At 38.9% G+C, this 228,489-nt stretch overlaps 1 protein-coding gene, 1 non-coding gene and 2 pseudogenes across 4 annotated transcripts; 2 read left to right on the top strand and 2 right to left on the bottom strand.

The window, feature by feature from the left end:
- Positions 1-55,197: 55,197 nt before the first annotated feature.
- On the top strand, positions 55,198-226,678 carry CDKL5 (cyclin dependent kinase like 5). Of its 3 annotated transcripts, XM_065915344.1 has the most exons (20): positions 55,198-55,263; positions 67,985-68,174; positions 111,041-111,270; positions 114,236-114,270; positions 164,107-164,152; positions 174,415-174,551; positions 178,539-178,659; positions 180,573-180,632; positions 183,098-183,188; positions 186,739-186,928; positions 193,047-193,127; positions 195,846-195,997; positions 201,620-202,586; positions 208,136-208,237; positions 208,509-208,614; positions 211,286-211,409; positions 218,331-218,430; positions 222,442-222,564; positions 223,740-223,859; positions 226,286-226,678. In XM_065915344.1, exons 3-20 carry the CDS (start codon positions 111,207-111,209, stop codon positions 226,670-226,672), a joined length of 3,006 nt encoding a protein of 1,001 aa, XP_065771416.1. In that variant the 5' UTR covers positions 55,198-55,263; positions 67,985-68,174; positions 111,041-111,206; the 3' UTR covers positions 226,673-226,678. The 3 variants fall into 3 exon arrangements, with proteins under 3 accessions (XP_065771416.1, XP_065771415.1, XP_065771417.1); XM_065915343.1 differs by lacking the exon at positions 67,985-68,174; XM_065915345.1 differs by lacking the exons at positions 67,985-68,174; positions 222,442-222,564.
- LOC136153466 (large ribosomal subunit protein uL30 pseudogene) lies at positions 67,674-68,424 on the bottom strand (annotated as a pseudogene).
- On the bottom strand, positions 69,801-69,907 carry LOC136155017 (U6 spliceosomal RNA). Its single transcript, XR_010660688.1, has one exon. It is a non-coding gene; the product is annotated as a U6 spliceosomal RNA (small nuclear RNA).
- Positions 125,604-135,697, top strand: LOC136153795 (gap junction alpha-1 protein-like; annotated as a pseudogene).
- Positions 226,679-228,489: the final 1,811 nt, after the last annotated feature.

The raw sequence follows: 228,489 nt of genomic DNA on the forward strand, positions 1-228,489 counted from the left end.
TTAGATTAATACTATAAACATGTAGCCAGGAGAGTAGTTTTTTCTTTTCGTTTTAAAAATTTTAAATGCATTTTAATTTTTAGTATACTTTCAGACCTACATAAAAGTTGTAACGATAGTGCAGAAACTCTCCATATACCACGTACCAGTTTTCCCCATTGTTTGATTTTTTAAAATATTCTTTTATCTATTTGGTTGTGCCGGGTCTTAGTTGTGGCTTGTGTGATCTTTAGTCACAGCATTCGAACTCTTAGTTGCAGCATGTGGGATCTAGTTCCCTGACCAGGGATGGAACCCAGGCCCCCTGCATTGGGAGTGTGGAGTCTTAGTCACTGGACCACCAGGAAAGTTTCCAGTAGGGGGAGACAGGGGACCAAAAGATCAGATAAGCACTCTGGGGACAGACTAGGCTAGAGACAAAGACCTAGGTAAGGAAGTGGCCCTGGCAATAGAAAATAAGTTCCTACAGTATTTGTGGAGGAGGTGGGAGCAAGGAGACAAAATGCCAGGAGTGGAGGAAATAATGAGTCCACATTCAATTTGACTGAGACACCAAGGAAGAAGTATCAAGTAGCCTGAGAAAATTCTTAGTGAACCGCTTTGATCACAGATGAAGTTAAAATGTTGGCAGTTATAAGCTGGCACCTAGAAGGTGAAGCCATGGGAAGAGCTGGGATCATCCAAGGATAACATTTTGTTGAAGAAGAAAAGAGGAACAAAGGAGAAAACCCTGGGAACACCAACTATGAGGAACAACATATGCCAAGTTCCAAATCAACAGATGAATAATTTTGGAACATTCATTCATTGCTTGCACCAGTTCAAGAAATGGCTAATAGTCAAGAACATATTTTGGTACTGCTTTCTCTCTTTATGTAATTCAGAAAACTTTTCCTGTGGACTTTATAAAGGGACATAGTTCATCCAAAAATCTATGAAACATGCCAGTGTAATTTTTGTATGTCAAGTACCCATTGCTTCTCAGCCTTTTGGCTAAGATCAAGTGTATGTTGAGTACCAGTTTAAAAAAAAATCAGGATTTGTAATTAGGGTTATTTTTCAGATTAAAACAAATACTATTGTTCAGAGCATGAATTAAAATACAAAGTTAGACATTAAAGAGTAGACTCTGCTTTTTAAACTAGCTTAATAAATTTTAAATTGTGCAATATTTAAAATATTCAAGAGTGACGAATTAGAAGTGGTAAGAATGATCATTTTTGTCTTAGTATCAGTATTCATTGGAAGGACTGACCTTTCCTCACCCTTATGGCAGAAAGTGAAGAACTAAAGAGCCTCTTGAAAGTGAAAGAGGAGAGTGGAAAAAGTTGGCTTAAAGCTCAACATTCAGAAAACTAAAATCATGGCATCTGGTCCCATCAATTCATGGCAAATAGTTGAGGAAACAGTGGAAATAGTGACTGACTTTATTTTGCGGGGCTCCAAAATCACTGTAGATGGTGAGTGCAGCCATGAAATTAAAAGACGCTTACTCCTTGCAAGGAAAGTTATGACCAACCTAGACAGCATATTAAAAAGCAGAGACATTACTTTGCCAACAAAGGTCCGTCTAGTCAAGGCTATGGTTTTTCCAGTGGTCATGTACGGATGTGAGAGTTGGACTATACAGAAAGCTGAGCACCAAAGAATTGATGCTTTTGAACTGTGATGTTGGAGATGTTGTACCATCAGCCAGTCAGAAAGTTGTGCACAAGCTGATCACAGACCTTCCGACCCACCTCCCTACCTGGCTTTTAAAAGTGCTTTGCCAAAACCCTTCAGGAAGCTCTGAGCTTTTTAGGGCATGAACCACTTGTCTCCTTGTGTGGCCCTGCAGTAAACCTTTCTCTGTTCCAAACTCCGTTTTAGTTTGTTTGGCCTCACCATGTGTGGGGCACAGGAACTTGTATTAACATAATCGGTTTCAAAATTCTATAGCTATGGCAGACTCCAGGCTGGAAGGATTTCTGACAAAAGCTATTTGTATAACTAGTTTCTGTTCCATTTTTCACATTTTAAAAATTCTTATAATAGTTTATTATTTTTTTAAGATTTTTTAAAATGTGGATCATTTTTTTTTAAGTCTTTATTGAATTTGTTACAATATTGCTTCTGCTTCATGTTTTGGCTTTTTGGTCATGAGGCATATGGGATCTCAGCTCCCTGACCAGGGATCGAACACACACCACCTGCATTGGAAGGTGAAGTCTTAACTGCTGGACCACCAGGGAAGTCCCCTAATAGTTTAAATGATAAGGATATTGATGAATAGTGAAAACTTTTACTAGTCACATCTTGATCAGATTAATTTTAATTTTTTTCAAGTTAAAAGATGTTATATTTTATTTTTATAGTTTTAAAAAAAATGTATTGGGCAAGTCATAGCAACCAAGCCACCTCTCCTTTTCTAGCTACAGTTAGCTTCACACAAAGCTTTCAATCATACCCAATACTTTCTTAATGGGCTGGAAGCAGTAAATAATAACATTTTTCTAAAAGCAACCCAGGGACTTCCCTGGCAGTCCAGGAGTTAGGACTCTGCACTCCCAATGCAAGGGGCATGGATTTGATCCCTGATGGGGGAACTATGATCCCACAAGTCAATCAGTGTGGCCAAAAAAATAAACTTTTAAAAATTAAAGCAACCTAAAAGTTGCTGAGAAGTTAGACATTCTCCTCTGTGCGCTTTTGCTGCTTAAATTCAAACAACCAAAAGAGTGTGCCCATCTGTCAGAACAAAAGCAGAGCTAACATTTGATGACGTTCAATTCAATACAAAAAGGCTGAGACAATTCAGTTTCCTAGTGTAAAGGAGGTACTTAATGGGTAGCTAGAGATCAGTCAAAATTAATATAGAAAGACTCCTAAATCCAGACCTAAGATCAAAAAGAAATGAATACTATTAGTAATTCACCAGAATCTAGACAGCATGGAGAGTGTTGGCTGACAGAAATTGTCCCAGGTTATACCAGCGGGATGTAATTTAACACAAACTGATGCTAAGATTATAATCTTTTATCAATCTAAAATATGAAAGAAAATTTCCAGTTAACCTGGAAACTGTAATGTGTAAAATGAGATTTTGTAATGACAAATGCAAGCTGAGAATGGATCATGTGGATTCTTTAACAAAAGAAGAGGGATAAATCTCACTAGAACTTACTCATGCCCAATTAGAGACAATACTTCACCAGATATCAAAATATTCTCTATAACCAGATACTGATGAAGACACCAAATTGATAAAACAGAATAAGGAGTTTGGAAATAGACTCATATATGTGAAAAGGTAACGCATGATAAAGGTGGAATTAAAGGACAGCCTGGTCAGGAGTGTTGGAATGATTAGCTATCTATTGGGGAAAAAAAGATTCATACTTTACACAATAAACAAAAAGGAGAGGGAGGAGCCAAGATGGCAGAGGAGTAGGATGGGGAGACCACTTTCTCTCCTACAAATTCATCAAGAGAATAACTGAACGCAGAGCAAACTTCACAAAACAACTTCTGATCGCTAGCTGAGGTCAGCAGGCGCCCAGAAAAGCAACCCATTGTCTTCGAAAGGAGGTAGGACAAAATACAAAAGATAAAAAGAGAGACAAAAGAGCTAAGGATGGAGATCCGTCCCGGGAAGGGAGTCTTAATAGAGGAAGTTTCCAGACACTAGGAAACCCTTGCACTGGCAGGTCTGGGGGAAGTGTTTGAATCTCGGAGGGCAACCTGACTGGGAGGGGAACAATAAATAAAACCCACAGATTACGAGCCTAAAAGCAATCCCAGCAGAAAAGTACCCCAGACGCCCGCATCCGCCACCAGCAAGTGGGGGCGAAATGGAGAGGAGCGGGCGGCATTGCTTAGGGTAAGGTCTGGGCCTGAGTGCCCTGAGGATAATCAGAGGGAGCATTTGTGAGTTACCAACTTAAACTGTGGGATAGCAAAAGAGAGAGAGAAAATTAACCGGCCCGAACACATTGCTGGCCGTTTGAAGAACAAAGGGACCTAGAAAGTCCAGAGAAGAGCTCGCAGGCTGCGGACAGGCCCAGCCTTGCTGGTGGCAGGAGGCAGGGGGGAGGGGAAAGGGGCAGGCTCGGCCCCAAGGACCGCATCCCCTACCGCTCTGCAAGCAGGCCTCCAGTTTCTAATCAAAGACCTCCTGAGATTCTGGATGGTCGACATCCGCCGGGAGGGTCGCGGCGAGACACAGGGCGCAGGCACCCGACCGGCACGGGTGGGGACTGGGGCTGGGGACGCGGAGGGGAGAAGGCGCGCCGCACCTGGGGAGAGTGCACCTGTCAAGCCCCTGGCTGCCTGAACTGCTCTGACGGGGAAGGCACAAAGAGCAGGCGCAGCTTTTCATTCCACGCTTTTGTGAAAGACCTGAGGGCTGGAACCGCGCGCATAGCAGGGCCCGCTCCATATAGAGCAGCCGGGAGCCTGAGCAGCGCAGACGGAGAAAGCAGTGCCAGCCCCTCCCCGCAGTGGGACGGAACTAGCAACCTGAATAAGAGACCACCTCCGCCCGCCTGTGTCAGGGCGGAAATTGGGCACTGAAGAGACCAGCAAACAGAAGCCAAATAAACAAAGGGAACCCCTTCAGAAGGGACCGGAGCAACAGATTAAAATCCCTGTAGAAAACACCAACTACACACAAAAGGGCCTGTAGATATCGAGAAGTGTACGCTGGAACGAGGAGCTATCTGAAACTGAGCCAAAACCACACTGACCGCAACAGCTCCAGAGAAATTCCTAGATATATTTTTACTTTTTTTTTTAAGTAAGAAAAAAAAAACTTTTATTTTTTATTTTTTCTCTTTTATTTTCTTTTAAAATTCTCTATTACTCCCCCATTACTCCTTAACTTTCATTTTCATAGATTTTTATGATTTTTTTAATGAGGGAAAATTTTTCTTTCTATTTTTTCCTTCTTTTTTTTTTTTCCTTTTTCTCTTCTATTTTCTATTTTTCTTTTTCTCTTATTTCTTTTAAAGTCCTCTATTACTCCTCTACTACTCCTTAATTTTCATTTTCAATACACTATAGCCTTACAAAAAAAAAAGAGAGAAGCCCTGTTTTTAAACCAAACCTCATATATATTTCTAAAATATTTTTTGTGTGCTTTGGTTTTTGTTTTTAATATAGTATTTTTAAGAGTCTAACCTCTACTCTAGATTTTTAATTTTTGTTTTTCAGTATATGATATAAATTGTGAACATTTAAGAATCCAATATTCAGTTTCCATTTTTATTCAGGAGTGTGTTGATTATTCTCTCCCAATCTGGACTCTCTGTTTTCTACCTCAGAACACCTCTATTTCCTCCTTTCCCCTTCTCTTCCCAATCCAATTCTGTGAATCTTTGTGGGTGTCTGGGCTATGGAGAACACTCTGGGAACAGACAACTGTGTAGATCAGTCTCTCACTTCTTGAGTCCCCCTTTTTCTCCTCCTGCTCATCTATATTTCCCTCCTCCCTCTCCTCTTCTTCATGTAACTCTGTGAACCTCTCTGGGTGTCCCTAATGGGAGAGAATCTTTTCGCCATTAACCTAGAAGTTTTATTATCAGTGCTGTATAGTTGGAGAAGTTCTGAGACTACTGGAAGAATAAAACTGAAATCCAGAGGCAGGAGACTTAAGCCCCAAACCTGAGAACACCAGAAAACTCCTGACTACATGGAACTTTAAGTAATAAGAGACTGTCCAAAAGCCTCCATACCTACACTGAAACCAACCACCACCCAAGAGCCAACAAGTTTTAGAGCAAGACATACCACGCAAATTCTCCAGCAACGCAGGAACATAGCCCTGAACGTCAACATACAGGCTGCCCAAGGTCACACCTAACACATAGACCCATCTCAAAACTCATTACTGGGCACTTCATTGCTCTCCAGAGAGAAGAAATCAAGTCCCACACACCAGAACATCGACGCAAGCTTCCCTAACCAGGAAACCTTGACAAGCCAATCATCTAACCCCACCCACTGGGTAAAACCTCCACAATAAAAAGGAACCACAAACCTCCGGAATACAGAAAGCCCACTCCAGACACAGCAATCTAAACAAGATGAAAAGGCAGAGAAATACCCAACAGGTAAAGGAACATGAAAAATGCCCACCAAGTCAAACAAAAGAGGAGGAGATAGGGAATCTACCTCCTAGAATAATGGTAATAAATTTAGAATAATGGTAATAATAATAAAAGAAAAGAATTTAGAATAATGGTAATAAAAATGATCCAAAATCTTGAAAACAAAATGGAGTTACAGATAAATAGCCTGGAGACAAAGATTGAAAAGATGCAAGAAATGTTTAATAAAGACCTAGAAGAAATAAAAAAGAGTCAATTAAAAACGAATAATGCAATGAATGAGATCAAAAACACTCTGGAGGGAACCAAGAGTAGAATAACGGAGACAAAAGATAGGATAAGTGAGGTAGAAGATAAAATGGTGGAAATAAATGAAGCAGAGAGGAAAAAAGAATCAAAAGAAATGAGGACAACCTCAGGGACCTCTGGGATAATGTGAAATGCCCCAATATTCGAATCATAGGAGTCCCAGAAGAAGAAGACAAAAAGAAAGGCCATGAGAAAATACTCGAGGAGATAATAGCTGAAAACTTCCCTAAAATGGGGAAGGAAATAGCCACCCAAGTCCAAGAAACCCAGAGAGTCCCAAACAGGATAAACCCAAGGCGAAAAACCCCAAGACACATATTAATCAAATTAACAAAGATCAAACACAAAGAACAAATATTAAAAGCAGCAAGGGAGAAACAACAAATAACACACAAAGGGAGTCCCATAAGGATAACAGCTGATCAATCAATAGAAACCCTCCAGGCCAGAAGGGAATGGCAGGACATACTGAAAGTAATGAAAGAGAATAACCTACAACCTAGATTACTGTACCCAGCAAGGATCTCATTCAGATATGAAGGAGAATTCAAAAGCTTTACAGACAAGCAAAAGCTGAGAGAATTCAGCACCACCAAACCAGCTCTTCAACAAATGCTAAAGGATCTTCTCTAGACAGGAAATGCAGAAAGGTTGTATAAACGGGAACCCAAAACAACAAAGTAAATGGCAACGGGACCACACCTATCAATAATTACCTTAAATGTAAATGGGTTGAATGCCCCAACCAAAAGACAAAGATTGGCTGAATGGATACAAAAACAAGACCCCTATATATGCTGTCTACAAGAGACCCACCTCAAAACAAGAGGCACATACGGACTAAAAGTGAAGGGTTGGAAAAAATATTTCATGCAAACGGAGACCAAAAGAAAGCAGGAGTCGCAATACTCATATCAGATAAAATAGACTTTCAAAAAAAAAATAGTCTTTCAAATAAAGGATGTGAAAAGAGACAAAGAAGGACACTACATAATGATGAAAGGATCAATCCAAGAAGATGTAACAATTATAAATATATATGCACCCAAAATAGGAGTACCACAATATGTACGGCAAACGCTAACGAGTATGAGAGAGGAAATTAATAGTAACATAATAATAGTGGGAGACTTTAATACCCCACTCACACCTATGGACAGATCAACTAAACAGAAAATTAACAAGGAAACACAAACCTTAGATGACACAATGGACCAGCTAGACCTAATTGATATCTATAGGACATTTCACCCCAAAACAATCAATTTCACCTTTTTCTCAAGTGCACACGGAATCTTCTCCAGAATAGATCACATCCTGGGCCATAAATCTGGTCCTGGAAAATTCAAAAAAATTGAAATCATTCCAATCATCTTTTCTGACCACAGTGCAAAAAGATTAGATCTCAATTACAGGAAAAAAATTGTTAAAAATTCAAACATATGGAGGCTAAATAACACGCTTCTGAATAACCAACAAATCATAGAAGAAATCAAAAAAGAAATCAAAATATGTATAGAAATGAATGAAAATGGAAACACAACAACCCAAAACCTATGGGACACTATAAAAGCAGTGCTAAGGGGAAGGTTCATAGCATTACAGGCTTACATCAAGAAACAAGAAAAAAGCCAAATAAATAACCTAATTCTACACCTAAAGCAATTAGAGAAGGAAGAAATGAAGAACCCCAGGGTCAGCAGAAGAAAAGAAATCTTAAAAATTAGGGCAGAAATAAATGCAAAAGAAACTAAAGAGACCATAGCAAAAATCAACAAAGCTAAAAGCTGGTTTTTTGAAAAAATAAACAAATTGACAAACCATTAGCAAGACTCATTAAGAAACAAAGAGAGAAGAACCAAATTAACAAAATTAGAAATGAAAATGGAGAGATCACAACAGACAACACTGAAATACAAAGGATCAAAAGAGACTACTACCAGCAGCTCTATGCCAATAAAATGGACAACTTGGATGAAATGGACAAATTCTTAGAAAAGTATAACTTTGCAAAACTGAGCCAGGAAGAAATAGAAGATCTTAACAGAACCATCACAAGCAAGGAAATCGAAACTGTAATAAAAAATCTTCCAGCAAACAAAAGCCCAGGACCAGATGGCCTCACAGCTGAATTCTACCAAAAATTTAGAGAAGAGCTAACACCTATCTTACTCAAACTCTTCCAGAAAATTGCAGAAGGTAAACTTCCAAACTCATTCTATGAGGCCACCATCACCCTAATTCCAAAACCAGACAAAGATGCCACAAAAAAAGAAAACTACAGGCCAATATCACTGATGAACATAGATGCAAAAATCCTTAACAAAATTCTAGCAAACAGAATCCAACAACATATTAAAAAAAATCATACACCATGACCAAGTGGGCTTTATCCCAGGAATGCAAGGATTCTTTAATATCCGCAAATCAAACAATGTAATATACCACATTAACAAATTGAAAGATAAAAACCATATGATTATCTCAATAGATGCAGAGAAAGCCTTTGACAAAATTCAACACTCATTTATGATTAAAACTCTCCAGAAAGCAGGAATAGAGGGAACATACCTCAACATAATAAAAGCTATATATGGCAAACCCACAGCAAGCATTACCCTCAATGGTGAAAAATTGAAAGCATTTCCCCTGAAATCAGGAACAAGACAAGGGTGCCCACTCTCACCACTACTATTCAACATAGTCTTGGAAGTTTTGACCACAGCAATCAGAGCAGAAAAAGAAGTAAAAGGAATCCAGATAGGAAAAGAAGAAGTAAAACTCTCGCTGTTTGCAGATGACATGATCCTCTACATAGAAAACCCTAAAAACTCCTCCAGAAAATTACTAGAGCTAATCAATGAATATAGTAAAGTTGCAGGATATAAAATTAACACACAGAAATCCCTTGCATTTCTATACACTAACAATGAGAAAACAGAAAGAGAAATTAAGGAAACAATACCATTCACCATTGCAACAAAAAGAATAAAATACTTAGGAGTATATCTACCTAAAGAAACAAAAGACCTGTACATAGAAAACTATAAAACACTGATGAAAGAAATCAAAGGGGACACAAACAGATGGAGAAGCATACCGTGTTCATGGACTGGAAGAATCAATATTGTCAAAATGGCTATTCTACCCAAAGAAATCTATAGATTCAGTGCAATCCCTATCAAGCTACCAACGGTATTTTTCACAGAACTAGAACAAATAGTTTCACAATTTGTATGGAAATACAAAAAACCTCGAATAGCCAAAGTAATCTTGAGAAAGAAGAATGGAACTGGAGGAATCAACCTGCCTGACTTCAGGTTATTCTACAAAGCCACAGTCATCAAGACAGTATGGTACTGGCACAAAGACAGAAATATAGATCAATGGAACAGAATAGAAAGCCCAGAGATAAATCCACGAACCTATGGACACCTTATCTTTGACAAAGGAGGCAAGGATATACAATGGAAAAAAGACAACCTCTTTAACAAGTGGTGCTGGGAAAACTGGTCAACCACTTGTAAAAGAATGACACTAGAACACTTTCTAACACCATACACAAAAATAAACTCAAAATGGATTAAAGATCTAAATGTAAGATCAGAAACAATAAAACTCCTAGAGGAGAACATAGGCAAAACACTCTCTGACATAAATCACAGCAAGATCCTCTATGACCCACCTCCCAGAATACTGGAAATAAAAGCAAAAATAAACAAATGGGACCTAATGAAACTTAAAAGCTTTTGCACAACAAAGGAAACGATAAGCAAGGTGAAAAGACAGCCCTCGGATTGGGAGAAAATAATAGCAAACGAAGAAACAGACAAAGGATTAATCTCAAAAATATACAAGCAACTCCTGAAGCTCAATTCCAGAAAAATAAATGACCCAATCAAAAAATGGGCCAAAGAATTAAACAGACATTTCTCCAAAGAAGACATACAGATGGCTAACAAACACATGAAAAGATGCTCAACATCACTCATTATCAGAGAAATGCAAATCAAAACCACAATGAGGTACCATTACACGCCAGTCAGGATGGCTGCTATCCAAAAGTCTACAAGCAATAAATGCTGGAGAGGGTGTGGAGAAAAGGGAACCCTCTTACACTGTTGGTGGGAATGCAAACTAGTACAGCCACTATGGAGAACAGTGTGGAGATTCCTTAAAAAACTGGAAATAGAACTGCCATATGACCCAGCAATACCACTTCTGGGCATACACACAGAGGAAGCCAGAGCTGAAGGAGACACATGCACCCCAGTGTTCATCACAGCACTGTTTATAATAGCCAGGACATGGAAGCAACCTAGATGCCCATCAGCAGACGAATGGATAAGGAAGCTGTGGTACATATACACCATGGAATATTACTCAGCCATTAAAAAGAATTCATTTGAATCAGTTCTAATGAGATGGATGAACCTGGAGCCCATTATACAGAGTGAAGTAAGCCAGAAAGATAAAGAACATTACAGCATACTAACACATATATATGGAATTTAGAAAGATGGTAACGACAACCCTATATGCAAAAAAGAGACACAGAAGTACAGAACAGACTTTTGGACTCTGTGGGAGAAGGCGAGGGTGGGAGGTTTCGAGAGAACAGCATCAAAACATGTATATTACCTATAGTGAAACAGATCACCAGCCCAGGTGGGATGCATGAGACAAGCGCTCGGGCCTGGTGCACTGCGAAGACCCAGAGGGATAGGGTAGAGAGGGAGGTGGGAGGGGGGATCGGGATGGGGAACACATGTATATCCATGGCTGATTCATGTCAATGTATGACAAAAACCACTACAATACTGTAAAGGAATTAGCCTCCAACTAATAAAAATAAATGAAAAAATAATAATAATAAAAGGAGGTTTCTCTTAAAATGCTCTGTTGCCATGACACCTGGTTTCACATGAAGCTAACTATTCTCAAAACCTTGAGTTAACCAATACATTTTTCTTATGGAAATGTTTGTCTTAAGCTATGTTAATGTGCTATGCATTTACTCCAGACTCTGTAAGTTCCGCCAAATGGCTCAAACTACTTGACAGACCAGTATGTTATACTCAGATATTGTTCCCCTAATCTATGTAAACGAAACTATTTGTTTGGTAATCTGCCCTTCTACAAGATTCAAGTCAATCGTTTTATAGCCCAGGATGAATTATCTGGTGCCAAGATTATCACAAAATGCAACTTATGGATGAGGGGCCTGGTGCCATTCTGAGTTTTAAGACATTCCTTTCTTTTCATTAACAGACTGCCAGTGACTATATAACATCCAGTTGAAGACTAGCAGGGGGGTACTCTTTCTGCCCCCTTCTGATGCCTATGTCAGAAGCTTTCTCTATCTCCTTTATACTTTAATAAAACTTTATTACACAAAAGCTCTGAGCGACCCAGCCTCGTCTCTGGCCCCGGATTGAATTCGTCTCCTCCAGAGGCCAAGAATCCCAGCGTCTTATCGTTCAGCAACAACCTTTCATGACCCCTTCCTCCCTCTCCAGAGTCATCTCACACCACAAGCCTTGCCTTCTAGAAACTAAGAATTCAGCTAGAGAATTGAGGGAGATATTTGGCCTCACAAAATTGATTTAATTTTGCATTACTCCCTATAGGAGTTTGTTATATTCTCTGTGGCCCTAAGCCACTCATTTCAGCAGGTACTGTTGAGTGTATGGTGGTGCCTGTTAATAGTGTCCAGTGGTTAGGCCACTCCAATGTGGCCAAATAAGAGGTGTATCAAAGTTGTAATTCTATTTATACAATTTGAAAAACTAAAAGTATTTTTTTTAAAAAACTGAACAAAGGGACATTTTGAAAACCCCTCTTTGAAAAGTGTTTTGGGTCCATTCCATTGCTATCTGCCACAGCCCTAATCTAGGCCATCATTGTCTTGCTCCTAGTCTAAGGCAGCAGCCTCCCCGTTGGTTTCTCAACCTTCAGTTTCTTCCCCTGTGATTCATTTTCTGTATGACAGAATGAATTTCTACAGTGCAAATGTAATCTTGTCCCTGCTCTGCTTAAGCAGCTGCCTCGTGCTCCCTGGAGAAATCCTGAGCTTCGTAACAGGCTTGGAAAGCCCTTCAAACCTTCACTCTCTCTCTCTCCAATCTCATCTTTCCCCATTTTCCCCTCCTCTTTCCCATCCTTCAACTCACAGGCTCCAGACACATCAAACATCTTCCAGTTCCTCAAAGATGCTCTCTTTCCTCACCTGGGAGCCTTTGAATGTGCTTTTCACTCTGCCTGGATGGTTTTTCCCACCACTTCACCTCATCCTTCTTTGGAGGCACTCCTCACTCATTCTTCAGTTGTCAGTTTAAATGTTGCTTTTTCTACTTGTCCTTGTTGTGTTTTCAGTGAAGTGAAAGTCGCTCAGTCATGTCTGACTCTTTGAGACCCCATGGACTATACAGTCCATGGAATTCTCCAGGCCAGAATACTGGAGTGGGTAGCCTTTCCCTTCACCAGGGGATCTTCCCAACCCAGGGATCGAACCCAGGTCTCCCGCATTACAGGTGGATTCTTTTGTGTGTGTGTGTGTGTGTATGTTTCTTTTTTTTTTTTTTTTTTTAAGTTGGAGGCTAATTACTTCACAACATTTCAGTGGGTTTGTCATACATTGATATGAATCAGCCATAGAGTTACACGTATTCCCCATCCCGATCCCCCTTCCCACCTCCCTCTCCACCCGATTCCTCTGGGTCTTCCCAGTGCACCAGGCCCGAGCACTTGTCTCATGCATCCCACCTGGAGGTGGGCATGTGGATTCTTTACCAGCTGAGCCATAAGGGAAACCCGAGTGTTTAGAATATCCTCTATTTAGCCTTTACTATGCTGGATTGTTTTTTCTCACTTAATTATTATAAGCTTCTCTAAGGCACAGTCCGTCTTGCTTCAACTATATCCTTAGCATCTGGTGCAAAGCCTGGGGAGTAATAACAACTTGTTAAGTGTCTCTCAAATGAATAAATGAATGAAGTCTCTATGAAAACAGCCTGCTAGGTAGCTTACCTAATTTCATAGCTTACCTGATTCCACCTTCTTCTCTAATTCTTGTTAGACATATCTTAGTAAGACACCACAGTTATCATGCTAAAGTATTTAATTGCTCCTCATTTCTTAACCAGATGGCTCAGATGGTAAAGGGTCTGCCTGAAATGCGGAAGACCGGGGTTCAATCCCTGGATCAGGAAGATCCCCTGGAGAAGTAAATGGCAAACCACTCTAGTACTCTTGCCTGGAAAATTCCATGGAGGGAGGAGCCTGGTAGGCTAGTCCATAGGGTCACAAAGAGTCAGACACGACTTCACTTTCACTTTCATTTCTTACAGATTAAGAACAAAAGTTTACAAGTGCCTCTGTATTGTTTCCCTATGCTGTCTATCCAAATTTGTATTATGAGGAAGATTTTTTTTTCCAGAAACGACATTTGTTTGTATTTTCAAGAACAGAATTAAAACTCCCAGAGCTCCCCATCGGCTTTCATTTGCAGAGAGTGCAGGGACCAAGGTGAATATAGAATCCTGGGTCCTCCAGCTGTGCAAGAGCAATCTAGAGTAGCTAAAGTGGAGAGAGAGTAGGTCCTAGTGGACACTTTTTCCTGGGATTGAGGGTGCAGTGAAAAAGAAGGTGAAAAACAGGGGTTGCTACTATAATGATTGGATACACAACTAAAACCTAGTTTCCGTGGCTATGGTGGCCTCTTGCCACTCACCAGGCTGACTAGACCCCAGATTGTCTTCAGGATTGTGTGTGGAATGTAGTTTTTAGCTTTTTAGTCCATGTGGTACAGTATCCACATGAGAAGGAGGTTGAAATGCATGCCAAGTGCCAGTCGACCATACCAACCAAACAGATGGGGGAGAATTAAATGGCAAAATAGTAGCTTACAGTGACCACTGTGGCAAGACAGTGTCAATGACTTTGAACCTTCTTTGTACTTATGAAAGAAAGTGTTCAAGTCTATGACAGTAGCCCAGTTGTCACAGAATAATGTATATTGTCATCATTGAAGCACTTGATCCCCAGTTGCTAAAATGACATGATTAGACCAGATTTCTATTACTTAAGAAATAGTTAAACTAACAGTATATTCATTTAGAGAACAGCAGGAATATTTTGATCTAAAGCAAAACACATTTTCATGCTTTCAGGAATATATAGCATCTGTAATTGGACTAATGATGCATTGCCCAGGAAACCAGTTTTAGCAAGCAGATAAACATTTTTGTCATCAGCATACTGATTTAGTGCTTATATTTAGCATATCAAGTGTTTTCATGTTATATGTAAATGTTGCCTCTAAAAGGATTGAATACAGCCTCTCCACTCAATGGTCTTGTCTGCACTCTTAATTTATTTAACAGATTTTCATTTAGAAAATACAACACTATGCTTCAGCTCAACCACAAAGTCAATGTTACTAGTATAGTTATTAAGGAAGTTTAATTGTAATTACTAGTTGTGGTAGCAGCTACAATGATCATTTGAGAAAATATTATGATACCACTGTACTCGACAACCTGCCTCCTTGTGCCTCTGAATTTTCTAGTGAGTAGTGTTACATGAATAAATCTATGTCCCACCTCTTAGGCAGGCAATGTGGCATTAAGGAAGGATCTGGCTGGCTTCAGGGGCCTCCCTATTCCAAACTACCCATCAAATCTCTGACCCTGAAATGTAATTTTATTTTCTCTAAATGTAATTTTATTTTCAGTTTAGAACAAACTGAACATGAACCCAAAGCAGAGTCAGCTGCAGAAGATAAATAGCATGCATTTGACCACAGATGAAAAGTCATACTAAAACTTCTTCAGCACATATGAAATAAAGCTATCAAGATCCAGATGATTCAAACATTGAAAATCATGATGTATAATTTAATGTTTAGAAAGATCTCACATTCAGATCCCCTCACGACTGTGAGTCTTGGCCCAGCCACCTACCATGTATGGTGTCTACATATTGGGCATGTGGGCTATAGTCCTCTCTCTTTCACCTGCTGCTGTCCTGATAGGTTTGTGCCTCTCAAAACCACCTCCTTTGTCATTGTGTCACATGGTCATGACAGTTTTAAAGGGGCTCAATTACTGTGAAATCAGGATTTTGAAGCCCTGGAAGTTTTGACATCTGATCCATCATTATGTCGTTAGTAGGAAGCCACTAAAGAAGAGGTAGAATCTGCTTCTATTTTTGGTATCCACACACAAGAGTTAAATCAGTGAGCAGCAGGAGCTCTTGTCTCTATGGCTGTACCATCCGAGTTTTTGTCTGGGTAACACCCAGGCATCTGTGCCCTGCAGTTCTAACATACTTTGCCCTAGTACCCAGAATAGGGTAGTTTTGAAGATGACTTGGTAAGAACCAAGGTATTAGAGCTACAAATCCTCCATCAACAGGGGCAACATGGAAAGAGTCCCCCAGACATTATGCCTTTTAAAACACAAATTCTAACTTTTTACACTGTGGAATTCCCTGTAGGTACAAAACATACACATGATGCATGTACAAAGCAATGACTGGCAGGTTCATCTTAGGAATATCAAGGCATAAAGCATAGCAGAAGAACCACAAAGGATAAAACTTAATTAAATGTATTGTGTAATTAATATTACATTGAAATGGAATTCGCAAAAGTGATTGGCCATCAGAGATTACATCCAGTGATAATTCAAGCTTCTGTAGCTGATTTTAATTACACTCCTGAAATAGAAGTCTGTAAAAAGAATTTCAGTAGATGGCTTAGATAAGTCTTTGCTCCACTGACAAATTTTGCTAGCAATATTCTCAGTCTACCAAAATTTGAAGGTGATAAGCTGATAAAGAAGCATTCTAAAAAGAACTGTCAGAAAAGAGTTCCAAAACTAGTGTGTTTGTATGATTTAAAGCTTTTTTTTCAGGAGAGTAGTTTATGCCATTGACAGTAAAAAAGTGTTTAAGTACCATTTTAAGATCTCTTTTTCTCTCTTTAGAACTTTCAGGTCAAATTTTCTGCCAAGTTCTTTTTATCTTTTTAGCTTGCAAGTTAAAAGTGAATGTCTACATTTCTGTAATATAGGCTATTTCTATATATTTCATAGGAGATGTCAGGAACAATGAAGTCTAATGACTAAATCACTCCCATTTCTGCATCTTCTTTTACATTGCCTGCCTTGGACTGGACAGGTACAGGTGACTTTTTAGATAATAATTCTATATTAGTTTCCTATAACTGTTGCAACAAATTACCACAAACTAGGTGGCTTAAAACAACAGGCAACCATTCTCTTACAGCTCTGGAGGTCAGAAGTTTGAAACCAGTTTCATTGGACCAAAAATAAGGTGTCAACAACTCCATGCTCCCTCTAGAGGCTCTTGGGGAGACTGTTTCTTACCTCTCTCTCCTTGTGACTTCCAGCAATCCTTGGTTCATGGCATCACGGCTCCATCCTCTACTTCCGTGGTCACATTGTCTTCTCCTCTCCTGTGTATGTACTTTCCCTCTGCCTTTCTCTCTTAAGGACCCTTGAGATGGTTGGTCTGTGTTTCAGGCCAATCCAGCTACTCTAACAGCAGCATATATCTGGGATTCATTACATGGGAAGTATTGGGCTAAGCACATATGTTTATTTAATTCTCACCACCACCCCAAGATGTGGATATAACTGTTACCTCATTTTACAGATGAAGAACCTGAGTCTTAGAGAGGTAACAGTCGTATAGCTAGCAGCCAAGATCCATCTCTTGGTAACTGGGAAAATTAAGACCAGAAATAACTTTGTACATTTGATAATGAATCCTCTAGTAGTAATAGAAGGAACTGGAGCCAAGGCCATCATTGGGCTTCATGCCAACATGGGCAGGTTTGAAGTCCTGGCAGGAGACTGAAGGCCTATTTGTCTGAAAACTGGTATTCAGTCACTCAGTCATGTCCAACTCTTTGCAACCCCATGAACTGCAGCACACCAGGCTTCCCTGTCCATTACCAACTCCTGGAACCTGCTCAAACTCATGTCCATCGAGTCAGTGATGCCATCCAACCATCTCATCCTCTGTCACCCCCTTCTCCTGCCTTCAATCTTTCCAGGGTCTTTTCCAAAAAGTCAGTTTTAACATCAGGTGGCCAGAGTATTGGAGCTTCAGCTTCAGCATTAGTCCTTCCAAGGAATACTCAGGGCTGATTTCCTTTAAAATTGACTGGTTTGATCTCGTTGCAGTCCAAGGGACTCTCAAGAGTCTTCTCCAACATCACAGTTCAAAAGCATCAATTCTCCGGCGCTCAGGTTTCTTTATGGTCCAACTCTCACATCCATGACTGCTGGAAAAGCCATAGCTTTGACTAAACAGACCTTTGTCAGCAAAGTAATGTCTCTGCTTTTTAATACACTGTCTAGGTTTGTCATAGCTTTTCTTCCAAGGAGCAAACATCTTTTCATTTCATCACTGCAGTCACCATCTGCAATGATTTTGGAGCCCAGAAAAATAAAATCTGTCACTGTTTCCATTGTTTCCCCATCTATTTACCATGAAGCAATGGGACCAGATGCCATGATCTTTGTTTTTTGAATGTTGAGTTTTAAGCCAGCTTTTTCACTCTCCTCTTTCACTTTCATCAAGAGGTTCTTTAGTTCCTCTTCACTTTCTGCGATAAGGGTGGTGTCATCTGCATATCTGAGATTATTGATATTTCTCCCGGTAATCTTGATCCCAGCTGGTGCTTCATCCAGCCTGGCATTTCACATGATGTACTCTGCATATAAGTTAAATAAGCAGGGTGACAATATACAGCCTTGACGTACTCCTTTCCCAATTTGGAACCTATTTGACAGCTGTTATTTTGGCCTGTCCAGTATCCTTTCAAGAATCAGCAGGATCTCCATTTTTCTGGTATTGACATCCCAGCTTTCCTTTGGGAAGCTTCCACTTGTCCCATTTGGTTTGGCTCTGGTTCAAATGGGGCTTTCAATTATTTTACCTGGCTTCCCTGACCACAAATGTTGGCACATGTGCTAGTTATCTATTGCTTGCATAACTAATTCCTTCAGAACTTAGTGGCTCGCAAGAGCAAACATGTATTATCTCACATTTTCTATGGATCAAGAATTTGGAAGCAGCTTAGCTAGGTGGCTCTGGCTCAGGGTGTCTCTGGAGTTAGCAGTCGAGATGTTGGCCAGGACTGCAATCATGTGAGGGCTAGACCAAGGCTAGAGGATCTGCTTCCAAGCTCACTCATGTGGCTGTTAGCAGGAAGCCTCAGCTCCTTGCTGTATGTAGGCCAGAGACCTTTGTTCCTCACAACGTGGGCCTCTCAGGACACACAGCTGGCTTCTCCCAGAGGGAATGATCCAAGAGAAAGACCCAGAGGAAGTTGCAGGGCCTTTTATAACCTGGTATCAGAAGTCACATACTGGCACATCTGCCTTTTTCTATTGGTCGCACAGACCAACCTGATACAATGTGGCAGGACGTTACACAAGAGAGGTAATACCAAGACGTTGGGATCGTTGGGAGCCATCATGGAGGCAGGCTACTGCAGCGCTTGACTTCGCCACCACATACCCTTAGCCACTGATTGGGTTGAGGGATGGACATATGACTCGAATGAGGCCTGTTAGAATGCATCTCTGAGAATCATATATATGGGTGCTGGGAATGAGAGCCACGCTCATTTTCTTTGACTCTCAAGCTGCAGTGCTATAAGTCTGAAGACTTTGGTGGTCATGTTTTCAACCACATGGAGGAAGCAATTATAAACTGGAAAAGAATGAAGCCAAGCAGAGTAAAAAGTAGAATTAATGGTTAGAAACAGAGAAAGCCCTATTAACATCCTGGGGGCCCCTGGATCCATCCATGCCTGAAGTTTATGCCCAAATTTCTCAGTAACACAAGCCCATTTCTGTTTTAGCTTAAGTCAGTTTACTTGGATTGCTAAATCTTAAATCTGAAAAGGCATGAACCCAGGCACAGCTTGAGGAGACTCGCAGTCACAAACCCATCCTACAGGAACAGAGGATCAAACTTTGCGAAGTGACAGAGCCTGGACTGTGTGAGGTGTAATTCCCCAAAAGAAGTTGATTACTCAAATTTACCTCATGGTCTTGATCCCTTAGCACCAGACCTAAGCCCTATGGTTAAAGGAGGAGGATTTTTTTCAGTGGGAAAATGATTTTATTATAAACTCTGTAAGAGTTTGGCACAAAAGCAATCCTGAATGTGTGCTCTTGTGACAAACGGTCACTCCTAGTGGAAGGAGAGGCATTTTTACTGTTTCCCTTCAAAAGAAAATGGAGGTTTTACAGACTAGAGGATCCTGATTCCACAACTGATGCTTTGGTGAGAGGGACTTTCTCATTGGTGCTCTGAGTGGTCTGTAAATGTTCCTGCTAGAGTTGATTGCCTCCCAGACCTGGGAAAGAGAAAGATGGTCTCTCTCCGGTAATCTTTAACCAAGTATCACCAAGAAGCCCCTCTGAGCTTTCTCTCTCCTAGTGGAAAGCTTGGCCCTCTATCAGCAAAATCCTCAAGCTCCACCAGGATTTTGTATGTCTCCAGCCCTATCTCTGGGGAGTCTCGTTACCTATAAATCCCTGCAAAGGTCTAGGCACAGAATTCTGCCCCTAGTAGATGCTCCAAAAACACTCATGGGGTGAAAGCCTTGAAGGGAAACAGAATATATTACCCCCAAATGCTCCTCTGGCATATGGATTATTTTGAGCTTGTTATTTTTAAGAAACAGCAGAGAAAGCAAAAGCTTTGGAAACCCAGTAGAAGTTACTTTCTCATAAGATGCATTTATGTTTATAAAGGAAATCTCCATTTGTAACGGTGTCTCCCTCTCTGTAGGGCTTCCCTGGTGGCTCAGTGGTAAAGAATCTGCCTGCCAATACAGGAGACATGGGTTCGATCCCTGGGTGGGGAAGATCCCCTGGAGAAGGGAATAGCAACCCACTGCAGTATTCTTGCCTGCAGATTCCCTTGGACAGAAGAGCCTTGTGGGCTACAGTACATGGGGTCACAAAGAGTCAGACACGACTGAAGTGACTAACATACATACTCCCACATTATACCAGGAACAGGAGGACTCTGACACTCTAGAAACTCTTACCAGTGGAGAATGCTTGGACTTAAATCTTCACAACATCCTTATCTTTGTTTACTGTGCTTTACCTGATAACTTACCCCCATCAACATCTTCTTCTGTTTTTTACTGCTAGAGATGGTATTTAACATAATGCCATGGAACATTTACAAGAGCAACTCATTTTAGGGGTCTCTCCCATAAACTCAGTATGATATGTATTATTAAACTGCTGTTTGCTTTGCTTTTGTTAATCAGTCTTATTATAGGGAGGTCTCAGCCAAAAACCTACATAAGTAGAGGGAAAATGATTTTTCCTTCCCCAGCAGCCTAACTGAATAAAAATCACATTTCTGGCACCATCCAATGAAGACATAATAAAAATCAAAACTTTAGGTCATTACAGTGCCCAAAGAAATTCTTAAACACTTAATTAAATGTTCCTAAAGAGATCAAATTGCCAACACCCGCTGGAACATTGGAAAAGCAAGAGAGTTCCAGAAAAACATCTATTTCTGCTTTATAAATGACTATGCCAAAGCCTTTGACTGGTGTGGATCACAATAAACTGTGGAAAATTCTGAAAGAGATGGGAATACCAGACCACCTGACCTGCCTCTGTATGCAGGCCAGGAAGCGACAGTTAGAACTGGACATGGAACAGACTGGATCCAAATAGGAAAAAGGAGTACGTCAAGGCTGTATACTGTCACCCTGCTTGTTTAATTTATATGCAGAATACATCACGAGAAATGCTGGGCTGGAAGAAGCACAAGTTGGAATCAAGATTGCCGGGAGAAATATCAATAACCTCAGATATGCAGATGACACCACCTTTATGGCAGAAAGTGAAGAGGAACTAAAAAGCCTCTTGATGAAAGTGAAAGAGGAGAGTGAAAAAGTTGGCTTAAAGCTCAACATTCAGAAAACTAAGCTCATGGCATCTGGTCCCATCACTTCATGGGAAATAGATGGATAAACAGTGGAAACAGTGTCAGACTTTATTTTGGGGGGCTCCAAAATCACTGCAGATGGTGATTGCAGCCATGAAATTGAAAGACGCTTACTCCTTGGAAGGAAAGCTATGACCAACCTAGATAGCATATTTAAAAGCAGAGACATTACATTGCCAACAAAGGTCCGTCTAGTCAAGGCTATGGTTGTTCCAGTGGTCATGTACGGATGTGAGAGTTGGACTGTGAAGAAAGCTGAGCGCCTAAAAATAGATGCTTTTGAACTGTGGTGTTGGAGAAGACTCTTGAGAGTCCCTTGGGCTGCAAGGAGACCCAGCCAGTCCATCCTAAAGATCAGTCCTGGGTGTTCATTAGAAGGACTGATGCTGAAGCTGGAACTCCAATAGTTTGGCCACCTCATGTGAAGAATTGATTCACTGGAAAAGTCCCTGATGCTGGGAGGGATTGGGGGCAGGAGGAGAAGGGGACGACAGAGGATGAGATGGCTGGATGGCGTCACCGACTCGATGGACATGAGTTTGAGTAAGTTCCGGGAGTTGGTGATGGACAGGGAGGCCTGGCGTGCCGCGATTCATGGGGTCGCAAAGAGTTGGACATGACTGAGCAAATGAATTGAACTGAACTGAACTCCAGTAGTAATAACTGTGGACTAGGAAAAAAACAAAAAACAAAAAACGTGGCTCATACAGTAAACAATTCACATGCAATGCAGGAGACACGGGTTTGATGTCTGGGTTGGGCAGATCCCAGAAAAGGGGAAGGCTAACCACTCCAGTATTCTGGCCTGGAAAAATCCCACGGACTGCATAGTATATGAGGTCGCAAAAAGTCGGACAGACCTAAGCGACTTTTATTATCAATTCACCAAACCTGCAACCTCAGCTGATAAACACACAAAGCTTCAAAACTGTAAAAAGAATCGGTCGAAGTCAGTTATTTTCAAGTTCTACTCTTCTGCACAGAAATATTGGTCTTGCTTAATCTCACAAGACCTCCAAAAATTGTTACGGTGGTGGAAAGTTTCTTATTTCTACATGAGCTAGTCTACACGGCAATGCCGGAGACTAAGCTCAAATAGAAGCAAGAAAGGTGGCACAGATACCGACTGAGCCTGGGCACGTACTGATAGGGGGAAGCTGACTCCTAAAACCACTGAGGATGAGAAAAAAAAACAGCAACGGTAAGTCCCGGTTGGAGCTTGTAGCAGATCTTTTCACATTAGTGGACGAAGGCTCATTCCTCGAAATACTGTTTAAAGCAAATTTAGGATAAGTTCAAATAATAAATTGAACATATTGTGCACAGTGCATTCTGGTTATTCAAATGAGCGCTGAGTCCCCGCCCCCGAGATTCTCGCCTTTCCCGCCCCAGCTCTCGCGAAGCCTGCTTCCAGTCCCTTGTTCCCCGGCCCCTGACTCCATGTCTTCTCCATGTCTTCTCCTCGATGCTCTGCGTCTGATTTCTTTCGAATAAAGGATTTTCTTGACGGCTTAAGAAAACGATATAGGAGTGCTGCAATTGACACAGTGAAGCTTCACTATAATGTCAAATGAAACAGAGTGCCCTGAGTGCACAGTCGTGCCAAACTATTTGCGACCCCTTGGACTGTAGCCCTCCAGGCTCCTGTGTCCATGGAATTCTCCAGGCAAGAACAATGCAGTGGGTAGCCTTTCCCTTCTCCAGCAGATTCTTCCCCAGGAGTGCACCTCGGTCTCCCATAATGTAAGCAGACTCTTAACTGTCTAAGCCACCAGGGTGACTCTAATCAGTACTTTAAAAAAAAAAAAAAAAGCTGTCTAAGAATATAGGAGGTGCTGGTTCCATCCCTGGGTCATAAAAATTGTCCAGTTCTTTTGCTCAGTCACCTCCGAACAGCTCTCCCGGGGCTTGTTCAAACGCATGTCCACCGAGAAGGTGGGTGCTCTATAATGAGTCAATGTTGTCTCTTTCTCCTCCTGTCTTCAGTCTTTCCTGGAATCAAAAAACAAAAACAATATCAGGGAAACACCATTCAGGATTATGAAAATCTTACTGACTAAACATCAAGAACACGATTTCCCATGATAAATACACATAAATCTCTTAACTGCTGGAGGCGTAAAAAAAACTGCCCAAAGCCTTCCATTTTTCAAATTCTATTCTTCCACACAACAATATTGACCTCGTTCAATCGAACAAGGACCCCCAAAATTATTGGAAGCTTGTCTTATCCTTACTTGGGTAGAAGCAAGGACAAGAGTAAAAACACCCCACAGAGCCTGTGAACCTACAGGGGATGCCCTGATGAGGGAACGCTCACGCCTAACACAGTGAGGCTGAGGAACGTCAAGGGTAAGTCCGGGTCAGGAGTTTGCAGCAGATGTTCTCGCAGAAGGGCATGAAGGCTCATTCTTCAAAATACTACGTTAAAAAAAAAAAAAAAGATAAATTGAAATAATAAATAAAAACTACATTGCACCCAGTGCATTCTGGTTATGAAAATGATCGCTGAGTCTCCCGCTCCCGAGATTCACGCCTTTCCTGCCCCAGCTGCGGTGAAGCCAGCTTCCAGTCCCTTGTTCCCAAGCCCCTATCTCCATGTTTTCTCCTCCTGGACACTCTGGGTCTGATTTATTTTGAATAAGGCTTTTCTTGACGGCTTAAGATAATGATATATGGGCGCTGTATTTGACACAGAGAAGGATCACTATAACGTCGAATGAAATAGATGGCCGAACCCACTCAGTCGTGCTCAGACTATTGGCAACACCTTGGACTGTAGCCGTCCAGGCTCCTCTGTCCATGGAATTCTCCAGGCAAGAATACTGCAGTGGGTAGCCATTCCCTTCTCCAGGAGATGCTTCCCAGAGGCGAATCTGGGTCTCCCGCTTTGTAAACGGATTCTTTATTGTCTAGGCTATCAAGGGGGCTCTAATCACTGTTTTAAAAAAAAACAAAAACAAAAACAGGTGACTGCCGAAATAGGAGGGCCTTTCTCCATCCCAGGGTCGTGAAAATTGTCCAGTTCATTTGCTCAGTTCTGTCCGACCGGCTTTCCTATCTGTCACTAACTGCCGGGGCATGCTCAAACTCATGTCCACCGAGTAGGTGATGCTATCTAATCGTTTTACCCAATGTTGTCCCTTACTCCTCCTGTCTTCAATCTTTCCTGGCACCAGAGAAATCTCCTGGAAAACCCATCACGATTATGAGAACCTTACTGACCAAAGACCTATCAATCTTACTGACCAATCAACCTGACCTGCTCCCTGAGAAATCTGTATGCAGGTCAAGAAGAAATGGTTAGAACCAAACATGGAACAGCAGGCTGGTTCCAAAGCGGAAAAGGAGAACCTCAGCGCTGCACATTGTCACTCTGCTTATTTAACTTATATGCAGAGTACATCATGCAAAATGCCATGCTGGATGAAGCACAGGCTGCAATCAAGATTACCGGGAGAAACATCAGTCACCTCAGATATGCAGATGACACCACCCTTATGGCACAAAGTGAAGAACTAAAGAGCCTCTTGATGACAGTGAAAGAGGAGAGTCAAAAAGTTGGCTTAAAACTCAACATTTGGCTACCTACCTTGGACACCTGATGCGAAGAACTGACTCAGTGGAGAAGACCCTGGTGCTGGGAAAGATTGAAAGCTTGAGGAGAAGGGGACAGCAGAGAATGAGATGGTTGGATGGCATCACCACCTTGATGTACCTGACTCTGAGCAAGTTCCAGGAGTTGGTGATGAACAGGGACCCCCAAGTGCTACAGTCCATGGGGTCGCAAAGGGTCAGACACGACTCAGCGACTAGACTGAACTGAACTGACCATGGCACAGCTCATCGTTTCGTTGAGTTAGACAAGGCTGTGGTCCATGTGATCAGTTTGACAAGTTTTCTGTGACATTGGTTTTCATTCTGTCTGCCCTCTGACAGATAAGGATAAGAGGCTTATGGAAGCTGCCTGCTGGGAGAGACTGACTGTGGGGAGACTGGGTCTTGTTCTGATGGGTGGGACCATGCTGAGCAAATGCTTAATCCAATTATCTGTTGATGGGCAGGGCTGTCTTCCCTCCCTGTTGTTTGACCCAAGACCAAACTAAGGTGGAGGTAGTGAAGATAATGGCCACCTCCTTCCAAAGGTCCCAGGCAGGCACTGCTACACTCAGTGCCCCGACCCTGCAGCAGTACACTGCCGACCCACGCCTCTGCCAGGGACTCCTGGACACTCACGGGCAAGGCTAGGTCAGTCCCTTGTGGGGGGGGGGGGGTCCCTGCTCCTTTCTCCTGGGTCCTGGGGCACACCAGGCTTTGTTTGTGCCCTCCAAGAGCCTGTTTCCCCAGTCCTGTGTAAGTTCTATAATCAAATCCCACTGGCCTCCACAGTCAGATTCCTTGGGGGTTTTCAGTTCCCTTGCCAGATCCCCAGGTTGGTAAATCTGTTGTGGGTCCTAGAACTTTCATAACACTGTGAGAATTCCTTTGGTATGAGTGTTCTGCAGTTCGTGGGTCGTCTGCTTGGGGGCTCTATGGTGGGGTTAATGGCCACCTCCTCCAAGAGGGCTTATGCCACAGGCTGCATGACCAGGCCTCCTGCACCCAGAGCCCCTGCCCCTGCGTCAGGCCCCGCTGACCCCCAGTCCCTCCACAGGAGATGCTCAAACACAGTTCTGGCTCAGTCTCTGTGGGGTCTCTGAGCCCTGGCGTGCACAACGTTTTGTTTGAGCCCTCCAAGGGTCACGGGCAGGTATGGGCTTTGATTCCAAATGAAATTTTGCCCCTCCTACTATCTGGCTGGGGCTTCTCCTTTGCCCTTGGACTTGGGTTATCTTTTTTTGGTGGGATCTAACATTCTCCTTGGTTGTTCAGCACCGAGTTGTAATTTTGGACTTCTCCCAGGAGAAAATAAGGGCACCTCCTTCCACTCCGCCACCTTGTATGATTCCCATAACACTGAATGGGATTTTTCCAAGAGATTTTTTTGGTGCCAGAAAGGATTGAAAGCAGTGGGTTAAAGGGGCGACATTGAAAAAAGCAATTAGATGGCATCACCAACTGAATGGACATGAGTTTGACCAAGCACTGGTGTTGGTGACAGACAGGAAGGCCAATCGGATAGGACTCAGCAAATGAACTGCACAATTTTCATGCCCCAGGCATGGAACCGGGTCCTCCTATATTGGCATACAGCTTTTTTTTTTTTTTTTTTTTTTTTTTTTTTTTTTTTTTTTTACTGATTACAGCCACCCTGATGGCTGAGACAGTAAAGTCTGCTGACAATGAGGGAGACCCAGGTTCGATCCTGGGGAAGCTTCTCCTGTAGAAGGGAATGGCTACCCACTGCAGTATTCTTGCCTGGAGAATTCCAGGGACTGAGGAGCCTGGAGGTCTCCTCTAATAGTCTGGGTATGTTCGGCACTCTGTCTCATTCGACATTATAGTGAAACTTCTCTGTGTCAAATGCAGTGCCCATATATTACCTTAAGCCATCAAGAAAATCCTTATTCAAAGAAATCAGACACACCGTGTTGATGAGGAGAAAGCGTGGAGTCAGGGGCCTGGGAACAAGGGACTGGAATCTGGCTTCCCAGGAGCTGGCTCGGGGAAAGGCTTGAATCTTGGGGGCAGAGACACAACCTTCATTTGCATAACCAGAACACACTTTGCTCAATACAGTTTCAATTTACTATTTCAATTTATTGTAAATTTCTTTTATACGTAGTATTTCGAAGAATGAGCCTTCATCCACTTACGTCAAACGATCTGTTGCAAACTTGAGCCGGACTTGTGCTTGTCGTTTCTGGCCCTCACTGTGTCAGGAGTGAGGTTTCCCCCATATGTATATGCACAGGCTTGGTCTACTATGGTTAGGGTCACTCTTGCCTGGCTCAAACCGATTTTATATGTAAGACTCGGTTAGGTAGGGTCAGAGCAGGAAAATTAGCGTGTTCAACCTAATTTTTGGAGGTCTTTTGAGAGAAACAAAACCAACATTGTTGTATGCAAAAACAGACCTTGTCGAGTAAAAGTTTTGAGGCAGGGTGTTTTCTGGGGTTCCCATACTTAACAGCTTTCTGTGTGTTTATCTCGTGAAAGCATGAGGTTAGGCTTTGGTCTGCTCGGTTGACTCTCAGTCGTGTCCCACTATTTTGTAACCCCGTAGACTGCATGCAGCACTTCAGCTTTCCCTGTCTGTCACCCATTCTCAGAGTATCTCATACTCATGCCTTTCGAATCAACGGTGCTATCTAAGCATCTCTTTTTCCGTCGTCTCCTTTATCCTGCCACGGTGGTCCTTCCCAGCATCACGGTTTATTCCAGGAAGTAAGTTCTTCGCATCAGGTGGCCAAAGTAGGTAGCCAAATGTTGAGTTTTAAGCAATTTTTTTCACTCTTCTCTTTCACTTTCATCAAGAGGCTCTTCAGTTCTTTGCTTTCTGCCATAAGGGTGGTGTCATCTGCATATCTGAGGTTATTGATGTTTCTCCCGATAATCTTAATTGCAGCCTGTGTTTCATCCAGCATGGCATTCTGCATGATATACTCTGCATATAAGTTAAATAAGCAGGGTGACAATATGCAGCCTTGACATTCTCCTTTCCTGATTTGGAACCAGCCTGGTTTTCAATGCCCGGTTCTAACTGTTGCTTCTTGACCTGCATACAGATTTCTCAGGGTCAGGTTAGGTTGATTGGTCAGTAAGACTGATTGGTCTTTGGTCAGTAAGGGTCTCATAATCGTGAATGGGTTTTCCAGGAGATTTTTCTAGTGCCGGGAAAGATCAAAGACAGGAGGAGAAAAGGATGACATAGGGTAAAAGGATTAGATAGCATTACCGACTCGGTGGACATGAGTTTGAGCATGCCCCGGAAGTTAGCGACAGTTAGGAAAGCCAGTTGGACAGAACTGAAGAAATGAAGTGGACAATTTTCACGACCTTGGGATGGAACCGGGCCCTCCTATTTTGGCAGTCACCTTTTTTTTTTTTTTTTTTTAATATTGATTAGAGTCACAGTAAAGAGTCCGCTTACAAAGCAGGAGACCCAGATTCGATCCTGGGGAAGCTCCTCCTGAAGATGAGAATGACTACCCACTGCAATATTATTGCCTGGAACTTTCCATGGACAGAGGTACCTAGAGGGCTACATTCTATGGGGTCGCAAATAGTCTGAGCACGACTGAGAGACTGAACTGAACTGAACTGAAAGAACTTTAAGGCTTTTAAAAAGTTTTCGTATAAAACTTCAGAAATGTATTAGTGTTATAAAACAAAACACAACAATGAAACAAATAATCTTGGTTTCCTTCGAGAGAATAAATCATAAAATACTGTCCACAGAAACCGAACTTTCAGGTGTTTACACTCTCAGACAATAGATGGCACTGTGAGATAACAATCAATGACTTTTCTGCCTAGCTAGGAGGAAGCTGGGGAAACACAGAATCAAACAGCAACCTGATGCGGGATCTGAACTAAATCTACATCGTTAAAGAGGGTCATTTTGAAAAGGCCCCTGCCCAGGTGCAAGTTCTACTCTGTTCTAAACTATTCGAACGTGGTCCTGAGACCAGGGGCCCTGGTGTCATCTGAGAGCTTGTTAGAAATGTGCGATCTCAGACTCAGACCCCTTGAGAGAGAATACACTTCTTGGGCAATGTCTTCTTAACTGACCAAAAGCTTCGGAAAATTTTTCAGTTATGTAACAGTGCAGATGTTCATCCATGTTACAACACAAAGCAAAGCAAAGCAAACCAAAATGATGTTTGTCCCCTTTAAGGAAAAAAAAATCCTGTTCTTGTAAAATAAGTGTTAAAGGAACTGGCGGTGCTTCCCACTTTTAGGCAACAGATGGCACTGTGGGACAACACTAAAAGTCACTCTTTTTCCTGTAGCCAGGAGGAGTCCTGGAAACTGGCAGGATGGAAGACAGGAGGAGTATTCTGCTAGATGTGGACCTATTTAAAAATCTACATCTCCAAAGTTAGAAGATTAGGAACTCTTCTGGATGAGGAAAAATAAAATAAGCTTGTGGAGGAGGTGGTGAAGAAGAAGACAAGGGCTTTCCTCTCAAAGGAGAGAAAAAATTTGCTTTTATATGTGTCAGAAAGCTCTGAAATTGTCTCTTTAAAATCCATTGTTAGAACTCCAGCCATTTAAGTCAGTGCTTAAAACACAAATGCCCTTAGGAGGCAATACATTTCACCATCCTAATGCCTTTCTGGGCATTAATTTGTCACCTTGCTTTGTAATAAAGGTCACTCCCCAGCAGCAAAAGAACTCCCCCACACCTCTAGTAAGAATTCCTTCAGTTCCTTTCAAGTTCCCCATCTCTTTTTCATAGGGACTGGTTGATTCAATTGCTATAATGGAAAAAAATTGCTATAATGGCACAATGAATATACCTCAAAAATAGATAGATTTCTACCTCATTAGATAGAGAAAGTTACATAGAACAGTTAAGATACAATATGCTGCTGCTGCTACTGCTAAGTCATTTCAGTCGTGTCTGACTCTGTGCGACCCCATGGACAGCAGCCCTCCAGGCTCCCCTGTCCACGGGATTCTCCAGGCAAGAATACTGGAGTGGGCTGCCATTTCCTTCTCCAAGATACACTATGATATTTGTGCAAAATTTTAAAGTATACAATTACAGAAATATACATATATCATTAAAAGTACAACATTCATGGAAATAAGGAGAGTGGTGACCTCTGGAGAGAAAGGAGGAGGGGGCAGGCTTTTTTTCTTTAGCCAGGGCCATGGCAGTGAAAGCCCAGAATCCTAACCACTAGGCAACCAGGGGATTCCCAAAGAGGCAGGCTTTAATTGTTCCAAATTTTGTTAAATATTAGCATCTGTTAAATCTGGGTGTTGGTTGCCATGCGGTTGTCTGTTATACTGGTGTCTTTACTATCCATACATTTGAAATATTAAAAATTTTAGCAATGTTATCTACTATGTAAAGGCATAAAATATAACTCTTTATGTTTAATGTTAGTGTTTGTTTGGTGCTGACCATACAAAGACGAAGAGAAAACTGACAATTTGACATGCCAGTGCAAGACATCTAGTGATAGCAATAGAAGATTAATCCTCAAATGACTGCTTTAGAGATGATTGGAAGAGGGAAGGAGTGCTGAGAAGAGTCTGGGAGAAATTCATGGATAGTGGGAATGGAATGGTATCTTGATGCCACCTGGGATCTGTATAGTGGGTGGGGAGAGGGTTAGCACTCCAAACAAGGAAAACAGAATGTCTCAAATCACAGCGGTCACAGAGTGGGGCATCCTGGATGGCCGGCAAAGGGTTGGGTAAGTCAGAAGTTCTGGCCAGGGTGGCAACCTGGTTGGAGCAGGACTCTATTAAGTCTAAAGCTTCTCCCCAGCTGGATCATTCTGCTCATGCCTCTACCTGCCAGGGAAGGAGCAGCCTACGAAAGGCCTCCACGGTCCCTTGAGGAGCCTGGATCTTTCTTCGCAGAGCATGAGCAGTCCTAGTTTTCTTAGCCATGCAGAGACAGGATCCAAGCTGTCACTTAGGCAGGTCAGCTTGGCATCTCCACACAGGGTGGACTGGAGGGGAGAGATAGCCAGAGGCAGGAGACCCTGTTCAGAGGTCAAAGTCATTGTTGAATGATACAAGGAGGCCATGAACTAGATTATGATCGTGGCTCCAGGAGTGAAAATAGGGAAGAAATGAAAAGAAACTGGGAAATCATTGACAGAACCCACAGCTGTACATCCAGAAGACTAAAGAGAAATTGAAAAGGGCTCCAAGTGTTGGGAAAATAGTGATGCCCTTAAGGACAGTACATGGCACTGGGAGGGACAGGACGATTTGGGAAAGATTAGAGGAAGTTCATTTGTATTAATTTTGAGAATAAAATGATATCTAAGTGGCCATTCCATTAAGCAGGAGATTTGGGGCTGGGGGCTTGGGAGGCAAGCTGTTGATTCAGATTTGGGAGCAGTCTTAGAAGCCATGGGATTGTATATACTTCATGCGGTGAATGATTAAGAGAAAAAGACGGTACACTAACAGCCTTTTCTTGGAGAGTAAGGACTAGGAAGATACAAGGAACCAGGGAAAGGTAAAGAGGTGAACTGTATCAAAGGGAGAAGCAGATGGTGGAGAGAGGGTGGCCTCTAAGGTCATGCTGATCAGTGCAAGAGGACAACCAGGTTTCCATGGGCTTTGCCAATTGCTTGACCACCTAGTGTCCTTTGAACAGGACAGAATCAAGTCCAGAAGAGCTTCTGATGGTCCTAACTTTCTCTCAGCTCTGGCCAGTTGCAGATGCACAGGAGAACCTAGATTCTTGGACAATCTTTAGTTCTCTCAGGAAGCTGTCATTTTCCCAGTCCTCTTACTTCTTGTCTACCTTGAAATGGCACTAATAATTAAGCATGTCTTCCTCTGAAATCCCATGGCACATTTCTTGCCTCTCCATTGGCCATCAAATAAATCCATTCAAAGAAGATTCTGTAGTCACACACCTAAGTTTGAATCTGGGCTCCATCAGTTACTACCTGTGACCTGGAGCCCATTCTTGAACCTGCCACGTTTGATTCGTTTTGTATCCTGGGGTCCGAACACAGTGACTAATGCAGTTGTTTTTGAGTTAGGTCAAATTTTGCAAAACTCCTGGCTCTCATGTCACTTCTGCTTTGTCTTCATATTTCCATTCTGTCCACACCATGATACTTGCAGCAGTAAAGCAGGGAATATTGACCACATGTTCAAGAAGTAAGTAAGTAGAATACAGAGAAAAATGGGATGGTAGCTGGAGGAAGCAGTGACAGACTTTTCCAAAATAATGAAGACCTGCGTGTCACTTAAGAAAGGAGGAAAGAACCAATGTAGGTTAAAGAGCTGGAAAGGGAAGGAATCTTATAGGCCTGGTAAGTGGGAAGAGGGCTGCTGCTGCTGCTGCTGCTAAGTCACTTCAGTCGTGTCTGACTCTGTGCGACCCCATAGACAGCAGCCCACCAGACTTTCCCGTCCCTGGAATCCTCCAGGCAAGAACACTGGAGTGGACTGCCATTTCCTTCTCCAATGCATGAAAATGAAAAGTGAAAGTGAAGTCACTCAGTCGTGTCTGACTCTTAGCGACCCCATGGACCGCAGCCTACCAGGCTCCTCCGTCCATGGGATTTTCCAGGCAAGAGTACTGGAGTGGGGTGCCATTGCCTTCTCTGGGGAAGAGGGCAGGGGAGATTCAAATCACAAGTGCCAAGAGAAAAGAGTTTGCCTCTCTTTTATTAAAATTTAAAAAAAAACTTCTTTGGAAGCAGTAAAAAATCATCTTAAATAGCAATTAACAGTCATTAACTGAGAACAACCATCATGTCCAATATATTAATTACCTAAACGGATCCTGGACTGAATCCTTGAAGTCTTTGTGCACAAACTGATAAAGGTATATGTGCTTATGTTATACATGCATGCCCCAAACAGACTTACCTAATACATCAACTTGAGTGTTTCTATCTAGAAATTCTATTCAAGAGGAACTTCAGAGAAGCTAAAGAGCTACTGAACTCACCACTTCACTTAGATGAGTAAACTGAGACATGAAGTATTTAAGTAACTTGTCCAAAGTCAGCTGGGAAGTGGCTGAGCTGAAATTTAAACTATGGTGTTAACCACTCTTGTTATTTTGTTGCTAAGTCGTGTATGACTCTGTGACCCCATGGACTGTAGCCCTCCAGGATCCTCTGCCCATGGAATTCTCCAGGCAAAAATACTGGAGTCGTTTGCCATTTCCTTCTCCAGGGGATCTTCCCGACCCAGGAACCACTCTATTGCCGTTATAAAAATGAATACCTTAGACCCACCTTGACCATGGTCCTGGATCCTTCTCACTTGTTCCTGCCCTGCTCTTCATCCAAGTTTGGTCTTCCTCTGACATGTAACTCTCAGTCTTACAAGATCCTGTCCCTGACCTGTATAACAAGTGTCTGTACTTGGTCTTTCTACTGGAGTCTCTGGGGACTCTGATTAGATTTGTCCCCTGGCTCTATGTCACCCACATTGCTCCAAACAGGAACCTGGTCCAGTTCTCAGGTTCTAAACCTACTGGCTCTCCTTTGCACCCAGCCTCCCAAGGTCCCACCTTTTACTTTCCACCTCAGTTCACCTGAATGCCCAAGTTGGGATGGGGAAAATTGCACAGCAGCTTCAAGTTTAGACCCTTGCCCCAGCGTGACCCCTCTCCAAGGGATTTGGAGATCTGGGGACTTGGTATCTGGGCAGACACAGTTTTCAGCTGAGACTAAGAGATGGAGGTAGAGAGAGATTAAACAATTCAAGTTAGAGTGGTAGGGAATAGGCCCACAGAGAAGTAGCGTCTCATCAGGGATGAGGTTAAGTGAAGTCAAGTCAGAGATGAAAACAGAAGTGGTGATGACAGGTGGCAGATGTGAAAAGCTGAGTCAGAGAGACACATTCCTAAGAAAAGTTGTAGGTGACCAAGGGAGGCCTCAGCCCATGCTTGGTGATCACTCTGTGGTCGGTTCTGCTGAGCGTGAGTCTTCTAGACTCTCAGACAAAGACTGCAAGTTTTGGCAGGTATGGCCTCTTTGAAAACCTGATGGAAAATATGAACTGTTTCCTCAGAAAGGCAGAGGGGTGCACAAGATCAACCCACATTCTGCAGGTAATTTTTCAGGAGCCATAGACACCCCGCCCCCACCACCGGAAATTAATCCACAGACCTCAGATTAAGAATCCCTGCTCTAGAACTCTTTTTTTTAATGACAGGAAGTCATTGAGGAGTCTTATTTATTCATGTATGTATTTAAGTTTATTTATTTTTATTGAAGTATAGCTGATTTACATACTGGAGGGTTTTAAACATGCAACTGGAAAAGTCTGGTATACGTAAATATTTTTAATTTAAATTTTAATTTTTTTATTCAAAATAGAATTGGGTATATGGCTTTCAGGTGTACAAAGTAATGATTCGATATTTATACATGTTACAAAATGACGACCAAAATAAGTCTATGGAACTTTTAACCTGGCCCTCTTTCGTTATTGAAATTTAAGTACTTTACTTCCATAGATTGGAGAATTACAGCTTGCAGGATCTTCGTTTCCCAACCAGGGATCAAAACGACAGTGCAGAGTTGTAACCACTGGACTGCTGGGGAATGCCCAAGAACTTTGGAGTTAGGAGTGTTATCAGCAAGCTAGTGCTTCCCAGTTCCCTCACATCATTACTGAGGAGGCTATACTGAGGTACAGAGAGGTATGCTCACAAACCTTCTTTGAAAATGGCATGGCCTTTCTACCATACTGTTTTCTGCCATTTCCCCTTGTCTTTAACTCCCATGGAGGAGGAGGAAGGAGGAGCAGATGGCTTTAAAGTGCTCTGGGAAACTTCAGAGATATTTTTGTATAATGTGAGTGTTATGGATTGAATTGTGTTCTCCCCTCAAAATTCACATGTTGAAGCCCTAACCTCACTCCACCTCACTCCCGCCCTGGTACCTGAGAATGTGACCTTATGTGGGAATAGGGTCATGTGATATAATTGGTTAAGATGAAGTCATGCTGGAGTGGGCTTCTAGCCCAATGTGGAAAATCTTGGAAATAGACACACACACAGGGAGAACGCTAGCGGAACGTGGAGACAGAGAATGGACTGGAGCGGCTGCAAGCCAAGGAACACCAAGGATTGCCTGCAGAAGCCAGGGAGTGAAGAGGCTCCTCCCTCACACTCTCAGAAGGAACCATGCCTGCTGCCGACATCTTGACTTCGGGCCTCTAGTCTCCAGGACTGTGAATCAGTGAATTTCTGTTGTTTAAGTCCCTTGGTGTGCAGTGCTTTGTTAGCGTGGCCCTAGCATGTGAATATGGAGGGGGCAGTATGTACTTCTTTTGTCTGGGCACAGTGCTCTCAATACATGCCCTGACTACTGGGTCTTATAGGCAATGGCATGAACATCTTTGGGGAAGATGAGGTGGGAAGGAAGGGACAGGAAGTACGCTGTGGTCGTCATACAGACCAGCTGCCTGTGGTCAAAGAAGGCAGGTTTGCTTGGTTAGGAAAAAGCAGATTTCAGAGCTGGGAGATGATGAGAAATTACACCAGAGAGTGGAACAATGTGTTCAAATATCTCAGAGTAAAGGAAATGAGGTTTAGATGAATTTGGTCAAGGGCTACAGTCCATGGAGTCACAAAAGATTTGGACACGACTTAGCAACTAAACAGCAACAACATCAGGGAAACAGGGGTCTTGTGGTGGGGGACTTGAATGCCACAAATAATCTCTTCAACCCTCACCATCATGAAAGCCAATTTAAATAAATGTTGTTTAGTTGTAGTTGTGTCCAACTCTTTTGCAACCCCATGGCATGTACCGTATTCTGCCAAGCTTCCTGTCCATGGGATTTCCCAGGCAAGAATGCTGGAGTGGGTTACCGCTTCTTTCTCCAGAGGATCTTCCAGACCTAGGGATCAAACCTGCGTCTCCTGTATTGGCAGGCAGGTTTTTAACTGCTGAGCCACTGAGGAAGCCCAATTTAAACAAATATGCGGTCTAATAAATACAGTGCATTGATGTAAACACGCAATTTTTACAGAATCTTGCCTAGACCAATTTGTTGCCCTAAGCCCTTTATATTACTTTGCTAGGGCTGCTGTAACAAAGTAACACAGACTGGGTGACTCAAATAACAGAAATTTATTTTCTCAAAGTTTTGGAAAGTCCAAGATCAAGATGTCAGTGGGTATGGTTTCTCATGAGCCCTCTCTCCTTGGCTTGCAGACGACTGTCTTCTCCCTGGGTCCTCTCACTCACAGCCATTCCTCTGTGCATGCACATTCCTGGCATCTCTTCCTTTTATTCGAAGGACACAATCCTATTGGATCCAAACCCACCCTAAGGGCTTCATTTAACCTTATTTACCTCTTTAAAGGCCCTATCTCCAAATACAGTTACACTAGGAATCAGGGCTCCAATATATGAATTTTGGTTTAACTCAATTCCTTCCATGGTACCTCCTCATGTGAAAAAGTCTGAGGCTGTCCTTGTAATGAAAAGAACTGGAGAATGGCAAGGCACATGACTGATTTAATATTACTGTGGAAAAGTGGGCAAGAAGAGAAGATTGAAGTGGGGGTCGAAGGATTTAGTCAAAAAGGGAGAATATCACATAGGTTAAGTGTTATAGAGAGATTTTTAAAAGGTATTGAGTGGAGAATGAGATTGAGAAATTCAAGGCACTTATATGATAGGAGAGCTACTATGAGTGAGGAGGAGAAAACTGGATTATAACTACTGTGGGATTTGAAAATTGGGCCTGCTTTGGTACTCTCTCAGGTATTTCAGTGAAGTTTAGTTACTTTTCGAGGCTAAGCTGTGCTGTTTCAAATAGCGTTCAGTATGGAGACTGGATCATGTGAAGCACTGACTTTTGTGTGAGTTACACAAGAAGCAAAGGGCACGAATCTGGAAGTCAGGGTTTTGTCCATGATTTGGACATTTTTATGACTTAATTATCTGAGTAACAGATACCACTACAACTGGATGCTTTCAACAGGACAAAATGCAAAGCAAAAAAAAAAGTGAGTAGATGAAACATTAAATATAGACAAAGAATTTCCCAGATGGTGTCAATTTGGCACCATTGCTCTCTCAAATTGTTTAACTATGACTAAGTCTTTTCCCCACTTTGACATTTTGAAGGAAATCTTTTGGAACCATATTTAATTTGAAGTAGAGGCAAAGAAGCCTTTTAGGGGCTGAGTAAATATAGGCTTGGTTGCAGTTATTTCAGTGGTAGTCACATTATGGTAATAAAACCTGATTCTCTTTGAGTTCTAGCTAATCAAAGGAAGGTACAATTATGAGGAAACCAAGACTTAAAGAGGGGAAGTTACTTGTTCAGAGTCACCCTGCTGGTGAGCAGCAGAGCTCAGAGCAAGCTAAGGGCATGTGTGTATAATCTGAGTGCACTATTGCAGGAGTGGGCCTGCATACTGACTCTCTATGTTATGCGTTCTGTCTATAGAAATTTGCTACAGCTTAATGAATGAAGAAACTTAATGCATATTATCTGAGGCTTATATTTTTAGACAATTGTAAGGGTTAGACCCTTTAATTAATACTAGAGAGATATGTGTGTGCATGTGTGTGTGTGTCTGTGTGTATAAGGAGGAAGAGAGGGAGAAGGAAAGGAGGAGGAGGAGGAAGCAGAAGAGGTGGAGGAGGAGAGAGGTTTCAACTCACAAAGAGGTTTTGCTCCAAAAGTTTATTTTTAAGTTGATGGCATTTTCTCTCAGAAACAGGGTTATAGAGGTTGATTAAGGGCCCAGATCAGGCTAGAAAAACACATTTAACCAGTGCTCCAGGAGTATAGTAGTATCTTAGAGCCCAAACACTGTTTTATGACAGCAGTGTTTCTGTAAAAAGTGTGTTGAAGATTCTGACTTGGAATGCCAGCGATCCAACGCCCTATGGGCCCTCCTCTTCTCCCCCACCTATCTGTTAAGGTAGCAGAAGTAGACACTTCACTAGCACCAGGTACAGATGGAAGCTTCTAGTCATGGGACTAGTCATATACAATATAGTAAGTGGTCAAGGATGGGCTGAGACGTGGGCTGTAAGCAGGCCTGGGAGACAGTAGGAAATTGTGACAGAGCACTTTATGGGGAATGGGAGGCTCCCCAGACTTTCTCCTAGGTCTTTAGCTGGACCCAGTGATGGTCAACCTGCTTCCTTTCCTCCTACTACCAACTGATGCTTCCAATAACTTCCTTTCTTTCCTGGTCTGTTCTGGAACAGCACATGGCTTCCATGTTTCTGCTTTATAATCCCATCCCTGAAGCAAGCACTTCACAGTGTAAAAATTTAGTCTACTTTAGAAGAACTGTCAGACTTTGACTGTCCTTGCATTTTATCTTAAGAGCTATAAAGATCCCTTTGGTGACAAGTTGGATAAAGCCTGAGGTCACTTGTAGGCAGATGGTTGAGAAATGGGAACATCGCTGTGACCAATACATCTTCCATAAGGTGGAAGGTTTGAGTGGCACAGAAGGGCCACTAGCCCCAAAATATCACACTAGATCATGTTTTTTTTAAAGGGAAGGTGCAGGTTTGAAAGGTTTTTCCATTTGAAGATTCCTCTGAGAACAGTGATACTTCAGACTTTCTCTTAGCAGAGTTGCCTAGTGATAATGGGGCTTTGGGATTAACGAAAAAGCTTGTACTGATATATTTTAAATTATAAAGTGCCCTTCCATTCCTCATTTCCTGTTCCACTTTCTCTATTGGATAAGAGATGAATTTTTAGTGAAAAAATAAAAATGAGACTTGCCACAGGTTGGGTTTCCTTGGAAGCAGACTCTGAGATGGACACAGAGCATATTAGGTTTATTAGCAAGTGTCTTTGGTGTCAACTCCTGTGAAAGGGAGGGGCAGGAAACAGAACTGGGCAGAGAGAAAAGTCTCTGTGTCATACAGGCCCAAACACAGTCTCAGAAAGTTCTGGAGCTTTGTTTTGGGTTGGGCCAAGATGGCCAGGCCTGTATAACCTTACACCCATCAGTGCTTGGATGCTGCCCACCTGGGCCAGGTGACTTTTTGCAGCTGAGGCACCTCTTTGTGCCAATGGCACTCCCAGCTGTTGGGGTAGCAAACCCGTCACTGAAGGCAGCTCCACATGGTGCACCAATGTGTCATATTATGATACTCAGACTAAAAATGGATGATAACTAGGAATTTATAGTGCAAAATAAAAATAAAAAAGCATATCTGCTTAAAGTGCTGTTCTCATCTGCACAGATTCATTCAGCAGGAGGAGCAACAGAGTGCGGTCTACAGGCCAACAGGTTCCTGTACCTGTGGCTGAGTACAGAAGCTGGGCTGAGACCAAGGCCTTTCCACTCGACCACGGCCATTCTTGCCATCTACCATGGCAACCTCCAGCAGACACACCACGGCAATCAGGAAAAAGAAAAGCCTGCTTCTCTTCATTTATTTTTAAGAAAAGAAGTGAGTTTATTTATTTATCCTGGATTTAAAAGCAATTTATATTTACTGTAAAAAAAAATATGCATAGTGCAAAGGAGTAGAAGAACAGTGGGAAAATCACCCATGATCCCATCGATCAGAGTATTTGTTAACGTTTTAGCATATATTTCCCCTAATTTTCTCTGATATATATGTGTGTATATATGTGCTGCTAGAACCAGACATCCTGGAATGCGAAGTCAAGTGGGCCATAGGAAGCATCACTATGAACAAAGCTAGTGGAGGTGATGGAATTCCAGTTGAGCTACTTCAAATCCTAAAAGATGATGCTGTGAAAATGTTGCACTTAATATGCCAGCAAATCTGGAAAGCTCAGCAGTGGCCACAGAACTGGAAAAGGTAAATTTTCATTCCAATGCCAAAGAATGTTCAAACTATTGCACAATTGTACTCATCTCACATGCTAGCAAAGTAATGCTCAAAATCCTCTAAGTCAGGCTTCAACAGTACGTGAACCGTGAACTTCCAGATATTCAAGCTGTATTTAGAAAAGGCAGAGGAATTGGAGATCAAATTGCTGACATCCGCTGGATCATCAAAAAAGCAAGAGAGTTCCAGAAAAACATCTACTTCTGCATTATTGACTATGCCAAAGCCTTTGACTGTGTGGATCACAACAAACTGTGGGAAATTTTTAAAGAGATGGGAATACCAGACCACCTGACCTGCCTCTTGAGAAATCTGTATGCAGGTCAGGAAGCAACAGTTAGAACTGGACACGAAACAACAGACTGGTTCCAAATCGGGAAAGGAGTACGTCAAGGCTGTATATTGTCATTCTGCTTATTTAACCTATATGCAGAGTACATCATGCGAAATGCTGGGCTGGATGAAGCACAGCTGGAATCAAGATGGTAGGGAGAAATATCACACTCAGATATGCAGATGATACCACTCAAATGGCAGAAAGCAAAGAGGAACTAAAGAGCCTCTTGATGAAGGTGAAAGAGGAGAGTGAAAAAGTTGGCTTAAAACTCAATATTCAGAAAATGAAGATCATAGCATCCGATCCCATCACTTCATAGCAAATAGATGGGGTAACAATGGAAACAGTGACAGACTTCATTTTCTTGGGTTCCAAAATCACTGCAGATGGTGACTGTAGCCATGAAATTGAAAGACGCTTACTCCTTGGAAGAAAAGTTATGACCAACCTAGATAGCATATTAAAAAGCAGAGACATTACATTGCCAACAAAGGTCAGTCTAGTCAAAGCTATGGTTTTTCCAGTAGTCACGTATGGATGTGAGAGTTGGACTATAAAGAAAGCTGAGCGCCGAAGAATTGATGCTTTTGAACTGTGGTGTTGGAGAAGACTCTTGAGAGTCCCTTGGACTGTAAGGAGATCCAACCAGTCCATCCTTAAGTGAATCAGTACTAAATATTCATTGGAAGGACTGATGCTGAAGCTGAAGCTCCAATACTTTGGCCACTTGATGGGAAGAGCCAACTCATTTGAAAAGACCCTGATGCTGGGAAAGATTGAAGGCGGGAGAAGAAGGGGAAGACAGAGGATGAGATGGTTGGATGGCATCATTGATTCGATGGACATGAGTTTGAGTAAGCTCTGGTAGTTGGTGAGGGACAGGGAAGCCTGGTGTGCTTCAGTCCATGGGGTCACAAAGAGTCGGACATGACTGAGTGACTAAACTGAACTGGTATATGCTGCTACTAAGTCACTTTAGTCATGTCCAACTCTTTGCGACCCTATGGACTGTAGCCTGCCAGGCTCCTCTGTCCATGGGATTCTCCAGGCAAGAATACTGGAGTGGGTTTCCATGGTCTCCTCAGGGGGTCTTCCCAACCCAGGGATCGAACCCGAGTCTCTTTATGTCTCCTGCATTGCAGGCAGATTCTTTACCACTAGTACCACCTGGGAAGCTCATGTGTGTGTATATGTATATATACACATTTACCGTCCCCTCCCCCCAGTAGTTGAACTCATGCTGGACTTAAAGGAAGCATCAGTGTGTTGTGATTAAGAACATGAACTCTGAAGGCAGAAAAATCTGGTTTGAATTCTGTCCCTGCCACTTATTAATGGTAAAACTTCCATTCATTCAAAAAATAACTATTACATAGTGCTGGAAATATGAGGGTAAAAAAGAGAAGAGATACAGCCTTTCCTTCATAAACTCACATGGTAACCTTTCTTAGTCTCCACTCTCACCTAGAAAGTGGAGATAATAATACCTACACCATAAGGCTTCTGTGAGAATGATCTTGTTAAACGAGATAATGTATGTAAAATGCTGCACATAGTAATTGCTCAAAATTTAGCAGTTATTATCATGTATGTTTTGCTCTTTTCCACTGAACATTACGTCATGGTTTCCCCATGTTGTGTCACCATGGGATTCCAGAGGATCTCACTGATTCTCATGAGATCAATGAAAATACAGATGCTTAGGAGCACAGTGTTTAGAACTCCAGCAACCCGGCAGCACAGCCCTTCTGGGTTCAGGGGAACACTGTCTGCCCTTCTGCTTTCCAGTCCAGAGTGGTAAGGCTTCCTGAACCAATAATCTTTAGATAGCCTCATCTCCCTTTCACTTCTTCCACCCTTCCATCTCTTTCTTTAGTGATGCCTTCCAGTCAGTTCTTTTTGTTTGTTCTGTTTTCCTGTTTGGACATAAAAGAGACAAACATTGTTTCATTTTGGCTTCCAACTTTAAAAGTAATTCTAAGGGGAGTTCCCTAGTGGTCCAGTAGTTAGGAGTTAACACTTTCACTGCAGTGACCCGGGTTCAATCCTTGATAGGGGAGCTAAAATCCTGCAAGCCAAGCAGTGTGCCCCCCGCTCAAAAGTAACTCTAAGAAGTAGCTGAACATCCATTCAGTTCAGTTCAGTCTTTCAGTCGTGTCTGACTCTTTGTGACCTCATGGACCGCAGCACGCCAGGCCTCCCTGTCCATCACCAACTCCCGGAGTTTACCCAAACTCATGTCCATTGAGTCGGTGATGCCATCCAACCATCTCATCCTCTGTCATCCCCTTCTCCTCCTGCTCTCAATCTTTCCCAGCATCAGAGTTTTTTCAAATGAGTCAGCTCTTCACATCAGGTGGCCAAAGATAGTTGTAAAAAGAATTTGACTTGAAAAATGGGGCAGCTGGGGAAAAGCTGCAATAGTGAACAGGCATGTAGGTTAATAAAGAAAGGATTTAGCACTTGAAAAGTTGTTCTAAGAATTTGATCATTAATTTACCATCTCCACTGAGAAAAGAAGAAGAGGAAATTTCCTCCAAGTCAGGGAATCAGAATCTTTTTTTTAGGAAAAGCTTCCTTATCATAAAGCAGAGGTCAACTTTATGTAACCTTTTGTGTCTGGTTTTTTACATAATGTCTTCAAGTTTCATACGCCACTGTAGTATAAATCAGTATTTCTTCTTCTTCTTCTTTTTTTTTTTTTTGCCAAATATTACTCCAGTCTATGGAGGTATCACCTTTTGTTTATCCATTCATCTTTTTTTTTTTAAATTTTGGCCACACCCCCATGGCATTTGGGATCTTAGTTCCTCAACCAGGGCTCAAACCTGCACCCCCTGCATTGGGGGTCAGTATCTTAACCACCGGACTGCCAGGGAAGTCTCTATCCATTCATCATTTGATGGACATTTGGGTTGTTCCCACTTTTTGACTATTGTACACAATGCTGGTAGTCTCACTAGATCTTGGAATTTTATAATGAGAGGCTTTTCTTCTATGTTACTGGTTGGTTGATTGATTACTTCAGTGTGAAAATGTAAACTGCCAGGAAAGATTACACAGAACACAGCCATTAGCAGCCATTTATAGGCTGGTTTCAATGAATTTATCAGGTTTTTTTTCAGAGCTACTTTTGAAAGGGAGAGGGTAGCAGAGCACTGGGTATACTGAATTTGAGATGGTGTGGAGGGTGGGAAAAGGAGCAGAAGGGGAGAGTGGCATCCATAAAACGAACACTAGTCCTTGAACTTGCCTTGTTTAAATGCATTCATTTTAAAGCTTCCCAAGGAGGCAGAGATATTGCAACCATTCAATTGGTACGTTTAGTCAGATACTCTTTTCTTTTAAAAAGAATTTTTTTGGCTGCACTGTTTACAGGATCTTAGTTCTGAAAGGTTGTTGCTGAACGATAGGACGCCAGGATTCTTGGCCTCCGGAGAAGACGAATTCAATCCGGGGCCAGAGACGAGGCTGGATCTCTCAGAACTTTTGTGTAATAAAGTTTTATTAAAGTATAAAGGAGATAGAGAAAGCTTCTGACATAGGCATCAGAAGGGGGCAGAAAGAGTACCCCCCTGCTAGTCTTCAGCTGGATGTTATATTGTCACTGGCAGTCTGTTAATGAAAAGAAAGGAATGTCTTAAAACTCAGAATGGCACCAGGCCCCTCATCCATAAATTGCATTTTGGGATAATCTTGGCACCAGATAATTCATCCCAGGCCATAAAACATTTGACTTGAATCTTGTAGAAGGGCAGATTACCAAACAAATAGTTTCGTTTACATAGATTAGGGGAACAATACCTGAGTATAACATACTGGTTTGTCGAGTAGTTTCTGAGCCATTTGGCAGAACTTACAGAGACTGGGGTAAATGCATAGCACATTAACATAGCTTAAGACAAACATTTCCATAAGGAAAATGTATTGGTTAACTCAAGGTTTTGAGAATAGTTAGCTTCAGGTGAAACCAGGTGTCATAGCAACAGAGAATTTTAAGAGAAACCTCCGTTTAAATTTGTATAGAGAAGGAAAAAAAAATCTCTAGTTTGTTTCCTCCTACCACTTAAGAGAGATTAAAAATGTCTGGCACTTGCAGCCTATTTCCTCTGTTTGGAGATCCCTGGCCTTCCTGCCTGTTACCCTCTCAGTTCCCCAACCAGGGATTGAACTTGAGCACTTTGCAGTGAAAGCAGACAGAGTCCTAACCGTGGGACCACCAAGGAATTCTCTAGTTAGATGCTCTTTCCTTGGAAGCCAGTGAATAGACAACAAAAAACACATTGAAATTGCCTATCCACAGTCTCGAAGTTGTATCTTTTATAATAGCGAAATTGATTAGTGAGAAAATAAATTTAGGTTTTTATTTGGTTAGTCTATGCAGTGTTTCCAGGAATTGATTGCCTTATTTACGCATGAGTAAAGTAACAAAATTTTTTTCTTTCTTTTCTTACTTTTACTTTTTGATTATGCCCATGTTCATTAGCAGTTTGGAGGAGAATAAGAAGGAAAATATAGCTTATGATGATTGGGTGCTCCATTTGTGTATCCTCACTGTGATATATATATATATATATATATATAGTGTTTTCTATATTATAGGCTATCATTAATCTTTGTTGAATAGATGAACTCAAGTCAACCTGATCATTTTCTAGCAATGTTGATGAAAAGAAAAGTTTAATATGTGAGAAACCAACAAAATTGGTTTAAGTGGAAGAGTTAGATTATTGGTGGATGTCAGTTGGTTGCAAAATCTCTGTCTCTTGCTAGTAAAGTAATATAGTTGTTCCCTTGTTTTTGAAAGCAGTGTGTGTATATGCACATACTGTTTGTCTTGGGCACTGTGTCAGTCATCTTTCACTGCATAACAACCTACCCCTAAATTCAGTGAATTCCAATTACTTACTTTGATCATGAATCTCAAATTGAGCAGGACTTAGTACAGACTGGTAGTCTCTTCCCTGATAGCTCAGTTGGTAAAGAATCCACTTGCAATGCTGGAGACCCTGGTTCTATTCCTGGGTCGGGAAGATCTGCTGGAGGAGGGATAGGCTACCCAATCCAGTATTTTTGGGCTTCCCTTGTGGCTCAGCTGGTATAAAGAATCTGCCTGCAGTGTGGGAGACCTGGGTTTGATCCCTGGGTTGTAATGTTCCTCTGGAGAAGGGAAATGCTACCCACTCCAGTATTCTGGCCTGGAGAATCCCATGGACTGTATAGTCCATGGGGTCGCAGAGTCAGACACGACTGAGTGACTTTCACTTCACTGTCACATAAGCTGGGGTGACTCTCCTGGGGTTGGAGGATACAATCCAAAAGTGACTCACTCACACACATGGTTAAGTTGGGACTGGCTATTGGTTCTTGTCCAGAGTGACCTCTCTATAGGGTGATTTGGGTTCCCTCACAGGAGAGTGGCTAGAGAAAAACAATGAGCATCCTGAAGAACTGACCAGAAGCTATACTGCTTTTTTAATATATATTGCCTTTTAGAATGTAGCATTGGAAATCACATACTGGCCCTTTCACCTTAGTTACAAGTCAGCCTAAATTCAAGGGGAGGGGACATAGACCCCCACCTCTCAATGGGAAGAGTGTGAAAAACACATTGTAAGGAGGACATATAGGATGGGAGATATTGTTGTGGCCATTTTGGAAAATACAGTTTGCCATAGGGATTATTTATGACCCTTCCCTACACCCCAATTTTGCAGGTGTAAAGATTTTTTACTATTTGTCTTTATGATCATTTATTCCATCTGTCCCCTTTAAACTTGGTAGCAATAATATCTCAGGAGTTAACATTATTTAAAATAATTTATGTGTGGAAAATTGTTTTTTCAGTACAGAAGGCACCCACTGAGCATTTTTCTAGGATAGATGTGTGTTTGGCTAGGTTCATTCTTCTATATAATTCTTATCTCTGTCTGGTTTGGAGAAGAGACTTAACACACTGATAAGCATAGCCTTAAATATAAGAAGTAAAATACAGGAACAAATATATATATATTGCCTGGGGCAGCCTGAGTAAATTTTTGGAAAATTCCATGGCGTAGGTGGTGGGTGGATTCTGTGGAAAATCTTACAGACATGTGAAATAATAAGTGGTCTCTCTTTTGGGATTATCATGGCAATGCAAGTTAATGATACATGTTGTGAGTGTTTGTGTGTCTGTGTGTCTCTGTGTGTGTGTGTGCCTGGTCCTAGTTAAGTTGGAATACTGAGGCCAGTAGTGATTTGGTCATGACTTTGTGTGAAATCCTGAACTTAAAATCAAAAAGCAACATATATATTTCCATCAGAGTAGGATTTTCCCTAACATTTTAATCAGGTTTCAAAATATTAAAAGTGTAAGAATTGCACATTTTTACATACATGGTGTGTAAATGTCCACGTACCACCACCCAGATTCTATAATTAACATTTTACCCTATTTGCTTATATCCACATATACTACATATTTACCCATTCATCCATCCCTCTATCTATCCATCAATTCATCTTGTTTTCTTAATGCATTTCAAAGTAACTTACAGTTATCAGTAAACAAAGTAGCATATTTTGAGTTTTGTTTAAAAGTGTGGACAGTTTTCTTATTTCAATCTATCTTATAAAAATTATATTTGATGAAATCAGGTAGACTTGATCTTTTATGATCATATTAAAAATGAAATCTATGAGAATTTAGTGAAGAAATTACTGGAGAAACAAACCGTACAAAGACTGTGCTCTGTGATGCATATTATTTAATGTGATTCAGATCATATCTTAGGCTTCACTTGAGAATCTAATAAAAACTTATACACATGGAATTGAATCATTGTGTCTCTTGGTAGCAAAAAGGTTGACTAATAAATAAAATAAGCATTGTACCTTTTCATTTCCTTAAATATATTGGAAGCCATATTGAATTTTTATCCATAAAGCTAGTTAAGAATTTCTTTTGGGGAAGTGAAGCCAAGACTCAAGGCAATTGTACAGGTAGATCAGGTTCACTCCATAACTCTTATACCTTTTTATTCCAACCTGCCTCCTCCAAATGGTATAGCCTCAATTTACCTACCTGTTTGTGTTCATCTTTTTCTCTTTCTTCTTCTAAAAAATGGATATTCCTCAGATAATTGTCTGACTCCTTAATTTTCAACTATTGTATATTAACAAAGCACAAAATGATGCTGAAACTCATTGATCAGTTTATTCACTGATTGGTTCATTTAGCAAACGCTTAGTGAGCACCAGGTCCTGTGCTAGGCATTGGGAAAACAAAAATGAATAAAACATATTCTTTATTTTCAGTGCAAAGCCATTAATATGTAACATTGGTTAGTATAGATGGCAAAAACTGAGGCCTACTAGATTTTTTTCCACTTCTCCGTTGACAGTAACTATATAATGGTACTAATCTTTGCTTCATTTTATGTTGTATAGATACCAAACAGGAGTGTACACACAAGACTAATCTTTGCTTCATTTTATGTTGTATAGATACCAAACAGGAGTGTACACACAAGACCAATGTTATGCTAATCTAATCACTCATTATTATATCAGAATGTTTCTAAAAGAGCAAGAATTGTTTTATGGATTTGAGAAGAAGCAAGATCAATGTGTTTTCCGCTGTGTATGTTTTTATATAACTAGCCCAGAATTCCAAGGCACCTTATAAAAAGGTCTATAAAATTGCATTCAGTGAGGTCTGATATTAAACCTAGAAAGTGAATGGCACAGCCATTTGATTACTTTTACTATCTAGCCTCTATGAACTTATTTGTTTCCTTTACAAATTAAAAGAGGTGCGTTTTTAATTTTTCCACTTTTAATTAAAATCTTGAGATAGGATAATATTTAGTATAAGCTAAATCTCAGTCTATCTGCATATATTCAAGGGAAGGCCATCATTTGGGACCATTTTAAACTTTCAAAACCCTTTGAGAGAAGGATATCAGTAAGGGGCTTATCAAGTCACCTTACACTTGAGCTAAATAAGTAAGCAACAGACAAAAAGGGAATAGATAATAGTGCTGCCTCTCTTATATACCTTTATGTACATCATTATCATTCGATTCCTATAAGAAGCTAGTCACTTTACTTTGAAGTTACTTTACTTTTACTGGAAGGCAGAAAAAAAATCTTCCTTGCAGAGCTGTTGTGGGAGTAAATGAGACAGTGTAAAAGAAGTTCCTGGCACACAGCACTGTTACATAAATGGTTTCTATTGCTGAGAGGGTATAGCTTAGTGGTTAAGGATTAGGCTTTTAGAGTTAATCACCTGGATCTGTATCCTGGTCCCACAGTCAACCACCTGGGTAAACTTGGGCGCATTGCTACAACCTTGTCTGCAAAATGGAGACAGGAACCACCAGTACCAATTACGCACTGCTGTATAACAAATCACTCCAAAACTTGGTGGCTTACAACAAATAAACATTTGTTATCACGTGGTTTCTGTGAGTCAGGAATTCAGGAATGGCTTAGCTGGATGGTTCTGGCGCAGGACCTCTCATGTGGTAGCTGTCATAGGATGTTAGCCAGGACTGTACTCCCCTGAAGGCTTGACTGGGGCTAGAGATCTGCTTCTTAGATGGCGCGCTTACATGGCTGTTGGCAATTCTTTGCTGGCTTCTGATGGGAGGCTTCAGTTCCTCAGTTCATGATCTCTCCATAAGGAAGTCTTGAGACTCACAGCATGTAGCTGATTTCTTCCATAGTGGGTGATCTTAGAGGGAGAGAGAGGAAGGAGGAAGCTGCAACACCTTTTGGGACCTGGTCTCAGGTCATGACCATCTATGGCCACCATTTCTGCCATATTTTATTTGCTAGAAGTGACTCACTAAATGTAGCCCACACTCAAGGAGAGGGGAGTTTATTAATAGTTCTACATTTTGACTGGCAGGCTACAGTCCATGGGGTTGCAAAGAGTCGAACACGACTGAGACACTAACACACACTATCTTTTGAAGGGAGAAGTAAGGGCAAATTTTTGTAGAGATATCTTAAAACCACTGCATGACTTCAGAGGGATATTGGAAGGATTAAATGAGATAATCCATGCAAAATGTTGAGCACAACGCCTGGCACACACCAAGCACTCAAACAACATTGATTAACATTATCTCAAAAGAAAGGTCAGTAGACTGCTATTTAGCTAGGGTATAAATATGATGTCATCTGGATAAAGACATTAACACATGAGAAAGTAATCTATTGATATTTTAAAATTATGTAGAATTGTGAATGTTCAGTAGAAACAAGTATCTGAGACAACAGGTATTTCTAACATACTCCTCTGGCTTTACGTCTCTTTCATAATTTATTGAGCACTATGTTGGGGGGAAAGGGAACTGGATGTGGAGGACTGCCCTAAAATCACCAGATCAGGGGTTTCAGGACTATGAAATTATTTAGGCCAGATGAAGGATGCTAGGATTACTCTCCACTTTGTGCCCCAATTCTCACTGTTATTTTTCTGCTGCTAGCTATAAAATTAGCTGTCTCGCTTCTTTCAAAGCCAAAGACAGCACATCTCCATTATCTTATTAGATATTCCTCTTGAAATAAAAAGCTCTTCTATACCAGTAACAGCATCTATTAGCACAGCCACACTCTAGCTCCTTGGATACCACTGATCTCAGATGATCTGAGCATTCTAGACTAAGGTAGACCAGAGAATCCACAGCCTTTCTAGTGAATTGAAAAAGGGGCAGGGAAAGGGGGTGGGTTGGAGGAGGCTTCTAGATGTAATTGTTATCTGAGAGGATTTTAAAAATAGCCAGGTTTCAGGCTTCTTCCTAGAAGGTTTATATTTCTCCAAGAAAACACCCCATCAATTGTGGAGTCCATAATATTCACTGCTATTTATGGTGCCAGCCTGTGGTTGAAGAACATTTTCTGAGATGACTGCCATTCTATAAGATACAGTTCTGTAAAATGGGTATAATAATAAAAAAATAAAATAGGTATAATAATATTCTTAGCTGAGGGACATACTCTGGTCACCCCAGCAAGGTCTTCCTAGCACTCACCTCCACCTGCCTGAGGCCATTTATTGTGATTGCTTGGGATTCTTTGCCTGAGGTTCTTTCCCAGGCTGTGGGAGCATACTTGGCCTGCATCTTGGGAGAACTGAAAATTCTGGAGAGTTATTGCCTGGAAGAACTTCCAGAATGGTGATAAACACCCCAGCTTCTCATCTTCTGGGAGAGGAGAAGCTTCTCCATCATCTCCTGGAACTCCCTGGCCAATCCTGAGCTCCAGTCGCCTACAGAAGTCACTGGCTTGATAACACACCTATTATTGGCTTCCTTCTCTTCCCTGTCTCACTTGCCCATCCTCTTGGGATCAACTCTCAAAACCATGAACACTTAAATCCTTGTGTCAGGGTCTGCTTTGGGGAAAAACCAAACTAAGATATCACCCATAGGGTTGATGTGAGAGTATAAAGAAATGCCCTATGTACAATGCCCGTCATAATATAATAACAGTGGCTAGCATTTCTTGATCAGTTTCTTAGAGTCAATACTGCTTTAAACACTTTACTTGTATTAATTCATCTAACCCTGTGTTAATCTTCATAAAAATCCGTTAGTATTACTCTACTACAGATGAGATTGAGACACAGAGAAGGTAACTTGGCCAAGATCACACACTATTCAATCCATTGAAACCATTATTCAAGCAGTAAACATGGCAATATTCTTTCAGGATGCTCAAATGGTTCTTTGAGTTATTGGAGCTCTAACTTACTGAGTTGACTTTTGGAAATTTTGGTTTGTTTTCTGTGTATTATTGACAAATGGATAACAATATTTTGAGAGATTTTTTTTTCCTGTTGCCTCTGCTTAGGAGGGCTTCTGTAGGGAAAGTGACAGATAGATCCGTGAGGGGGAATCTATACATGTCATTCAGATGCCCTCTACACAGAGGTCAACTAGAGCCAAGAGTGGGGGTAAATGAGGAGAGCAGGGGACAATGTTCATGGGTTGTTAAGAGAAGAACTGATGGCTCCTTCTCCCCTCTACTTCTTACAAACCCCAGTTTTGGGTGTGGGGAGTAAGGACTGGTATGGGAACTGATCAGACCCTCAAAGGAACTGGAGTAGACATGAACAAGGGTGAACCACACCCCCTGGTCACTTCAGGTCCCTCGAGTCACAATCCTAGCAGGTGACAATGGTGATGGCAAAAGGGGAAGAGGGATGGGATTTAATTCAAACACAACATTCAAGTAGACTAAATTGATTTTTGATAGCTACAAAAACACAGGAGTCAGGAAAACTGTCCAAAATGTGAAGGGGCAGAAAGGGCAAATTTGCTGTAAAAACATGGCTCAAAGTAGTCACTGAAGAAAAAGAAATTGCTTCCAGTTTATACCCCACAGAATTGAGCCTGCCCAACAATATAAAGTCCTTGCTATGGGCCAGGTATTCTATGGAGCATTTCACAAATAGTCATTCACATAGACCTGTGAGGTGAGCACTATTATCATTTGTCATCATCCCTATTTTACAGGGGAGGAAACTGAGGCACAGAGAAGTTGAGCAATTTGCCCAAGAATATAACTAGAGCTGGCATTTGATCACAGGCAATCTGGCTCTCAAGTCTATGGTTTTAGCCATTAAAGCTACACTGCCTTGCCAACCATCCACTTTCATATGGCATTCTATTCTGGTGTGGTTTTTCCCTCTTAGGTCTTTTGAGGCTGACATTTCTCTTCTGTCTACCCTGTTTGTGGCTAAACTTAGTGCCTGGAAGATAGGAATAGAGGTTTTAATAGTTTAAACTGAGGTACTGGACTTGCATTTCTAAAATGACATTTTCCCAAATGGTATGAACTTTAAACAAAAACATGTAAGAGCTGACAGCCTGATTTAAGCTCTGAACAGGGCCAGTGAATAACTAATGCTGACCTCTTCTGATAAACAAATTTATACATTGATTTGATTCTTAACTTTTTCTCCTAGATCTTAATTGTTTTATGAGGTCTAGGCCCAGATAGGCATTTCATAAATGCTTTTTGACAATGATTAGAAAGCTTATTTAGTCTTCAAGACTTGTTCCACATATATCCAGGGTAGAAATGTCTTATATCTCTATGAATACTTGTTCATTTATTATTGAGAGCCAGAATAAGTAGCACACATGGATGCTTCTGAGGCATCTAATAGAAACTCAAATCCAAACTGCAAGAAAAGGCAGAACTTGTTTCATCAGACAAGTTAGTGGCATCATCAAGAAGCCAAGTTTTTTTTTCCTTTCTTTTTTTCCAACTCTGCCTTATTTATATAGGCTTTGATCTAAGTCTGATTTTCCTCCTAGTAACAAAATGGCTGCCAGTAGCACCTGGGATATATGCTTCCTTATTCATCCAGCAGGATAGACAGGGAAAACCTCTGTCTCAAACCATAGGCTAAGTCCTTTCCTTTAGTCTAGTTGGGCCGCATGCTGATTGGCTAAGAGAAATAAGCCCCCACTGCCCTGGAAACATGGATAGCTGAACACAGTTGTAGTTCTATTAGTAGAAAGAAGGAGCAAATAAATGCTGAGGAGGTTCTGAAGCTGTTTCTTCATCTGGAAAAAAGTGACCTATCAGAGAATCTTACAGAGAATCATAAGGCTCAGAGATTATGTAGGGTTGCCAGATTTAACAAAGAAAAATAGAGAATGCCCAGTTAAGTTTGAATTTCAGATAAACAACAAATAATTTTTAGGATGAGTATGCACACCTTTTTCTACAAACACTACAAATTTACACATTGATTTGGTTTTTAAGCTTTTCTCCCAGATACTGATTGTGTTATGAGGTCTGGCACCAGAGGGGCTTTACAAAAAAATTTTTTTTCTTTTGACAGTGATTAGAAAGCTTATTTAGCCCTCTACCCTTGTACCACATGTATCTAGGATAAAAATACACACTTCTACTAAAAAATTATTCATTGTTTATCTGAAATTCAAATTTAACAAGCCTCCTGTATTTTATCTGGCAACTCTAAATGTATGCAAAGTTCTTGGCACATAGCAGGCATTCATTCAGTGTTAAGTATTAGTGTTCTTTCTAAATAAGAAAAGAGCTCAGTTAAATGGCAGCATGGTGCTTTTTAACTCTTATGAACATAGAAAATATATGCTGTTTATCAAAATTGCAATTCCCTGAACTGGATGTGACGCAAAGAACCCCTTTACCACCACTCAAAATAAGATCAAAGCAAAGGTCCCTAAGTGGAAGGTCATATTTGCATACATGGGATGGCACATTATAAAGCATCAAATATGACCACTTAAAACTAAATTGAACCTGTAGCACCAGATACTTAGTTATTGGCTTTTCCTTATTTTATTCTGAATCTATACAAATAAACCAGTCTTCACTTGATTCAAAGGTAATGCTGCTACAATTCCTGGGACAAAGGCACTAATGTACAAGGTTGACAATGGACTGATTGCCATAGGAATTCTAGCTCCACATGGGTGAAGCTTGAGGTCACAGCAACTGTTACTTTGCATCTGGAGGTGGCATTAAACTCTGTAAAGCTCTCTGCTGTTGCCTCTGACTCCATTTTCCCTCACTGCTCATTCACTGTTCCTACCTATAAAATTTTCTAATATGCTTCCTGAGAAGCTGAAGGTAAAGCAGGCACCTTCATTTCCTCATCAAATATTCACCATATTATGAAAATGAAAACCCTACTGACGGGGCACTGAATGGTCAAATCCAGCATATTGTTACATATTGTTACCAGATTCACAACAGGAATAGATCAAGTGGATTTTATCCAAGATATCTAACTCCCATTACAGTACAGTACTATTTCTAATTTGGTGGCTGCTATGATCTCATACACTGCTTATTTTCTGTGCTTCTCCTATAAACCAGAAAAAAAAAAAAATCTCTTTTTCCCGTTTGTTTTTTAAGTGGGAATTATTATGCAGCTTTACATAGATTAATCTGCAATGTCTTTAAAAGTATTATTTGTCTTAGATTTCAAGAAGTGGCACTGGAAATGTATCTCCTTCCATGTCATCACCTCTTCATTCTTGTTGGAAGCCTGATCCATAGTAGGTATTAAGATCTTTACATTTCTACTGGTTGGGCGATGACTTCATTGCTTTGATGCCGGCTGGGGAATCTTGTGTGGCTGAGCACTGGACCGAAGCAGAACTGTGGGTTAGCTGCTGCTGCCGCAACAGCCGTTAGCATGTATCCAGCTGCTGTGGAAGGAATCCTCAGGCTACTAGTTCTTTGCACCTAAATCACCCAAGGGATCGCAGGCTGATGGACGAGCGTATGTGTGAATGTGTGTGTGTGAGCACGGGCAGCTGCAACAGTTGGGCACCAGCAGCAATGGATTTCGATATGATTTTTACCAACAACGGAGATAAGCCATCCTCCATCCTTTATTTCCAAGCAGTGCCTTGGTTTCCGCCCCAAATGTGCTCTACCCTCTCTTCTCCGATCCCTCCCTCCCCCCGCACGTGTCCCTACGGAGGGAGGCCAGGATAGCTGCGCTGCAGGCAGGATTCCCCTTGTTTTTCCGCAGTGACAGGCGGATTCCCGGGCCTCCTCGGCCCCCCACCCCCGCAGCCGCCCCTTTCTCAGTCACGATCTCCCCCCCCCCCCCCCCCGCTCCGGTCGACAGCTTGCGGCTCGGCCCCGCCCCTCCCAGCCGCTCAGCCCAGGTTGCTAGGGCCTGGCGGGGCAACCAAACGTGGCGCGCGAGGAGGCGCGGCGCGCGCATACGCGCGCAGACGAGCTTATACAGGGAACCAGCAGTCTATTGCTTTGGGGACCAGAGCACGAGCCGCGCAGGCGGGGCGCACGAGCCCGAGCCCGAGGACGAGCGCTCGCTCCTTATTGGTTCCAATCAGAAGTGGGCGGGACGGAGGAGGGATCTGTCAGAATCTGAGGCGCTTCTCCATTGGTCCGAATTGGACGGTTGGGGCGGGGCAGTTAGCAAATTAGGCTGCGCGTCGCCTGAGCGAGAGGGCGGGGTCGAGGGTTTCGATTAGTTGTCGCTGCCGCTGGGGAAGGTAAAGCGGTGACGGCGGCCTCAGGAGCTGTGGGGTCCCCGACTGGAGGTGGGGGACTCGGCGGGGTGAGTAGTCTCGTTGCCACCCGCTCGCCAAGCCTCCTTGTCCTCACATCGGCCTCGTGCTCACCCAGCTTCTGAGAGAGGAGACCCACCCGGTCCCCCCGGGCAGACGTGAGAAGGGGCGGTGGCGCGGGTCCTCTCCGAACCGGGCGACGCGGCGAGGGCACCCCAGTCTAGAGTGGTTCCTCCTCAGCGCCCCATTGCGCCGCTGGAAGGACTTCCCCGACGAGGGACTAGGGCTGTATTTTGGGGTGTAGGGAGACGGGAGGGTATGAGGAGGGGCGGCGGGTCGAGGCCGCCCCGCGGGGCTCCTCTCAGCGGCCGGTCTGCGGCATCCCCGCCCCGTTGCCCCCGCGGCACGCGCTCCCCCGGGCTTGCGGCGAGGGAAGCCCCTTCCCGCCGGCGCTGAGGAGGAGCCTGAATGCCGGAGCCCCCCTCTCGAGTTCCGTGTGAGTTCGGGACCCGCCGGGGACTGCGAGCTTGGCCCCGGCCCTGCTGACCTTGGCTGCCTGCGAGGGTGGGCGAGCGACCCTCCGCCTGCCCCGCGGCTCCTCTACCTTCCCCCGAACAAGTTTCAGGCGTCGTTACGAAGTTCAAGACTAGCATAGTGGGGAGAAGCAGAAACTGGCCCTTTCCCAGACCTTCGTACCCTTTGGACCCTCATAGAAATTTAAATCCTGGGGTTTGGAACCATTTCCGAGCACGAACAGGTTCTGCTCGCATTGACATGTTCTGTGCCCACGTTGGGGGAAAAAATAACCTGAACGTCTTCATCGTAAAGGCAGATCTTCCTTGAGGGTTTTGTTTTTCGCTTCACTTGAGTATTAAAGCACAGATGCCTGAAAAAGAAAAACCTGACCTTAGTATCTCCACAGTGAGATTAGACGGATGCTGTGATATTTAAATAGTTGCAGATCAGTGTTCTGTTGATTGAAATTTAAGCTGATTTTAGAAAGTATCGCAGACACGGAATAATTTCTTTCCATGCATCTGAATTAGGTTTGTTTGGATGTAATGGTTTATGTAGTTAATGTAAAGGATTACACAGATTAATTTGTCCAGGAGCATTTGACCGAAACAGCAGACATAAATATCAATATGTATAGAATAGAATTATCCTTTTAGGTAACATCTGCTGGAATATTTACAGGTTGTTCCTCTTGCTGTAGGGTTACTAAAAAAAAAAAAGCATCTTTATCGAGGCTATTCGAAATTACAGGTGAATGACATTTAGATGTAAATTTGTTTTTAATTTCTTTACGTGTCATAAAATGTGAAGAACCTATGTTTACTTGTCCCTGTATATTTAGTGTTGAAGGGGGGGTAGTATAATCATGTATTTAACAATACAGTTAGGGTCCATTAAGAATAATTTTTTTAAAAAGATGTGCCTCTTTTTGAGAACATGATAGTTGAGTACCTTAGCAATCTTTTACATTTCTGTAATAAAAGTACTATTTTAGGTTTGAGCATTTTTGGCCGTTGACTCTGGATCGGGAGTAAGGAAGCCTGCAGCAGTATTACCAGTTTGACACCGCCAGTGGGTGTTTCTGTTGACAAATGCAGAGAAGAGAACATTTGGGAAGGAAATCTTTTTTTTTCCAGGCGGGTGAGGGGTGGGTGAGGGGGGGAAGGAGCCAGAGGAGAGAAGCTGTAGAACTAAAGCTTCCAGCACAGTGTATGCTGAGCATTTCACAAGTACAAGGAAACCTAATTAGGAGAAAAAAATTCGGTTTGGAAATAATAGAGCTCCAAAAGAGGAATGCTGAATAAAGTTAATAATCACGAGTGTTAAATAATCTACCATTTCAGAGGGGTTGGAGAGTCTTCCCTTTGAGTTGTCTGGCCTTCTAACCTAATCAATGCAAGGATTTATTTGATGTGTATGTATGTATATATAGAAAGCACTTCAGTATTCTGATTTTGCTTATTTGGGAAGTTTTCTGAGCCTAGTTTTTTTAAAAAAAAATTTGGTATATTAAAAAAATAATTAGACATAAGCCTTCTTTCTCCAAAGAGGATTCGTTTTTTCTCCTGCTCAGACTTATAGTTTATTCCTGATTGAGGGGCTTCTGGTAGGGGTTTTTTACCCCTTTATCTCAGGTTTTTTTATTTTTTTACTTATGCAAGTTCCCTGGGCTAAAGGTGCCATTATTTTCATTGTAATTTTCTAGGAGTCATTTAAATCAGAGTGTGGCATCCACAGTATTCCCTGGGGTTTTAAAAGAAAAGGCTCCCATTGAGGGAAATTGCAGGGCCATCTCGCATAGATGAGTAATAGAAGGTTGACTGATTGCGAATCAGATATATTCTGTTCCAGATAGGCTGCATTTAATGAGAACCAGATTTTACTTGGTATTTCTACTTTGAAGGTGCGGTATTGTTACATTGTAAACCGAAATACAGAGGTGGAGAAATCCCTTCAAGTATGCCTCCCCCTGCCCCAACCCAGCCTTGCTTCATCACTGTGTGTGTCTAAGAATCTGCGACAGACTCTTTCAACAATAGTTGCATTGTTGGAAATGACAGTGGCTTCTGTTGCAGAAATTTAACCTTTCATTATGATTTATGTTTCAATTTACTTTGTGATAGAAAATTCCAGTATATCTGAGAATATGGCTATAAGAATTTGTAAGGAGGTGAGCAGAGAAAAGAAGCCTTCTTCAGTGTGTCTGTTAAAAATTCACCTTTTCCCCCCCCTTTTTAGCTTGATAACTTTGGTGATTATCTCCTTTATTTCTAATGGATATTAGCAAGTATGTTAACAAAGTATCAGTATTTTATTTTTGGCTGTTAGTGTGGCAGTATGACTTTATCGTATAATAGATTGATGTCAAATAATAGCAGAAGGCATCTAAGAACAAACGAATCCACATGCTTAGATTCCAAATGTGAGGGGAATCCTTTAGGTAACCGTTAATTTTAGTAGAAGTATAGCAGAATTTGAAGTATTAAGTCACTTTTAAATAGAAAAGACTGTTTACTCAGAACTTGAAATTTAGAATTTTAGATTCTAAAGTTTTAATTTTTTGCAACATCGAATTTCTTGATGGAGACAGAACCTCAAATTCTTTAACATCTGATGATGGAAGCAGTTGGGTCACATGATTCAACTTGAGAAAATAATGTAATTAAAAGATTATATTTTTTTGTTTGGGAGGATTTTCCAATTTACTTTCAGTCTTAAACTCAACATTAGAACTATTTTTTTGGTGATGCATCACTTTAGTGTTTGGATTTAAATTCTTGATTGTTTCTAGAATGTTTCCTTTCTATAGAGCAGTGCTTGGAAGAGTGGATTAGTCAAAGATGTGGCCTCATTTCTCATTCACCTTTGTACAATTACTTCTTAATACTGCCGGGTGAATTTGGGTACAATTCTATCAGTGGGAAATGAAAGCTGTGAGTGAGGACCTTCCACCTGAAGAGTCTGATAACATTTAGAGAATTCCAATTTGGGAATTAACAGAAAATTATTTTTATGCATTAGGTTAAAGGACTTAGCCCATTTCAGGTCTTTGGAATTGATTGTCAGCATTTTGAATTAAGCTCTTAGAAACATTTGTGTTTGAGATAGTTCTAATTAGGGTCAAATTTGGGGTGTGGTTTCTCTGTTGGGCAGTCTTCTTTATAATAATTAAATTCTAATATTCTGTTTATTGAGCCTTACTGAATACTAGGTACTATGGCAAATAATTTTTTTGCATGGGTATATTAATATGTGTGTATGTGTGTTCTCATAACATTCCTATGAAGTAGATGTTTTTCTTATATCCTGTGGTACACTTGACCAAATGGGTGAGGGAGAGAAAATATTTTACCCAGATTACCCAGCTAGTCAGCAGCTGAGGCAAAGCTTCCATTGAAACCGGTCTGACTTGAAGGTGCGCTCTTCAAACCTATGCTTTCTTCTTCTCTTTAGGAATCCGATTTCCCAAACATGTTTTGAGCTCCTACTGCTCCTGGGGTGGTTACTCAAGGTATAAATATGCTTCCTGGAGTTCATAGGTTACATTGGCAAGGCTTTCTGACCTTTAGTCACATGGGAGGCTGGACTCAGCTCCATCGGCACTGATGGATTAGGACAACTGCAAGTTCAGACTTTTCTCAGAGGGTCGTTAATTCTGTTTCTCATAAATGAAGGTTGTACATAATTCATGTTCCATTTTAACTTTTGACTGACTTTGATTAAATTTGCTACCGTAATAAAGGCTATGAAGTTATTCTGTGAATTCAGTTTTGTGGTTTAGATACACTTTTTTTTGCCACTTTATTTTTTAATTGAATAATTGCTTAACAGAATTTTGTTGTCTCCTGTCAGACATCAACAAGAATCAGCCATAGATACACTTTTGAAGTAAAATGGCAGCCATTACAATCTGCAGATAGGTGTCTCTTCTGTAATTGTAATGATTTCAGTGAAATAAAATTTGGAGGTGAAGTCTACAGAGATATGTTATTGATGTTGCTTAACAATATGTAGGAGTTGGAGTCTGAAAAAAATTTTTCTACCTGAAAATAGAATTTTCTGTTAGTTAAAGCCTCATGATTGTGTGTGTGTGTGTAAGCAAGACCCATCCTTAAGAGAGCTACAGTTGCTTAGCTCAAAAGAACCCTCACAGGTCCGTGTTAAGGAGGAAAGGGACTTACTTAACATCTTATTCTGTAATTGTTGAGAATCACTTTTGCTGGTTATTAAAGTTAGAAAGGAACTATGAATATTGTAGAAACTCAGGGCTGGAAATCACCTCAGCCAAAGCAGGAAGGACAGTTGTTCTACCAAGATGGAACCTACACAGAAATGTTGTGAATTTCTTTAGCAAGTATGGGTTTTGAATATGCATTTTTAATAGTTTTAGCAATGTATATTTTATATACCATAAAATTCATGTTTTAAGAGTTTAAGAGTATTGTTCAATGATTTTTTTTTTTTTTAGATTTATGGAGTTGTGTAACCATCACTGCAATCCAATTTTGGAACATTTCCATTACCCCAGAAAGATCTCACCCACCAACGTGCATTTTTTTAACCTTATTTACTTGCTTCCACCTAGATCCTTTTATCATCAGGCACTGATAAACTAAATCATGTAGATTTTTAAAGATATGTCTTTAAAATATATCTTCTTACATGTATTACAATTTCTTAGTACTTTTTGTATATTCAAAAGTTTTGCCTAAACATAATCCATAGAAGAATGTAAAAGGTAGTACTGCAAGTGCCATCCATTATCTTGTCTTTGTGGTTTTGATTTGATTCTGTTTTGATCTTTTTTAAACCAGTAAATAAAATATAGTGCTCTTAGTGATATGTTGGAAATCAGGAATAAGAAATCAAGGTAAAAATAATATAATTTTCGTTGGGCAAGAAAAAATTCCTTTAGGATTTAAGACCAGGGACAAAATAATTGTTTTTCTTGATTTTAAGCCAATAACCTTGTTCATTTTATTGTTTGAGCTCTAATCCCCCTTGAGAGATCCATGCCTACAGTGCATGCTGGAGAGCAGGCTTCATTAAATTCAGGTATGCAAACGCATTGTCTACTTTTTGCATTACTTTAGACTGGATTGTTGAGGAATTTAGAAATAGCTTAACCTGCAAGGTACAGTAGCTGCTTTTCCCTGCCTGCATCATTTTTTGTTGTTGTTGTTTTTTAAAGTTACCCTCAAGGGTAGCCAGAAGAATTAAAGCTCCCTTGGGAACGAGTTGTACTGGATGGGTGGAATTCTACCCCTTTGGTTCCCCGGTGCTCTCTTTGCTCCCTGTTTTGCACGTGTAGATGGACACTGCTGATAGGATAGCTTGGGGATGTTATTTTTTAGGTACACATGATAGGGGAATGCAGTGGTTTGGTTGTAGGTAAAGTGTTTTGGAAACAAACTTTCATTGCTTTTAGATGAACATTTCTGTATGGAAAGTGACCCTTACAAGTGCCAGGCAGGTAAATCAGTACTTCTTTGTGTGGTGGGTTGTGTCTGGATTTTTAATAACAAACAGAAAGGACACAGCACTGCTCTGATAATAATAGTTTACTGTAAATTCAATCATAATTGGCTTGAAATAATTTTACTTAAAAAAAACACCTGTTTAATTGCTATGATTGTGGGATTCTGTTGTTACTTTGCATTCTTTCCTAAGAAAAAGGCTTAATATCAAATATTAACAAATAAAGTGCTTTCTGACCTATTTGATTTAGAGGAGAGTAGTGATTTTGAAAGTAACAACTTTGGTTTCTGGAAGTTAGTTAACACAACATGGATGAATGCATTATTGTTTTTTTGTTTAAGACTGCTTTAAATTATTTTAGATAAGTTGCAGTTTCAGATCTCAGTTTTAGATTTTGTACTATGCCTAAAGATTAGGTACTTGGCAGCTTGTAAAATCATATTATAATAATCAGATTAAGTACACACAAACACACACTCATGGGAGGAAGATAAAGCAAGTTAAAAAAGGTGATAAGTACCAGTTGAAGAAAACTTACTGACTTGGATTTGCCCCATTATGCTGATGTTGGCCAAGAGTAGTAGAAACGATAGTTTTCTGATGAATAGAATCTTTGGGAGATTGTGAAAGCTGGTTCAGGTATGACATATCCTCGGATTTATCCACATGTCCTACCCTGGTTTTGTCAGTCACTAGTGGAATGTTTTAGGGCTTGTTTGGGTGGCTCGGTGGTAAAGGATCTACCTGTAGTGCAAGAGATGCGGGTTTGATCCCTGGGTTGGGAAGATTCCCTGGAGAAGGAAATGGCAACCCACTCTAGTATTCTTACCTGGGAAATCCCATGGACAGAGGTGCCTGCAGGGCTACAGTCTATGGGGTTGCAAAAGAATTGGACATAATTGAGCATGCACACACAGTGGGATGTTTGGAAAAGATTGAAGGCAGAAAGAGAAGGGGGACACAGAGGATGAGATGGTTGGATGGTATCACCGACTCAATGGACATGAGTTTGAGCAAACTCCAGGAGACAGTGAGAGACAGGGAAGCCTGGCATGCTGCAGTTCATGGGGTCACAAAGGGTCGGACATGACTTAGCAACTGAACGACAACAGCAATTTTTGCTGGTAATATTGCCATTAAAATTTGAGATTAGCATTGCAAAGGAAAAGAAAAAAATTTTATTTTAATTGTTAATAATGTCAAATAGTTGAGGTAGAACAAAAGCTAATTTTGTGCAAATTGGTGTTTTGTAATTTATTATTTCTTTCTAAGGTGACCTGTCCTATATCCTGAGAATCTGCCCTTCATTTAGATACTTCATTTAATGAGTATCTACTGTATACCAAACTGTGATAGAGTGATGCATCAAAGGGAAGTAGGTCCTCAAAGACTCTATGAACTTGAAATGGAGGCAGAGGAGAAGTACCAGGCACTTGCAGGTTAGGGGGATCTGCCTTGTGGGGAGCAGGTAGGAAGGCCATGGTGAAGAGGTAACATTAAGTGGGACCTGAAGGATGAGAAGGGCATGGTTTAGTTTAGGAACTAAGTTTTCCTGGCAGAAAGTGCAAATGCCCTCAGGCAAGGTGAGAGCTAGAGGCTTTTGAAAAACTGAACCTTTTAAAGAACTGAAAGAAATCCAGAATGGCTGGAAAGTAGAGAAGCAGGTGATGACGCAGAAGTAGACAGGGGCCCGGTTTTGAAAAGGCTTAGTAGGCCATCTGCTGGGTGTTTGAACTTGTCCTAAACCTCCTGGGAAGCTATTGAAGGTTTTAAGTAGGGATGTGACACGAAATGAAATGCCACAAAAAACAAGAGTTTTAGCTCAATGGAACCTTGATGATTTACCAAAAAGGTCATAATTGCTACAAGGTAAAATATTCTTTCCTCATCTCTTTAAAAAATTTTGCAGCTGCTTTCTTCCATCGTCATCTGTGATCTCTTTTCATTGTTTTTATAAAAATTACCTTCAGTTTTCTAAAGGCTCCCCCTTTTCTTTTATCCTTCACCAGTCTGTTAACCTTATATAGGAATGTCATTTCTATTTATAACTGAGTTAAAATTTTTTTCTAACAGTTTTAGCTCTCTTCCATATTTAAACTTAAGACTCTGCTGTTTTTTTCCCCCAGACATCTTTAATCTACTCAAGATTTTAATGAAACATTTTGCTAAATATCAACATTAAATTTGCTTTGTTCTTTTCTTTCCTCAAATACAATGTTTTATGTCTAGTTTCATATTTTTCAGCACTTATGCTATTTCATATTCAAGGAAATCTGATTCGAGCACTTCCAGTGTTTTTAGAGAATTTTATTAATAATATTTAGAAGCACTAATCTTTAGCAGGAGTATCATTTTCAAATCTGATTCACATTCTGCGGCTTTGCCATCTTTGATATTTAACTGATCTTTGTTGAGCTTCTTATTTTCAAGTGAGCTTATATGTATAAAAGTGCTCCACAGATTTTATTTTATATATCCTGATTTGTTTCTTTCTCCTTCTACAATATGTATCCCTACATGCTCGGCTTATTTTTGGAAATCTTCAACTATGCTAAATTTTCCTTGCCTTGATGACTGAACAGGCATTCATCCAGGGCTTCCTTGGTGTAAAGAGGTTAGTTTGTGACAGTATACAATGCCATTGTGCACTTCCCCTTCATGGATGCACAGAATAACCACAGCATCACCTCCTCCTCCAGATATTTCCTTTGAAATCTACATTGTGATGCAGTCTGTAACGTAGCTCACTTTGGCCTTTCTGAATCATTTTATACCTGCTCTGTATTCTTTCCTTGTTGATTTTTTTTCCCCCCTCATGCTGGTAACCTGAATGAAGAGTTTACAGTGGCTTTGTGTCATAACTATTTTCACTTCCTATCCAGCTCAGGACATTTCTTTTGAAAGAGTTGCGTCATTTTAGAGTTTGATGTTTTCGTGCTGCTGGTTTCTTTGCCATCCACAGTGACTGCCCTTGGTTTGGAGTTGTGCTTTCCAGCTTGTCCCTCTCTGCACGGCTGGTAAAAGAAGGCCATACATGTCTTTCTTTGGCTGCCTTTACGATACGGTGATGGTTTGGGTATCTTGGTATCACTGTGTAGGCAACTGAAAGGGTATCAGCGTCATGGTAAGTGCTGGAAATACAAAGCCAGGCTGTGGTGTTGTGCCCTTTTATGGAGTTTTTATGGAGTTTTAAGAACAGAGCTCCTCCTTTTATGGAGTTTTAAGAACAGAGTGATATGCCCATTTAGATGGGGAAACACAGGGTGCTGTTAGTCTAGGCCAGAAGAGGTGTGTTTAATGCAGACTAAGGGAACTGAGAAAGGTAATGACTCCTGTGTATTTGTGAAGAGTCTTAGAGGAGGCCCAGAATGCCATGTGGAGGGAAGGGATATCCTAGTAGACCATGTATTCAAAGACACGGATCTGAGAAAAGCAGATAAAGCTGGGTGAATAGCAAGAAATGACGTTGATTTATATATTGCATGCCTTGCTTTGAAGCTTTGACCCCAGCTACATCCCAGGATCTTAGTTTTCTTTCTTTGTGGCCTTTTTTCTGTTCATTTCCCCTTTCGCCTGAGAGTATACATAGGAAATACTAAAGCTGGCGTTTAAATAGGGCTGGGCCTTTGGTAAAATGGATAAGCAGATGGTATCGGTTTTCTACATGTAGGCTCCCTGGAGGCATGAAGTGTTGCCTGTTGTCACCTCAGCATCTAGTGCATTGCCTGGCACAGAGGAAGTGCTCAGTAAATATTTCTCTTATGAAATTTGTTTCTTTTTCTACCCCCCATCTCTTCCCGTCAGTGCTTGCTTCCTTGTTCAGTGGTTTCTCTGTCAGGTACCTGTCTAGTGGACTTTCCTCTCTGCTCACCCTGTAGATGTGCTTGTCCTGTAGTCTAGTCACTCGTCTCAAATGTAACTGTTATAATTGGATCTGTGTTGGTGTATAACTAAGTGCTAATGGCTCCCTCTGTGGGACTCCTCAAACTTCTGTCATCATTTACAGTACGGTAGATGAAGGGGAAGCAAGAGTTGACAACTGTAAGAATGACATTTCTTTAAATTTTTTCATGATTTGTTGTATGAATTCATAGAAGTGTTGAGTTCTGTTCCATAATAAACCTGTGTGTGCATTGTATGTTTGTATATATCTGCATTGTACCTTACTTAACGTTAAGCAAAACCAACATTCAGTGAAGATGTTTGCTTATTTTATTATGTAGCTTCACCCCACTCCCCCATTACTTCTTAGGTTCCTCAGATTGGGACACTGGTTTTCAATGTGGTACCACTTTAAAATAAAATATTTGTCTTATAGAAAGTCTCTAGGATGCAATGACTTCACCGAAGGATCTGCCATACAATAAGTGTTGGTTAGTTAGGTGGAAAGTTTTAAAAAAAATTATTAATTTATTTTCTTTTTAACATGTCATAGCTCAGATGGTAAAGAATCTGCCTGCAATGTAGGAGACTCAGGTTTGATCTCTGGGTTCGCAAGATCCCTTGGAGAAGGGAATGGCTACTCACTCCAGTATTCTTGCCTGGAGATTTCCATGGATGGAGGAGTCTGGCAGTCTACAATCCATGGGGTCGCAATGAGTCAGACATGACTGAGTGACTAACATACACACAGTGGACTTTTAAATATCCTCTCTACATTTTGATAATTTTTCATATTATAGGTCCCACATTCCCAAGAAAACTCATCTCCAGTCTCTTTTACAGCTGTGGTACAAGCTTGTAACCTAGGCTTGACCAGTCGTTAACACAGAGTGAGACTTGTATGTAGAGTTGAGCATTGTGAGATAGCCATCATGTGTATAGTTGAATTGCTGACCTGGTGATCGTGTTGACAAAGGTGCTCGGTGGTGGCAGAGCTAATGGAATTCAGTCTCAGTGGTATTGGTACTCGGTGGTGACAATAATTTTTTTGCTTGTTTTTATCTTACTATTCTCTGATCATCTAGAATTTGTGTTGTTTTTGTTCTTGTGTTGTTTTGTTGTTCAGTCACTAAGTCATATCTGACTCTTTGTGACCCCATGGACTGTAGCACACCAGGCTTCCCTGTCCTTCACTGTCTCCCAGAGTCGACTCAGACTCATCTCCATTGAGTCAGTGATGCCATCCAACCATCTCATCCTCTGTTGCCCGATTCGCCTCTTGCCTTCAATCTTTCCCAGCATCAGGTCTTTTCCAATGAGTCAGCTCTTTTCATCAGGTGGCCAGAGTATTGGAGCTTCAGCATCAGTCCTTCCAGTGAATATTCAGAATTGATTTCCTTTAGGAGTGACTAGTTGGATCTCCTTGCTGTCCAAAGGACTCTCAAGAGTCTTCTCCAGAACCACAGTTCAAAAGCATCAATTCTTTGGCGCTCAACATTCTTCACAGTCCAACTCTCACATCCATACATGACCACTGGAAAAACCATAGCTTTGACTAGACAAACCTTTGTTGGCAAAGTAATGTCTCTGCTTTTTAATATGCTGTCTAGGTTTGTCAAGGCTTTCCTTCCAAGGAGCAAGTGTCTTTTAATTTCATGGCTGCATTGACTGTCTGCAGTGATTTTGGAGCCCAAGAAAATAAAATCTGTCACTGTTTCCACTTTTTCCCCATCTGTTTGCCATGAAGTGTAGGGACTGGATGCCATGATCTTAGTTTTTTGAATACTGAGTTGTAAGCCAGCTTTTTCACTCTCTTCTTTCCCCTTCATCAAGAGGCTTTTTAGTTCCTCCTCACTTTCTGCCATTAAAATGGTATCATCTGTATATCTGAGGTTTTTGATACTTCTCCTGGCAAGAGAATTGTGTTAGGGATTTGTGTTCCATGTCTTATATTAACTTTGGAATATTTTCAGCCATTGTTTCTGCAAATTTTTGTCACATTCTTCTTTTTCTGATTCCAGTTATATTAGAACCTATGTTGCACACCTCTTGAAAGTCCTGTTTGTTCTGTTCTTCACTCTCTTTTCTCTCAGTGTTTTTGGGTGGGGTAGTTTCTACTGACATATCTTCAACTTCACTGATTTTTTCCCTGGCTCAGTTAAGTTTCCTAATGAGCCCATTGAAGGCATTTTTAATTTCTCTCAACTGTACTTTTAATTTTTAGCACTTTCATTTTATTCTTTCTTATAGTTTCTATTTATCTGCTGAGTTACCAGTCCAATTTTGCATGTTCTCCTTTTGGGTTAGAGCTCTAAACATGTTACTCATAGTGTTTTAACTTGGATTCTAGGTGTTTACAACATCAGATTCTGTGTATCGTTCTGAGTTCTGACATACTCTTTGTCTTTTCTGAGTGTTGTTTTTCCTCTGCTTTTTCTTATGCCTTGTGTTTTTTTTTTTAATTGTAAACCTGACTTATTTTGTAGAACAGTGGAGACTGAGCTACAAAATTTTCTTTTCAGTTTCAGAAAGCAATTACTGTTTAATAACTGACCAGATTACAAAAATACTTATGGTAGATACCTTAGTTCATTCTTCTAATAATAGCCTATTGATCTGGCCTTCCCTGTTGCCAGCATCTCTACGTTCTACAAAATGGCTGATCTTTTTCTTCATTCCACCTCATGGAGAAGATGATTTGAAGGGCCACGGAAAGTTGTTTGCTTCTTTGAAATGATTTTCAACAGTATAGATCTCGTGGATCAGATCCTCCATGCAGATGATGCCATATTTACCAAGAGATTGAGCAGTCAGTGCATTATCTGTCAGGGCAATTTAATTTTTGTTGATTTTGTCATAACCATGCTTGTTGATCAATTCATTTACTTACTTCAGGTTTGGGTACCCCTCCTACGCAACATATGGTTCCACAGTCCTCAGCATGTTAATTGAAGCCATGTTGAGCTTCACACAGGCGCCACTGAAGATCTGATGGTGGCAAAGAAGCTGCCACACCTTCTGGACCTTTGGGCTCACACCATTGATACCTCTGATCCTGGTGACAAATGCCAGTTGGATTCCACGGGTATGTAGAAGCTGATGACTTTTCTTATCATCCTAGCCATTGGAATCTCAGTTCTGTACATCTGCCTGTATTCCTTGTGATGGTGCTCAGCTTTTTCATAAATAAGCTTCCTCCTTGCCTTTCAAAGCATCTTCTGGGCATACTTCTTTCTCAGATACTTGTACTTAAGCTCTGCGAAATTTTTTCGCTTTTTCTTAAGAGTTTTGGCACAGCAGGAACCTTTTTTTCCCTTCTCTTCTGCACCCTCCATATTTCTAGCTCGAAAAGAGCTAAAGTGCAGAATTTTTGTGTCTGTAAACAGGCTCATCTTTCCTCGTGTGAGGCCTTTGGCTCAGGGATTTGAGTTTGTCTAGTTTGGAGTTGAACTTGTTTTAAGTTTGGTTGTTATTGTGCTTCAGGCTTCATATTCTTAGTTTGTGATTAGGGTGGGGGTTGGTTTATTTTATCGTGTCAGGTCTTACTTCAGGACTGTGACTTGGGTTTCCTTACATGCTCTTGATCTTCCCTGGTCCCTCTGCTGGTAGTATTCTGCTGTTTACTTGTTATTGGAAGTAGGTTAACTTAGAGGTGGGGAGTGGTGGTGGGATGTGGTCTTTTGTTCTGATTAAACCTCAGACTTGGGCTTGCAGCACTGTCCCAAGGACGTGCCCTTCCCCTAGCTATTATGTGGGCTCAGTGTATAGTCCTGCCCTTCTCCCAGGGTGTCTACCCCTTCCCTCAGTTGCAGCAAGTTTTAACCAGTGCTTTGACAGAAGCACTGACAGTAAATCCCCTGCATACATTCTGAGAGCATGTTCGTAAGTCCAATTTGTTCATAAGTCCAACAGAGTTAGCCTAGGTACCCAGCTAACACAATCGGCTTCATAGTACCATACTGTAATAGGTTTATAATACTTTTCACACAAATAATACATAAAAAACAAGCAAGCACAAAAAGTAAAGAAAATATTTAAAATCTTTCAGGATAGTACCTTGAAGAGCACAGTAGTACAGTGCAACAGCTGGGATACAGAGTCTGGCATCGAGTGAACACAGGAGGAGTTCCTGACCGGAGGAGGGAGAGGAGGTGGGAGATGGTAGAGCTGAGGGATCGTCAGCAATAGGAGACGGAGGGCGAGCTGCAGCTTTCACTCATGCCCGATGGTGATGGAACACACGTTCGCATCTTTGAAAGCAGGAAACTTGAAGATTCGTCTGTAGGGAACTTACTTTCACAAGTGAAGGTTTTTCTTCCCTAGTGGAGGTGCGAGGGAAGGATCTGGGTGGACATGTTGTTCCTGAGGTGCTGCTGCATTTCCCTTCCCCCAAGGCTGCATCACAAGGGGCACTCCTCAATGGGCACATCGCAAAGGGCTCTTTCCGGAATGCTGGGGGGGAGGGGTTGGTGGGGGAAGATCTTGCAGAAGACTGGGGTCTCCCCATTTTCTGTGACCTCCACTGGTTTCACACTGTTCCTTCAGCATGCCTCATCAGGCTTTTTATCAATCTGCTGTTGATTCTAGCTGAATTCCTCTTATCAGTGACCACTCGGAGTCTACCCCAAGTGAGCCCAAGGTTGTCTCCTCTCTCCTTGTAGGGCCTGTCTCTCTCTCCGAAGATTTTTTTTTTGTTTTGTTTTGTTTTAGTAAAAATATGGAACGCTTCACGAATTTGCGTGTCATCCTTGTGCAGGGGCCATGCTAATCTTCTCTGTATCGTTCCAATTTTAGTATATGTGCTGCCGAAGTGAGCACTCTCCGAAGAGTTTTGAGCTAGTTGGTTGTTTTGTGATGGGTTTCAAGAAAGTCATGACTTTGAAATTAGTGCAGCTCTTTTTTATTGTGAGAGCAGGCAGCTATGTTCTTCCAGCTTTCCTATTCCAAGGTGGAAGACAGAAGTTTGGTTTCCCTTAAAATTTTTACATGTACATTTAACTAAGTCAAAGCTTCATTATTATTCGTGTCTTCTCAAATAAGACAGAGATTCTAGTATGGCTTACCTTTTAACCCTCATCGCCTCTCTTCCGTCTTAGTTATTTATGCTTTGGTTTTGCCTTGTTGAAGCCACCTTGAGTCTGTAAAATAGTGAATATTTACTCAATATGTTTCCCAAATTTCTTTGCTCACCATTCTTGATTCACCCCATTTCTTCCTTTGGGTTTAGGTTTCTTCTTATAAAGAATGTTCTTAAAGTAGTTCTTTTGCTAAAGTCCTGTTAGTAGAAAACTTGGCGTTCTTGGTGTTTCTGCAAGTGTCTTTACTTCACTTTTTCTCTTGAATGATTGTTGAGATGGGTACAGAATTTATGTTGACAGTTATTCCCTTAGCACATTAATAATGTTATTTTCTTGTCTTTTGATAAGTCTTATTTATTAATGAGAAGCCTTTAGTCAGTTCAGGTGTAATTTCTTTGTAGCTAAGTATCTTTTCTCTTGGGCTGCCTTTAAGATTTTTTTTCCTTATATTTGATTTTTTTTGCAGTTTCTTGGTGGCATCTCTAGATGTGGATTTGTTTTCATTTATCCTGTTTTTTATTTGGTATACACCTGAAAACTCATGACACCTTAAATTGTGGAAAAAAATTATAGATATTATTTTTAAAAATAATGCTTCTTCTCCATTTTCCACTTCTGAAACCCTTATTGAGATATATGTTGGAATTTTTCATTGTGTTCCTTAAAGTTTCTTTTATACTTTCTGTTTTTACTTCTGGGTGATTTCTTGACATCTACCTTACAATTCACTAATTTCTGTTTAGCTGTGTCCAGTCTATTGGTTAATACATTTATTGAGAATTTTCACTGAAAACATTTGACTATATTTTTAAATGTAAAAGTTTCTGTGTTTTCTTTCAAATCTGCTTCTTAATTTTCATCAGGACTTTTTCTTGTCTTCTTTGAACATTTAAAAATATAGTTATGTTTGTCTCCTTTGGATTATTTTCTGAGCTGTAGTTCTTGAGGAATGAAATCTCCCATTTGTCTCCCCTCCAAGTTTTGCTTATTTCTTTGTGTGGTTCACAACATTTGACAATTTGGGCATTGTGGGATGCTCCTTTGGATAGTTTTTGTTTGTCTTGATGGGACCCTTTGGGTTCACTGCTCCTGGAGAGTTTTTGATCTCTTCTCATATGATGGGTTTCTGACATCTGGAGAAGGATGTGAATTTGGACTTCATATCTGTGGTAGAGGAAAGACTTAGGTTTTCCATTTTGCTTTGCTCACTCTTACACCCAGCTCTCGGTTGCTCTGTGTAGCTTTTATTTATCCAAGGCAACCCTTCATTTGATATTTCATAGCTTTATGTTGGTGCTTCATTTCCAACTTTTTTCTCATGCACAGACTTGAGATATCTCCAGTTTCCTGGTATCATATTCGTTGAGTTTGCAGTCCTTGGTTTAGAGGGTAGAAGTGAGCAGGTCTTTGTCCTGTTGTCCTTTGAAGAATCTCATTTAACAAGCCCTTGTCTTTGCAGGCACTCCTTGCTATTCAACTGTTCTAGCTATAGATCAGAAAGTAGTTCATCCTTTTAAGAACCAGGAATTAGTTGCAACCACCACAGGCATCCTCTAACTTGAACAGATAATTTATGGAAAGTTCATTTAGATGTCAGTTATGTTGAACACAGTTCCTGTTATCTGATAGGAACTATGTTAATTTAAAAAAAATGGGTTAGTTTCCCAGATACCTTCAGGAGTCTAGTCTTTCCATGATGCATTGAAATTTGTATAGTCTTGTGAGCTCTTTGGTATTGTAATCAGTAGTTAGGTGATTTCTGTGGGGAAATGCATTTTAACATTCTCAGGGAGAGAGCAGAGTATTAGTTTTCTCTGGGGTGACCTGCCAGGACTGGTCCCTGTTAATTTTTACAAACCTTAACCACTGTTCTCAAGCCTACCACTAAATCATCACCATGCATACTCAGCACACAGCCTTATCTCCACTCAGTTGAGAATATTGAGGGCCTTCTGGCTGATTTTCTCCAGTTTCTGGCACCATCTGCAAATTTATCAGCCCCTCTCTCTCCAGAGCTGCCCCTTGCCCTGTCTCTGAGGATGAGGTGCTCCTGCTGTTTGAGGTCAGCTCCTTGGCTGGCACCTTCAGCTTCAGTGCTGCTGCTTTGGCAGTCTTTTTTCATGAGTTATTCTTCCTCCCCATCCTGTATCCCAGTGGCTCACAACTAGACTTGGTCCAGATTTCGCCCCCAGGGGACAGTGTCTGGAGCATTTTTGATTGTCACAACTGGAGCGGTAGCCTGTGTGCTACTGGCATCTGGTGAGTAGAGGCCAGGGGTGATGCTAAACACTTCACAGTGCACAGCGCCCGACAGCAAAGGGTGACTGGTCCAAAATGTCAGTGGTGCTGAGGTTCAGTAACCTTGCTATATCCTTAGAGTCTTCCTTTTGATTTATTTATTTTTTTTTGCCCATTATCTTATTCCTAAGGTTCTCATCCTAGAAAACCTTCTCTGAACCCCTCGTCCACTCTTTGCTTAGTTAACTAACCTCTTTTCCCCTTCCCAGCTAAACGTCTGGGTGGCCTATATATCGTTTATCCATCCCTCATCCACTTCTCACACTTCAGCTTTTGATCTCTTAACTTCCACTCTCATATTATTAAACAGTTTTTACTGTGATCGTCTATGGCCTCTTGTTTGTTGCATCTAATGGATTCATTCAGTCCTCATTTTACTTGACAGTTCTGCTGCACCTGACACTATTAGTCACTAGCTCCTTGAAGCAGCGTGTTTCCTTTACATCCTTGTTCTCCATGTCCTTCTTTTACATTTCTTTCCATCCTCTGTGACTTTGTCTTGATCTACTTTCTCCTTACACACTGCTGTTACCTGGGTTTAACTTCTTGGTCAAGTGTTGTCCTAGGTCACTCTCTCAATTATACCCAGAGTTTCAGTTCTATTTACATGCAGATATAATTCTAAATTCTTTCCTGATTTTTCACTACAAGCTTTCAGACTCAATAACCTGCTGGAAATCTACACTTGACTCTTCTTTAGGCACTAATATGAAGTACAGCATACTTTCCTGAAACTTGCTCTTCCTCAATTAAGAAAAAAAAAAATCTCTGTTAATGGTTCCTCCATCCACGGAGGCTTCTAAGGTGGATAGTTGGGTCTAATCCAACTCAGATATATTATTAATATCTACAGTTGCTAGTATGACCTTAAAATTTTGACCATAAAACTGATCTGCTTGAAAAGCCTGCAGCGGGGCTCTGTTGCTGATGGAAGGAGAGAGTTTGGAGAAAGTCTGATTTCCTTTATCTGGCTCATCAGGCTTTCCTTGGTATGGTTTCTATCTGCCTACCTCTCCAGCCAGCATCCTTTCCTTGTTTGCCTCAAACACGGTGCCCTCCAGCATGTAGACTTCTCCATAAAATTCTGTTTCAAACGTGACGTCTTTGCTTATGCCATCTCCTTTGCGTGGAAGACAGCATCTACAGTAGTGTGTGGGTTGCTAGCTCTCTGGCTGCTGGGGCTCCCTATTCCTCATGGAAGCTACAGTTAATTGATACCTTCCCCTACTTTTCTGGCCTCAATGTTAGTGAGGAATATTCCTTGTCTGAACTATGATTTTGGAGAACCAGGACTATGTAAGTGCTGGCATCAGTCCTGCTGAAAGAGGGTGGGGAGTGGGCATAGGTAGACATGTTTCACAGCTCTTCAGTTACGTGGTTTCCTATTTGCTTCCCAGGTGGTTCAGCAGTAAGGAATCTGCCTGCCATTTATTTTCTTAGTCCCAGTCTTGGCCTGCTTCATAACTCCTTGGAATTCGTCACTGATCTGTCTCCTGGGAGCACCTCCTGTATTCTCAGGGTTGCTCTCAGTTTATTTTTTATATTTCTTTTGCCTATTTCAGGGGGTTTTAGTGTGGGAGGGAAGGCAAACGTGTGTCTGATCAGCCATTTTAAAGCAGAACTACAGTGCCCTATACCTCATGTGGTTTCTCTTTTTTCTCTATTGTAGACATACTGGCAAACAATGTCTTAAATTTTTTTTTAATTTAAATTTTATTTTTTGGCCATGTCCTGAGGCTTGCGAGACCTTAGTTCCCTGATCAGGGATCTAACCCACGCCCTTGGCAGTGAAAGCCCGGAGTCCTAACCACTGGACTCCAGGGAATTTCTGAATGTCTTTTAAAGTGAATCTTTGTGTACATTTTTTATCCTTTTCTTAGAACACTAGTCTTATGTCCCTCCTTGAGGATCACTGGGCTTGATGTATAGGTGACACTGATGGGAGTGTGCCATGCTTGTGAAGGGTGTAGAGGGAACACTGCTGATTCACCTAAAGGAAAGGTTGCCAGTTTTATTTTGTCCATTCTGGTCCCTAGTATTGGTTTTTGTTGGATTTTAAAAAGTTACTTGTAAGATTAAATATTTACAAAATTTGTTATTTTGATATTTGTATTTTTCTATATATATTTTCTTTCCTGTTGTTTTTTTTTGTGTGTGTTCATAAAGCTTCTTTTTTTGAAGTCTCTTAGAGGGTTCACTTGATTCTTTCCCTTTAACATGAAATGAGCAAATGCTGCCAAATATAAGGTCCATTGCTCATTTTTTTTTTAGTTTGAATTTATTATGATATGATTCTTGGAAAATGAAATCTACTCCTGGTTTTGTGGTTATTAATACCTAACAAAGTAGCTGTGAAAATTAAATGAAATAACATAGATGAGATGCCCAACACAGTACTTGGTATGTAATAGGCAGCAGTAGATATTAGTTCTTTTCGTGCATTCTTTTTCCTTTGCCAGATTATTAAAATAACTTCACTACAACATACCTGAGAGAGAGGGAAAGAAAAAAAGAATCATGTGTATTTACTGAACCCTTGTTAAAGGAAGGGCAGTATGCCAAATACCTTGAGGGATACAGAGATGTTTAAGGCACCTTCCTGTCCAGGGATAAACATTAGCCTACTATATATATCTTTACCTTTTTAGGCTTTTTTTTTTTAAATCATGCTGTTCTGAAAACCTTTCAACCTTTAAGCTGTATGATTTTGTTTGAGCACAGAACACTTTAAAGGTTGGTGTGCCACATTTAATCCATTACATTTCTATGAGAGTAGTTATTAGCTCCATTTTATGGATGGGGGCCCTGAAGGGTGGTCTGCCCTGCTTCTGGCTGGGGTAAAAATAGGATATGTTGGGCTGTAGAAGAATGCTAACAATTGTGTTTCCAGTCGCAGTAGGTGCTGAATAAATATTTGTTGAATGAATGAATCATCTTATATTAAATGATATGTTAAGCCGAGTCCTAACTCGCATCTCTGCTTCTTACTGTTTTACTTTTCCCCTGTTATATTTTATGCTGTTAAAGCTTTAAAATTCAATGGTTGGTACACAAGACATTGGAAGTTGGAAGGCAAACTGTTTTAGTCATAATCAAGAAAGGCTTTGAGAGGAGATTTTGTGCTGATGCTGATTGCATTTGCCAATTTAATTTTTTTGCCCTGGTGCTGATTCTTTGCAAGACCACCTTTCTAGTTCATACAACAGTTGCAAAGGGCTTCCCAAGTTTGGGACTAGGGTAAATGGCCCAATTTGTTGCACTCTAAGGGAGACTCTGCTGTTAATAGTCAGGTTTTTCATATAATCTCTAGTCAAGAAGGAAAAACTAGCAATTATAGTTAGGCTCTGGAGATTTGAGTTCATATATTGCTTTTAATATATGAACTAGCAAATATACAAACTTTAATGGATTAAGTGATTAACATCTCAGAGTTTGCTCAGTATTTAGCTTTCTTTAGCTGGTTGGCTTGGATAGTGAAATAAGGGTTCTTAGTGAAAATGGTAACACCCAGGAAAGGATCAGTGGTGAGACATATATGGTCTTATTGCAGAGAGTAGTGTTAACATATAGGCTTTGCATCTCCTTCACTCTGCACATGGAATACTCCATTTGGTTTTTGTAAAAAAAAAATTAATTTGTAAAATTTATTTTTAACTGAAGGATAATTGCTTTACAGTGTCGTGTTGGTTTCTGCCATACAACAATGTGAATCAGCCATAAGTATACATATAAGTGAAAAAAAAGAAAGTGTTAGTCGCTCAATTGTGTCCAACTCTTTGCGACCCCATGGACTGTAGCCCGCCAGGCTTCTCTGTCCATGGAATTCTCTAGGCAAGAATACTGAAGTGGGTAGCCATTCCCTTCTACAGGGGAATCTTCCCAACCCAGGGATTGAACCGGGTCTCCTGCATTGCAAGCAATTCTTTACCATCTGAGTCATCCCCTCCCTATTGACCTTCTTTCCCACACCCCTCCAATCCCGTCCCTCTAAGTCCATTTATTGTTTTGTTTTTGTTTTTTTTTTCTGGCTTTTAACATTAGTTTTATCAGAGAGGAATAGAGAGGGGTTGAGAGTTTATTAATATTTTCTTCACATTAACTGAGCATCATTTTCTAGTTAAAATAAGGAGATACAACTTCTACAATTAAAATAATTAATGAAGAAAATCCACAGAGTGTCTGACTATTTTGCAACTCCTTGGACTGTAGCCTACCAGGCTCCTCTGTCCATGGGATTTCCCAGGAAAGATAACTGGAGTGGGTTGTCATTTCCTTCTCCACCATTTAGCCTTAAGCTTACTAAATTCATTTCTTTTTACAAACTTTGTGAATAGATAGACCTTTTCAGCACATTTTGGGTTTTCCCACTCCATTTTTCTACTTAGAATGCATTCAGTGAGGCTTGCAGACAACTATTGTCTTGTAAAATAATGTCACAGGTAAAAATATGCCTTTGGGAGTTGGAAAAAAACCTTGGTTTGGTTCTGGCCTTAATACTTCCTAGCTGTGTGATCAAGGACAAAGTACTAATGACTCTGGAACTGATTTCTTAGCTTTTAAATGTATTAGGATTAAATGTAATAATGTATATAAAAATACTTATCATCGTTCCAGTGTATGGAAGTTCTCCCAAAGCACAGTTTTAAGCCCCGTGGCTTATCTCTTAAGGACACAGCATACTGGCTGAGTGTGGGGATTCTGGGGCTTGACTGCCTGGATTTGACCCAGTTCTGCCATTTACTGCTTATGAGACTAACCTCTCTTAGTCTACTTATTGGTAATATGAAGTTTCTGGTAGTAAAGGACCCAGAAGCATTCTTGGGAGGATGAAACAAATTAATGTAAATAAAGCTGCTAGATCAGGGCTTAGCACAAAAGTGCTACTTGTTTTAACTGTTGTTATTATTTTATCACATGTGAAAACCCAGTGTGCCACGAGGTTTTTTTTGAAATATTTTGTTCTGATAGCATTTTTTGCTTCTCTCTATGATTTCAAGCTCCATGAGAGCAGGGCCTGGTCTGTTTTGTTCACTACTGAATTGCTACCATCTGGTATAGTGACTGGCATAAAGTATTCAGGAAACATTTGTGGAATGAATAAATGGATGATGAATGTTCCATTTTCCTTGAATTGTGTTTGCCAATATTCTAATTCAAGTAGTTTTTTTCATTGTTAAGCCTCTGTTAAGAAAAAGTATAACAAAACTTATTACACCAAACAAGTTCCCTGTGTTTGCAGGTTGAAATCCAAGTTTCTTCAGTCAGTTCAGTTCAGTCGCTCAGTCGTGTCCGACTCTTTGCGACCCCATGAATCGCAGCATGCCAGGCCTCCCTGTCCGTCACCAACTCCCGGAGCTTACTCAAACTCATGCCCATAGAGTCAGTGATGCCATCCAGCCATCTCATCCTCTTTTGCCCCCTTCTCCTCCTGCCCCCAATCCCTCCCAGCATCAGGGACTTTTCCAATGAATCACCTCGTTGCATGAGGTGGCCAAACTATTGGCGTTTCAGCTTCAGCATCAGTCCTTCCAATGAACACCCAGGAATGATCTCCTTCAGGATGGACTGGTTGGATCTCCTTGCAGTCTAAGGGACTCTCAAGAGTCTTCTCCAGCACCACAGTTCAAAAGCATCAATTCTTCTCCACTCAGCTTTCCTCACAGTCCAATTCTCACATCCATACATGACCTCTGGAAAAACCATAGCCTTGACCAGACGGACCTTTGTTGGCAAAGTAATGTCTCTGCTTTTTAATATGCTATCTAGGTTGGTCATAACTTTCCTTCCAAGGAGTAAGCGTCTTTTAATTTCATGGCTGCAGTCACCATCCGCAGTGATTTTGGAGCCCCCAAAAATGAAGTCTGACACTGTTTCCACTATCTCCCCATCTATTTCCCATGAGGTGATGGGACCAGATGCCCTGATCTTAGTTTTCTGAATGTTGAGTTTTAAGCCAACTTTTTCACTCTCTTCTTTCACTTTCATCAAGAGGCTTTTTAGTTCCTCTTCACTCTCTGCCGTAAGGGTGGTGTCATCTGCATATCTGAGGTTATTGATATTTCTCCCGGCAATCTTGATTCCAGCTTGTGCTTCTTCCAGCCCAGCATTTCTCATGATGTACTCTGCATATAAGTTAAATAAGCAGAGTGACAATATACAGCCTTGACATACTCCTTTTCCTATTTGGAACCACAGTTGGTGCCTAAAAAATTGAATGAAAGAGAAGTTCTGGCCATTTAAACAGATGATACAACCCAATCTGCCTGAAGTGTGGTTTTCATTGGTGTGCCATAAGAAAATAAGCCATTATTATCTATAAAGTACAGAAAATATTTTAGTATTGTTATACTCAGTTGAGTGCATTATATTCTATACGTCTGAGATACTATGTTATGTCTACAAAGGTACTGAGTTTGATAATACATGGTTCTTGCTGGAGAGGGTGTGGGGAAATGGGAGCCCTCCTACACTACTGGTGGGAACCTAAGTTGGTACAGCCACCATGGAGAATATGGAGGTTTGTTAAAAAACTAAAAATAGAATTATCATGATTCTGCATTCCCACTTCTGGGCATATATCTGGACAAAGCTATAATTAAAAAAGATACAGGCATCCCTCTGTTCATAGCAGTACTATTTACAATAGCCAAGACATGGAAACAATCTAAGGGTCCATCAACAGACTAGTGGATAAAGAAGATATGGTGTATATATACAATGGAATATGACTCAGCCATAAAAGTGAATGAAATAATGCCATTTGCAGCAACGTGGATGAACCTAAAGATTATGATACTAAGTAACTCAGTGACAGATGCTATATGATATCACTTATATGTGGAATCTAAAATATGACACAAATGAACCTATTTATGAAACAGACTCATAGACATAAGAACAGACTTGTGGTTGTTAAGAGGGAGATGGGTGGGGGAGGGATGGAGTGGGAGTTTGGGATTAGCAAATGCAAACTATTATATATATATTATAACTGCATCACTTTGTTGTACACCAGAAACTAAGAACATTGTAAATCAACTGTACTCCAATTAAAAAATAATAATAATACGTGATTCTTGCCTGTGCACATGTGTCCTAATGGCATAGTGGGAATTTATGGAGAGGCAAAATTAACTGGAGTCTGGAGGAATTCGAGTGGTTTGAGAGTAGATAGAACCTGAACTGGGCTGTGAATGCTAACAACAATTAAAGCTTTTGGGCATGTATTTACTACTTTATGGGCTTCCCTTGCAGCTCAGCTGGTAAAAAATCCACCTGCAACGCGGGAGACCTGGGTTCGATCCCTGGATTGGGAAGATCCCCTGGAGAAGGAAAAGGCCACCCACTCTAGTATTCTGGCCTGGAGAATTCCATGGACTGCATAGTCCATGGGTTTGCAAAGAGTCAGACACAACTGAGCGACTTTCACTATTACACCTTACTACTTTATGGCATTTGATAGGATCGCCTTCCATCTTTCTTCCCTTCTTTTCTATCACATACTCCCAGTCTTTCCTCTCCCATTTCTAGTCTTTTGCCTCTGCAGTATGTTTGTTGTCTTTAACATCCTGCCTTTGGCCACCTTCCTCTTTCTGTCCTTGATGCTTTATTGTTTTAACCCTAGCCCCCAGCTTCTGGAAATATGCTTTTCTCTCTTCTACACATCCATAACACATCGTCAGTGTCCCTTTTACAGCATTCCCCCCACCTCTTCACTCTAGTCGCATACATACCTGCCCTCCTGGGCTGTAGCTTTGGAGAGCAATATGCATCTTTGCAGTTCTTAGAGTATCTAGTATATAGTTTTGTGAGTAGTAAGTGCCATGTACCTTTCTTTTAAACTTCTCTCCCCAAATTCAGCCCCTCTTTCAGACTTTCCATTTTCTGTTCATGGTACTAGAGTTCTTTCTTTAATTCCACATTCTGATTAGCAGTTTTTGCTGCTTGTGTCCTCAAACTGTTACTCATAGCCACATCAGTCTTTTCACTCTCATGCCAATTAAAAAACCAAGTATTGAGGGTGTTTTACATTCTAAGCACTATATAAGTTCTAGAAATACAAATATTACAGATCCAGCCCCTTGTTCTTAGAATACCAGTGGGGGAGAGACACACACAACCTGGTTCCTTCTCGAGATTGTTTGTTGAGCACTTCTCTGTGCTGGGTGGTGTAGTGGCACTGAAGTTGGAGAGCCAGTAATCTATACTTGCTTGGTCGGAGAAAAATCAGTTGCCCTTTGGTTGAAGAGTAGGGTTTAAGAAAAGCAATGATGAGAATACAAAGGCAAAATTAGAAGAGACCTTGAATACTAACATGGGAGCATGTAGGGGCTGGGGAACCATTTCAGTGAAGGAAGGGACATTCTGGGGGCTTACTTTAGGAAGAGTAAGCTGACAGATTTTTTTAGGGTGAATTCAAACTAGAAGATAATTGGATGTGGTGAGGTAAATTAGAGGAGTAGCCTGGGGAATTGAAAGGAAACTGCTGCCTAGGAGCAATGTGGCTGGGTTGGATAAGCCTTGACAGCCACCTGGGTCAGTGTCTAGACAGAGGCAGCTGCCTCAGAATAAGCTCAGGCTTTGAACCTGGTTTTGGGAGAGCATGATGGTGCCCGCTGACACCATGTGGGCAGAAGGTGGAGGTGCCACATGGTATGAAAAGTGGGATATGGAGGAAGATCATTCTTTCTAAAGAAAAGAAAAGATTCTTGCCCAGAATGATACAGGCTCATTGTAAGAAACTCAGCCACTGGAGGGAAGGTGAGGATGAAAGCAGCATCATTTGAATCTGTTTCCAGTGAAAAGCAGTGCATTTTTCTATTTAAATATTTGAGTATCCATTTGTATATTTAAACTCAGTGTCTTATACATAGAATTACACAGTTCTAAAAACAGAATTCCTTAGGCAAATTGATCTTGAACACCTGTCAAGTTTTCACACATGAAAGAGTGTACCCAGGTCGGCGTGTGCTTAGAAGTTGATGGATTTTATATTTGAGAAACAGAAGGTTGGTAAAGAGTGAAATTTCATTTCATATGGTCATAAAAAGTCCTGTCCATATCAGTTATTATGGAGGAAATTTGGGGCAAAACAGTCTTAGATATCTGGTATGCCAATGTTAGTCTGGGAAGAAGATACCCAACCATATTTAGATGAAAAGGGTGGAACATTGTGTCTTTTATTGGAATGACAGGGTTATTCTGGTGTCTTATAAGAACCAATTAATATTGGACATAAAATGATATCATACATAGGCCAATAGCAAGTTCTAAAATTCTTTTAAATAGCTGGCTACCAGTGAATTTCTTAAATGACAAGCAGAAATGTGGAATATAGTTTGCTCATTTCTTAATTTTATGAAAAAGACTTTTTTCATGGACAGAATACACCATGTTCTATAGTATTTTTTTTTATTTAAAATACCATATTATGGCCATTTTTCTATATCACTAAATATAGTTAAATAATTTGGATAGTGCTATGATTTTCCATTTATATAATGTGATATCATTTATTTTATCAATCCTACATTGACTAATGTTAGGTTGTGTTTTGTTGTTGGTTATTATGAATAGCACTTCAATATACAACCTTTGTAGTATCCATTCGTCTTTGTCCATTTGTCTGATGGTCTCCCTAGCATAAATCTCGAGAAGTATGATGGATTTTTTAATCAAATGGTACTCCTGTATTTAAAATGTTGATACCTACTACCAGCTGACTTTCCAGAAATCTTTATATTCCTACCTACTGTGAATTCGAGTTCACATTTTTCCATACCTAAGAAAGAGTAATTACTTAAATCATTATCAGCATGATAGCTTAAAAGTGATTTTTTTCTCTTTTTTTCTTAATTGATTATTAATGAGATCGAACAGGTTTTCATAGATTTATTAGACAGTTGTATTTCTTTTGTGAAAGGCCAGCTTATATCTGTTCTTTTTTGTTTTCTCTTTGAGTATTTATGTTGTACTGATTTATAAGATGCTACTACAGTCCTGGAACCAATTCCACTTATGATCATCAACTAAGATTCTACATCTTACTTCTGTGTGTGTACATGTTTCCTATACCACCAAGCATTTCTCCATCACTAGCTGGATGTTTTACAAGTCAACTCAATTTTGACACTTGGTAAAGAATTTGCCTGCAATGCAGGAGGTGTGGTTCGATTCCTGGGTAAGGAAAATCTGCTGGAGAAGGGATAGGCTACCCACTCCAGTATTCTTGGGCTTTCTTCATGGCTCAGGTGGTAAAGAATCCGCCTGCAGTGCAGGAGACCTGGGTTCAATCCCTGGGTTGGGAAGATCCCCTGGAGAAGGTAATGGCTACCCACTCCAGTATTCAGGCCTAGAGAATTCCATGGACTATAAGTCCATGGGGTTGCAAAGAGTCAGACATGACTGAGCAACTTTCACTTCACTTCACTTCACCTGGAGATAGCTTCCCAGGTGGTGCAGTGCTACAGAATCCAGATGCCAGGGAAGGAGACACAAGAGACAGGAGTTCAATCCCTGGGTTGTGAAAATCCCCTGGAGAAGAAAATGACAACCCACTCCAGTATTCTTGCCTGGAATATCCCATGGGCAGAGCAGCCTGGTGAGCTACAGCCCATGGGGTTGCAAAGAGTTGGGCACGACTGAGCACACACATGCACACACACCTGGAGATAACATCAGATCCTACAGGTTAAGGGCTGAGGCCTACAGGACTGCCCCTGCTTTTAGGTGGCAGCCACAAGTCCAGGAAGTCACCTGGGCTTCTGATTAACTGGCTATAGATTGGAGTTTCTAATGATCTGCTCGTGTTTGATTAATTTCTTAGAGCAGCTCACAGAACTCAAAAGAAGTATTTTACTTCCTAGATTATAGCGGTTTATGATAAAAGAGTATATTCAGGAACCTGCCAAATGGAAGCGATGTATAGGGCAAGGTATGGGGGAAGGTGGGGGACGTGATCTTCCATGCCTTCTCTGAGACTGCCACTCTCCCCAAATCTCCACCAGCAATTCCATTCCAGGATATATATTCAAAGAAAATGAAAATACTAATTCAAAAAGACACATGTACCTCAGTGTTCATAAGAGCATTATTTACAGTAGCTGAGATGGAAGCAACCTAAGTACCCACAGACAGATGAATTGATTAAGTTGTGATACGCACACACACACACACACACACACACACACACACACACCCCAGAGGAATACTACTCATATTCCATAAAAAGAATGAAATTTTGCCACGTGCAACCGTTGATTTTTTAAACTATTTTATAGTGAAGCATGATAAACAGTTAAGGTATGCAAGGTATCTGGGAATTGTCACAAAGCCAACACTTACGTAACTTTACCCAGGTGAACACGTAATAACTACACAACTTCCCCTCAAGTTAGTAGTATATCAAGAGCTGGGAGAAATGGGTGTTTTATGCCCTGAGTTCAGACAGTGCATTTTCTATAAAAAATTTAAAATCAGTATAATTACTGACTAAAAGTTGGTTTGTTTTTGTTATCACCATGCATTACTCATTAAAAAAATGTGTATGTGTGTGTTATATGTACTTTACTCTGTGTCTCATTTATCTTTCTTTTCCTTATTAGTTGGTGCTTGTTGTATGCACAAAGAGATATATTCCTACATTATCTTTTAGGAGCTTTATTGTTTTGACTTTTACATTGAGATCTGTAATCCATCGGAAGTTAATGTTTGTGTATGGTATGAGTTATAGGTCAAGTTTAATTTTTCCTTTTCCAAATGTCTTAGCACCACTTATTGCAAAGATCACATTTTCCTCACTGATCTGCAGTGACAGGTTTATTGTACAAAAAGCATTCATTACATGTGTAATCTACTTCTGTGCTTTCTGTTCTTTCCTTTCAAATCTGTTTGTCTAATACACTGTCCTAATGACTGTGCTTCATAATAAGTCCTGTTATCTGGAGAGAGAATCTTTTTGTTATTCTTCCAGGTGTCTTGTTTTCTTTGGCCATTTGTGTTTCTTAATACATTTTTGAACCAGCCTTTAAATTTCCATTAAAATACTTGTTAGGATTGCTTGGGTTTTTGTTGGATCTCTAGATCAATTTGGGTAGAATTGACATCTTTACAATGTTAAATCTGAAGAACATAGAGCATCCGTTCACTTATTAGGTGTCCTTTAATTTTTAAAAATACTGTTTTCTATAGCTTTCTATGTAGAGGATGTCTACTTTTCTTTCTGTTTATTTCTAGGAATTTGATATTTTGATGGTATTGTAAATGATATTAAAAATTCATTTTCTAACTTTATTGCTGGTATATTGAAATACAGTTGATTTTTAAATATTATCTTCTGTATTCCTCAGCTTTGGTAAACTCATTTTTTTTTCTGATAGTTCATAGCTTATTTTGGAATTCTTATATATACAGTCTGTGAATAATAGTTTTTTCCCCTTCATTCCCAAGTGTCATGTTTTTGTCCAGCTTTCTACTTGTGTGCAATGGAAGGGTTTGCCTCAATTACCCAAGCAGCATTATTGGGAGCAGAAATTTTTCTTAAATAAAAAATTAAAACTGTATTCTATTGTCATTTTTTAATTACCTTTGAATTTAAACCCAAATCCATGGGTACTTCAATAGCCATGAAGTCCAGAGAAAGGTGATAGGATCTTTTCAGACAAGACATCATAAATGTTCCTAAAGGTTGTGTAAACAAATCTTATAAAAATGTTTCTTTTAAATGTTTAAAATTTAGTTTTAGTGGTGAGAACTCTTAATGTGTATCCCAAGGGCTTATATATTAATACTTATCAGTAGCTTAACGAATTTCTCAAAGTAGTGAAGTCACTAGTGAAGCCACAGTTTCCCTCTGATGTACTGTCTCCTTAAGCATCATTCTTAGAAGTCTCCCACCCAAGGTAGCCCAGGGAGCTCTCTGCTTTGCAGAGGGCATTGGCTTGTCTGGGTATTGCCATGTGGTGCCAGTGGAGATGAATTGCAGGAAGAGCTCTCGGAACTGAGTGGGGGGAGAAGTGGCATTTGAGTGTCAGTATGGGGCAGTGTCAGATAGTGTTTCACAGAGGAAGACTTGGTGGGTTGCAGCTGAGGGATCAGAGTCTCATTGCAGCTTGTCCTCTGGCAATGTCAAGTATGCTTCTGTGAGCTGAAGGAGTCTGTGGGCTGCTGTCAGGGGGGTAGTCAGCAGATGCCAAGCAGTCTCAGGAAAGTGATTGCAGCTTAAAACAGACAACCTCTGCAGGGCCATCTCCTCGGGGGAGTTCTGTGCCATCCTGGTTGTGGAATTTCATTGGTAACAAAATGGAGCTGTAGAGATGAATCTTTACCAGCTGAGCCACGAGGGAAGCCCAGAGATGGACCAGCAAGAGGCAATTATAACAAGCAAGAGCTGTTTTAACTATTTGGGATCTGTATCGACTATCTTGTAAAATAATCTGTTTCTCAGAATAATTTTAAACACTCTTTAAGAATTTTCTTTTCAAATAAATTATGAGGCATCTCCTTTTGTAAAACAAGGGTTCGTTTGTTAGCATGAATATCTCCTGATCTTTCCTTCTCCACTCCATGCATATTTTATCTACTTATAAAGCTGGGTTTTCATATATAATAATTTTTTTCAGTCACAAGGAGCACTTTAGCAATCAGTAGCTAAGTCTGGTATTTAATTATGGTTCTTTCGGCAGTATATCTTCTCAATTGTGAGCTGTTTTTTGCCCTTGAATGTGGTAGGCTAACTATGGGATGGGCTTCCCAGGTGACTTAGTGGTAAAGAAGCCTCCTGCTAATGCAGGAGATACGAGTTCAATCCCTGGATTAGCACGATCCCCTGGAAAAGGAAATGGCAACCCACTCCAGTATTCTTGCCTGGGAAATCGCATGGACAGAGGAGCCTGGCAGACTGCAGTCCATAGGGTCACAAAGAGTCAGATATTACTGAGCGACTTTCTAAAAATACCTTATCTACTGATTTTTCTCTTTTTATTAAAGTTTTAAGATCCCAATAAATGAATTACAGGTCAGAGAATATTCAAAATTTGCGAAGGAAAACAGGTACAAAATTTAAGTATGAATAACTATTGAGTCTTTGGTGGGTTTGGGATTAAAAATAACTGAGTTAAAAAAAAAAAACAAACAACTGAGTATGCCATGAGACTTTCTGAAATGCCCATACTCCACTCTAGGAATGGTGAATAAAAGCAGGTAACCCTTAGCAAGAGATATTAATTTGAGAAGATTTAGGTTCTTTGAAATACAGAGGTTCAAAAGTTTGTCAGCTTGGTTGATATATTCAACCAGCAAAATTAAGTGGTTTGCTGTTCTCAGGCTCTGACTACATCTTCTGTGCTCCAGGTCTGTCTTCTGTCTTCTGCAGTGCCCGTGTAGTATACTTTCTAGTTGATTTTTTTCTTTAAAGGATGATCTGACAGGGTAGGGGAGTAAGGACATGATAAAAGATAGAAAGTGCTGAAAAGAATTTTCATTTATCTCCTTCCTGCTGTCCATAAAGGCATGGGAAATCATTTGTCTCTTTCCCATTTGATTTTCCTTTTTTTCTGCTCTAGAGTTGGGAGAATCTCTTCTAATTTCTTTTAAAAACATTCATCAATAATGACTGTAGTATTCTGAAAAGTTAGATGTACCTCTCAGACATAGTTGTAGAATATCTTTTAAAATGAATTTTTTATTGGAGTGTAGTTGATTTACAGTGGTGTGTTAGTTTCTGCTGTACAGCAAAGTGAATCAGTCACGCATAGACATGTATCCACTCTTAGATGATTTTCCCTTGTAGATCATTGCAGAGTTCTGAGCAGAGTCTGCTGTGTGGTCCGGTCAGTCCTTGTTAGTTATCCGTTTTATGTACAGTAGTGTGTGCATGTCAATCCCAGTCCCCCAGTTGATTCCTCTCCCTTGAAAGTGACTCAGTTGTGTCCAACTCATTGGGACCCATGGACTGTAGCCCACCAGGCTCCTCTGTCCATGGGATTCTCCAGGCAAGAATACCGGAGTGGGTTGCCATTTCCTTCTCCAGGGGATCTTCCTGACCCAGGGATTGAACCCAGGTCTCCTGCATTGGCAGGCAGATTTTTTGCCATCTGAACCACTAGGAAAGTTCTAAATAATAATCTTCATTGCCACCATCATGTTTTCTTAACATGTAATTAATTTCTTAACATTAGTAATTAATTGGTAACACTTGAGTTTAGACTCTGTAACTTAACTCTTCTCTCTGTATTTTTATGTTTTGAAAATGAAACTTCATTTTATTTTCCATAGTTCAGGAAAAATACTTCCATGTGTAATCCTTTGACTTGACTTTGTGTGTGTGTCTTGTTTCTGTGGTTTCTTTCATGAAATCTTTTAGGGTTAAATGTAATTGAAGTGCATTTGCTTTTTTCCACCTCAAATAAATGCTTTACAAATATACCTCAACAATTCTGCTTATAGATGGCTCTTTGATTTGTTAGTTCTTGGTTTTTGTCTTGGTACAGCAGAAGATGACTTACTTTATACAGTAAGTTGAAGGTATCTTTACTTATATGACTGTAAATTATCAGTAATGTTGATAGTGTAATGCAATTTAGAAGTGGTTCTAGATTTAGCATAGTTCTAACTTGTTTAGACTGAGTAGAAAATTTCCAAGTGATATTGTTTAACTTAATAAAATAACGGTGCTTTGCAGGTAATTTAATTGTCATCGGAACTGGCAAGACTAAAATATTGCTTGCTTTAAAAATACTTTATTTACTTCAATAAAAATATTGCTCTTAAAATGCTAGTGACATTTCATAAATCTATTATTCTGTTTGGTTCCTGACATAAATTACTTGTCTCATTTGGGGAGTATCTTTAAGCACAAACTCATTAATTGAGATGATAAATCCCACTTTCTTGAGATGTTAGCCTTCTTATTTCTGTCATCTGTTGTGTTAAATGAATCTTATTTAATTATTAATAATAGTTATTTTCTTATTAATGGCTGCTATGCATCAGAGGCTCTACTGATAATAACCTTGAATCCTCACCTGTAAGGAGGTAGTGTTAGTCCCTCTTAGTGAATGAGAAAAGAGACTTAAAGAGGTTAAATAATTTGCTCATGGTCACATAATTAATGAAGGTTGACACCTGGATGTGTTAGTATTTTCAGAAAGATGGACAGAGGGTTCCAGGTAGAGGAAGGGTTTGTGCCAATGAGCAGTGCACTTGGCCTGATTGTTCATTATCTTAATTGGTCTTGGATTATTGAAATAATATTTTATCTTCTGAGAAGGACATATTAAAGTGTAGAAGCTGAAAGAAAATTCACTTTTGATTTTAAAAGTTATTAGGATATGCTAGCTTACGTTAACATAGTTATTTCATATGTTTGCATAATTAAAAATAGGTAATAGATGCTATTTACATTCAGAATGTGCAAGGGTTTCTTTTTTTTGTTTGTTTTTTATTTTTATTTTTTTCATTTTTTTAATTAGTTGGAAGCTATATGCAAAACAGAAAAAGGGTTTCTTTAAAATACTGAATCTTGTGTCTAGATTAAGTAAAGTGGGAGTTATTTCAAGGAAAATGGTAATGCCAGGTGGAAGAGCAGGCCCTGTGGTCACCAGGAAGCTGTCTAGTTTTCCCACCTACTCTGTTGTGAATGGGGAGAGGGCCCTTCAGTTAAGCTAAAGCAGAGCTCCTCCTCAGAAGCTGATTTGGACACCTGTGGTATAAGCTTTGTTTTCTCATTCATATAATGAATGGGTAGGGTTTATTATACCTTCAAGATTCTGTGATTCCCTGAATAAGAAGATGGTAGTTTGTATTTCAGAGGGCTTTACATATCATTTGTATGGAATTTTTTAAAAGAGTAAGTTAGTACTGTGGCACTGTAAAGTACAATATATTGTGGGTAGTCCACATACAAATAGTAATTGACAGTAATATTGTTTACAAGCTCATCCTCTGTCAGTTACTGTAAGCCCCATAAATATGTATAGTCAATTCCTAATTATTTAAGAATTGTTAAGATGGTTTTTCCTAAACCCATTTCTTTCCCCTTTATCTTTCTTTTAGAAATGTGAATCATGGGACTTCTCTGGTGGTCCAGTTGTTAAGACTCCATGCTTCCAATGGAAGGGATGCAGGTTCCATCCCTTGTCAAGGAACTAAGATCCCACATGCCACATGGGCCAGCCAAAAAGTAAAAATGTGGATCATTATTCTCTCTCATTTGAGAGGCAGAAAAGAGTTGAAATGCAGATACAAGATATAATTGTGATGTGATATCTAGTTTCTAGGAGATGATGATTTATCTAAAGGAAATAGATATGTATACAAACAATAAATCTTTAAATAAGGATATAATGAATGTTATGTAAGTGTTGTATGTAAGAATTTATAAACTAGCCTTTAAAATTTTTATTATGGGTATGTATTAGTTAATCTTAACCAAAAAAAAAGACAGAATTTATAGAGAATAATTTCTAGCTAGGCTGAACAGAGAGAAAGTAATAATTTACTTGATTTTTAAGAAAATGATGGCTAATATTTCAGTTGGCAAAGACTGGGGCCAGGGGTGGGGAAGTGATTGGAACAAAGGTATAAAAGTGGGAAAGTGAAAAGGCATATTCTAGCTGTTGATTAGTAGGTGGAGTTGATTTGGAGCCAAGAATTCTTAAAGTGGAGTAGTAGATGATTGTCAAAAATTATAGTTAAATTCACAGGAAAACAATTGCCAAAGGTAATAGTTAATTTCAGATTAAGTAACATAACTGTCCAGAGCCTCAATTTTCCCCGCTGTAAATTAAGGTCAGATGAGATGATCCCTCACCTGTTTAATAGGTGTTCAGTAGATATTTGTTGAACGAATAAGTGAGTGAGCAAATGAGTGAGTGAGTGAAAGAGATGTCTTTAGCTATTTTCCTTGACATCAGTGCCTTAGAAATTTGGAATTTTGATAGGCAGTGGGAAATTAACAGTTTTTGATAGTAAAATGATATAATAACTTTAGTCTAAAAAGAATAAGTCATGGTTTTTTCCTATAAATAATGGTTATATGTTTTAAAATTTGTTTTTCTTATTTGCAAAGCATTAATGGAGACACACACAGACTTGAATAATAAATGTATGGATACCAGGGGGGATGAGGGGGGTAGGATGACCTGGGAGATTGGCATTGACATATATATACTACTACATATAAACAGATAACTAATGAGAGCGTGCTGTGTATAGCACAGGGAACTCTGCTGGGTGCTCTATGGTGACCTAAATGGGAAAGAAATCCAAAACAGAGAGGATATGTGTATATCTATAGCTGATTCACTTTGCTGTACAGCAGAAAGTTAACATTTTAAAGCAACTATACCCCAATTTAAAAAGAAAGAAATGAAGAAAAAAAATAGTTTCTTTCTATAGGAATCAGTGGATCCCTGTCTGGACTATGAATTGTGAGGGTGCTTTTAACACTTAAAATATTGAGTCTTAAATGTGTTAAGTATTTTTGTATAAAAATATTTAAAAAGTGAATGTGAGAGTTTATAAATTTTTACAGCAATTTAACATTTTTACTGTATTTTGCAACATAATTCACATGAGATTAAAAAAAAAAGCAAAGTAGACTTTTATTCTAAATAGTTTGAGAACCTCTGATCTAAATGGTTCTGAAGTTTTTGGCTTTGGGTAGATGAAATGCCATGATTACATGAACTGATCTTTTTCCAAGTTACCTTTTTTTAAGGATTCTAAAAGAGTGTGATTTTAATGTATTCATCTGAAAAGTGACTTCATAATGGAGGCTAAGAATAACGATTGTTGTTGCTGTTCAGTTGCTCAGTCATGTCTCTTTGTGACCCCATGGACTGCAGCATGCCAGGCTTCCCTGTCTTTCTCCGTCTCCTGGAGCTTGCTCAAACTCATGTCCATTGAGCTGGTGATGCCATTCAACCATCTTGTCTTCTGTCATCCCCTCCTCCTCCTGTCTTCAATCTTTCCCAGCATCAGGGTCTTTTCTAATAAGTCGGTTCTTCGCATCAGGTGGCCAAAGTATTGGAGATTCAGCATCAGTCTGTCCAATGAATATTCAGGACTGATTTCCTTTAGGATGGACTAGTTGGATCTTCTTGCAGTCCAAGGAACTCTCAAGAATCTTCTCCAACACCACAGTTCAAAAACATCTGTTCTTCGGCGCTCAGTCTTCTTTATTCAATTCTCACATCCATGCATGACTACTGGAAAAACCGTAGCTTTGAATGTATGGACCTTTGTTGGCAAAGAAATGTCTTTGCTTTTTAGTACACTGTCTAGGTTTGTCATAGATTTTCTTCCAAGGAACAAGCATCTTCTAACCTCATGGCTGTAGTCACCATCTACAGTGGTTTTGGAGCCCAAGAAAATAAAGTCTCTCACTGTTTCCATTGTTTCCCCATCTATTTGCCATGAAGTAATGGGATTGGATGCCATGATCTTAGTTTTTTGAATGTTGAGTTTTAAGCCAACTTTTTCACTTTCCTCTTTCACTTTCATCAAGAGGCTCTTTAGTTCTTTGCTTTCTGCCATAAGGGTGATGTCATCTGCATATCTGAGGTTATTGATATTTCTCCTGATAATCTTGATTCCATCTTGTGCTTCATCCAGCCCAGCATTTCACATGATGTACTCTGCAAATAAGTTAAATAAGCAGGGTGACAATATACAGTCTTGATGTACTCCTTTCCCAATTTGGAACCAGTCTGTTGTTCCATGTCTGGTTCTAACTGCTGCTTCTTGACCTGCATACAGATTTCTCAGGAGGCAAGTTAGGTGCTCTGGTATTCCCATCTCTTGAAGAATTTTCCAGTTTGTTGTGATCCACACAGTCAAAGGCTTTAGTGCAGTCAGTGAAGCAGAAGTAGATGTTTTTCTGGAACTCTCTTGCTTTTTCTGTGATCCAGCGGATGTTGGCAGTTTGATCTCTGGTTCCTCTGCCTTTCTAAATCCATCTTGTACATTTGGAAGTTCTTGGTTCATGTTCTGGTGAAGTTTAGCTAAAAGGATTTTGAGCATTACCTTGCTAGTATGTGAAATGAGTGTAATTGTGTGGTAGTTTGAATGTTCTTTGGCATTGCCCTTCTTTGGGATTGGAATGAAAACTGACCTTGTCCAGTCCTGTGGCCACTGTTGAGTTTTCCAAATTTGCTGGCATATTGAGCACAGCACTTTAACAGCATTATCTTTTAGGATTTGAAATAGCTCAGCTGGGATTCCATCACCTCCACTAGCTGTGTTCGTAGTGATGCCTCTTAAGGTCCAGTCGAATATAACCCATAGGGCAGGTTTTCTTGATGAAACTACCTTAAGTTGGAAATAAAGTTAAATCTTGAGATTCTCATATTCTCAATTTGTATGACATATATTCCTTACTATTAACCTGAAGTTCAAGTTTGTATTCATTCAGCTCTCCATGATACTACTGTATTTTGCAATATAAAATTTCCCATTAATAAATGACAATTAGATAAGACCCAATAATTTTCAGTCATGTAGTATTGTTTTCCACATGCTCCTCTATATTCCCAGTTTCAGTCACCTAGACTTCTCCATTTCTCATTAATCAACTGTTTTTAAATTGGCACTGTGTCTTTTCAGTACACCTCCTAAATAACTCAAATTTATCCACCTTTCTCTCTTCACTGCTGCTTCAGTTGAGACTTTCATTCTTTTGTGCCTGGCCTCCATCAATCAGTAGCTTTCGGATTAGTGTCTCTGCCCTAACCCTCTGCCTGCCTCCATAGTGATTTTTCTGAAACATAACACTGATAAATACACATCTAAAAAGCTTCTCGATTTACTATTGTCTATGGCAGTAGCCTTGAAATGTCCTGTGCAGCAGTTGAATCTTTTCTTAAAATATAGGGACACATACCTGTGGCATGGCGTTCAAGGCCTTTAATGATTTAGTTCCTGCCTCATCCTTGTCATCCCTGGACCTGTGCCCTAGATTTCAGAGAAGCTGAATGTCTTGAGTTCTACAATCACTCCTTGTTTTTTGGAGTTTTTTGGCTTATTTTAGCAAGAACTTTTCCTGGAATACCTCTACCGTTATATCTGTCTCATATTCTGTTCTTTTCTCAAGAATGTCACCTGAATCTCCTGAGTGGTAAGAGTGTGTGCTAATGAATGAGTTCTCGCAGAGGTCCCTAGATGACATCAGGATGGGGCCAGGTCATCAGAAGGACTAGCCATGATTAGGTTAGAACTTTCAGCCCCCTCATCCTACCCCCACTTCTGGGGAGAAGAGGGGGCCAGAGATTGAGTTCAATTACCAGTGGCCAGTGATTGAATCAATTGTGCCTACATGATAAAACCACCATGAAAACCCCTTAAACAATAGGTTTTGGGGAGCTTCTGGGTTGGTGAACACACTGAAGTGCTGGGAAGGTGCTGTACCCTAGGAGGGCATGGAACCTTTGCCCCTCTTCCCTCCACCCCTGCAACCCCCCTTGCATCCCTTCAGTTTGGCTGTTCCTGAGTTATATCCTCTATAACAAACGAGTAATGGTTTAAATAAAGCATTTCTTGAGTTCTGAGTCATTCTAGGGAATTATCAAACCTGAGGAAGGGTTTGTGGGAACCTCCAAATTTTTTTAGCTAAGTAGGACAGAAGTGCAGATGCCCTGGGGACTAGGTACTTGTGACTGGCATCTACAGTGACAGAAATTTGTGCGACTGAACCGTTAAACCTGTGGAGTCTGATGTTAATTAACTCTGGGTAGTTGGTGTTTGATTGTAGCATACCCAAGTATTAGAGATTTGGTGTTGGAAAGGTGCCACATATTTGGTGTCAGGGTGACTTAACCTCAGTTTACAAATGGAAGCAAACCAAAGCTTCAAGAGACTGCTCAGCTTATTATTAAATTAGTACGTGGGAGTGCTGTAATTCAAGAGTCCTCTTAACCATATCTTGTTTTGTTTTAATAATAATGTCCTTGAGGGAATGAACCTTCCTTTTCTTCTAACATATTAATTTTTTTATTATTTATTAGTCATGTGTTCAAGTCTCTTGAACTTAATTGAATGCTTTCATCAATTAATGGCCTTGATAAAATTGCTTGTAATTTTGACTGTTATTTGTTTGGCCAAAGTGATGTTACTTATCCTTGTAAAGTTATCAGGACAAACAGCTGGGGGAGTGCAAGCTCTTAAGCTTGATTTTTTTTTTTTTTAGTTCCTTCTGTATTTTAAATAGGACACAAATATCTCTGTAAATAAAAATAACTTCCTCCCAACCCATTTGGAAAATATCCCAGACTTCCTCTTCATGCCTTGCAAAGTTGCTGCTGTCTAGTCTTTGTTACTATTTGTTATTTCCCTTTAAAATAAGTGACCCTCCTAGGAATAGCTTAATCACCAGATGTTTAGCCAGCAGTATTCCACTTATTCTGGTTTTGTAGTTCTGAAATAGACTTGAAAGGTAATCACTGCGTTCCTTCTCTAGTTCTAAAATGATTTTACTCAATTGCTCTTGAAACTTACCTTGGTAAGTGATTTGGAGCCAAAATGAAAAGAGAGAGGATAGGATATATATATTATATATGTGTGTGTGTGTGTATATATATATATATATATATATATATATATATATATTTTATACTGGTCTTTTATGAATTGATAATTATTCACTGAGAATTTTCACACTCATTTTCAGTTTGAGAGGTTCTGAGTGTTTAGAAATGAGATTGTGGGAGTTCCAACAGAGGATCCAATAACTGAGGAAATGAAAGTTGTCAAGGTCAACCATAAAGTTGGTACTTTGGCTTGGTGAGAGACACCCAGGATTTAGAGTCTTTCTGATGTAATTCTCAGCCTACCATGAATCTGGAGAATTGATAACATCAGTCTGTGACAGCAGTAATATTGTTTAGCCTGGAAGCAACCTTTGTGAATTTTCCAGATTATTGACAGTGTTTGAAAGTATTTGATATCTTCAGGACCAATATACTCTGCCATGTACTTTTATCTTTTTCAATTAGTAGATATTTCAAATTTCCAAAAATAGAAATAAACCTCCTTTTTCAAATATATATAGAAAGAATGTACAAAACAGATATAAGTTGTATTTAATTAGAATAGAATTTTAAGCATAATTTTGATTTATTGGAAAATAAATTGAGAAAATTCAAATTTGTGAAATGCTATATTAGAGTATTTATTTCCATCTCTAGCTTAAAATAGCTGAATGGATGTACCATAATTCATTTAACCAGGCCGCTCTTGATATTTAGGTAGTTTCCATTCTTACTGCTGTTATACACAATGCTGCAGTGAATAAAATATGTTTATCATGTATATGTGTATCTGTTTTCTGAGGATAAATTCCTAGAAATATAATTTCTTTGTCATTAGAATGTATTTGTTTTTAGTTTTGAAAGATGTCAAATTGGTTTCCAAAAAAATTTTATCAGTATATATACATTCCCACCAGCAATATATGAGCAAGCTTAATTCCCTCATGCTCTTATCAACATGGTATGTTAGTTTTGGTCTTTGCTAATCTGAAAAATTATATCTCAGTATAGTTTGAATCTTCAGTTTTTATTATATCTAAAGTCAAGTAACTTTTTATATGTTTAAGAGGCATTTGTGTTTCCTCTTCTGGAACTATTTGTTCATATCACTTTGCCCATTTAAAAAATTGGGTTTCTGCCCCTCTTATTGAGCAATAGGTTCCTTTTATGTGTTATGGTTTTACCTTTTTGTGATGTAAGTTGCAGATTCTTTCCCACATTTTTAAATTTCTCTTTTCCCTTTGATTTTTGCCTTTTTCATTTTATGGGTATGTAAACTCAAACTTAACATGCCTAAAATGGAATCTTGAATTTCTTCCCTTCCCTTAACCTGCTCCTCTTCTAGTTTTCCTCACATCAAGAAGCAACAACCTTCATCTACTCAGAGCCCAAGTGCCAAACCCAGAAGTTATCTTTGATTTCTTTTCCCCTCACTTCCCCTCTCTAATCCATTCCCAGCTGTATTGGCTTCCTATCCAAATAAATCCTGAATCTATTGATCTCTCTTCGTGGGTACCTATTTATAGTCCATCCTGCCCTTATCCTTTCACCTGGGTGGTTGCAATGGCTCCCTAGTTGTTATACCCCCAAATTGATAGCTCCCTTTCGAGGCACAGAGCCCTTCTCTACTCTGTAGGTTGTGTGATCTTTTCAAAATGAAAATCATCTGATTGTCATTCCACCCCCAAACTCACCTCCCATTCTTGTTCAAAACCCTCCAGTGACTCTGTCTCATGATGAAGATAAAACTACTTAAACAACTTGCTCTTTCTCCAGCCTCACCTTGTACTGGTTGGGTTATTAACCACCCAACCCTTGCTATCTTCAAGTCTTTTCTGTCTGCCATGTTCCCTCCTCATTTGGGACTTTTGCATAAATCATCCCTCCTCTGTAAGTTTATATCTGATTGTCCTGGAGATCTCAGCTCACTGAAACTTTTCTCTGGAAAAGCCAACCCTCCCTAATTAGGTAGAAAACCTTGTACAAGCCCTTGTAGAGCTTATATCTCTTTTTCATAGCACTTATATTTGCAATTTACACTTACTGTATGATTCTTTGATAAACTCCCTGAGATAAGGGGTTTTGTTTATTTTCTTTACCAATATGTTCTCAGTGTCTGTCATTGTGCCTGGCATATAGTTAACTCTCAAGACATATTGAATGATTGTTTACTTTTAAGTTCTTAGCTTTGGAGTTTGAAGAATATATTGATCTACCCTTTCTGAAAAAATATGACTATATTTGCTCTAGGTCAGTCTTTGTTCTCTTTTTTTCCCTGTGGCTTTCCCAAGACCACTGAGGTTCACAGTCTGATCTCCAAAGTCTTAAAGCATTTCAGATATGAAATGTACCTAGGCCAATGGTGTTGAATTCATTTGAAGTCCATAGGTATTCTTCAATGGTTTTGGCTTTCAGTTCCTTCTCTTTTTTTTCCATCCGGGAAAAGGAGTGTGTTTTGTTTGGTTGGTGAGGGGTTTTTGGTTTGTTTGTTTTTAATTTTTGGGGGGGTTGTTTTCTAGTCGCTCAGTCGTGTCTGACTCTGCGACCACATGGACTGCAGCACACCAGGCTCCCCTGTCCTTCACTATCTCTCACAGTTTGCTCGAATTTATGTCCATTGAGTCGGTGATGCTATCTAACCGAATTGTCCTCTGCCTCCCCCTTCTCCTTTTGCCTTCAGTCTTTGCCAACATCAGGATCTTTTCCAATGAGTCTGCTCTTCCAGTCAAGTGGCCAAAGGATTGGAACTTCAGCTTCAGCATCAGTCCTTCCAATGAATATTCAGAGTTGATTTCCTTTAGGATTGACTGGTTTGATCTTACAGTCCAAGTGACTCTCAAGAGGCTTCTTCAGCACTGCAATTCCAAAGCATCAGTTCTTCAGTGTTCAGTCATTTTTATGGTCCAACTTTCACATCCATACATGACTACAGTAAAACCATAGCTTTGGCTTATATGGTGCTTTGTCAACCAAGTGTTGTCTCTGCTTTTTAATAGTTTGTCATAGCTTTCCTTCCGAGGAGCAAGTGTCTTAATTTCATGGCTGCAGTCACCATCCACAGTGCTTTTGGAGCCCAAGAAAATAAAATCTATCACTGTTAACCACTTTTTCCCCTTCTCTTTGCCTTGAAGTGATGGGACCAGATGCCATGATCTTAGCTTTTTGAATGTTGAGTTTTAAGCCATTTTTTTCACGCTACTCTTTTACTCTCATCAAGAGAATCTTTAGTCCTCTTTGCTTTCTGCCATTAGAGTGGTATCATCTGCATATCTGAAGTTGTTGATGTTTCTCCTGGCAGTCTTGATTCCAGCGTGATTCATCCAGCCTGGCATTTTGCATGATTGTAGCAGCAGAGGACAATAACAGACCACATTTTCTGATCCACATCAACACAGTAAAATCTAGGTGGTTCTTAACTTCTGTAAGTTTGCTCTAAATTCAGTTATTTAAAATTTAGCAATCAGAACAAGTTACCCCGTAAAAACCATGATAAAATTGATACATTTTCATGCAATGGCTTTCAAATCCTTTTAAGCCAATAGTGTTTCTTAAATAGTACAATGTTAGTGTGAACTCTGGATTTCTCTGATCCCAGTTTATTTCTTTTTTTTTTTAATCTGAACCTTGAGGTCCTCAGATTCTCAGGAAGGGTTGGGAGTTTAACAGGTTTGGCAGTACTAGGAGAAATATCAGGTAACTGGGTAAAAGATACATTGACTTGGTACTGGATTCCCTAACTTGTGGAAAGACCGTAAGGGTAAAGGGGAGGCAAGATACATGTTTCACAATTAGAAATTTTTATTCTATTAAACTGTGTGTATATTGCTCATGATAGTCAAATATCAGTTTGATTTAATTATGAGAACTGAATTACAGAGAATGGATTGGTAGATCAGATTACTCTTCACTATTGGAGGAATAACACAAAATGAATGTCCTATTAATTGTGTCAGATGGTCCTATTTAGGAAGAAAACTAAGTAGGAGTGCATTATCTCTTCACTTATAGTCAACATGGAGAATTCTCTGTAAGAGAGTAGGATGTTTTTTCATAAGGGTGTGCTTTCCACGGAAATGATTTCTTTCCATACATGGATCACGAGTTTCAAATTTCAAACCATTTGAACTCTCTTATTATAGCAGAAGTTTTGTTGTGTACTACATCCATTCCTGTCCAACTTCAGTGACAAAATGATTCTCTCATTTGTATGTATAAAAACAATGCCAGAAATGAAAACAAAACTCATGATTCATGTGATTTTGTACTTTTCTTTCAGAAGAAGAAAAGAGCCATTGAGATGAAGATTATAATTTCAGCAACAAAGGAAACATTTAAGGCTCAGGCAGCCCTTAAATTCAATGCTAGTAATATATGAAATAAATTATAAGCCTTACATTTCTCTCAGTTCTTGTAGGTACGTACTTGCCAATGCAGAGACAAGATTGCTTAATTTTAGGTGTATTTCTTAGTTCAAGATGGGGGTTTAGTCACTTAGTTGTGTCCGACTTTGCGAACACACTCAGTCGTGTCTGACTCTTTGCTTCCCCATGGACTGTATCCTGCCAGGCTTCTCTGTCCATGGGATTTCCCAGGCAAGAATACTGGAGTAGATTGCCATTTCCTTCTCCAGGGGATCTTCCCAACACAGGAATTGAACCTGGGTCTCTTGCATTGCAGGCAGTTTCTTTACCAACTGAGCTAAAGACAAATCCACTTTAAAAATCATTCTGGGGAGGGAGGTGGGAGGGGGGTTCAGGATGGGGAACACATGTAAATCCATGGCTGATTCATGTCAATGTATGGCAAAAACCACTACAATGTTGTAAAGTAACTAGCCTCCAACTAATAAAAATAAATGAAAAAAAAAAAGTGCTAATAAAAATAAAAATCCTTCTGTTATTTACAAAGTTAATAGTAATCAAAAGCTCAAACAATTTTTGAGAGATTCTTACAATCTTTTTATTGGAAGGGACCTTAGAGGACATCTACTTTAGTACATGACTCTTGTACATGACTCTTCTAGCACGGCCAGGCTAAACTGCTTCCAGTGGCCTCTTCCTGCCCCCTGCCGGTCCCCTGCTAGTCTTCTGTGCTTTGGATTACAGATCTCTGTTCCTTGAATTTATTAAGCTCTCTAAGACTCTGTAACTTCCCTGGTGGTTCAGACGGTAAAGCGTCTGCCTACAATGCTGGAGACCTGGGTTCGATCCCTGCGTCAGGAAGATCCTCCAGATAAGAAAATGGCAATCCACTCCAGTATTCTTGCTTGGGAAATCTCATGGACAGAGGAGCCTGGCAGGCTACGTCCATGGGGAAGCAAAGAGTCAGATACGACTGAGTGACTTCATTTCAAGACTCTGTACTGCCTTGAACGCTCTTCTCACATCCCTGTTCCTATGACTTGCTTCTTGACATTAAGCAGATTTCAATGAAATTTCACCTCCCCATACAGGCCTTTCCCAGACTACCTTATCTACCTGCCCACCCCCCTGCCCCTTTCAATCTCCAAAACTCTCTACCATATAACTGTTTTCTTTCCTTCATAATAATTGTCACTATCTGGAATGATTATGTTTGTTTGTTTATTGTCTGTCTTCCTCATTGTCTCCATGGGAGCAGGGGCTGTGTTTGTCTCCTGAAGCATCTCTGGTGGACTGTCCCAGTGTAGATGTCTGACAGATATTTATAGAATGAATGAGTAACCATCAATGGTTCATCATTGTGCAAATCACTACTGCACTGATATGTCTGCTTTTTACCACTTTTCTACCACTGATCTTAGTTATTCCCCCTGAAATAACCCAAATCACCTGCTTGATTCCCTCTTTTTCAAAGAGTTTTCACACACTGGGATGCCAGTCATCTCTCATTGAGGCGTATCTTGTCCAGTTTCCTCACCAGCTCCTCGTCTGGCATGATTTTGGAGTGTGGGCATCATCCAGATTATCTGTCACTGGGAGTTTTTGGTTTTGCTGTTGATACCCAACACTAGACACATGGGGTTATATGGAGTCTGGAGAGAGATAGTTCAGTTAAACTTTTTTTTGATTGATGTAATATTGAAATGCTCTATCTTTGATAAAAATTATCTTTTGTTACTTGACTCATGCATCCCACCTGGGCTGGTGGTCTGTTTCACCATAGATAATATACATGCTGTTCTTTCAAAACATCCCACCCTCATGTTCTCCCCCAGAGTTCAAAAGTCTGTTCTGTACTTCTGTGTCTCTTTTTCTGTTTTGCATATAGGGTTATCGTTACCATCTTTCTAAATCCCATATATATGTGTTAGTATGCTGTAATGTTCTTTATCTTTCTGGCTTGCTTCACTCTGTATAATGGGCTCCAGTTTCATCCATCTCATTAGAACTGATTCAAATTGGCTGATTCATGTCAATGTATGACAAAACCCACTGAAATGTTGTGAAGTGATTGGCCTCCAACTAATAAAATAATATTTAAAAAAAATTATCTTTTGCCTACATATAAGTGCCGTGAAACTATTTATGTATGATATCATTATCAGAATTACTTTTGACTTGTTAAAAACCTTGTTTTATTGTGAAATACAACACAGAAGTAGGTAAAACAAATTTACACTCTAATGTATATTTAGTTATCACACAAGTCAAGAAATAGAATATTACCAGTGTCCCAGAAAGCCCTATTATGTTATCAGTCTCAACTCCTCCCTGGAGCTAATTAATATCCTCATTTTTAAAAGAAACACTTCCTTGATTACTTATTTTTTTAATAGATTTACCACTTATATATCCTTATCTAGCCAATATAGTTTGTAATTCAGCTTTACCTGTTATAAAACTATGTATAAATGAAACCAAGATTGCTCTGAGAAATATCAACAACCTCAGACATGGAGATGATACCACTCTGATGGCAGAAAGCAAAAAGAACTAAAGAGCCTCTTGATACAGGTGAAAGAGGAGAGTGAAAAAGCTGGCTTAAAACTCAACATTCAAAAATCTAAGATCATGGCATCCAGTCCCATTACTTCATGGTAAATAGAAGGGGAAAAGTAGAAGAAATGACAGATTTTATTTACTTGGGCTCCAAAATCACTGGGGATAGTGACTGTTGCCATGCAATGAGAAGACACTTGCTCCTTGGAAGGAAAGCTATGACAAACCTAGACAGTGTATTAAAAAGCAGACAGATCACTTTGACGACAGAGGTCCGTATAGTTAAAGCTATGGTTTTTTCAGTAGTCATGTACAGATGTTAAGAGCTGGCCTATAAGAAAGGCTGAGCGCCGAAGAGTTGATGCTTTTGAACTGTAGTGCTAGAGAAAACTCTTGAGAGGCCCTTGGACTGCAAGGAGTCAAACCAGTCCATCCTAAAGGAAATCAACCATCAATATTCACTGGAAGGACTGATGCTAAAGCTGAAGCTCCAATCCTTTGGCCACCTGAAGTGACGAGCCGACTTACTGGAAAAGACCCTGATGCTGGGAAAGATTGAGAGCAAAAGGAGAAGGGGATGTCAGAGGATGAGATGGTTAGATAGCATAACCAACTCAGTGGACATGAATTTGAGGAAACTCTAAGAGATAGTGAAGGACAGGGGAGCCTGATGTGCTGCAGTCCATGGGATTGCAAAGAGTTGGACAGACTGAATGACTTAACGACAGCAACAACACTACACGCTTAGTTGCTTAAAACAGCACCCATATATTACCTCACAGTTCTGTAGATCAGAAGTCTGGGATGGTATGGCTGGGTTCTCTGCTTAAGGTAATACTTATATAAAGCTAGAGTTTAGTGTGTTGATTGGGGCTGAGTTCTCATTTGTCCTTGATTAGTTACAAAGTTGATTTCTGAGATCCAGCTCTTTTTGATCTCTCTATTTCTGTGTGTTTTCTATTTCATGAACTTCTGCTCTTATTTCTTTCTTTATATTTTCTTTGAATTTATTTTACTGTTCTTTTTAAAAAAAAAACCTCTTGAGATTGATGCTTAGTTTATTTTTTTGTATTTTGTGATATAGGCATATATAAGGCTTTTGATTATCTCCCTAAGCATTAATTTCTCATGAATTTGTATTTTTGTTATTTTTAAATGTTTATTATGATTTCTTCTTTGACTGACATAAATTATTTTAAGAATGTTGTTTATTAATTTCTAAACATATGAACAAAAAGTGAAAGTGTTAGTCACTCTGTTGTGTCTGACTCTTTGCAACTTTACCCACTGTAGCCCACCAGGCTCCTCTATCCATGGTCTTCTCCAGGCAAGAATACTGGAGTGGGTAGCCATTACCTTCTCCAGGGAATTTTCCGGACTCAAGGATTGAATCTAGGTCTCCTGCATTGCAGATAGATTCTTTACCGTCTGAGCAAGCATATGAATATTTCTTAATTATTTCTTTTGTGACTAATTTGTTGCATACTTGAATTGTGGGGAGAGAACATCCTCGGACTAAATCTTTGTAATTTGCTTTGAATTGCATTTCAGCCTAGTACATTATCAGTTTTTATAAATGTTCTGTGTGTGCTTGGGGGAAGAAAGATATTCTTCAGTTCTTTTCATTTGTTTAAGTTTTTAAAATGAAAGTATTATGTGTACTTTTTATACTGTTTGTGTTGAGTTCCCTTGCTGGTATTCTGTTTTCCAGTTCCAGAATTCTAATTTCTTTTCCCAGTTTGTTCTCCTAACTTGTGGACCTCCCAGTTCTGTCAGAATGTTCAACCCTTGGTTTTTATTCATGCAACTCTATGGTTGTCTCACAAACTAGGTCTGATAATCCTGATATTATAAATTTCTCTGGGGCATTTTCTGTTTTGGTCATTTCTGTTCTTGTTAATGTTATGTGTATCTTGTTGTCTTTGATTATGTATTGCATGAGCTAAACAAGAAATTATCTGTAGCAACATTATGATGGCTGGGTTCTTGTTACCCTCCTGCCAACTCTCCCCCACACCCTGCACTTAACCACCTGCTGCTACCCCTTTCAACCAGATAACTGTTGGCACTAACCATCTGAATGTGGGGCCACCTCATCCAAGGTACACTTAGAGGTTTATTTAGGTCACTCAGGTGACATAAAGCTATCATTCAGGTCTGTTCTGGGACTTATATTTCTTTCTGATTTCCTTTATCCTAAGAGTGTTGCTCTTGGGGTTTCAGCTTCAAGTGAGTGATCCTTGTTGTACTTTCTTCTTTTGAAACAGTTTTACCTTTGACTTTCTTGCCTCTGGATTTATGAGTTTCAAGAGCAAGCCTGTTTTTCTCCCTATTTTTCTGAATCTTCCTTCAAGTGTCTGTGAGCTAAAATTGTTTTGGGTGATTTGGATTACCTCTCTGAGTTCTATTCCTTTGCCTTGATATCAGCCAGGTAATTCTTCATAACCTTCAGTCTTTGGGGATTTTTAGACTGTTCTTTAGAAATATTCCCTCCAGCATTTGTATTTGTTCTCAAAGGGACATTTCATCCAAGTTATTTAGTTACTTGAAGCTGAAGTGTCTGAGTTTTTAAAGCCTTGAAAAATTAATTAGTATTATTCGTATAAAATTGTAGTTAAATCCAATTTGGCTTTAAGTTTTTCTCTCAATTTGAATTCAGTTCAGTTCACTCGCTCAGTCGTGTCCCACTCTTTGTGACCCCATGGACTGAAGCACGCCAGGCTTCCCTGTCCACCACCAACTCCCGGAGCTTACTCAAACTCATGTCCATCGAGTCGGTGATGCCACTTAACCATCTCATCCTCTGTCGTCCCGTTCTTCTCCCACCTTCAATCTTTTCCAGCATCAGAGTCTTTTCCATTGAGTCAGTTCTTCGCATCAGGTGACCAAAGTATTGGAGTTTCAGCTTCAGCATCAGTCCTTCTAATGAATATTCAGGACTGATCTCCTTTAGGATGGACTGGTTTTATCTCCTTGTAGTCCAAGGGACTCTCAAGAGTCTTCTCCAGCACCACAGTTCAAAAGCATCAATTCTTTAGCACTCAACTTTATTTATAGTCCAACTGTCACATCTATACATGAGCACTGGTAAAACCATAGCTTTGACTAGATGGACCTTTGTTGGCAAAGTAATGTCTGCTTTTTAATACGCTGTCTAGGTTGGTCATAGCTTTTCTTCCAAGGAGCAAGCGTTTTTTAATTTCATGGCTGCAGTCACCATCTGCAGTGATTTTGGAGTCCAAGAAAATAAAGTTTCTCACTGTTTCCATTGTTTCCCCATCTATTTGTCATGAAGTGATGGGACCGGATGCCATGATCTTAGATTTCTGAATGTTGAGTTTTAAGCCAGCTTTTTCACTCTCCTCTTTCATTTTCATCAAGAGGCTCATTAGTTCTTCTTTGCTTTCTGCCATAAGGGTAGTATCATCTGCATATCTGAGGTTATTGATATTTCTCCCAGCAATCTTGATTCCAGTTTGTGCTTCATCCAGCCTAGCATTTTGCATGATGTACTCTGTATAGAAGTTAAATAAGCAAGGTGACAATATATAGTCTTGATGTACCCTTTTTCCCAATTTGGAACCAGTCTGTCATTCCATGTCCAGTTCTAACTGTTTCTTCTTGACCTACATACAGATTTCTTAGGAGGCAGGTCAGGTGGTCTGGTATTCCCATCTCTCAAAGAATTTTCCACAGTTTGTTGTGATCCACACAGTCAAAGGCTTTGGTATAGTCAATAAAACAGAAGTAGATCTATTTCTGGAACTCTCTTGCTTTTTCTATGATCCAGTGGATATTGGCAATTTGATCTGCCTTTTCTAAATCCCGCTTGAACATGTGGATCAATTTGAATACTGGTAGTTAAAAGACTGTTCTTGACACCTGTGTTTATATTTACTCACACACTTAAATTCTGATTCCCAGGGTTTACATTACTTGATTTCCATAGAGAACAGGTGGGACCAAATGTTCTTTATATATACTTACATATAGAACTTTTGTGGGTGCTGAGTCTTCTTAATAGGAATTACTTAATTTTTATCCCTAGTTTCCTTCAAAATGAGCTGTACCATTCTTGACAGAGAGTGGAATATTTAATGTTTCCTGGGTGTTCTCCCAAATCAGCCATAGAAAATAAAAAAATGATTCATTCTCAGAAACACTTTGCACATCTTTTACCTGGAAAGTGACTGACTTAGATCTTCATATGTTGGCTCCTTCCTGTTAGTGATATTCCACTTCAAATGTCACCTTTGTAGAGGGGGCTTTTTGAGTAATCACTCCTTGTTTCTCCCTTCATAACATGTATCATTATCTGATAATAATCTTGCATTTTTTTCTCCCTTAGTAAAATGTGAAGCACCATGAGGGCAAGGATTTTGCCTATCTTGTTCACAACTGTCTCATGTCTTATTTACTCTTTCTCTGAATCATGTTAGGCAGTCAGTAATTTTTTTGTTTAATAAATGAATGAATAGAACAAATGTTTATTTCTTGAAAATATTTGAAATTGTGACTTCATTTTCTCTAAATGTCACATTCATCCTTTAAAAATGTGTGATTCCATTGAATTAAAGTTTTCTAAAATAAGTGTTGTGTCTGCTTTCTCTTGCCTTTTTTCAAAAACGATTTTGGTAAATATTGAATGAAAAGTCAGACAATTAAAAGTCTGACTTAACCCTAAAGTTAGAGTGTTAGAGTGACAAATATTTAGCATTAGGCACCACTGAGACTTTCTTGTATATTGCGCTGGAAGGAGATCAGTGTGACTGGAGTGGAAGAATCAAGGGAAAGAAGAGTCAGATATGACATAGAGGAGAGGAGATTAAGACCTGATGGCTTATGTGGACTTTGACTTTCAGTCTTAATGATATGGGAGGCCACTAGAGGATTTTGAGCAGAGAAGTGACATAGAGGTGAGTGTGGACTATAGGGATACTAAAGTATGGCCTACTTCCGAGCTCTCATGTCAGTTCCACTGGCTATTTTGTCTCTCTCTGCCAAGACCACCCTTTCTTTTTTTTTTTTTTTTTTTTCATTTATTTTTATTAGTTGGAGGTTAATTACTTCACAACATTGCAGTGGGTTTTGTCATACATTGACATGAATCAGCCATGGAGTTACATGTATTCCCCATCCCGATCCCCCCTCCCACCTCCCTCTCCACCCGATTCCTCTGGGTCCTCCCAGTGCACCAGGCCCGAGCACTCGTCTCATGCATCCAGCCTGGGCTGGTGATCTGTTTCACTATAGATAATATACATGCTGTTCTTTCGAAACATCCCACCCTCACCTTCTCCCACAGAGTCCAAAAGTCTGTTCTGTACATCTCTGTCTCTTTTTCTGTTTTGCATATAGGGTTATCGTTACCATCTTTCTAAATTCCATATATATGTGTTAGTATGCTGTAATGTTCTTTATCTTTCTGGCTTACTTCACTCTGTATAATGGGCTCCAGTTTCATCCATCTCATTAGAACTGATTCAAATGAATTCTTTTTAACGGCTGAGTAATATTCCATGGTGTATATGTACCACAGCTTCCTTATCCATTCGTCTGCTGATGGGCATCTAGGTTGCTTCCATGTCCTGGCTATTATAAACAGTGCTGTGATGAACATTGGGGTGCACGTGTCTCTTTCAGATCTGGTTTCCTCAGTGTGTATGCCCAGAAGTGGTATTGCTGGGTCATATGGCAGTTCTATTTCCAGTTTTTTAAGGAATCTCCACACTGTTCTCCATAGTGGCTGTACTAGTTTGCATTCCCACCAACAGTGTAAGAGGGTTCCCTTTTCTCCACACCCTCTCCAGCATTTATTGCTTGTAGACTTTTGGATAGCAGCCATCCTGACTGGCGTGTAATGGTACCTCATTGTGGTTTTGATTTGCATTTCTCTGATAATGAGTGATGTTGAGCATCTTTTCATGTGTTTGTTAGCCATCTGTATGTCTTCTTTGGAGAAATGTCTGTTTAGTTCTTTGGTCCATTTTTTGATTGGGTCGTTTATTTTTCTGAAATTGAGCTTCAGGAGTTACTTGTATATTTTTGAGATTAATTCTTTGTCTGTTTCTTCATTTGCTATTATTTTCTCCCAATCTGAGGGCTGTCTTTTCACCTTGCTTATGGTTTCCTTTGTTGTGCAAAAGCTTTTAAGTTTCATTAGGTCCCATTTGTTTATTTTTGCTTTTATTTCCAATATTCTGTGAGGTGGAAGACCACCCTTTCTTAATTTTTATAGCTCAGTTCTAATTCTCAGTACATTTAGTAGAGAGTATCTTGCCAGATCCTCCCCTCAAGCCTGTGCCTTCTTATTTTTCTTATTTGGCGGAGTGTTGGCTGTACTTGGAATTTTGCTCTTCTATGTATATTTTAGAATCAGCTTATTGTAATTCCTCAGAAAACTCTCTTGGGATTCTGATTGAAATTGCATTGACTGTATAGATTAATATAGAGATAACTGATATCCTTTAGCCTTAAAATTGGAAAAACTTCATTGATCTAGGTCATCTTTAATGACTTTGAATAAACTTTACATGCATATACACACACAAGTACACACATATATGTATATTTGAATAGAGGTCTTAAGTATCTTTTTATGTTAAGTCCTAAGTGTCTTTTTTGTTGTAAAGATGATTTTTTAAAATAACATTTTATGTTTCTTATTGATGCTTACAAATACAGTTGATATTTGTATACTAAGTTTGTATTTAGCTTCCTTGTTAACACTTATAATTCTAATAATTTTTAGATTCCTTTGCATTTTCTTTATAAACAATAATATCTGTAAATTCTGGGTTTCTCTTTCCAGTTCTATATAGCTTATTCTTTTTTTTTTTTTTTAACTTGCTGAGCTGTCTGGAACCCACCAGGATAATGTTTAATAGTAATGTTAATAAGTATTAATAGCAGAATTTCTTGTCATGTTCTTAACTTTTAAAGGGGCTATATCTAAATATTCCACATTGAAGAATGATTATTGTAGATTTTTTCAGATATTTTTATCAAGATATGAACATTTAAAAGGCATTTAATTAGGAACATATTACTCTTTAGATTTACATTCCTACCATTAGTATATAAAATGGCCACTTTTTGTGTCAGTTCTTTATATCACATAAGGTACTCAAATTTTTTTAAGTTTCAGATTTCATAAGCAGCAAAGAAAATTTCTTTACTGGTTTAGATTTATTTATTCCTTTTAAACCAATACTTTATGTTGATACAACTGTTCTTCTTAAAGATAGTATAGGATTTTTTTTAAGCAAAAAACTTATTTCAAAATAATTTCAGATTTAAAGTTGTAAAGATCATATAAAGAATTTCCTGTTCCATGGAGTCTTGACCCAGATCCCCCAAATGTAAACATTTTATAATATTTACTTTATCATTCTTTCTGTTTCTCTTCCTCTATATCTACATACATTTTTTTTCCTGAATTGATTTAAGTTGCAAATTGTCTCTAAAAACTTTGATATTCTCCTTTTATTTTTTTCTTTTAAGCTTTTTATTAGACTGTTCTAGAGATTTAGGCTGTGCCTTATTTATTTTATCAAAATTTAATTGACATGTAACATTGGTTCCAAGTGTACAAGATAATGATTTCATGTTTGTATACATTACAAAAGGATCACATAAATCTGCTTACCATCCATCACCACACATAGTTACATATTTTTTCTTGTGAAGAGCACTTAAAATTTGCTTTTAGCCACTTTCAAATATACAGTAGAGTATTATTAACTATAGTCACCATGCTGTACATTGCATCCCTAGGACTTGCTCATTTTATAACCAGAAATTTGTACCTTTGGATCACCACTCATCTTGTCATTTCTTAAAACGAGAGGATTATTTTATGTAACCACCTTACTATTGTCAAAAAAAATAATTGATACAATATTATCTAATCTGTGGGCTTCCCTTGTGGCTCAACTGGTAAAGAGTTCGCTTGCAATGTGGGAGACCTGGCTTCGATCCCTGGGTTGGGAAGATCCCTTGGAGAAGGGAAAGGCTACCCACTCCAGTATTCTGGCCTGGAGAATTCCATGGATTACAGTCCATGGGGTTGCAAAGAGTCGGACACGACTGAGCGACTTTCACTTTGCTATCTAATCTGTACACTTTTAAATTTTATAATTTACCCTTTATAGCAAAAAGCTTTTTTATTGTCTAGCATCCAATCCAGGATCATGCATTATATTTAGTTATCATGACTCTTAATCTTCTTTTCTGAAACAGTTACTTAGTCGTTTCTTATGTTTCATGACATAGACATTTTTAAAGAATACAGGCCAGTTATTGAGTAGAATATTCCTCAGTTTGGGCTTGTCTGTTATGGTTAGACTCATGTTTTACCCTTTTGGAAGAATGTATGTGTATATGTAATTTACATACACATTTATATCTCTTTATCTCTCTATATTAAGAACTGACCTTACATGATTAACTCTTAATTCCAAGCTTTCCCAATTTTCATGTTTGTAACTTCCTTTTATGAGAATGAGACGAAACCCGCATTATCCACAATATGTTTACTTATTTGCTTAATTCTAGAATATACATAAAGAAGTTTCATATCTCTGTAAAAAATCACTGAGTGTAATATTTGTTTATATTTCTTTAGCTTAAGGAAAGTATGTAGTTAAAATACTGTTTTCAAAAACAGTGTGTGTGTGTGCTCAGTCACTCAGTAATGTCTGACTCTGCGACCCCATGGGCTGTAGTCTGCCAGGATCCTCTGTCCATGGAATTCTCCTGGCAAGAATACTGGAGTGAGTTGCCATTTCCTCCTCCAGGAGATCTTCCTGACCCAGGAATCGAACGCACGTCTCCTGTTTTGGCAGTGTATTATTTACCACTAAACCACCTGGGAATCCCTTTCAAAAGTTGCCTGGGGTTAATTCTTTTCCCTGCCCAGGCTTGTTCAGTGTAGTTATAGTATTCATTTCAAATATAGTTAAGTACATTTTTTCGATTGTGTTTCATTACTTCCCTCCTATTATTATTAGTAGTAGTAGTGGTAGCGTATGAAACAATGTGGTTTTAAAAGAACTGTACAAAAAGATTGGATAGGTTATTGGAGTACTGAGAAATAAAATTTATGACTTTTAATTGTGTTTGTTCTTTCAGGAAATCATTTAATACTTCACATTAGGACAAATATGTGAAAATTCCTGCCAACCTGTGAGAACTTCTTCCTTCGGACATTTTTTGTTCTACTTACTGTACAGCTTTCTTAGAAGTTCTTTTTTGATGCCATGTTCTGTGGCTTGCATCTTAAGAGGAGTTTGTCTTCATGAAGATTCCTAACATTGGTAATGTGATGAATAAATTTGAGATCCTTGGGGTTGTAGGTGAAGGTAAGTTTAACATTCTTTGAGCTTTTGAGCAATGTACAGTTATATCTACCACCAAAAAAGTTATTAATTCAAATTCTATTATGTCAGCTAGGCTTATTTTGACTAACTTAAAATTTATATAAGTTAAATTTTACTTAATGCATGAGAAATAAATGAATAAATAGCTTCTGTTTGTCTATGACAATGATAAACCACATTTTATAAATTCTGAGCCTCACGATTTGGTCATATTTTAACATCTCTGAAATCAGGATGTGTGTTACAATCAGTAGCATGTCGTGGTTTAATTGGCAGAACTTTTTCTTTCCTAGTAGTACATAAAATAATACTTATAATCAATGACCTAATCAATTTGATGAAATATGATAATTTGGTTTTTCATAAGTCTTCCTAATTTTTCTTTTTTTTTGGTAATGTTAGCTTTTAAAGATAACTTCATGGAGATTTTGATATATGATTCTTTTAACAGTATAAGTTATTATAATTATGATTTCTTTATATCTTTAAAGCAATGTTACAAAAGCTTGGTATTTCAGAATTTTCAAGTGTATTTTATTTATTTTTTTTATTTTTTTTAAATTTTATTTTATTAGTTGGAGGCCAATTACTTCACAACATTTCAGTGGGTTTTGTCATACATTGACACGAATCAGCCATAGAGTTACACGTATTCCCCATCCCGATCCCCCCTCCCACCTCCCTCTCCACCCAATCAAGTGTATTTTAAATTTCAAAAGAAATTTTACACCTTACCTATGTCAACAGCATAGTTGTTCTGGAATTTAATAGCAAGTTGTTAAATCCTTTTCAAATAAGTAGAAACAATTAAAATATTATGTAATCAATGTGTATTTGCTTCAAGGTCTGAAGTTTGAAGATAAAAAAAGGATCCTTCTTTCTTCATTTAACTCCTTTTCCTCTTTTTCAATGATATTCATTATGTAGATAAAATTCATTCTTAATGTCTTATTTACTATTAATTTTATAATACCTGATTTATTACTTTTTTCCATAAGTGTTATATAGATTTATGCTGTAAAAATACTCACTGGAGAACATCAGCTCCTTGGATGTAACAAAGTTGGAATGTTTCAAATTCTGGGCCTAAGTTTTTCTGTATCTTGACCTTTTTCTTAGTATGCCTGTAGGTGATCATCTTCTCAGGGATCAGCTTAGATTAACTACAACTACCAGTTGTTGTTGTTGTTTTCGATTGCTTAGTCATGTCTGACTCTTTGCAACCCTCTGGACTGCAGCACACCAGGCTTCCCTGTCCTTCACCATCTCCCAGAGTTTGCTCAGACTCATGTCCATTGAGTTGATGATGCCATCCAGCCATTTCATCCTCTGTCATCCCCTTCTCCTCCTGCCCTAAATCTTTCCCGTCATCAGGGTCTACAACTACCAGACTGGCATATAAATCAAAATATGTTAGTTTCAGGTTGTAATCAGAACCATCATTGCTATTTTTTTCTTTGTAAACTACCTCAGATGCTTCTTGGCTATGAAATACATATACATTAAGGAAATTAAAAGCTGTCAAGCAAACGCTACATCCATGCAGCCTAAGCAGTGCATTTTCACCCCATAGAAAAACTAACACGGGCCATTAAATGAGGATTGGATGACTGCTTGATGATTGTGGAGTTCAATTGGATGGCTATAAGGGCTGGTTTCATCCTAACTGTGATAATAAGATTCTTCCATCTCAACCAATTGAAGGATACTTACTCTGGTTCCCCAATCTCTGTTGCAGACACATTTTCCAATTTCATCTCCCTGAAATCTTCTTTTCAGACACGAACACAGGCTTTTCCTGTCTGTAAATGTCAATCATTTCTGCCAACTTCAGTTATCGTATATTACATTTTGATTCTCCTAATTAGATTTTTTCACATTATAACTTTTGCCTCAATTTCCTTACTGTCAACTCTGTGTTCTGGGTTTAAGGACATAGTTGATTGGCTAATTAATAGGATAAGTAACCCAAAAGGTAGTGATGTATCTCATTTGAAATGTATCAAATAAAGTGGGAGTGCTTAGCTACAAATGGTCAGAGATCCTTGGACTACTTATGCTGGTGCCATTGAACTTAGTATTTATGGCAAAAATGTAGCAACTCCTACTAGTTATTAATTGGAATGCTGAGGTGCTGCTGCTGCTGCTGCTAAGTCACTTCAGTCATGTCCGACTTTGTGCAACCCCATAGACGGCAGCCCACCAGGCTCCCCCATCCCTGGGATTCTCCAGGCAAGAACACTGGAGTGGGTTGCTGTTTTCTTTGTCCAATGTGTGAAAGTGAAAAGTGAAAATGAAGTTACTCAGTCATCTCTGAGTTTGTGCGACCCCATGGACTGCAACCTACCAGGCCCCTCCGTCCATGGGATTTTCCAGGCAAGAGTACTGGAGTGGGGTGCCATTGCCTTCTCTGATGCTGAGGTGAGGCCTGTACTATTTTGTGAGTCAGAGAAGACATTCTAGTGTCCTAGAAGAGAATTTAATTGTCTCCTAGGAGAGAGAACGTATTTGATAGGCTCCATGCTTGAGCCTACCCTTGTGAAACCATTAGCTCTTAAATTTTGAGTTCCCTAGAATCTTTTGAAGTAATTTTAATTTACTCTTAAAGTTCTTAGGTGCAAATCACATCTCTAGAAATTTTTAAATGTCTGAAGTAAAATTTTCCTTAAAAAGAGAAACATTAAAAAAAGAGAGAGAGAAACATTAAAAAGTACATGCTTGTTGGCGAAATGAGTTGCTTATACTTTTGGTTTATAAAAAATATATGAGAAATATTCATGCTTTCTTTGTATATGGCTCATTGCATTATCACTGCAGAATATTATCATTTTAGGAATCACTGTTATTCCATGTTTTGATAGCCACTGTAAATATAATAGAACTTTGATTTTTCCAAGAGCTGTACTTTGTATACATGTCCCTAATAGTGCACTTCTTTTTATTATAGGAGCCTATGGAGTTGTACTTAAATGCAGACATAAGGCAAGTACATGGTTTTTAAAAAGAAATATCTGTTTAACATTTTTGAAACTAATGTAGTATTCTGTGCATGTGGGCATATAATTAAAACTGTCTGTCTGTGATGATGGTGATGCTTAATGGAGAATTAATATGGGAACCTAAAAAAAGAGACTACTTTGGGTAAGCTTTATCATGATTAGTCATTAGTTTTTTATACTCATGTGCTATTTTTTTCAACTGACCTATATGTGGATGGGAAGCTGCCTAATGGGAAGAGAGAAAAGGTGGTAGAGAAGAAATCAAAGTAGTGGCAGATTTAATTTATGTCCAAGAACTTAAGAGCAAGGAGTTTCATGCAGTCAGTGTTTTTCTTGTAGAACCAGTAACTTAAATTGCTTATTGGGTCAGAATCCAGATTTTGAAGGGTAGTGGATAGGTGTTTGGTTATGAAATAGGGCTTGAAGTATTAGTGTATGATTATGACTCTTAGCTGTTGTTGATCACCCTTGAATAGCCTTGAAATGAATCTTATTATATAGATAATTTGACTATGGTTAATAATCACCAGTTATTCAGGGAGGTTATTTCAAGTTTCCACAGGTGTTGCTGTATTGAGCATGTTTTACTCAGAGACTACCTTTAACCTGGCAAGTGTTGAAGCTATAACAATTTCAAACATTAGGTTAAATATTTTTCTAATATGGTATAGCTAGTCTGAATGTTAATATCTGGCCTCATACTATTTTGTGCATATTTTGTTAAGACCAAGGTTTAAATTTTTTTGATATTTTATAGTGATATAATTTATATTTGAGATGAGCTTTGCAATTTAGTCTGAGCCATTTAAACTCTCAAATCTGTCACAACACACATAAAGATGATGTAATTTTTATGTTTGCTTTTTCTTTCCTACTGTACAAAATATTACTTAACATTTTGAATTTAAGGCTTCATGACAACTGATGTATTTTGGGTTTTACATCACATATCTCTTTAATTCAAAGAATTTTCTATTTTTGAAATTGGGTATTTGAATTATTTTATGTTGATAATAGTTACCTGAAAACCTCTGCCAGTAAATCTTAAAAAAATTATTTGAATACTGTTGGCTCTTGATTCAGGATGACTAAGAATTTAAAATAATAAATATAGTCAAAATAATAGCCCCTTAAATTTCTAATTAAGAAATATCACTGCAGTTTGAAATTAAACAAATAGCTGTCTAGTGAAGTGCTATGCTTTTAGGGAGGTGCCTTGAGTTAAATTTAGGAAGCTTTAAAAATATTCTTGGATAGCTACTACTCAGGGGACATAGGTTATTAGTGTCCAAATTAAATTTGAGTCTTTCGTGAACATAATACCCCTTTTAGTATACTGTGACTCTGTTGATACAACATAGCCAAGGGAAGCTTCAGTTCTTAGTCTTACTCATTGAATTTTAAAACCCAGGGATTTCTGATACATATTGGCACATCTTCCAACAGTATTTTCTCTCAGTTGTTGCACTTCTTCCTGTGACCTTTCTCCCTATACTTTCATCTAGTTTGCTCATTTGTTAAGATATGCTTGTTAACTGTACCTGGTTCTCATATGCACACTATTAGTGCTGGCAAGATGGGCTCAGAGTGAGACTGGATGGGAACTAGTGTCACTGCTGTTGGGAAACCACCTCTAAATGTGAACTCTGATTCCTTTGTCCATGTGCAGGGCATTTTGAGTTCTAAGGATGAATAAACCATAGTTTTCTTGCCTTTGTATGTCTTATGGTCTATCTGAAGAGTTAGAAGGATGCATATTTTTTTCAAAAACACACATGTGAGATTGCTGCAAATGAGATTGCATCTTAAAAAAAAATACCTCTTTTTACTGCCTCTCACTAAATGAGGGACTCACAGACCAGCTTTCTGAGTATTGTTGTTTTTTCCTTTCATGCACTAAAAAAGATACCACTGGGTGGAAAATTTGAAGCATAAATTAGTGTCTATCTCAGAGTAATATAGAATTTTTTCTAGAATTTGCAGTTGTTTCATCATTAAACTTGTTATAGTATACCCTTTTTTCAGCTAGAATCGGGCCTTCAGATCTTTCCCTGGCTATCCAAAAATAGAAGATTTGATGCTTCCGATAAGATTTACCCTTTCGAAAAAAAAAAAAAAAAAAGAATTACCCTTTCGGATCAAACAAATGGATATCTATAAAATATCACAGTATAGTTTTTAAAAAAAGGATATAAACCTCTCTTTGGTGCCTATTATGTGTAAAGTTATCATGCCCATATATCTTTCATACTTTCAAAATTTTTAACAAAATGCTTATAAAAATTTATAAACCAGGTTGGTTGTGATTACTTACACAGGTATGTGTGATTGCTTGTGCATAAATTGGATCTCTTTTTGAGAAGCTTGGCTATGGTTGTATGTATAGTTAAATAATTTCTAGTGTATGGTGTATTTCAACAAGTATGAAAGAAAGTCACTGTTTTAATCTGTGTTCTGTTGCAAGAAATTTAGAGGTCATGTTTATAAACAGATGTATCATAAACCTAATATGATATTGAGCTTTTCCAGGCCAAAGATCAGTTCTTAATTTACTGAAATAAATGCTACCCAATTAAAAAAGAAAAATGTAATTGTACTCTCTTTTTGAGAGCTTCTGTTATCTTTATATGAACACTCTTAGCAGTGACTGTTAAGCTGTTTGTGGGGATTTATAATTTTACTTGCATTTGGAAAAAGTTCTGACTTGGACCTTTACCCTACAAATGTGTGTTGCTTATTTTCTTTTTATTTGTGTGTCTGCTTTGAAGTGCCCAAGAAAGGGGAGGTATGTTTTAGAGCACACTTTTCTTCACAGAAGCCCCAAGATGTCATCTTCATAACAAAATGGGGAGAATGGAATGGAGTTGAAATAGGGAGATGTGATTAGAACTTGAGGCAAGAGAGAGGATAGAGAGAACTGGAGATTGATGATAATCAAGTCTAGGACACGGAGTGCTGATTCATGTAGTTCATTTCCTATGGCTATAGTTGACTTATGAGAAGTTTTTGTTTGTTTTGGAGTAGTAGGTGTATATGCTGTTGAATAACTAGTTATAAAAACTGTGAATAATCCAGTATTGGGGTACAGCCTGTAAGTATTAAATGATAAACTTGACTTAAATTAGAGAAAGTGAAAGTGAAGTTGCTCAGTCGTGTCCGACTCTTTGTGACCCCATGGACTGTAGCCCGCCAGGCTCCTCCATCCATGGAATTTTCTAGGCAAGGGTACTGGAGTGGGTTGCCATTTCCTTCTCCAGGGGATCTTCCCGACCCAGGGATCGAACCCGGGTCTCCCACATTGCAGGCAGATACTTTGCCATCTGAGCCACCTGGGAACCAAAAAGGAAAGACACTGAAGAGAGCTTTTGCAGAGTAGTGGGTCCCTGTGGAGGGATTAAAGATGATCCCAAGGATTGGTGGTAAACTGGAAAAGCATTGGTATCATTTTACCTGACTGGAAAACTTAGAAAGGGTGTATAAGTTTGAAGGGAAAGATGAGTTTGACTTTCATTATTATGAATAATGAATAAAATGTCAGCAGAGTACCAAACCTGATATTAGTAAATACCACATATTGAGCATCTACCATATGTGGTAGGTAGGCAATCTATTTGATGTTTTACATTTAATCCCCACAACCCCCACTCTCCATCCCTACTTTATAAATGAGAAAACTGAGTCAGAGAGAGGCTGTGTAATAGAGCCAAGATTATGCAGCTAATAAGTGGCAAAACCAGGCTTTGATCTGAGTCCAGAAATAGCTTCCTTGTGCCTGAGATGAAACCGAAATGATATGAATCTTCCAAGAGGGAGAGCAGAGCAGAGTGAAAGACGTGTTTAAATAATCTTACTGAAAGGAGAAGGAGCAGACCTCTTGCAAGCAAGGAAAAAAAGATTTTTTTAAGTGGCATTCACTAATAGTTAAAAATCTCATAAAAAGATCCATGATGATAAGGATTGAGGGGTGAGAAAATCCATTTCATTAAACAATGCCATTTATTAATGACTTCTCTAAGTCAAATGATACATTAATACCAAATAGCAAGAGGTTAAGGAGAGAGTAGATAGAGATCTGGATTGCATCATTCTTCTCTTGTGAGAGTTCAGAAATTGAGATTGAGAGTAGTAGGAAGAATAGATTTGATTAAATATTTTCTAGTTAGGAATATCCATATTTCCCCTACTGATAGGCATTCTTTGGATATTTGTTATTGTTTAATAGTCATAAATTTAGCTTTTGTTATAAGCCTTGATTTTTAGCAAGCAATATGTATTTGAATCAGTGATTCCATTTTTCCTTTTCACATTAATTTTGTTTTTCTACCAAAAAACTGAGTGATGATTTGGTTACTTTTTAAAAAAATCAAACTGTTTTAAGAAGATGCTTGAGGAAAAGTCCATGAACTATTATCAGTTTAACAAATTATTTATAGTTGCCATCTAAAACCATAGTTATTCTCTACTGGAACAAAATAAACTTTTTTCAGGTTTTTTCCCCACATTAAATAAAGCAAATGTTTTTCTTTAATTTTTAGTCAACCATGAGAAACAGAATATATGGGATTAATTATGTTAATTACTTTGTCATTTTATTCCTCCTCACTTAAATAAAAGTAACATGTGGGTTCTTGCTTTTGTGTGCAAAATTTCTAGCATTTGAAGAAGATTATAGAGAGACTTGGGGTTTTTCATAAAGATGATAAGCAGCTGGAAATATTTCAATATGAATTGGTTATTTTATCATAATTTTAAAAAATAATTACACTCTGAAATGACGTGAATTTACTGCAGGTTATGAAGATTAATGAGATGTCAGCATTAAACTGGACTTCAGGTCAGGAACAAAGATAGTAGGAATCAGTAATGGGGGAAAACATCTGCCTCTTCTTACAGAGGCACTCATGTAGAACAGATACTTCTGTGTGGTTTCCTTTCTTGACCAGGTTTTTGTTGCTGATCCAGTTAATTGTAGAGCAGTCTCTGGAAGAGGACAAAAGTGTCATCAAGATTGTACTTCTTTGTACTATAATATTTTGCATTTTCAATTCTGCTAGTCAAAGGAAAAATTGCCCATGTTTCTGTTGTCTTATTTTTAGTAAAACAAATAATGACTCGTGTGAATTTCCAGATGAGTCTGACTGTAGGGTAACAAAAGAATCTGGGGCTTTTGTAGGTTTCCTGGTTGCATTTATCCTTTTCATCCTAATCTGGATTTTGTTTTTTGTTCGCTCTTAGTAAATGAGATAAGAGAATGGTCATATTGGAACTAGCCCCACTACTAGCTCTGCATGCATTGTCTGCACAGAAGGCTTTACCTCATTTATCCTTCATGTAGTGACTCAGTTCCTAAATGCTCATCCCTCCTCCCATCCACAGCCCCCCAATCTAGAGGATGAGTTGGCTGGAGCACAAGGTGGACTTTAAAGTTCCCTTTTCTGCCAGTCATAAAAACGTAATTATTCCCTTCTATAAGAGAACATTCTTTCTATACCTTCTCAAGATGAGTAATTTTATTAGTCTTTGATAAATGTCTATGCTTAAGGGATTTAACTGGTTCTTTAATGTGACTTTAAAGCTTCAGGGACCAAAAAATGAGTGTCAGTCATTTTTCTACACAAGCCCAAAATATATAGACATTGGCAGTATAAGAAAAGTAGCTGATCAACAAATGCCTATATAGTGGATACTTTTAAATAGTTCATCATAACTCTTAATGAGTTGTTGAAATCAGTAACTCAAAAGTAGTGCATGAGGATCTATTTTTATATAAAAATAATCCACCCATGAATATTATAAGCTATAGTTAATATTCTACAGTGCTTTTGAACTTTACTATTTCTTAATTTAAAGGTTTAAAAAAAAAAAGTTTGTTCCCTATGTTAAAATATTTTAATTAAAAAGAAAAAAACCTTTCTACTTTTTCTACTTAAAGCACTGTGTTCGAGGCATGGTATTGTAAAATAAAATTCAACCAAATATCCTTTTAGGAAAAATCTATTGAGTGTCTGTGGGCCAGATCTGGCCTGCCACTTATTTTATGGAACCTAGCCACGCTCATTCACTTACATTTTTGCTATGGATGCTTTTGCACTAAAATGACAGAATAGTTTCAGCAGAGACCATATGACATACAAAGTCTAAAATAGTGTATTTATTTTGTGACCCTTCCTGAACAGAAGTTTGCTGACTCTCATGCTGAGCAAGCCCTAACTAGGAGAATACAGTGGAAGCAGAACAGTGGCCTCAGTGGACCAACAATCTCAGTTTCTGTTTGTCTCTTGGCCCTTGGCGCTCTTGGAGTCTGAGGAATAGAATTAATAAAGTGTGGAACTTCCACTGAAAATTATTTTTCCCTTGAGCTGAGCTTGAGTAAATCTTTTGGCTGGTTAAGTAGGAAGTTTTATATTGGTTCCCTCTTTCACGATCAAGTATCAGAATGGAGAATTGGACTTTCTAGGAACTGGGCATGCAGAGACACATGCACTGTTCACTCTGACTGTGTTTCATCACTGGCCTTAATAGCTCTCTTTTCATTCAGAGGTGAATACAAAGAAGAAAACAGTCTTCACTGAGACTATGAAAGGTAACTTGAGTTCATGAGAAGGACATTCTCACAAATATGAAGAGGAAAATTCTTTAGAGGCAAAGAAACTTGAGATAACTTCCCAATATTGTATAATTCAAGTGACCATAAATGAGAAGAAGCAATAGCAATAATCTCTGTTTCAAGTATCTCTTAACTTCCAGGCATTGTGCTGGACTTGGTGTTTTATTTTCATTACTCTTTAGATCCTCACAACAGCTATAAAAGTTAGAAAGAATTACCTTCCTTTTTTTTTTTAATTTTTTTTTTAAATATTATTTTATTAGTTGGAGGCCAATCACTTCACAACATTTCAGTGGGTTTTGTCATACATTGACATGAATCAGCCATATAGTTACACGTATTCCCCATCCCGATCCCCCCTCCCACCTCCCTCTCCACCCGATTCCTCTGGGTCTTCCCAGTGCACCAGGCCCGAGCACTTGACTCATGCATCCCACCTGGGCTGGTGGTCTGTTTCACCATAGATAATATACATGAACAGACTTTTGAATTACCTTCCTTTTAAATGGAGGAAACTGATGCTCAAATAGGTTAATTTCCTAAAAACCATACAAGTTAGTAGGTGCTTGAGCCAGGAAATAAACCACATAGGCCCTTATATTTTTTAATTGACATACAGTTGATTTACAGTGTTGTGACCTTTTTTAAAAAAAAAGGAAGTAAAATTCACATAATATAAAACCAACCATTTTAAAGTGTACAGCTCAGTAGCATTCAGTACATTCACAATATCGTACAATCACTACCTCTATCAAGTTTCAAAACACTTTATCACCCCCTAGAAAAACCCTATACCCATTAAGTACTCATTGTTTGTTTCTCCCTTTCTCTGTCTCTGGCAAACACAAATCTGCTTTCTGTCTCTATAGATTAACCTATTCTGGATATTTCATATAAAGGGAATCACATACAATTTGTGGCCATTTGAGTTTGACTTCTTTCACTTGGTGCAATGTTTTTGAGATTCATCCATGTAGCCTGTATCATTACTTCATTCCTTTTTTTTTATGACTGAATAATATTCCGTTGTGTGGCCATACCACATTTTGTTTATCCATTTATCTGTAGATGGACATTTAGGTTGTTTTCACCTTTTGATTATTGTGAATAGTGTTGCTGTGAACTTTTATGATCGAGTTTTGTTTGAGTCCCAGTTTTCAGTTCTTTTGGGTTATATACCAAGAAGTGAAAATCCTGGGTAATATGAGAATTCTGTGTTTAACATTTTTGAGGAATCACGTAACTTTTCTAAAGTGGCTGTACCGCTTTACATTTCTGCCAGCACTGTACAAAGGTTCCAGTTTCTCCACATCTTTGCCAATACTTGTTTCCTTATTTTATTATTTTTTTACTGCAGCCATCCTAGTCTATAGCTGTATCATATTATGGTTTTGATTTGCATGACACTAATGATTAGTGGAAAATTCTGAAAGAGGTGAGAATACCAGACCACCTGACCTACCTCTTGAGAAACCTATATGCAAGTCAGGAAGCAACAGTTAGAACTGGACATGGAACAACAGACTGGTTCCAAATAGGAAAAGGAGTACATCAAGGCTGTATATTGTCACCCTGCTTATTTAACTTATATGCAGAGTACATCATGAGACACGCTGGGCTGGACAAAGCACCAGCTGGAATCAAGATTGCCAGGAGAAATATCAATAACCTCAGATATGCAGATGACTCCACCTTATGGCAGAAAGTGAAGAGGAACTAAAAAGCCTCTTGATGAAAGTGAAAGAAGAGAGTGAAAAAGTTGGCTTAAAGCTCAACATTCAGAAAACTAAGATCATGGCATCTAGTCCCATCACTTCATGGGAAATAGCTGGGGAAACAGTGGAAGCAGTGTCAGACTTTATTTTTGGGGGCTCCAAAACCACTGCAGATGGTAATTGCAGCCATGAAATTAAAAGACACTCCTTGGAAGGAAAGTTATGATCAACCTAGATAGCATATTAAAAAGCAGAGACGTTACTTTGCCAACAAAGGTCTGTCTAGTCAGGGCTATGGTTTTTCCAGTGGTCATATATGGATGTGAGAGTTGGACTGTGAAGAAAGCTGAGCGCTGAAGAATTGATGCTTTTGAACTGTGGTGTTGCAGAAGACTCTGGATAGTCCCTTGAACTGCAAGGAGATCCAACCAGTCCATCCTAAAGGAGATCAGTCCTGGGTATTCATTGGAAGGACTGATACTGAAACTGAAACTCCAATACTTTGGCCACCTCATGCAAAGAGTTGACTCTTTGGAAAAGACCCTGATGCTGGGAGGGATTGGGGGCAGGAGGAGAAGGGGACGACAGAGGATGAGACGGTTGTATGGCATCACTGACTGAGTTTGAGTAAGCTCCGGGAGTTGGTGATGGACAGGGAAGCCTGGCGTGCAGCGATTTGTGGGGTCGCAAAGAGTCGGACACGACTGAGCGACTGAACTGAACTGAACTGAATGATTAGTGATGTTGGACATCTTTTCATGTGCTCTTGGCTATTTGTAAGTCTTTGGAGAAAAGTCAAGTCCTTGGCCCATTTTTGATTAGGTTATTTCAACCATTTGTTGAAAGGACTTCTGTCTCCATTGGATTGTCTCTGCTTATTTATCAAACATCAGCTGTGTTTGTGTTGAGTCTGCTTTTGGGATCTGTGTTTTGTTTCATTGATCTATATGTCTATTCTTCACCAATATTATACTCTCTTGATTTACTGCAGCTTTACAGTAAGTCTTAAAGTCAGTTAGTGTCAGTCTTTCAATTTTGTTGTTCTTTTTCAATATTGTATTGGCTATGCCAGGTCTTTTGCCTTTCTGTATTATCTTTTAAATCAGTTTGTTGGTATTCACAAAATAGCTTGCTTGGATTGGGATCACATTAAATCTGTAGATTGAGTTGAGAATTGATATCTTAACAATATTGTGTCTTCTAATCAATGAGTACAGAATATCTCTGCATTTGATTTTTCTCTTTTTAATTTTTCAACAGTTTTTTACATACATATCTTATAATTGTTTTGTTAGATTTATTGCTAAGTATTTTTTTCTTTTGATGATGATATAGATGGTATTGTTTTTAATTTTTTAAAAAACATTATTTTTGGCTGTGCTAGGTTTTTGCTGCACTCAAGCTTTCTCTAGTTGTGATGAGCAGGGGCTACTCTTTGTTATGGTGCACAGGCTTCTCGTTGCGGTGGCTTCTCTTGTTGGGAGCATAGGCTTTAGGCTCGAGAGCTCATTAATTGTGGCTTGCGGACCCTAGAGTGTGTACTCTCTTGCTGTGGTGCATGGGCTTTAGTTGCCCACAGCATGTGGAATCTTCCTGGGCCAGGGATCAAACTTGTGTCCCCTGCATTAGCAGGCAGATTCTTATCCACTGTACCACCAGGGAAGTCCTGTTTTTAATTTTTAAATTCCAGTTCATTGCTGGTATATAGGAAAGCAGTTGACTTTGTATATTAGCTTTGTATCATATGACCTTGCTAGAATTGCTTATTAGTTTCAGTGTTTTTTTTTTTTTAGAGGCGGGGTAGATTCTTTGGGATTTTCTTCATAATCAGTCATCTCATCTGCAAACAAAATAGTTTTATTTCTTCTTTCCCAATCTGTATACCTTTTATTTCCTTTACTTATTTTGTATTAGTTATGAATTCCAGTACAGTATTTAATACAAATGGTGAGAAGAGACATTCTTGTCTTTTTCTGAGCTTAGTGGGAAGGCATGCCGTTTCTCACCATTAAATATGATGTTTTTAGCTAGTAGGTTTTTTTTAGATGTTCTTTATCAAGTTGAGGAAGTTCTAAGATTGCTAAGAGTATCATGAATGGGTATTGGGTTTTGTCAAATGCTTTTCTACATCACTTGATATAATCATGTGGTTTTACTTTCATCTGTTGATTATGAATTAATTTTAGGATGTTGAACCAGCCTTGCACATCTGAGATAAATCCCACTTGGTTGAGATGTGTATTTCTTTTTGTAACATTGCTGAATTTGATTTGATAATATTGGCTGCAGATGTCTATGTCTAGTCCATGTGGGTGAAAGTGAAAGTTGCTCAGTCCTGTCCAACTCTTTGTAACCCCATGGACTATACAGTCCATGGAATTCTCCCGGCCAGAATACTGGACTGGGTAGCTGTTCCCTTCTCTAGGGGGTCTTCCCAACCCAGGGATTGAGCCCAGGTCTCCCACATTGCAGGCAGATTCTTTACCAGCTAAGCCACAAGGGAAGCCTCTAGTTCATATAATTTGCCTTTTAATGTCTTTATCTGGTTTCAGGATTGGTAATACCCTAATGTGGCCTCATAGAGTTCTCTTTGAAGTATTTTTCTACTTTTGTTTTCTGGAAGAGATTGTAGAGAATTTCTTCCTTTCATAGATATAGGCCTATTCACATCATCTATTATTTTTCCTTGTATAAATTTTGATAGTTTGTTTCTTTCAATGAATTGGTTCACTTATCTAAGTTATCAAATATGTAGGCATAGATTTGTTTATAATATTCCTTTATTGTCCTTTTAATGTCCATGTGATTTGTAATGATGACTCTTCTTTCATTTGCTATTAATAATTTGTGTCTTCTCTCTTTTTTTTCTTTGTTATCTTGTCAAAGGTTTATCAATTTTATCAGTTGTTGGTCCTTTAATGGACCGGAACCTGGTGGTCCGGAGTTGACGATAAGAAAGTAAGAGAGAGGCTGATAGAGCTTGTTGGTCCTTTAATGGACCGGAACCTGGTGGTCCGGAGAGTAAGAGAGAGAGAGAGAGGCTGATATCCCCTGGTTTACGCGGAAAGCCAGTAGAGTCCTGTTCTTAGTGCTCGCGCTGCTGCACGTAGGCACCAGGCGCCCTCTCAAGTGGGTCTTAGAAGCCTGGGCAAGAAAGTGAGCTCAGCGGACCTCTGCGCTCCAAGGAATTGGCCAGAAATAGAGAGAGAGAGAGAAAAGAAAGAAAAAAAGAAAGACACGGAGACCAAAGCTCTGATGGAGCAAAGGTGTTTTAATCAACATGGCGTGGGCATATATACTGTCTTACAAGGTGGTTATTCTCAGCAAAGACAAGATTAAAATTCCAGACTTAAAAACATAAGACGATCCCTATCAAAGAGAGAGTTGCAAACAATCACCTTTTACCGTATGGCTCATAAAAAGGAAGAGGGTACTGATCACTGTAATGAGAAATGCCTGGATTCCTCAGCCCCGGGAAAGGCGTGCCTCTCCTCTTAATTCCTGAATATTCAGGAATCAATAAGGGCCAGAGGGTTCCTGACAGATCCAAAACAGCACACAGGAAGCCTCTTGTTAAATGCTTCCTGACAATCAGTGTTTTTAAAGAACCATCTATTGTCTCCACTGGTTTTTCACTGTTGAGTTCCTGTTTTCAATTTTGATTACTGCTATAATTTTTACTGTTCTAGTCTCTTATCCATTTACTTTAGTCTTAAGTTGTCCTTCTTTGCCTTATTTCCTAAGGTAGAAGCTTAGGTTATCAATTTTAAGCCTGTTTTCTTTTAGACTATATCTATACAATACTATAAACTTTTCTCTAAGGCCTGCTTTTGCTGCATTATATATATTTTGATTTTCATTTAGTTAAAAATATTTTTAAAATCCTCTTTAGATTTCTTCTTTGACCTATGTATATTTAGAAATGTATTGTTTAATAGTTAAATATTTTGAGATTTTCCAGCTATCTTTTTGCTACTGATTTCTAGTTTAATTCCATTGTGGTGTGAGAGTATACTTTGTATGATTTTTATTCTTTGAATTTTTGTGAAGTTGTGTTTTGGTGTAGAATTTGCTCTATATTGGTGAATATTCCATGTGACTTGAGAATAATATGTATTCTGCTGTTGTTGGATGAAGTGTTACATAAATAGCAGGTAGATCTAGTTGATTAATGGTGCTTTTCAATTCACCTATCTTTATTCTTTTTTTTTTTTTGGCCTACTGAATCTGTCAGTTACCTAATGGGGGTGTTGAAGTATCCAACTATAATAGTGGATTTATTTCTCTTTGCAGTTCTGTCTTTTGCCTCATATATTTTGATGCTTGTTTGGTGCATACATATTAAGGATTGTTGTGCCTCCTTGGAGAGTATATCATTTTCTAATGCCCCTCTTTATCCTGTTAATTTTTCTTGTTCTAAAGTCTTTGCCTAAAACTGATATAGCTACTTCAGCTTTCTTTTGATTAATATTACAATAACAGGGTATATCTTTCTTCATCCTTTTGCTTTTAACCTAGATGTATCTTTATATTTAATGTGAGTTTTAAAAATCTACTCTGACAGTCGCTTTTAATTGGTGTATTTAGGCCATTCACATTTAAAGTGAGTATTATATATATATACTTGGATTAATATGAACCATGTTTATTACTTTTCTATTTGTTATACTTCTTTTTCTAAAATCAATAATTGGTCCCCTTTTTCTGCCTTCCCTGATTTCAGTTGACCATTTTGTATGATTCTGTTTTCTCTCCTCTCAGCATATCCAGTATATTTCTTTTTAAAAGGGTTTTTAGTTGTTGCTCTAGAGTTTACAGTGTATATTTACAACTTATCTAAGTCTACTGTCAGATAACTCTTATCTGCTTTTCAGATAGTAGAGGTACCTTTCATTTTACATATCCATTTGCTATAATCAGCAAATACGCTATTACTGTTATTACTTAGAGGAGTAGGAAATGGCTACACACTCCAGTATTCTTGCCTGGAGAATCCCATGGACAAAGGAGCCTGATGGACTACTGTCCATGGGGTTGAAAAGAGTTGGACACGACTGAGCTCACACACACATTGTTACTTAGAACAATTATCTATTAAGAATAAGAAAAATAGATTTTTTTTAACTTCATTTATGCCTTCAATGATTTCTTTCCTTTTTCCTTTGTGTGGATCTGACTTTCTGATCTATGTCGTTTTCTTTCTCTGAAGAACTTTTTAAAACAGTTTTTACTAGGCAGGTCCACTAGTGACAAATTCCCTCAGTTTTTGTTTATCTGAGAAAGTATTTCTCCTTCACTTTTGAAGGATAATTTCACTGAATGCTTTCTAGATTCATTTTTTTTTCTTTCACCACTAAATATTTCACTTCCTGGCTTCTGAGAAGTCAAATGTACTTCTTACCCTTGTTTTCTATAAGTAAGGTGTTTTTTCCCCCCCTGACTTCTTTCATAATTTTCTCTTTGCGTTTGATTTTCTGTAGTTTGAATACAGTATGTTTAGGTGTGGAGTTTTCGGGTATTTATCTTACTTGTTGTGCTCCGAGCTTCTTGGATATATCATTTGGTGTCTTTGATTTGGAAGACATTGATTTTGGAAGATTCTCAGCAGTTATTCCTTCAAATAGTTCTTCTCTTTTGTCTCATTCTTCTTCTGGTATTTCAGTGACACCTTTTGTAATTGTCCCATGGTTCTTGGATATTCTTTTCTCCTTTTTAAAATTCATTTTTCTGTTTGCATTTTAGTTTGGGAAATTTCTCTGACATATCTTTAAACTCACTGATTGCTTCCTTGGCCGTGTCCAGTCTACTGATGAGTCCATTAAAAGTATTATTCATTTTTGTTCTGGTGTTTTTGATTGTTAGCATTTCCTTTTAATTTTTCCTTAAAGTTGTATATTCTTTCATTAGTCATCTGTTCTTGCATGTGGTCTCCCTTTTCCATTCGAGTGCTTATGATAGTAATGATAGTTGTTATCTGAAATTATTCCTGGTAATCCTCAAATCTGTGACCAGTCTAAGTCTTGTTTTGATGCTGGCTTAATCTCCTCAGTGTTTTCCCTTGCCTTTTAGCATACTTTTTACTGCTTTTTAAAAGCCAGGTAGGACATATTTGATAATAGAAACAGAGGCCTGTAGTGTAAGGTTTCATGTTAATTTGGGTAGGAGTTAGGCTGTATTTAATGTTAAATGTGTATATGCCAGAGGCTTTAGTTTCCTCTAGTTTCTTTATTTTTTAAAATTTTCTCCCCCATTATCTTTGGGTTTCCCTAAGAAGTCTTTTTTAAATAGTATCTGTTTCTTGCAACTCTTTCTGTTGTAATCTGCTGTTACTGTATTGGCACTTTGGTGACATGGTGGTAGAATGTGGGGAAGGGGAAGTGTTTTATGATCTTAGAACCAGATGTTAGTCTTTTGGTGGGCCTGAGCCCTGGACTGCAATCTTCAGAAGTATTTCTTAGACTTCCCCCCACCCCTTCTTCCTTTTAGGTGAAACAAAGCTAGAGGTATGCAGATGACACCACCCTTATGGCAGAAAGTAAAGTAGAACTAAAGAGTCTCTTGATGAAAGTGAAAGAGGAGAGTGAAAAAGTTGGCTTAAAGCTCAACATTCAGAAAACTAAGATCATGGCATCTGGTCCAATCACTTCATGGCAAATAGATGGGAAACAGTGGCCGAATTTATTTTGGGGGGCTCAAAATCACTGCAGATGGTGACTGCAACCATGAAATTAAAAGATGCTTACTCCTTGAAAGGAAAGTTATGACCAACCTAGACAGCATATTAAAAAGCAGAGACATTACTTTTCCAACAAAGGTCCATCTAGTCAAGGCTATGGTTTTTCCAGTAGTCGTGTATGGATGTGAGAGTTGGACTATAAAGAAAGCTGAGCACCAAAGAATTGATGCTTTTGAACTGTGGTGTTGAAGACTCTTGAGAGTCCCTTGGACTGCAAGGAGATCCAACCAGTCCATCCTAAGGGAGATCAGTCCTAGGTGTTCATTGCAAGGACTGATGTTGAAGCTGAAACTCCAATACTTTGGCCACCAGATGAGAACAGCTGACTCATTGGAAAAGACCCTGATGCTGGGAAAGATTGAGGGCAGGAGGAGAAGGGGACGACAGAGGATGAGATGGTTGGATGGCATCACCAACTCAATGGACATGGGTTTGGGTGAACTCCGGGAGTTGATGGTGGACAGGGAGGCCTGGTGTGCTGCAGTCCATGGGGTTGCAAAGAGAGGGACATGACTGAGTGACTGAATTGAATTGAGGCTAGAGGAGTCTGTATTTGGCTAATTCCCCCTCTCCCAGGACAATATAAAAGGCTTGGGTAAATTTTCCCTTGTAATGTTGGCCTTTGTTAAGGAGAACCTTCTAGGCTTATTTCAAAACTGTTACCTTTCCCATGGGTGCATTTCAAAATGGTTACTTCTCTCTTCCTCTTACCCAAAAGGGGAGGAGATTGTTGTTGGATCTTTACACTCAGAACTTGGTAAGGTTCCTGGAGGTAAAGCCATTAGAATATAGAGGCTTTCCTAATACTGGACCTCCAAGAGTTCTTATGCATAATCCTTTATCAAAATTACAATTTAAATTTTCTTACTAGTGTTTTACTTCAACACCTTCTGTTTCAGGTAAGCTGATCTTGGATGTGATTCTCTGCATTTGGCTGTCTCTCCCGATTTCAGTAGTTTAGTTTGCCCTGTGTCCTCAATTCTCTGATAGGTCTAATATAAGTTGTTGATTGGCAGTTTATTTGGGTTTTTTCTTGTTGTAAGGATAGGAATGACAATACACAAGCACTTTATGTATTGGAGCTAAAACCTAAAGTTTTTTTTTTTTTTTTCCTTGACCAGATGGACCTTTGTTGGCAAAGCAATGTCTCTGCTTTTTATTTATTTATTTATTTTTTAAATTTATTTATTTATTTATTTTTTCAGTGGGTTTTGTCATACATTGATATGAATCAGCCATAGAGTTACACGAATTCCCCATCCCGGTCTCCCATCCCACCTCCCTCTCCACCCGATTCCTCTGGATCTTCCCAGCCCAACAGGCCCGAGCACTTGACTCATGCCTCCCACCTGGGCTGGTGGTCTGTTTCACCACAGATAATTTACATGCTGTTCTTTCGAAACATCCCACCCTCACCTTCTCCCACAGAGTTCAAAAGTCTGTTTTGTACTTCTGCGTCTCTTCTTCTGCCCTGCATAAAGGGCCATCGTTACCATCTTTCTAAATTCTGTATACATGTGTTAGTATACTGTAATGGTCTTTATCTTTCTGGCTCACCTCACTCTGTATAATGGGCTCCAGTTTCATCCATCATCGCAGCACTGTTTATAATAGCCAGGACATGGAAGCAACCTAGATGCCCATCAGCAGATGAATGGATAAGGAAGCTGTGGTACATATACACCATGGAATATTACTCAGCCGTTAAAACCTAAAGTTTTATATTTGTATTTTCAAATTGGAAACACATTGTCCAGTTGTAAAATTATGTTCAACAAGAGGCTTTTAACTTCTGTATGAGCCATTTGCTTAGCTAGATGACTCATTCTCAGTTATTTTCATCCCTTTGAATCTCCGATCTGTGTATTTTAAAAGTGCTTAGTAAGAACTTTTTCAGAGCCAAAGATTTGTAAAAGTTAAGAACTTCATGTTGTTCTAGAAAATTCCCAATAACTTCATCCTAAATTAACTAGAACTTTTTATTTTTTGCACCCACTCCCACCCCAGCACTGTTTTTTGTTTTATCAGATACCTTCTATAAACCATGCTAAAGTAGTTTCATGGATTATTTTCTTTAACCTTCATTTTTTGTTTCTTCACCCCACTTGTTTTTGAAGAAGTAACTCAGTTTTTGAAAGCATTTTGAAATCTTTGGGACTAAGCATTGGTTAAATTTGAAAAACTAATGAGAATAAATGACCAACTTTTATGTTGTGAATGGTCTATTTTCAATTAACCTTGAAGAATGTATTAATTATGAACTATACATCTTGGTGATTTTAGCTTAATAGGATTACTTCCAGAGTCTGCCTGATAGAGGACAGTTTGGCTAAAGTGTATTATTTAAGCAACTGAGAAAGCACTGGGTGTGCTTTTAAATCTTATAATTTGATTACTTGCTAAAAAATTACATTTTGGGAGGTTTCAGTTCTTATCCTTGGAGAACAGTTGTAACCAACTTTGAGTGGTTGACATTGTAAAATGCATTAACCTTGCACCCCTTCTTAGGTTTCATTTTAAGTTTTATTTTTCTCATTGAATCTACTGTGAGAAATAGCTGTTAAACCAAGAAACAAGTAAGCTGCATGGTATTTAAGATTGCTCATTAATTGGCAGATTCATATTATGTTTACTTTAAGAAATATTTTCCTCTTTTTTAATTTTCCTAATTGTTTGAAATGAACATTTACCTTGGGAATAATTTTTTAACTATTTAATTTTTTAAAGAAGGAGAATTAAAATATAAATATTATGAATATTATGTTAATATATTAAATCAGTTCAGTCGTTCAGTTGTGTCCGACTTTTTGTGACCCTATGGATTGCAGCATGCCAGGCCCCCCTGTCCATCACCAACTCCCAGAGCTTGCTCAAACTCATGTCCATTGAGTCGGTGATGCCATCCAACCATCTCATCCTCTGTTGTCCCCTTCTCCTGCCTTCAGTCTTTCTCAGCATCAAGGTCTTTTCAGATGAGTCAGTTCTTTGCATCAGGTGACCAAAGTATTGGAGTTTCAGCTTCAACATCAGTCCTTCCACTGAATATTCAGGACTGATTTGCTTAAGGATTGACTGGTTGGATCTCCTTGCAGTCCAAGGGACTCTCAAGAGTCTTCTCCAACACCATAGTTCAAAAGCATCAATTCTTCAGTGCTCAGCTTTCTTTATAGTCCAACTCTCACATCCATACATGACTACTGGAAAAAACATAGCCTTGACTAGATGGACCTTTGTTGGCAAAGTAATGTCTGCTTTTTAATATGCTGTCTAGATTGGTCATACCTTTCCTTCCAAGGAGTAAGCATCTTTTAATTTCATGGCTGCAATCACCATCTGCAGTGATTTTGGAGCCCAAAAATAAAGTTTGTTTTAAAAATGATGAGGCAGTGCTATATTGAAATAATTTGGTTAAAAATAATTACTTTTGCTATGTGATAATCAGTTAGCTTTGGTCCTCCATTTTAAGGTAAGATCTGTTTGTTTGGCATGTTCTGAACTAGAGGCAGAAACTTCTCCCTAGGCTTTTTCCTCAGAGACATTACTTATAAAGAAAGAGGACTGTCAGGAGGAAGTGGAGAAAGAATAGAAGGTCTTCAGTAGTGGCTCGGCAGGTGTAGTGCCCCATGCAGGTTCCACCTACTCACAGCACTTTGGTGGGTGGTATCAGAATTGCTGCTCCTGAAATTTTTTTAAAAGCTCTTGATATATTAAAATACTATCTTAGAAGAAACCAGGAAGAATGAACACTGTGTGTCAGTATTGTAGTCTTTACAAAAAAGCTTCCATGTGGTAACAATTGAAAGGAAGATAATGGTCCACCTTCAGCAGATGAGTGTTTGAATTGAGGCCCCTGATGGCAGAGACCTGACTTCAGTTCCCTCTTTTGGTTCTGATCTTGCTGGTCTACTCTGCTGACTGGAATGCAGCTATCCTTGTAAATGCCCCTTTATGTACCACAGCATTCAGGACCACAGCACCGTACAGATTGCCTTCCTGTCTCCAGAGACTCTCAGGATCAGACCCATGATTCCTGACATCTTTTACTTTTTGTTACCACCAAAATTCACTGGTCATCCATTACCCAGAACCCTTGTCTCTGCACTGATCTGTATATCCCTCAATTGCATCCTGTTTTCTCCCTCAACTCTCCCACCATCCCCTAGAGCTCCCCCAACTTCTGTTACTACTTTCTCTGATGGCCTCAATCTTGCCCCGGCCTCACAGTGTAATTTGACTTTCTGCCTCTAGGATTCTCTGCTGATGCCTGAGGTAGCCTCCTTTGTCATATTCTGCTACCTCTGTCTACTACTTGGTAACCATACTGCCTGCCTTTGAGCTCCTTGAGTACAGTGAGTCCTTCCCTCTTCAAATTTTTGCCCATGCTGCTTTTTCACACACAGCAGTTTTTCCACTCTTTGCTTGACTGACTCTGTACATTCTGATCTGGATTTCATTGTGCTAATCTCTGTCAGTCCCTATTTCTTTCCTCTTGACACTTACTTAAATTTGTACTTGTATATTCATTTACTGAACCTTTTTCATTGATTCTAAGTGTACGTTTCCGCCCCCCCCCCCCCATTCTGAAATTGGGACACATCTTACCTTGGATGCCCTGATTGATTTCTGAATGGTAAATAAAATAATGATTTATCTTACAGTCAATTAATTGTAAATAAAATAATGGTTTATCTTACAGTCAATTAATTGTGATAATCAATAAAATAATGTGCTTTTGCTGATCTGTTCCTCCTAGTTGATTGTGAACTCTGAAGGACTCATAGTAGGAACCAGTGCCCATTACCATACGTGACACCTACTAGGCACTCCATAAATAATGCTGGGATGAATATCATTATCTGGAGATGATGGCCCAATACATCTGAAAATGAGTCAGCCAATATATGCATGTAAATTTTTAATTCAGCTTTTGTGCTTGAATTTTAATCTTTGAAGATTGCCTTATTCTGGAATTGGAGATATTTAGATGTGTCTGTTTTGTTCCCCTGTTTATGTAACTTGTCACATTATTGATATATGTACATTCTTATTTAGGAATATTTACTCACCATGTATGGAAAATGAATCCACATCAGCTTTTATCAAGTATCAGCAGTTGCCTTTCATTAGGGGAAAGGATGAGGAAGGTACCAAAGAGTAGCAGACTTGTAAGCTTTAGACAGTTCTGAGTGCTTTTTCATTTTACTTCATCCTTTAAGGAGTGCAGTCACTCGCCATACCTACTTCATTTTTAAGGGAAAGAACATCAAACAGGCAGCGTGAGTTACTAGAGTGCTTTAGGCCAACTCCTTGACAGGGTTCACAGGTAGAGGGAAGGTATGGCTCTCAGTCCTTTGCGTTTTCAGAATCCTGCTACTGGGAACAGCAGTTGAGTCAACCTGACATGATGAGTAGTTTGCCATTAGTTGTAACGTTGGGCAACTTGGTTGTGAAAATGTCTGCTATGATAAGTCCTTCTCAGTCTCTCACATGTACTTCTGAGTCCTGCAGATCATATTTGCATCTCTCCCCATGCTCTTGTACCTAGTCCGTGTGTCCTGTGTGATGCAAAAGAAGGACAAGTTGAATAATAAAAAGGAGGAACTCAAAGTTGCCCAAACCAATGGTGCCATTGTAGAGTTGCCCTTAGAGGAAATTGAAATCAGGAATTTCAGGTATGACCTTGAAGATCACGGCAAGGTGAAAATGGTGGGAGTGGAGGCTTGCTGTGAACCTATACCATCTGCATCTTCAAGTCTGTCTTTTGAGATGACTTTCGTGCTGATCCAGTGGTACATCTAGGGATTCAGCCTTAATGCGGTTTACACTTGCAAACGAGACCTCTGCCACGTCAGGTGGATTGCTTCTTCTCTTGCCCCACAGAGAAAAACATCTTCATCTACTTTATGTTGCTGGTTTCCTTGATATCTCTTGCCTTGGATATCATCGATCTCTTCTCTGTCTTACTCAGGAGCATTAAAGACCACGTGAAGGATCCAGAGAGTGAGCCTTTCATCTGGTCTGCCGAGCCCCTCCAGTGGCTCCTCAACCACTCTTCCTCTTTCCACCATGTTTCCTCACAGGCATAAACTGGTTCCCAGAGACAGAAACAGTTCTTTCTGCTACAGTTACAGCAAACAAGGAAGTGAGCAAAACCTTGCTAATTACAGCGCATAGCAAGTTTGAATGGAACAGGCAGGAAGCACTGTCTCTAACATATATAAACTTCTGATTACCCTGATAACAAGCATAACTCCAAAAAGTATCTAGCTACTGGACACTGGCCATTGTAGACAAGCAGCCATTCTGCAGAGGTAGCAGACATGCCAGCAGTATAAATTACCTAGAGATCTAGACAGGTGGTTGAAAGCATTACAGTTCTGCTCACTTGTTAAAGAAAAGGAAGGTGCAATAGACAATGTACTTTTGTTTCAGTGGAGGTGGTACTCAATGACCTCATTGACAAAGCTTAAGCAGATACAAAGGTATTAGACTGGTTCTTCAGAGATGTTGGGGATAGGAGGATGGAAAGAGGGGAATTAACAGAGGTACATGTTGGTATTTAAAGTCATTGACTCAAAGAACTTGCATTTTTATAAGTAAAAGTTGTACTAGGTGATGCATAAGTAAGGCCTTTTTCTCCCCATTTCCCCTAGAATGGTTCAGTGTACCTGAAACTGATAGATATTTGCCACATATTGGTATAAACAGATGCCATATAAACTCATGAACATAGATTTTAAAATAATGCACACAGGGTTCAAACAAGCTTTTCTCGTGGATTTTTTTGGTAAGGGTCAAAATTATATTTACATTACATAATTTCTACCGTAAAAGTAAAGCACTGTTTTTCCTTAACTACCCCCAACCTGCAGCGTATCCTATTATAGATACTAGTTCTGTTCATTATAATATTTTCTCTTTTGTAGAAAGATGTCACAAATGATTTCCTTTTTCTGAAATGTAATCCTTGATGCTTGAATGATAGAATTTTAGTACTGTAAACAACACTCATTAATGTGAGAAACTTGAAATGCTTATAGCTGGACTATTAAGTGTTCTTACATGAATTTTACAATAACCGATATTCTTGCCTTCATCCAACTTAATAATCAGTATTTTGGAACTTATATTCTTTTGAGTTTGGCAGTCTGTCTTGTGGGGTGACCAGCATTTTTTATATTTGTACTAAGATTTTATTTGGCATCCAAGAGAGGTTGAAAGATGTTTGAGTATTTTCAGTGTAACTAATTTGTTTGAAATATATACCACAGAAATGCTGCAGTCCATGAATCTCGAAGAGTTGGACACGACTGAGCAACTGAACCGAACTGATAGATGATTGGTGAAAATACTGAATTTAGTGCATTATTCTTGCATGACAGCTCCATAAGAAGTTTCATACAATGAAAAACCCTAATTTTGTTTAACACTTCACACTGAACTATTGTCATGTTCAGCTTTACTGCATGCAATGTAGACCTAGCCCATCATATGTTCTACAGTGTTCTTTGTTCAATAAAGTGTTAAGAAAACAATCTACATGACTGCTTTCTTTGAGAGCTTCTAGCTGCACTGATCTTTTTGAATTCTTCCTTGGTACATCTTCATCTAAGCAAAATATGCTAGAACAGATTTTTTGAAATGGAATTGTGGAGACTGTGTTAGAGAAGGTTTTAGTATTTGTTTTTTTAATTATACATACATACTACTTTCAGATGTGCAAAAATTGTAGCTTGTTTTTCTTTTAACTGATCTACTTTTCATCAGAAGCTTCCTCCTACCTGACAGGGCACCAGGGGAAGGCAGAGATGGGGACAACATTAAACTTGCCAATCCTTCTGACTGCGTCTTGTTCTGATGGTCTCATTTGGAAAACCCATTCGCTTGGTTCAGTCAAGAGTCTTTCAGATTTCCTTCTCCTAGACTTCTTGAGGAAGAATCCCTATCATGTTCTAATGGGGTGTGTGCTTCTGTGGGAGACTGTAAAACTTATGAAACCTTGGAATCAGATTGGACATTGCCACCCTCACTTCCTCTTTCGCACTCATTTTCATATATTGCTGACTTGATTTTCTTTCTTTTTTTTTTTTTTTTAATTTTATTTTATTAGTTGGAGGCCAATTACTTCACAACATTTCAGTGGGTTTTGTCATACATTGACACGAATCAGCCATAGAGTTACACGTATTCCCCATCCCGATCCCCCCTCCCACCTCCCTCTCCACCCGACTCCTCTGGGTCCTCCCAGTGCACCAGGCCCGAGCACTCGTCTCATGCATCTCACCTGGGCTAGTGATCTGTTTCACCATAGATAATATACATGCTGTTCTTTTGAAACATCCCACCCTCACCTTCTCCCACAGAGTCCAAAAGTCTGTTCTGTACTTCTGTGTCTCTTTTTCTGTTTTGCATATAGGGTTATCATTACCATCTTTCTAAATTCCGTATATATGTGTTAGTATGCTGTAATGTTCTTTATCTTTCTGGCTTACTTCACTCTGTATAATGGGCTCCAGTTTCATCCATCTCATTAGAACTGATTCAAATGAATTCTTTTTAACGGCTGAGTAATAGTCCATGGTGTATATGTACCACAGCTTCCTTATCCATTCATCTGCTGATGGGCATCTAGGCTGCTTCCATGTCCTGGCTATTATAAACAGTGCTGCGATGAACATTGGGATGCACGTGTCTCTTTCAGATCTGGTTTCCTCGGTGTGTATGCCCAGAAGTGGTATTGCTGGGTCATATGGCAGTTCTATTTCCAGTTTTTTAAGAAATCTCCACACTGTTTTCCATAGTGGCTGTACTAGTTTGCATTCCCACCAACAGTATAAGAGGGTTCCCTTTTCTCCACACCCTCTCCAGCATTTATTGCTTGTAGACTTTTGGATAGCAGCCATCCTGACTGGCGTGTAATGGTACCTCATTGTGGTTTTGATTTGCATTTCTCTAATAATGAGTGATGTTGAGCATCTTTTCATGTGTTTGTTAGCCATCTGTATGTCTTCTTTGGAGAAATGTCTGTTTAGTTCTTTGGCCCATTTTTTGATTGGGTCGTTTATTTTTCTGGAATTGAGCTTCAGGAGTTGCTTGTATATTTTTGAGATTAATCCTTTGTCTGTTTCTTCATTTGCTATTATTTTCTCCCAATCTGAGGGCTGTCTTTTCACCTTACTTATAGTTTCCTTTGTAGTGCAGAAGCTTTTAAGTTTCATTAGGTCCCATTTGTTTAGTTTTGCTTTTATTTCCAGTATTCTGGGAGGTGGGTCAAAGAGGACCCCGCTGAGATTTATGTCGGAGAGTGTTTTGCCTATGTTCTCCTCTAGGAGTTTTATAGTTTCTGGTCTTACATTTAGATCTTTAATCCATTTTGAGTTTATTTTTGTGTATGGTGTTAGGAAGTGTTCTAGTTTCATTCTTTTACAAGTGGTTGACCAGTTTTCCCAGCACCACTTGTTAAAGAGGTTGTCTTTTTTCCATTGTATATCCTTGCCTCCTTTGTCAAAGATAAGGTGTCCATAGGTTCGTGGATTTATCTCTGGGCTTTCTATTCTGTTCCATTGATCTATATTTCTGTCTTTGTGCCAGTACCATACTGTCTTGATGACTGTGGCTTTGTAGTAGAGTCTGAAGTCAGGCAGGTTGATTCCTCCAGTTCCATTCTTCTTTCTCAAGATTACTTTGGTTATTCGAGGTTTTTTGTATTTCCATACAAATTGTGAAATTATTTGTTCTAGTTCTGTGAAAAATACCGTTGGTAGCTTGATAGGGATTGCACTGAATCTATAGATTGCTTTGGGTAGAATAGCCATTTTGACAATATTGATTCTTCCAATCCATGAACACGGTATGTTTCTCCATCTGTTTGTGTCCTCTTTGATTTCTTTCATCAGTGTTTTATAGTTTTCTATGTACAGGTCTTTTGTTTCTTTAGGTAGATATACTCCTAAGTATTTTACTCTTTTTGCTGCAATGGTGAATGGTATTGTTTCCTTAATTTCTCTTTCTGTTTTTTCATTGTTAGTGTATAGAAATGCAAGGGATTTCTGTGTGTTAATTTTATATCCTGCAACTTTACTATATTCATTGATTAGCTCTAGTAATTTTCTGGAAGAGTCTTTAGGGTTTTCTATATAGAGGATCATGTCATCTGCAAACAGCGAGAGTTTCACTTCTTCTTTTCCTGTCTGGATTCCTTTTACTTCTTTTTCTGCTCTGATTGCTGTGGCCAAAACTTCCAAGACTGTGTTGAATAGTAGTGGTGAGAGTGGGCACCCTTGTCTTGTTCCTGATTTCAGGGGAAATGCTTTCAATTTTTCACCATTGATGGTGATGCTTGCTGTGGGTTTGTCATATATAGCTTTTATTATGTTGAGGTATGTTCCCTCTATTCCTGCTTTCTGGAGAGTTTTAATCATAAATGAGTGTTGAATTTTGTCAAAGGCTTTCTCTGCTTCTATTGAGATAATCATATGGTTTTTATCTTTCAATTTGTTAATGTGGTGTATTACGTTGATTGATTTGCGGATATTAAAGAATCCTTGCATTCCTGGGATAAAGCCCACTTGGTCATGGTGTATGATTTTTTTAATATGTTGTTGGATTCTGTTTGCTAGAATTTTGTTAAGGATTTTTGCATCTATGTTCATCAGTGATATTGGCCTGTAGTTTTCTTTTTTTTGTGGCATCTTTGTCTGGTTTTGGAATTAGGGTGATGGTGGCCTCATAGAATGAGTTTGGAAGTTTACCTTCTGCAATTTTCTGAAAGAGTTTGAGTAATATAGGTGTTAGCTCTTCTCTGAATTTTTGGTAGAATTCAGCTGTGAAGCCATCTGGTCCTGGGCTTTTGTCTCCTGGAAGATTTTTGATTACAGTTTCTATTTCCTTGCTTGTGATGGGTCTGTTAAGATCTTCTATTTCTTCCTGGTTCAGTTTTGGAAAGTTATACTTTTCTAAGAATTTGTCCATTTCATCCAAGTTGTCCATTTTATTGGCATAGAGCTGCTGGTAGTAGTCTCTTATGATCCTTTGTATTTCAGTGTTGTCTGTTGTGATCTCACCCTTTTCATTTCTTATTTTGTTAATTTGGTTCTTCTCTCTTTGTTTCTTAATGAGTCTTGCTAATGGTTTGTCAATTTTGTTTATTTTTTCAAAAAACCAGCTTTTAGCTTTGTTGATTTTTGCTATGGTCTCTTTAGTTTCTTTTGCATTTATTTCTGCCCTAATTTTTAAGATTTCTTTTCTTCTGCTAACCCTGGTGTTCTTCATTTCTTCCTTCTCTAATTGCTTTAGGTGTAGAGTTAGGTTATTTATTTGGCTTTTTTCTTGTTTCTTGATGTAAGCCTGTAATGCTATGAACCTTCCCCTTAGCACTGCTTTTACAGTGTCCCATAGGTTTTGGGTTGTTGTGTTTTCATTTTCATTCATTTCTATACATATTTTGATTTCTTTTTTGATTTCTTCTATGATTTGTTGGTTATTCAGAAGCGTGTTATTTAGCCTCCATATGTTTGAATTTTTAACAATTTTTTTCCTGTAATTGAGATCTAATCTTACTGCACTGTGGTCAGAAAAGATGACTGGAATGATTTCAATTTTTCTGAATTTTCCAAGACCAGATTTATGGCCCAGGATGTGATCTATTCTGGAGAAGGTTCCGTGTGCACTTGAGAAAAAGGTGAAATTGATTGTTTTGGGGTGAAATGTCCTATAGATATCAATTAGGTCTAGCTGGTCCATTGTATCATTTAAGGTTTGTGTTTCCTTGTTGATTTTCTGTTTAGTTGATCTATCCATAGTTGTGAGTGGGGTATTAAAGTCTCCCACTATTATTGTGTTACTATTAATTTCCTCTTTCAGGTGTACTCTTTTTTCCAGTGTTTCTCTTCCCATCAGCAATGTATGCCTGATCTCATTCTCCATATGCTCACCAACCTTTGGTATTATTGCTATTTTTTATTTAGCCATTCTAATAGGTATATAGGTGATCTCGTAGTTTAAATTTGCATTTCTGTAATGGCTAGTCATGTTGAACATCTTTTCACGTGCTTGTTTGATATCTCTGTATTCTCTTCAGTGAAATATCTGTGTCATTCCTCCAGTTTCTAGTTGAATGTTTTATTACTGTTGAATTTAAGGAGTTTTGAAATATATATATATTCTTGATTAAAATCCATGTTGGATATGTTTGAAAATATTTTTTCCCAGCTTATAGCTTGTCTTTTCATTGCTTAATCAGGTCTTTCACAGAGCAGAATGTTTTAATTTTGATGCAGTAATTTAATAATTTTTCCTTTTATAGATTGTAGTTTTGATGGTAAGTCTAAAAACTTTTTGTCTAGTCATTAATCCTAAAAATTTTCTCCTTTGCATCTAACATTTTATAAATTTGCATTTTACACTTAAGTCCATGATCTGTTTTGAGTTAATTTTTATACAGGTTGCTTGAGATGTAGGTTGAGGCTTTTTGTTTTTTGGCCTATGGATGACCAGTTGCTATAGCACTACTTGTTGAACAGTCTCTCCTTCTTTCACTGAATTTCTTTTGCAGACAAAAATCAGTTGAGCATATTTGTGTGGCTCTATTTCTGGGTTCTCTGAGCTGTCCCATTGATCGAGTGTTTATCCTTCTGCCAGTGTCATGCTGTCTTGACTACTGTTATGTGGCTCTGTAGCAAGCCTCACCATCAGATATAGTGATTCCTCCCACCTTATTCTCTTTTTTTCAAAATTTCTTTAGCTATTCCAGGTCATGTGCCTTTCAGTTTCTGTTTTAGAATAAGCTTTCCTATAGCTATAGAACACTTGCTGGCATTTTGATAGGAATTACTTTAAATTTATATATCCATTTGGGAAAGATTGGCATCTTGTTGATTCTTATAATACATGAGTACAGTGTGTTTCTCTGTTTAGGTTCTCTTCAATTTTTTTCATTATCATTTTATAATTTTCAGGATACCGATGCTATAGATATTTTGTTAGGTTTATATTTCATTTCCTTGGAGCAATTGTAAATCTTATGTTGCTTCTAATTTCTGTCTCCACATTTTTGTAGTTTGTTTATAGAAATGTGATTAATTTTTGTGTGCTTATCTTGTATTCTACAGTCTCACAAAACTCATAGTTCTAGGAGTTTGTTGGTGGATTCCTTGGAATTTTATATGTAGACCATCATGTCATCTGTAAATAGTGTCTATTTCATTCCTTTGTTTACACTCTGTTTGCTTTTTATTTCTTTTTTGTGGCTTATTACTCTGATTAGAACTTATAATACTGTGTTAAATTGCAGTGATTAGAGCAGACACTCTTGTCTTTTTTGCGATCTTAGGGGAAAAGCATTGTCTTTCACCATTAAATATGTTAGCTGCAGAGTTTTATGGATGATGTTTATCAAGTTAAGGAAATTACCTTCTATTAGCTTATCAGAGTTTCTTTTATTTTTTAAGTCATGAATGGATGCTGGATTTTGTCAGATTCTTCTATTATGTGATTTTTGTTCTTTACCCTGTTGATAATATTTTCAAATGTCAAATCAGTCTTGAATATCTGGAATAAATCCAACTTGGTCATGGTGCGTAGTTCTTTTCATATATTGCTGGATTTGATTTGCTAATATTTTTAGTTCATGAGCTGTATCAGTCGGTAGTTTTCGTTTTTTGTGTTATCAGGGTTTGGTATCCACATGGCAGTAACTTCATAAAATGAGTTGGGAAGCGTTTCTTCCTCTTCTGATTTCTGGAAGAGGTTATATAAAATTGATGCTGATTTGTCTTCAAATGTTTGGTAGAATTCTTCAGTGAACCCATCAGAGCCTGAAGATTTATTGGAAACTTTAAAGTTATAAATTCACTGTATTTAATAATTATCTGACTGTTGTTTATTTCATCTTGGTTAAGTTTTGGTATTTTGTGATTTTCAAGGAATTGGCCCATTTTTTCTTCTAAGTTGTCAAATTTATGAGTGTGAAGTTTGTGGTGCTTCTTACTATCCTTTTTTTTTTTTATTTTTATTTTTTTTATTTTTCAGTGGGTTTTGTCATACATTGATGTGAATCAGCCATAGAGTTACACGAATTCCCCATCCCGGTCTCCCATCCCTTACTATCCTTTTAATGGCTACAGAATTATAGGCATCTCCCCTATTTCATTCCTGATATTGATAATTTTTGTCTTCTCTCTTTTTAAAAATCTTTATCAGTCTTGGTAGATGTTAATCAACTTTACCAATTTTGGGGGGAAACAGATCTTACCTCATTGATTTTTTTCCTCTCAATTGTTTTCTTATTTGAAATGTCATTGATTTCTGATTTTATCTTTATCATTTCCTTCCATCTTGCTTTGGGTTTGTTTTCTTTTTCTAGTGTTGAGGTAAGCATTTAGGTTATTGATTTGATACCTTTCTTCTTTAATATATGCAGTTAGTGCTATACATTTCTTTCTTAGCATTGCTTTAGCTGCAGCCCACATATTTTGATATAATATATTTTTATTAAGGGCCTTCTCTGGTGGCTCAGACCTTAAAGAATCTGCTTGTAATCCCAGAGACCTGGATTCAATCCCTGGGTTGAGAAGATCCCCTGGAGAAGGGAATGGCTACCCATTCCAGTATTCTTTGGAGAACTCCATGGACAAAGGAGCCTGGTGGGCTATAGTCCATGGGGTCACGAAGAGCCAGACACGACTGAGCGACTAACACACACACACACATTTTCACCAAGATGTTTGCCTCTCCCTCAGCTTTCCTAGAAAAGGGCTCTGCTGAAAGCTTTCCGGAAGTTCAGGATTTTTAAGGCATGACCCACCCATCTCCATGCATGGCCCTGCAGTAAAACCGTTCTCTGTTCCGAAGTCCAACGCTTTGGTATTATTTGGCCGCACTGCACGTGGGGTGCATGCACTTACTTGCATATGGTAACTGTTGACCATCCTGTAGGAGGAGCAGGAGAGGCAGGCGTGCCTTGTCACTGCTCCTCACGTGGCCTCCACTGACACTACCCTGGGCCTGCTTCCCACTCTGCCTTTGCTGGTATGAATGGAGTCACAATTTTCACTGTTAAGTCTGGCTGGAGTAGAGTGGTTATTGTTTAAAAGTTTTCCATTTTGGTAGGCTGGTCCTTTATTGGCCTTTAAGCTCAAGAGAGAGCGAGCTTTGGTTGGGGCTATTTCTTGTCTGTGTCACAGGCATTTTAGGGTTGCTTGTGGAAGTAGTTTTATTGGAGTTGCTTTAAAATCCTTGTCAGATAATTCCAACATTTATTTCATCTTGGTGTAAGTCTCTTGTCTTCTCATTCAAATTGTGACTCTAAAGGTCCTTGGTATGATGAGTGAATTTTGTTTCTATCCAGGTCAATTTGTATGAGGCTCTGGATCCTTTCTGATTTATTTTGTTGAGCAGGTAGCCTTCCTGTAGCAGGATAGTGTGAGGGTTGGGGGTGTATGTTAAGTTTCTTGCTAGGCCTCCCTGATCCCACCTCTGCAGAAGTCTTGCTTTTACTCCCACTGCCTCCTTGCAGGTGGATGGAGCAGATGTTCAGCTCCTCACTTGGCCTTGCTAAGACCTTTCCAGCAAAGAAAGTGAAAGTGAAGTCATTCAGTTATGTCCAACTCTTTGCGATCCCATGGACTGTAGCCCACCAGGCTCTTCCATCTATGGAATTTTCTAGGCAAGAGTACTGGAGTGGGTTGCCATTTCCTTCTCCAGGGGATCTTCCTGACCCAAGGATTAAAGCCGGGTCTCCTGGATTGCAGGCAGACGCTTTACCATTTGAGCCACCAGGGAATCCCAGCAAAAGTGGACCACTAATTCACCCTGCCTTATTATCTCTGCTTTGTCCTGAAGACACTACCTTGGCAGGGGCACCAGAGTACTGTTGCCTGCTTCTGCCTAGGGGAAGAGAGAAGATCAGCTTGAGAACTGAACCCACCAGCACCACAGAGGGGTGAATGGCACACTCCCTGATTCTGCCAGTCTGGGGATGGAAGATTAGGTCCCTGCTTCCTTATGTGTGTGTGTAAGTGTGTCTACCCACTTAGCCCCACTGAAACCTCAGTGGGGTAGTGGTGCAGTTTTTCATGTTTGCTTGAGCAGGGTGAGTATTGCCTTGAAGGATTTTTCTGTTGTTAGCTCATCTTTTTCTTGGTCTTTTAGCGGCGGGAATGGGCTATTCTTGGCACTTTTTTATATTCGACTCTTGTCGGTTCCAGGTCACAGGCTTCTCTGGCACCCTGGTGAGGATACATGGGAAACAATGAGGGATCCCAGGAGACTGAGTGCTGAGGTGTTCCTTAGGTCCCCAAGTCTTCAGGCAGTCGTCCTCCTCCTTTCCATCCTGTCTTCTATCTTTGTGTATTATGTACAGGGGTCTTTAGTTTTAAGAGGAGACACCTGGGAGAAATGAGGCTACTCCATCTTTACCAACTAGAATTTTCCATGTGTGTGTGTGAAAATTCTGTAAACACCCATTTTATGATAATGAACATCAGTTCATCCTTCAAATATACCATGTATCTGGCACTGTGATTGAGACTTAGTCTTTACCTTCAGAGATCTCAGTTTTTTACAGTTTCAAAGTCCTGTGAAATAGATTTTAATTTGCCCCATAGCACTCAGGTAGAAATATAATTATTTTAGAAATAAAACTAAATCTAGCTCATCACCTGGCTTGTTGGTATTACTAGCCCTCCTTTACTTCCTGTGGACTAATACAAGCCTCCTTTGGTTTATGACATACCAGACAAATGGGGAAAGGGGCGTTGTCCTTAGTGCTTTGTCGTTACCATGGTTACTGTTGCTTGTTACTCAGGTTACCATTAGACATTTTGCCAGGAGCTGCCCTCCAGTGGGCATTGTTTCCCTGGCCCCACCTCTCTAGGCTGTGGTGCTTAGTGGGCAGACTGGAGGGGTCTCTCCAAGCACCATCACTGTTCTAAGTTCTGGACATGCTCCTGTCTCATGTGGAAGCTACAGCCCCAAAATCCGGAGGAATGTCACCCCTCTTTAACCTATTGGATGGGAAGTTCAGTTCAACTGTGAGTCTGGGCTTTATATAGTAAGGTCTGTTCGTTCTCTCCAGGGTTGGGAGAAGCCCCTTGAGGACGAATTACTTGCTCTCGACTTTCCTCTGGAAACTTGCTTTGGTGATTTGAGAATGCCCAGAAGTAGAGTTGAGCAAGCTCCAGGAGTGGGTGATGGGCAGGAAAGCTTGGCATGCTGCAGTCCATGGGGTTGCAACGAGTTGGACATGACTGAGCAGCTGAACTGAACTGAGAAGTAGAGTGTTTTGAACTTGATGATGGTAATGATGGTAATAACATTTAGCTTATGTGCTGTACTGAGCATTTTCTTTGTATCTTCTCATTTAATCCTAATAGCACTCTCAAGAGTTAGTGATACTATTAGACCCAGATTGCAACAAAGGAAATCGAGGTACCAAGAAGTTAACAAACTGGCCCAAAGTCACTCAGCTAGTAGCTGGTGGAGCTAGAATTCAAATCCAGGCAGTGTGACTCTGGATCTGAAGTTCTCACACTTCTTAATGTATGACATCTTTTGACTTTCACTTTGCTTTATTATTTATTTGAAATCAAGATTGTGTCCTGGGCTTTTGAAAGTTATCACAGAATTAAATGTAATTAAACAGCATTTCTAGTTAGAAACACTTTGTTTTCTTTCTTATGAAACCATATAGATAGATCTGGCAACTGGAGTATGAAAAATAGCCTGTACCTAGCTTATGTTTTAAATTGGAGTATAGTCATCTAATAATCAGATTTTTTATTTGTTTCTGAAAGTAGGAAGTGATGATTTTGTTAGAAATTTCTGCCTTTCTGTTTGGTAGTTTAGGGCTCAAGAGAAAATTTAACCAGATTGCTTTTTATGATATATATCTGTTTATCACATTTCTTTATATGGTGGTAACATTTTCTATTCCTTTAGAAGTGCCTTTTTGAACAAAAATACAGGTAGTAGTATAACTAGAAGGATGTGATTCATAAGTCATTATATAAATACTATGCATGCCCTTAGATTTAAATTCTACTTTAGGGGCTTATTATAAAGCTGTTATAATGTAGCCAAGTTCCTTTGTTCAGAAAAGATTTGTCCTTTAACTTGATTTTTTTAATGGAAATATATAAATTGTTCCATTCATTTAAAATGTGGAATCAAATTTATTTCCATGTATATTCTATGTACCCAATAGTATAAAATATAAAATTTCTGACATGTTTTGTTAGAGAATAATATATAATTTCTCTTAAAGTCACCCATTAATTTCTGTTTTTTCATATCATTGGTTTTGAGATTTCTACAGGCACTTTCTCACTATGTGGTTTATCTCAATCACTATGTGATTTATATAAGTCAGATACCTTTTTCAAAATTGTATTGATTTATCATCCATGATGTTTAAATACATTCTTTGGTGATATATAAAGATTCTTTGTTAGTTCTGGCTCAAGAGGAAAAATAGGAGAGAGCTTTGAAACTTTAAATTTAATTCATTAAGCTGACATCTGTTAAAACACCTGCTGTAGTGAGTCCTGCTGGATGTCTGGAATAAACAACAAGAAGGACATGATTAGTGATTGTAGACAACCCACATTCTGGAAGGGGCAAAACTCATGACAGCATAATGATTGGGATGTGCTCTCTGTCCTTGAGGAGTTCTAGGACCAACAGAGAATGAAAATGTCAAAAAACAGTTTATTTCAAAACTCAGGGAATTGGTCTGTTTAAGAGAAATAATATTTCAGCCTTTATTTTCTGTGATTTTTTAATTCTAGGCCCTGTGTGTCTATTGCCTTATTTCTTCTTGGTCCTTGGAAGATCCTTAAGAAGTACTTAGAGCAGTTGAACTGCTTAATTCACCCTGCCAAGCTATTTGTTCACCTTTCTGCTAGGTCTTAGGGGTGAGAGTTATTTGTAGTACCTACACTCATGGATCTTATTAACTGTAGTTTGAGGTAGGCCTTGAGGCAGAGTTGCAAACCAAAGATTCCAGGGTAGTTGTGGCAAGAGCTTGGTAGGAGGTGTGGTTAGTGTGCTAGGGACCTCAGGAGAGGAGCACACGGAATAAGCTGGGGGATTGTGCAGTGCTTCCCAAAGGAGGGTTTTGAAGGAGAAAAGAAAGAATTAACTAGAAATACAAAGTTGGCTTCTTGTCATTTAAATAGCAGCTATAACATCACTTCCTTGGAAACTCCTTAACCCAAATCAATACTCTGTTAAGTTTACCCATTTTGCTTTCTTTTATAGCAGTTACTGTTATCTTCTTGTCTGTTACTTATTTGCTTATTATGTCTCTTCTCTCCAGAATGTAACTGCTGTAAGAACAGGGACCCTCCCTCTTTTTGTGTTGTTTCCTATGTATCCCCACTGCTTAGCATGGTGCCTGTCACCTTCTAGGAGCTTGGGAAATGTTTGTTTGTTGAACAAATGAATGAAGAAATGATGAATACTGGAAGACAGAGTGTGAGCAGATAAAAGTAAATATGTGTGAAGGCTCAGTTGAGAAACTGTAAATAATTAGATGTGACTGGAGCAGAGGTGCTTTTTCTTAAAAGTTAGGAGATGAAGTATGGAATGAAAACTTTATCCTTGAAGTCTTGGACAGCTTCTGGGCTGCATGAAATGTAATACATATTTCTTTCCCTGAATCCAGTGATTGACAAGCAGAGTATGTTTGAAATATCTATTTTGGCAAAGTTGATGGCCTCACTGAGGCCTTGGGAAAATGTTACTAGAAGAGGATTTCAACTAGAAAGCTTTGGTGATATTCTTGAAGTCAAGTAGCCAGAATGTATAAGGTACTAAGGCATAAGGTCCTCAGGTGTGGGATTTACTACGACACTACCAAGATGTGAAGGACTGCCAAGAATACTAGGATGTTGTTAGGTTTACAGTGTTCCTTGGCTAATTTTCCTGAAACATTGCATTGCTTGAGGTTTATAGTCCATGGTTGTTTCAAAGGCATGGCCACTTTGGGGATTTTTCTCTTCCTCTCTCCTTTTTATTTTTGCTTTAGTGCTTGAGGTAGCATATATGATGTCATCCAGCTTCTTTATGTGGTGATGGTAAGCAGTTCTTCCATGACTGTGAAAATATGGTACAGTTCACTTCAGACCTTTTATTACATACACATTACATGTAAGATAAAGTGCTGGTACTTGGATATAAAGATAAGCCAGAATTTTAGTTCTTTCAAAAATATCACAGGTTGCTGATTTATATCTGAAACACATCATTTCCTATGGTAAGAGAAAGCGAATCTGGCATTTTCTAGATTTCTCTACAACGCATAACAACAAATTTTCACCAAATTGACTAGATCCTTTGAAAATATGTTTTTTAAGAAAAGAAAAATTGTTACTACCTAAGTTGAATGTACTTTTCAGTTTTCTACATGGATAATGGTTATGGCAGAAAGCTGTGATTTAGAACTTTTTTCAGATTTTGGTTGTACCCTTCTGTTTCCTTGTCTGACTAGGTGTGACTGATCTGTCAGAAAGCATGATCACAGGGTCCCTGGAGGTACTCCAGGCCAGTTGTGTGAATAGGGAGCTTCTCAGGTCCTCTTGCTCTACCTGTCAGTCCTTCACATCTTGGCAGTGTTGTGGTAATCCTGCACCTGAAGACCTTATGCCTTAGTACCTTAAAGATCTTATACAGAACATAATTTTGGTTGCTTTCAAACTTTGGAGCTTCCTTATCATGTTTCTGTCCTAAAACCTGGCATATGTTTCATGAATTGGAAAAAACTAAACCTTGGTGATGTTGAGGCTCAAGGTGGGCCACCCCAAAATATTCCACAATGGCATATTGATTATTTTGAATTGATGTTGCTTGAGAAACAGCTGATACAAGAAAGAAGCTCTGACCCACTTCTGTCCCACTAAAAGCAGGAAGTAAATCTCCCGTGTGAAATAAAGGTAGAGTCCTTATATCTAGATATAGTGTGAATATGTGTGCTCAGTTGTATCTGACTCTTGTGACCCGCCAGGCACCTCTGTCCTTGGAATTCTCCAGGCAAGAATACCGAAGTGAGTTGCCTTCTCCAGGGGATCTTCTTGTTCAGTTCAGTTCAGTTGCTCAGTCATGTCCGACTCTTTGCGACCCCATGAACCACAGCATGCCAGTCCTCCCTGTCTATCACCAACTCCCAGAGTCCACCCAAACCCATGTCCGTTGAGTCAGTGATGCCATCCAACCATCTCATCCTCTGTCGTCCCCTTCTCCTCCTGCCCTCCATCTTTCCCAGCATCAGGGTCTTTTCCAATGAGTCAGCTGTTCTCATCAGGTGGCCAAAGCATTGGAGTTTCAACTTCAACATCAATCCTTCCAGTGAACATCCAGGACTGATCTCCTTTAGGATGGACTGGTTGGATCCCCTTGCAGTCCAGGGGACTCTCAGGAGTCTTCTCCAACACCACAGTTCAAAAGCGTCAATTCTTCGGCACTCAGCTTTCTTTATAGTCCAACTCTCATATCCATACATGACCACTGGAAAAACCATAGCCTTGACTAGACGGACCTTTGTTGACAAAGTAATGTCTCTGCTTTTTAATATGCTATCTAGGTTAGTCGTAACTTTCCTTCCAAGGATCTTCTTGACCCAGGGATTAAATCTGAGTTTCTTACATCTCCTACATTGGCAGGTGAGTTCTTTACCACTGAGCCACTAGGGAAACCACAAATCAGACATTCTTAAGCTATTCATAGCTATTCTTAAGCTATGATTTAATAACCATTTTAGTCTCTTAACTTTAGCAGGTTATGAGTCTATACTCAATGGGTCTGGTTTTTGTTAGGGCTCTCAGGAATCAGTGAGCAGCTTGCTTCTATAGTAGCAATTGCTACTATAACGATCTGCTGTTGTTAGCTTTCTGTACCTTGTTTACCCACCAGTGTCTAAAAAATTTAAGTATGTTGACTTCAATGGTTTCTACATAATTTACTGGGGAAATTGGCCATGAGGAAGTTAGGCACAGTCAGTTCTTCTCTCAATCAAGGAATCTATAGCAAGCTGTTTGCCTTCATTTGGATCATATATTTTTATGTTGATCATTAGTCCATTTTAATTTTAAACCTTTCTTTGTTTATTTTTCTATCATTATAGCTGAATGTTTATGTATTTAATGGAGATAATCTTTCTGGAGTACCTGGTGATGTATCTTTGGTCAATAAATTGGTTTTTCTCTCCTAATCTTTTCTTATCATGGTTCCAGATAAGAGAGTAGGATAAAAGCCTCTTCAGAGGGGAAATTCCTTTGAGTCTTAAATGGGAAAGAAAAGACAGCCCTTCCAGGTGCCAAAGAAATGTGGATTGAAGAGCAGAGTTAAGGCAGGCAAGTCCTGACATTCTCTTCCCCACACCCCTCCCACCACCATGAAAGTGAAAGTCACTCAGTCGTGTCCGACTCTGTGACCCCATGGACTATACAGCCCAGGGAATTCTCCAGGCCAGAATACTAGAGAAGGGTAGCCTTTCCCTTCTCCAGGGGATCTTCCCAGCCCAGGGATCAAACCCAGGTCTCCTGCACTGCTGGCAGATTCTTTACCAGCTGAGCCAAGGGAAGCCCAAGAATACTGGAGTGAGTAGCCTATCCCTTCTCCAGTGGATCTTCCTGACCCAGGAATTGAACTGGGTCTCCTGCGTTGCAGGTGGATTCTTTACCAACTGAGATATCAGGGAAGCCCTTCCCACCACCATGAGGGTCTGGAATTCTGGGTTTGGGGGACACTGAGTTGCGGGTGAAGCCCAAAGTGAAGGATGCTTATGCCCCATTCCCCTCTTGAAACTCAGGGACGAAACTGCCTTGCAAGGTTGCCTCAACACAGCAGATGCTGTGACAGCAGAGTGCCTTGTGGCGCCATGTGGTCAGGTGGGGAGAGGGCGCCTGGGCCGCCTCAGCTTGTGAGTGTCTTCTGAGGAATCCCAAAGGGATCACCCACCCCACGTAACTAGGTTGAGAGTTAGTGAACCTGTCAGTGGGGATGCTGTGTTGGCTGGGGCAGGCTGATATCAACGCTGTAGTTGTTGGCCAGGCAGCAGCCATACATGAGATTGCAGAGTGTAGATGGCTTTACCTATTAAAGCTGAGAAGGAGACAAACAACCAGGCCAGATCCCTGGGCTCTAAGCCAAGAGCACATCCCTACGCCCACAGCCTGCATGGGGTCCAGCATTAGCGTCTGACCAGTGTCTGGGGTCCAGACCTACCTAAGGAACCTTGTCTTGGGGACCATAGAGCCCCAGGGACCAGCACAAGGGCCAGTACATGTGTATCTGTGAGTCGTTCGTTTACCACAGTCAAGTTACAAAACCCCATCCGCTTTCATACACCCAGCTGCCATCTTAGTAGAAGCAGAGAGAAAATCTGAACAGAGAAACTTGAGTGTTTACCTGAAGAAAAACTATAAACCACCTTACCTGTTCCCTGAGAAACCTGTATTCAGGTCAAGAAGCAACAGTTAGAACCAGACATAGAACAACGAACTGGTTCCAAATTGGGAAAGGAATATGTCAAGGCTGTATATTGTCACCCTGCTTATTTAACTTATATGCAGAGTACTTCATGAGACATGCCGGGCTGGATGAAGCACAAGCTGGAATCAAGATTGCCAGGAGAAATATCAATAGCCTCAGATATGCAGGTGACACCACCTTTATGGGAGAAAGCAAAGATGAACTAAAGAGCCTCTTGATGAAAGTGACAGGGGAGAGTGAAAAAGCTGGCTTAAAACTCAACATTCAGAAAACTAAGATCATGGCATCCGGTCCCATCACTTCATAGCAAACAGAAGGGGGAAATGTAGAAACAATGACAGATTGTATTTTCTTGGGCTCCAAAATTGCTGCAGACAGTGATTGCAGCCATGGAATTAAAAGACACTTGCTCCTTGGAAGGAAAGCTATGACAAACCTAGACAGTGTATTAAATAGCAGAGACGTTACTTTGCTGACAAAGGTCCATATAGTCAAAGCTATGGTTTTTCATTTAGTCAGGTACAGATGTGAGAGACAGACTACCAAGAATGCTGAGTACTGAAGAACTGATGCTTTTGAATTGTCCTGGAGCGAACTCTTGAGAGTCCCTTGGACAGCAAGGAGATCCAACCAGTCCATCCTAAAGGAGATCGACCCTGAATATTCTTTGGAAGGACTGGTGCTGAAGCTGAAGCTCCAATACTTTGACCACCTGATGGGAAGAGCTGACTCAGTGGAAAATACCCTGATGCTAGGAAAGATTAGGGGCAGGAGGAGAAGGGGATGACAGAGGATGAGATGGTTGGATGGCATCACCAACTCAATAGTCGTGGTTTGAGCAAACTCTGGGAGATAGTGAAGGTTATGGAAGCCTGGCATACTGCAGTCTGTGGGGTCGCAAAGAGTAGGACATGACTTAGCGACTAAACAACAACAACTATAAATCAAAAAGGACTGAGCTACTATAAAATGCAAGTTAAAGTCAAGGTCAGAGCTTGAAAAGCAAGATTAAATCAGTTGTAAAAAATTAAAGAGCTACATTTTCTTGGCACATCTTAGATTTAGTCTTAGAGGATAAATTTTCGTCATTTAAATTTAAATTTTGCTCACTATTGAACACAGCTTAACTCCAGTGATTGTCTGATTGAGTTTGTAGATTGTCTGCATTTGGCATACTTAATGCTATTTTTGATTATTTGATCACTAGAAGTGGAATTTTCAATTTTCTCATTATCTATTCATTGTTATAAAATGAGCACAAAATGAAATAAAATTGTAACACAATTGTACAGTAACTACAGTACATACATGATGGTTAATATTTCTAAACTGAAATGCTATCTGGCAAGCATCATTACAATGTACTTTTTGAAACTTCCATTCATTTGCTGACAATACCAAGTCTGAGTTTGGTGTAGCCAAGGTGGTTTGAGAGCATCTGTATATAATGTATGTAAGTATGGGCTATATGAAATTAAGTACATCTCAGATTTTGTGTAATCTATAAATAGGGAGCTAAATTGTTTGAAAGTTCACCTATCCCTTTCTAGTGAAGAGAGTTACTATTTGCTGTGCTAGAGGGATTTGTGAAAATTGTTCTCTGGGTGCCTCATTTTTCATCTTGATAACATTTTATTAATTACCTAATCTATCATAATAAGTAGGGCAGTCAATTTATATTAGTCTATAACTATGAGGTGAATTATTTTTAAATGATGCATTTAAAATCAACTCTATTGAGGTATAATTTACATATAAAGAATGTACCCTATATACAGTAAGAGGTAGCTATTTTAAGTGTACAATTCTGTGTGAATTAGTTTCCTTAGTTCCTCATGGTTACATCCTTAGACGTTGTCAAGCAGTGTGCTTTCAGGTTGATATTGATCCACTAAATACTTATACTGGACCATATTAGAAGTATTTATAAAGGCTTTCTAGGTGTGTGGGCTTGTTTACATTTATCAGCTATATGGTCCTAGGTTTTTGTTTTTTATTCTTATATTTGAGACACTCAAACCTCAGCCATCTAGATGGCTCCAAGTCTCACAGCCTTACTGGTATGTTCACTTGTAATGCTCAAGTAAAAACAGTTCAGGACTTGACTGTGGGAATTCTAGTGTTCTCGTTAAGAATGTGGCTTACGTTTTCAAGAGAGCCTCTCCATTTTCTCTTCCCATTAACCTCATGTTACTATATCTCACCTCGAGAGGTTCTTCCCTTCTCTGTTCCACATCGGCCCAGGCTTTACCTCTTTTCCTTCATTTCCTGGAACTCCACTAATATAAAATGACTGGGAGCATTTGTAGCACGTGTGCCCTGAGGATTTGAGGACCTTGTTACTATATAGGACTGTAAGTGATGTATTAGCTAGTTCTGGTTCTGTGACAATTTCCTTCAGAGTGTCTCACAACGCACGTGTTAGATATTAGTAATTATGTGACATATATGTTTCCATATTATATTTTGCCAGACTAGAGGAAAGCTTACTAGTTTTGCCACAAAATGGAATAGAGATGATGGTAAAAGAGAGCCATCCTTGTTTTAGGTGGAGAAATGAAGCAATAAATAATAGCATTTTAATTTAGTAAGCCTTCTGATGTAACTTGATAAATATTGGCAACCTAGTAACTGGAATAATTTTATAGCAATGCTGTGGAAGAATTTTTTTAACAAAAAGAAAGCAATATTAGTTTTGCAGTGCCTTTTCAAGATCTGTAGGAGGCCAGAGTAGCCAAGTAGCAAAAGAGATTTTTAATCAAGACAGTATAATTCTGAACTTAAAGACCTTGTTTCTATTCCTGCCTGCTGAAGGACTTCTGGACAGAGCCAGATAAAATTTTGAAGGCTCTATGTTCTTTCATTATCCTCATTTTTAAAAACGTTCTGAAGAAAGAAGGAAACAGATCTATCTTAATAAGTCTCCCAGGGATACACTGTCCTTAAAAAGCATAAACGTTTATATTTGTATTCTGTGTTTCTAGGTTTGTTGTTTGAGTTCCTTGTATATCAAGGAATATCTTTTATTCTTTTTATAATTATGGTAGGAAAAGGTGTTTTTCTCTGTTAAACTGTAGTAGAAATTAGTAGAATGATGTCTAAATAGATGGGTGACACAGGCCAGCAAGATGTGAGGTTTAAATACATTATGCAGTGTGACATTTGCACTAGATCTTTCTCTCTTGCTCAGCATACTTTTAGACCAGTCATACATTTATTTCTCACCTACACACTTGCAGTCCTGTGGTAGAATCAGATAAATATGTGAAGGTGTCACTTTAATACAAGTTACGAAGAAGAGGTGTCTACTCAGAGTATTTGGGGCTTCAGACATAGTCACAGGGCTATAGGAAGACTTCCTTAAGGAAATGACAATTAAGCTAAGGCCTAAGGGATAGTGTAGGGTTGAATGGCACAGGGAGGGCCAAAGTTTTAGGAGGAAAGGGAACAGCCTCAATAGCAGGAGAGATCATGGTAAGGATGGCGAGGTCTCGGCAAGAAAGGGAGACCAAAGAAGAGGTTGGGGACCATTCCCTGCTGACCAGGTAAAAGAGCTTTGATGTGGTCCTTAGGGAAGGGGAGTTTGGGAAGAGTCTCTTAAGGGTAGTTAATCAGATTTTCCTTTGCAAATGAAGAACCTGTTGCTGAGTGGGAAACATATTAAACGTGTTAGGAAGTTAGGCAGTACCCTGGGTGGGAATTCCAAAGGCTCCAACTAGGATGGGAGTGTTCAGGTAGAGAAGAACGGTGGACCAATTTCTAAAAGATTTAGGAAACAAAAATCAACGGTACTTGGTGATAACCTGGATGGACCGGGGATTGCAGACAAGGGAGATGGAAAGAGTGGGCCTTAATTTCTGGCTAGGGTTCACTGAGATATGGGACAGGAGGTAGGACCAGGTTCAGAGGGGGAAGATGAGGGCATGGTTAGGCGTGGTCTCTAAATATTTTCCATTCATTTATTCTCATTTTACATCTCAATAAAGATTTATGGAGGGCAGATCCAGCCCAGAGGGGGTAGAAGGGATTTGATGTTTTATTGGAAACAAATGAGAAAATAGATTTTGTTATGTAGGAATTTTATTACTGACTTGACTTGAAGGCAGTTGTTTTATAGAAGACTTTTTCTTTGTAAGATCCCACTTCCCACATCTTCCTTTCTTGGCTGCATACTTTCTCATATTCTTGATGATGTATTCATATCTTCACAAAACTATCCTCTTTTTAGAGCCTGAGCATGGGAGTTTTCCTTGTAATGCTTTTTAAAATGTAAGAGTTCTTAGCAACAAAAAATAATGTTTTTATTTATCTTTTGATAGTTCACTATATGATGTTCTAATGGAACCATATTGCAAAAGTTATTATAAAAGTAATTGTTTTATGAAAATGAAATTAATCTAGACATTTTAGTACCTTGATTAATAGCTTTAATAATTTTTGAAGAATTAATCTTTTAATCATCCTATTTTCAACTAAAATTTCTTTTCACAGTGTATTAGTCTTTTTCAAAGATTCACCTGATCTCAACAAGTGATCAGGCTCTTTTTTAAGGGAAATGCTTATAGTGGACTATCACAAAACCGTTACAATGAAAAAAACTAAAGCAGGGTTTCTCAACATCAGTACTTTTGACATTTGGGGCCAGGTAATTCTTTGTGGTGGAGACTGTCCTGTGCATTGTAGGGTGTTCAGCAGAATCCATAGTTTTTAACCACTAGATGCTAGTAAGAAGTGTGTGCTGCAGTCCATGGGGTTGCAAAAAATCAGACACGACTTAGCGACTGAACAACAACGACAACCCCCAACCCTGTTGTGACAACCAGAAGTGTCTGCAGACATTGCCAGATGTCCCCTGGGGGCACAGTTATCCCCAGGTGGCTAGATTTATGTTTAAATCTCAACTATACCATGTTGTACTTAAAAAGAACTGTTGGAAAAGGATGTGTAAAATAACATGCCAGTTATGATTTTTAATGTACAAAATAGTAAGTTTGCTTATGAATAAATTCATTGGTAATAATAAAAATGTGTCTAGGAATGGTACTTACCAACTTTAGGATGGAAGTTACCTCTGGGGAGAGAAGGAATGGGCATGAACGAAGATTTATTTATGATATTTCACATTTCAGAAAGAGAAAGAACAAAACAAACCAATATATTATAAACTTAAATCTCAAAGTGGAATACATTTTTTCTTTATATTTACATGATCAATCTGTTTTAAACTTCTGTGGCATATCATATAACATTCACTGTACTTCTTAACTTTTGTCATAAATTTTTACTTACTGTCATGCATTATTACACACTAGGATGTAAACTTTTGTACAAATGAGATGCTGTACTGTTAAACTTAGGATGCCACATAAAATAACCTCACATAAAGTTGGGGCCCAACAGACAGTTCTTAGCTGACTGAAATACACACCTGAGTATTAATCTTTCTTGATTACATCTGAAATACTTAAATTTAGTAGTTAATCTAACTTTTAGTATTGGCAAACTATGGTAGTTTATACATATTAATAATAAATACAAGTCAAGGAAAGATCTCTGAGGGATTCCTTGGAGAACAGCCTGGTTCTTATCATTGCGTATCCTGGGTAATATTTTGTATTTCTGTTAAATGCTCCATTGTATTTACTTGCCATGGAATGTATCCTGTGCATGAATTTACTCCCATTTTATAATTTTGCTCATAATGTAACAATAACTTAATTTGTCTAAGATTCTGTGAAATAAAAGTCTGAATATAGATAAAGATGGAAATATATAAAATATTTGTACATACTTTTAGATGTACATATTAGATGTATTATAACAGAGTTTAGAAAACTATTTGAAAAGTTTTGTTGCTGCTAGCATTTTGAGAAAATACAGAAGAGAAGTAAGCATACCTCCCTAGGAGTGAGAGAGTGAGCATGTGTGTGTGTGTTTCAGAATATACCCTTTTCAACAAGAGAATTTTTATATATATGACTTGCAGTGGCAAGTAGCATTGCCATAGATGAAAAATGGCCTCTAGAATCAATCTTCCTAGGTTTGAAATTTTAGCCTTATTACTTCTTAGTTGTATGATCTTGGGGCAAATTATGGCACCTCCTAAAATTCAGTACATTTTCATCTATGCAATGAACATGATGGTAAGATTCTCTTCAGAGTATTGATTTGAAGATTAGATGAGTTAATACATGGGAAACACAGGGCCTGGCACAAAAGTTCTTAAGAATAGTAAAATAAAGCTGACTTTTTTAGTTACCATATCTGTCTATAATGTGATAATATTTATGTTTATAGGATTTTGCTTCTGCTGAAGGATCTCATCAGTGTTTGAAAGCACTTAGTGTGGTCTTTGCATACCAAATACAGAGTGAGGTATTTTAAAATACTTGTCAAGTTGTAATTTCTCCCAAGGAAGGGCTTCCTCAGAGAATAGAGAATGAATTGTAGAGTATAACCTTTGGAATGGTTTAATCCATGAATAGCAGAGTAAAATAAAATCATTATTTTTTTCTGTTCTGTTTCATGTTGGATATTTTAAACTAGAGCAAAACATTTAAAACGATGACTCCTGCTACTTCCTTACAACTGTGTGATTGGTTTAGAGAATTTACTGTTCCAAAGCATAATTAAATCAGGTTATGTAACTGCATTTAAAATAACTTAGTAAATGTATGATTGTTAATACCAATCAGTTACTTTGCCAACATCTTAAGAAGGGACAATTGATTCTGGGAATAAACCAATGACTCAGGAGCTTTAGACAGTCAGCAGAAGTGAGTTTTGATTACAAGTTTCTGTGTTCAGTATGGTTGTTCACTGATGGATGCACGGTTTCTATGGGGTGGAGGATCATGAGAATACAGGAAGAAATATAAGCGCTAGAGGTATTTTTTTATTTGTTACTACTTAAAAAGTTTATTTTTCATTCTCTTTATCTTTTTCAATTGTGGAAATTTATTCTGGAAAATGTTAAATGCCTTCATTTAGCTTGTTTACTCATGAAGAGTACAATTCAAGAACCTCTATCTTTCTGCATTCCGAAGTAATATAATTTCAATTTTGAGACAAAATTAAGGGTGAGGCATGGAATGATCATTAGTGTTTGCTTACATATTTTATGATATCCTTAGTTTGTTGTTTAAAATATGAGCTCTTAAGTAGCTCCTCATTTAAACAAATAAGATGTTGAAACAAGTAGCGGATTATGTCTATCTTATTAACTACAGCTGGTGACATTCTCTTGTAGATGTTGTGGGGGCAATGCCTGCCTTTTTTGAATAAATTGAATTTAAAACACAGTTCGTTGGAGTTTTCACATATTTTTTCTTTGTCTACATCTATGTTATATGTAACATCTCAAGGTGGTGACATGAAGATATTTAAAAACAAAGCCATAAACTTGTAAAAGTTCTGTAAATTAAGAAACTAAACATCAAAGATAATTAGCAAAGTCCAGGGAGATTGTTTGAAAAATACATGCTATCTATTCTATTTTCTGAACCAGAATATGGCAAAGTATCCAAAAGGAATAGGAAAAGACTTGGATCATTATCAGCATCTATATTGCCAGATCTTTTCTGAGACAAAATGCCTCAAATACAGAAGGGCAAGAGGCAGAGATGGATTTGAAGCAGCATTTTGTATCCTAGGATGCACAGACCCCATGACAAGGTGTGGTGAAGGTAAAGTGATGAGAGTAGGATGTGCTAGGAAGCGTGGGCTTAGCAAACAGCTTACTCAGGGAACTTTGCCCATGTGGCCCAGCCTCAGACCAGCCGGCCCAACAAGAATGTTTACTAAGAATTCAAGTTTCAAATTGGGCTTGGGTACATCAGTCTGCCTTTGAAATGCAGGTTGATAAAAAGTCCAACTACCTTTTTTGCTGCCTGACACCAAGCCTGGTGGATCTTTTCCTGTCTTAGTGAGGATGAGTTATAAATGGGAGTGAGGGTGTGGCTTATGAAAAGTCTTGAATAGATAAAATACTGCTCTGAAGATTTAAGAGCAACACATAGTTCTAAAAATAATTTTTTTTGGTAACAAGCAGATGAAGTTGTCTCCTAAAGGAGAGCCAGGAGAATATGGCCTCTATAGTGGTAACAAGCTGAAATAAGGCAAAAATTGCAAAAGTTGGCTGAAATAAGGAAAGATGATAAACCAAAAATGAAGGAAATAAAAGAACAAAACCAATAGAGCAGTTTTGATTAGTTCACTCATGAAATAGTCATTCATGAAATATTTATTGAACACCTACTATGTGCCTGCCATTCTAGGCACTTATGATGCAATAGTGAATGAAACACATAAAGCAATTATGAAAAGTTCAGCCTTAAAGTTACAAGGTTTGTAATGGAAACTTTAGACATATAGGAGTAGAAACAATATTTAAGGTTGCTGGAAGAAAACTTTTAAGTTCTTTTATTTCCGGGTAATATTAGTTTGGAAATAAACCTCTGATCTCGTTGGTACCTAAAGATTTTTTAATGATTGTATTTAGTGTTGGCTGTGGTTGTAGAGTGGGTTCTCATGCTGCTGAAAGGAACTGTAAAATAATATATTTTTGGATATATCAGTTCATACCCCTTGACCTAGATTATCAGTTACAGAATTTGCTTTATGGAAATGAAGATGCAGATGTTGAAGTGTGTTCATTGGTAGATTGGTTAAATAACCATCTATTAAAAATAGTGGTTTTCAAAAGTATTTAATGACAGGTCAGAATATTCCATGTACAATATCAAGTGAATTAAAAGCAACATACAACACAGTATATGTGTGGTCAGATTCTTCCAATTTGAGAAAAATTTACTGAAAGAAAATATTATCAAGTGTTATTGGGAAGGGTTATACAGTTTTTTATTTCTTTTTATACTCTTATATCCCTTTATATTCTTTTATATGAGTCATATTAATTTTATAAGTAGTATGAATAAAAATGTTAAATTTTTCCAGCATCTTCTGCTCTTAATTGCATTTGTGTTTTCCACCATACATTGAATTGACTTTATGTAGAAAACTTCCATTTGTTTGACTTTGTTCTGTAAGTAAATACAAAACCCGTATTGAGTGTGTGTGTGTGTGTGTGTGTGTGTTGAGGCAAAAGAGGATTTTCATGGTATTGATGAAAGGATAAATAAAAGAATAAACATTTCATTTTATTTGACCCTTGCCCCCCCTTCAGGCAACTGTTTTATACTGTAAATTCTATTTATGAGATTGCCGGGGGGAAATCTGATTAATTTCTTTCTTCAAAATGGTGGCAGTCATAAATTTAAATATGTAGTCATATCAGTGGGCAGTTTTGAACTAAGCAAGACCTTTTATAAAATCAAAGCAAGTTTTAACACTTAGGACGCAACAAAAAAATGTGCACTATAGGATGAAATGCTACACTCAGTTGAAATGTGGGCAGTTGACCTCTCTTCCTGGATGCCATCCTGCTGCCCCTTTCTTTGTGCTGTGAGCAGTTTTCTTGATAGGGTTTTGTACTTTCCCTTAGGCTGTAGGTGGGTTGCTAGCTGGAGCCATTTGAAAAGGAGCAGGGTAAGAAAACAATGTTGATGTATTAAGAGAGAGTGGGCTTCCCTCGTATCTCAGTCGGTAAGGAATCTGCCTGAAATGCAGGAGACCTGGGTTTGATTCCTGGATCAGGAAGATCCCCTGGAGAAGGAAATGACAATCCCCTCCAGTATCCTTGCCTGGAAAATCCCATGGACAGAGGAGCTTGGCGGGCTAGAGTCCACAAGAGTTGGACACAACTTAGCGACTAAACCACCAACCAGCATGCTTAGCAGAGTTATCTGGTACCTCTGTTAATATTCTAGGTGATCATCCTCCACATCACTTTTGACTTTGCAGTTTTTCTTTCTCAATAATGAAACCATTACAGTATCAGAAAGTACCTGGACGGCTGAGTTTAAATCAGAAGGTCTGCCGATATACAGATAAATTGTATCCCCAAAGCTCTCTGTACTCTACATTCTGTTTCTCCCATAAAAAACAAAAACATAGTAACCTTGATAAGAACCTTTATCCTCAGTAGCCTATAGCACGTTCAGATAATTTTCCCCCTGTAACACAAATATGAAAGCTGGTACTTTCTACTATTTTCAACGGGCAGGGGAGAAACAGGGTTTGATTTACAGACATGGTTATGACTCAGGGTTTGTCTTTCACCATAATGTTTGTTTTTCACCATAATGGTCGCTTTTTAAAAATTTATTTTTTTCTCCCTACTTTTATGATTTCCTTTGCTTTTATAAGGAACCTTATATTTGGATAAGTTAATGATTTTGTACTCTGTTGGTTATTGCCTCATATTATATCTGTCTTTGTTTTGATGCAGGGACAAAGTTTTATAAAAGGTTTGCTCTTATAGATCTGAAAGTATCCCTACTTAGAGTAAAAAAAGAGTGGGCCTGAGTTATCCAGAAGACCTTTTTATATGACATGTTGGCTTTGAAGAATCTATATATTATTTTGCCAAAAGCTTTTTTATTCCTTTTATAGGCTAGAATATTAGACATGAATTATTTAGCGTAGCTATACTTAATCCTTAGCATTTCCATTTCCTTTCTAGCCTTTATTTTCTTCTCTTCCAGCCAAAAAAGACCAAAAAAAAAAAAAAAGAACTTATGATGTTTCAGTTTAAAGTAGGGTTCTTCTCACCAACTACTTCTGTTAATTCAAGAGGGCTAAATAAAGATAGGGGGATGTTAATGATTGGTGGCAAATATTTACCCATTTTGGATTTGAAATGGGTGTCAATGGGGAGGAGCTGCTGAATAACTAGATAGGTTAGGAAGATAGGTTTGTTAGGAAGAGATATGTGAAAGGAGGAGACTTGGAAGAGGTATTCTGCTACCAGCAACTACCAAGTGTTATAGAAGTTTTTTCTCTGATCTGAGAAACCCAATTAAATGTGTCCCTGGGTTTCAGAGGGCAATATAGATTTGTCTATTGTCATCCATCCTTCTACTTTTGCATTGCCTCAAGACATTGGCGCTGCTGGTTCATCTATGCTCTGTTGCCAGATCAGCCCTTAGTCCCCAGCCTCTCCCCATTCTCCTCTTCCTTCCCTGACAATGCCTGCAGGGTAGTAAGAAAGACAATTTTGGAACTGAGAAATGAGGGACTGGGGACAAGGAGGATTTATTTTTTTATTCTCTTAGTTCTTGCTACTCTGTTTCAGAATATATCTCCAGACAGTTGGGATTCCCAGTTTGAAAAACACTAGAGAATGACTTTTCTTCTGCCTCTTTTCCTTTGCAGGAAACTCATGAAATTGTGGCAATCAAGAAATTCAAGGACAGTGAAGGTATATATATATATTTTCTTTCTGTATTTAGTTTTTGTGAATAGAATATGGAAGAGATGAAATCTAGCTGATTAGACACTGTTCCTTAGATTTAGAGTCTCAGTCTCAGAAAGTATAATAAATATATCTTATTGATCATCATGCTTTGCTTTGAAACATCTAGTTCCTCTTGTGTGAATATTTTCAAATCTTATGATATCAAAAAATTCACTTTGTGTTTTAAAGAGACAGCATTGGAAATCTTGCTTCAAATGCTGGACAGAAAACATGCTATTTACACTGTTCTACATACTAACAATTTAAAATGAGAAAACTTATTTGAAATAAATACTTCCTGGGTTCATCCAAGTAGTGAGTGCTGTGTTAAAGGCTTTGGTATTGGTTACTGGGATCTCTGCTTCCTAGTTAGATGGAAATATAAAGATAAGTAGTATGTAGACAGTACAGAGGGAATGGTTTTATATTTAGAATAACTCATTGGGAAAAGAAAAGCTTTTCAAGAAGAAATACCATACTTGGAGGCTTTGGTCACACATACAGACCATTTCAAATAGAGTATTATATTTGCCTATACTGGGCGAGAAGGTTTAAAATAAAAGATTAACAACAACAACAAAATAGTGTACCCAGTGAAAGTAATGTACAGGAGAAAAAGCATTTCATTAGGCCATTAGGTTTTAAATCCAGACTATTATTGGTCATACAAATACAGCCAAGTAGTAAAACTGACTCCAAAGACAGACGTGGCCTCTAAGAAGATCCACATAGCTATTTTTTCAGGTTTTTTTGACAGAGACTCCAAGCAGAAATATTTTTTACCTCCTAACACAGTATTCTCATACATAATATCATACATATAAAACTGTAGGGAAAGTTTCACAAGGTTATTTTACTAATGTGAGGTTCTTCATTTTCTGTTCTTTCTTGCTCATATAAATTCATATAAGTACCTATTTTGGCATCAAATATTTTGATTTCACCACTAATGAGTCACAGCCTAGCATTTGAAAACTAGTGCTACAGGAGTGAGAGATCCCACCATAGCATCAACCGATCATATCTAGTTGGAAGCGTGACAATAGCATTCATAGCCTGCCTTCATCAGGACATAGCAACTGTGTACTGTCAGATACCAGCCTCTGTATTTGTGAACATTCACCACCCCTACCTTGGAGACTTAGCAAACATTAAATAGCAAATGGGCCTCACTAACACTTCCTAGGGTAGAGACAGTAGTATTTGATGTAACCCAGCTCTGACGTGCTGGTTATGTGGAGCACATGCACGTCAGCTGGGAATGCTAGCCTTGTCTTGGCAGCCTTAAAGAGTAGGCCAAAAAAAAAGTACTTTTAGCTTATTCTTTAAAAACAAAACCCAAAAAAGCCCTACTTCAAATGATATACCTGTAGTCTAATAGGAAGCAGTAGCCCCAGGCCAACCCACTAGGAGACCATTGGAAGTGAGCTCTTTGAGCAGTGGCTTTGGGCTAACCACAGGTGGCCAGGAGACAAATGGTGTTCTGCTAAAAAGAGTGGCTGCAACAGTAGATCAAAGCATAACCTTTGCCTGCATATAAAAACTTCTGACTGTGCATTCATCTTGTAAGGCACATTGTCAACCATCAGTTACCACCAGAAATAATGTGTCATCAAATTTTTGAAAAGCTGTGCTATCTAGGCCACATATGTCATTGCTTTAAAAAAAAAAACATCCAGTTCTTTACAACCTCTATCCTATAGAATACCAATTCTTAGCTTCAATTAAGTGATATATTTGACCCCACGTTAGAGTACCTTCAGATTGGCAATCAGTAGTGTATCTCTCTGGAGAATCCCAGGGACAGGGGAGCCTGGTGGGCTGCCGTCTATGGGGTCGCATAGAGTCGGACACTACTGAAGCGACTTAGCAGCAGCAGCAGTGTATCCGTTGAAATTCATTGAGCACTGGGGACTTCCTTGGTTAAGACTCTGCACTTCCACTGCTGGGGCTTTGGGTTTGATCCCTGGTCAGAGAACTAACAGCACCATGCTGGATGGTATTGCCAAGAAAAAAATTTCACTGAGTACTGAACCAGATGCTGTAAGAACAATGAAGGTAAATCAGGTCTGGATACTTTCAAGAAGCTTCTGACCAGTTAGAATTAAGACCTGTAAATAAAAAGCAGTAAAAGAGTAGAAAGCAATCAGTGCCTGAATCACTTCGCATAATTTTGAGGTGAGAGAGATTGTTTCTAGTTGTGGCATCCCAGGACTGTATTGGTAGTCTAAACATTATGGGAAACATTTGATCAGTTCCTATTTCACTGAGCTGACAAAACACGAACCCACTCTGCCCTTGTCTCTGCTGGGCCATTATCAGTTACTATACCTCAGAAGCATGCAGCCCCATCACTCACCCACCTTGCACCTGGACACTTTGTAGGCATGCCTGTACATACTTCTGGAGGGATACTTCCTAAATATTTCAATGATAGAATCTGAAAACGTATCCAGTTATTCCTAACTTCTCAGTTCCAGGCCTATCCTAGGCACACTTTCCTATTATTTCCAGTTCTCCCTGTAGACCTAACACAATCTTTTCTGTCTTTACCCTTTTCCTCCTGCCTGAGTATTACCGTGCTTACTGGAAAGCAAGGGAACATGTGCAGTTAACACCCTTTTGGAGTGTGAAGTGTACATAGATAGTCTAGTGTTGGTGAGGATGTCCATTCAACCCCTATGTAAACCACTTAATTCTGTATCAGTTTATCATCTTAAATTTTAGTCAAGCTAATTATAATTAAAAATATCATTTCATGATAATATTGCCCTTATTGTCATATAGCTCCCATGAGTTTCCTTTATTAGTTACCCTGGATATATTCTTTTGATATTATGATACTGACTTTTCTAAATCCAGAATTTAAAAATCTTTGTGAAGGTAATGAAATAATTCTGCGAAAACATTGTTAAACTGAAATGGGATCTGAACTTTGTCTGACCCACATTCAAGCTAATCAAGTATTCTCATGCTGATGGTATCAAGGAATATTTTTTGAGTATATATTATCTTCTGTTAGCTTTAAAAGATTATGATAATGTCCTGTTTTCTCGTTAAATTCATATGTATCCACAAATTTACAAGAACAATTTTTTGAGCATCATTTTAAGGTAGACTGCTGTTTAGTTCAAGAAGTCGTTATTATCCTAGATTATTATTTAAAATGGAAACCAAAATTTTATAGTAAATAAAAAGTTAAATTGAGAGTTTTAAGTTGAAAAAAAGAAACTAAAATTATGAAAATAAGTTTACTTTATCTTATAGTTAACACAATTTAGATTATAATAGCAACTATGTGCTGTTTCTTAGAGAAAAGAATCAAGTGTTATCTTTTGGCAGGGCTAGGTCAGTGAATGACTTTCACAATAAAAAGGTCATTAAAAGTATACAAAAGGTTTTGTCACTTCTTTTTCAGTATGTTCCTGGTTTTTTTTCCCCTTGTCTTCATCCTTGTCAGTTTTTTTTTTTCTCTCCAGTTAACTGGTATAACTCTCATCAGATCATTTATCAGTGTCTTTGCTATGATTCTCCCTGAAAAACTTTGACACACTGGTGGGAATTAAAAACTCCTGTTAAAAGGAAAGAATGCTTGAGTGAAGACGTTTTTATTTGAGATCCTTTCATTTGTTAATATTTTCTATTTTGATTACTTTTGTTTGTTTATTCATCATCATAAATGTGGAGTCTCAGATAATGAATTCTTTTTTTTTTAGATAATGAATTCTTGATGATACCCTGAATGATAGTATTATAAATGTGTCTATTAATATAAGTTTCCACAGGGAAACACTTAACTAATAAATACCTAGCCAACCAGACGTCTCCATAGAATTAATTCTGCTCAGTATGTATTTGTATTTTTCTGAGAAGAGAAAAATGATTAGAGACCAAAAAGATACTAGAGATTATTTAGTTAAAAGGTACTTTTCAGGCTATGTATAATGATAAATTGAGGCTAATCCTCCTACCCTTCCTATAATTCCAATCTTGTACATTGAGATTTGATGTTCAGATAATAATCTTCTATCACTTTTGGATCAGCATTCTCTTATGTGCCAGTGTCTACCATGCTCAATTCTTTAAATAATCCAAGAGCACTAATTTAGATCGCTTTGGACAAGCACCGGGCTTCCCTGGTGGCTCAGATGGTAAAGCGTCTGCCTGCAATGTGGGAGACCCGGGTTCAATCCCTGGGTCGGGAGGATCCCCTGGAGAAGGAAATGGCAACCTACTCCAGTACTCTTGCCTGGAAAATTCCATGGACAGAGGAGCTTGGTAGGCTACAGTCCATGGGGTCGCAAAGAGTCGGACAGGACTGAGTGACTTCACTTTCACTTTGGACCAGCAAGAATTAAAAACACTGTTCAACCTTTAATTAAAGAAGTCCTGTGGTCTAAAATTTATTTTTGACAAACTTTTGAATCATCTGATGTGATAGTACCTTTTGTTTATTCTAACTTCTCAGCCCTTCCTGAATGTACGGGTGATAGGGTGAGGAGAGATCCTCCTCACTTGTCATTGGGCCTCCATACATGGCAAGGAGGCTGACTTTCAGGGAGTTGTGTAGTAGTCTATGGTTAAGATAGAATTTGGGCTGTGTCTTTGCTTTTCTATCAAAATTGCTTACATTTCATATCTTGCTCCTGTTTATGTTTTCTATAGATAAATATTTTACCTTGGAATGGACATAGTTGCTCTTAATCATGAGAAAATGTTTAATTGATCATTCTTTCCTCCAGTTTATGTTGTCCTTATTTTTACTCAGACACTAGAAAGTTCTATTCTGATCTCAGATTCAAGGGAACTCTGGTCTCTTATTTTGTATACTTGTACAAAACAAGGGTTCATAATCTTTAAATTCAAGAATCTGATTTCTTGTAAGGGAGGCCTTGAGACAGACTGTCCAACCCTTGGTTAAACAGATGAATCAGTTCACTAAGTTTGAGCTAGTCATGATTTCACCACACTTATTTTTAATGACCAAAATGGATCTCTTTCAGACTTCAGAGATTCTTCTTAGATTTGTTGAACCTTTTGCACCTTTCATGTTTTAATCCATTTCCATTGTGCTTTATCTGGCCTTCATCTCTGAAGATGTAAGAGTTCTCATCATTTTTGGTATATATGACAGCAACACCACCATTCAACCCCCCCTGGCCGTTTTTCTTGCCTCCTGTTGATGTTCCTTCAGTCAAGGCATCCAGACTCAAAAATGGCACCGCTATGGTTTTGTACAATGATGGCTTGACTTCTCCCCACAGAGTACCTGTTTAAAGTCCATTTTGGGGTGCCTCTTTGGTTATACAAAAGTGTCAAGTTTGTGATTTCATAAAGTAGGTTATAGTTATTTCTGGACTTCTTTTCCAAGCCCACAGTTCTTTAAAAATAGAGTTTCAGAAGAGTTTCTGCTCATCTTTAGATTTTTCTCTTTTCATCATTTATCTTTGCATTTCTTTTGCTTCTGTGATCCTTCTTCTTAAAAATTGTTTTCTTTTACATTGTATCTCCCTCCTTGATTTTTGCATGTGTTAACTTTCAGTCTTGCTGGCAAGTTTAGAAATAGGTTAGTTGTTTTTTTTTTAATGTCCTTTTTCTGACCCTACTATTTAGTCGTCATTCAGTAGAATTTACAGAACTTTGTCAGAAGCACTACCTGTACTAAGCTAAACACCCTCCATGGTAATTGATGACCAGGTCTATCAGCATGCATATAAGCAGAAATCACATGGTAGGGCCTTCAGCAGCATCTAGTAGAATGCTAACAGTAGTTTACAGCTGAGGAACCACAGTAACTATTTGATTAACTGAGACTAAGACACAGACCCCAGGATCTTCACTGAGCTTCTCTTCCACTGACATTTTGCTGCTTTGCCATGTAGTGAAGCAGAAACAGTCTAGGCCTGAATTTGGGTGTTCCGACTCACTCTCCAAAGCTCACCCACTACCTTTACACCATGTCACCTCTATCCCTGTGTTCTACGTGGTGTGACATTCCCTTCACTGCCCTGAGAAAGTTATTCTTTCTAGACATGGTTTCTTCATTTGTGAACTGGAGTAGCCTAGCCTAAATAAAGGGCTTCCCTGGTAGCTCAGATGGTAAAGAATCTGCCTGCAATGCGGGAGACGCGGGTTGGATCCCTAGGTTGGGAAGTTCCCTTGAAGGAAATGGCAACCCACTCCAGTATTCTTGCCTGGAGAATTCCATGGGTAGAGGGAGCCTGGTGGGCTACAGTACATAGGGTTGCAAAGAGTCTGATGTGACTAACACACACACACACACACAGCCTAAATAAAAAGCCATGAGATTATTTCAACTGGAAGGCAGGGGGAGTTGTGCCCACTTCAGTGGATTATACATCTATCTTTAAAAATCTGCCTTACTCAACAGCTTTGCTACTTTCTGAACCTCTGAGGAGAGAAGCATGTATAAGTGGAATGTGCATTCCTCTTCCCCATAATCTAATCATTCATTGCCACAATTTTCATCATAAAGTACATAGAGTAGGCCAGGAACCTTTAAAAGTACTCATAGGAACAAAACTAATGGAATTTCCAGCTAATGAAGAGTGTGCATTTTTGCTTTCACTTACAGAATTAATAGCTCCACTTTCTTCCTGTTCCCATTCATTACAATCTTAGTGCTGAAGTGCTTACCTCAACTTTTAATAACTGAGTGGCATAAATTAGAAGAACCTTCACTTCCTAAACAAGATGAGCTGCTTAAATGAGGTGGCTCTGCATACTAAGTGATTTTGTGACCTTCTTTTTGATGGTTTGTTTTTCTTTTCTCTTTAGCTGTTGTTTAGCAAAGTTAGTATAGATTCGAATGATAAATATATATATAACAAAGTACCAAAATTCAGTGGAGTTTAGGCTTATAATCAGTGAGATCTTAATGAAAAGAAATCATGGATTATTAGATTTGGAAAAGGCCATGGGACTTTTTAAGGTACTGTGTGGGTGTGGAGGCGTGTCCATTTAGTTATTTTATAAATGAAAAGTTAAATGGCTTGCCCAGAGTCACATGTTACATTGTTAGTTGGTTAAAAGGGTCCAAAATCTAGGTCTCCTGGATCCTACTTCAGTGTTCCTTCTATGATAGCCATGTTGCTTTAGCCATTTGGCTTTATCTGTTAGCAAAGTGAAACTGCCACAATTTGGTAATGATATAAAGCTACCTGTTTTTCAGTGCCAAGAATTCCCCAAGCTTTTGATTAGAAAAAGTATACCAGCTTTATTTACCTTTTACTTTGTTGCACCATTTATTTGTAACCAGCTCCAGCATAGCTTAGGGATGTTCTAATGACCAAATGTATATGTGTTCTTGACCATTGGTGCTGTCAGTTTTCTGGAGCCTTCATTTTTCATAATCACATATTGTAGACTACTAGGAGCAGAGGTGAATAGGGAAAATAAATTCAGTTTGTCTTACTGTCTGAAAAATGGCCCTTTCAAAGTTCTAGAGAGAGAAGCTTGAAAACACTGTCCTCTAAACTAGGAGGGCAAAGTGCTTTTTGTTTGATATCATATTGCTGCTTCCCATGTTTTATGGGAGTAAGAGCTGGCCACATATGGGCAAAGATTTCCTCGTAGCACCATCAAAAGCATTTGTGTAGGAAGTATTTATTGATCTCCTCTGTACCAGGTCCAGTCCTAGGTGGTTGGGTGTGTGTTATTGAATATCAAGCAGAACTTAGACCCGTTGTCCTAGAGCTCTCGGATTAGCAACGTTGGCCACATACATGGTAAACCAGTAAGCAAACAAATACATCAATAAAGATGGTGGGAAGGTTTGTGAATGAAAAGTCAGAGTACTGAGATGAGGACTAATAGGGATGGAGGCTTGCTTTGGTTGAGTGATCGAGTGACATTTAAACTAAAGCCTGAAGGAGCTAGCCCTGTAAAGAGTCTGGTAGTGTAATAAGGGTTCTCAGCAGAGGGATCGAGCTTAAAGGCCCTAAGGTTAAAAAATAAAGTTTGGGGCTCTTTTGGGAACCGAAAGACTAACATGAAGGTAGGGAGAGAAGGGCATGAGATGGGGGTGGAAACGCAGACAAGGACCATGAGTAGTATAGTTGTCTCTTGCTGAATTACTTCCTTATTAGAAGACCATCTGTGTGGTAGTCTGTGTCTTAGAGATAGATAGATTTTAGTTTGATTACCTCAACCTTGGGAGTAACTCAGATGGGACAGCAGAGAAACAAGTTAACCTTCTTCATAAGACTGGAGGCATTTAGCCTCCCTAGTCTTTAGCACTTCTGACAGTTACAAAACACCAATTCTCTGGCCCAGCCCCGGTTTGCAGAATAGCTGTACATCTGCCCCCACCACAAGCCTCTAAGCTACTTTGAAAAGTCCTCTAATCATGTCACATTCATTGCCCCTACTGCCAGGTGGCCCCCTGTTTCATGCTCCGACATGGGCCCCGTGAGGTTTCCAGTTGACCCCCCTGATGTGGGTGGATTGGTTTACTGCCTGTGCCACTGTCCGCCTTTGCTACTGCTGCTTCCTGCTTTCTGATAGGCAGAATTCCTGTTCCAGGATTCTCCAATAGTTTTCTTGAAGTAAGGAGAGTATTTCACTTGTGTAACCAGTTCACAAAAGAGCATTGGCTTTGTTTCCTGTTTATTGCAGGTACTCCGGGGGCTACTACAAAGCCCATGGTTTTATTATAGTCTCTTTTCTTTAAACTCAGTTTGAAGGGAGGGGGGTAGGGGAATTCCCTGGTGGTCCAGTGGTTATGACTTGGCATTTTCACTGCCAGGTCCTGGATTCAGTCCCTGGTCCAGGAACTAAGATCCTGAACTGTGTGGGGTGACCATAATCTCAGAGGTACTGCTGGCCCTGCATTTAGGATCTCCCTTCCCTCTTTGGTCCCATTTAGGATCTTTTCTCTAGTGTACCTTGCTTAGGAAACATTTCTTTTTTGAAGGCATCTTCATCTTTCTCATCTCTGTCCCTCACCCTATTTTCTTCCTTCCCAGACATGCCTGAATGTGAGGGTCACACAGCTTAGACTTTCAAGCTAGGATTCTGACCATTACCCAAAACCTTGGAGCCATGTGTATTTTAGAATTCATAACTTTTAGATTTTAGAATGGAAATATGGCATGTCACTTTAGGATCCTGTGATCAGGTATTATTTCTAAAGCATAACATAAGAATTATTTATACTAAGTAGGTTAAACAAAGACTTGTAAGTGGTTTCATGTTAGTTCAGGTTTTGCTCCTAAAGAGATTTGCCTTAAAGTTAGAAAAAAAATATCAGTTTTTAGACTGATGTTTTTGGTTTTCGGAATGCCGATCAGGGATTAAGAACCTATATCCTTCCTGGTATATACATGTGTAACCATGGCGGTTAGGATGTCCCAACTAAATCTAAAGCTATTATAAAAATTCCTTTAGCATGAAATAGTACCTTACTTGCTCCCCTGCCAATTGATCCATTAGAGTTAATGTGACTTCTGTCCTTCCTCTGTGTCTGAGGGTTCAGCATGAGTGGAGTTAATGATACGAAAGGGTGTATTGGTTCAGCCTAAGTTCTCCATCCCAGTACATTACACTACCTGGGGTTGGACAGATGGACATGCCACAGGAGGACAGAAGGAACTGGCAGCAGCCGCTGTTCAGAGAGATCAGTCACCCTTAGAGGTTCCTGCAGGTCCACTGTGAGCTGCACTGTGGATGCGTGCAGGGCACGTGACCTCTGCTCACAGAGGTGACTCACGCAGCCTGGGGGATAAAATGCTCTCTTAAGCCAAAGCTTCAGGCCCAACCTGAAAATTTCAGCTGCTGCAGATGCTGCATGGAAGCTCCTCAGCACAGTGATGTGATTGATTCCTTTTTACCCTTTTAAACTCCTCCTTCCTCTGTATGTAGTGGTAGGGTTAACACAACAGTGGATTCCTATGTCGTATCTGTAAGTCTGTTTTATATAAACTTCGCAGTAAAGAGTACAGGAAAATACAAGTAGAAAGTTAGGTTCGTGCTGGTCAAGTAAGCCTTTTCTTCTATAAGTTTCTCATTCTTGATCCTTTTATCAAGAAAATCTGATATTTAAAAGAATAAGAAAATTTGATATTTGATATTCCATCCTTGGACTTCTTACGCAGAAGTACTCAAAGTGCAATGTGAAATTGGTATGTTTTTATTGTTCTTAGAATTTCCTGAATAGTGGTTTGAAAGCTTTAATTTTACTCTATTCACCATTGTTTACATTCTAGAAAATGAAGAAGTCAAGGAAACGACTTTACGAGAGCTTAAAATGCTTCGTACTCTCAAACAGGAAAACATTGTGGAGTTGAAGGAAGCCTTTCGTCGGAGGGGGAAGTTGTACTTGGTGTTTGAATATGTTGAAAAAGTAAGTCACTGACCGTAGAGATCTGCCTCATTCTTTTATTTAGCGCTCTTTCTGATGCTATTAAAGTATTATTGTTGAGTGTGACTTGTCATTGTGCTCTTAATCTGACCGTAAAAATGAAAGTATTACCCACAGTCATTAGAAATCCTGAAAAAATATTGAAGGATTTTGTAAACTTTAACCATACAGAGATAATCTTAAATTTAAACAGTGTATTGATTTGGCTTCTGAAATCTTAGACTCTATCTTCAACAAGTAATTTTTAGACTTGGTTTATTTTAATTAAACTTAAGCAAGGCCTCTGAGGGAGAGGCACATAAATTGACAGTGATGGTACAGGATGATATAAGTATGTGTAAGATACTGCACAGGCACAGGGTGGGTGTCTGAATCAGACCTAGATGGCTAATGAGTGGGCTCATGAAGCAGCCTTTTTGAATTGTCAGTGTTGTAGCTTTATTTGAGGGAAGAAGATGTGCCAGGAGCCAGAAGGTAAAGCTTGAGGAGGTAGATGAGACCACAAGTAAGGAATTAGAAGCGTGGGAGAAAAGAAGAAAAAGCACACATTGTTCAAGTTGTCTCTGTACTTGCTTTCACATTTTTATAATTGTTATTAACTCTTAGTGACAGTTTTAATCATATGACCTGAAGGGAAATGTCCAATGCAGTAAACAATATTGTATACCTATGAGTTTCTTGAACAGCAACTGACTTACAGCAGTTGGTTATTGTCAAGAACTGAAATAAGTGCTTTCACAAGAATAGAATAAACTGGAGCCAGACAGACCTTTCAGAGGTTTCCTTACTGAGTAACTAGGTGGCTACTGCTGATTTCCTGTGTTCTTATCTAAAATTAAGACTGGAGAGGTTTATCTTTGCTTTAGGTCAATTCCCAGGTGCTTTCTGTGTCATAAATGACAATATCACCACCAGCATCATCATCGTGAAATGGAAAGCAGAGTCGCCAAGACAGCTAACCAGTAATATGACTTTTCAATTAATTCAGCCTTTACAAATTATTTTTCTAATTAAATATATATGTATATAATAATTTCATTACAAGCAAAACTTGAAAAAATATAAACTTTGTTGTCTTAAAACACTGTTTTATGTTGCTTTTCGAGAATCTGTTTAAAGGTTTCTTTTTTTGTGTTAATCTAGACATTTTCCTAAGTTATCCTTCCCACTGGGGAAAAAAACCCTGAAATTTGATATTTTATAAAAAGTTATAAAAAAAGGATTGCTGTAAAATCAGATGCTTATTTTTTAGTTGTCAAAAATAATCATGTGGTCTAAAATTTTGCTGCCAAATAATAAAATTTGGCCAGATCTATTTTAGTTATCTTTTTTATTTCCAGTTCTACTCATGGTGATTGTTTACAATTTTGTATGAACAAATGGAGAAATCACCTATGTGTATCAGACAGTATGTAATGTCTGCAGTCTCTCTGCTGGTAAGTGGCAGAGCTGCAATCAGAACTCCAGTCTTCTGACCTCCAAGCCTGGGATTCTTGTGCTGGCCTTATGGTTTTTCAGTGGAAGGTGACCATCACCCTCCTATCAGTAGCAGTGCCTAATGATTGACAGTGAGTCTCAAGAGGGCAAGGAGAAAGATGCTCTTAGGTGTAGGGGGTTGTAACAGAGATGCAAGATTACAGTGGCTTAAACAAAACAGAAGTTTCTGTCTCAAGTACGAATACAGAGGTAGATGGGTATGGTACCTCTGCTCTACAGCTGCAGGAGATCCCAGGTGGCTTCCACCTTTATGGTCTGCCACCCCTCAGAAGTGGCCCTTGTCCTCAAGGTCAGGATGGAGCTTCAGCTGTCACATCCCATTGGCCAGGACTTAGTTGCATGGCCATACTAGCTGCAAGGCAGAGGAAAATGTACTCTTCTTTCTGGGCATTTATGCATCCACATATAACATATGTTACTCTAGTAAGGAAAGAATGGATATTGGGGGACATTTCTCTCTATAAGTGAGGAATTTAGAGTTGATTAGTAAATGAGACATACAATTTATGTTCTTTATTAGAAAGCCCTTTTACTCCTCATATGCATTTGTTAATTGAAAAAGATAATTCCAGGGAAGAATCCCTGAAAAGTAATACATATATGCTTTAAACATTTTATTTTAACTTAAGACTTATCAATATACATTCATTTTCCGCATTCTCTTCAGAAGTGGGTATTGATCTTCTGGTTGGATTTCTGATGGGGCTTTTTTACATACATTCTACCCTTAATGCATCAGTGATATCCTGTGTCAGCTTCTTTAAAGTGAAGTGAAAACTTAAAAACATTGCAAAGTAGTCTCAGTGCAGAATCCTTCACCACCACCACTGTCCCTTGCCAGTGTTTTCTAGTTGCATTCACATTTGATTAGATAGCATTATGTGTAGTGGCTTTCCTTTAAGTCTTTCCAAATTATTAAACTTCACTTTCTTATAAACAGCAAACCTCTTTTTTAAAAACATTACTTAATTGGCTTATATGATACATAATTATATTAAAATAACATGTATCTGTTATAAATAGGTATGAGAGTATTATAAGCAAGCAGCTGATTGGTTATATGTATGCAACTTGACTGGCGGGGGCAAAATTGTAGAGCAACTTTTTGGTCTTAGGACTCCTTTACATTCTTAACATTATTGGGAACCCTAAGAGCTTTGTATTTATGTGGGTTTTATCTATTAATATTTATCATATTAGAAGTCAAAACTGAAGAATATAAAAATATTGATTCATTTAAAATAATAATAAACCCATTGCCTGTTAACATAAATGTTTGTGTATCAGTCATTCTTTCAAGTAAAAAATGGTATGCCTCAAGAAAAATGACTAGTTCAGTTTATAACTTGATTACCCAAGTGCTTTTCCCCAAGACAGCTAGCATACTTTGATATGCAGCAGAAGTAGTTTAGTTGTATTCCTCATTTTATCATGTAGATTCCTAAAAAGACAAGTACTCAAGAACTGAAATTGAATAAACATGATAATTTTTACTGCTTCATCAAAGACATCCTTTACTGAAATTGACCTTTTCCTTTTTTTTAAATGTAAGGGTGTGGCATTGAAGAATCTAATGCTTTGATTCATGCTAAGGTGCGACCAGTGTAAATGCCAACACAGTGAAAAAGGCAAACAGCTGAGTGCTGTTATGAAAATAGTTTTGACTTCATGGGTCCTCTGAGACAGCGCCACTCCTGGAGATCCACAGATTACACTTTGAGAACTGGTGTCTAGATGGTCATCTACAAACAGTAAACTCTAACCATTCTATAGACCTTAATCTTGTGCTTTACAGAGGAAATGGAGGATATTTAGTTAATCTGGAAATTTACTGGAAATTGATTAAGTGGAATTTCTACTTAAACAATGTGCATGAATTTTAGAATGGTCTCTGACTCCAGACTAAGATTTTTGCATATTGATTTGTTTGGAGTCTGTGAATTTTTATTTCAACAGTATTTTGTAGCCTTTTAAAATATTTGTTCTGATTATATTGACTACTGGTAATCTTAGGGATCATTTAAGAATATTTTCCAGGTCTCCCAGAAATATTTCAAAGCTTGATCTTACTGTGAAGTTCTATCAGAGATGCACAGTGCACTATGTTAAAATGACTATTTCCTCTCTCCATATATTACAGTGTCTTTTCCCTACTTTGTGTTGCTTTTCCCTCAAAATTAGGCTTAAATGATGCCTGATAGGTTTCAGAGAGTGAAGAGTACACAGGAATGTTATTGGAGACAGCATTGGGGAGTAGCAAAACCTGAATTTCTTTAAAAAAGAGAACCTTGATTTAATACAGTATCCTGCTTCAGCATGAAAAAGATTATAGATGGAAAGCAAAGCAATTTTTAAAAAAATATATTCTGTGTATTAGATGAATTATCATCCAAGATGCTTTTAAAATTTTTAATACATAATTTGTGGGCCTACCTAATTTTGGAGATCAATGGCTCTCTATTTAATTTTTAGAATATGCTTGAATTGCTGGAAGAAATGCCAAATGGAGTTCCACCTGAAAAAGTAAAAAGTTATATCTATCAGCTAATCAAAGCTATTCACTGGTGCCATAAGAATGATATTGTTCATCGAGGTAAGTATGGAATTTTCAAAATGGAAAATATTAAAATAGCAAATAAAATTAACAAAATATTTCACATAGGCATTGACATTCTGTTTAAATTAAATACATTTTGAAGGTGTAGGATATTTGAGCTCCAGGTCTCCTTTCGTATCATCAAAAGGATGGACTGCACATTTATTTGGATATTATGGTGAGATATCCATGAAACCAGATCTGGTTTCAACAGTATAAGTACCTAGTGATAAAAAGAATTCAACAAATGCAAACTTTGCAGTTTGCTTGGCGAGGGCAACGACCTTCTCCATTGCCTTTTGGTCCTGCAGATAGACCTGGTAACATGAAACAGGCCAGAATCAGACTTTAGAGGTGATACTAAGTGACTGGCCCCCATTGACAGTCTCTTCTCATTCTCTGTTCGACCAACATCTCTAGCATGTACATTTACCTCCTGATTTTCCCTGCCTGTTACTGGAAAGTGCCCATTGTTTTCAGGTTTTAGGCATGATCAACCTTGCGTAAAAGCCATGATTATACTTCCATAAACTGTTTTATTTTGTCCTTTATTGCCATGAGGTGGGTGGTTTATAGCAATAAAAGAGAAATTACTTGCTCAGCACCATCTTTAACTCTACACTGTTTATCTTCTGATAATCTCTTGCATTCAAGAGTCATGCATTGAACAATAATGAAGCTAAAAAATGTTTGTCAGAAAATGTTGCAGCATCCATTTCTTATCTTTGAATTATCAGGCAAATGAATACTACATTTTAGTGTTTCTAAATAGATACAGAAGGATATCATTTTTAAAATAGTTTCACATTAAGAATAGCTTAAAGGTCATGTGAAGAATGCCAACTCCTATTATTTCTGGAAAGAGACAGTTTGTTATTTGTCTTCCATTTGACTTTCATAGTGGTTACTTTATGAAAGTTGTTGGCAGCATAGAGAGATGGCCTGGTCACCTGGACATCTAGTGTCTAGGATAATGATTCTAATAACAGTCTCTGCTACAGTTTGAGGATATTAATAAGGAACTGATTTAGCTGCATTTCCATAGTGATGCTGTAATTTGGCTAAGTGTATAGTGAATTAATGGTTGTGAATTAGTGGTAGAAACTGAAATCTACAGATTCTGAAATCTGATCTGAAATGGTTTGGATGGTTCTGAAATCTACAGATCTCACCCCTACCTCTTCCCTTTCTCCATTTTCACTTCTACCATATAATGTAGATGATGAGTACTCTAAGAATAGAATTGTGAGATGCCTCCAAAGGGGTGAATTAAACTGCATCTTCTGTGTATTTCTACTCCTTAACTCCCACCACATCTTCAGAAGTTCCATGGAAAAAATGAGAAATCTTATCTTGACTCATCCAGCATAGCTTCAATACTAGATATTTATGATCGTGAACCACACAGAGAAGCTAAACAGATATATAAATAATAGAAATTATATAGAAAATCATAACAGACAATGTATCTTCTATGTATTTTTTCCTTCAGTAAATACAGTGCTATCTACTTAGTCCGTATGTGTTTTTAAAGTATCTTATGGGTGTAAACATTTTATACTCTATCTCCAAAAATTTGTATTATTAGTATTTTATAAAGTAAGAATAGTTCCTTGAAATGTGGTAACCTAGGTTCAGTCATCCTTAAATTCCTTTCAGAGATCCAGTCAATGCCTTTCAGATTTAAGGGGAAAAATATTTTTGAAATTGTGGTCTGCATGTTTCTCAAAATGACATTAATTGAAACTTTTGTGTACTGTTATAAAATGTGTTACTCTGCTTTTTACTACCACAGTTTTCTGTTCAGATTACTCTATTTCTAATTAAGTGCCATTTCAGTGATCTAACAGTGTCAATCAGTAGTACATGGTCCATTTTTAAATGATTGTTTTTTAATCTTGATACTCCAGATATAAAACCAGAAAATCTCTTAATCAGCCACAATGACGTTTTGAAACTATGTGACTTTGGTAAGTTAAAAAGAAATTGAGTCCCGTAAGTACAGAAATAATTTAATATAACACATAGGTAGCTTTTACAGGTGTTTTAAAAGTATTTTTTTAAGTATTTTTTATCTTTTGACTTAAATTAATATATATTCATAAGCCCAGTATTTAATGACTCCAGAGAAAGAATTTTCTAGAAAATACCATCATGACCTTCTGGCTTGAGTAGGATAAAAAATTTTTTTAAATATTGATAGAAATTATTGTAGGCACAATCATAAACACTGAAAAATAACTGTAAATATATATATATTATATATATGTGATAATTATATATGTGTAAGTTTAAAAGACATTTTTAGGATGCTTCCATTTATCTCCTTTAAATGTTCAGTCAAGGTATTATTAATTGATTATGATATTCCAGCTCCTGGTTGAGTGTATAAGGAAGTTTTGAGTCATACTGTATCACAGTAGAAAATTGTGTATAGTTTTTTGTATATATAAAACTCTGTATTATGTGCTATTAAAAATTTAAGTTAAAATAATTCAGAAAAGTTTTAAAATTATAGATTAGGTTTCTACATCATGGGTCACTTTATTTTAAAAAGTGATTTAAAATTTGAAAAATTTTACATTTTTGCCTAATTCATGTGCTAAAAAATAACTTTTAAAAAATGTTATTTTTTCATATATTTAATCACAAATACAGTGTGAATCTCTATATATAAATGAAGAGGTTTCTCACTTATCCCCTTGTATCTTTATCTCCCTGTATCTCCTTATAAGGAGAAGTTAGATTAGTACTGAGAATATGGATTGCACAGGTGAGAGAAATTAGAAGCATTCTAAAAATTCACTTTGTAGAATGACCAGTTTTGGCCAGTGCAGCAATTGGAAGCATGTATAACTGTTTTCACTTATTGATTTTTAAGAGTTTGAATATTATGAACCTGTCTGCTTGAGGAAAAATGTTTTATAGGACTTAATTTTCTTAGTATTTTATGATAAGGAATATTGCAAAGAAGAGTCCTGCTATACCTAAACGTGTTAAGTACTTAGGAGCTGAAATTAGTAAAGCAAGTTAAAAAAGAGGTGTGTGTAGAATAGTTAATAATGGTAAAAGAGTTCCCTTAGTTTAGCATCATTTCTCAAAAGACAATTTTACATTGTCAGGAAGTTCCGCATGGCAGCAACACATGTGGCATTCTGTGTCCTGTGCATCCCCAACAAAAAACTCCTAATTGTTTTCCCTCCCAGAGCATGTAGCTCCTTTGTCTGGCTTGAAGAATCCCAATAAAAAATATAAATATTTCTTCCGAATGTGTCTTATAAAGAAATATTGATTAACTGAAGTTAGGGGTTTTGTTGCTGTGATTATTTTTATTTTTTTACTGTTCTACTTTAAGAAGCACTATTTTCTAACTCTTGAAACTTTTTTTTTTAACTTTTTATCTCGTATTGGAATATAAGCCGGGTGGCACAGTGGTAAAGAATCTGCTTGCCAAAGCAGGAGATGTGGGTTTGATCCCTGGGTCAGAAAGATCTCTTGGAGTAGGAAATGGCAACCCACTCCAATATTCTTGCCTGGAAAATTCCATGGGCAGAGGAGCCTGGTGGGCTATAGTCCAGTGGGGTCACAAAGAGTCAGATACAGCTGAGCATACATGCACACATGTGCACATAGCTGATAAACAGCATTGTGGTAGTTTCAGGTGAACAGCAGAGGGACTCAGCCATACATATACATATGCCTTAACTGTCACCTTTTATTTTAATATTCTGGTTCTCTGTGACTATTTGCAGTGAACCTATGTTGCTTTTGGTGCATTAGATGGGTAATTAACTGACCCTCCAGTTTATTTTGTGGCCGCAAAACCTTTTGAAAGGATTGTTACTTGGGGAGGTGGGGGAGCAACAGAGTCTGTAAGGTAATTAAGATATCCCTAATATGCTTCTCAGTTACATTAGGAGATAAAAATCATTTTGGCCTGCTTCATTTCCATCATTGCCAACCCTAACTGTTGTTGTTTACATAATGGTGGGAGCTGATCAGCATCAATAGATACAGAAATACTATCTAAGTCCCACATAGCTGAATTAATGAGTTATCTGCAACATGCTAGTGTAACTTTGACTTTTGGCTCTCATGGAGTCTTCATTTTGTAAGATTTGCATTTATTGGAAAAGCTGGTTTAAAAGTATGCTCTGAATGCTTATAAAGCATGCAGAGACTTTGAAAACATGGATTTCTTTATTAGAGAGAAGAGACTGGATTTGTAGTGACTACATTGTATATTTTAGTTCACATATGAACAATGAACTAACTTTTTAAAATAATAAGGGCATGTTAATAAACAGCCCATTCAGTAACAATCATTATATTCTTTTGATGTTCCTTTAAGATATTAATGTAGCACTGAAATATTTTGTCAGCATGAAATTAACTCTTTTTCAAAATTACACTTTTGGGTTTTGCTGTCTTTCAGGTTTTGCTCGGAATCTATCAGAAGGAAATAATGCTAATTATACAGAATATGTGGCCACCAGGTGGTATCGGTCCCCAGAACTCTTACTTGGGTGAGTTACCTTCCCAGAATAGAATAACATCTACATATTTGTTGACCCTCTATTGTTAACTTTGAGATTATCTATGGAAGATAAGAACTTGAGTTATTTAAATGCCAGTTACCTGTCGCAGTATAGCAAACCTAAAAACTTAGTGGCATAAAACAAGCACCATTTTATTTGCTCATGATTCTGGGTGCCAATGGATTGGAGGAATCAGCTATTTGAGTTCAACTGTCTGATTCTTTTGCTGGTCTCAAATGGAATTGCTCATGTAGCTACAATCAGTCAACAAGTCATCTGGAGGCTGTTTGGTTTTAGGGAGCCTCAGCTGGGACAAAGCATCTCTGTTGCATGGGGACTCATCCTCCAGTAGGCTAGTCCAAGTTTAATAGCACATAATAGCAGTAGAATTCCCAGAGCAGAGGGCAAGCCCAAGAGCAAAAGTGTTTTTTTCAAGCCTCTTTGCATGACTTTTGCCTCATTGGCCAAAGCATGTTACTTGTCTATGCTCTGATTCATGGGATGGAGGAATAAACTTGATGGGAGGAGTGGCAGAGTCACATTACAAAGTGACAGGTATACAGAAATGGGGGGAATTATTGCTGCCACCTTTGTTAGTAGACTTGCACATTAAAAATGTGGATATCCACAGTTTGACATTCTGGCTTATCTGTTTGTTCATACATTCATTCATCCATGCATTCAGCAAATATTTCTGGAATATCTCTTATGCCTAGCCACTTTGCTATAAATATTAACCAACTGCCATTTTTCTTCCAAGCAGTGTAAATCCTGTTTGATGATAAATGGCTTTTCAAACTAGTCCACTGATGATTTTCTCAGCAACACTGCCATATCCATCCACTTTGTGCCACCTTTCCACTTTCAGTGCTATAGCTACCAGGGCAACTATTTCATTCACGTATCAACACCAGAAACGCATTATCTGATGAGATTCTTCCTTTTATTTATTTAAAAAAATTTTTTTCCATATATTTATATTAGTTGGAGGCTAATTACTTTACAATATTGTAGGGGTTTTTGCCATACATTGATATGAATCAACCATGGATTTACATGTGTTCCTCATCCTGAAGATTCTTCCTTTTAATAAGTTTAAACTAGAGACTAAGGAGGGGCCTGTAGTCTTGGTCTCCATCACATATTCTCACTAATAATTCTCTACTTATTGTAGTCGTAGTATTTTCTTATTTATCCTAGATTGTATTTTCTTCTTTGGGACCATCAAAGAATTGAGGTAGAAGACACTCTCTACAAATAAAATTACAGATGGTGGTAATGATAACCATTGCATTAATTATAGGTTTCATCTCTTTTCTTTAGTGTGCCATATATGTATCTAGGGGACATGATAAATTTAATTTTTTAAAGATAATTTTTACAACATTGTAAATCAACTCTGCTTCAATAAAAAATTTTTAATCAGTAAATAAAGATACTTTTTATATAATAGAAATATACATTTCTGTTTCTTCTGAAGATCATGATGACTATATATTTAAGTTACTCACTGAAAGATTATTTTGAAGTTAACAGTTGATTTCCCAGTGTCTATTTGGTGTTAATTCTTATTTCATTGTGGACCTAGAGCCTATAATTATTGGTGTCAGTTACTGAAAGCTTTACTATTTATTTTTAAATCAAAAGCTTGTGTTTCATCCTCTGAAATCAATGGTGGCTAGTCACTTTATTATCCCTCCTTGGGTGGCTAGATTTTAGAGTTTCTGTGTTCATTTTAAACTTGGATTTAGGATTGATTTTCTTTTGTGTCATCTGTGTTTCTTCTGTGTACCTCTGTCTGGACTCACTTGAATGAATTGTCCATTCATGTGTCCATTCTTTGGGGAGGGATTGGGAGTTTGAATTTACTGGGCAGGATTTGCCAAAGAAGAAATGAATTTGAAGTAAATCATTCTTAGACCCCTATCTGAGGATTCAAGTATGGTAGAGGGACTCATTATAATTTTGCCTATAAAATGTCCTTGAGTTCATTCTGAGGACAGCCTTAATGTGAAACTTTAGAGAGTGTTTGCTGCCTAATAGTACATTTTGGAAAACTGAAATTATATTTAGAGATATATGGGAGCTACCCAAAGTAGATGAGGACTCCAACTAATTTGAGCCAAATTGAATATTGCTAATTAAATGATTGTCGAGTACTAGTTGAAGAACCATATTATTTGTATAAAAATTCCATTGAAATCAGTTGATATTTGGTCAACATGTAGAATTTACAGATTTTTTGTGTATTTTCAAGACTTTGCCCTTGACATTCAAAGTAGTTAAAGCTGCATAAATTATTCAAATTAGCTGACATAAGAAAAAAATAGTTTATCATGGGTATGTAAAGATTTTCCATAAGTTTCTCCACCTAGCACAAGTTTTTCCTCTCTCATACTTGTATGAAAGAAAGATCGGTATCCTTCCCTTCCTAACAAGCTACCAAAAAGATCTAAATGAAGTTTCCTGATATGGTTCTTCGGTTTTTATGGGAGGAAATGAGATAAATAAAATATTGACTTGTTGATATAATGGTTTACTATCCTAGAAGCATACTCTGTTTTATGTTAAAAGTTCCTTAGAGTATTTGTTAAAAGTTTTATATTACTACTATAGTACTATGACACTCCGGAATTTCTTTCCTTGGTTTTTCAGATATTGTATTTTGGCTTTTTATTCTTAAGATTTAGATAATTTAAGTTTGAAGGGAAAGAAAAATATAGTTTCTTAATCTGTCATATGTAATTTGACTTGAGGCTATAGATATTGAGGTATATACATAAAGTTTTTTTGGGGGATACATAGATTTTATATCTAGCCTGTTAGTAACAGTAGTACTCCAAAAGCCCTCTGGTAAACTCATACCTTGAAAGATAGCTATAAATCCCTCAATTAGTAAAAAAAAAAAAAGAAATGCTTTGAGGGAGATACCTGTCATAAACTTTCATAAACAAAGGGTACAAATAGATTCAAGTAAATAATTCAATAAAGCTTAGCATAATCTTAGCTGTTTTGACTCTGTGCAATCAGAACAGGTTAAATATTAAATGTTTGTTTATTAAGAAGACACGTAAGTCAGTGGTACAATTTAATAGACTGAACTCAAAAAATGAGTCAGTATAACTTGTTGACATTTAAAGAGCTAAAGGATAATTACCTAGGAAATACATTTCTTGGGAGCATTTCATTCTCCAGGTGAGTGGTAACTCATCAGACATGTGTGCTGCTGTTAGGGTTTATTAAGCTATTAATAATCAACATATATATCTGGATGTAAATAGATTTCAAGTCAGTATATACTAACTAAATTGTTATTAAACTGATGGCTTTATTTGCTTACATTTATTCACTTGTGTTCTGAATTTCTACTTTGGTATCCATAATTGCTTTTTTCCAGCCTCACTTTTGTTAATGTGGTATTTTTAAATTCCTTAAATACCCAAATACGCTTTAAATCTTGAATCTGTTCAAAATAGTTTGGAAATTATTAAAACTTATTCCTTCAGTTGCCAAGATAATCTCTCCCTTTGCTTTTCAGAGCTCCCTATGGAAAGTCTGTAGATATGTGGTCAGTTGGCTGTATTCTTGGGGAGCTTAGTGATGGACAACCTTTATTTCCTGGAGAAAGTGAAATTGACCAACTTTTTACCATTCAGAAGGTGCTAGGACCACTTCCATCTGAGCAGATGAAACTCTTCTATAGTAATCCTCGCTTCCACGGGCTCCGGGTAAGAGGCTTTGCTAAAACCCAAATGGAATCAGTACAGTGGTATTTAAATCATTGTTCATTGCACAATGAAATGCTAAGCTATCCATCGAGTACTTTTTCCTTTTCCATTACAGTGTTTATAATCCCCATTATAATATTTTATTTTTGAATTTTATAGAGTATTTGTGAATTTTAAAAAGTCTAAATTTGAAAGTGGGAACTGTTAATATTTTTCTCACTTGTAAGTTCCAGTTTTTCAAACTTTTTTAGTGTATGCATTATTCTAAACTTTAGTTATCTCAGATTGTTTCTTTATGCAAAATATTTAGCATCGTCAAAAGATTGAGAAATGTATAAATGGCTACTGCTTATTTGAGCAAACATTTGTGGTGATTTGAGGAAGATTATGAATACTCATATTCTGCAGATTTAAAGGTGCTGTTCTAGTGAGAATGACCTGCTTAGTGAAACATCGTTATCTTTTCAAACTAGGGTTTGGTCTTAGGCAGCCTTTTCTAGACTTGCTAACTTTGTGCTAAACTTGATTTCAGAAAATATGCTAAAAAGAGTCTTAAAGTATAAACTTTCCACAAGTGAGGGACATCTTACTGGAGTGGCCAGTTATAGGTTGCTTCTCTGTTCCATCTACCCCCAAAAGTACCCCCAAAGCTACTTTTTCCATTTTCAACTACCCTGTTTGGGCCAACATGCCAGTTGGTGGCCTTTGTGGGAACTATAAAGTAAGCTCCCCACCATTTCTTTTCTTTCTCTTAAATGCATAATTCTCAAACCATGTTTTCTTGACATTTACAGAGCACTTTGTTTTTTTCCTTTGACTTTCTGGCCTCAATTCATTTCACTTTGAAGAGCACCCTTCCTCACACATGAACGCCCAACACAGTCTCCCTCCTGCTAGGCTCAATGAGTGTGGAAGAAAGAAAGGAACAGAAGTGCAAACATTTCTTTCATCCCCTTCCTGCTTTCACTCTCTTCCAAATCTGTCTGAGTTACCTCAGGCAAGTTTCTCTTTTCTCCTTTTACTTTTGCTTTTGTAAGCCGAAAAAGAGCCAAATTATGACAGTTAATTAGGGTACAAATAGTTCAACAGTTATTGAGCATTTGTCATACTAGATGTTGAAAATATGAAAATAAATAGGACTTGCCCTCAGTCCAGCAACAAAGGAAAATCTATTCAGAAATAAAGTAAAATCACTGCAGATGGTGACTGCAGCCATGAAATTAAAAGACCCTTGCTCCTTGGAAGAAAAGCTATGACAGAGCTAGACAGCATATTCAAAAGCAGTGACATTACTTTGCCGAAAAAGGTCCCCATAGTCAAAGCTATGTTTTTTCCAGTAGTCATGTATGGATAGAAGATGAGATGGTTGGATGACATCACTGACTCAATGGACATGAGTTTGGGTGGACCCCGGGAGTTGGTGATGGACAGGGAGGCCTGGCGTGCTGCGGTTCATGGGGTCACAAAGAGTCGGACACAACTGAGCAACTGAACTGAACATGTATGGATATGAGAGTTGGACCATAAAGAAGACTGAGCACCAAAGAATTGATACTTTCAAAATGTGGTGCTGGAGAAGACTCTGAGAGTCCCTTGGACTGCAAGGAGATCCAACCTGTCAATCCTAAAGGAAATCATCCTGAATATTCTTTGAAAGGACTGATGCTGAAGCTCCAATACTTTGGCCACCTGATCCAAAGAGCTGACTCACTGGAAAAGATCCTGATGCTGGGAAAGGTTGAAGGCAAGAAAAGGGGGCAGCAGAGAATGAGATGGTTAGATAGCATCACTAACTCAATGGACATGAATTTGAGCAAACTCCAGGAAATAGTGAAGGACAGGGAAGCCTGGCGTGCTGCAGTCCATGGGGTTGCAAAGAGCTGGACATGACTTAGCGACTGAACAACAATAACAACAGAAATAAAGAGAGCCATAAGTAATAAATTCCTGTCTCAGTGAGAATACATTCAAACTCATTCCCATCAGACCTTGCCTATTCTGGGCCCTTCTAGCTCTCTGACTTCAGCTCATATGTCTCTCCATTCCCATTCCTTTCCAGATTTTCAGCACACTTAACCTTTCTTTTTCTTTAACTTCCATAAACATCCCCAAGTTGTTCTAGCTCCATGAGATTGGGACTTTTCCCAGGAAAAATGCTTTTCCCAGCATCCTTTGCCCAGGAAAGTGCTTCCCTTGCATGGCCCCTTCTCATTTTATAAATCTCATCTCCAAGAACACCTCCTTTTTCTGACCTGCCAACAATCTTTCCCCACCTCCTTCTTGGTCTCTCCTATAGCATTTTTCTTTTTCTATCATAGCACTTACCACAGAATGAAATTATTTTGTTTATTTTTTAATTATTAGCTGTTAGAAATCATCTGTTTTATTGCTGCATTTCTAACATCTAGCCCAGTCTAGCACATATAGTAGGGACTCGATGAATATTTGAATGATCTCTTGAACCAAAAATTTGCATTATCAGCAATCAAGCTCTACTATTTCCCTCTCTCCATCTCTAATTGTTTCTTTCACTCGTACCACTTTTTACCTGAACAGCCACTCCCAAACTGATTCTCTGAGTTTTTCTCTTCATTGCATCCTTCACATTACTTTTAGAATCTTCCTGCAAATTGCACGTTTAATTCTGTCTTCTCTATGTTAAAAACCTCTACACATAGCTTATTAGGTTTTAACTCCTTAAGGTAGCATTAAAAACCCCTTGCTCCTAGCCCTGCAGCCTTGTCTCCCAACTTTTCCTACCCCTGCCCTGCGGCCACATTGATCTTGTCACCATTTCCTTGTTGCTTCTACAATGTTGCATTTTCCTATAATTCTCCCAATATTCACCCCCCTTCCTGGAAAGCTCTCCATCCTCCCTCCCCCAGATTCGGGTCAAGTGTCCTCCTTCCATGAAGCCTTCTAGACTCCTCCAGGGGAATGGTTACCTCCCCCTTATGTGCTCCTGCAGCACACTAGTAGCACATGTAGCAGTCTCTCTTAAATAGCTATTTGACAGAACATTGTAAATCCATACTATACTTCAGTGTTTTTAAATTGTAATAAAAAAATTTTTTAAGCTATTTGAAAATATGTATCCTCACTGGACTAATGGATTCCTTAAAGAAATGAGCTCTCATGGCCACGATTATATTCACAACACAACTAGAGTTGCTCTTACTAGGTTGAATAGTATTAAATGATTAAATATTTGAACTGGAGCATCAAGCTTGGTCTTCTGGCTGCCTTATTCTTTGCCTGGTTAAAGAGGCTTTAAACTGGATTCTCTGAAGAGAGTATAAACAGATCTGCCATGGTACCTGGCTTTAAAAACTTGTAAACTAGCTGAAGAATTAAGACTTTTGTGCATAAGATAATTAGAAAACAATGCAATTTATGATAAAGCATAGTATATAATAAAGTACTGCATTCTTTACTACATTGAACTGTTCTCTAATACATCTAGATATAATTGTGAAATTGAGAATATTAAAGATTCTGGAAAATTGGCTGGATTCACTTGGAATGATTTATAGAGAATTTGCAATTTGAAATGTACATTGAAGAATGAATAGCATTTGGATTAGATAGGCCAGACAAAGGAGATCTTTTCCTCCTTTGTCTATGGTCCTATTTGTTCACAGACCTCCTTGCTAAATAATATTATCTGTAAAATGCTAGACAGTCCATGATGGCACTGTCTGTAAGTATCCTTTGGAGAAACTGCTGCTTCCCTGACACTGATTTTTATAGACCTTAATTAATGTCTTTATGTTTTAGTCTGAAAGAGTTTGTGGTATTTTAACTAAATTAGTTTAATCTTTTCGGAGGTTTAGCCACATCTTTTGTGGGAAGAGTCTTCTTGTATCATTTACTTGAGAATGTCTGAGATGTTCTCAGCTAAGCATACAGGGTGTGTGAATGGCGGCTGCTGTGAAACATGGACTGGCCAGTAACCAGTCCAGTGTGATTTGTATTTTGCTTTAGTGTGTAGAGATTAGAAAATCACCAAGATGTTGCTCTAATAATATGCATTATTTTGAAAAAATAGCAATTGCTATCCTATAATATAGGGCGTAGACTCTGGAGTTAGGCTGCTGAGGTTCAAAGCCAAACTCGACATTTACTATTTGAATGACCTTGGGCAAGTTTCTTGTGCCTGTCTTTCTTCATATATAAAATTATGATAACAGAAGTACCACCAATGGGGTTGTTATGAAGATTAGACATTATAGCTGCAGATCATGGGGTTGCATAAAGTTGTACGTGACTGAACAACAACAAAATGCCCAGACCAGTGCCCGAAGCATAGTAAGTGCTCAGTAAAGAGGCACTCTTATTGTGTCATATTGGCCACGTGAATAAGAAAAAAAGGGAAGAAGAAACAAACTACTGAGTGACATACTTTAAACTTCTATGCTTGAGTTTTGATTTGTCAGATTACCTCACACGAGAATGGTGTCTTTCATTCAAAAGACATAAATTAATTTTTTAAGACTTTATGTGGTTGTTTTAAAATCATATTTCTAATACCTTTTGACTTTGGGCATTAATTTTCTTATTGATGAAATGTTACTTTTGGCAGAAAAGGAGGAGGGGATATTTGGTAGCATAAGATAGACCTCATAAGCACAATATTAATAAAAATCTACTAGTATAGAGTCTTTTATCACACCATGACGGGTGTCTCTCTCTGGGATGATATTTAATGCTCCAGTAACATCCAGCGGAACCTCTGTACCTCCTTTAGGAAAGGCGCCCATGTTTAGAAAGAATGTGGGTTTGGATCACTGAGTGCAAATACTAGTTTTACTGCTTTTTAGTTATGTAACCTGCCTTGAACCATTTATTTCAGTTTTCTGATCATCACCTTCTTCATCTCTGAAATAAGTAGCATAACAATTGTTGAAATGCCTCGCATAGCATCACTTCCCTCAGAAATGTGTTTTAGGTTATTGCCTGTGTGTCTGTGTTAAGTTCATGTTATTCCTTCTATGTCCTCTATCTAGGAGGTACTGTCCTACTTTTCTCTGTCCTCACATTTTTTCTGATCTTTCGAAAGCTAGTTCAGATGTTATCTATATATGGATTCTTCTACAGCTGCAAACCACCTTGGCCTCTCCTTTTGCTGAACTTCAACTAGAATATGGCTACACAGTTTTGTACTGATTGCTTTCTCAACAAGACTGAGAGTTGTTTACATGCAAGGTTTTGGTCTTACCCATATTCTGTATCTCCTGCCATACCTAACACTGTGACACTGTGTGTGGATGAAGTCTTAATACCTTGTTTGAATTTTTCTACATTACTGCTCCTCTCATCCACTTATTTAGTATGTTTAGAGATTTTCGGCTTTGAAATCTTCTTATATTGGTATAAAGGAAATACATATTAAAAGCAAACTAGTCCTCCCGTTGGGAGGGAATACATGGCATTAGACTCTAATATTTTATCATTCACTTAGATATTGTGAAATGTGAGTTGGCAGAGGGAAGGACAGATCATCTGAATAAACTTGACCCTTTCCCCTCATTTTATTTAAAAATGCATTTGTTAATTTAGGAACCTGTTTGCCTTCTGTTCCAGCTTACATAAAGTAAGAAATTAAAAACAAGTCATTCAAAGAGTACATTAAAAGCAATAATAGAACGTGTGTCTAAATTCATTATTTTTACTTCTGTAGCCTTTCAGGTACTAGCCTTTTCTTTTTAATTCTCTAATGTTCAGAAGTAAATTGCATGTTTTTATGAAAAGGGTGTAAGAATTGTCTGTATAAGCAGACAAATTCTGTATGAATTGTATTATAATGGAACTATCTGTATAAGTAGGCAATACTGTATAAACTGAATAGTTTCAAATTTTTATATTTTGTTTTATTTTACATGCTTCAGTGTTGTCTGATTAGATTTTTTAAGTTTCACTTGTGAGTTTTCCTCTTATTTAACACCCAGTCCTATTAATCCCAAGCTCAAATATATAGACACCAAAATTTATGTGAAATAAATTTAACTTTGGCACTAGGGCACTAGCTTCTGCTCCTCTGCTACCTTCCCCAACACTCAAAGCACATGTACACACATACCCTTCCCCATGTGCTAATATTCCTGTCATGTTGTTACAGTTCCCAGCTGTTAACCATCCTCAGTCGTTGGAGAGAAGATACCTTGGAATTTTAAACAGCGTTTTACTTGACTTAATGAAGGTGGGACAAGTTGATGTATTATCTGTACAAAATGTCTTTTGGTTTGTGATTTCTCTTGTGTCTGTATGTGACCATAGCCTGCTTTTATGGATTAAATGTTTTGTTAACAGGTGTGTAGTATGTAGTGTAGTGGTGAATAGTGGAGGACTGTGTCCTCTGAAGAGGCGGGCAATTCATTTAAAATCACAACAGTATCTGGTATTATAACATTCTGTCTAGACAGGACTATGAAATACCTAAATTAGATTGCTAAAATGGGCAGAATAATAACAATCTAAATATAAATAATAAGAAAATCATTAAAATTTTTTCATCACTTGAGCTATTCAGGTATAATGTTTTGTTTTGTTTTCTTAGCTTCATTGGGTCTTAGTTGCGGCATGTAGGATCTAATTCCCTGACTAGGAATCGAACCCAGCCCCCTGAATTAGGAGTGTGTAGTCTTAGCCACTGGACCATCAGGGAAGTCCTCAGGCATCATGTTTTAAAAACAAATCTTAAAATGAATGTTGAAAGAAAAAAGATTCTAACTTTTTTGCGTATTCAAGGCCTCCCATAAGATTATTTTATCAGTGAACATAATTCTGCTCTTAGGTAATGTCTCTTTCACTGGCTCTTCATTTGACAACCGCAAGATCACTTGCTGCTACCATGCCTGAGTGTTCCTCCTCCTGCTGGTGTCCCTGTCCAGGTCTCCATGCTCTGGACTACTGAAAATGTTCTCACAGTTTTTTATTCAAGCTTTTCTACCCAAGTAGATGGTTAGCCGCTTCAGTAAGAACTGCTTTTTCACATTTCTCCAGCTTTCAGTGCAGCCAGTGTTAGTTATTTGATAGTAGTAGACCTTCAAAAGATACTGGTTAATGGATCAATTTTATTTTGTGCCCATTCAGTCAGCTGTCAGAAACATAGGAGTTTACACTGCACAGAGCCTTTAAAGGCATACTTAGCACAGTTGGAAGTTGCTGCGCAGCACTCTCAGAACTTTGGTCTGCTTTAACACTATGTTAATCTGTGGTCCAAGGAACACTGTGTAAATAGGTGTGGGGGCAGAGGTGAGGGAGGGGGGCGTAGCCTTTGGAAAAGGCCACATAGGATATAACCTTTCTTGGAGATTTACAATGTTCATTAACTTATAAAGGCTTTCAGAAATCTCACAGTAAAGAAGTATTTCCCAAATATAATTAAATACTAAATACTTAAAAAAAAATGCTACAGCACTTGTATTCTTCTGAACACAGATTGAGAGATGCTATTTAAAACAAATCCTCATGGCTCTTTAAGATTAATTAGGCATAAATTATTTCTTAAATCAGTTGGATTATGTCAGTCTGTTCTTTCACACAGTCAATATTTATTTATCAGGGCTTTAATTATTTGGTAACTTAAAATTGTAAATAGAGTAAAATAGAAGAACTGAAATACAATTTCATGTTTTCTGCCTTTTGTCGCTTTTAGTAAAAAATAACTGAACTTCTTTTGTTAAATCATTACCAAATGTAATTACCCAGTGTCAAATGTGGTACCTGGTAAATACTAACACAGATAAAAATATGACAGTAATCTGAACTGTTAACACATTTACACCAGTTTGAAAGTTGAACAGTTGAATTGTCATTCATTTAATATATTTACCATTGGGACTTCCCTGGCAGCCCACTGCCAATATTCACCTTCCAATACAGAGGTTGTGGGTTTGATATCTGGGAACTTGTCCTATGCAAGGGATAATGGATACATGCAATGATTTCAGGTGTACATCAAAGCATTAATTATAATAGTGCAAAGTGGCAGCCATCTAGACATCCAACAATAAATCATTAAATAAATCATACCACAAACTTCCATGTAGTCATTTAAAATATGTAAAGTTCTTTGTTGCATCATTGTTCATGATAATAAAAGAAGGAAAACAGTGCTACTTAGGGTAGCATTACCTGTAGGTAATTGATAGACCTAAGATAGTATATAGAATTACTGATATGGAATGATCTCTTTAAGATCTACTGTTGAGTTGAAAGAAGACTTAAGTGCAGACTATTGTATGTATGTGTGTTTGGATAAAATAAAAGGAACAGATAGAGATGTGTACAAAGTACCTGTGGAAGGATTCGCAGGACACATGTACAGTGGGCTGCCTGCCTTCAGAGAGGAGGACAAGAGAAAAATGAAGAGTGTATATTTTTTTATATGAATATGTACTTATTTAAAAGTATATTTTAGGGAATGCCCTGATAATCCAGTGGTTAAGACTCTGCACTTTCACTACCAAGGGCTTGGGTTTGATCCCTAGTCAGGGAACTAAGATCCCACAAGCTGCATGGTACAGTCAAAAACAAAATTTAAGAATACATTTGAAATATTTAAATTATGTTGTAAAAATGTTTTTAATTAGGAGGTGAAAAGTACAGTATACAAAACTTGTATGTAATATAAGCCAGATTTTGTAAAAGAAAATAATACATACATGATATTTTTTAAAGGGCTAGAAGGGCATATTCCCAGAGGACAGCAATGCCAAGATTATGAGTCCTTTAAAAGTCCTTTAAAAGTCCTTTAAAGATGGTCCTTTAAAAAAATTTTTGTAGACTAAACTGTGTTTACTAGATATTCTGCAATGACCATGCATTTCTTCTATAAGGAAAAGAAATATGGTTTTTATTACAGTTTAAATTTGACTTTGTGATGTTCTTTCCAATCCTAACTTTATTTCCTAAGAATTTACTGAAGTTGGACCCAGCTGACAGATACTTGACAGAACAGTGTTTGAATCACCCTACATTCCAAACCCAGAGGCTTTTGGATCGCTCCCCTTCAAGGTCAGCAAAAAGAAAACCTTACCATGTGGAAAGCAGCACTTTGTCTAATAGGTAAATATTCCCTTTTAAGGAAATACAGATGCAGTATTGGTCTTACAAGTAGGTGGAGGAGGTGGCTGCTCAAATGATGCAATTAGAGAAAAGAAGGAAAGCCCTCCTTATTCAAAAATATCTTCCTTATGCTTATTGCATGATTCAGAACCACAATTTAAAAGTTGTGTGGGTCTTAAAGACTTTATCTTTTACAAGATTTTCCCAGGGGAAACCTATGCATTCCCTGGGAAAGGTAGCATGGTTTAGCAACAAAGGGAAGTTTCTAGCCTCATGAGCTTGAAGATCCTGTGTGCATGGGACAGGGGTGATCCCTAGAAGAAGAAGGATGGGTGAGGGCAAAGGGATTCCTGAAGGGAGAGGAGGATGCCAATCGCAGGACCGTGGGAAGGCACCTAGGACATGCTTTGCATCCTTTGCAACAGAACCAAGTAGTTCTGGCTTAATAGCAGGGGCTTATGTTTTTGTTGCTCTTGTCTTTTAATCATTGAGTTGAGAAACTAGTTTTTCATAAGAATAAGAATATAGAAATAGTAAAATCAGTTTGGTAGGTAGTGATTAAAATTGATGCTTTCTGATGTAATTGTCGGTATAATCTTTAAAAAACCCTGTATTTCCTTCAGGGTAGGAGATTGGGGAGGGGCTCAAGGAGCTGGACCCTGCGATCAGGTTCTCTCTCCAAAAGCAACATTCCTTACTTCTCTTGGCTGCATTTACAGGGGCAGTGTCCTTCCTGTTCCAGGAAGCTGGTCTTGTCATCTAGAATTGCTTAAATTTGGAAGATAGGAAATCATTTCTCTTGTCTACTATTGGAAGAAATCATTTATCTACTACTGGAGAAGTAGAAAACAGTAATTCTTTAGCTTTCCTAATACAAGTTTTTTTTTCCCATGTGCCCCCTTTCTCTCCACATAGAACAATTGTTCTTAACCAACTGGAATTTTGAGAGCTTAAGACCTGGTATTTTTTAGATCTGTGAGTACAGCTATAAATAAGCACTAACCATTTACCCTGTATTTTCTCTGCTTAACCGCGGTGGTGTGATTGTGTTTTATAGCTGTTTACTCTCTTTAAAATGACTGGTTTGGTTATTGTTTCCCTCACATCTTATAAACCATTCTTACCTGTTTTTTTTCAAGGAAGCCTAGGAGGAGATTCAAATTCCGTTTTACTAAGTTGGTGTTCACTTTGTTGTCCATTTCCATGAGATCAGTGCACTAAGGCAAGGACCAGTATTCATCATATGGTTGATCCTTTGAGTTCAAGAGCATCACATTTATGCTTGTGTCTTATCTGGGGTCACTCCCAGTTCAGATGCTTTTGTCTCCCTTCTACCTTGATTGTCACCTGTCTCTTCTAGTTTATATTTGCAAAGAATAAGGATCTCAGTGATAGAAAGTTCAGCAGACTGATGATGAAAATTTGTGCTATAGTGATTGGCAGTGTAACCAGACCATAAAAGGAGGCTTGTGTATTCGTCCTCTAATAACTCACTTGAGAGAGATACCCAGTGGGGTCCAAGGCTCTCCTTGGGAGCCCTCTTTAGGGAATCTATCAAGGAGGATGTGTGTGGTCATGAGGATGTGGTTCATGTGGTCTTTGAGGAGTCCTACCAAATCCCCTTTTGAAGCAGGCAAGAATAGAAATTGTAAGTAAATAAAAATCTCCAGAAGAATTTGTTTTCAGGTCTTGACACTATATTGAATATATTAAAGAAAAAGTCCTAAATGATTTATGTAGGAAAGAAACCATTAGCTCAGTTTACATGTATCTGGAAATATTTCGACTCCATGCTTGTCTATGGTCCACATATCCTCCATGGAAATCCGTGTTGTGGACACTAATTCTGCATAGAGCATGGCTCCATCGGACTTCCTGGTACCCTTGTAGAGATGTTCAGGGCACCATGTTGTGTTGGATGCCCTGCCTTGTCCCTGAGACAGCAAGTACCCTCATACACATACCCTCACACACTCTGTCTCTGTGGGAGAGGCAGTGGACTCTGCATTTACCTAGTCCTTGCCTGAGTCTCCTCAGACTCTCCTGAGGTTCTGCTCACCTTGGACGTGGTGGGATGGTGCTTCATCCTGCCACACACTGCCCTCTCACCAGTCCTGCTTTGCCAGTCTTCCCCATAAAAGTGTAGTTTTGTATCTTTGATGTTTGCTTTGAAAAGTTATTTTAACTGGAGATTAGCCATCTATATATCCATCTTACCAACCATTAAGAAGGGTTAATATATAAAATCTCAAGTGGTTGGCAGTTTAACACGGATTCCTTCCAGTTGTGTGTCAGAGAGATCTATGGGATTTCCGTAATAGTAGTTTGTTTTTTTTTTAATTGAAGGATAATTGGTTTCCAGTGTTTTGTTGGTTTCTGCCATACATGTGTCCCCTCTCTCGAACCTGCCTCCCACCTCCCATCCCTTCCCAACCCACTGTGTTGTTACAGAGCCCCGGTTTGAGTTCCCTGAGTCATACAGCAAATTCTTACTGGCTATCTATTTTACATACGGTGGTGTATATGTTTCCATTCTACTCTCTCCGTTTGTCCCACCATCTCCTTCCCTCTTGTGTCCACAAGTCTGTTCTCTGTGTCTGCATCTCCATTGCTGCTTTGCAAATAGATTCATCAGTGCCATCTTTCTAGATTCCATATGTTTGCATTAATATTTGATATTTTTTCTCTTTCTGACTTCACTCTGTATAATAGGCTCTAGGTTCATCTACCTCATTAGAACTGACTCAAATGTGTTTCTTTTTATGGCTAATATTCCACTGTATATGTGTACCACAGCTGCTTTATCCATTCATCTGTTGGTGAACATCCAGATTGCTTCCATGTCCTAGCTATTGTAAATAGTGCTGTGGTGAACACTGAGGTATATATGTCTTTTTCAGTTATGGTTTTCTAAGGGTATATGCCCAGTAGTGGGATTGTTGGGTCACATGGTAATTTTATTCCTAGCTTTTTAAGGAATCTCCATATGTCTTCCATAGTGGCTGTATCAATTTACATTCCCACCAACAGTGTAAGAGCATTCCCTTTTCTCCACATCCTCTCTAGCATTTATTGTTTGTTTATAGATTTTTTGATGATGGCCATTCTGACTGGTGTGAGGTGATGCCTCATTGTAGTTTTGATTTGCATTTCTGTAATAATGAGTGATGTTGAGCATCTTTTCATGTGTTTATTGGCCATCTGTATGTTGTCTTTGGAGAGATGTCCATTTATGTGTTCTGCCCCTTTTTGATTGGGTTGTTTGTTTTTCTGATATTGAGTTGCGTGAGCTGTGTACCAGTTTTTTTTATTGTGCTTTGGCAGAGCTCTGATTTGAAGACAATATGATGCCCTTTCTACATAGGAATTGTGTGCAGAGGTCAGTGGCTTCATATTAATATCGAGACAGAAACTTTCAGAATAGCAGTTTAGGTTTTTTTGTACTTTTTATGGGAAACCTAACTCTTTGACACATGTTTCCACCTTAACTTTATAGCCTCCCTTTTCACATTAGAAGTTGTATCTTATTTTTCTATGAATATATTCTTGCTAATATATGTAGGTTTGTGCTCTACATTGAGAGCAGTGTTTCCAAGAGTTTCAAAAACTTTAGCAGCTATCTTCACTTTTCTCTATCTTTTTCTGGATATACTCTTTTGAGCTTTGGACATTTCACATCATCTGCATGTGTTATCTCTGTGATTACCCTCTCTAGGCCTGAAGCAGAAAAGGAAAAAAATAAGGTTGTGAGAACCCAGGGAAGCCAGGCAGGGGGAGCCACCCCATGAGAGCTATAATTTAGAGACACACCTATGATCTGAGTCAGGGGGCCACTGCCAGGAAGGAGCAGGGGAGACAGCCCCCACACCCTTGCACTGCTAAGCCCAACTGGGAGTTAGGTGGCAAGGGAGGCTGGGTGACACATTCTGAAGAGTTGGGTTCCCCAGGCCCAGGATGGAGCAGAGAGGAATGGAGAATGGACTGGGGGCTGGGCACATGGAGAATAACCAGCATATTTAGATCTATTTATGGGTGAGACTCTATCATCATCTGAGTTTTTTAAGAAGTTGCTGAGATATTTTTAGTTTCCAAGATGTACATTGTCACAAGTTTAAAACTTGACAGGGGAACCATCAACTCTGGAGCTAGAGATAGACTCTGTTAACATCATTTAATAGAAAGTGAAACTTTCCTTTCTTTGTAATTTCTCTCTGGATCTGGGTCTGCCGTTTAGTTAGCTCAGATTTAAGAGATCTTGTTTAATGCTGCAATTTCTGTGACCCAACTGGGAGAGATTAGTATGTGCAATTTGGAGATGAGAACTTCCAAATTATTACAGGCATGCCTGCCATCAGATACTTTTTAACGCTTCTCTGAAAGAGAGGAGGAGAGGATAAGGGCCTTTACCTTTGATGCCTGAGCGAGTGGATTCTCGTAGGGAAAATAGGAAGACACAGTTTGATAGATTACCACTGTAGAGGGAAAAAAATGTGACTTTTCCCCTAATTGCTCTGCGATGAGAACAAAACTCTCCCAGATCAAACCATCTTTAGCATTAGCAATATTTGCAGCAAAATTTTTGGAATGAATAGTAAAAATTGTCTTTTATTTAAAAAAATAATGAAATTGCTATTCATTTAAAAGCATTCTCACCTATCTCAAACCGTAATTTGGTCCCTTTAGATAGTTACAGTAGATCACACTGACCTTACTGTGATACCAGCTTCAGCTTTCAAAGAGAGGACAGGGTTTTCCTCAGGATTTATATTTTTTATTTTAAACCAAGTAGGACGTGAAGCTTTCAGTCCTAAAGAAGACCTCAGCCCATTTGAAATAATGAAGTGTGAAATGGAGAAGTGAATAAATGGTGTCTTTTGGAGAGAGATTACCTGTTTAGGTCCCTGTGATCCGGTTAGAGACACACTCCTAGTCAGTGTACAGGAGGTATCTGACATACCCCAGGTATGCCACTTCTCTAAAACATGAATGTTGATCATCACATTTTCCAGCAAACCTCACCAGGCAGTTCCCACTTCTTTTTAGAATATCATTTTCTTTTTTTGAGCACCTTGCTAGAATTCGCATTCATTGATTATACAGGCTAAAGACCAAAGAGACATAGATGCTTGTGTGTATATGCTGCATGGATCTCTGAGGTAGGCCATGAGTTTTACAAATAAAAATGAAGTTCAAGGAACAGAGTGATCTGCAAGTCTAAATGTCTCCTTCTGATGTCCACGCAGACAGAGTTATAAAGAATTTGCCTATAGCTCAGCTGTCTTGTTCTTTGCAGGCTTTCTACAGCACACACTCTTGTGAGCCCCAATATAGCAAAAGGATCTTTTCCCAGATGATCAGGTAGAAGCCATGTTGGCAGCAAGTTAGCTGAGTGTTTAAGAATGCCGAAGCACTTCATCAGGACCAGTACTTTGTGGCAGAGTGACTTGATCTAAGCAACTTACTCTTAATGATAGATTACATGTGATTTATAGTCACATGTTTGAGAGAGAAAATGATTTTAGTCTTTGTGGTATTTTAGTTGTTTGTTCTTTCTTGTTTTAGTAATACTTTGTGTGTGTCTACTCTTGAGGGAAACTGATATGCTTCTTGTTTCTGACACAGAAACCAAGCCAGCAAAAGTGCGGCTTTGCAGTCTCACCACAGATCTAACAGCAAAGATATCCAGAACCTAGGTGTGGGTCTGCCCCGGGCTGATGAAGGGCTTCCTGCCAACGAAAGCTTCCTGAATGGAAACCTTGCTGGGGCTACTCTTAGTCCCATGCACACCAAAACCTACCAAGCCGGCAGCCAGCCTGGGTCTACCAGCAAAGATCTAACCAACAACAACATTCCACACCTTCTCAGCCCGAAAGAAGCCAAGTCAAAGACAGAGTTTGATTTTAATATTGACCCAAAGCCTTCAGACGGCCCAGGCACGAAGTACCTCAAGTCAAGCAGCAGATCTCAACAGAACCGGCACTCGTTTATGGAAAGTTCTCAGAGCAAAGCTGGAACGCTGCAGCCTGGTGAAAAGCAGAGTCGGCACAGCTACATTGACACCATTCCCCAGTCCTCTCGGAGTCCTTCCTATAGGACCAAGGCCAAAAGCCATGGGGCTTTGAGTGACTCCAAGTCTGTGAGCAACCTTTCCGAAGCCCGGGCCCAGATCGCAGAGTCCAATACCAGTAGGTACTTCCCATCCAGCTGCTTGGACTTGAACTCTCCCACCAGCCCAACCCCCACCAGACACGGTGATACAAGAACTTTGCTCAGCCCCTCGGGGAGAAATAACCGAAGTGAAGGCACTCTTGACTCACGCCGAACCACAACCAGGCATTCTAAGACGATGGAGGAATTGAAGCTGCCTGAACACATGGACAGCAGCCATTCCCATTCACTATCTGCACCTCATGAATCCTTTTCGTATGGGCTGGGCTACACCAGCCCCTTCTCCTCCCAGCAGCGTCCACATAGGCATTCCATGTACGTGACCCGGGACAAAGTGAGAGCCAAGGGCTTGGACGGAAGCTTGAGCGTAGGGCAAGGGATGGCGGCCAGAGCCAACAGCCTGCAGCTCTTATCACCTCAGGTACGACTCAGGGCCTTGACCAGATGTGTCGGCTCCTCAGGGGAAGGTGGTTCGGGAATGTGATGGGTTCGGTGTGCAGTTGTCCCTACTGCAAGAGGTTATGCTTTCGTGATAGGACATATTTAAGGAAGCAATATTTGAAAGACTAATCTGTTAAAACAATTTTTTTTTAGTTACTTAAGCTAATTGTTGAGTACTCAAGGGAACTCAGAAAACTTGTTTTTCAAAAACCGTTCCCTTTCTTAAATATTCCTTTCTGGCGTATTTTGTTTAGAGAACCTCTTTTTTCATTTGTTTATTATTTCATTTATTTTTATTGAAGTATAGTTGAGTTACATTGTTGTGTTAATCACTACTGTATAGCTAAGTGACTCACTTATACATATATATATATATATGTATGCATACATTCTTTTTCATATTCTTTTCCATCATGGTCTATCACAGGATATTGAATATACTTCACTATATTATACAGTAGGATCTTATTGTTTATCCATCCTGTATATACCAGTTTGCATCTGATAATCCCAAACTCCCAGTGCAACCCTCTCTCACCCAACCCCCAGTCTATTCCCTCTGTCCCTGATTCTGTTTCTGTTTCGTAGATAGGTTCAGTTGTGTCATAGTTTAGATTCCACATAGAAATGATATCCTATGGTATTTGTCTTTTTCTTTCTGACTTAATTCACTTAGTATGATCATATCTAGGTTCATCCATGTTGCTGCAAATGACATTATTTCATTCTTTTTTGGGGCTGAGTAACATTCCATTCTATATGTGTACCACATCTTTATCCATTCATCTGTTGATGGACATTTAGGTTGTTTCCATGTCTTGGCTATTGTAAGTAGTGCTGCTATGAACATAAGAATGCACATATCCTTTTGAATTATAGTTTTGTCCAGATATATGTCTAGGAGTTGGATTGCTGGATCATATTGTTACTCTAGTTTTCTGAGGAACATCTATACTGTTTTCCACAGTGGCTACACCAAGTTACATTCCCACTAACAGTGTAGGAGGGTTCCCTTTTCTCCACACTCTCCCCATTATTTGTAGACTTTTTATTGATGGCCATTCTGACCAGCGCAAGGTAGTACCATCTTGTAGATTTGATTTGCATTAGAGAATCCTATTTTTATTTTTACAGAATTCATCAGCTATCTGGGTAATTTTTTCAAAAATCAGTGTGACTTCTTGGAGATTTTCTCTGATCTCTGTAAACTACATTTGCTTAAATCAAACCCTTTTGCTAATACCTTACTCAATATCTAAACTGAATTGAAAAGTTTTAAATTTATCCAGAACTGTAGGTAAATGTAACTCCAGGCCAAGATAGATGTTAATTTTCAGTCTTTCTGGATTGTTATTACATCTCAATGTTTTTAGCATAATGTTCCTTCCATCTTACTGATCTTCAGACTCCAGAATTGACACTAACCTGTTTAAAAGAAGTAGCATTCTTGTAACAGAACACATATCTTTTAAAATTAATTAATTAATTTTGATTGGAGGTTAACTACTTTACAGTATTGTAGTGGGTTTTCCCATACATTGACACGAATCAGCCTTGGGTGTACAGGTGTCCCCCATCCTGAACCCCCATCCCACCTCCCTCCCCATCCCATCCCTCAGGGTCATCCCAGTGCACCAGCCCTGAGCATCCTGTCTCATGCAACGAACCTGGAGTGGCGATCTGTTTCACACATGATAATATACATGTTTCAATGCTATTCTGTCAAATCATCCCACCCTCGCCTTCTCCCACAGAGTCCAAAAGACTGTTCTTTACATCTGTGTCCCTTTTGCTGTCTCACATATAGGGTCATTGTTACCATATTTCTAAAATTTCATATATATGCGTTAGTATACTGTATTGGTGTTTTTCTTTCTGACTTACTTCACTCTGTATAATAGGCTCCAGTTTCATCCACCTCATTAGAACTGATTCAAATGCATTCTTTTTAATGGCTGAGTAATATTCTGTTGTCTATATGTCCCACAGCTTTCTTATCCATTTGTCTGCTGATGGACATCTAGGTTGCTTCCATGTCCTGGCTATTATAAACAGTGCTGTGATGAACACTGGGGTACACGTGTCTCTTTCAGATCTGGCTTCCTTGGTGTGTATGCCCAGCAGTAGGATTGCTGGGTCGTATGACAGTTCTATTTCCAATTGGTTTTTTTTTTCCAGTTTTTTAAGGAATCTCCACACTGTTCTCCATAGTGGCTGTACTAGTTTGCATTCCCACCAACAGTGTAAGAGGGTTCCCTTTTCTCTGCACCCTCTCCAGCATTTATTATTTGTAGACTTTTTGATAGCAGCTATTCTGACCGGCGTGAGATGGTACCTCACTGTGGTTTTGATTTGCATCTCTCTGATAATGAGTGATGTTGAGCATCTTTTCATAGAAAACATATTTTTAAAATTACATTTTTGTGACATGAACCATTCACCTGCATCAAAGACATGAAGGTGGAGAAAAAACAGTAGAAGAAGAAAGGAGTATTATGTAGGAAAAGTACTCCCTTTTTAGAGGATACAAAAATAGGCTTATCAGTGTGTATCAAAGCTCCAGCAAATACAAATGGACTCTGCAGTGGGAAGCTTAGCAAGATGGGTACTGGGGAGAGGGAGATTGTCAATAACTAAAAGCTAAAAGTTTGGACTGGAAAGCCAGGCAGACCTGGTTTTGTATCTGAGTTCTGCTTTAAACTCTATATCTGGGGATTTCTCTGTGCCTTGATTCCTCATCTGAATGTTGTTGTGAGCATTAAACACGGTGTATAAAGCACTGTGTGCCCTATGCTGGGCACAGAGTAAAGGTTTTAGTTTGTTGCTACTGCTTCTGGGATGATGGGGGCTATTCTTGAGACACTGAATACCTTCTGTATGCTGGGTATCCTTGGCAACTTAAAAGAGTCTGAGGCAAGGTTCTTGCTCTTGAGAAATTTATCTTCTCTTAGGGAAGATTAAATTATACATGATAACAGTGAAATAATTAAGAACCAGATTTCTATGGCACTGGCTATAAAAAGTACTTGAGGATGGGGAGAGACCATTGTTAGCAGGAGCAATCAGAAATGGCTTTTGGAGCAACTGGAGGTCTTGTTGGATCTCAGATGTGGAGACAGGTTTTTTGGTTGAAGGATGAAGATGTATTTAGGCCTTTACTGAGCTAAGCACCATGATAGGCTCTAACTAGAAAGATCAAGATGTGGTCCCTGTCCTCTTAGAATGTATGGGCTCGGGTGGTGGGATGACACTTGCCAACACATAGGTGGTGACAGTGCTATGAGACTGCGTGCCAGTGCTGTGCCGGAGCTGCAGTGCAGGGACGGAGGAGGGTGGCACAGGCCCAGCAGGGGGACTGAGGGAGGCCCCCAGGGAGTAGGGGTGGAATCTGAGCAGAAACTTTGAAGATGTTGGGGGCTTCACCAGGGGAAGAAAGTAGAGTGGGCATGAGGAAAGAGGCTCAAGGGAGGGCCAAAAAGACTATCTGGAAGAGAAGGAGGGTACTTGAGATATTAAGTATTAAGTAGCATGGTGGGATTGCAACTTGTGCCATGTGCCTAGAGTGGGAAAATGCAAGATGTAGACCCAAGCATGAGGTGAGGAGAACATGTTGTCTAAGTCAGTGCCAGTGGAAAGACAGAGAAAGAATGAGTCTTATAGGCTCCTCGGAAATAGAACTGGGACTTGTGAATGGAAGGATTGAATATAGGAAAAAGGAAGACTTCAAAGTTTCTCTCCTAGGAGCTGCTTTTCAGAGTAGAAGAGAGGACTTGAAGTCATCTAATTCAACCCCTCCATTGCGTGGATGAGCATGCTAAGGCTCTGAGAAGTTGGGTGGGTTGCCTAAGTTTATCCAGCTAGTTCAGGGTGGAGCTGGGATGTTGAGGGAATGTCCAGATCTCTAGGCCAGAGTTTTTCACACTGTGTCGCGCCGACATGTGAAGGTTGAGGTGTGACCCTGGGCCCTTATGCAGAGATGCTCTCCATTAGGTTGGAAGATTGTCTCGGGCCCCGGTGAGAAGAGACAGGAGATGTCATGATTGGAGTCAGAGCAGTGGTTGGAGGAGCCTCTCTAGAGAGAAGGGATCTCTAGCAGTCTGGCAGCTGCACATAGATGTACATGGAGGTCAAAAACAGTAAAGTGTGTTAACTTTAAGCACAGTGTAAATAGAGAAGAAGTAAGAAAAATAAAAAATTGTACCTTGGAGAAAGGACAAATGGACTGGCTCTCTGACTGCTAGAGAAAAGGCTTCATGACCCTGGTGGAAATAAGCTCATTATGAAACAGTAACTGTAGGCTAAAAACAGATCCAACTGTTACTGAATTTTAGGTCCAATTCGGGAGGTGCAGTGCCAAACTGCAAGAAAGTACAAGTTTGAAGGCACAAAGATGGCAGACGGCTTGACAAGTAATTGAAACTGGGAATAATAATGGGAATCACTCTCTTGAAAAGTACTGTCACCTTCAAGAGCACGGGCACTGGACTGGCTCTGTCACTTAGAGTTTAGGTTAAGTGTAAGTCATTTATTTTCTAAGATACTTTTCTAGAGGCTTTTGTAAACAATGCAGGTGATAAAATTCAAATGAAATCTTGTCACAAAGTAGGAAGAAGAGAGGCTACGTTGAATGATTTCCTGCCCGGAGTCCTTTCGTAGTACATTTGGGGAGTGAGGGAGAGAAAGAGAGAATCGTATTTTAAATTTTAAATAAACTATTTTTGACACGTCGTGTAAGGCTCAAGATAATACTTTCTGTGCATAATATACAGATACACAATGCAACTAACTCCTCTGAATGGCTTGGTAATTTTATTCCATAATTCTTTTTTTCTGAGGATACTTTTTCCCTCAATGAACACTACTGTGGACCAAGGCTGCTCTTAGCTTGTGATTCACTTCCTTGACAGAAAGAAGAAGTGTCTCTGGAGATGAATGCTGTTGCGATTGTTAAGAAAATACGTGAAGTATAAGTACATAAACTACAATAGTTAGGGGATTTTTAAGACAGAAATTATTGAGGGTGCTGATTCAATTCCTTGATCCATCCAAAGAACGTTTGTTTTCATCTGAATCTGCCATACATGTCCTTCATGAAAAATATTTTTGCATCTGTAGTTCTTTTTGGAGAACTCAGCCTAAAGTCTGCTAGAGATATTTTGGATTAACTAATAGAACCTCTGGTTCTCTTCTAATTGAATGCTGCTCAGAACCATGGCTTTCTAGATATTAGGAGGATGATTTTCTTTGTTTTTAATAATTAATTGAACTATTTTCAGAGTAATTCATTCCCTGCTTGCATTAACTTTAATGAGAATTTCACTTTCCATCTGTGTGACATTTGTTTGACATATTTTACATTCGTCAGATGATTCACTCTTTTACAGGACAATTTGTGTTTTAACCAACTCACATTTTTAATTTTAGCCAGTTAAGGTACTGGTTATACCAAATAAAACCCATGGCAATTTAGGTGATTTTCATCCCTAGGAACAAGACACTCTCATAAATCCTTCTAACTTTGACTTTCAGCCCGGGGAGCAACTCCCTCCAGAGATGACTGTGGCACGATCTTCTGTTAAGGAGTCCTCCAGAGAAGGCACCTCTTCATTTCATGCACGGCAGAAGTCTGAGGTATGAATCTTCTAGAGTGGCTACCGTTCCTGATAGAACGTGTCTATAAAGATTGGTCATTCGGAATCATTACAGTCTGTCTTAAAAGATTTATCCATACCTAGTCTCCCACAAATAATTGGAACTGGCTTACAAAGTAAGCAGTTTTCCTCATGCCATAATTCTGAGTTTTGTCTTAAATAGATCCCAGAGTAAATTATAGATCAGTTAGGTACTGCTCTGAGTGCACAGGCCGCATCATCATCACTCTGCTGTTTACCTTTTGTCTCAGGGTGGCGCGTATCATGACCCCCACTCTGATGATGGCACCGCCCCCAAGGAAAATAGACACCTGTATAATGATCCTGTTCCGAGAAGAGTTGGCAGCTTCTACCGAGGTAAACCCAGCTCCTAGCACCCATCCGGGTCCTCTCTTCTCTCCCCCTCTCTACATCTCCAGGCCGCACACTCCCCTACATTCCAGTGCCCTGACTTCCGGTCAGTGGCATTCTTACCTGTACTGCTGCCTTCCACCACATCTTCCTGCCTTGGGTCCCACTGTCTTAGTTCAGACCCTTGTGGCTTCTGACTTGATTTCTTTGAATAGCCTCCTAGCAGCTCTCCCTGTCTCTAAAGTCACCATCAAAATGGTCCCTGGACTAATCTTTATGAAGCTGTGTTGTAACCACACCACTCATTCGATTAAGTCATAAAATATTTATCAATGTCACTTGTGTGCCTGAGACTTCTAATTTAGAACATCACTGAGCAATACAGCCAAAGGTCTCCACCCTCACAGAGCTCACATTCTCATGAGGAGAGAACAATACTAAATGTAATAATTACATAGAGCACTAAAAGATAGTAAATGCTACAGGGAAAAAAAAGACAACAGGGCAATGCATCGCCCCCAGCCCCAGTCCTCTCTCTCTCATCTGCCAAGAGTGGCTTCCCATTGGCAACAGGACAAAATGTAAGTTCCCTCAGATGGCATTTTAGACTTTCTGTGCCTGGCCCTTGCTATTCTCTCCAGCTCTTCCCCTGCTGCTCACACAGGTCGTGCCCTCCTCTGACCTGAATGCATTCCTCCAGATGCTCAGACAGCTTGTTTCTGTCCCTTTTGAGAGTCGTCTTTGATGTCCTCTGCAGTGTGATGGCTTCCCTGCCCACCTAGATGAAGTGAAGTGTTTTCTTCTTTGTTCTGCTCATGGTCCTTTGTCTCTAACATAACACACAGCAATGATATGGCTTCTTTGCCTTTCTCTCTCACAAGGTTACAAGGCCCTTTACCTTTTCCTTTTTTACCCTCATTGACTAGGACACTACCTGGCAGTTTCAGAAATATTTGTTGAATGAATGACAGAAAATCTTCAAGTGTACTTGCATGACCTTAAAATTGTGTTTTGATGTTTAACAGACAATTGTAACAAATGTTTCAGGGGCTGAATGGATTTAAGAGAGATTGACAGAGAAAGACATCCCCTTTAAGGAGTTATGTAGTAATAGAATGGGGGCCCCCAGGAGCCCCAGCCCCTAGTTGGGAGATAGACAGCAAGCCCACCAGGGCACAGGCAAAGTCCTGGGTCCATGAGGCCCAACTTCTCATGATTCTATTGATTTGGGAGGATAGCTGGGAAGGGCAGAAATTGGTAGGGAACATGGACAACTGCTTGGTCATTTTAGGTAGGAATCTGAGCTAAATAAATGCATACAAGTGTTATTCAGGACCTAAATATATATTGACTGATTAAGCTACTCTGTTCCCTCCTAGCCCCACACTGAAGAAGAGCATAAGACATTCTATATACCTTTTGATGCATTTAATATTTTTTTTCTGATGTCATGGTTACTTTAGAATCTTATGGGACTAAAATTTTAATTCAGATTAAAGTTAATTAAAACAGAAGTATTATAGTGTACATATAAACAAAAGTCTTTTCATCTCTCACTGGAAGTTTTACTTCCAAAATGGATCACACGCATGTTAAGTCTATAGATGTCTAGAGAGTATATGTTAATATTAAGATATTAACTAAGTTTTTAATTAACTAGTCCTTGACCTCAAGGAACACAGTTTTATTTTGATTGCCAATTTATTACTATCAGCAAAGCCCCTCGTAATTGATTTCAGAGTTTGGCAAGTAGAACATTATTATTTTAGAAAGTCCAGAAGTAGAAAGGAAAGATTTAACTAGGTGAAACATTTGGAGACATCTCTCATTTCAGTGATACTACTCAATCTAACTGGATGATGATTTAGTAGTATCATTGAAATGACAGATGTTTTTAGAATATTTCCCATTTTCACTCCTGCCGGCCAAGAGTCAAGTGAAATGGTATCATTTGTCTTTACATACAGCCTGTGTATTCCTTTTGTGATGAAATTTGTAATATACTTTGATTTATGACCAAGCTTAGAAATTGACAGACAAAGATGATTACCCCCCCCAAAGAAAAACAGAAAAGTATTTACTCACAAACATCATGGTTTGTCTTTTTGTTTATTCCTGGATTGAATACTTAGAGAAAAATAGTATTTTTGTGCAAATAATCACATTTCTTTGGAATTGAGTTTAAAAAAATATAAAATTGATATGTCACCTCCCAAGTGGCAAGTCTTAAACTGTAGTTGGTGTATTACAGCACACATATTGTTAAGAATCACTTCAGACTAAGAATAGATTCTACATAGTTGGGTCTATGATGTAAGAAAGCCTCAACTTAAGTGATTGTCAATATGGGGAGGTGGGGATCATATTCATACTTTGAAATCTCCTAAGATGTTCTCCAGTTTATCAACTGTTATGTTAATTTATGTCTTGAATATACATTGCCTGAGTCAATTGACCCTTGCAAGTTGCTGTCATAAGCAATTGGGGCAGGGGGGAGGGAGAGAATGTTCCCTGGAATGCCTCCATCCTCAGAAAACACAAAAGTTTTATGAAGGGCAAATGAGGATTTTGACTTACCTTTTTGTTATTTTGTTTGTTTGAGAGAAATGCAGTAGAACAATATGAGAAGTGCTTTGATCAAAAGAGTACGTCAGTGGCTTACCTTTTCTTTATTCAGTGCCATCTCCACGTCCAGACAATTCTTTCCATGAAAATAATGTGTCAACCAGAGTTTCTTCCCTACCATCAGAAAGCAGTTCTGGAACTAACCACTCAAAAAGACAGCCAACATTCGATCCATGGTGGGTATTTTAGCTTGTTTCTACTCTTCTTTTTTCTAACTGTGGATTTGAGATTTCACAGCAATTCTGGATAAACAGTTTAGCATTCTTTCTCCTACTAGGCCTTTCTTTCTCAAGAGAGATTGTTTCATAAGGGAAATGTGATTTGTCATTATTTGTAATGGTCTCTTTCAAAATGTTCAGCATTTATGTTAAATATCATGTAAAAGAAAAAAATACCCTGGGTCAGTGCATACCTCATAAGTCTTCCATCGTCGTCTTCTGACATGATTGACATCCTTTGCTGTCTTCTCCACTTGTTGCTGTTGAATCATGTAGGAGACACTTTGCTTAGCCCTTGGTGTGCAGTGTCTCACTCAGTTCTCACAATCAGCCTTTGAAGTAGGGTAGCCTTTCCTCTCCAGATGAGGAAACTGCAGCTTAGAAAAGGTAAGGAGCCTGCCTGGTGCTGGACAGCAAGTACCAGGGAGGAGGGAGCCGGGATCTAGACCCAGATGGGTTCTGACTCTAAAGCTCATGTCTTTTACTTCTGTGCTACCTGACTTTCAGTCAGGGTGAAAAGAAAAATAACAGAACAACCATTTGTGGTACCACAAAAATGTACTGGTAGTCAGAGAACAAAATGATGTGCCAATTTTGCTTATCCTTTAATCTTTGTGTCATGTGTAATAAAAATTTAAGGAGAGAATTATAACACACATCAAGTCTCATTAGCAGATTTTGTCTGAGGGGGTAAGGACTATATTTTTAATAATGTAGACTTTATAGTCTCAGCTGCCCAGAAAGACTTCCCAGAATCTAGATGTGAGGGGTGTTTATATATTTTTCATAGAGCTATTAAGTTCTCCACCAAGAGAATAAAATGGTGCCTCACTGTAAAGCACTGAATTGAGAATGAGACCAATCTGTCAGATTCTGTCTCTGCTGTTGCCAGAATTCATACAGTTTGGACCCTGTTGGCAGGGTAATATCAAGGTTTCAGTGTTACCGTGCCCTATAGGGAAAAGAACTTATTTTTACAGTAATAAAAACGGTTTTCTTAAAGCTATAAATACTTTTTCTTTTATAAGCACATTTTATATTTATCGCCTTATTTATAAAATGAGAGTTTTAACATTAGTGACTCAGAGGTTAGACTCTGGACATGAGATATCTTGACTAGTGTCACCTTTTGGCCATGTGAATTTAAGCTCTCTGTCCCTCAGTTTCCTTGTCTATAAAATAGGCTAAGAATAGCACTTCCCTCATGCAATATATATGATCGTTAAATGAAGTAAAGCATCAAAAGCCTCTAGAGCAGTGCCTGGCACCGTTGTGACTTGTTAACATTAACAGCGGCAGTTTTTACCTTTAATGTTCTCTAACTTCAGTATGACTTGCCAGGTGCCTCCTCTCCACTTAACTTTCCTGAAGAACTTCCATGAGGTCTTTCTCCATAACTTAGATAAGATCTACACATTAACTGGAGAGCACAGATAGGTACAACCCCAGTTACCGACGTTGACAGTTTTCAAGTGGTTTTGACAAGCTGTGAGAATAGTGTCTAAGTTGTGAGAATACAGAAGTACAGATGGAATTGTGTTTCATCTTGGTCATTGCATAATGAAGTGGTGATGGTTTAAAAGAGCGTTGATTACAGATTAGCGTGAATGAAAATTAGATAGGTTAGATCAAAACTACATCTAAATGTGGGACTCACAGTCTTAACAGCATATTATTTCTGACTTTTTGATAATCAGTTTAAATAGACCTGGATATGTGTAGAAACCTAAAAACAATTGTTTTGAAAAGAATTAGAGGCACAGTTGGGATGCTGAACTTTAGACAGGTGTTCATCAAGTCATCTGATATTGCTATTATGAGGTTTGAGAGAATTCCAGAATTTCCAGGGAGGAATTGGATATATCCTTTTGTTCTTAACTGCCCCTCATGATAGTGCTGCTATGATACTTCTCCCCCATGCATCGCATCCAACTTAATCTAAGTCATCCATTAAGCTCGACTTGTCTTGGATTTTTTTCTTGAACAAGATCTCTCATTGGTTCACCATATTTATATTTGAGAGAGTGAGTGCCATTTGATAACTTTTACAAAACATGAATGAGCCTTGCCATGGTGACATAGTGAATTGCTGTTCCTAAATTATCACTGTCCTAAGAGCAGTCTGTTTCTCCTTGTTAGTAGTACTTTACGTTTCTTTCGAGAATGGGATATGTGTACAGGGCACACATTTCTTGCAACGGATAAGTCAGGCTACTGTATCATACTTTAAAATGATAGTGTAGTATAATATGCAGAGCTGTTATTCTGGCCATCTCAACTGTCCAGAATCCAGTTAAGAACTGGGAGATAAGCCAAAACATTTCAGAACAACAAAAATAGGGTTAATACAGTCAATTGATCATCTTTAGTAATGGGAAAACACCTCCACCCTCCCTGTGAGCCTGCTTATTCTTCTTCTATGTTGAGTTCTGTCAGTTGGCACTGAGGTTGTCAGGCAAGAAATAATCCCAGGTAACAATACGGTGTGCAGAGAGAGAAGGATCCTGAACAGTTAACTGTAGAGAGAAGAGAGGTAGTTTGACTTTTCTAATGCTCTAAAGGGAAAGTCATTTCTGGCCGTTATGGTTTCATACATAGGGTAGATATCCAGGTAGAGTATATATCTTTAAAATAGGCTGCTCTTACTTTCCATGAAAAGACAAAGTGTTTAGAAAGACTGCTGTCAAAATTGGGTTAAAAATTGACACTTAAACAATAAACCAAATTAACTAGAAATCCCAGTAGTTAAGATAAGTGAAGAATTGCTGTCACTCACTTGCACAATCCCAGGCTTTCTCTTCTTGTAAAGTTATGAATACATTGGTATCCTTTATTGTCATTATAACGTACAGAATTATTCCTGTAGAATTAGTCCCTGACTTTCTACCATCAGACGTTAGCTGACTGACCCTAGTCACACTGGCAGGGGGAAGGAGGTGACAGGGAAAGTGTCACAGTCAGCTTCTCTTTGATGCATCTTCTCACTGCTGCTCTTGAGGGGATTATAATGGAGCTCCCTGGCCCTCTGTCTTAACTGGTGGGTCACTTGCCTTGAGTCTGTGAGCAGCTTGAGGTCACACCCCTTGTTTTAGTTTTTCTCTGTATCTCCAACACCTAACACTGATCCTGGCACATACAAGAGTACTCTATAAATGTTGATTGGATTTGATTCAGTTGGTTTTCATTCCTTCCTTTTTTTAGGTGTTTCTTTTGAATCCTCTTTCTTTTTAACCCCTTATGGAAATAGTAGCTATTCTGTTAGATAATGTTTGAGTGCCATGACTATTCAGGAAGGAGACTGTTATTGTTACCCACCCCTCTCCCCCAGCACACACATATACAGATATTCTTCCCCACATCATGTTTGCTGCACCCCCCACCCCCCCCACCCCCGCTGTGTTTTCAGCCCTGGATAATATGCCAAGTGACAGCTAAGTGGTCCTTCTCAGAGCTCCTGTCCCTGAGGCTTAGGTGACCATTTGCCCTTTTCTTGCACTGCTCCTCTGTTGCCTGTATAGTTAGTTTGCTCAGCTCAGCACACAACTGTTGACCTAACAAGGCAGAATCAATAACAGGGTCCAGAATTCACAAGTGAGGTTAAGTCACGGGGCTCACTCTTACCCATTGGGTGCAGTACTGGTTATAAATGTTCAAGTCCTTTTTTTTCATTCATTTGTACAGCACACAGCTTTATAGGTGCCTGAGTTCCAGGCAGCTTCTCTCAATCCCTGAGTCTTTCTTGCAGGTTTTTCTCCCTTCGATTTCTCTGTTAATTTTCTGTATGTGTATGTTTCAGTGTAGCTTCCCCCTCTCCCTTTTCTCTCTCTGTCTCCCTCCCTCCCCCACTGGCACTCTTTCTTTCTCTCTGACTTCCTTTTGTGTCTTTCTTTTTGTGAGGCATGCACACTCACACTTTACTACTAGCTTTCATCCTCTAATTCAAGGGTAATTTATTTTTCTTTTTTGTTTTGGCCCCTGGAATCTTTTCCCACCTGGATCTTGACCCCACTGCCTCTCCATGGCTCCAGTTTGAGGATACTTTCCTCATTATTCCCCTTTCCCCAGACTCTAGTTTATCCAGTGCCTCTGAAGAGACCCTGAGTAGAGTCTTTGATTCATCAACTGTGATTTGGGGACACAAGGAATTGCAAACTCCGAGCTTTTTGTCCTGCTCCTCCTTTTCTTTCAGTACTGTACCCCCATCGCCCCCATACTCTCACTTTCATTTTATTGAACAGTCTTCTTCTTCCTAGGGCTGGTGTCTCAAGCCTTCACTTCCTCTCATACCAATATTAGCATTCTTATAGTAACGCCTGTTCCCATCCTGAGGATGTGGTCATGATGAATGTGGGCCCCTTAAAGATTTCCTCAGTTGGCAGAAAGCACTTTAATTTAATTATACTTTATTATTAATTAATTTATACTTTAATTCTGATTAGTAAAAACTTCTTCCCGTTAAATACTCTGCTGTGCTTCTAGATTATGTGCAGACTCCAGTATGGAAGGACATGAGCTGTATTATAAGCATATAATGCTTTAACTTCTGGAAGTTACAAATCATTAAAAATAGTATTACTGGTTAGATTAGATGCTCTCTGAGGTTTCTTTCAGGCTTCCATGATAGCTCAGTTTGGTAAAGAATCCGCCTGCAGTGCAGGAGACCCCAGTTCAGTTCCTGAATTGGGAAGATCTGCTGGAGAAGGAATAAGCTACCCACTCCAGTATTCTTGGGCTTCCCTGGTGGCTCAGCTGGTAAAGAATCTACCTGCAATGCAGGAGACCTGGGTTCGATCCCTGGGTTGGGAAGATCCCCTGGAAAAGGGAAAGACTACCCTCTTTCAATTCTAATAGTGGTACTTATGTGTTTCCAGCAACTACTTACACTGTTCTGCTATGTTTCCTAGAACCCTCACATAACTGAATGCTGTGGCCTGGAATTTAGTTAAGGGCAGTCTGTATTTAGACCCCATCCAAGGGTTTCATCTCCTTAATGTCAAAAGTACTTGTCATAAGAAACTGACCAAATAGGCCCAGTCTGTCATTAGGATGAGTGTTTTTTCCCAGCACTACAGCATTGAGTTTAGGGAATCTTTAACATTTCACTATTTCATTCTCACTCATTCCATCATGTCTGAAGTTTTTCTCACTTTCAAAATTGTTAACGCATTATTCTGAGTCCCAATACTAATTATTTTATTGGATGTGTTGTATTATGAAACTTTAACTTCAGAGCTTGAAAGTCTCAATGAGGTTTAAAATTGTAGTTCCTAATGAGTTTCAGGAACACTTGAGCCTACAGTACATGTTTTTACTTCCTTGGTATTTCCATTAACTTTTAGGCTAAACACTTTAAGAACGAATGACCCTTGCTCCTTCAAACAGTCATGGTTTTTACTTCTTGTTTTTTGTCTGTTTGTCTCTAAATTGTTTCCTTTGTGGTCTTTGATCTTGAGTTCTTGGCTTTTCAAATGAATTTTCTGTTCTGTAAACCTTTTTGTTATATTTTTAGTCCATGTTTGTTGTTGAAATTAAAGAGAAATAACAGCAAATCACCAATAATCGTACTATCCAGAAATAACTACTAAGATTTTTTTTTAATTTCTCTCTGCTTTATAAAAAATTTGTGTATATATACACATATATGACTTTAAAAAATAAATAGTTGGGCTCTTATAGAAAGTTTTGAATCAATTCTGCTGTTTTCACTTAGTATTATAGTTGAAATATTCCTTCATATTAGTGAAAATTCTGTGACAATGTGATTTTAAAAATAGCTTCATGGTGTTTTCTATCATGTGGATCTGTAATAGATTATATAAATGTTTACTGCCTTCACATAGATTTAATCAAGTAAAGGATGCTGGTTTGCTCATATTTTTTAGATGTTCTAGTAACTTCACTGTTCAGTCCTCTAAAACCATAAATATCAATGAATTCTGTCACCTTTAAAGTTTCTACTCTTGATTTTAGGGAATAGCTAATAGAAGGAATTCAGTCATTTGAGAAAATGGTTTTCCACAGTCATCTAGATGTTCAGATTCAAAATAGGGCCCATGGAATGTGCCTTTTTCAAGAATGACACCATTCCAGTTGTTTTTAAGACCATAAATTAAGTAACATAGGGCCTCTGTTAACATAAAAGTAGTCAACTTCTTGGGGCCAGTGACTTGTTTGCTCTCTTTTAATACCTCCTATTTGTATTAAAATACCTGGTGGTGTCAGTGATACAAAGCTTAAAGTCATTATTTTAAGTCAGAAGCTTTTTTCCCAAAAGAGTGCTTTGTATTAATGCATTATCCTGTCTCTATTTTTTCTTACCTTATGTACTTTTTATTTAGTTTTAATATATAGATATAAAATTTTCATAAAGGAATTTTCCAGTTTCAGGCAATTTTTAATTTTATTTGTAAGGTTTCTGTAGCAGCATTGATTTTCTTTTTAATGTTCAGTACCTTGGTAAGCCACTAATAATGAACTTGTTAAGCTGGTTTTTAAAAGGTAAATGGAAAAATGAAGATACTGAAAATGTTTTTGTTTCCCTTGGAGGGATACAGAAAAGGCATCCCTCAAACATGTGCTTTTCAGGCTCTCTAATCCTCAGGTTTTCAACAGCATGAAAATGGTCCTGTAGCATAGTTACAGATCATTTATAATAATGTTCAAATTGCTAGTTCAAGTGAGCCTTTGCCAAAGGCTAATCATTAACCATGCTTCATGATATTCAGTTCCTTCTGTGCTTTTTAGAGGTTCTTTAACTACGTGCTTGATTCTTCATGGCTCTTTGAACCTGGTGTGCATTTTTAGTCTTCATTATATTTGTCATATAATGGTAGGGGAATGATTGAGAGATCAATATGATAAAAATGTCTTCCCATTTAGGAAAAGTCCTGAAAACATTAGTCATTCTGAACAACTCAAGGAAAAGGAAAAACAAGGTTTTTTCAGGTCAATGAAAAAGAAAAAGAAGAAATCTCAAACAGTAAGTAAATGGCCAATTTCTATTTACAATGGCATACGAGTCTGCATTAGTCTGTGGGATCTTTACACTTTGTACATGCAATCAAAGTGAATTATTTTCTTACTGATACTTGATATGCATATACTTTATATGTTTCTTTCTCAAATTCTATACAACTTCCTCCTCCCACAGAGCCTTTTCTAGGTTCAACAGAACCTCTAGGAATAGGAGAAATTTAATTTGGATGAAAGAGAATGCTTTAACCCTCTTTCAGTAAACACCTTATCCGTATGGATTTATATTCATGTAAAAGTTATGAACCTGCAGGATTTCTCTCTCTCTGAGGGTTAAAAATACATGAAAATTTAGGAAATGGTTTTGGTTTGTGTTTAAATCTTAGAATTCTTAACTAACCATCATTCATTTTTCTCCCCTGGCTGGTTATCTGATTCCCATGTTGACAAGTGCATTTCTGGGCTGCCTAGTCACAGGCAGGAGCTAGCATTTGACATTTTAGGGCTTGCTTTAGTAGGAGGACATGTTTATCTTGTGACTGAACTTGGAAGTGGAATGAGTGTCATCTCCTGAGAGTCCTCCACCTGAACCAAGGGCTGGCTGCATGAAAGCATGCATGTCATATCACTGAACCAGGCATGGATTCTGCTGATAGTGACTTGAGAACACATGGAGAAGCCAGGCCTCCAGGCCAGTGAGAACATCTTCACCACACGAGGCGTGCTTTGGTTTATGACACCTTTGATACTAGACAGGGTTGAGTTGGCTATTTTTAATTATTTTGTTTCTGGTTTTACTTCATACATGATTGACTCTCACTTACTTAAAAAGGAAAAAGGCATAATCAAAATGACGTTCTCAGATGGACTTCATTGATTTCATCTTTTAAGATGAATAGATTAGACTCAGTTTTTCTGAGGTCTGTTCCATTTTGAAAAGTCTAGGATTATGACTCAATGGTAAGTAATGGTAAGATAGATGATAGTAACAAAGAATATATTTGAAGTAAGGATTTAATAAAAGCCTTTCTAGATTACTGGGCTTCCCTGGTAGCTCAGATGGTAAAGCGTCTGCCTGCAATGCAGGAGACCTGGGTTCAATCCCTGGGTCAGGAAGATACCCTGGAGAAGGAAATGGCAACCCACTCCAGTAATCTTGCCTGGAAAATTCCATGCATGGAGGAGCCTGGTAGACTATAGTCCATGGGGTCATTCATCTTACTTGTTTGTTAAATTTATGATGCCATTATAATATAAATATGAGCTCATTAGAAAAAAGGGTCAGAAAAATTGAGAAAAAAAATGATAATTTCCAATCTTACCACCCTATCACAACTAGTATTAAGATTTTAGTGTATTTCCTCCTAGCTTTTTAGCCTGTGCATGTTTATGGAAAGAAGGTGGTTTTTTAGTTTGCTTTAAATAATAGTAGTCATTCTAGTACAATTTTGTATTCTGACTTTCTAATAGTGTTTCTATCACACATACACACAGTATCCATGTTACTACACAGATTTTATTATCTTCATTTTAATGGCTTATAATATTTCTGAAATGTCCATTTAAAAAAAAAAAGCTGGCTACATTTCTAACTGAAACTCACTTAAAGTAGAAGGTCCAATCAAGATGTCACTTAGTCACATATTAACTACATGTGTTGTTTAAACCAGATGAACAAAATAGACCTGATTTGAAGTAGTGAGGTTTAAAATATGTACAGTGCTAATAAAGCTTTTATTATCTGTGGAACATATTTATGCATCATGAATATTAAATTTAGATTACCTCCTCCTAACCACTATTGTTATTATTTAGAGATTGTTTTGGTTCTTAACCTCAGGCCCATAGAGATTGTTTTGGTTGATTAAATGAAAGTAGCAAGACACAGGAATTAAAGGTGTTTTTGTGTTATAGATTTAGCTTTTGATGTCTGCCTTAGACCAGCATTAAACCTGTGGCTCACCATGGCATGAGTCAAGTGTGTACATGTTAACTGTTACTCAGGATCTAGTTCGAATTTTAGATGTTTAAATAGTGTAAGTTAGGGTACATAGGATATTTACTATTCTCTAGCATACTCTTCACTTGAACTTACTTGTTTCAGGGTTTCATACTTTTCATTTTTGATATGTAAAGTAACTGCAAATTATCTATGCACAGGTCATAATGACTTAAGCCTTCCAAACCACAAGTTTTTTATACCTCTGCATTTTTTTAATTAAAATAGGAAAGAAAATGTTTTAAAGACTTTGATATCTAAAGTAAGATTTCCAAAGAGCACTCAGTGTAGTATTTCCTGGCAGACCACAGGCTCCTAAGCTTGATATTGTGGTAACTGCCTCCTTCAAATAAGCATTAGAACAGAATTAAATTCAACTTTTCTTTGGTCACTAGTTAGAACTCAGCAAAAGGAAACCTAGGTAAATGAACTTTGAAGGACTTAAAGCATTGTGGCCTTTGCACAAGATTGGACAAAATGGAAACCTGATACCCAGTGCACAGAGAGAAGTCTCTGGATCTTAAATCTAGTTTAACCCCCTTATTTTACTGATACAGGAACTGCCCAGGCAAGTTGTGACCTGCCTGAAGTTGCAGTCAGTTTGGAGAGCTGGAGGTGGTTTCTCCTGGATAGCAGGCCCAGCTCAGTCCCTGCCAAGGTCCCACCAGGAGGTGTGGAGCGCCTCCTGCTGCTTGTTCCTGAGAATGCTCTCTTTTTTTAATGTAAATTTTTTAATTGAAATATAATTGACTTACAATATTATATTAGTTTCAGGTGTATAGCATAGCGATTCAGTATTTTTGCAGTTTATACTGAATTAAAAGTTATTGCAAGATAATGGCTAGAATTCTCTGTGCTATAATAATATCCTTGTTGCTTCTCTATTTTATTATTTTTTTCTAACTGGAGTATAGTTCATTGACAGTGTTGTGTTACTTTCTGCTATAATAGCAAAGTGAATCAGTCATACATACACATATCTGAGGGCTCTCCTGTGGCCTCCTTAGCCATGTAAGTTAAACTCTTCACAGATCCCTATCTTGGGAACAGGAAAACCTTATGAGCTGTTTTTCTTGAATGTCTTCAGACACACCAGTAAAAGATGATCTGAACCTTCACAGACATTCTGGTGCTCTCACAATTGAAATATCCAAAACAGGGTAAAGTCATGCCAAAAAAATCATTCAGTATTGTAAAGGAGCCTACTTTGACTCAAGCAAATCTGGAAGCCGCCTTGGGAAATCTGGCTTCAGTTCCACATTCAGACAGTTACATAAGCCCTCAGAGCATATGGTGACTTTGCCAACTTGGTAATTGTACCCTAGTTAGTTAGTATCTCAACTGGTAATCATGCTTCAGTTTGAAGATTGAACTTTCTTTTTCTTTACTTTTGTGGCATATTCTGCATCATGCCAGCTATTTTCCATGGGGTGAATACTTCTCATAGTGTAGAGCCAGGCTTCTTCCTCAACAGTAGAATCCTGCAATATTGATACATTCCCCTTCCAAGTGATGTTTTCTGGCTTAAGAGTTGACCACGTTCAAAAAGGTTTGCAGTATCTTTTTCTTTTTTCTAAATAGATATGTGGATTACCTGAGATTATTTAGTTGCTTAAGTGATTGGGAAAAGATTGAAGTTCATTGATAGCCCTTTAAATATAATTCTTTATAACGGTCATATTTCTGATAATAAATAAATCCTTAAATGTCTTATAAACTGAATGTGAATATATGTGTGTAAGTCTCTAGAGACGTTCCTGCTATTGGTATTGATCCTGTCCAAAGGTTCTTTATACACATAGAAGTTTCTGTATGTCTTGAATTTACATTATTGGCATCTTCATGTCCAGGTGAGAAATGACACAAAACCTCTCTACATGCACACACAGCACAGAGATTCTTTCCGTGACTGTTAATATTTAGCAATTTGAGGGCATCCAAGGGCTAGGATTTTCAATAAGAACACCTTTTTTTTTTTTTTTTCCTTGGCAATTAGTTTATTTGTATCTTATATTGCAGACAGATTCCACCAACGGGGAGAATCCAAGCATCAAGAAATCCCTCTTTCCTCTTTTTAATTCAAAGAATCATTTAAAGCATAGTTCTTCTTTGAAAAAGCTTCCTGTAGTCACTCCACCCATGGTACCCATTTTTACGTATGGTAGCCCTGAACTCTGCTCCAGTAAACTTGTTTTACTGATGACAACAGCATGTCTTTTGTTTTCATGGGGTCATATTCTCTTTGTGCTAGTTAAGTACCTGAGCCAGTTCCATAAATTCACTGAGATATAAATTCTTTGACATTCTGGAATTTCTGAATCAGTTAAGGAGGTTGAAGCATAAAGGGCTATTAAACAACCAACTAGTGAAAGGCTAGTTTGGGTTGTCTCATTAGCCAGTTGTTGACAGACAGTGTTCATGAAATCCCTTATTTCCTGTAAAGAATTCGATTAACATTTACAATTAACAAATGTCTTTTTGTTTGGCTCACAAAGTTTGTTAACACTTGGTTAGCAGTTTGTGTCTCTGAAACCAAGTTAAATTGACCAAATTGAGTGAGCTTGCAGGCTCCATGAAAAAACAGCTTCTGTTAGTTGGTGATTTGCTCTTTCCTTGCCTGGCTCTAGCTTTTGCTGGTCACTTAGTTGAAGGCCAGGGCTTTTGCTTGGCATTTGGCGTTACTCTCCTGTGTTCACCAAAGTCGGTGAGTGGACCAATTGCATTTATCTGGAATTTGTGGCACAAATTTCCAGCATTTTCATAGTGTATAATGCTAGACCCAAATTTCCTGGGCATTGTCTTGGGAATATGATTCAAACCATACTTTCTCACTTTGCTATCCTTGAAAGCCTGCTAGACTTCTTTGGCACCACCAAACACAGTGTTTGGATCATTTTCCCAGCAGAAACACATTTTTGTTTTATTGAACTGGTTCATAACCTAACTGCAATATGGAATGAGGATACGACAGCAATTCCTGGTAAAGCCCAATTTAACTGCTCTCTCTTACAGCGACTAAAACTAACAGCATGGGAATGCTTGAAGGGTTGAGGTTTAACAAAGCTGCATGACATCTGCCAATTTTTCCTACCACAGGGAAAATTATTAAGAGGGCAGCAGACTTTAACTAGCATCACTTGCATTGTGAACATTGGGAAAGTTTTGATTTCTTTTCCTATTGAGTCTTTTCTTTGGAGGGGAGGGGATTGAGTTTTGGTTTGGTCGGATTTGCTTTCGTTCTCCTCTTGGGTGTGGCTGCGTATCCTAATGAGGCTTACCTGTGTGCTTATTGAATCCTTGTCCGTATTCTGCTCTAGGTGCCCAATTCTGACGGCCCTGATCTTCTGACATTACAGAAAGCCATTCACTCTGCTAGCACCCCGAGCAGCAGACCCAAGGAGTGGCGTCCTGAGAAGATCTCTGATCTACAGACCCAAGTGAGTGGTGCCTGCATCACTCTTAGACTCTCAGACTCTGCAGTGACTGGTCTCTCCTGAAGAGAGGGCAGGGTTGAGAAATTTAGCCTTTCAATGTTACAGCAAGGCTGAGAGTCTCCCCAGAACATACCCTCAGTGATAGCCAGATGCATCTTAGGAGTCTGGATGAATCTTGCTTCAGTGACCCGTGTCCTAATGGGGAAAAAGGGAGCTTCTGTTAGTTTTCACCTGAGGGGAGAACTGAATAAGATACATCTCCAGCCCAGAAACACCCTGCAGCCTAGGAGAGAGAGAAAATCCACAGATAACAATAATTCATGGTAACAGTGAAGCGTGCCATAAAATGTGAGGGAGGGTAAGAGGAGGTAGCGTGAGCATTAAGGGTTTATTAAAGGTGGTAGCCTACAAACTGCACCTTGAAAGACAGATATAATACACTTTCTTGGAAGACTCTTTAAGCTTCTGAAATCTATACTAGTTTTGATAGAAAACTGGCAAACATTCACATTAGGAACCGCGTATTAGACAGTATGTGTAGTCACATTTCCCTGCATATGGCTTGTATGCCATAATTTCCCTGCCATACAAGCCAGATACTGAATCCATAAATTTTTCATGTAACTGAGGTCTTATCTCCTTGAAGCAAACTATTTTGATTGGAAATTTTAAAATATTGTATATCTTCAGTATTGCATAATAACATAATCTAACTTGTTTTCAATTGTATTCAGTATTTTATAAATCTCTTATTCCTCTGAACTGTGAGCTTTAGAGGCTATAAGGTTACTTGTGCCTATAAATGACCATGGATGTCTGTGCTTTGGAGGAGGAGGTTCTGTTTTTATAAGTTGGTTGTTTACTTTCTCTAACTATAAACTGTTACTTAGAGCTGCTGACAAGAGCTCCCTAAATTTCGATCGTATTTGCCCAACCATTTATATTTTCTGCTTGTAATGTATATAGGCTCGGGGGAGGGGTGCAGTGGTGGTGAAGAGACTATAGGGAACCAGATACCCTAGTTATTGGATGTGTATCCAACCTAAAAACACAAGGCTCTGAGTGATGTCCTATTCCTAATTTATTTTAAAAGAGAGAGAGTGAGAGAGAGTACAGGGCTTTAGAACCTTCTTTGTATGACCACTTCTTTGGCCAGGAAACTTTTCAGGTAACTTTATATTTCTGTTTGAACTATTGTTCAATAGTTAAACGTCATCAAGGCTGTAAAAATCACCACAAATCTCATTGCATTATCATACCAATTCATGAAAAAATGACAGAAGACACACTTGAGCACTTAGAGTTTGTGTGTACTATGCCACCCACCATGGACATCACAGAAGGTTTCTGGACAGACTCCTGAATGGCCACGGGGAGGACAATTCCCCAGGAGCGACTTCTCCTTGAGTCAGTGCTCAAGCCCCTGGATTTCAGTGCCATCTTCCCTCGAATCTTTAGTGTGTCTTGAGATTATTAACCTTCTGCTTGGCTTAAGGCCTTTGAGGAATGACAGCCAGAGATGCTTGTGGTCCATTTGTCAGGTTCTGTGGTGAAGGCCGTGAATGTCAGGGTGCTTTCCCGTGCCTCTTCTGGTGGTGACCTTGTCACGTCTGACAAAAGGGAGAGGAGGACCCTTCCTCCTGCCTTGAAGTTCCCCTCCCAGTGCAGCACCCCCTGGGGCCTCAGCCCCAAGCACACAACAGACAGGCTGTTAGGAATCAAAACCCTCCCATGAGTGAACTGTGTTTTAGAGTCTATAGGGCTTGTGCTCATTTCTCTGTGCTTGGCATTTTTAGTGCCCATACCTTACCTCCACCTCAAAACATAATGAAAACCAAAACAAGTTAGAGAGCAGAAAGGGACCATTGGGATTTTGTAATGCCAAGGGAAAGGGGAAATTGAGGAGATAAGAAGAAAAGGGGATACACAATTTTTAGCAGAGTTATGTTGCTGCCTATTGAGACGTTACATTTTTTCAGTGACTCTTGCAGGTAGATATGGTCAAATGGCTGACTTTTTGTAGGTGAAACCTAAGCAGCAGCTTTCTGTGGAGCTATTGGGAAGGAAGTCTTCTGCAAAGGGAGACGCATATCCCTTCTTTCCCTTCTTCTTGCTGGTTGGTGCAGGAGATTCCCCCCTTCCTCCCATAAAGATGGAGTGCAGCCAGATACAAGGTGCCTAAGCCTTGGATCATTCACCACACCAGCTCTAGATTTCTTCTACATTTCTAAGCTTTTTCGTTAAAGAAAAATAACTTCCATCTTTTCTGAAGAAGAACATAAGCACAGATAAGTCTGGACTGGCCCCTCTTCCCCTACACGCACCCTCCCTAACTCCACACAGTCATCTCAGATCTGTACTCCATTTCCTCCCACCTTTCAGGTCTACTCTAACTTAAACCCTACATGCACCCTCATCTTTTCTTTCAGAGCCAGCCATTAAAATCACTGCGCAAGCTGTTACATCTCTCTTCAGCCTCAAATCACCCGGCTTCCTCAGACCCCCGCTTCCAGCCCTTAACAACTCAACAAGCCAAAAATTCCTTCTCAGAAATTCGGATTCACCCTCTGAGCCAGGCCTCTGGCGGGAGCAGTAACATCCGGCAGGAGCCAACACCAAAGGGCAGGCCGGCCCTCCAGCTGCCAGGTCAGATGGACCCTGGTTGGCACGTGTCCTCTGTGACCCGGAGTGCCACAGAGGGGCCTTCCTACTCTGAACAGCTGGGTGCCAAGAGTGGGCCAAATGGGCACCCTTATAACAGAACAAATCGGTCCAGAATGCCAAATCTGAATGATTTAAAAGAGACAGCCTTGTAATGTGTGCTGGAGAAAGGGGGTGGGGGTGGGAGGGGACAGGGACAATCCAGTTAGAAGGGGAGGGGTGGGTGGGGTGGGTGGGGGAATGGGCGGGGCCAGAGTGGTAAGCCAGTATTTTCAGCTTTATGAAGGTGTGTGCAATATTGTATGTGTGGGGCCAGCTGGCTCCCCACGGCCACAAATGCTAGTCAGGGATCTTAGAGCCACAGGAGTTCCTTAGGGATCACCAGTCCCCACAAGTCTTGTGTGAGAATGCATAGCGTACCATTGAGGAAGAAGACATTCTTGCCAGGTTCTCCCCCTTACGTTCCAGCTTTAGTGCAATTGCCGTTGAACTTGGGAAAGCCAGGATGTGTTCTGGCACTGCAAGTGATAGAAAAATAGGTGTTGACTGATATCCTTACCACAGATTTGTTTCCACCTAGACTAAATGTGGGGTTTGTTGTAATCCAAGAGTATCCCTTTGAAGGGTTAGCGGATGACCTAACTGTATGTCTTAAATTGTTTTCTAAACTTCCATATTTGATAGGGTTTGTAACATTTATTTATAATTAATTAATATTGTACTGTTATAATCATTCCTTTTCTGTTAAATGTAAAGTTACTTTGAGCTGTTTGGAACATTGTGAAGCAGTGGGACAGCTACAGTAGTTTCTATAAAAACTAAACAGTAACATTTATATATTGCATCAGGAGTATTTTATTCTATATATAAATATATATATGATAAATATCTGTCTGTTTTATAAATATAATCATTTAAGAAAGTATCGTTATGACACTATCTGCCATATTTTTATACATTTGTGATATGAAGTGAGTATTATACTTCTAATCAAGGGAGTTGAAATTGTGGCTGCACGGGAGTGTGATGGTAGGAAGCTTGCTCAACTTTGAGACCCCAGCAGCAGCTTTTAGACACGATCCTTGGTAGCAGATGAGATGCAGCAGCTCCTCCCAAACCTGCAGGGGAAGAAAGTTGGCTAGGCCAGTAAGAACTCCAGCAGGCCTATCTCCGTCCTCACACACTTGGCTCCTGTTCATGTCCAGGGTCGTTCCTTGCACCTGAGGGGAGAACAGGTCCAGGGTTACTCATGGGACTTTGTAGAGAAAATGTACTCTTCTACTTCCATTAGTGTAGAGCGTAGACCAAAGATTTGCCAGTGAACATTCCTAGTTGTGAGGTTGTTAGAGGTATCGATCTGCAGATCTTGCAAACCAGCTCTATGCTCCTGAATCCCGCGTGCTGTACTGGAGACTTGCGGCTGGTAGGATGGGAGATACCTGTGTGGCACTTCGGTTTCTAAATGGTTTTTTTTTGTTATCGCTCTTTCCAATATATTTAGAAGGCTCCTGAAGCAATTCCAGATGTAGAGAAAATGTCTGTACTCATCTTCCTGGGACGGTCCATTTATAACAAGGTTATCATGTACATCAGTAGACACACGAACACATGTGGCCAGAATAGGACTTATCTTTCCCTCCTTTGATCTCCTTCAACTCCCAAGTTATTCCCAAGTATCATCAAGGCCTTTATCCAAAAGGGGCATAGCCCCATGTCCCTGGGCCATCCTTGACAGAAATCCCCTCAACACTGTCATTCATTAAGTGTATTAGATTTTCGGAAATAGTCTATTAGCAATAATATTTTTAAAGATCCCCTCCCACCCCTCAAAGAGATATTGTCAGTATTTATTACTTGCCCCAGGATTGTGAGAGTATCAGCCCCTGAATCAAGTCAGCTATAATCGAAATGTGCTGAGTTACTGTTCCCCCTCCTCTAAGATGTTAAGAATCATAGCTCTGATGATTATGAA

This window comes from Muntiacus reevesi, chromosome X (assembly GCF_963930625.1).
Source record: "Muntiacus reevesi chromosome X, mMunRee1.1, whole genome shotgun sequence".
NCBI lineage: Eukaryota > Metazoa > Chordata > Mammalia > Artiodactyla > Cervidae > Muntiacus > Muntiacus reevesi.

Excerpts from the sequence above, each read along its gene's own strand:
- CDKL5 (XM_065915344.1), top strand. The coding sequence starts at position 111,207 with ATGAAGATTCCTAACATTGGTAATGTGATGAATAAATTTGAGATCCTT. Across the intron at positions 111,271-114,235 it reads CCTTGGGGTTGTAGGTGAAG|GAGCCTATGGAGTTGTACTT; the intron begins GTAAGTTTAACA and ends TTTTTATTATAG. Across the intron at positions 174,552-178,538 it reads TGTTTGAATATGTTGAAAAA|AATATGCTTGAATTGCTGGA; the intron begins GTAAGTCACTGA and ends TTTAATTTTTAG.